At 45.6% G+C, this 288,358-nt stretch overlaps 2 long non-coding RNA genes and 1 pseudogene across 4 annotated transcripts; all 3 read right to left on the reverse strand.

Annotated features, from left to right (window-relative positions):
• Nucleotides 1–3,579: 3,579 nt before the first annotated feature.
• LOC135058138 (uncharacterized) lies at nt 3,580–143,137 on the reverse strand. Of its 3 annotated transcripts, XR_010244628.1 has the most exons (6): nt 142,989–143,137; nt 141,920–142,047; nt 121,570–121,657; nt 26,513–26,536; nt 5,267–5,524; nt 3,580–4,855 (listed from the first exon to the last, which is right to left on the reverse strand). It is a non-coding gene; the product is annotated as an uncharacterized LOC135058138 (long non-coding RNA). The 3 variants fall into 3 exon arrangements; XR_010244629.1 differs by lacking the exon at nt 26,513–26,536; XR_010244630.1 differs by lacking the exons at nt 5,267–5,524; nt 26,513–26,536.
• Nucleotides 143,138–188,310: 45,173 nt separating this feature from the next.
• On the reverse strand, nt 188,311–188,410 carry LOC134899829 (U2 spliceosomal RNA; annotated as a pseudogene).
• A 36,516-nt stretch (nt 188,411–224,926) lies between these two features.
• Nucleotides 224,927–240,806, reverse strand: LOC135058139 (uncharacterized). The gene is made up of 3 exons (XR_010244631.1): nt 240,700–240,806; nt 233,277–233,339; nt 224,927–225,922 (listed from the first exon to the last, which is right to left on the reverse strand). It is a non-coding gene; the product is annotated as an uncharacterized LOC135058139 (long non-coding RNA).
• Nucleotides 240,807–288,358: the final 47,552 nt, after the last annotated feature.

Genomic DNA, 288,358 nt, shown 5'->3' on the forward strand with positions numbered 1-288,358 from the left:
CACTCCAGAAAAAAATTGCAATTTAGTAGCTCTTAGGCTACCATAGGATAACGCTAATCAGAAATCCTTAAGGGTCCTGTGGAGAGATTATTATAATGGTTCTGGTTACCAGTGTTCTTAGTATATAGAGTGTGCACCTGCATTTTCTTTTTTTTTTTCCAGAAAAGGAGGGAACACAGCACTTATCTCCAATATCTACTGCAGTCCCTCCATAGTAAATTTTTGGGATACTTAGGGCCTAATTCAGCATGAGTTGTAGTTTTGTGTAAATTCGCAAAACTACAACTCCTTCCATGGGACCGCCCAGCACAGGGCAAGGCCGCCCCACAAGCTGGGTCCTTCCTCCCGCTAAAATGCGAGCTCTTTGCTAAGCAGTGAATCACTCGCATGTTTAGGGTAGCCCCCTGACTCCGCAGCCTAGCTGCAAAGGCAGTTGCCGGGCCCCCATGTTTTGGTTAGCAGCAGCTGTGTATGTTGTCATGCAGCTGCCGCGGCCTGTCCCGCAAACAGTCCAGACACAACTCTGTTGTCTGGACTGTGGCCTACCCATGTGCCACCTCCAGAATGTTGCGACAAAGCCCCATTGCTGCCCCCTGCTGGCTTTTAAGCTGTGATCTCATGCGATGCACTTCAGCGATCCAAGCTGATTTAGACCCTTAATACAGTATTTGCAGGTATCCCCCAAAAACAGTTGTTTATCACACAAATATTATTTGACAAATTGGGTAAGCGTGGTGCAATGTTTCAGAATGCCAAGACATGGGTGTGTGGAAGTTGACAACAATGAGTATCATTGTCAGATCCATTAAGATGTGTTTTACTAGCGTTGATAACATAGTAAAACTTGGAAAGGAAATAAATAATGAATACATGGGATAAATACAGAGGGTAATTAATATTTCGTAAGACAGGAGAAGACTGTGGCTGGAAGAGGAAACCCGTGGTCACATGGCATCCCTAAATTAATTGTGATGGATTACAAGCGATTCTACTAAAGGAAAGCCACAAACGTTTCAATGTTAAAAGTATAATAGAAAAATATAAATGTATAGTAAAATTAAATATTGGACCTAGATATGCACCAAATCTGGGATAGGGTACAGGTCTCTGACTAATTCAACCTGCAAGACTTGTAAAGTATAACATTTTATTAGTTTAGCCCCATCAAGGCTTTGTCTTCATTAGTAGTTCTGCCTTCCAACAAGGAATATATAATAATAATACTAATAATAATAATTATTAGTATTATTATTATTATTATTATTGTTATTATTATTAACCTATGTGGGTGAGAACTGTTCCTCAAGTATAAATAAATGAGAAGTGCTTTGGTCAAGCATGAAAGGTGCTTAATTTATCTGAAAATAAAATCGGACTAAAAATTGGTGACCTAGGGGTCATTTTACTAAGATGGAAGTTCTATTTAAGATGGGATGTTGCCCATAGCAACCAATCAGATTGTATAAATGTTACAGCTTTGGATCTTTCTATCCAGCACACAAAGAGACCATTAAGGAACACAGGATGGGTAAGTAATCTACTTGGGTGTGTGTTTTGTCACCACCAGAGATTTTGGAGTCGTTGTAGAGAAACTAGAAATTTGGGGGCCCTGCATTGCAAAGTCACTATAAGTCTAGGGGATCTGTACTTTATAGTATAGGCCTCCAGGACAAAATTGCCACTTTGTGTTGTATAGTTGCCATATAATCCTATATGTTTTGTATATTGGTCAATAAAATACTCAATGGGTGTGAGTGTAGGGAAAGAGAGAAATGGGACTACTTACAGTAACAGGCCTCACGATTTCCGATGAGAGTATCCTATGGATCCTAATCCAAGAGTTGATGGTGCTTCACTGTTATAAAGAACTGACACTACTACCATCCTCTTGTTGGTGTGCTTAATATAAGGGCCATCTGAACCAAGTAATCTTCTACATAAAGTTTATGAACTTCGCTGTCTTCTTAATATTCTCATAAAGCAGTTGGGAACATTTTGACTTGACTGGTAAAGAGATTCACTCCTATCATGGCAGTACCCCAACACTAATCAAACCCCTGCATGGCATATTTGTTGCTAAGGACGGGAGGTTAAATGCAAGGGGTTCTGATGCTGCACAGTCTATGTGGCCATCATGGTGGCCTCCTGCTTGGAGAATTGAAGTAATTAATGAGTGCCATGAATCTAATATGCTTATTTATAAAGTGGGTTTGCTATATAAGACAACCAAAAAATTCAGGTGCTAATAATACCCCAAAAATCCCAGACAAATGTCTAATTAGTATTTCAAGCAGCAATATGGGTCCAGCTATGTCTGTGTTGACACAGCAAATTAATGGTAACAGAGAGGTACTTGACCTACAATTAACCAAAAAAAATTATGGAAAAAAATGAGATAGCGCTATATCAAATTACCAGGTGCATTTACTAACTGAAGACACGTGTATAGTTTAAATTATTATTTTATTTGTATATATTTTTGTACTGTCTCTATAGACAGAAAAAATATATTTTCAATAAAACGTTACATTAATATCAGCAGTGCGCATGTCAATATTCAGCATGTCGATACTAGCGAAAGGCCAACATGGTCAGAATGTTGACAATGGGCATAGGGGGTAATTCAGACCTGATCGCTCGCTAACAGTTTTTGCAGCACTGCGATCAGGTCAGAACTGCGCATGCATATGCACCGCAATGCGCAGGCGTGACGCACAGGTACATAGCGGATTGCCGCTCAGCGATGGGTTTGTGCAAAGAATCCATTTGCACGGGCGATCGCAAGGAGATTGACAGGAAGAAGCCATTTGTGGATGGTAACTGACCGTTTTCTGGGAGGGGTTGGAAAAGCGCAGGCGTGTCCAAGCGTTTGCAGGGAGGGTTCCTGACGTCAATTCCGGTCCCGGACAGTCTGAAGTGTTCGCAGCGGCTTCACAAAATCTGTTTGTACAGCTCTGCTACACATGCGTTTGCACACTTACAAAGCGAAAATACACTCCCTTATGGACGGCAACTATCTGTTCGCAACAGTGCAAAAAACCCCTAGCGAGCGATCAGGTCAGAAGGCCCATAGTCAATTAGCCACAGGATTTACTGCAGAATCCTGCTTGCTACTTACTAGAGACAGGAAGTCTGTGTTACAGTAAATGCCGATTATGCGTAGTAACACATGGGGAGGGAAACGCATTGATTCTGCATTTTGCACTGAATATATGGGTTGCCACGCATTAATCAAATTATTACCATGCGGGGAAAGGCTAATTAATTGAATAGCTTATTAGCTGTGGGGTAAGCACTGTGGCTAATTGAATATGCCCCAATGTAGTTTTAAGGTCTATCCCTAAGCCTAACCCAAACCCTAATGTCCATTCTGGCTGCATTTATGACCAGTGGAGGGGTCCTGGGGTGCACACAGGTAATGACCATCATGAATGGCAATATTCTGGTGACAAAATTATGAAAGTTGACATTATCACACAGTTAACAATCTGACTGAATACATTATAGCTACAATTACACATGTTGTCCATTTATATTTATTTTTTAGAGGAATTTGAATAAAAGGTATGGGTCGTTCCAGAGTTGCTGCTATAAGATCTAAGGTTTGTGAGAAAAGTCTATAATTCACATTATTACTGTTATGTTCTATTATTATAGAAACAACAGTAGAGCAGCTCTGTTACTACATTGGTATGCAAGCAGTAGCCATTTTGTCTGCTTGGCTCAATTTATCTGTAAGAGCTCATTAGCTTTATTTAAACTGCACCTGTGACATACACACCAAGTAAGTAGCCATTTTGTGACACCAGATACTATTTCCCAGAATGCAACCTACAAATTGACCCGGAACCACTCACAGTCACATCGCTGAGCAAATTGATGGCTGCATTCAACTAATCCCACAAAATGGCAGCCTCCACAAGCAATGGGTTGTTTTAAAAGGCGTTTACCAACCAAGACAAAGGTGACAGATCTTAGATTATTTGACAACAATTTATCATACTTCTTTTCTAGACAGGCAAAGGCCATTACATTTATAAACTGCAGATCTAAATCTTAATTTCTTTCCACTCTAGTTATATCTTTGGAAAACATTAAACAGTCATTCAGTTCATGACGGCAGACGTGCCCAGAATAAAACCTTTAATCATACGTACTGGCTCGAAACTACTGTATTTTTGGTTAATATTTTCCAAAATGATCCTTCAGTCTATATTGTGCGACCTCATCATATTATTTGCTGTTAAATGCGTAAGTAATAACAGGATCCCATATCCCGCCCTGTAACAAAAGCCGCTCACTTTATATTTTCTTTGGATTTTGTTATCTTGCGTTTTCAAACAGTCAGCTTTTAACTCCAGAAACCTCTCTTGCCTTCCAAACTGACAATTGAAAATGTGATGTAATGTAAATATTGCAACACGCAAGGGCTCTTTCCTAGATTTTAAAGTACATTTTCATCTGCTTTCTCTGTATATATTATTGTGCCAAGCATGAAGGAGCTACAGTGCCAGTCCGCAGCAGGGAAGGAGTTAATGGAGCAATCCTCTGCTGGAGTGGAGGGCAGGAATTCAGGCGCCTCACAGGGCCCTTGAGAGCTGGAGAGGTTATTCACTTGTATATCAGGAGAGGGGTGAAGTTATACTTAGATATGGATGTCTGCAGAGCACACAGCTCCATTGTAAACTACAATGGAATGAGATATACAGAGCGTCCAAGGTCCAGGTTTGCAGCATTTCAAGAGCCCTACAGGATTGGAAAGCTTAACAAGGGTGAATGCAACTTTGTCACTGCAGAGTGTTTGCTGTCCTGAGCTTATCTCAAGCCTGTATCCTGGGTGTCAGATGCCGGCACACTGCAAGACAAGGGGGATTATTCAAGGCAATGTTGAGCACCTGCATTTTTTTTTTATTACCAACCACTTTAATGCAATGTACATTTAAAGTGTTAATACAAATTTACCATACCACAACAGTATATTACAAGGGATACGTTATCCTAACAACTCTCATTCTAAATCTCTCTTCCAGGCTCACTGTCTACCCCATTTGTGTCTCCCCTGTCTGTCGACCCCTCCCCTGTAGAAGGTAAGCTCTCACGAGCAGGGCCCTCGTTCCTTCTCCTACTTAAGCCATCTTCTACTCCATACTCTAAATCCCTCAGTTTTCTGCCGCCTTGATACTGTACTTATGTCAGTGCTGTCTGCTGATGCAGCTATGTTTATATACCCTGTACTTGTCTTATATTGTCTTAAACTGCAACTTACTGTTTTCTTGTTTTGCTTATTTGTTTATGTCCTCTGTAATTGGGCGGTGTGGATCCCTTGTGGCGCCATAAAAATAAAGGATAATAATAATAATAGTTTTCTGCTATCAACTATTTGAGATGCCTATATGCGCTCTGTAGTAGGTTTGAAGATGGTCATATGAAGTATTTTTCAAGACCCAGTGGAGTAGAGTGCCTGGCTGGGCCCAGGTACTTTTCATGGCGAAGGGTCTAATCACAGGAGGCGTGGCCATGCTCCCTTAAAAGAAAAAAGAAAAAAGAAAAACATTTATTTTAAGCTCCTCCCTGGCCACAGTGTAGCCCAGCACACAGCAGCATGTGCTGGGCTGAGGACAAAAGCTGCTTCTGCCAGGTAAAGGGGGGACGGGGGACCTGGGCCCGGGTAATTAGAACCCCTCCCCCCCCCTCTCGGCGCCACTGAATAGACCCCACAACCTGTAACATGGCAGTTAGGAGTTGGGTGGTTGGTACTTGATCTCCGCCGCTTTATCTCTCTCCAAGGCTATTTACATAGACCCATAATCTGGTTATAATAAACCTCCAATAAGACACATCTATTCAGAGTAAATAAGTAATGCAACTATTAAAGCTCCTCACACACAGGCTAAGAGACAAATGACAGTATTTTATTCCAGTAGAGCCCACACGTGAGCAGATCCGCCTGTTTAATGCTCAGACTGAACACCAACAACATTGGGCAATCCAAACCAACAATGCCGATGTATGTATAGCCATCATTCCAACCATTCTACATTCTCAGCCACTGACAAATGAGAGTTGCCATGATCTCTCCTTCAACAGCCTCTGTGTGCTACTGTACATATTACCATCCATCCCACTGTAGTAGCGCAATTTTGTTAGGAAAAGGCGGCACTGTCATATGGCTATGAACAGGTTAATAAACACCCTAGGTTATAGAGAAGATTTAAAGGATTTTGAAATGGAGATTAATTTTGTCAGTCAACAAATCTTAAACTTGCCCATACCTGCTGAGCTGCAAAACATTCAGTCACTAACTATATTTATCTTGCAAGACGTGATTTAATGAAATAGCAGACAGCGAATCCTTAACCAAACTTTCTCCCACCCAGCTCATTAATCACCTCATCAGATTGTACAACACTATTCAATGCTCGGGTAGGACAGAGCATCTAGACCTTTGTTTATAATTCACTTTGATCAGCAATGACAGAGTTAACAGTCTGTTATAATTTGTATAGGGGACCCAGGAAACCGTTTATTGTTCCTTGTCTTATATCATATTACTTTGCTGTGTTAAAAGAGTGGAAAATTGGCAATTTAACTTTAAAGTGAAACTTAACCCTTCCAAGGTTCATCAAGCATGGAATTCCTGCGAGCGAAGGGAGCGAGAAGACGATGATATTAATATAATACAATAACTGATGATGTGGGTAAAATTAGATCTACTTAAAGAGGAGAGAAACGTTTTGTGAAAATAAGGGGATTGAATATGGTATAATTACTAATGACACAATGCGTATTCCCTTCAATCCTTACTTTCATGCCCGCAGTCTTTTCAGTGGGAAGATTGCTGTCAGGGCCGGCTGGCCAATAACGCAAGCTACGCAGCTGCGTATGGCACCGAGCTCTTAAGGGCGCCATCTCCCACCGCCACTGCGCAGTGTCTGCTGCCTGCCTACGCCTCCTGGTCACAGCAGGCGCCACTAGCTGTGTCTGCTGCCGCATGCCTCTCCTGTGTCCCAGTGTCTCAGTCCCCTCTGCTCCGCTTCGCCCTTCTCCCCCCACCGCTCTCCCTAGGCCAAAGCAATCTATGGCGAATGGCCAGTGCAGGCGCGGGGCTCAGTGATCGGCAGCTTTGGCCTGGTCTCCTTGTCTGGTGCACGCTGCTCCTGGGAGTCTTCTTTGTGTCCTCTGCTCCCTGCACACAGCCATGGCCAATGTCTGTGTCTGCGCCTACTGCAAGGCGTGCTGTAATGTGTATAAGTGGCATACTATGGTGTAATGTATAGAAGGGGCTCTACTGTGGTGTAACGTGAATAAGGGGTTGTGTTTTTTTATGTGAATCATATGTGTTTTATTATTTTTTTATTTGATCTACAGATTCCCTTGTGTCATTGTCACATTATTACTTGTACTCCCGATATTTCACACACCGAGTAAATGACAGTTATGTAAATATAGAGGGTTTACACCAAGGGGTGCCAAAATCTATATCCGCCTACCAAAAAATTTAGGCTTGGGCTGGCTCTGACTGCTGTAGCCAGGTGGTATAGCCCTGCAGTAAAGCAAACACATTAGAAGGAAACCCATATATAAAGACATGTAGGGCTGATCCTGAGCAGGATACAACACTGTGGGCAGAATTTGCAATCCTTGTGAACGCATGATGGGGGCCGCCCATTGCAGGGCAAAGCCGCCCAGCATGCTGACTGCCGCACCCCCCCTTGCCTTAATCAAGCAAAAAGTGCAATCACACTGCAATTTCTGTTTGATCGCAGAAATTAAGGTAGCCTCCTGCTGGGCATCTTTCTTATTGCGGCGGCTGTGTGTGACATCACGCAGCTGCCGCAATCACGCCCACGCCAAGCCCCCCGTCGGTAGTACAACACCCCCATTTCCCAGCCTCCGCTCCCAGAACGCACCGTCTCCGCCTTGAAGCAGAGCGTTGCCCCCCCCCCCTTCCTGCCCCACAAACACATCTGCCTGATTGACAGGTGGAGGCGTTCGCATTTTCTGCGGGCGCCTGCAGAAAATGTGGGCACATGCGCAGGATGGGCACTGCGCATTTGCCCGCATCATTTTAGTTTTTTTTTGTGATTGGATCACAATTAGCGATCCAACCTGAATCCGGCCTTGTATTTGGCAGCAAATAGGGACTTTTGGTGAACTGCCCATGCGCTGAGGGGAATATATATGCATATTTACTTATCTCCAGGTGGTCCAGACACAGATTAATGTTAGCTAGATCTCTCCTTGCATCAAATAGGCGTTATTGGGCGGCAGTGTTGTGGTCACAGGGTTGCACGCAAGAGATCCAACTCCTAGGAGTGACGTGGATGTGTAGCTAGAGTTCTGTGCAATTCTGAGGCATGTGTACATACAGACTTACAGAGAAGGAAAGCCTGTTTCTGATGGATATCCTGCACCAAGCACATGACTAGAGCAAGTGCAGGTACTGAAGATGACAGTTGGGGATGTGGACAGGAAAACTGTGGTTTCAGGCAATGATGTCTGACTCAGAATCAGGTCCAAGATGAAGACAATGGCCACAAGGTGCTGTTTCTGACCATTTCTGCGACATCTCATGACCACCCATATTGTACATTTTTCCACGCACCCAATAGAGGTGTCACACCAATGAGGGGCTCTGTAATTATCGGTTATATGTGCAGCTGAACCTATACATGTATATACTCACAAGCAAAGCAAAGGTGTGGTTTTTTTTGTAGATTTGTTTTTGGAGGGGATGGGGGGGTGGGGGGATTATTACAGTACTTTTAAAATGACTAGTAAAAAAAAGGCAACCACAAAAGGCCTTAGCATGAGCAACATGAGGACATGCAACTCATATAAGTTGCGGAGACATACTGGGGTGTACTTAATTAGCTTCTAGGCTTACCACCGGAGGATAGCCTCGAGCTTTAATGTCCCGGAGCTATTCAATTTTAAGCCCATTTCCTTCCAGGGTAAACCCGCGGCTAACGTGTGTTAACCCACAGGATCCGGGTTAAGTGGCCAGAGATATGGTGAACGAACTTGCGGCAGCCGCAGTAAAAATATGATTTTAATTACCTACCAGTCAATACTTTTTTCGTAGTCCACGGAGGATGCTGTGGTCCACATTAGTACCATGGGCTATAGACGGGTCCACTAGGAGCCACTGGCACTTTAAGAGTTTAATAGTGTGGGCTGGCTCCTCCCTCTATGCCCCTCCTACCAGACTCAGTCTAGAAACTGTGCCCGAGGAGACAACTTCGAGAAAAGGATTTTACACAGATAGTGGTGAGATTCACATCAGCTCACACAAACAAGGCAAACCAAGCTAACTAGCTTGAAAAAACTCAGCAACAGCTGAATAACATTACTAAACCAAGTAATAACGCAGTACTTAACTAAGAACAAAGCAGTACTAAACCAAGTAATCACTGCAGGATAACGAACCACTGGGCGGGCGCCCAGCATCCTCCACGGACTACGAGAAAAGGATTTACCGGTAGGTATTTAAAATCCTATTTTCTCTTACATCTTAGAGGATGCTGGGGTCCACATTAGTACCATGGGGATGTACCAAAGCTCCCAGAATGGGAGGGAGAGCGCGGAGGCTCCTGCAGAACTGATTGACCAAACCTTAGGTCCTCAGAGGCCAAAGTATCGAACTTGTAGAACTTAGCAAACGTGTTCGACCCTGACCAAGTAGCTGCTCGGCAAAGTTGTAAAGCCGAGACACCCCGGGCAGCCGCCCAGGAAGAACCCACTTTATGAGTAGAGTGGGCCTTAAAGGATTTCAGAAACGGCAATCCTGCATTAGAATATGCATGCTGGATAGTGCACCTGATCCAGCGAGACATCGTCTGCTTAGAAGCAGGACACCCAAGTTTCTTGGGCTCATGCAGGACAAACAGAGAGTTCGATTTTCTGTGACGAGCAGTCTTCTTCACATAAATCTTCAGAGCTCTTACAACATCCAAGGACTTTGATGGAATTGAGGAGTCAGTAGCAACTGGCACCACAATCGGTTGGTTGATATGAAAAGCCGACACAACCTTTTCGAAGGAATTGCTGACGTGTCCGGAGCTCAGCTCTATCTTCATGGAAGATCAAGTAGGGACTTTTACAAGACAAGGCCCCCAACTCCGACACACATCTAGCAGAAGCCAAGGCCAACAAAGTGACAGCCTTCCACGGGAGAAACTTGATCTCAACCTCCTGTAGAGGCTCGAACCAATCCGATTGGAGGAACTGCAACACCACATTAAGATCCCAGGGTGCCGTGGGTGGCACAAAGGGAGGCTGGATGTGCAGAACCCCTTTCAAAAAAGTCTGAACCTCAGGGAGGGAAGCCAGCTGTTTCTGGAAGAAAATGGATAAGGCCGAAATCTGGACCTTTACGGATTCCAAACGCAGGGCCATATCCACACCTGCTTGCAGGAAGAGGAGAAACCGTCCCAGTTGAAACTCCACCGTAGGAAATTTCTTGGATTCACACCAAGACACATATTTTTTCCAAATGCGATGGTAATGTTTAGACTAGAGATGAGCGCCGGAAATTTTTCGGGTTTTGTGTTTTGGTTTTGGGTTCGGTTCCGCGGCCGTGTTTTGGGTTCGACCGCGTTTTGGCAAAACCTCACCGAATTTTTTTTGTCGGATTCGGGTGTGTTTTGGATTCGGGTGTTTTTTTCAAAAAACACTAAAAAACAGCTTAAATCATAGAATTTGGGGGTCATTTTGATCCCAAAGTATTATTAACCTCAAAAACCATAATTTACACTCATTTTCAGTCTATTCTGAATACCTCACACCTCACAATATTATTTTTAGTCCTAAAATTTGCACCTAGGTCGCTGGATGACTAAGCTAAGCGACCCTAGTGGCCGACACAAACACCGGGCCCATCTAGGAGTGTCACTGCAGTGTCACGCAGGATGTCCCTTCCAAAAAACCCTCCCCAAACAGCACATGACGCAAAGAAAAAGAGAGGCGCAATGAGGTAGCTGTGTGAGTAAGATAAGCGACCCTAGTGGCCGACACAAACACCGGGCCCATCTAGGAGTGTCACTGCAGTGTCACGCAGGATGTCCCTTCCAAAAAACCCTCCCCAAACAGCACATGACGCAAAGAAAAAAAGAGGCGCAATGAGGTAGCTGTGTGAGTAAGATAAGCGACCCTAGTGGCCGACACAAACACCTGGCCCATCTAGGAGTGTCACTGCAGTGTCACGCAGGATGTCCCTTCCAAAAAACCCTCCCCAAACAGCACATGACGCAAAGAAAAAAAGAGGCGCAATGAGGTAGCTGTGTGAGTAAGATAAGCGACCCTAGTGGCCGACACAAACACCGGGCCCATCTAGGAGTGGCACTGCAGTGTCACACAGGATGTCCCTTCCAAAAAACCCTCCCCAAACAGCACATGACGCAAAGAAAAAAAGAGGCGCAATGAGGTAGCTGTGTGAGTAAGATAAGCGACCCTAGTGGCCGACACAAACACCGGGCCCATCTAGGAGTGTCACTGCAGTGTCACGCAGGATGTCCCTTCCAAAAAACCCTCCCCAAACAGCACATGACGCAAAGAAAAAAAGAGGCGCAATGAGGTAGCTGTGTGAGTAAGATAAGCGACCCTAGTGGCCGACACAAACACCGGGCCCATCTAGGAGTGGCACTGCAGTGTCACGCAGGATGTCCCTTCCAAAAAACCCTCCCCAAACAGCACATGACGCAAAGAAAAAAAGAGGCGCAATGAGGTAGCTGTGTGAGTAAGATAAGCGACCCTAGTGGCCGACACAAACACCGGGCCCATCTAGGAGTGGCACTGCAGTGTCACGCAGGATGTCCCTTCCAAAAAAACCTCCCCAAACAGCACATGACGCAAAGAAAAAAAGAGGCGCAATGAGGTAGCTGTGTGAGTAAGATAAGCGACCCTAGTGGCCGACACAAACACCTGGCCCATCTAGGAGTGTCACTGCAGTGTCACGCAGGATGTCCCTTCCAAAAAACCCTCCCCAAACAGCACATGACGCAAAGAAAAAAAGAGGCGCAATGAGGTAGCTGTGTGAGTAAGATAAGCGACCCTAGTGGCCGACACAAACACCGGGCCCATCTAGGAGTGTCACTGCAGTGTCACGCAGGATGTCCCTTCCAAAAAACCCTCCCCAAACAGCACATGACGCAAAGAAAAAAAGAGGCGCAATGAGGTAGCTGTGTGAGTAAGATAAGCGACCCTAGTGGCCGACACAAACACCGGGCCCATCTAGGAGTGTCACTGCAGTGTCACGCAGGATGTCCCTTCCAAAAAACCCTCCCCAAACAGCACATGACGCAAAGAAAAAAAGAGGCTCAATGAGGTAGCTGTGTGAGTAAGATAAGCGACCCTAGTGGCCGACACAAACACCGGGCCCATCTAGGAGTGTCACTGCAGTGTCACGCAGGATGTCCCTTCCAAAAAACCCTCCCCAAACAGCACATGACGCAAAGAAAAAAAGAGGCGCAATGAGGTAGCTGTGTGAGTAAGATAAGCAACCCTAGTGGCCGACACAAACACCGGGCCCATCTAGGAGTGGCACTGCAGTGTCACGCAGGATGTCCCTTCCAAAAAACCCTCCCCAAACAGCACATGACGCAAAGAAAAATTAAAGAAAAAGAGGTGCAAGATGGAATTGTCCTTGGGCCCTCCCACCCACCCTTATGTTGTATAAACAGGACATGCACACGTTAACCAACCCATCATTTCAGTGACAGGGTCTGCCACACGACTGTGACTGAAATGACGGGTTGGTTTGGACCCCCACCAAAAAAGAAGCAATTAATCTCTCCTTGCACAAACTGGCTCTACAGAGGCAAGATGTCCTCCTCATCATCATCCTCCGATATATCACCGTGTACATCCCCCTCCTCACAGATTATCAATTCGTCCCCACTGGAATCCACCATCTCAGCTCCCTGTGTACTTTGTGGAGGCAATTGCTGCTGGTCAGTGTCTCCACGGAGGAATTGATTATAATTCATTTTAATGAACATCATCTTCTCCACATTTTCTGGATGTAACCTCGTACGCCGATTGCTGACAAGGTGAGGGAGGGCAACTTAGGTAGAATAAAGCCAGTTTGTGCAAGGGCCTCCAAATTGACTCTTTTTCCTGCCAGTATAAGTACGGACTGTGTGACGTGCCTACTTGGATGCGGTCACTCATATAATCCTCCACCATTCTTTCAATGGTGAGAGAATCATATGCAGTGACAGTAGACGACATGTCCGTAATCGTTGTCAGGTCCTTCAGTCCGGACCAGATGTCAGCATCAGCAGTCGCTCCAGACTGCCCTGCATCACCGCCAGCGGGTGGGCTCGGAATTCTGAGCCTTTTCCTCGCACCCCCAGTTGCGGGAGAATGTGAAGGAGGAGATGTTGACAGGTCGCGTTCCGCTTGACTTGACAATTTTCTCACCAGCAGGTCTTTCAACCCCAGCAGACTTGTGTCTGCCGGAAAGAGAGATCCAAGGTAGGCTTTAAATCTAGGATCGAGCACGGTGGCCAAAATGTAGTGCTCTGATTTCAACAGATTGACCACCCGTGAATCCTTGTTAAGCGAATTAAGGGCTCCATCCACAAGTCCCACATGCCTAGCGGAATCGCTCCGTGTTAGCTCCTCCTTCAATGTCTCCAGCTTCTTCTGCAAAAGCCTGATGAGGGGAATGACCTGACTCAGGCTGGCAGTGTCTGAACTGACTTCACGTGTGGCAAGTTCAAAGGGCATCAGAACCTTGCACAACGTTGAAATCATTCTCCACTGTGCTTGAGACAGGTGCATTCCACCTCCTATATCGTGCTCAATTGTATAGGCTTGAATGGCCTTTTGCTGCTCCTCCAACCTCTGAAGCATATAGAGGGTTGAATTCCACCTCGTTACCACTTCTTGCTTCAGATGATGGCAGGGCAGGTTCAGTAGTTTTTGGTGGTGCTCCAGTCTTCTGTACGTGGTGCCTGTACGCCGAAAGTGTCCCGCAATTCTTCTGGCCACCGACAGCATCTCTTGCACGCCCCTGTCGTTTTTTTAAAAATTCTGCACCACCAAATTCAAGGTATGTGCAAAACATGGGACGTGCTGGAATTTGCCCATATTTAATGCACACACAATATTGCTGGCGTTGTCCGATGCCACAAATCCACAGGAGAGTCCAATTGGGGTAAGCCATTCCGCGATGATCTTCCTCAGTCGCCGTAAGATGTTTTCAGCTGTGTGCGTATTCTGGAAAGCGGTGATACAAAGCGTAGCCTGCCTAGGAAAGAGTTGGCGTTTGCGAGATGCTGCTACTGGTGCCGCCGCTGCTGTTCTTGCGGCGGGAGTCCATACATCTACCCAGTGGGCTGTCACAGTCATATAGTCCTGACCCTGCCCTGCTCCACTTGTTCACATGTCCGTGGTTAAGTGGACATTGGGTACAACTGCATTTTTTAGGACACTGGTGAGTCTTTTTCTGACGTCCGTGTACATTCTCGGTATCGCCTGCCTAGAGAAGTGGAACCTAGATGGTATTTGGTAACGGGGGCACACTGCCTCAATAAATTGTCTAGTTCCCTGTGAACTAACGGCGGATACCGGACGCACGTCTAACACCAACATAGTTGTCAAGGCCTCAGTTATCCGCTTTGCAGCAGGATGACTGCTGTGATATTTCATCTTCCTCGCAAAGGACTGTTGGACAGTCAATTGCTTACTGGAAGTAGTACAAGTGGGCTTACGACTTCCCCTCTGGGATGACCATCGACTCCCAGCAGCAACAACAGCAGCGCCAGCAGCAGTAGGCGTTACACGCAAGGATGCATCGGAGGAATCCCAGGCAGGAGAGGACTCGTCAGAATTGCCAGTGACATGGCCTGCAGGACTATTGGCATTCCTGGGGAAGGAGGAAATTGACACTGAGGGAGTTGGTGGGGTGGTTTGCGTGAGCTTGGTTACAAGAGGAAGGGATTTACTGGTCAGTGGACTGCTTCCGCTGTCGCCCAAAGTTTTTGAACTTGTCACTGACTTATTATGAATGCGCTGCAGGTGACGTATAAGGGAGGATGTTCCGAGGTGGTTAACGTCCTTACCCCTACTTATTACAGCTTGACAAAGGCAACACACGGCTTGACACCTGTTGTCCGCTTTTCTGTTGAAATACCTCCACACTGAAGAGCTGATTTTTTTGGTATTTTCACCAGGCATGTCAATGGCCATATTCCTCCCACGGACAACAGGTGTCTCCCCGGGTGCCTGACTTAAACAAACCACCTCACCATCAGAATCCTCCTGGTCAATTTCCTCCCCAGCGCCAGCAACATCCATATCCTCCTCATCCTGGTGTACTTCAACACTGACATCTTCAATCTGACTATCAGGAACTGGACTGCGGGTGCTCCTTCCAGCACTTGCAGGGGGCGTGCAAATGGTAGAAGGCGCATGCTCTTCACGTCCAGTGTTGGGAAGGTCAGGCATCGCAACCGACACAATTGGACTCTCCTTGTGGATTTGGGATTTCGAAGAACGCACAGTTCTTTGCGGTGCTTTTGCCAGCTTGAGTCTTTTCAGTTTTCTAGCAAGAGGCTGAGTGCTTCCATCCTCATGTGAAGCTGAACCACTAGCCATGAACATAGGCCAGGGCCTCAGCCGTTCCTTGCCACTCCGTGTGGTAAATGGCATATTGGCAAGTTTACGCTTCTCCTCCGACAATTTTATTTTAGGTTTTGGAGTCCTTTTTTTACTGATATTTGGTGTTTTGGATTTGACATGCTCTGTACTATGACATTGGGCATCGGCCTTGGCAGACGACGTTGCTGGCATTTCATCGTCTCGGCCATGACTAGTGGCAGCAGCTTCAGCACGAGGTGGAAGTGGATCTTGATCTTTCCCTAATTTTGGAACCTCAACATTTTTGTTCTCCATATTTTAATAGGCACAACTAAAAGGCACCTCAGGTAAACAATGGAGATGGATGGATACTAGTATACTTATGGATGGACTGCCGAGTGCCGACACAGAGGTAGCTACAGCCGTGGACTACCGTACTGTGTCTGCTGCTAATATAGACTGGATGATAATGAGATGAAATCAATATATATATATGTATGTATATATAATATCACTAGTACTGCAGCCGGACAGGTAGATAATATATTTATTAGGTAATGATGACTGATGACGGACCTGCTGGACACTGTCAGCTCAGCAGCACCGCAGACTGCTACAGTAAGCTACTATACTATAGTAGTATGTACAAAGAAGAAAGAAAAAAAAAAAAACCACGGGTAGGTGGTATACAATTATGGATGGACTGCTGAGTGCCGACACAGAGGTAGCTACAGCCGTGGACTAACGTACTGTGTCTGCTGCTAATATAGACTGGATGATTTATAATGAGATGAAATCAATATATATATGTATGCATATATAATATCACTAGTACTGCAGCCGGACAGGTAGATAATATATTTATTAGGTAATGATGACTGATGACGGACCTGCTGGACACTGTCAGCTCAGCAGCACCGCAGACTGCTACAGTAAGCTACTATACTCTATAGTAGTATGTACAAAGAAGAAAGAAAAAAAAAAAAACACGGGTAGGTGGTATACAATTATGGATGGACTGCCGAGTGCCGACACAGAGGTAGCTACAGCCGTGGCCTAACATACTGTGTCTGCTGCTAATATAGACTGGATGATTGATAATGAGATGAAATCAATATATATATGTATGTATATATAATATCACTAGTACTGCAGCCGGACAGGTAGATAATATATTTATTAGGTAATGATGACTGATGACGGACCTGCTGGACACTGTCAGCTCAGCAGCACCGCAGACTGCTACAGTAAGCTACTATACTATAGTAGTATGTACAAAGAAGAAAAAAAAAAAAAAACCACGGGTAGGTGGTATACAATTATGGATGGACTGCCGAGTGCCGACACAGAGGTAGCTACAGCCGTGGACTAACGTACTGTGTCTGCTGCTAATATAGACTGGATGATTGATAATGAGATGAAATCAATATATATATGTATGTATATATAATATCACTAGTACTGCAGCCGGACAGGTAGATAATATATTTATTAGGTAATGATGACTGATGACGGACCTGCTGGACACTGTCAGCTCAGCAGCACCGCAGACTGCTACAGTAAGCTACTATACTATAGTAGTATGTACAAAGAAGAAAGAAAAAAAAAAAACCACGGGTAGGTGGTATACAATTATGGATGGACTGCCGAGTGCCGACACAGAGGTAGCTACAGCCGTGGACTAACGTACTGTGTCTGCTGCTAATATAGACTGGATGATTGATAATGAGATGAAATCAATATATATATGTATGTATATATAATATCACTAGTACTGCAGCCGGACAGGTAGATAATATATTTATTAGGTAATGATGACTGATGACGGACCTGCTGGACACTGTCAGCTCAGCAGCACCGCAGACTGCTACAGTAAGCTACTATACTATAGTAGTATGTACAAAGAAGAAAGAAAAAAAAAACCACGGGCAGGTGGTATACAATTATGGATGGACTGCCGAGTGCCGACACAGAGGTAGCTACAGCCGTGGACTAACGTACTGTGTCTGCTGCTAATATAGACTGGATGATTGATAATGAGATGAAATCAATATATATATGTATTTATATATAATATCACTAGTACTGCAGCCGGACAGGTAGATAATATATTTATTAGGTAATGATGACTGATGACGGACCTGCTGGACACTGTCAGCTCAGCAGCACCGCAGACTGCTACAGTAAGCTACTATACTATAGTAGTATGTACAAAGAAGAAAGAAAAAAAAAAACACGGGTAAGTGGTATACAATTATGGATGGACTGCCGAGTGCCGACACAGAGGTAGCTACAGCCGTGGACTAACGTACTGTGTCTGCTGCTAAAATAGACTGGATGATTGATAATGAGATGAAATCAATATATATATGTATGTATATATAATATCACTAGTACTGCAGCCGGACAGGTAGATAATATATTTATTAGGTAATGATGACTGATGACGGACCTGCTGGACACTGTCAGCTCAGCAGCACCGCAGACTGCTACAGTAAGCTACTATACTATAGTAGTATGTACAAAGAAGAAAGAAAAAAAAAAAAACCACGGGTAGGTGGTATACAATTATGGATGGACTGCCGAGTGCCGACACAGAGGTAGCTACAGCCGTGGACTAACGTACTGTGTCTGCTGCTAATATAGACTGGATGATTGATAATGAGATGAAATCAATATATATATGTATGTATATATAATATCACTAGTACTGCAGCCGGACAGGTAGATAATATATTTATTAGGTAATGATGACTGATGACGGACCTGCTGGACACTGTCAGCTCAGCAGCACCGCAGACTGCTACAGTAAGCTACTATACTATAGTAGTATGTACAAAGAAGAAAGAAAAAAAAAAACCACGGGTAGGTGGTATACAATTATGGATGGACTGCTGAGTGCCGACACAGAGGTAGCTACAGCCGTGGACTAACGTACTGTGTCTGCTGCTAATATAGACTGGATGATTGATAATGAGATGAAATCAATATATATATGTATGTATATATAATATCACTAGTACTGCAGCCGGACAGGTAGATAATATATTTATTAGGTAATGATGACTGATGACGGACCTGCTGGACACTGTCAGCTCAGCAGCACCGCAGACTGCTACAGTAAGCTACTATACTCTATAGTAGTATGTACAAAGAAGAAAGAAAAAAAAAACCACGGGTAGGTGGTATACAATTATGGATGGACTGCCGAGTGCCGACACAGAGGTAGCTACAGCCGTGGACTAACGTACTGTGTCTGCTGCTAATATAGACTGGATGATTGATAATGAGATGAAATCAATATATATATGTATGTATATATAATATCACTAGTACTGCAGCCGGACAGGTAGATAATATATTTATTAGGTAATGATGACTGATGACGGACCTGCTGGACACTGTCAGCTCAGCAGCACCGCAGACTGCTACAGTAAGCTACTATACTATAGTAGTATGTACAAAGAAGAAAGAAAAAAAAAAAACCACGGGTAGGTGGTATACAATTATGGATGGACTGCTGAGTGCCGACACAGAGGTAGCTACAGCCGTGGACTAACGTACTGTGTCTGCTGCTAATATAGACTGGATGATTGATAATGAGATGAAATCAATATATATATGTATGTATATATAATATCACTAGTACTGCAGCCGGACAGGTAGATAATATATTTATTAGGTAATGATGACTGATGACGGACCTGCTGGACACTGTCAGCTCAGCAGCACCGCAGACTGCTACAGTAAGCTACTATACTCTATAGTAGTATGTACAAAGAAGAAAGAAAAGAAAAAAACCACGGGTAGGTGGTATACAATTATGGATGGACTGCCGAGTGCCGACACAGAGGTAGCTACAGCCGTGGACTAACGTACTGTGTCTGCTGCTAATATAGAGTCTAGACTGGATGATAAATTATTGATAATGAGATGAAATCAATATAATATCACTAGTACTGCAGCCGGACAGGTACTATATATATTTATTATGTAATGACTGATGACGGACCTGCTGGACACTGTCAGGTCAGCACAGCACCGCAGACTGCTACAGTAAGCTACTATAGTAGCATGTATAAAGAAGAATGAAAAAAAAAAAAAAACACGGGTAGGTGGTATACAATATTATATATATATATATATATATTATATACAATTATATATATATATATATATTAAACTGGTGGTGATTGATTATTAAACTGGTGGTCACTTCAGGACAGGTCACGTTGCAACTTGCAACTAGTACTCCGAGGCCTAAGCAGACAATCACAAAATATATTATTATACTGGTGGTCAGTGTGGTCACAACAATGGCAGTGTGGCACTGACTCTGGCAGCAAAAGTGTGCACTGTACGTTATATGTACTCCTGAGTCCTGCTCTCAGACTCTAACTGCTCCCCTCTGTCAGTGTCTCCCCCACAAGTCAGATAATACACTTACAGTCACACTATCTAATCTATAAATATCACTTCAGCAAGTAGTATAGTAGTATACAGTAGTACTCCTCCTAATAATGCTCCCCGAAAATACTGTGTCTCTCTCTTCTCTAAACGCCAGCCACGTCCTCTCCCTATGACTCTCAATGCCGTGTGAAAATGGCGGCGACGCGCGGCTCCTTATATAGAATCCGAGTCTCGCGATAGAATCCGAGCCTCGCGAGAATCCGACAGCGTGATGATGACGTTCGGGCGCGCTCGGGTTAGCCGAGCAAGGCTGGAAGATCCGAGCCTGCTCGGACCCGTGTAAAAAACCTGAAGTTCGGGCGGGTTCGGATTCAGAGGAACCGAACCCGCTCATCTCTAATTTAGACATAACTCCTTTCCTAGCCTGTATCAGGGTAGGAATAACCTTGTTTGGAATGCCCTTCCGAGCTAATATCTGGCATTCAACCTCCATGCCGTCAAACGTAGCCGTGGTAAGTTTGATAAGCGAACGACCCCTATTGCAGAAGGTCCTCCCGAAGAGGAAGAGGCCTCGGATCTTCCAGCAGTAGATCCAGAAGATCCGCGTACCAAGCCTTCCTTGGTCTGTCCGGAGCAATGAGGATTGCCTGAACTCTTGTTCTCTTTATGATCTTTAGAACCCTTGGAATGAGTGGAAGTGGAGGAAACATGTACACTGACTGGAACACCCATGGAGTCACCAGGGCGTCCACCGCCACTGCTTGCGGGTCTCTTGACCTGGAACAATACCGCCGAAGCTTCTTGTTGAGACGTGAGGCCATCATGTCTATTTGAGGTACACCCCAAAGATTTATCACCTCTGTGAACACATCCGGATGGAGGCCCCACTCTCCTGGATGGAGATCATGTCTGCTGAGGAAATCCGCTTCCCCATATTCTACTCCCGGAATGAAGACTGCTGACAGCGCCAGTGCGTGCCTTTCTGCACAGAGGAGGATCCTTTTTACCTCTGACATTGCAGCTCTGCTCTTCGTTCCGCCCTGTTGGTTTATGTAAGCCACCATCGTCACATTGTCCGACTGTACTTGAATGGCACGATCTTGCAGAAGATGTGCCGCTTGGAGAAGACCGTTGTACACGGCTCTTAGTTCCAGAATGTTTATTGGAAGACTGGATTCCAGGCTTGACCACCTTCCTTGGAAGGTTTTCCCTTGAGTGACTGCGTCCCAACCTTCGGACACTTGCGTCCTTGGTTAGAAGGATCCAGTCCTGAATCCCGAACCTGCGGCCCTCCAGAAGGTGAGACATTTGCAGCCACCAGAGGAGTAAAATCCTTGCTTCTGGCGACAGACGTATCCTCAGGTGCATATGTAGGTGAGACCCCGACCACTTGTCTAGGAGATCCAGTGGGTGTGGTATGGTTTGCCGGCTGTTGGGGTTTTGGCGACCAGCATATCGGCGCCGGAATCCCAACTGCCGGCATGCCGACAGCTGGGTGAGCACAAATGAGCCCCTTGCGGGCTCACTGCGCTCACCACGCTGCGGGCACGGTGGCGCGCTATGCGCACCACTCTGTCTATTCTCCCTCCAGGGGGGTCGTGGACCCCCAGGAGGGAGAAAAGATGTCAGTATGCCGTCGGTTGGGATTCCGGCGCCGGTATGCTGGTCACCGGGACCCCGACCGCCGGCAACCTGAAGACCAACCAATCCAGTTGGAAGGATCGAGCATGAAATCTTCTGTACTGTAGAGCCTCCTAGGAGGCAACCATCTTCCCCAGAAGGTGAATGCACTGATGAACCGATACCCGGGCTGGCTTCAGGACATCCCGGACAATTGTTTGAATCACCAACGCTTTTTCCTCTGGTAGAAACACCCTCTGCACTTCCGTGTCGAGGATCATCCCCAGGAAAGACAATCTCCTTGTCGGCTCCAAATGTGACTTCGGAAAGGTTCAGAATCCAACCATGTTCTCTGAACAGACGAGTTGTGAGAGCAATGGACTGCAACAAGATCTCCCTGGTCGATGGCTTTATCAGCAGATCGTCCAGATATGGAATTATGGCCCTCATTCCGAGTTGTTCGCTCGCAAGCTGCTTTTAGCAGCTTTGCACACGCTAAGCCGCCGCCTACTGGGAGTGAATATTAGCTTATCAAAATTGCGAACAAAAGATTAGCAAAATTGCGAATAGACACTTCTTAGCAGTTTCAGAGTAGCTCCACACTTACTCGGCAACTGCGATCAGTTCAGTCAGTTTCGTTCCTGGTTTGACGTCACAAACACTCCCAGCGTTCGGCCAGACACTCCCCCGTTTCTCCAGACACTCCCGCGTTTTTCCCAGAAACGGTAGCGTTTTTTCGCACACACCCATAAAACGGCCAGTTTCCGCCCAGAAACACCCACTTCCTGTCAATCACATTACGATCACCAGAACGAAGAAAAAACCTTGTAATGCCGTGAGTAAAATACCTAACTGCATAGCAAATTTACTTGGCGCAGTCGCACTGCGGACATTGCGCATGCGCATTAGCGACTAATCGCTCCGTTGCGAGAAAAATATAACGAACGAACAACTCAGAATGACCCCCTATGTTCACTCCCTGTCTGTGGAGAACCATCATCTCTGCCATCACCTTGGTGAACACCCTCGGTGCTGTGGAGACACTGAATGGTAGTGCCTGAAACTGATAGTGACTGTCTAACAGTGCAAACCTGAGATAAGCCTGGTGTGGCAACCAAATCGGAATGTGGAGGTACGCATCCTTGATGTCCAGGGATACCAGACCCGAGATCACCACTCTCAGAGACTCCATTTTGAACTTGAACTCCCCCAGATAAGGGTTTAACGATTTCAAGTTCAAAATCGGTCTGACCGAACCATCCGGTTTCAGTACCACAAAAAGGTTCGAATAGTAGCCCTTGTTTTGCATAAGCGGTGGAACTGTAACGATGACCAATGACCGCTGACCTTTCCAATTTTTGAATGGCTTCCTGTAGGACAGCCCTGTCTGTCAGTAACGCTGGCAAGCCTGATTTAAAGAATCGGTGAGGCGGGAGTTCTTGAAACTCCAGTCTATACCCCTGGGACACAATATCCTGTAACCAGGGGTCCAGGCCGGATGACACCCAGACGTGGCTGAAACGTCTGAGCCTCGCACCCACCTGACCATCCTCCAGGCTGTGCGGTCCACCGTCATGCTGAGGATTTTGAGGAACCAGAAGCAGGCTTTTGGATTTTGCACGCCCACCTCTAAAGAAAGTGGCAGGTGGCTTGGACTTTTTTGTCTTAGCGGTCCGAAAGGACTGCGATGCGGATGAAGAAAAGGGTTTCTTCGTAGAAGGTGTAGCTGAGGGAAGAAAAGGTGACTTACCCATTGTTGCCGTGGAAATCCACGCATCCAACGCTTCCCCAAACAGAGCCTAACCTGTGTATGGTAGGTTCTCCAGACTTCTCCTGGATTCTGCGTCTGCCGACCATTGGCGTAGCCAGAGTCCCCATGCGAGCTGAGACAGACATGGAAGATATCCGTGCATTCAGCGTACCCAGGTCCTTCAAAGATTCCACCATGAACCCCGCAGAATCCTGTATGTTACGTAAAAACAGTTCAATGTCACTTCTATCCATTGTATCTAAATCTTCTAGTAACGTGCCTGACCACTTTACTATAGCTTTTGAGATCCATGCACAGGCAATAGTAGGCCTTAATGCCACCCCTGAAGCAGTGTATATGGATTTGAGCGTAGTGTCAATCTTACGATCAGCCAGTTCTTTTAACGCGGTAGATCCAAGGACAGGTAAAACCACTCTTTTTGACAGTCTGGAGACAGAGGCGTCAACTATGGTTGGGTTTTCCCCTTTTTTTTCTATCATCCTCCGGGAAGGGAAAAGCAACCATAACCCTCTTGGGGATATGGAATTTTTTCTCCGGGGATTCCCCGGACTTTAGACGCAGGGAAGGTTAGCGAGGCTTTCTTATTATCTGTGAAGTAAGCCTCCTCAACCTGCTCAGGTGTTGTGTCAGAAATGTTTAATACGTCTCTAATTGCCTGAATCATGAGCTGCACCCCTTTAGCCAGGGATGCCGCCCCCCTTAGCACATCCCTATCATCGTCAGCCATGTCAGAGTCGGTATCCGTGTCATTTTGCATAATCTGTGCAAGTGCACATTTCTGTGGGTATATGCCAGGGGATTTTGAAGGAATAGGAACAGAGCCTGACCAAACTCCCATAGACTTCTTTAAAACCTGAGTTTCAGTCTCAGTATGAGCTACCCTAGTAGAGATCTGAGAGATCATTCCCTTAATAGAGGTCAACCACTCAGGCTCCGTAATAGGGGTCTGAGACAATACATTACATTCCTGTGTACATGGAATGAACTCCTCTGGAGAAGAAATGTCCTCTGCAGCATAAGACACAGAGGGGCAGATGTATTAAGCTCGGTGAAGTGATAAAGTGGAAGGTGATAAAGGACCAGCCAATTAGCTCTTAACTGCCATGTCACAGGCTGGGTTTGAAAAATGACAGTTAGGAGCTGACTGGCTGGTGCGTTATCACCTTCCACTTTATCACTTCACCGAGCTTAATACATCTGCCCTAGAGTCCCTAAACATGGCTATGTGAGAAAACAAACACCCCCATACACATAGGAAAATGTCAGACACAGTTTCCCTCCCAAGAATGCCACAGAGAAGCACATAACTTGGAGCCAGCACACACACATAGCGCTACCCTAAGTAGATATAATACAACTACCTGGCGCTGACTGTGTAACTTACTAGACTACACAGTAATTTCACAGCCTCCCCCCCATTCTACAACCCCCTGGTACCGCACAGGATAGCTGGAGTTGCGTGGAGGGACAGCTCTCCCTGTTAGGTTCTCTGTACTGGATCTGCAGGCAGGAAAATGGCGCTGAATGCTGCTGGGTCCGCTCTGAGGAGAAGCTCCGCCCCTTGAACATGGCGCTGCTTCCCCCTCTTCACTTCTTTATACTGGCCTAAGGAATTATGCTGGCAGCATCACCGAGGTCCCTGACAGCCTTGGTGACCAGTGTAGGGTATAAGCGCTGGCTCAGGGCGCCCCTCACATCGTCGCACAGTGTACCGCTGAGCCTCTGGAGCGCTATTAGTACTGCACTCCCACCTTGTTGCTGCCATCTTCACACCGGCTCCCCGCTTGCTGTGGGGGCCGGTGACTCACTCACCACCGGAATCTTCTGGCTCTGTTAGGGGGTGGCGGCATGCTGCGGGAGTGAGCAGTCGCCTGGGCGGCTAACGATCATCACCCTTAGGAGCTCAGTGTCCTGTCAGCAGAGATAGTGGCCATTAACCTCTCAGGGTTGGACACTACTCTCCCCCTAAGTCCCTCGAAGCAGGGAGGCTGTTGCCAGCAGCCTCCCTGTGTCTAAACTCTAATTAAGAAAATAAAACTAGAAAAACTTCTATGGAGCTCCCCTAGCTGTGACTGGCTCCTCTGGGCACATTTTCTAAACTGAGTCTGGTAGGAGGGGCATAGAGGGAGGAGCCAGCCCACACTATTAAACTCTTAAAGTGCCAGTGGCTCCTAGTGGACCCATCTATACCCCATGGTACTAATGTGGACCCCAGCATCCACTAGGATGTAAGAGAAAGCTCTACTTACCCTGGATATATGCTCACACCTGCGTGCTTATTGTGGGCTATAATTGAATATACCTGGGAGTGGGTACTGCAACAAACCTGCGGTAACCCTGGTGACTAGCTGAATATGCCCCACATAATATATATCCACATGACAAAATGAACATGTTATATATAGCTTTCAGGTTTTTACAGGAATGTATGTAAGATTTTCAGGCGTCCTTTTCCTGCCTAACATAGCAAATGAAAATGTTTTGGTGCATGGGACATACACAATGTGAACTGCCACAAGGAGATGACACTTGAACTTGGACCAAGGACTTTAATAAGTATCCTAGTTTAATTAAAAGTCAGTGCTCACATGCACTGAGCCAACTCTTCATGACGTGAAAAACAATACTAGGATTATACTAAATATCCAGTGCATTTAATATTTTGTTATGTGTTCCTACGGAAACTGGATGATTTTGTAGCATCTATGAATATTTTAAGTTTATACAAGTCTGTTTGTAAAATATATGTCTACAGGCAAATTGTCAATCAGCACATCTTTTATTTGCTTTCCAATGAAGGTAACTGAGCAGCTGTCAGCAGCCAAAAGGAGAAGTCTATACATATCTATTGAGATAATCAGAGTCAGTTGATCACTATACACGGCTGAATGACTTTCCCCCACAGGGTATCAAATACATTGATTCAATAGGGAGAATGTACAGCTGATTTTTGGATGAAACTTTATATCCCTTTTCAAAATTGACATAAGAAATATGAAAGTAGAGTAATTTATGTATTTATGGCTAATGTTACATTTTATTAATGAATGTTTAAAAAAAAATATATATATATACCAAATACATAGCAATTCTATATTACATGTACATGTATATCAGTTATTTTACCTTGTTCTTTATTTAATTCACTTTCTGAAAAACAAAAGGCAAAAAACATATTGGCAGATGCCTACAAGTAGGTAGACGTGAGCAAGGAGGTTAGTCCACACATTAACTCCAAACCAGCGTAGGTTGTATTGAAGATAACAGGATACAGGGGATAACAGATATACAGCAGTTAATATGATAAGATATTAATCTTTCCTGGTCTAAGCACTGTACAGCCAAACAAGCACTGTGACGCTCCATTAGCACAGTGACAGGTGTGGCCATTTGCAGACACTCGTATATAGACCTAAGTAAACAATATGCATCTGCGGTCTAATTGGGATGTAGCCGGCATCCTGTCATTTACAATGCTGGTGGTCCAAAGACTGGCACCAGAATTCCGACACCTATCAGCACAGGAATGCAGACAGAATGCCGAGCATAAGTATGCAAGGGAGGGTTAGGGTAGGCACTAGGGTGAGGATTAGGGTTAAGCTGCTGGAGGAGGGAGGTTAGGGTTAAGTACAGTGGCGTCACCGGGTGTGGTGACACCCGGTGCGCGCTCGCGATAAAAAGGGGGCATGGCCTCGTGGGGTCATCACTCCGGAGGCGTGCCCAGCATCTCCGGAGATGTTGGGCTGTACTGAGCTGCCCCCGGACACTGTCACCAGCACTGTCGGCTCCTCTTCTATGACAGGAGCCGGGTGCTGTAGCAGACTTTCACACTGCAGCGCTCGGCTCCTGTCACTGCGGAGGAGCCCACAGTGTGGTTTCACCCCTTCTAGGCGTCACACCCGGGTGCGGGCCGCACCGGGCTTGTGACGCCACTGGTTAAGTATTAGGGGGAGGGTTAGGCTGTGGGGAGGGAAGAATAGGGAGAGGATAATTGGTAGGGTTACATTACTTACGATGAAGTGTCAGGATTCTGACCGTTGGCATCCACACTGTTGGGATCCTATACCCAACCGGTCTAATCAGCCTGACCTTTTAGTCTGGTGACTCAGACGTGTAATGTTATTGTGGCTAATGAGTCATGTACAATAACATAGACAAGTGATGTTAGAGTCATGCACAATAACACTCAGTTAAGAGACAGCTTGTAGCTACCTACCCAAGTACTGTATAACAGGTCTCTAGATTGAACTTTGCTCAAGACTGGGGCACCTAAAATGTAACTTCACCTATTCTATGGAGGATATCATTGGAGACTTAGGGCCCTATTTATCACCATCTGCATCCTTGGATGCAGACGGCATATGATAAAATCGCCCAAACTCGCACTGCGATAATTTATTACATCACATTGCGAGCAAACTCTATTCCTGCGATGACAGTCCGCAGCATCATCCGGGTACCTTTCGTAAAAAAATATGTACAGCTGCGCATGTGCCACCCCTGCCGACATTGCCGCCGTTGGTCAACGTCCCCCCCCCCCCGTGCTGTAATGTGAGCTGCCGCTTTGCAGCATCACTTTACTGCACCTGGGGTCACAACACAGCATATGGAGGACCAGGCACCCAGCAGCCATCACCGGAGCACCGATCCCCGGCTCCCTGGATAGGTAAGTATTTTATTTCTTTTTTTACTTCTTTTTTTTTCTTTACACAGTGATCAGTTTGTGTGTCCATCGGACACACATAGCTGATCACTGCAGCCTGGTACCCGCTCAGCTTTTCATGAAAACTAAAATAATGTGAAAAACCCCTCTTCACATTATTTTAGTAAAACAACGTTAATAAATAGACCCCTTAAGCCCGCCACACACTGAACAACAATCAATCAGATCAGGCGATGAAATAACTCTTCTTTATAAACATTGTTCAGAGTATGGAGCTGAGCACTTATCGTATAGTGCAGGAAAATGATAAACAACCATCTGGACCGCTTGGTTTGGTCATCAAGCCTGTAGAAGCCTCCCGACAGTAGTTTGGTAATCTCCAGGCAGTGTATGGAGATGGCCAATGCTCTTCCCATCGTCCGTGTTAGTTGGTCAGCTGCACTATTGTGTAGTCTACAGTCAGCGTAGCGTTATTTTAATGTTGGGGATTTTTATATTTCTCCTTCTACAGGATATGTATTAGAACTGTAGCCTCAGTACTTCCATTTTAACAGCTGGTTTTTGACTCAATTAGGACAATGCTATTGAAGAGAAAGATTCAGTGGAGAAAATGTTCAAGGCAGCCGTGTACTATCTTTGTCTTCCTAGTAGACACACATGGTCCCATGTAATGAGTAATATGTTAATCACTCGTTACTAATCTTAAATGGTGCTCTAAATCAGCTTCTATCATTTTTTAAACGCAGCCTGTAAAGTTGGAGCACCGTTTAAGATTAGTAACGAGTGATAAGCATATCACCTGTTATTAAATAGGGCCCAAAGAGTTCTGATATAAAAGACAAAACTGCTGTACATTTACAAATGACAAATTCACTCTTTATGTGTGTGTAAATCCGTGGCGTCAGTCCATACTTGCCTACCTGACCCTCTCCATGAGGGAGAAAATGCTCTGTTCCTGGACTTTCCTGGTAATGTATGATTGCCATCACCTGTGGTGAGCTAGTTAATGGATAAGAAAGGTGTTTCACCACAGGTGATGGCAATCATACATTACCAGGAAAGTCCAGGAACAGGGCATTTTCTCCCTCATGGAGAGGGTCAGGTAGGCAAGCATGAGTCAGTCTGACTCATTATTAGTATCTGGCTGGCCTGCTGATAATGCCGTCAGCTGCGGGCCCCTTTACTGTGGTGGGCCCGGTGCAATGTACCGGCTGCACAACCACTAGTTCTGACCCTGGTGTAAAGGTATCAGTTGTCTGATTAGGACACTGATGGGGAACCGTGGGCGCTCCAGCTGTTGTTGAACTACTAAACTATGGCTGACTTTATTACAGACATCTCATATGAATGTTGGAGTGATACCGGAAGAAGTAGGGCACCTTCCATTAGCGGGATTAGGTTTAGCATGGCACCATTTGCATTTTGTTATGATGTCATTGGTAAGTTAGCATTTAAAAATATATACAGGTCGAGTACTATATGCCATATCTGGAATGCTCAGGACCAGAAGCATTCTGGATATTGGATTTTTCCGGCTAACAGAATAACTGTTATCCGGATGGGTCCCAGGGGTCCGTGGCATGTGTCCGCGGTGGGCCCTGGCAGTAGTGACGGTGAGCGAATGGCTGCAAGGCCACTCCCCCACCTGTCTGTGATTGGGAGCGAACTTCAGTGATGTCATGACACCGGCCACCTCACTAGAGGGCTGAAATATTCTGGTTTTCTGAATATTTCAGTTTTCAGGTATCCTTATACATACCTCCCAACATGACCCTCTCCAGGAGGGACACAATGCTCTGCTTCTGAACTTTTCTCATTATTTATGATTACCAGCACCTGTGTCGAACAGGTGAATGGATAAGAAAGGTGTTTCTGCACAGGTGATGGCAATCATAAATTAAGAGGGAAGTACAGGAGCAGAGCATTCTGTCCCTCCTGGAGAGGGTCATGTTGGGAGGTATGCTTATACCCGACCTGTACTTACTACGGATGAGCTCAGGTATGGGTCATTTGTGGCATACTAGGGTCAGGTTGGTAATATTTTTTGTGACCCATCCATCACTAATCCATTTATTCCCCAAGACCACAGAGCAACTAGTTCTATCCAATTTGTCCATCCACAAATGTGGACATAATGGTGGTTGGTTGGTTGGTTGGTTGGTTGGTTGATTTGATTAGTGATGCCAGTTTTATATCGCGTAAACCACCTACCTTTTTGCCAATGGACTGAAAACAGCCACGTCCAGCTGGTTCAGCTGCAGGATTATAAGAAACTGGGAACATTTTCAGGCTTCATGCACTAGTGTGAAATGCCTCGGAGGCTCCGGCTCAGGGGGGCAGAGGGTTCATGTGTGTTTGTTTTCCCCAAATAAAGATTCCATTTATCTGCTGAACAGAGTACTTGTACCACAAGGAACACAAAGTGTGGGCACAATGAACACTAGAAAACAGTCTGTTTAACCCTTCACATGGCAAACAAGGGCTTGCCACAGTGTGTCAGGCCAAAAGAGATAGAGTTACCAGCAAACAGTGCTGTACACACAGAGCTACATTCCTCACAATCCCTCTCCAAACCGCTGAGAGTCGTGATTAGCAGTCTGACATGTACCTAAGAAGTTGCAGCATTCTACCATCTCTCTGCTAGTTTCTACAGGCCGGAGTCATTTCTCTAACATAGGGGGTGGGTTGTTGGGAGAGTTGCCCCAGCAGCCTGCTTCAATGGAAATAGTTTTTTTCCAAGGTAGTACAGAATGTCAATTATTTCCAGAACATACAGAATGTCATTTATTCCCTCCGTCGCTTAGAAGGAGAGGATCCTGCCAAAGAAATGTACCAACTTATCTTGTTAGAAATGATTCACTTCAGGTCTATTCTCACAGTGCCCATATGGCACTTTGGGACAGATGTACTAAGCCTTGGAGAGAGATAAAACGGAGAGAGGTAAAGTACCAGCCAATCAGCTCCTAACTGTCATTTTTCAAATACAGCCTGTAACAAAGCATTTAAGAGCTGATTGGCTGGTACTTTATCTCTCTCCACTTTGTCACTCTCCAAGGCTTAGTACATCTCCCCCGATATTGATATAGCAAGAGAAGTGGTAATACTGATTAAAAAAGAGGAAGAGACTCTATGGACTAAGCCTTTGACGGAGATAAAGTGGAGAGAGATAAAGTATCAGCCAATCGGCTCCTGTCATTTTCCAAACACAGCCTGTAACATGGCAGATTAGAGCTGATTGGCTGGTGCTTTATTTCCGTCAACTTTATCTCTCTCCAAGGCTTAGTAAATATACCCCTATGAGCGTGAATCAGAGCCACACATAATGCCGATGTTCAGCACAAAGATCCCTATTAAGCCGTACAGTGCCTGCGTTACACAATGTGTGCTTTGTGATCGAGACGCATGATATCAGAAATGTGTTGGAAAAGGGTTGGGTGTTTTCTGCGCGGTGATGGTTCCGTTAGTGGGCGTGTAATGGGAATGTCACGTGCAAGACAGTGAAAGCAGCTGTATACACAGACACTCAGCCGCACAAATAGATGGAGAAGCTGCACCTGCCATGGAGTGACCAATGGTGGCATAAGGATGCCCCCATCTGTATTGCTGCATGTACAGATGCTGGCAGTGGGCGTCTCAGTCCTGGAACACACAGGCTGATGTACGCAGGGAATGGAGTCCATAGCTGCATTTGCATAATGACTCAGATGGGCGACCGCCAATAGACGCTGCTGCATGCGCTTCTGCCTCCACTGAATCAGGTCCTATGGGGCATATTTATTCATGTCTCAGATAAAATCCTGATAAGTATAATTTTTACCCATTCATATTATGGCAATTAATATTGATATAATTTATTATAGGGACAATGGGGCAGATGTCAGCTCCTAACTGACAATTTGCATATTGGAGCTGATTGGCTGGTGAGTTTATCACCTTGCACTTATCAATGGTTTATCACTTCCGTATGCATTCTCCAGATTAATACATCTGCCCCTTTGTTCTGTGGCCGGACATGCTATCTTACAGCATTAGCTATCGCTCCATTCATAATTTAGCATCCCCATAGAAGCCTATGGAAATGGAAGGACCATTGTCACACTTCATACATTTGAGGGATACAGGTTGAGTATCCCTTATCCAAAATGCTTGGGACCAGAGGTATTTTGGATATCGGATTTTTCCGTATTTTGGAATAATTGCATAGCATAATGAGATATCATGGTGATGGGTCCTAAGTCTAAGCACAGAATGCATTTATGTCACATATACACCTTATACACACAGCCTGAAGGTCATTTTAGCGAGTATTTTTTATAACTTTGTGCATTAAACAAAGTGTGTTTACATTCACACAATTCATGAATGTTTCATATACACCTTATACATACAGCCTGAAGGTCATTTAATACAATATGTTTAATAACTTTGTGTATTAAACAAAATTTGTGTACATTGAGCCATCAAAAAACAAAGGTTTCACTATCTCACTCTCACTCAAAAAAGTCCGTATTTCGGAATATTCCGTATTTCGGAATATTTGGATATGGGATACTCAACCTGTATTTCATTTTTGTGGGAATTACCCAAGAACATCTGTTTTCTGAACATTTCCTGCTAGATATTGTTAATAAATATGTCCCTAAAACCTGGGATTGTCTCTAAGGTATCTATTTATCACTGGGGACTGAATGGCTCATGATGATTAAATATCCAACTTGTGTGAGTTGCAGCAGTGGATACGTAATTGCCGAAGCAATCCAGTATTGCTCCATTGTCGGCACAGCTGCTCTGAAAAGCAGCTGTACCCATGATCCCTAACACTACTGCCGAAGTAGCACTTTTACCACCCAGTGCCTGGTCTGACCAGTGCACATGCGTAACCTGAAATTACATGTGTACGGCCATCGGGCACTCAGTGTGAAGGCAGGATAGGGATCCCTTTTTGCAACCTCGGACCACCTACCCACAGGAAGGAGTGCTGCTCTGTAAGTCAATGTCATCTGAAGATGGCAATGGTTCCTGCTGACAAACTCTGAAACTTGCAGTCCCTGGTACTTAAAACACGCATGAACTATCATTTCCGCATGTGTAATGGGCCCACTAGTGATAATGAATAGGTCCTTAAGACGTAAAAAACAGTTCAAAAGTATATTAGGGATGCAGCCATACGGTTGACATTTACAATGTTGACAGTTATCCTCAGAATGTTGACATCTTAAATGTGAAATCCCAACATTCTCTTAGGGTTAGAGTTAGGACCTAGGAGCCTAGGGGAAGGTTAGGGTTAGACTGCATTATGGGAGGGTTAGAGTTAGGCCCTAGGAGGAGGTTAGGGTTAGACTGCAGTACGGGAGGATTAGAGTTAGGCCCCAAGGGGAGGCTAGGTTCAACTGCAGTACAGGAGGGCTAGAGTTAGGCCCTAGGTGGAGGTTAGGGATAGACTGCATTACAGGAGGGTTAGAGTTAGGCCCTAACGCAGAGCCGGCCCTAGCCAATTTGATGCCCTAGGCAAAATTTTGTCTGGTGCCCCCTAGCTCCGCCGCTAGTTCTGCATCTGTACCTGCAACGCTCAGGTAGTGGGGCCCACAGGGGGGTTACCCTGTGGGCCAGTTCAACTCTGCACAATGCCACACAGTAATGACCATAATACATATAATTCCACACAGTAAAGGAACCTTACACATATGCCCCACATTAGTAATGCCCATAATACACATAATGCCACACAGTAATGCACCTTACACATATGCCCCACATTAGTAATGCCCATAATACACATATACTGCCACAGATACTGCCACACTTGCTGGTTATACAAAAAGATCAGTATCAAACATGTAGAAACTGTCCATTCTCTTCACTATTCAGTGTGTTTGCTGGTGTCTGTTACTGCATGCCCTTTACTTTATACTGTGGGAGCTAAATGCTCTGCCCTCCAGTCTGATGTGTCCGAAAGTCACGCTGCACTGATGTTTCATATAGAAATAGCACAACGCAACTTACTGACCACGTTACAGTGCTAGATGGCAGGGGAATTTTACGGTATGGACTGACTAGGAAATAAAGTGTGGGGAGAACACTGCCCATGTTATGTCCCTGCAGACACCTGGGAATTGCACAGGGATAAGGGACACAGGATAACAGGGTCCCCCTCCCCTATGTGCACAAGCAGTATAGGTGATGTCAGGTTTCTGTGAAGCAGTCTTCCAAAATACACATGTGTTATCATAAGAAGCCATCCAGTAATAACCTTATATAGTCAGTAAAAATGTCACAGGTCCAGGAATTGCATTTATTGGGCTTCTGCTGTCTGTCTGAGGTCTCACAAGTCAGGGGCATTCAAGCATGTCAGAGGAAGTTTAAGGCACAGTGTGCATTTTTTTTGACAAATGTAAACAGCAGTGTATACAAGTACTGATTGAATACATTTGGAAAGTAACAGTTAGTTTGCGGACTGTCCCTCTCAGCATAAGATGCTGCAGGGACATGCTTGGATGCCCCTAGACATGCTTGAATGCCCTAGGCAAATGCCTAGCCTGCCTATAGCTAAGGCCGGCTCTGCCCTAACGGGAGATTAGGTTAGACTGCAGTACAGGAGGTCTAGAGTTAGGGCCTAGAGACTCAAAAAGATTATGACATTGACCAATCATGTAATTAGTGATGTGCACCGGACATTTTGCGGGTTTTGTGTTTTGGTTTTGGATTCGGTTCCGCGGCCGTGTTTTGGATTCGGACGCGTTTTGGCAAAACCTCACCGAAAATTTTTTGTCGGATTCGGGTGTGTTTTGGATTCGGGTGTTTTTTTCAAAGAACCCTAAAAACAGCTTAAATCATAGAATGTGGGGGTCATTTTGATCCCATAGTATTATTAACCTCAATAACCATAATTTCCACTCATTTTCAGTCTATTCTGAACACCTCACACCTCACAATATTATTTTTAGTCCTAAAATTTGCACCGAGGTAGCTGAATGGCTAAGTTAAGCGACACAAGTGGCCGACACAAACACCTGGCCCATCTAGGAGTGGCACTGCAGTGTCAGACAGGATGGCACTTCAAAAAAATTGTCCCCAAACAGCACATGATGCAAAGAAAAAAAGAGGCGCACCAAGGTCGCTGTGTGACTAAGCTAAGCGACACAAGTGGCCGACACAAACACCTGGCCCATCTAGGAGTGGCACTGCAGAGTCAGACAGGATGGCACTTCAAAAAAATTGTCCCCAAACAGCACATGATGCAAAGAAAAAAAGAGGCGCACCAAGGTCGCTGTGTGACTAAGCTAAGCGACACAAGTGGCCGACACAAACACCTGGCCCATCTAGGAGTGGCACTGCAGTGTCAGACAGGATGGCACTTCAAAAAAATAGTCCCCAAACAGCACATGATGCAAAGAAAAAAAGAGGCGCACCAAGGTCACTGTGTGACTAAGCTAAGCGACACAAGTGGCCGACACAAACACCTGGCCCATCTAGGAGTGGCACTGCAGTGTCAGACAGGATGGCACTTCAAAAAAATTGTCCCCAAACAGCACATGATGCAAAGAAAAATGAAAGAAAAAAGAGGTGCAAGATGGAATTGTCCTTGGGCCCTCCCACTCACCCTTATGTTGTATAAACAGGACATGCACACGTTAACGAACCCATCATTTCAGCGACAGGGTCTGCCACACGACTGTGACTGAAATGACTGGTTGGTTTAGGCCCCCACCAAAAAAGAAGCAATCAATCTCTCCTTGCACAAACTGGCTCTACAGAGGCAAGATGTCCTCCTCATCATCATCCTCCGATTACTCACCCCTTTCACTGTGTACATCCCCCTCCTCACAGATTATTAATTCGTCCTCACTGGAATCCACCATCTCAGATCCTTGTGTACTTTCTGGAGGCAATTGCTGGTGAATGTCTCCACGGAGGAATTGATTATAATTCATTTTGATGAACATCATCTTCTCACATTTTCTGGAAGTAACCTCGTACGCCGATTGCTGACAAGGTGAGCGGCTGCACTAAACACTCTTTCGGAGTACACACTGGAGGGAGGGCAACTTAGGTAGAATAAAGCCAGTTTGTGCAAGGGCCTCCAAATTGCCTTTTTTTCCTGCCAGTATACGTACGGATTGTCTGACGTACCTACTTGGATGCGGTCACTCATATAATCCTCCACCATTCTTTCAATGGTGACAGAATCATATGCAGTGACAGTAGACGACATGTCAGTAATCGTTGGCAGGTCCTTCAGTCCAGACCAGATGTCAGCACTCGCTCCAGACTGCCCTGCATCACCGCCAGCGGGTGGGCTCGGAATTCTTAGCCTTTTCCTTGCACCCCCTGTTGCGGGAGAATGTGAAGGAGGAGCTGTTGACGGGTCACGTTCCGCTTGACTTGACAATTTTCTCACCAGCAGGTCTTTGAACCTCTGCAGACTTGTGTCTGCCGGAAAGAGAGATACAACGTAGGTTTTAAATCTAGGATCGAGCACGGTGGCCAAAATGTAGTACTCTGATTTCAACAGATTAACCACCCGTGAATCCTGGTTAAGCGAATTAAGGGCTCCATCCACAAGTCCCACATGCCTAGCGGAATCGCTCTGTTTTAGCTCCTCCTTCAATGTCTCCAGCTTCTTCTGCAAAAGCCTGATGAGGGGAATGACCTGACTCAGGATGGCAGTGTCTGAACTGACTTCACGTGTGGCAAGTTCAAAGGGTTGCAGAACCTTGCACAACGTTGAAATCATTCTCCACTGCGCTTGAGTCAGGTGCATTCCCCCTCCTTTGCCTATATCGTGGGCAGATGTATAGGCTTGAATGGCCTTTTGCTGCTCCTCCACCCTCTGAAGCATATAGAGGGTTGAATTCCACCTCGTTACCACCTCTTGCTTCAGATGATGGCAGGGCAGGTTCAGGATTGTTTGGTGGTGCTCCAGTCTTCTGTATGGGGTGGCTGAATGCCGAAAGTGGCCCGCAATTCTTCGGGCCACCGACAGCATCTCTTGCACGCCCCTGTCGTTTTTTAAATAATTCTGCACCACCAAATTCAATGTATGTGCAAAACATGGGACGTGCTGGAATTTGCCCAGATGTAATGCACGCACAATATTGGTGGCGTTGTCCGATGTCACAAATCCCCAGGAGAGTCCAATTGGGGTAAGCCATTCTGCGATGATGTTCCTCAGTTTTCGTAAGAGGTTGTCAGCTGTGTGCCTTTTAGGGAAAGCGGTGATACAAAGCGTAACCTGCCTAGGAACGAGTTGGCGTTTACGAGATGCTGCTACTGGTGCCGCCGCTGCTGTTCCTGCTGCGGGAGGCAATACATCTACCCAGTGGGCTGTCACAGTCATATAGTCCTGAGTCTGCCCTGCTCCACTTGTCCACATGTCCGTGGTTAAGTGGACATTGGGTACAACTGCATTTTTTAGGACACTGGTGACTCTTTTTCTGAGGTCTGTGTACATTTTCGGTATCGCCTGCCAAGAGAAATGGAACCTAGATGGTATTTGGTACCGGGGACACAGTACCTCAATCAAGTCTCTAGTTGCCTCTGAAATAACGGTGGATACCGGAACCACGTTTCTCACCGCCCAGGCTGCCAAGGCCTGAGTTATCTACTTTGCAGCAGGATGACTGCTGTGATATTTCATCTTCCTCGCAAAGGACTGTTGGACAGTCAATTGCTTACTGGAAGTAGTACAAGTGGTCTTCCGACTTCCCCTCTGGGATGACGATCGACTCCCAGCAGCAACAACAGCAGCGCCAGCAGCAGTAGGCGTTACACTCAAGGATGCATCGGAGGAATCCCAGGCAGGAGAGGACTCATCAGACTTGCCAGTGACATGGCCTGCAGGACTATTGGCTTTCCTGTGTAAGGTGGAAATTGACACTGAGGGAGTTGGTGGTGTGGTTAACAGGAGCTTGGTTACAAGAGGAAGGGATTTAGTGGTCAGTGGACTGCTTCCGCTGTCATCCAAAGTTTTTGAACTTGTCACTGACTTCTGATGAATGCGGTCCAGGTGACGTATAAGGGAGGATGTTCCTAGGTGGTTAACGTCCTTACCCCTACTTATTACAGCTTGACAAAGGCAACACACGGCTTGACACCTGTTGTCCGCATTTGTGTTGAAATAATTCCACACCGAAGAGCTGATTTTTTTGTATTTTGACCAGGCATGTCAATGGCCATATTCGTCCCACGGACAACAGGTGTCTCCCCGGGTGCCTGACTTAAACAAACCACCTCACCATCAGAATCCTCCTTGTCAATTTCCTCCCCAGCGCCAGCAACACCCATATCCTCATCCTGGTGTACTTCAACAGTGACATCTTCAATTTGACTATCAGGAACTGGACTGCGGGTGCTCCTTCCAGCACTTGCAGGGGGCGTGCAAATGGTGGAAGGCGCAAGCTCTTCCCGTCCAGTGTTGGGAAGGTCAGGCATCGCAACCGACACAATTGGACTCTCCTTGGGGATTTGTGATTTAGAAGAACGCACAGTTCTTTGCTGTGCTTTTGCCAGCTTAAGTCTTTTCATTTTTCTAGCGAGAGGATGAGTGCTTCCATCCTCATGTGAATCTGAACCACTGGCCATGAACATAGGCCAGGGCCTCAGCCGTTCCTTGCCACTCCGTGTCGTAAATGGCATATTGGCAAGTTTACGCTTCTCATCAGACGCTTTCAATTTTGATTTTTGGGTCATTTTACTGAACTTTGTTTTTTGGATTTTACATGCTCTCTACTATGACATTGGGCATCGGTCTTGGCAGACGACGTTGATGGCATTTCATCATCTCGGCCATGACTAGTGGCAGCAGCTTCAGCACGAGGTGGAAGTGGATCTTGATCTTTCCCTATTTTAACCTCCACATTTTTGTTCTCCATTTTTTAATGTGTGGAATTATATGCCAGTATCAATAGCAATGGCCTACTACTATCTATACAGCGCACAACTAAAATGCACCACAGGTATAGAATGTAGATGGATAGTATACTTAATGATGACACAGAGGTAGGTACAGCAGTGGCCTTCCGTACCGTACTGCTATATATACTGGTGGTCACTGTGTCAGCAAACTGCAAAACTAAAATGCACCACAGGTATATAATGTAGATGGATAGTATACTTAATGACGACACAGAGGTAGGTACAGCAGTGGCCTTCCGTACCGTACTGCTATATATACTGGTGGTCACTGTGTCAGCAAACTGCAAAACTAAAATGCACCACAGGTATAGAATGTAGATGGATAGTATACTTAATGACGACACAGAGGTAGGTACAGCAGTGGCCTTCCGTGCCGTACTGCTATATATAGTATACTGGTGGTCACTGTGTCAGCAAACTGCAAAACTAAAATGCACCACAGGTATAGAATGTAGATGGATAGTATACTTAATGACGACACAGAGGTAGGTACAGCAGTGGCCTTTCCGTACCGTACTGCTATATATACTGGTGGTCACTGTGTCAGCAAACTGCAAAACTAAAATGCACCACAGGTAAAGAATGTATATGGATAGTATACTTAATGACGACACATAGGTAGGTACAGCAGTGGCCTTCCGTACCGTACTGCTATATATAGTATACTGGTGGTCACTGTGTCAGCAAACTGCAAAACTAAAATGCACTACAGGTATAGAATGTAGATGGATAGTATACTTAATGACGACACAGAGGTAGGTACAGCAGTGGCCTTCCGTACCGTACTGCTATATATACTGGTGGTCACTGTGTCAGCAAACTGCAAAACTAAAATGCACCACAGGTATAGAATGTAGATGGATAGTATACTTAATGACGACACAGAGGTAGGTATAGCAGTGGCCTTCCGTACCGTACTGCTATATATAGTATACTGGTGGTCACTGTGTCAGCAAACTGCAAAACTAAAATGCACCACAGGTATAGAATGTAGATGGATAGTATACTTAATGACGACACAGAGGTAGGTACAGCAGTGGCCTTCCGTACCGTACTGCTATATATACTGGTGGTCACTGTGTCAGCAAACTGCACAACTGAAATGCACCACAGGTATAGAATCTAGATGGATAGTATACTTGACGACACAGAGGTAGGTACAGCAGTGGCCTACTGTACCGTAATGCTATATATTATATACTGGTGGTCACTGGTCAGCAAAACTCTGCACTGTACTCCTCCTATATAATATTATACTGGTGGTCCCCAGTCCCCACAATAAAGCAGCACACTGAGCACAGATATGGACTGTTTTTCAGGCAGACAACGTATACTGGTGGTCACTGTCAGCAAAACTCTGCACTGTACTCCTGCTATATAATACAGCTGCTCCCCAGTCCCCACAATTAAGCAGTGTGAGCACAGATATATGCAGCACACTGAGCACAGATAAGGAGTGTTTTTTTCAGGCAGACAACGGATAAAACTGGTGGTCACTGATCAGCAAAACTCTGCACTGTACTCCTCCTATATTATACAGCTGCTCCCCAGTCCTCCACACAATTAAGCAATAAAGCACAATCAAGTTCAACAATAACGGAGAGGACGCCAGCCACGTCCTCTCCCTAACATTTTCAATGCACGAGTGAAAATGGCAGCGACGCGCGGCTGCTTATATAGAATCCGAATCTCGCGAGAATCCGACAGCGGGATGATGACGTTCGGGCGTGCTCGGGTTAACCGAGCCATACGGGAGAATCCGATTATGGCTCGGACCCGTGTAAAAAGGGTGAAGTTCGGGCGGGTTCGGTTTCCGAGAAACCGAACCCGCTCATCACTACATGTAATACAGGTTGAGTATCCCATATCCAAATATTCCGAAATACGGAATATTCCGAAATACGGACTTTTTTGAGTGAGAGTGAGATAGTGAAACCTGTGTTTTTTGATGGCTCGATGGACACAAACTTTGTTTAATACACAAAGTTATTAAAAATATTGTATTAAATGACATCCAGACTGTGTGTATAAGGTGTATATGAAACATAAATGAATTGTGTGACTGTACACACTTTTTTTAATGCACAAAGTTATTAAAAATATTGGCTTAAATGACCTTCAGGCTGTGTGTGTATAGGGTGTATATGTAACATAAATGTATTCTGTGCTTAGACTTAGGTCCCATCACCATGATATCTCATTATGGTATGCAATTATTCAAAAATACGGAAAAATCAGATATCCAAAATACCTCTGGTCCCAAGCATTTTGGATAAGGGATACTCAACCTGTAATCTTTTTGAGCTTTTACCATCAAACAGACCATTAAAGAGCATTAAAACAAACACACAGGTAGGTTAGGAATAGTTTTGTTTTACCTGTGAAGTTTAGATTAAATTTGCAGTAAATTGTTTCTAATATGTGTTACTGTTGTATTCTTATGTTTTACTGTTTGTGATTTCACTTCCTTGCATCTGATGGCATGATGCTGACGTTTGTGGGTGGCTACACAGAGTATGTCAGATAACAGAGTGCCTTACATACAGGGCCGGTGCAAAGTTTCTCTGCACCCTAGGCAAAACTTCTGCCCCTTCCCCCTACTCACCCTTCAGATGAAAGGCATGCTGCTCTCACCCCCTCCCCCCTACTCTGGTAAATGTCTGCTGTTCTATCCCCCCAAAATCTGTGTGCATGCTGCTGCTCATCCCCCCAGACTGTGTGCATGCCTGCTCCTTATCTCCTCCCCCCACTGCCTTACCACACCGCTGCTCTCGCCCTCTTTCCTTATCAATGCAGAGAATGCACTGTGCAGCCACCTTACCTGCAGGCTGCAGTGCAGAGTTGGAACTGAGCAGTCTGTGAAAGAGCCTGGAATGAAGAGCAGTGCTCCATGTCACCCCCAGCCAGGACTCCAGGAACTGCCTGTGCCGGGTGGAGGTGGAGCTGGAGGCTGCAATACGGGAGCTTAGCAGTCACGGCGACTGTAAGATATGCATTCTGGGGGATTGCAGTGGCTGTGAAAGGTAGGACTATGCTACCTTTTTTAGGCAGCTGTAGCAGGCCGCCCCCTCAGGTCCCGGCGCCCCTAGGCAGCTGCCTAAAGCTGCCTAGTGGAAGCTCCGGCCCTGCTTACATAGCTCATGCACACTAGTGCAATGCTCTCTGCACCTGGTCAGTGCCGATAGTCCCTCACATAGTTGATGCTTTCTAGTAATACTCACTGCAATACTCACTGGACCTCTAGTTAGTGCCCATAGTGCTTCACATAGCTAAAGCACTCTAATGCAGGCATGTCAAACTCAGAATCCCAACTGGGCCGAATAATCAAGGTCTAAGTCTTGTGTGGGCCGCAATGCAATTTTCGTGTAATCAAAGAGATGTCAAGTATCATGAAGAAAACATTTACTTTAATGCAGTGGTGCAAGTAGGAAAAATTTCTTAGAGGTACTGTGTGCACGCGCCAAAGGCACGTCTGCCACAAAAATGGGTGTGTGAAACACATATGGGGGCCAGATACAAATGTGCCCTCAGTAGTGCAGTGCTAGATACACATATGCCACCAATAATGCCAGATACACATATGCCCCCACAGTGCCAGATATACATATGCCCCCACAATGCCAGATACACATATGCCCCACAGTGCCAGATACACATATGCCCCACAGTGCCAGATACACATATGCCCACACTGTGCCAGATATACATATGCCCCCACAGTGCCAGATACACATATGCCCCCACAATGCCAGATTACATATGCCCCCACAGTGCCAGATACACATATGCCCACACTGTGCCAGATACACATATGCCCACACTGTGCCAGATACACATATGCCCCCACAGTGCCAGATACACATATGCCCACACTGTCCCAGATATACATATGCCCCCACAGTGCCAGATAACATATGCCCCCAATGTGCTCACTGCCGCTGCTGCCTGGGATCTGCTGCCTGGCTGTGTATGATGGCAGGAGAGTGCAGCGCACGCATCTCCTGCTCCTCAGTCCGGTCTCCGGCAGCGGCACAGGTATCCTAAATCAGGCGTGCTCTGTGCTCTCCTGCCCTCACTGCAAGCAAGGCAGTCAGGCCGCAAAAGGACCCCCTGCCCGTCCTATGCCTGTGGGTCGCAAAAGGATGCAGTATGGGCCGCATGCAGGCCGCGGGCCCCAAATTTGACACTCTACACATCTAGTCAGTGACGTCCGGTGTCTGATAATGTCGTGTACTGGTTAGGTTCCTGGGGCAGGAATCTTCTATTTAATTATTTTGGCAAGGTAAGTTTTTGTTAATAAGAAGGGCGGTTGTCCTCTAGTTGATGTACAATGTCAAACTAATCGTTGTGTGTTGCAAGAAGAGTATTGTTAGTCTAACCATCTATTCATAGAACCTGCACATACATTTCAACACATGAATGAAAACATATTTCTAAACTGTGAACAAGTACAGTACTGTTTTTTCTGCATTGGTGAATTATCAAATACTGTATACTACTGCTATGTTCTAGACCCTCCCTCACAGCATGTTTAGGGGTCATGCACACAAGTGTGAACCATCCTGTGGTCATTTACAATCCCAAAGTATATCACTATAAGTAAAAAAGTGCTGCATTCTCTGGACATGCTTTGCATTCTTCTGTCATTTAGCAATCTCTGTGTCAATAAACCACAAATAACTGAATGGGCTGGGACAAGGTAGGCCATTTACATAATTAAAACAATAATAGCTTGGTCTTCTGAGTCATTCCACAAATAAAATGCCAAAACACACGTAACACAGTATGTTTATCCTAACTGAGTTGTTTCAGCCCTTGGCGGAGCTACGTTCTGTGTATTATACAGCGGAACGTCAGTAACAGGGGGTCCTATTCATTATTGCCTGACTCATAGATGGACAGTATTGCACAGCCGTTGCATCTCTGTACGCAACAGCTGTGCGATAATATACTAATGTTGCAGGAGGCTTCTTGTGTAATTAGTAGTGATGAGCGGGTTCGGTTCCTCGGAAACCGAACCCCCCCGAACTTCACCCATTTTACACGGGTCCGAGGCATACTCGGATTCTCCCGTATGGTTCGGTTAATCCGAGCGCGCCCGAACGTCATCATCCCGCTGTGGGATTCTCGCGAGATTCGGATTCTATATATATCAGCCACGTGTCGCCACCATTTTCACTCGCGCATTGGAAATGTTAGGGAGAGGACGTGGCTGGCGTCCTCTCCGTTTATTAATAATATTTGTGTTGCTTATTGCTTAATTGTGGGGACTGGGGAGCAGCTGTATTATATAGAGCGCGCCCGAACGTCATCATCCCGCGGTCGGATTCTCGCGAGATTCGTATTCTATATAAGGAGCTGCGCGTCGCCGCCATTTTCACTCGTGCATTGGAAATGTTAGGGAGAGGACGTGGCTGGCGTCCTCTCCGTTTATTAATGTTGCTGCAAATATTTGTGCTTATTGCTTAATTGTGGGGACTGGGGAGCAGCTGTATTATATAGGAGGAGTACAGTGCAGAGTTTTGCTGACAGTGACCACCAGTATACGTTGTCTGCCTGAAAAACACTCCATATCTGTGCTCAGTGTGCTGCATATAACTGTGCTCACACTGCTTTATTGTGGGGACTGGGGACCACCAGTATATTATATAGGGGGAGTACAGTGCAGAGTTTTGCTGACAGTGACCACCAGTATACGTTGTCTGCCTGAAAAACACTCCATATCTGTGCTCAGTGTGCTGCATATATCTGTGCTCACACTGCTTTATTGTGGGGACTGGGGACCACCAGTATATTATATAGGAGGAGTACAGTGCAGAGTTTTGCTGACAGTGACCACCAGTATATATAGCAGTACGGTACGGAAGGCCACTGCTCTACCTACCTCTGTGTCGTCAAGTATACTATCCATCTAGATTCTATACCTGTGGTGCATTTTAGTTTTGCAGTTTGCTGACAGTGACCACCAGTATATATAGCAGTACGGTACGGAAGGCCACTGCTCTACCTACCTCTGTGTCGTCAAGTATACTATCCATCCATACCTGTGGTGCATTTCAGTTGTGCGCAGTATATATAGTAGTAGGCCATTGCTATTGATACTGGCATATAATTCCACACATTAAAAAATGGAGAACAAAAATGTGGAGGGTAAAATAGGGAAAGATCAAGATCCACTTCCACCTCGTGCTGAAGCTGCTGCCACTAGTCATGGCCGAGACGATGAAATGCCATCAACGTCGTCTGCCAAGGCCGATGCCCAATGTCATAGTAGAGAGCATGTAAAATCCAAAAAACAAAGTTCAGTAAAATGACCCAAAAATCTAAATTAAAAGCGTCTGAGGAGAAGCGTAAACTTGCCTATATGCCATTTACGACACGGAGTGGCAAGGAACGGCTGAGGCCCTGGCCTATGTTCATGGCTAGTGGTTCAGATTCACATGAGGAAGGAAGCACTCATCCTCTCGCTAGAAAACTGCAGTGCCACTCCTAGATGGGCCAGGTGTTTGTGTCGGCCACTTGTGTCGCTTAGCTTAGCCATCCAGCGACCTCGGTGCAAATTTTAGGACTAAAAATAATACTGTGAGGTGTGAGGTGTTCAGAATAGACTGAAAATGAGTGGAAATTATGGTTATTGAGGTTAATAATACTATGGGATCAAAATGACCCCCAAATTCTATGATTTAAGCTGTTTTTAAGGGTTTTTTGTAAAAAACACCCGAATCCAAAACACACCCGAATCCGACAAAAAAATTTCAGGGAGGTTTTGCCATAACGCGTCCGAATCCAAAACACGGCCGCGGAACCAAATCCAAAACCAAAACACAAAACCCGAAAAATGTCCGGTGCACATCACTAGTAATTAGACACATCTTGTCCGCTTCTCTAATCTGCTGCTGCATGTGAAAACGCAACATCGGATCCCCTGCATGAACAGCAGTCATCTGAGAAACCCTCAGGTTTCTCAGGATGTCTGTTTTTTAATGCTGATGATGTCATAGCCCCCCAGGGCCAGACTGCCCATTTGGCACTTCTGTCATATGCTAGAAGGGCCGATGGCCTGGTGAGACGGTCCGGACACACAGAGAGACGGGCTTCTGGAGGCCGGCGAAGGAGCTCTGCCTTGCCGCAAGGTCACTCCCCTTTAGCCATGAACATGCGCCCTAACGGCTGCATGCACCAACCTATACCAGGGCCCTTGTACAGCCCCAGTCTGTGCCTGCAGAGAAGACATCGCCATCCCGTCCCATGCTCCACGCAAGGTAAGTTGATAGAAAAAGGGGGCACATATTACCTATAGCTACTTACCTATTACCAGGGGTTAAAGTGAGTCAGAACGGGGCGGAACTGCGTTCCGTCAGTTCCATTTGGAGACGGAACCAGTTGCGGCGCTGCGCTATGGAAGAGACGTCATGACGTCTCTCCCATAGTTCTGAGGAGCGGGCGGCCAGGCGGAGGGCAGTGGCCCGGAAAAAGAAGGAGCGGGGCTTGGTGAGTATTGTGATTTGAGGGTTTTTTTGTGTGTGTGTAAGCGGCGCTTCTAAAGGGGCATTACCACAGGGTACTACACTATTGGGGGCATAAGTGGTAAATACAAATTATAGAGATTACTGGGTGCGCAAATCAGCAGCTAAATCAGTGTTTCTCTCCTATGAGGTTCCTTTTCCCTCACCACAAGTGCACAAGAAAAACAAAAATGGAGAGTTCCACTTAACTAGCGCTAATTGTGATTCCTTCTTTTGTTCCGTATCATTCCATCGGGTTATCCAGAAAAAGTTATCATGTGAAATGAAAAAAATATTGTATAGTGAAGTACCGTTTTAATTACAACAAGACATATACATAACACATGTAAAACAATGCAAACAATAGAGGATCAATTATTCAACAAAATTCCTTGCAGAAGCATGTGAGGCAATCAGTAATTACCGGAATTTATGGGAACTGTGGTTTAGACAGTCCCTAACAGTGCGTGTGTCCCGAAATGGGTGCTCCGGATCAGCCCATACACCACACAGATTGTCACTGCTGGATCCCGGATCAGTACAGTCCCCTCAACAAGCGTCTTCAGCGGGAAACTGACGCGTTTCAACTCTTTCCTAGAGTCTTTTTCAAGGTTGAGATGAATAATGATCCTGCTTTAACCGCTCCCTATTTAAATGTCCCTCCACCAATCGGGCTCCATAAATCACAACCAGAACAAATTCCCTAATCAGTCCGTCCCTGATGACGCTACGCCGAGTCTTAGCGTCTATTTCCGTATGTGGTGGTTGCCCTGGCAACATGAACTATGTACGTTTCCCTCTCCGGCTTCCGCCGCGCTTGTACAGAACGCCCATGTTCCGGCTTCCTTGTTGTCCTGGCAACCCGACTCATCTCTGCCTTAACGTAACGTCACTTCCGGTTTCGTTGTTTATGAAATCAGTCATGTTTCTCAGTGCTCGTTTCATAAGTCCACATCTGTCCTTATGTTGTACTTGCCGTGTTCAACGTCTCTAGCCATAGATTTTACCATTTCAAAAACATAATTAGGTATAAATAAGATGTAACATCACTTCCGGTGACATGTTAATGAAGGTGAATATTTCTAAAATGATCAAACCATACATAAAATTATTTTCATAATAAGATCATTCAAATAAAAATACTTAAAAAATATACATAACAACTCGATATTAGCAGCTTTCAAATAAAGATCCTTATACGAATATAAAACCGTATCATTAAAGACTAATAAAATCCTATAAAAACTAGCGATGAGCGGGTTCGGTTCCTCGGAAACCGAACCCCCCCGAACTTCACCCATTTTACACGGGTCCGAGGCATACTCGGATTCTCCCGTATGGCTCGGTTAACCCGAGCGTGCCCGAACGTCATCATCCCGCGGTCGGATTCTCGCAAGATTCGTATTCTATATAAGGAGCCGCGCGTCGCCGCCATTTTCACTCGTGCATTGGAAATGTTAGGGAGAGGACGTGGCTGGCGTCCTCTCCGTTTATTAATGTTGCTGCAAATATTTGTGCTTTATTGCTTAATTGTGGGGACTGGGGAGTAGCTGTATTATATAGGAGGAGTACAGTGCAGAGTTTTGCTGATCAGTGACCACCAGTTTTATCCGTTCTCTGCCTGAAAAACGCTCCATATCTGTGCTCAGTGTGCTGCATAAATCTGTGCTCACACTGCTTTATTGTGGGGACTGGGGACCAGCAGTATTATACAGGAGGAGTACAGTGCAGAGTTTTGCTGACAGTGACCACCAGTATATATAGCAGTACGGTACGGAAGGCCACTGCTCTACCTACCTCTGTGTCGTCAAGTATACTATCCATCTAGATTCTATACCTGTGGTGCATTTTAGTTTTGCAATTTGCTGACAGTGACCACCAGTATATATAGCAGTACAGTACGGAAGGCCAATGCTCTACCTACCTCTGTGTCGTCAAGTATACTATCCATCTAGATTCTATACCTGTGGTGCATTTTAGTTTTGCAGTTTGCTGACAGTGACCACCAGTATATATAGCAGTACAATACAGAAGGCCACTGCTCTACCTACCTCTGTGTCGTCAAGTATACTATCCATCTAGATTCTATACCTGTGGTGCATTTTAGTTTTGCAGTTTGCTGACATTGACCACCAGTATATATAGCAGTACGGTACGGAAGGCCACTGCCCTACCTACCTCTGTGTCGTCAAGTATACTATCCATCTAGATTTTATACCTGTGGTGCATTTTAGTTTTGCAGTTTGCTGACAGTGACCACCAGTATATATAGCAGTACGGTACGGAAGGCCACTGCTCTACCTACCTCTGTATCGTCAAGTATACTATCCATCTAGATTCTATACCTGTGGTGCATTTTAGTTTTGCAGTTTGCTGACAGTGACCACCAGTATATATAGCAGTACGGTACGGAAGGCCACTGCTCTACCTACCTCTGTGTCGTCAAGTATACTATCCATCTAGATTCTATACCTGTGGTGCATTTTAGTTTTGCAGTTTGCTGACAGTGACCACCAGTATATATAGCAGTACGGTACGGAAGGCCACTGCTCTACCTACCTCTGTGTCGTCAAGTATACTATCCATCTAGATTCTATACCTGTGGTGCATTTTAGTTTTGCAGTTTGCTGACATTGACCACCAGTATATATAGCAGTACGGTACGGAAGGCCACTGCTCTACCTACCTCTGTGTCGTCAAGTATACTATCCATCTAGATTCTATACCTGTGGTGCATTTTAGTTTTGCAGTTTGTTGACAGTGACCACCAGTATATATAGCAGTACGGTACGGAAGGCCACTGCTCTACCTACCTCTGTGTCGTCAAGTATACTATCCATCTAGATTCTATACCTGCGGTGCATTTTAGTTTTGCAGTTTGCTGACAGTGACCACCAGTATATATAGCAGTACGGTACAGAAGGCCCTGCTCTACCTACCTCTGTGTCGTCAAGTATACAATCCATCTAGATTCTATACCTGTGGTGCATTTTAGTTTTGCAGTTTGCTGACAGTGACAACCAGTATATATAGCAGTACGGTACGGAAGGCCACTGCTCTACCTACCTCTGTGTCGTCAAGTATCCTATCTATCTAGATTCTATACCTGTGGTGCATTTTAGTTTTGCAGTTTGCTGACAGTGACCACCAGTATATATAGCAGTACGGTACGGAAGGCCACTGCTCTACCTACCTCTGTGTCGTCAAGTATACTATCCATCTAGATTCTATAACTGTGGTGCATTTTAGTTTTGCAGTTTGCTGACAGTGACCACCAGTATATATAGCAGTACGGTACGGAAGGCCACTGCTCTACCTACCTCTGTGTCGTCAAGTATACTATCCATCTAGATTCTATACCTGTGGTGCATTTTAGTTTTGCAGTTTGCTGACAGTGACCACCAGTATATATAGCAGTACGGTACGGAAGGCCACTGCTCTACCTACCTCTGTGTCATCAAGTATACTATCCATCTAGATTCTATACCTGTGGTGCATTTTAGTTTTGCAGTTTGCTGACACAGTGACCACCAGTATATATAGCAGTACGGTACGGAAGGCCACTGCTCTACCTACCTCTGTGTCGTCAAGTATACTATCCATCTAGATTCTATACCTGTGGTGAATTTTAGTTTTGCAGTTTGCTGACAGTGACCACCAGTATATATAGCAGTACGGTACGGAAGGCCACTGCTCTACCTACCTCTGTGTCGTCAAGTATACTATCCATCTAGATTCTATACCTGTGGTGCATTTTAGTTTTGCAGTTTGCTGACAGTGACCACCGGTATATATAGCAGTACGGTACGGAAGGCCACTGCTCTACCTACCTCTGTGTCGTCAAGTATACTATCCATCCATACCTGTGGTGCATTTCAGTTGTGCGCAGTATATATAGTAGTAGGCCATTGCTATTGATACTGGCATATAATTCCACACATTAAAAAATGGAGAACAAAAATGTGGAGGTTAAAATAGGGAAAGATCAAGATCCACTTCCACCTCGTGCTGAAGCTGCTGCCACTAGTCATGGCCGAGATGATGAAATGCCATCAACGTCGTCTGCCAAGGCCGATGCCCAATGTCATAGTAGAGAGCATGTAAAATCCAAAAAACAAAAGTTCAGTAAAATGACCCAAAAATCAAAATTGAAAGCGTCTGATGAGAAGCGTAAACTTGCCAATATGCCATTTACGACACGGAGTGGCAAGGAACGGCTGAGGCCCTGGCCTATGTTCATGGCTAGTGGTTCAGATTCACATGAGGATGGAAGCACTCATCCTCTCGCTAGAAAAATGAAAAGACTTAAGCTGGCAAAAGCACAGCAATGAACTGTGCGTTCTTCTAAATCACAAATCCCCAAGGAGAGTCCAATTGTGTCGGTTGCGATGCCTGACCTTCCCAACACTGGACAGGAAGAGCTTGCGCCTTCCACCATTTGCACGCCCCCTGCAAGTGCTGGAAGGAGCACCCGCAGTCCAGTTCCTGATAGTCAAATTGAAGATGTCACTGTTGAAGTACACCAGGATGAGGATATGGGTGTTGCTGGCGCTGGGGAGGAAATTGACAAGGAGGATTCTGATGGTGAGGTGCTTTGTTTAAGTCAGGCACCCGGGGAGACACCTGTTGTCCGTGGGACGAATATGGCCATTGACATGCCTGGTCAAAATACAAAAAAAATCACCTCTTCGGTGTGGAATTATTTCAACACAAATGCGGACAACAGGTGTCAAGCCGTGTGTTGCCTTTGTCAAGCTGTAATAAGTAGGGGTAAGGACGTTAACCACCTAGGAACATCCTCCCTTATACGTCACCTGGACCGCATTCATCAGAAGTCAGTGACAAGTTCAAAAACTTTGGATGACAGCGGAAGCAGTCCACTGACCACTAAATCCCTTCCTCTTGTAACCAAGCTCCTGCAAACCACACCACCAACTCCCTCAGTGTCAATTTCCACCTTACACAGGAAAGCCAATAGTCCTGCAGGCCATGTCACTGGCAAGTCTGACGAGTCCTCTCCTGCCTGGGATTCCTCCGATGCATCCTTGAGTGTAACGCCTACTGCTGCTGGCGCTGCTGTTGTTGCTGCTGGGAGTCGATCGTCATCCCAGAGGGGAAGTCGGAAGACCACTTGTACTACTTCCAGTAAGCAATTGACTGTCCAACAGTCCTTTGCGAGGAAGATGATATATCACAGCAGTCATCCTGCTGCAAAGCGGATAACTCAGGTCTTGTCAGCCTGGGTGGGTAGAAACATGTGTCCGGCATCCACCGTTAATTCACAGGCAACTAGAGACTTGATTGAGGTACTGTGTCCCCGGTACCAAATACCATCTAGGTTCCATTTCTCTAGGCAGGCGATACCGAAAATGTACACAGACGTCAGAAAAAGAGTCACCAGTGTCCTAAAAAATGCAGTTGTACCCAATGTCCACTTAACCACGGACATGTGGACAAGTGGAGCAGGGCAGACTCAGGACTATATGACTGTGACAGCCCACTGGGTAGATGTATTGCCTCCCACAGCAAGAACAGCAGCGGCGGCACCAGTAGCAGCATCTCGCAAACGCCAACTAGTTCCTAGGCAGGCTACGCTTTGTATCACCGCTTTCCATAAGAGGCACACAGCTGACAACCTCTTACGGAAACTGAGGAACATCATCGCAGAATGGCTTACCCCAATTGGACTCTCCTGGGGATTTGTGACATCAGACAACGCCACCAATATTGTGCGTGCATTACATCTGGGCAAATTCCAGCACGTCCCATGTTTTGCACATACATTGAATTTGGTGGTGCAGAATTATTTAAAAAAACGACAGGGGCGTGCAAGAGATGCTGTCGGTGGCCAGAAGAATTGCGGGCCACTTTCGGCATTCAGCCACCGCGTGCCGAAGACTGGAGCACCAGCAAACAGTTCTGAACCTGCCCTGCCATCATCTGAAGCAAGAGGTGGTAACGAGGTGGAATTCAACCCTCTATATGCTTCATAGGATGGAGGAGCAGCAAAAGGCCATTCAAGCCTATACATCTGCCTACGATATAGGCAAAGGAGGGGGAATGCACCTGACTCAAGCGCAGTGGAGAATGATTTCAACGTTGTGCAAGGTTCTGCAACCCTTTGAACTTGCCACACGTGAAGTCAGTTCAGACACTGCCAGCCTGAGTCAGGTCATTCCCCTCATCAGGCTTTTGCAGAAGAAGCTGGAGACATTGAAGGAGGAGCTAAAACAGAGCGATTCCGCTAGGCATGTGGGACTTGTGGATGGAGCCCTTAATTCACTTAACCAGGATTCACGGGTGGTCAATCTGTTGAAATCAGAGCACTACATTTTGGCCACCGTGCTCGATCCTAGATTTAAAACCTACGTTGTATCTCTCTTTCCAGCAGACACAAGTCTGCAGAGGTTCAAAGACCTGCTGGTGAGAAAATTGTCAAGTCAAGCGGAACGTGACCCGTCAACAGCTCCTCCTTCACATTCTCCCGCAACTGGGGGTGCGAGGAAAAGGCTAAGAATTCCGAGCCCACCCGCTGGCGGTGATGCAGAGCAGTCTGGAGCAAGTACTGACATCTGGTCCGGACTGAAGGACCTGCCAACGATTACTGACATGTCGTCTACTGTCACTGCATATGATTCTGTCACCATTGAAAGAATGGTGGAGGATTATATGAGTGACCGCATCCAAGTAGGCACGTCAGACAGTCCGTACGTATACTGGCAGGAAAAAGAGGCAATTTGGAGGCCCTTGCACAAACTGGCTTTATTCTACCTAAGTTGCCCTCCCTCCAGTGTGTACTCCGAAAGAGTGTTTAGTGCAGCCGCTCACCTTGTCAGCAATCGGCGTACGAGGTTACTTCCAGAAAATGTGGAGAAGATGATGTTCATCAAAATGAATTATAATCAATTCCTCCGTGGAGACATTCACCAGCAATTGCCTCCAGAAAGTACACAGGGATCTAAGATGGTGGATTCCAGTGGGGACGAATTAATAATCTGTGAGGAGGGGGATGTACACAGTGAAAGGGGTGAGGAATCGGAGGATGATGATGAGGTGGACATCTTGCCTCTGTAGAGCCAGTTTGTGCAAGGAGAGATTGATTGCTTCTTTTTTGGTGGGGGCCCAAACCAACCAGTCATTTCAGTCACAGTCGTGTGGCAGACCCTGTCGCTGAAATGATGGGTTGGTTAAAGTGTGCATGTCCTGTTTATACAACATAAGGGTGGGTGGGAGGGCCCAAGGCCAATTCCATCTTGCACCTCTTTTTTCTTTCATTTTTCTTTGCATCATGTGCTGTTTGGTGACTATTTTTTTAAGTGCCATCCTGTCTGACACTGCAGTGCCACTCCTAGATGGGCCAGGTGTTTGTGTCGGCCACTTGTGTCGCTTAGCTTAGTCACACAGCGACCTTGGTGCGCCTCTTTTTTTCTTTGCATCATGTGCTGTTTGGGGACAATTTTTTTGAAGTGCCATCCTGTCTGACACTGCAGTGCCACTTCTAGATGGGCCAGGTGTTTGAGTCGGCCACTTGTGTCGCTTAGCTTAGTCACACAGCGACCTTGGTGCGCCTCTTTTTTTCTTTGCATCATGTGCTGTTTGGGGACTATTATTTTGAAGTGCCATCCTGTCTGACACTGCAGTCCCACTCCTAGATGGGCCAGGTGTTTGTGTCGGCCACTTGTGTCGCTTAGCTTAGTCACACAGCGACCTTGGTGCGCCTCTTTTTTTCTTTGCATCATGTGCTGTTTGGGGACTATTAATTTGAAGTGCCATCCTGTCTGACACTGCAGTCCCACTCCTAGATGGGCCAGGTGTTTGTGTCGGCCACTTGTGTCACTTAGCTTAGCCCTCCAGTGACCTCGGTGCAACTTTTAGGACTAAAAATAGTATTGTGAGGTGTGAGGTGTTCAGAATAGACTGAAAATGAGTGTAAATTATGGTTATTGAGGTTAATAATACTATGGGATCAAAATGACCCCCAAATTCTATGATTTAAGCTGTTTTTGAGGGTTTCTTGTAAAAAAACACCCGAATCCAAAACACACCCGAATTAGACAAAACATTTTCAGGGAGGTTTTGCCAAAACGCGTCCGAATCCAAAACACGGACGCGGAACCGAATCCAAAACCAAAACACAAAACCCGAAAAATTTCCCGTGCATATCTCTAATAAAAACCATTTCACTTCAAAATCAGAATTTAGGCCACCGGGCTTGAGTGTTCCTAAATCAAAAAAGGCCTTCATTTCGGCCTTCGCTAATTGATTAGCCTGATCATTCCGTCTCCAGTGACCTTTTATGTGTCTGATGCCACAGAACAAAATGTTCTGTGGCATCAGACACATAAAAGGTCACTGGAGACGGAATGATAAGGCTAATCAATTAGCGAAGGCCGAAATGAAGGCCATTTTTGATTTAGGAACACTCAAGCCCGGTGGCCTAAATTCTGATTTTGAAGTGAAATGGTTTTTATAGGATTTTATTAGTCTTTAATGATACGGTTTTATATTCGTATAAGGATCTTTATTTGAAAGCTGCTAATATCGAGTTGTTATGTATATTTTTTAAGTATTTTTATTTGAATGATCTTATTATGAAAATAATTTTATGTATGGTTTGATCATTTTAGAAATATTCACCTTCATTAACATGTCACCGGAAGTGATGTTACATCTTATTCATACCTAATTATGTTTTTGAAATGGTAAAATCTATGGCTAGAGACGTTGAACACGGCAAGTACAACATAAGGACAGATGTGGACTTATGAAACGAGCACTGAGAAACATGACTGATTTCATAAACAACGAAACCGGAAGTGACGTTACGTTAAGGCAGAGATGAGTCGGGTTGCCAGGACAACAAGGAAGCCGGAACATGGGCGTTCTGTACAAGCGCGGCGGAAGCCGGAGAGGGAAACGTACATGGTTCATGTTGCCAGGGCAACCACCACATACGGAAATAGACGCTAAGACTCGGCGTAGCGTCATCAGGGACGGACTGATTAGGGAATTTGTTCTGGCTGTGATTTATGGAGCCCGATTGGTGGAGGGACATTTAAATAGGGAGCGGTTAAAGCAGGATCATTATTCATCTCAACCTTGAAAAAGACTCTAGGAAAGAGTTGAAACGCGTCGGTTTCCCGCTGAAGACGCTTGTTGAGGGGACTGTACTGATCCGGGATCCAGCAGTGACAATCTGTGTGGTGTATGGGCTGATCCGGAGCACCCATTTCGGGACACACGCGCTGTTAGGGACTGTCTAAGCCACAGTTCCCATAAATTCCGGTAATTACTGATTGCCTCACATGCTTCTCCAAGGGATTTTGTTGAATAATTGATCCTCTATTGTTTGCATTGTTTTACATGTGTTATGTATATGTGTTGTTGTAATTAAAACGGTACTTCACTATACAATATTTTTTTCATTTCACATGATAACTTTTTCTGGATAAACCGATGGAATGATACGGAACAAAAGAAGGAATCACAATTAGCGCTAGTTAAGTGGAACTCTCCATTTTTGTTTTTATTGGGGTCATTACTACAGGGGGCTAAATTACTGGGGGGCATAACTACGGGGGCTATAACTACACAGGTTAAACTACAGGGCGGCTAAACTACTGGGAGCATAACTATTGGGGGCATAACTACAGTGGCTAAACTACAGGAGACATAACTATTGGGGGTATTACCAATGGGGGGCTAAACTACAGGGGGTCTAAACTACTGGGGGCATAACTACTGGTGGCATAACTACAGGGGGCATTACCACTGGGGTCTAAACTACGGGGGCATTACCACTGGGGGCTAAACTACAGGAGGCTAAACTACTGGGAGCATAACTACAGGGAGCATTACCACTGGGGGCTAATCTACTGGGGGCATAACTACTGCGGGCATTACCACTGGGGGCATAACTATGGGGGCATTACCACTGGGGGGCTAGACTACTGGGGGCATTACCACTGGGGGCTAAACTACTGGGGGCATAACTACAGGCAGCACTACTACAGGGGCATTACTACTGAGGGCAATATTACACAGGGGCATTACCACTAAGGGCATTACTACTGGGGTCACTACTAATAAGGGCATTGTATAGGGGGCATCACTCCTAGGGACATAAGGGGCACTACTACTGGGGGCATTGCATAAGCGGCACCACTACTATGGGCTCTACCACTGACGTGCGGTGGGGTGGGGCAGGTGAGGCAGAGCCTTTCCTGTCATACTAACGTTTGCACCAGAGTTTTGACTGTATAAAGTATATAAAAAATACAAAGAATATGTTAGAAATATCTTCTTTGCATTATTCTAATAATTTTATAGCCAAAACTCTGGAGCAAAAAAGTTTATGGCAGGGGAGGCAGTGCCTCACCTGCCTATCTTTTCCGCACATCTCTGTTCAAAACCCACCGAATTTCCAGGAGTTTACACTGCTGCACCTGTGTATAATGCCCAGATGTACCCTTTGGCTCATATATTGTGTGTAAATCTTTCTCTGAGTCTAGCCAGTGCCTCTTGAGCTATTTAGCTCACCGCACGTCTCTGGGCTCTACATAAGGGGCACTACCACTGTGGGCGCTACCACTACAGTGGACATTGCATAAGGGACACTACTACTATGGGCATTGTATTAGGGGTGCTACTACTGTGGGCTTTGTGTATAAGTGGTACTAATGTGTGTCATAACTAGAGATGAGCGGGTTCGGTTCCTCGGGATCCGAACCCCCCCGAACTTCACCCATTTTACACGGTTCCGAGGCAGCCTCGGATCTTCCCGCCTTGCACGGTTAACCAGAACGCGCCCGAACGTCATCATCCCGCTTCGGATTCTCGCGAGATTCGTATTCTATATAAGGAGCCGCGCGTCGCCGCCATTTTCACTCGTGCTTTGGAGATTGAACGGAGAGGACGTGGCAGCGTTCTCTCCCTGAAAAACTCCGTAATCTGTGCTCAGTGTGCTGCAAATATCTGTGCTCAGTGTGCTGCAAATAATCTGTGCTCAGTGTGCTGAAAATATCTACGTTCTCTGCCTGAAAACGCTCCAAATCTGTGCTCAGTGTGCTGCAAATATCTGATCGGTGTGCTGCATTGTGGGGACTGGGGACCACCAGTATATAATATATACTTTTCTATAGCTTCTATACTGCTTGTCAGGACACACGTGTCACAGTTACACCACTCTGTACTACTACTGAAATACAGTAATATATATACTTTTCTATAGCTTCTATACTGCTTGTCAGGACACATGGGTCACAGTTACACCGCTCTGTACTGATATACAGTAATATATATACTTTTCTATAGCTTCTATACTGCTTGTCAGGACACATGGGTCACAGTTACACTGCTCTGTACTGATATACAGTAATATTATATATACTTTTCTATAGCTTCTATACTGCTTGTCAGGACACATGGGTCACAGTAATATTATATATACTTTTCTATAGCTTCTATACAGCTTGTCAGGACACACGGGTCACAGTTACACTGCTCTGTACTGATATACAGTAAGATTATATATACTTTTCTATAGCTTCTATACTGCTTGTCAGGACACTTGTGTCACAGTTACACTGCTCTGTACTGATATACAGTAATATTATATATACTTTTCTGTAGTTTCTATACTGCTTGTCAGGACACACATGTCACAGTTACTCCGCTCTGTACTACTACTGATATACAGTAATATATACTTTTCTATAGCTTCTATACTGCTTGTCAGGACACATGGGTCACAGTTACACTGCTCTGTACTGATATACAGTAATATTATATATACTTTTCTGTAGTTTCTATACTGCTTGTCAGGACACACATGTCACAGTTACTCCGCTCTGTACTACTACTGATATACAGTAATATATATACTTTTCTATAGCTTCTATACTGCTTGTCAGGACACATGGGTCACAGTTACACCGCTCTGTACTGATATACAGTAATATTATATATACTTTTCTGTAGTTTCTATACTGCTTGTCAGGACACACATGTCACAGTTACTCCGCTCTGTACTACTACTGATATACAGTAATATATATACTTTTCTATAGCTTCTATACTGCTTGTCAGGACACATGGGTCACAGTAATATTATATATACTTTTCTATAGCTTCTATACAGCTTGTCAGGACACATGGGTCACAGTTACACCGCTCTGTACTGATATACAGTAATATTATATATACTTTTCTATAGCTTCTATACTGCTCGTCAGGACACATGTGTCACAGTTACACCGCTCTGTACTGATATACAGTAATATTATATATACTTTTCTATAGCTTCTATACTGCTCGTCGGGACACGTGTCACAGTTACACCGCTCTGTACTGATATACAGTAATACTATACATACTTTTCTATAGCTTCTATACTGCTTGTCAGGACACACGTCACAGTTACACCGCTCTGTACTACTACTGATATACAGTAATATATATACTTTTCTTTTTTTTTTTTATATTACGTTTTTATTATTGAGTTTTCAAACACATTACAATTACAAATAAATTGGCAAATGTAATCTGAAAAAAAGGGGGAGAAGACATATACATAACATAACATAACATAACATAACTAATAAAGACAAGGGGAAGGAAAGGTAGGTATCAGGGGGATCATAATACAGCAATGATATTATAATGTGATGAAGGGCAGAAGGTCTGCATCGCGGAACAAGCTAATGTTCAATATGGATCGGGGATTGAAGCACAGAGAGGTCAGGTATGTCAGCTGGTGTATCAGAGGTACCAATTTGGCCCGGTCTCTCCTTATATAGGGACCATTTAAGCCATTTCTTTCTAATAGGGATAGTCTCCGAAGAGTGGGTGCCCTCAGCAGTTTCGAACACATAATGTTGATGTACCTTTTGCACTATCATTGATAAAGTGGGGACGACTGCCGACTTCCATTTGGAGGCTATAGCGGCCTTGGATGCTATGAGAATGTGTCCTAAAAGATACCTATCTTGACTCGACATTTCACCGTAATAATAGTGAAAGAGTGCTAACAGGGGGTCAGGTGTAAGGGTTACTCCTAATATGTGGGAGATGAAAAGGAACACCTCCCTCCAGAGCGACTGTATTGCTGGACATGACCAAAATATGTGAAGGATATCTCCCACCATCCCACAATTCCTCCAACAGCCAGCGGAGACATCAGGCCAAATCTTGTGTAACCTCTCCGGTGTAAAATATACCCTATGGACCAATTTATAATACATTTCGCAGTGATTTACACATTTGGAAATTTTGAAACAAGATTTAAAGATCGCTTTCCATATATCTTCGGTGAAGACCATAGGGAGGTCTTTCTCCCATTTAATCTGAGAGGGGAAAGTCCCATGCCGGGATTCAGTCACCAGATATTGGTACCATCTGGAAATTCCTCCCCTATTACCGCTAGGCAATAAAAGGGAGGTCAGCAATTTAGGAAGACCGGTATAGCGGGCTCGGTTGGGGGAGCAGCTTTGGAGCCAATGTCTCAGTTGCAGATACTTATGGAAATCTTGTTTAGGCACCTGAAATTGTTCCTGGAGTAGGGAAAAGGGAACTAAAACACCGTCTAGTAGGACATCCTGTAGGGTGGATATGCCCATGTCCCTCCAATGGTGCAAATGCAGATCTGGGATCAGTAGGGCTATGGTGTGGAGAGATAATTGGGGGGAGGGCAGAGCGCCAGCAGGGAGAGATTTAAGTACCATTCTCCATATCTGCATCGTTACTTGGACCGCGGAGCATTCAGCTGCCCCAGCGGGGATTGAGGTGGTAGGCAACCAGAACAGGTCTGGTAATGTAAAGGGGGATACAGCATTCTGTTCTAAGGATACCCATGGTTTGGGAGTGCTCTGGGAGAGCCAATCACTGGCCTGGGCGAGTAAACACGCACTATGGTATCTTTCTAGATCTGGGTATGCAACTCCACCGACACATTTTGGCGCAATTAAAGTGGATTTCGCTATTCTCGGCTTTGAGCCTCCCCAGACATAGTTGGTTATCAATCGGTTAAACTTATTGCAAATATCTTTAGGGAAGGTTCTGGGGATGGTTCGAAAAAGATACATCAATTTAGGTAGGAGGACCATCTTTGCGGCTGCCACTCGTCCAACCCAGGAAACCTCCTGCATCATCCAGTCTTTGATAAATAGTTCAAATGCCCGAAAGAGAGGGTCGTAGTTACACCCCATTAAATCCCGCCCCCTAGATATATGGACGCCTAAATATTTAAGTGATCTGAGTTGCCACGCGTATTTATAATCGTTTTTTAGACATCTAAGAGTATTGTCAGGCACATTCAGAGGGAGGGCCTCAGTCTTAGTAGTATTCAACTTGTAGTATGAGACAGCTGCGTAAGAGTTCAAGAGGGAATGTAAATGTGGCAGCGACGATTCAGGCTCTCTAAGGCATACTAAGATATCGTCGGCAAAGAGACAGATTTTGTGGGATATTCCCCCTATCACTGGACCAACAATTGAGTCTAACTTCCTGATCCGCTCCGCCAGAGGCTCGACAGCCAGCACAAAAATGAGGGGTGACAGGGGGCAACCCTGGCGAGTCCCATTAGTTATATTAAATGTAGAAGAGATGCACCCATTGGTGAAAACCGAAGCCGAGGGTGAGGAATATAAAGCCAGTATGGAGTCTAGTATTTTGCCCGCAAACCCAAAACAGCCCAGGGTGGCCTTTAGATAGTCCCAGTGGAGTCTATCGAATGCCTTCTCTGCATCCAGAGAAAGGAGCAAGAGAGGTTCGTCTCGGGCCTGGCAGCGTTCAATCAAGTTTATTACTCTGCGTGTGTTGTCTGATGCTTGCCGGCCCATTACAAAGCCCACCTGGTCTGATTTAATCAAGCTGGGCAAAAGGGGGGCTATCCTATTTGCGACCATCTTAGCGAATAATTTAAGGTCGGTATTCAGCAGTGCAATCGGGCGATAATTCTGAACCGCTGTAGGAGATTTGCCCAGTTTAGGGATGGTAACTATTCGGGCCTCCAACATTTCCTTCGGGAAACATGTAGATTCCGAAGCTTCATTGAAAACCGACAATAAAAGCGGGGCAAGAGTTGTTTTATATGTTTTGTAAAAGTTAGATGGGTATCCATCTGGACCTGGGGCCTTATTTACTGGACAGGAGTCTATGACTGCTTCGACTTCCTCGAGTACCCAGGGTGAGCTAATGGACTCGCGAGTCTGAGGATCAATAGTGGGCAGCGACAGTCCATCTAAGAACTTAGCTATGTCTGCCGGAGTGGGCTGGGGGGTACTAGAGGCTTTTCTAAGGTTATACAGCTGCGAATAATATTCAGCAAACGCATTAGCTATCTCACCTGGATCAGTTACTTTAACTCCTGAGGATGTATGGATTGCTTGTATGCGTTCTTTTGCTCTGCGCCCCCTCAGTTTACGCGCCAGCAGACGTCCCGCTCTATTACCGAGCCTATAGTATTGTTGGTTGAGCCGCTGCAGATTGCGGTGGACTTCCGCTAAGGCAAATGTATTTACCTTTTCGCGGGCGGCAAGTAGTTGCTTAAAGAGGGCTTTATTATCGGGGTTAATTTTATGCGCAGATGCCAGACGGGCAGCTTCCCTTTCGGCCGAGGCGTGTCTGTTTCTATATTCCCGTTTAATTCTAGATGCTATCTGGATTGCGGAGCCTCTAACCACGGCTTTCAGGGAACACCAATGGGTGAAGATGGATGTATCCTTGGGGCAATTTGTCTCCAAATAAAGATCTAGGGATTGTTGGATGGTCTGGCGGGCCTCAGGGCGGGCAAGAAGGCATGAACCCAGTCTCCATGGACCATGTGGGACCACCCTCTTACTAATATCCCAAACTCCAACCAGTGGTGAGTGGTCTGACCAAGTCATAGGTAATATGTCCGCTTTATTAATGGCCGCTAGGGGCCATTTATCCGCTAAGGCTAGGTCTATTCTAGAGTATGAACTGTGTACGTGGGAATAAAAAGTGTAATCTTGTTCTGCAGGGTGTTTGGCTCTCCAGACATCATACAACTCATACTCAGCTAGAAGTTGACTAAATCTGCCTGAGGGGTCCTGGGATGTACTGCTACGCAGGGGTCGGGTCGGACGGGAATGGTCTATAGTGGGGTCCAGCACCATGTTGAAGTCTCCAAGGATCAAGAGGGCTCCCCTAGTATGCTCCTGGAGCACTCTACAAAAGGTTCTAAGAAATGGGATTTGTTTGGTGTTAGGGGCGTAGCAAGAGACCAGAGTGGTCTCTACATTATCTAGTTGACCCACTAAGATTAGATATCTCCCGTTAGGGTCTTCATATTTAGAGGACAGAACGAATGGACAGTGTTGTGCTATAAGAAGAGCCACTCCAGCTCTCTTAGTGGAACCGTTTGCAGTATAGTATAGTATAGGGTATCGTGAATTAGTGAAGAGGGGGGGGTTTTTGTTCTGGAAATGTGTCTCCTGCACCGCCACCACCTGTGCCTTAAGCTTCTGAAAATAATTCAAGGCCACTCTTCGCTTTTGGGGAGAATTAAGGCCTTTGGCATTAATAGAAACTATCTTAACCATAATCTGCTTCTGATGGGGCTAGTGATTCCGCTAACTTATTTCTGTGTTTAAGCTGATCTACCTGAGAAAGGGGGGGAAACATAATAGAAGACATGAGGAAAAACATAAGAAAAATAAAAAAAACGAAACCAAATTGATCTCTCTTGAGATCACATCCAGTCGCCATAATGTTGCGGCTGTGTAGGCTAAAGGGGGGGTTAGTGGCAGCACTCCCACCTGCCGCCATATTTTTATATTGTAATCTAAAGAAATTGCGAATATCTCGATAGTATATGAACAAATTAATGCACAAGTGTGCAATCCAAATCTTCAGGGCAAATAAAGCAGGATAACAACATACTAACAAGGGAACAGAACACATAAATCTAACATTAGACTCAGTCCAGCGACTCCTTCTGTATATCAAGCCCTAAAGCTATACCAACAGGCCCACAATGAAAATTAAAAAATGAAGAAGAAGAAGAAAAAAAACGCTATGTCAGGGCATGCGTCAGGTACCTTGCCCCTATCGAAAGAGTCACTGGAGTCACAACAGTAGGAGCACATTAGCTAAGGAAACATTCCGGCTCAGAGCGGGCCTCCTCACTTCACCGAGGACCAGTCCTGCTGAAGTCGACGGGGGGAGGGGTCCGCCGCGGGATCAACAATGTTCCATGATCTCAGCAATTTCGTTCCCTCATCTATGGAAGAAATAGAGACAGCGGAGCCATCTCGGGAGACCAGCAACTTGGTAGGGAAACCCCAACGATATGGGATATCCGCCTTCCTGAGGGCCGTAGTGATCGGTTGAAACGACCTCCTTTTGAAAAGGGTAGCAGCAGACAGGTCACCAAAGAGTTGGAGTCCTTGAAGGGCTGAGGATGTGTCAGACGATGGTCTAGACGCTTTCAATAAGGCCTCTTTAACGTGGAAGTAGTGCAGTTTCATTAGGACATCTCTAGGGGCCTCTCCTGGGGCCGCTCTGGCCTTCGGCAGCCGATGTATCCGGTCTATTAGGAAGTCTGCAGGTGGGGACTTAGGTAAAAGTGCCTTAAACAAGGCCACGGCGTAGTCGTGTAAACTGCTGTGTGACACCGATTCGGGGACCCCACGTAGTTTGAGATTACTGCGGCGCGACCTGTCTTCCAAATCTGTGACTTTGTCTCGCAAAAGCTTTACCTCCGCTTCCAGTGAATCATGAGAGTCCAATAGGCCGTTATGAGACCCCACAACTTCCTCCATTTTAGTTTCCAAATGGTCTGTGCGACCGCCCAGGTCGTCAATCGATTGTTGACACGCCGTTAATGTGGTACGGAACTCAGCCGCAACCTCCTCCTTAAATCGGGACAGAAGTAGCTTCATAGTACCGACCGTAAGGGCCTCTCCATCTCCCACTCCGTCCAGGCCCGCAGCAGTTCCGGCTTTGGGAAGGGGTACCTCCAGTTGGGGAGAGGTCTGAGGGACTGCACCCTTTGTAGAGGCCCCGACGACTTTGGAGCCAAGCATTTTCGGAGACGACTTGAAAAATGACAGCTGTTGCGCAGGTTTTGACGGTTTGTTACGTCTTGTAGGCATAATAAGGCCCCGAGGAGGAAAGCGCAGCGTTTTCAAACACAGGACAGTAATGATCAGAAGGCTCCACTGTCTCAGAGACTAACGAGACATCACGTAGATAAAGGCAGGGGTGGGAGAGTCCTCTTGTATTACATTGGCATAAGCAGGGCTGACATAGGTGTTAAGTTATCCATCCTCTCTGCACACAAAGGAGATACTGGGGAGAGCTCCAGCCTCCACCTTCCTAACGCTCCAGGGAGACTCGGGTTAGGACTGCCGATTTTATAGGATCTGGGGTTATTGTAGCTTAAGGGGGAATAATTCCCGATATAATCAAGCTCTGGTATAAGGGTGCAGCCTTTCTCCAGGGGAAGGATCCAGGTAGAGAGGGGGATGTTTTGGTATTGCTGGGGTCCGGGTCCCCTAAATTAGCCCCTGCAGCCTTTTAATAGTGGGCATCCACCTCCAGCCTCAGTGTTCAACTTTTCTGGGGATAGGGTCCCAGGAGGCCGTGCAGGTTTCGCTGTCTGCTACTGCGTGATACCCACAGCCGTGGGTGGACTCGCGGGGGGCCACAGGCCCTTCAAGTGACCTAGGGCGAGCCCGGCGGGGGGCGGGGAGGAGGGTCTACGTTGTCTCCTCGGGCCGCTCTCGCTCCTGGGCCCAGGAGCACGCTGAGAGTGAGTCTCTGGGGTATTAAAGCGTACCTGCAGGAGTGGATGGTGTTCTACTGGCAGACAGAGGGGGGGCCGCGGGTGATTCAGCGGTCCGTCTGTAACTGTGTCCGATGGGTGTTCAGCAGGGACTCCTCAGCGGTGGTTGCTACGGTCCTCCCTCCGGGCCAGGGCCGCCAGCCGCGTCCTCCCGGGGGCCGCCAGCCACCTCCGGCGTGCCGCCGCCCGCCGCTGTATATCCTCTCTTCAATCGCAGTTAAGATGGTCGCCGCCCAGGCTCCGGCGCGCGAGGTCCAGCTAATCTTCGGTCCCGGAGTAAGTCTGTCGGGCGGGAGGGAGCCTCGGGTTGTGTAGACCGCTGTAGCAGCGGTAGCAGGGTTTCGGATGGCAATTCAAGCGATCACGGGGTGGAGGCCCACACGTCCGGGGATGATCCAGAAATTGAGGCCCGGCTTCAGGGCAAGGAGCAGACCGCAGTCCGCAGGAGCCAGAAAACCGGCTCCCCGACTCCGCAGCACTGACTCCCCGCTTGCACCACCAGGGTAGAGCCTAGATCTGATCTTGCAGATCAAAGATTTGTGTGAATAGAGGCTTATTTGAAACCATTAAGTCCCAGATCCCTGGGAGCTCAAATGCAGTGCAGCCTATTCAGTCAGCCTCCAGGCCACGCCCCTATATATACTTTTCTATAGCTTCTATACTGCTCGTCAGGACACATGTGTCACAGTTACACCGCTCTGTACTGATATACAGTAATATTATATATACTTTTCTACAGCTTCTATACTGCTTGTCAGGACACGTGTCACAGTTACACCGCTCTGTACTACTACTGATATACAGTAATATATATACTTTTCTATAGCTTCTATAATGCTTGTCAGGACACATGGGTCACAGTTACACCGCTCTGTACTGATATACAGTAATATTATATATACTTTTCTATAGCTTCTATACTGCTTGTCAGGACACATGTGTCACAGTTACACCGCTCTGTACTGATATACAGTAATATTATATATACTTTTCTATAGCTTCTGTACTGCTTGCCAGGACACACATGTGTCACAGTTACACCGCTCTGTACTACTACTGATATACAGTAATATATATACTTTTCTATAGCTTTATACTGCTTGTCAGAACACATGTGTCACAGTTACACCGCTCTGCACTGATATACAGTAATATTATATATACTTTTCTATAGCTTCTATACTGCTTGTCAGGACACACATGTGTCACAGTTACGCCGCTCTGTACTACTACTGATATACAGTAATATATATACTTTTCTATAGCTTCTATTCTGCTTGTCAGGACACATGTGTCACATTTACACCGCTGTGTGCTAATATACAGTAATATTATATACACTTTTCTATAGCTTCTATACTGCTTGTCAGGACACACATGTGTCACAGTTACACCGCTCTGTACTACTACTGATATACAGTAATATATATACTTTTCTATAGCTTCTATACTGCTTGTCAGGACACATGTGTCACAGTTACACTGCTCTGTACTGATATACAGTAATATTATATATACTTTTCTATAGCTTCTATACTGCTTGTCAGGACACACATGTGTCACAGTTACACCGCTCTGTACTGATATACAGTAATATTATATATACTTTTCTGTTGTTTCTATACTGCTTGTCAGGACACATGTGTCACAGTTACACCGCTCTGTACTGATATACAGTGATATTATATATACTTTTCTGTAGCTTATATACTGCTTGTCAGGACACATATGTGTCACAGTTACACCGCTCTGTACTACTACTGGTATACAGTAATATATATACTTTTCTATAGCTTCTATACTGCTTGTCAGGATACATGGGTCACAGTTACACCGCTCTGTACTGATATACAGTAATATTATATATACTTTTCTGTAGTTTCTATACTGCTTGTCAGGACACGTGTCACAGTTACACCGCTCTGTACTGATATACAGTAATATTATATATACTTTTCTATAGCTTCTATACTGCTTGTCAGGACACATATGTGTCACAGTTACACCGCTCTGTACTGATATACAGTAATATTATATATACTTTTGTATAGCTTCTATACTGCTTGTCAGGACACGTGTCACAGTTACACCGCTCTGTACTGATATACAGTAATATTATATATACTTTTCTATAGCTTCTATACTGCTTGTCAGGACACATGGGTCACAGTTACACCGCTCTGTACTGATATACAGTAATATTATATATACTTTTGTATAGCTTCTATACTGCTTGTCAGGACACGTGTCACAGTTACACTGCTCTGTACTGATATACAGTAATATTATATATATATTTTTCTATAGCTTCTATACTGCTTGTCAGGACACACATGTGTCACAGTTACACCGCTCTGTACTACTACTGATATACAGTAATATATATACTTTTCTATAGCTTTATACTGCTTGTCAGGACACATGTGTCACAGTTACATCGCTCTGTACTGATATACAGTAATATTATATATACTTTTCTATAGCTTCTATACTGCTTGTCAGGACACACATGTGTCACAGTTACACCGCTCTGTACTACTACTGATATACAGTAATATATATTCTTTTCTATAGCTTCTATACTGCTTGTCAGGACACATGTGTCACAGTTACACTGCTCTGTACTACTACTGATATACAGTAATATATATACTTTTCTATAGCTTCTATACTGCTTGTCAGGACATATGTGTCACAGTTACACCGCTCTGTACTGATATACAGTAATATTATATATACTTTTCTGTTGTTTCTATACTGCTTGTCAGGACACATGTGTCACAGTTACACCGCTCTGTACTGATATACAGTAATATTATATATACTTTTCTGTAGTTTCTATACTGCTTGTCAGGACACATGTGTCACAGTTACACCGCTCTGTACTGATATACAGTAATGTTATATATACTTTTCTATAGCTTCTGTACTGCTTGTCAGGACACACGTGTCACAGTTACACTGCTCTGTACTACTACTGATATACAGTAATATATATTCTTTTCTATAGCTTCTATACTGCTTGTCAGGACACATGTGTCACAGTTACACTGCTCTGTACTGATATACAGTAATATTATATATACTTTTCTATAGCTTCTATACTGCTTGTCAGGACACACGTGTCACAGTTACACTGCTCTGTACTACTACTGATATACAGTAATATATATACTTTTCTATAGCTTCTATACTGCTTGTCAGGACACATGTGTCACAGTTACACCGCTCTGTACTGATATACAGTAATATTATATATACTTTTCTGTTGTTTCTATACTGCTTGTCAGGACACATGTGTCACAGTTACACCGCTCTGTACTGATATACAGTGATATTATATATACTTTTCTGTAGCTTATATACTGCTTGTCAGGACACACATGTGTCACAGTTACACCGCTCTGTACTACTACTGATATACAGTAATATATATACTTTTCTATAGCTTCTATACTGCTTGTCAGGACACATGGGTCACAGTTACACCGCTCTGTACTGATATACAGTAATATTATATATACTTTTCTGTAGTTTCTATACTGCTTGTCAGGACACATGTGTCACAGTTACACCGCTCTGTACTGATATACAGTAATGTTATATATACTTTTCTATAGCTTCTATACTGCTTGTCAGGACACATGTGTCACAGTAACACCGCTCTGTACTGATATACAGTAATAATAAGATTTTACTTACCGATAAATCTATTTCTCGGAGTCCGTAGTGGATGCTGGGGTTCCTGAAAGGACCATGGGGAATAGCGGCTCCGCAGGAGACAGGGCACAAAAAGTAAAGCTTTTCCGATCAGGTGGTGTGCACTGGCTCCTCCCCCTATGACCCTCCTCCAGACTCCAGTTAGGTACTGTGCCCGGACGAGCGTACACAATAAGGGAGGATTTTGAATCCCGGGTAAGACTCATACCAGCCACACCAATCACACCGTACAACTTGTGATCTAAACCCAGTTAACAGTATGATAACAGCGGAGCCTCTGAAAGATGGCTTCCTTTAACAATAACCCGAATTAGTTAACAATAACTATGTACAACTTATGCAGATAATCCGCACTTGGGATGGGCGCCCAGCATCCACTACGGACTCCGAGAAATAGATTTATCGGTAAGTAAAATCTTATTTTCTCTATCGTCCTAGTGGATGCTGGGGTTCCTGAAAGGACCATGGGGATTATACCAAAGCTCCCAAACGGGCGGGAGAGTGCGGATGACTCTGCAGCACCGAATGAGAGAACTCCAGGTCCTCCTTAGCCAGAGTATCAAATTTGTAAAATTTTACAAACGTGTTCTCCCCTGACCACGTAGCTGCTCGGCAAAGTTGTAATGCCGAGACCCCTCGGGCAGCCGCCCAAGATGAGCCCACCTTCCTTGTGGAGTGGGCCTTTACAGATTTAGGCTGTGGCAAGCCTGCCACAGAATGTGCAAGTTGGATTGTGCTACAGATCCAACGAGCAATCGTCTGCTTAGACGCAGGAGCACCCATCTTGTTGGGTGCATACAATATAAACAACGAGTCAGATTTTCTGACTCCAGCTGTCCTTGCAATATATATTTTTAATGCTCTGACAACGTCCAGTAACTTGGAGTCCTCCAAGTCACTTGTAGCCGCAGGCACTACAATAGGCTGGTTCAGATGAAATGCTGACACCACCTTAGGGAGAAAATGCGGACGAGTCCGCAGTTCTGCCCTGTCCGAATGGAAAATCAGATATGGGCTTTTGTAAGATAAAGCTGCCAATTCTGACACTCTCCTGGCAGAAGCCAGGGCTAGAAGCATGGTCACTTTCCATGTGAGATATTTCAAATCCACCTTTTTTAGTGGTTCAAACCAATGAGATTTTAGGAAGTCCAAAACCACATTTAGATCCCACGGTGCCACTGGAGGCACCACAGGAGGCTGAATATGCAGCACTCCCTTAACAAAGGTCTGGACTTCAGGGACTGAAGCCAATTCTTTTTGAAAGAAAATCGACAGGGCCGAAATTTGAACCTTAATAGATCCCAATTTGAGACCCATTGACAATCCTGATTGCAGGAAATGTAGGAATCGACCCAGTTGAAATTCCTCCGTCGGAGCACTCCGATCTTCGCACCACGCAACATATTTTCGCCAAATTCGGTGATAATGTTGCACGGTTACTTCCTTCCTTGCTTTAATCAAAGTAGGAATGACTTCTTCCGGCATGCCTCTTTCCTTTAGGATCCGGCGTTCAACCGCCATGCCGTCAAACGCAGCCGCGGTAAGTCTTGAAACAGACAGGGACCCTGCTGAAGCAAGTCCCTCCTTAGAGGTAGAGGCCACGGATCTTCCGTGATCATCTCTTGAAGTTCCGGGTACCAAGTCCTCCTTGGCCAATCCGGAACCACTAGTATCGTTCTTACGCCTCTTTGCCGTATAATTCTCAATACTTTTGGTATGAGAGGCAGAGGAGGAAACACATACACCGACTGGTACACCCAAGGCGTTACCAGCGCGTCCACAGCTATTGCCTGCGGATCTCTTGACCTGGCGCAATACCTGTCCAGTTTTTTGTTGAGGCGAGACGCCATCATGTCCACCATTGGTCTTTCCCAACGGGTTACCAGCATGTGGAAGACTTCTGGATGAAGTCCCCACTCTCCCGGGTGAAGATCGTGTCTGCTGAGGAAGTCTGCTTCCCAGTTGTCCACTCCCGGGATGAACACTGCTGACAGTGCTATCACATGATTCTCTGCCCAGCGAAGAATCCTTGCAGCTTCTGCCATTGCCCTCCTGCTTCTTGTGCCGCCCTGTCTGTTCACATGGGCGACTGCCGTGATGTTGTCCGACTGGATCAATACCGGTTTTCCCTGAAGCAGAGGTTCTGCCTGGTTTAGAGCATTGTATATTGCTCTTAGTTCCAGAATGTTTATGTGAAGAGACGTTTCCAGGCTCGTCCATACTCCCTGGAAGTTTCTTCCTTGTGTGACTGCTCCCCAGCCTCTCAGGCTGGCGTCCGTGGTCACCAGGATCCAATCATGTATTCCGAATCTGCGGCCCTCCAATAGATGAGCACTCTGCAACCACCACAGAAGAGACACCCTTGTCCTTGGAGACAGGGTTATCCGTAGGTGCATCTGAAGATGCGACCCTGACCATTTGTCCAACAGATCCCTTTGGAAAATTCTTGCGTGGAATCTGCCGAATGGAATCGCTTCGTAAGAAGCCACCATTTTTCCCAGGACTCTTGTGCATTGATGTACAGACACCTTTCCTGGTTTTAGGAGGTTCCTGACAAGCTCGGATAACTCCTTGGCTTTTTCCTCCGGGAGAAAAAACCTTTTTCTGAACCGTGTCCAGAATCATCCCTAGGAACAGCAGACGAGTTGTCGGCATTAACTGGGATTTTGGAATATTCAGAATCCACCCGTGCTGTTTTAGCACTTCTTGAGACAGTGCTAATCCCATCTCTAGCTGTTCTCTGGACCTCGCCCTTATTAGGAGATCGTCCAAGTATGGGATAATTAATACGCCTTTTCTTCGAAGAAGAATCATCATCTCGGCCATTACCTTTGTAAAGATCCGAGGTGCCGTGGACAATCCGAACGGCAGCGTCTGAAACTGATAGTGACAGTTTTGTACAACGAACCTGAGGTACCCCTGGTGTGAGGGGTAAATTGGAACGTGGAGATACGCATCCTTGATGTCCAAGGATACCATAAAGTCCCCCTCTTCCAGGTTCGCTATCACTGCTCTGAGTGACTCCATTTTGAACTTGAACTTCTTTATGTACAGGTTCAAGGACTTCAGATTTAGAATAGGCCTTACCGAGCCATCCGGCTTCGGTACCACAAAAAGAGTGGAATAATACCCCTTCCCTTGTTGCAGAAGAGGTACCTTGACTATCACCTGCTGAGAGTACAGCTTGTGAATGGCTTCCAACACCGTCTCCCTTTCGGAGGGGGACGTTGGTAAAGCAGACCTCAGGAAACGGCGAGGTGGATCTGTCTCTAATTCCAACCTGTATCCCTGAGATATTATCTGCAGGATCCAGGGATCTACTTGCGAGTGAGCCCACTGCGCGCTGTAATTTTTGAGACGACCGCCCACCGTCCCCGAGTCCGCTTGAGAAGCCCCAGCGTCATGCTGAGGCTTTTGTAGAAGCCGGGGAGGGCTTCTGATCCTGGGAAGGAGCTGCGTGTTGCTGTCTCTTCCCTCGACCTTTGCCTCGTGGCAAATATGAATAGCCCTTTGCTCTCTTATTTTTAAAGGAACGAAAGGGCTGCGGTTGAAAAGTCGGTGCCTTTTTCTGTTGGGGAGTGACTTGAGGTAGAAAGGTGGATTTCCCGGCTGTAGCCGTGGCCACCAAATCTGATAGACCGACTCCAAATAACTCCTCCCCCTTATACGGCAAAACTTCCATATGCCGTTTTGAATCCGCATCGCCTGTCCACTGTCGCGTCCATAAAGCTCTTCTGGCCGAAATGGACATAGCACTTACCCGTGATGCCAGTGTGCATATATCCCTCTGTGCATCACGCATATAAAGAAATGCATCCTTTATTTGTTCTAACGACAGTAAAATATTGTCCCTGTCCAGGGTATCAATATTTTCAATCAGGGATTCTGACCAAACTACCCCCGCACTGCCCATCCAGGCAGTTGCTACAGCTGGTCGTAGTATAACACCTGCATGTGTGTATATACTTTTTTGGATATTTTCCATCCTCCTATCTGATGGATCTTTAAGTGCGGCCGTCTCAGGAGAGGGTAACGCCACTTGTTTAGATAAGCGTGTTAGCGCCTTGTCCACCCTAGGAGGTGTTTCCCAGCGCTCCCTAACCTCTGGCGGGAAAGGGTATAATGCCAATAATTTCTTTGAAATTATCAGCTTTTTATCAGGGGCAACCCACGCTTCATTACACACGTCATTTAGTTCTTCTGATTCAGGAAAAACTATAGGTAGTTTTTTCATACCCCACATAATACCCTGTTTAGTGGTACCTGTAGTATCAGCTAAATGTAACGCCTCCTTCATTGCCAAAATCATATAACGTGTGGCCCTACTGGAAAATACGGTTGATTCGTCACCGTCACCACTGGAGTCATCGCCTGTGTCTGGGTCTGTGTCGACCGACTGAGGCAAAGGGCGTTTCACAGCCCCTGACGGTGTTTGAGTCGCCTGGACAGGCACTAATTGATTGTCCGGCCGTCTCATGTCGTCAAACGACTGCTTTAGCGTGTTGACACTATCCCGTAGTTCCATAAATAAAGGCATCCATTCTGGTGTCGACCCCCTAGGAGGTGACATCCCCATATTTGGCAATTGCTCCGCCTCCACACCAATATCGTCCTCATACATGTCGACACACACGTACCGACACACAGCAGACACACAGGGAATGCTCCTAATGAAGACAGGACCCACTAGCCCTTTGGGGAGACAGAGGGAGAGTTTGCCAGCACACACCAAAAGCGCTATATATATATCAGGGATAGCCTTATCATAAGTGCTCCCCTATAGCTGCTTTGTTATATAAAAATATCGCCATAAATTTGCCCCCCCTCTCTGTTTTACCCTGTTTCTGTAGTGCAGTGCAGGGGAGAGACCTGGGAGCCGTCCTGACCAGCGGAGCTGTGAGAGGAAATGGCGCCGTGTGCTGAGGAGATAGGCCCCGCCCCTTTTCCGGCGGGCTCGTCTCCCGCTATTTTGAGAAATCAGGCAGGGGTTAAATATCTCCATATAGCCTCTAGGGCTATATGTGAGGTATTTTTAGCCTTTATAGGTACTATTTTGCCTCCCAGGGCGCCCCCCTCCCAGCGCCCTGCACCCTCAGTGACTGCCGTGTGAAGTGTGCCGAGAGGAAAATGGCGCACAGCTGCAGTGCTGTGCGCTACCTTTAGAAGACTGCAGGAGTCTTCAGCCGCCGATTCTGGACCTCTTCTGTCTTCAGCATCTGCAAGGGGGCCGGCGGCGCGGCTCCGGTGACCATCCAGGCTGTACCTGTGATCGTCCCTCTGGAGCTTGATGTCCAGTAGCCAAGAAGCCAATCCATCCTGCACGCAGGTGAGTTGACTCCTTCTCCCCTAAGTCCCTCGCTGCAGTGATCCTGTTGCCAGCAGGAATCACTGTAACATAAAAAACCTAGCTAAACTTTCTCTAAGCAGCTCTTTAGGAGAGCCACCTAGATTGCACCCTTCTCGGCCGGGCACAAAAATCTAACTGGAGTCTGGAGGAGGGTCATAGGGGGAGGAGCCAGTGCACACCACCTGATCGGAAAAGCTTTACTTTTTGTGCCCTGTCTCCTGCGGAGCCGCTATTCCCCATGGTCCTTTCAGGAACCCCAGCATCCACTAGGACGATAGAGAAATTATATATATTTTTCTATAGCTTCTATACTGCTTGTCAGGACACACATGTGTCACAGTTACACCGCTCTGTACTACTACTGATATACAGTAATATATATACTTTTCTATAGCTTTATACTGCTTGTCAGGACACATGTGTCACAGTTACATCGCTCTGTACTGATATACAGTAATATTATATATACTTTTCTATAGCTTCTATACTGCTTGTCAGGACACACATGTGTCACAGTTACACCGCTCTGTACTACTACTGATATACAGTAATATATATACTTTTCTATAGCTTCTCTACTGCTTGTCAGGACACATGTGTCACAGTTACACCGCTCTGTACTGATATACAGTAATATTATATATACTTTTCTGTTGTTTCTATACTGCTTGTCAGGACACATGTGTCACAGTTACACCGCTCTGTACTGATATACAGTGATATTATATATACTTTTCTGTAGCTTATATACTGCTTGTCAGGACACACATGTGTCACAGTTACACCGCTCTGTACTACTACTGATATACAGTAATATATATACTTTTCTATAGCTTCTATACTGCTTGTCAGGACACATGGGTCACAGTTACACCGCTGTACTGATATACAGTAATATTATATATACTTTTCTGTAGTTTCTATACTGCTTGTCAGGACACATGTGTCACAGTTACACCGCTCTGTACTGATATACAGTAATGTTATATATACTTTTCTATAGCTTCTGTACTGCTTGTCAGGACACACGTGTCACAGTTACACTGCTCTGTACTACTACTGATATACAGTAATATATATTCTTTTCTATAGCTTCTATACTGCTTGTCAGGACACATGTGTCACAGTTACACTGCTCTGTACTGATATACAGTAATATTATATATACTTTTCTATAGCTTCTATACTGCTTGTCAGGACACACGTGTCACAGTTACACTGCTCTGTACTACTACTGATATACAGTAATATATATACTTTTCTATAGCTTCTATACTGCTTGTCAGGACACATGTGTCACAGTTACACCGCTCTGTACTGATATACAGTAATATTATATATACTTTTCTGTTGTTTCTATACTGCTTGTCAGGACACATGTGTCACAGTTACACCGCTCTGTACTGATATACAGTGATATTATATATACTTTTCTGTAGCTTATATACTGCTTGTCAGGACACACATGTGTCACAGTTACACCGCTCTGTACTACTACTGATATACAGTAATATATATACTTTTCTATAGCTTCTATACTGCTTGTCAGGACACATGGGTCACAGTTACACCGCTCTGTACTGATATACAGTAATATTATATATACTTTTCTGTAGTTTCTATACTGCTTGTCAGGACACATGTGTCACAGTTACACCGCTCTGTACTGATATACAGTAATGTTATATATACTTTTCTATAGCTTCTATACTGCTTGTCAGGACACATGTGTCACAGTTACACCGCTCTGTACTGATATACAGTAATGTAATATATATACTTTTCTATAGCTTCTGTACTGCTTGTCAGGACACACGAGTCACAGTTACACTGCTCTGTACTACTACTGATATACAGTAATATATATTCTTTTCTATAGCTTCTATACTGCTTGTCAGGACACATGTGTCACAGTTACACTGCTCTGTACTGATATACAGTAATATTATATATACTTTTCTATAGCTTCTATACTGCTTGTCAGGACACACGTGTCACAGTTACACTGCTCTGTACTACTACTGATATACAGTAATATATATACTTTTCTATAGCTTCTATACCGCTTGTCAGGACACGTGTCACAGTTACACCGCTCTGTACTGATATACAGTAATATTATATATACTTTTCTGTTTCTATACTGCTTGTCAGGACACATGTGTCACAGTTACACCGCTCTGTACTGATATACAGTGATATTATATATACTTTTCTGTAGCTTATATACTGCTTGTCAGGACACACATGTGTCACAGTTACACCGCTCTGTACTACTACTGATATACAGTAATATATATACTTTTCTATAGCTTCTATACTGCTTGTCAGGACACATGGGTCACAGTTACACTGCTCTGTACTGATATACAGTAATATTATATATACTTTTCTGTAGTTTCTATACTGCTTGTCAGGACACACGTGTCACAGTTACACCGCTCTGTACTACTACTGATATACAGTAATATATATACTTTTCTATAGCTTCTATACTGCTTGTCAGGACACATGGGTCACAGTTACACCGCTCTGTACTGATATACAGTAATATTATATATACTTTTCTGTAGTTTCTATACTGCTTGTCAGGACACATGTGTCACAGTTACACCGCTCTGTACTGATATACAGTAATATTATATATACTTTTCTGTTGTTTCTATACTGCTTGTCAGGACACATGTGTCACAGTTACACCGCTCTGTACTGATATACAGTGATATTATATATACTTTTCTGTAGCTTATATACTGCTTGTCAGGACACACATGTGTCACAGTTACACCGCTCTGTACTACTACTGATATACAGTAATATATATACTTTTCTATAGCTTCTATACTGCTTGTCAGGACACATGGGTCACAGTTACACCGCTCTGTACTGATATACAGTAATATTATATATACTTTTCTGTAGTTTCTATACTGCTTGTCAGGACACATGTGTCACAGTTACACCGCTCTGTACTGATATACAGTAATGTTATATATACTTTTCTATAGCTTCTGTACTGCTTGTCAGGACACACGTGTCACAGTTAAACTGCTCTGTACTACTACTGATATACAGTAATATATATTCTTTTCTATAGCTTCTATACTGCTTGTCAGGATACATGTGTCACAGTTACACCGCTCTGTACTGATATACAGTAATATATATACTTTTCTATAGCTTCTATACTGCTTGTCAGGACACATGTGTCACAGTTACACTGCTCTGTACTGATATACAGTAATATTATATATACTTTTCTATAGCTTCTATACTGCTTGTCAGGACACACGTGTCACAGTTACACTGCTCTGTACTACTACTGATATACAGTAATATATATACTTTTCTATAGCTTCTATACTGCTTGTCAGGACACATGGGTCACAGTTACACCGCTCTGTACTGATATACAGTAATATTATATATACTTTTCTGTAGTTTCTATACTGCTTGTCAGGACACATGTGTCACAGTTACACCGCTCTGTACTGATATACAGTAATGTTATATATACTTTTCTATAGCTTCTATACTGCTTGTCAGGACACATGTGTCACAGTTACACCGCTCTGTACTGATATACAGTAATGTTATATATACTTTTCTATAGCTTCTGTACTGCTTGTCAGGACACACGTGTCACAGTTACACTGCTCTGTACTACTACTGATATACAGTAATATATATTCTTTTCTATAGCTTCTATACTGCTTGTCAGGACACATGTGTCACAGTTACACTGCTCTGTACTGATATACAGTAATATTATATATACTTTTCTATAGCTTCTATACTGCTTGTCAGGACACACGTGTCACAGTTACACTGCTCTGTACTACTACTGATATACAGTAATATATATACTTTTCTATAGCTTCTATACTGCTTGTCAGGACACATGTGTCACAGTTACACCGCTCTGTACTGATATACAGTAATATTAAATATACTTTTCTGTTGTTTCTATACTGCTTGTCAGGACACATGTGTCACAGTTACACCGCTCTGTACTGATATACAGTAATATTACATATACTTTTCTATAGCTTCTATACTGCTTGTCAGGACACGTGTCACAGTTACACCGCTCTGTACTACTACTGATATACAGTAATATATATACTTTTCTATAGCTTCTATAATGCTTGTCAGGACACATGGGTCACAGTTACACCGCTCTGTACTGATATACAGTAATATTATATATACTTTTCTATAGCTTCTATACTGCTTGTCAGGACACATGTGTCACAGTAACACCGCTCTGTACTGATATACAGTAATATTATATATATTTTTCTATAGCTTCTATACTGCTTGTCAGGACACACATGTGTCACAGTTACACCGCTCTGTACTACTACTGATATACAGTAATATATATACTTTTCTATAGCTTCTATACTGCTTGTCAGGACACATGGGTCACAGTTACACCGCTGTACTGATATACAGTAATATTATATATACTTTTCTGTAGTTTCTATACTGCTTGTCAGGACACATGTGTCACAGTTACACCGCTCTGTACTGATATACAGTAATGTTATATATACTTTTCTATAGCTTCTGTACTGCTTGTCAGGACACACGTGTCACAGTTACACTGCTCTGTACTACTACTGATATACAGTAATATATATTCTTTTCTATAGCTTCTATACTGCTTGTCAGGACACATGTGTCACAGTTACACTGCTCTGTACTGATATACAGTAATATTATATATACTTTTCTATAGCTTCTATACTGCTTGTCAGGACACACGTGTCACAGTTACACTGCTCTGTACTACTACTGATATACAGTAATATATATACTTTTCTATAGCTTCTATACTGCTTGTCAGGACACATGTGTCACAGTTACACCGCTCTGTACTGATATACAGTAATATTATATATACTTTTCTGTTGTTTCTATACTGCTTGTCAGGACACATGTGTCACAGTTACACCGCTCTGTACTGATATACAGTGATATTATATATACTTTTCTGTAGCTTATATACTGCTTGTCAGGACACACATGTGTCACAGTTACACCGCTCTGTACTACTACTGATATACAGTAATATATATACTTTTCTATAGCTTCTATACTGCTTGTCAGGACACATGGGTCACAGTTACACCGCTCTGTACTGATATACAGTAATGTTATATATACTTTTCTATAGCTTCTATACTGCTTGTCAGGACACATGTGTCACAGTTACACCGCTCTGTACTGATATACAGTAATGTAATATATATACTTTTCTATAGCTTCTGTACTGCTTGTCAGGACACACGAGTCACAGTTACACTGCTCTGTACTACTACTGATATACAGTAATATATATTCTTTTCTATAGCTTCTATACTGCTTGTCAGGACACATGTGTCACAGTTACACTGCTCTGTACTGATATACAGTAATATTATATATACTTTTCTATAGCTTCTATACTGCTTGTCAGGACACACGTGTCACAGTTACACTGCTCTGTACTACTACTGATATACAGTAATATATATACTTTTCTATAGCTTCTATACCGCTTGTCAGGACACATGTGTCACAGTTACACCGCTCTGTACTGATATACAGTAATATTATATATACTTTTCTGTTGTTTCTATACTGCTTGTCAGGACACATGTGTCACAGTTACACCGCTCTGTACTGATATACAGTGATATTATATATACTTTTCTGTAGCTTATATACTGCTTGTCAGGACACACATGTGTCACAGTTACACCGCTCTGTACTACTACTGATATACAGTAATATATATACTTTTCTATAGCTTCTATACTGCTTGTCAGGACACATGGGTCACAGTTACACCGCTCTGTACTGATATACAGTAATATTATATATACTTTTCTGTAGTTTCTATACTGCTTGTCAGGACACATGTGTCACAGTTACACCGCTCTGTACTGATATACAGTAATGTTATATATACTTTTCTATAGCTTCTGTACTGCTTGTCAGGACACACGTGTCACAGTTAAACTGCTCTGTACTACTACTGATATACAGTAATATATATTCTTTTCTATAGCTTCTATACTGCTTGTCAGGACACATGTGTCACAGTTACACTGCTCTGTACTGATATACAGTAATATTATATATACTTTTCTATAGCTTCTATACTGCTTGTCAGGACACACGTGTCACAGTTACACTGCTCTGTACTACTACTGATATACAGTAATATATATACTTTTCTATAGCTTCTATACTGCTTGTCAGGACACATGTGTCACAGTTACACCGCTCTATACTGATATACAGTAATATTATATATACTTTTCTGTTGTTTCTATACTGCTTGTCAGGACACGTGTCACAGTTACACCGCTCTGTACTGATATACAGTGATATTATATATACTTTTCTGTAGCTTATATACTGCTTGTCAGGACACACATGTGTCACAGTTACACCGCTCTGTACTACTACTGATATACAGTAATATATATACTTTTCTATAGCTTCTATACTGCTTGTCAGGACACATGGGTCACAGTTACACCGCTCTGTACTGATATACAGTAATATTATATATACTTTTCTGTAGTTTCTATACTGCTTGTCAGGACACATGTGTCACAGTTACACCGCTCTGTACTGATATACAGTAATGTTATATATACTTTTCTATAGCTTCTATACTGCTTGTCAGGACACATGTGTCACAGTTACACCGCTCTGTACTGATATACAGTAATGTTATATATACTTTTCTATAGCTTCTGTACTGCTTGTCAGGACACACGTGTCACAGTTACACTGCTCTGTACTACTACTGATATACAGTAATATATATTCTTTTCTATAGCTTCTATACTGCTTGTCAGGACACATGTGTCACAGTTACACTGCTCTGTACTGATATACAGTAATATTATATATACTTTTCTATAGCTTCTATACTGCTTGTCAGGACACACGTGTCACAGTTACACTGCTCTGTACTACTACTGATATACAGTAATATATATACTTTTCTATAGCTTCTATACTGCTTGTCAGGACACATGTGTCACAGTTACACCGCTCTGTACTGATATACAGTAATATTACATATACTTTTCTATAGCTTCTATACTGCTTGTCAGGACACGTGTCACAGTTACACCGCTCTGTACTACTACTGATATACAGTAATATATATACTTTTCTATAGCTTCTATAATGCTTGTCAGGACACATGGGTCACAGTTACACCGCTCTGTACTGATATACAGTAATATTATATATACTTTTCTATAGCTTCTATACTGCTTGTCAGGACACATGTGTCACAGTAACACCGCTCTGTACTGATATACAGTAATATTATATATATTTTTCTATAGCTTCTATACTGCTTGTCAGGACACACATGTGTCACAGTTACACCGCTCTGTACTACTACTGATATACAGTAATATATATACTTTTCTATAGCTTTATACTGCTTGTCAGGACACATGTGTCACAGTTACATCGCTCTGTACTGATATACAGTAATATTATATATACTTTTCTATAGCTTCTATACTGCTTGTCAGGACACACATGTGTCACAGTTACACCGCTCTGTACTACTACTGATATACAGTAATATATATACTTTTCTATAGCTTCTATACTGCTTGTCAGGACACATGTGTCACAGTTACACCGCTCTGTACTGATATACAGTAATATTATATATACTTTTCTGTTGTTTCTATACTGCTTGTCAGGACACATGTGTCACAGTTACACCGCTCTGTACTGATATACAGTGATATTATATATACTTTTCTGTAGCTTATATACTGCTTGTCAGGACACACATGTGTCACAGTTACACCGCTCTGTACTACTACTGATATACAGTAATATATATACTTTTCTATAGCTTCTATACTGCTTGTCAGGACACATGGGTCACAGTTACACCGCTGTACTGATATACAGTAATATTATATATACTTTTCTGTAGTTTCTATACTGCTTGTCAGGACACATGTGTCACAGTTACACCGCTCTGTACTGATATACAGTAATGTTATATATACTTTTCTATAGCTTCTGTACTGCTTGTCAGGACACACGTGTCACAGTTACACTGCTCTGTACTACTACTGATATACAGAAATATATATTCTTTTCTATAGCTTCTATACTGCTTGTCAGGACACATGTGTCACAGTTACACTGCTCTGTACTGATATACAGTAATATTATATATACTTTTCTATAGCTTCTATACTGCTTGTCAGGACACACGTGTCACAGTTACACTGCTCTGTACTACTACTGATATACAGTAATATATATACTTTTCTATAGCTTCTATACTGCTTGTCAGGACACATGTGTCACAGTTACACCGCTCTGTACTGATATACAGTAATATTATATATACTTTTCTGTTGTTTCTATACTGCTTGTCAGGACACATGTGTCACAGTTACACCGCTCTGTACTGATATACAGTGATATTATATATACTTTTCTGTAGCTTATATACTGCTTGTCAGGACACACATGTGTCACAGTTACACCGCTCTGTACTACTACTGATATACAGTAATATTATATATACTTTTCTGTAGTTTCTATACTGCTTGTCAGGACACATGTGTCACAGTTACACCGCTCTGTACTGATATACAGTAATGTTATATATACTTTTCTATAGCTTCTATACTGCTTGTCAGGACACATGTGTCACAGTTACACCGCTCTGTACTGATATACAGTAATGTTATATATACTTTTCTATAGCTTCTGTACTGCTTGTCAGGACACACGTGTCACAGTTACACTGCTCTGTACTACTACTGATATACAGTAATATATATACTTTTCTATAGCTTCTATACCGCTTGTCAGGACACATGTGTCACAGTTACACCGCTCTGTACTGATATACAGTAATATTATATATACTTTTCTGTTGTTTCTATACTGCTTGTCAGGACACATGTGTCACAGTTACACTGCTCTGTACTACTACTGATATACAGTAATATATATACTTTTCTATAGCTTCTATACTGCTTGTCAGGACACATGTGTCACAGTTACACCGCTCTGTACTGATATACAGTAATATTATATATACTTTTCTGTAGTTTCTATACTGCTTGTCAGGACACATGTGTCACAGTTACACCGCTCTGTACTGATATACAGTAATGTTATATATACTTTTCTATAGCTTCTGTACTGCTTGTCAGGACACACGTGTCACAGTTACACCGCTCTGTACTACTACTGATATACAGTAATATATATACTTTTCTATAGCTTCTATACTGCTTGTCAGGACACATGTGTCACAGTTACACCGCTCTGTACTGATATACAGTAATGTTATATATACTTTTCTATAGCTTCTGTACTGCTTGTTAGGACACACGTGTCACAGTTACACTGCTCTGTACTACTACTGATATACAGAAATATATATTCTTTTCTATAGCTTCTATACTGCTTGTCAGGACACATGTGTCACAGTTACACTGCTCTGTACTGATATACAGTAATATTATATATACTTTTCTATAGCTTCTATACTGCTTGTCAGGACACGTGTCACAGTTACACCGCTCTGTACTGATATACAGTGATATTATATATACTTTTCTGTAGCTTATATACTGCTTGTCAGGACACACATGTGTCACAGTTACACCGCTCTGTACTACTACTGATATACAGTAATATATATACTTTTCTATAGCTTCTATACTGCTTGTCAGGACACATGGGTCACAGTTACACCGCTCTGTACTGATATACAGTAATATTATATATACTTTTCTGTAGTTTCTATACTGCTTGTCAGGACACATGTGTCACAGTTACACCGCTCTGTACTGATATACAGTAATGTTATATATACTTTTCTATAGCTTCTATACTGCTTGTCAGGACACATGTGTCACAGTTACACCGCTCTGTACTGATATACAGTAATGTTATATATACTTTTCTATAGCTTCTGTACTGCTTGTCAGGACACACGTGTCACAGTTACACTGCTCTGTACTACTACTGATATACAGTAATATATATACTTTTCTATAGCTTCTATACTGCTTGTCAGGACACATGTGTCACAGTTACACCGCTCTGTACTGATATACAGTAATATTATATATACTTTTCTGTTGTTTCTATACTGCTTGTCAGGACACATGTGTCACAGTTACACCGCTCTGTACTGATATACAGTAATATTACATATACTTTTCTATAGCTTCTATACTGCTTGTCAGGACACGTGTCACAGTTACACCGCTCTGTACTACTACTGATATACAGTAATATATATACTTTTCTATAGCTTCTATAATGCTTGTCAGGACACATGGGTCACAGTTACACCGCTCTGTACTGATATACAGTAATATTATATATACTTTTCTATAGCTTCTATACTGCTTGTCAGGACACATGTGTCACAGTAACACCGCTCTGTACTGATATACAGTAATATTATATATATTTTTCTATAGCTTCTATACTGTATCACTGACCTGGTTTGGGAGTGTTGTGGACTCGGGGCTTCTTCCGATGACCGGGAAGAGGAACCGCCACTGAGTCGCAGTAGGGATGGCCGGATGTAGGTCTTCCTCATGCAGGACTACGTCGGCAGGCGGGAGGCACAGAGGAGTTCTTGACGGTCTCCTGTAAGACAAGACTCGTAGAAATACTGAAGGCTGGGGTACTGAGATATTAGAGGTACCGTGATGTCGGAGGCTCCGCGGTATTGGGGTTCTGAGGTGCTGGAAGTACAGGGCGTGCTAGGAGGCCCCTGGAGGTACGGAGATGCTTGGAGGCACGAGGTGCTTGGAGGCACGGAGGTGCTTGGAGGCACGGAGGTGCTTGGAGGCACGGAGGTGCTTGGAGGCACGAGGTGCTTGGAGGCACGGAGGTGCTTGAAGGCACGAGGGTACTTGGAGGCACGGAGGTACTTGGAGGCACGGAGGTGCTTGGAGGCACGGAGGTGCTTGGAGGCACGAGGTGCTTGGAGGCACGGAGGTGCTTGGAGGCACGAGGTGCTTGGAGGCACGGAGGTGCTTGGAGGCACGGAGGTGCTTGGAGGCACGGAGGTGCTTGGAGGCACGGAGGTGCTTGGAGGCACGGAGGTGCTTGGAGGCACGGGATGCTTGGAGGCACAGGATGCTTGGAGGCACGGAGGTGCTTGGAGGCACGGGATGCTTGGAGGCACAGGACGAGGGAGCTCTGGAATCACAGCTTCCGAAGGAGAAACGAAGATACTCAGGCACCGGATCTCTGCCTGGTATCCGCTTTTAAACTCCCCGCCCCAGCCTGATTGACGGAGCAGGCAGGTGACGTCAGACCTGCTCCGCCTGCTTGCCCTCACTTGCGATGGCGGCGTCCCTGCTTCCGGGAAGCCGCCGGGGAGCAGCGCCGACCCGCCACTGAATCCGGAGACCGCCAGGGGGAACGAGGCGCCGGGCAGACCAGACCACCCGTAGGGACAAGCGCGGCCGCCGCGGCCGCTGCAGGTTTGTAACAGTACCCCCTCCTCCAGGAGTGGCCCCTGGACACTTCCCGGGCTTAGTCGGATGTTTGGAGTGGAAGATCCGAATCAGACGAGGAGCCATTACTTCAGTAGCTCCAATCCAACTTCTTTCCTCAGGACCGTAACCCTTCCAGTCCACCAAGTACTGTAATTTTTTATGAAGATAACGGGAGTCAAGAATAGCTTTGATTTCAAACTCTGCTCCGGCTTCTGCCACTACTGACGTTGACCTAGGGAGTGCTGAGTGGAACCGATTCAGAACGAGGGGACGGAGTAGAGAAACATGAAAGGCGTTAGGTACTCGAAGATGGGCAGGCAAACCCAGTTTACAGACCACAGGATTTAAGACTTTTAGCACAGGGTAGGGCCCGATGAACCTTGGAGCGAATTTCATGGTAGGCACCTTCAGCCGGAGGTTCCGTGTGGACAGCCATACCCTGTCCCCAACTTTATATTGAGGTGCAGCTCGCCGTTTCTTATCTGCGAAGAACTTGTACCGAGCCGAAACCTGCTTAAGATTGGCATGAACCTTCCTCCAAATTTGTCCAAAGTGTCGTAGAGTGGATACTACAGCAGGAACCTCTACTAACGGAAGGCTTGGAAATTCCGGAACACGGGGATGGAACCCGTAATTGACGAAAAATGGTGATTCCCCAGTGGAAGAATGAAACAAATGGTTGTGGGCAAACTCCGCCCAAGGCAGCAACTCCACCCAATTGTCCTGTGAAGGAGAGAGGTACAGACGAAGAAAAGTCTCTAGATCCTGATTGACACGTTCCGTTTGTCCATTTGTTTGGGGATGATAAGCAGACGAAAACTTAAGTTTGATTTGCAGAGTCGAACAAAGGGCTTTCCAAAACCTGGCGGTGAACTGTACTCCTCGGTCAGAAACAATCTCTTGTGGCAACCCATGCAAACGAAAATGTTCTCGGATAAACAGTAGTGCCAGTTTCGGTGCTGTTGGAAGACCAGTCAAGGGCACAAAGTGTGCCATCTTCGAAAAACGGTCAACGATAACCCAAACGGTGTTGAAACCTTTGGAACAGGGCAGGTCAGTGACGAAGTCCATGGAAATGTGAGTCCAGGGTCTCACAGGGATAGGCAGAGGACGAAGTAACCCTGCAGGAGGCAAACGAGGAGATTTGTGTTGTGTACATTGGGGACAGGAATTAACGCAATCTTGTACATCCTTCCTCATGGTGTTCCACCAGTAAGATCTTTGCAGAAACTTGTACATCTTCTGAGCGCCGGGATGACCGGAAAACTTGGAGTTATGGACCCACAGTAGTATCCTTGAGCGGAATCTAGCTGGTACGGACATTCTTCCAGGAGGAGGAGCTGGAGTAGTTAAAGCAACAGAGACAGAAACTGGATTCAGAATTAAACCCCGCTCCGGAGGTTCATCCTCGTCAGAGGAAACTTGTGAACGAGAAAGTGCATCTGCTTTAATATTGAGACTCCCGGCCCGGTACTTGATAATGAACGAGAATCGGGAAAAGAAAAGTGCCCATCTTGCCTGGCGAGGATTCAAGCACTGTGCGGATTTGATGTACAGCAAATTCTTGTGATCTGTGTAGATAGTAAACACGTGTTTAGCCCCTTCCAGAAGATATCTCCATTCTTCCAAGGCAGACTTGATTGCCAAGAGTTCCTGGTCTCCAATAGTGTAGTTCCGTTCGGCCGGAGAGAACTTACGAGAATGGAAGCCACACGGATGTAGTTTCTTATCAGAGGAATACTGGGAGAGAACAGCCCCAACTCCGACTGAAGACGCATCAACTTCTAAGAAGAAGGGTTCATCGAAATCTGGTTGTTTGAGAACTGGAGCCGTCATGAAGGCTAATTTTAAACGAGAAAAAGCTAAAATGGCTTCCGGGGACCACAGACTAGGATTGGAACCCTTCCTCGTCAGGGCAGTAATGGGCGCAACAATGGTGGAGAAACCCTTAATGAATTTCCTGTAGTAGTTCGCAAAGCCCAGGAATCTTTGTATTGCTTTCAGGGAAAGAGGTTGAGTCCAGTCACGAATGGCAGATAACTTTTCCGGATCCATGCGAAGCTCCGTCCCCGAGATGACATAACCGAGGAACGGAATAGATGTTACTTCAAAGGTACACTTGGAGAGCTTGGCGTAGAGACGATTCTCTCGTAAACGGTGTAGTACTTCTTTGACTTGTAACCTGTGTTCGACAAGATTCTTGGAAAAAATCAATATGTCGTCCAAATATACCACAACGCTCTGATACAGCATATCACGAAAGATTTCATTGACGAATCCCTGGAAAACCGCGGGAGCATTACGAAGACCAAATGGCATCACCAAGTATTCGTAATGCCCATCTCGGGTATTAAAGGCAGTCTTCCATTCATCCCCCTCTCGGATGCGTATAAGATTATAAGCTCCTCTCAAGTCGAGTTTGGAAAAAATGCGGGCCCCACGAACCCTATCAAATAACTCTGTGATTAGTGGCAAAGGGTACTTATTCTTAATAGTAATGTCATTTAGGCCGCGGTAGTCGATGCATGGTCTCAACCCTCCGTCTTTTTTCTTCACAAAAAAGAAGCCTGCACCAGCAGGGGAGGAAGAGGGGCGAATGAATCCTTTGAGCAGATTGGACTTAATATACTCCGACATGGCTTGGGTCTCAGGAAGAGACAGAGGATATGTGCGACCACGGGGTGGCGTCTTCCCTGGGACAAGGTCAATAGAGCAGTCCCAAGGCCTGTGAGGTGGTAATAGGTCCGCAGCTTGTTCCGAAAACACGTCCTTGTACCCTTGATATGCCTCCGGAATGTGCTCTTCATCCGTCTTGGAAGTGACACGGAGCGGACAGACAGGAGTAAGACAATTAGTGTGACAAAAGGAACTCCAGGACAGAATTTGTGACGACTTCCAGTCGATGTGGGGATTATGACTTTTTAGCCAAGGTATTCCAAGAACCAGATCATGGGACATTTCTGGGATTACCAAGAGTTCCAAATCTTCCTGATGTAGAGCCCCGACCTGCAGCTTAACTGGCCCCGTGCGCCACCTTATAAGACCTTTGGCAATTCTAGTCCCATTGATAGCCGTCAGTGAGATTGGCCGCTCGATAGGCCGTAACTTCAAACCCAAACTTTGGGCACAGATGGAAGAAACGAAGTTCCCCGCAGCTCCGGAGTCCAATAGGGCTTCACAAGACTTGGAGACTGAGTTGGAGACTAGAGTTACTGGAAGCAAACAGTCCGAAGTTGGAGAAGCTTTTGTCGCAACTCCCAGCTTGACTCCTCCGGAACAAGCTAGGACTGCCCGTTTCCCGGACGGACTTTACAAGATTTAAGAAAATGATCTGCGGCTCCACAGTAAAGGCAGAGTTTACCCTCACGACGACGCTGTCGTTCTTCTGGAGACAGTCGGGAGCGGTTAATTTGCATGGGCTCATCTGAGCTAGGTGAGGCCACCGGCCTAGGAGTAGGATTCCGGAGCCTGGGACGATCTGAATGGCTACGTTCTCTTCCACGCTCTTGCATCCGAAGATCCACCTTGACGCACAGAGAAATCAAATCTTCTAATGGATCCGGCAGATCTCTAGTAACCAGCTCATCTTTCAGCCGGTCGGAAAGACCGTTCCAGAAGGCAGCTCTCAGGGCGTCATTATTCCAGCGTAGTTCGGAAGCAATGGTCTGGAAATGAACCACATACTGGCCCACGGAACGGGCGCCTTGCCGAACATGGAGCAAATCGGAAGAAGCCGTGGTCATTCTGCCGGGTTCGTCGAAAATCCTTCGAAAGGACGAGATGAAGTTGGTATAGTTGGAAACCATGGGATCGGACCGTTCCCATAGTGGAGACACCCAATCCAAAGCAGAACCTTCCAATAAAGAAATGATATATGCTACCTTGGACCGGTCTGTAGGAAAGTTGTGTGCAAGTAGCTCGAAATGTACCTCGCATTGGTTCAAGAAACCGCGGCAATTTTTGGGATTCCCATTATAGCGGGACGGAGTAGGCAACTGAAGACGTGGAGTGATACCAGCCGATGGTTGAACATTACTGGCAACGACAACTGGTGCGACCACTGGAGCAGGAGCCGGAATTACTGAGGCCAGAGACGCCTGGATCTGATCCAGACGTCCGGACAACTGCTGGAGGTACTGCATCACCTGGCCTTGCGCCGCCTCCTGACTTTGTACTCGGGAAGCCAGGTTCTGGATGGCACTCGAGTCCGTGTTCCGAATCCCCGAGTCCATTAGGCCTGAGTATACTATCACTGACCTGGTTTGGGAGTGTTGTGGACTCGGGGCTTCTTCCGATGACCGGGAAGAGGAACCGCCACTGAGTCGCAGTAGGGATGGCCGGATGTAGGTCTTCCTCATGCAGGACTACGTCGGCAGGCGGGAGGCACAGAGGAGTTCTTGACGGTCTCCTGTAAGACAAGACTCGTAGAAATACTGAAGGCTGGGGTACTGAGATATTAGAGGTACCGTGATGTCGGAGGCTCCGCGGTATTGGGGTTCTGAGGTGCTGGAAGTACAGGGCGTGCTAGGAGGCCCCTGGAGATACGGAGATGCTTGGAGGCACGAGGTGCTTGGAGGCACGGAGGTGCTTGGAGGCACGGAGGTGCTTGGAGGCACGGAGGTGCTTGGAGGCACGAGGTGCTTGGAGGCACGGAGGTGCTTGAAGGCACGAGGGTACTTGGAGGCACGGAGGTACTTGGAGGCACGGAGGTGCTTGGAGGCACGGAGGTGCTTGGAGGCACGAGGTGCTTGGAGGCACGGAGGTGCTTGGAGGCACGAGGTGCTTGGAGGCACGGGGTGCTTGGAGGCACGGAGGTGCTTGGAGGCACGGAGGTGCTTGGAGGCACGGAGGTGCTTGGAGGCACGGAGGTGCTTGGAGGCACGGAGGTGCTTGGAGGCACGGGATGCTTGGAGGCACAGGATGCTTGGAGGCACGGAGGTGCTTGGAGGCACGGGATGCTTGGAGGCACAGGACGAGGGAGCTCTGGAATCACAGCTTCCGAAGGAGAAACGAAGATACTCAGGCACCGGATCTCTGCCTGGTATCCGCTTTTAAACTCCCCGCCCCAGCCTGATTGACGGAGCAGGCAGGTGACGTCAGACCTGCTCCGCCTGCTTGCCCTCACTTGCGATGGCGGCGTCCCTGCTTCCGGGAAGCCGCCGGGGAGCAGCGCCGACCCGCCACTGAATCCGGAGACCGCCAGGGGGAACGAGGCGCCGGGCAGACCAGACCACCCGTAGGGACAAGCGCGGCCGCCGCGGCCGCTGCAGGTTTGTAACATACTGCTTGTCAGGACACACATGTGTCACAGTTACACCGCTCTGTACTACTACTGATATACAGTAATATATATACTTTTCTATAGCTTCTATACTGCTTGTCAGGACACATGTGTCACAGTTACACCGCTCTGTACTGATATACAGTAATATTATATATACTTTTCTGTTGTTTCTATACTGCTTGTCAGGACACATGTGTCACAGTTACACCGCTCTGTACTGATATACAGTGATATTATATATACTTTTCTGTAGCTTATATACTGCTTGTCAGGACACACATGTGTCACAGTTACACCGCTCTGTACTACTACTGATATACAGTAATATATATACTTTTCTATAGCTTCTATACTGCTTGTCAGGACACATGGGTCACAGTTACACCGCTGTACTGATATACAGTAATATTATATATACTTTTCTGTAGTTTCTATACTGCTTGTCAGGACACATGTGTCACAGTTACACCGCTCTGTACTGATATACAGTAATGTTATATATACTTTTCTATAGCTTCTGTACTGCTTGTCAGGACACACGTGTCACAGTTACACTGCTCTGTACTACTACTGATATACAGAAATATATATTCTTTTCTATAGCTTCTATACTGCTTGTCAGGACACATGTGTCACAGTTACACTGCTCTGTACTGATATACAGTAATATTATATATACTTTTCTATAGCTTCTATACTGCTTGTCAGGACACACGTGTCACAGTTACACTGCTCTGTACTACTACTGATATACAGTAATATATATACTTTTCTATAGCTTCTATACTGCTTGTCAGGACACATGTGTCACAGTTACACCGCTCTGTACTGATATACAGTAATATTATATATACTTTTCTGTTGTTTCTATACTGCTTGTCAGGACACGTGTCACAGTTACACCGCTCTGTACTGATATACAGTGATATTATATATACTTTTCTGTAGCTTATATACTGCTTGTCAGGACACACATGTGTCACAGTTACACCGCTCTGTACTACTACTGATATACAGTAATATTATATATACTTTTCTGTAGTTTCTATACTGCTTGTCAGGACACATGTGTCACAGTTACACCGCTCTGTACTGATATACAGTAATGTTATATATACTTTTCTATAGCTTCTATACTGCTTGTCAGGACACATGTGTCACAGTTACACCGCTCTGTACTGATATACAGTAATGTTATATATACTTTTCTATAGCTTCTGTACTGCTTGTCAGGACACACGTGTCACAGTTACACTGCTCTGTACTACTACTGATATACAGTAATATATATACTTTTCTATAGCTTCTATACCGCTTGTCAGGACACATGTGTCACAGTTACACCGCTCTGTACTGATATACAGTAATATTATATATACTTTTCTGTTGTTTCTATACTGCTTGTCAGGACACATGTGTCACAGTTACACTGCTCTGTACTACTACTGATATACAGTAATATATATACTTTTCTATAGCTTCTATACTGCTTGTCAGGACACATGTGTCACAGTTACACCGCTCTGTACTGATATACAGTAATATTATATATACTTTTCTGTAGTTTCTATACTGCTTGTCAGGACACGTGTCACAGTTACACCGCTCTGTACTGATATACAGTAATGTTATATATACTTTTCTATAGCTTCTGTACTGCTTGTCAGGACACACGTGTCACAGTTACACCGCTCTGTACTACTACTGATATACAGTAATATATATACTTTTCTATAGCTTCTATACTGCTTGTCAGGACACATGTGTCACAGTTACACCGCTCTGTACTGATATACAGTAATGTTATATATACTTTTCTATAGCTTCTGTACTGCTTGTCAGGACACACGTGTCACAGTTACACTGCTCTGTACTACTACTGATATACAGAAATATATATTCTTTTCTATAGCTTCTATACTGCTTGTCAGGACACATGTGTCACAGTTACACTGCTCTGTACTGATATACAGTAATATTATATATACTTTTCTATAGCTTCTATACTGCTTGTCAGGACACACGTGTCACAGTTACACTGCTCTGTACTACTACTGATATACAGTAATATATATACTTTTCTATAGCTTCTATACTGCTTGTCAGGACACATGTGTCACAGTTACACCGCTCTGTACTGATATACAGTAATATTATATATACTTTTCTGTTGTTTCTATACTGCTTGTCAGGACACATGTGTCACAGTTACACCGCTCTGTACTGATATACAGTGATATTATATATACTTTTCTGTAGCTTATATACTGCTTGTCAGGACACACATGTGTCACAGTTACACCGCTCTGTACTACTACTGATATACAGTAATATATATACTTTTCTATAGCTTCTATACTGCTTGTCAGGACACATGGGTCACAGTTACACCGCTCTGTACTGATATACAGTAATATTATATATACTTTTCTGTAGTTTCTATACTGCTTGTCAGGACACATGTGTCACAGTTACACCTCTCTGTACTACTACTGATATACAGTAATATATATACTTTTCTATAGCTTCTATACTGCTTGTCAGGACACATGGGTCACAGTTACACCACTCTGTACTGATATACAGTAATATTATATATACTTTTCTATAGCTTCTATACTGCTTGTCAGGACACATGTGTCACAGTAACACCGCTCTGTACTGATATACAGTAATATTATATATATTTTTCTATAGCTTCTATACTGCTTGTCAGGACACACATGTGTCACAGTTACACCGCTCTGTACTACTACTGATATACAGTAATATATATACTTTTCTATAGCTTCTATACTGCTTGTCAGGACACACATGTGTCACAGTAACACCGCTCTGTACTACTACTGATATACAGTAATATATATACTTTTCTATAGCTTCTATACTGCTTGTCAGGACACATGTGTCACAGTTACACCGCTCTGTACTGATATACAGTAATATTATATATACTTTTCTGTTGTTTCTATACTGCTTGTCAGGACACATGTGTCACAGTTACACCGCTCTGTACTGATATACAGTGATATTATATATACTTTTCTGTAGCTTATATACTGCTTGTCAGGACACACATGTGTCACAGTTACACCGCTCTGTACTACTACTGATATACAGTAATATATATACTTTTCTATAGCTTCTATACTGCTTGTCAGGACACATGGGTCACAGTTACACCGCTCTGTACTGATATACAGTAATATTATATATACTTTTCTGTAGTTTCTATACTGCTTGTCAGGACACATGTGTCACAGTTACACCGCTCTGTACTGATATACAGTAATGTTATATATACTTTTCTATAGCTTCTATACTGCTTGTCAGGACACATGTGTCACAGTTACACCGCTCTGTACTGATATACAGTAATGTTATATATACTTTTCTATAGCTTCTGTACTGCTTGTCAGGACACACGTGTCACAGTTACACTGCTCTGTACTACTACTGATATACAGTAATATATATTCTTTTCTATAGCTTCTATACTGCTTGTCAGGACACATGTGTCACAGTTACACTGCTCTGTACTGATATACAGTAATAGTATATATACTTTTCTGTAGCTTCTATACTGCTTGTCAGGACACACGTGTCACAGTTACACTGCTCTGTACTACTACTGATATACAGTAATATATATACTTTTCTATAGCTTCTATACTGCTTGTCAGGACACATGTGTCACAGTTACACCGCTCTGTACTGATATACAGTAATATTATATATACTTTTCTGTTGTTTCTATACTGCTTGTCAGGACACATGTGTCACAGTTACACCGCTCTGTACTGATATACAGTGATATTATATATACTTTTCTGTAGCTTATATACTGCTTGTCAGGACACACGTGTCACAGTTACACCGCTCTGTACTACTACTGATATACAGTAATATATATACTTTTCTATAGCTTCTATACTGCTTGTCAGGACACATGGGTCACAGTTACACCGCTCTGTACTGATATACAGTAATATTATATATACTTTTCTGTAGTTTCTATACTGCTTGTCAGGACACGTGTCACAGTTACACCGCTCTGTACTGATATACAGTAATGTTATATATACTTTTCTATAGCTTCTGTACTGCTTGTCAGGACACATATGTGTCACAGTTACACCGCTCTGTACTACTACTGATATACAGTAATATATATACTTTTCTATAGCTTCTATACTGCTTGTCAGGACACATGGGTCACAGTTACACCACTCTGTACTGATATACAGTAATATTATATATACTTTTCTATAGCTTCTATACTGCTTGTCAGGACACATGTGTCACAGTAATATTATATATACTTTTCTATAGCTTCTATACTGCTTGTCAGGACACATGTGTCACAGTTACACCGCTCTGTACTGATATACAGTAATATTATATATATTTTTCTATAGCTTCTATACTGCTTGTCAGGACACACATGTGTCACAGTTACACCGCTCTGTACTACTACTGATATACAGTAATATATATACTTTTCTATAGCTTCTATACTGCTTGTCAGGACACATGAGTCACAGTTACACCGCTCTGTACTACTACTGATATACAGTAATATATATAGTTTTCTCTAGCTTCTATACTGCTTGTCAGGACACATGAGTCACAGTTACACAGCTCTGTCTGTACTGATATATACAATAATATATATACTTTTCTTATTTTCTATAGCTTCTATACTGCTTGTCAGGACACATTTGTCACAGTTACACCGCTCTGTACTGATATACAGTAATATTATATATACATTTCTATAGCTTCTATACTGCTTGTCAGGACACACATGTGTCACAGTTACACCGCTCTGTACTACTACTGATATACAGTAATATATATACTTTTCCATAGCTTCTATACTGCTTGTGAGGACACATGTGTCACAGTTACACCGCTCTGTACTGATATACTGTAATATTATATATACTTTTGTATAGCTTCTATACTGCTTGTCAGGACACACGTGTCACAGTTACACCACTCTGTACTACTACTGATATACAGTAACATATATACTTTTCTATAGCTTCTATACTGCTTGTCAGGACACATGAGTCACAGTTACACAGCTGTCTGTACTGATATATACAATAATATATATACTTTTCTTATTTTCTATAGCTTCTATACTGCTTGTCAGGACACATTTGTCACAGTTACACCGCTCTGTACTGATATACAGTAATATTATATATACATTTCTATAGCTTCTATACTGCTTGTCAGGACACACATGTGTCACAGTTACACCGCTCTGTACTACTACTGATATACAGTAATATATATACTTTTCCATAGCTTCTATACTGCTTGTGAGGACACATGTGTCACAGTTACACCGCTCTGTACTGATATACTGTAATATTATATATACTTTTGTATAGCTTCTATACTGCTTGTCAGGACACACGTGTCACAGTTACACCACTCTGTACTACTACTGATATACAGTAACATATATACTTTTCTATAGCTTCTATACTGCTTGTCAGGACACATGTGTCACAGTTACACTGCTATGTACTGATATACAGTAATATTATATATACTTTTCTATAGCTTCTATACTGCTTGTCAGGACATATGTGTCACAGTTACACCGCTCTGTACTGATATACAGTAATATTATATATACTTTTCTATAGCTTCTATACTGCTTGTCAGGACACATGGGTCACAGTTACACTGCTCTGTACTACTACTGATATACAGTAATATATATAGTTTTCTATAGCTTCTATACTGCTTGTAAGGACACATGAGTCTCAGTTACACCGCTCTGTACTACTACTGATTTACAGTAATATATATACTTTTCTATAGCTTCTATACTGCTTGTCAGGACACATGAGTCACAGTTACACCGCTCTGTCTGTACTGATATATACAATAATATATATACTTTTCTTATTTTCTATAGCTTCTATACTGCTTGTCAGGAAACATGTGTCACAGTTACACCGCTCTGTACTGATATACAGTAATATTATATATACTTTTCTATAGCTTATATACTGCTATTCAGGACACACATGTGTCACAGTTACACCGCTCTGTACTACTACTGACATACAGTAATATATATAGTTTTCTATAGCTTCTATACTGCTTGTCAGGACACGTGTCACATTTACACAGCTCTGTACTGATATACAGTAATATTATATATACTTTTGTATAGCTTCTATACTGCTTGTCAGGACACACGTGTCACAGTTACACCGCTCTGTACTACTACTGATATACAGTAACATATATACTTTTCTATAGCTTCTATACTGCTTGTCAGGACACATGTGTCACAGTTACACTGCTCTGTACTACTACTGATATACAGTAATATATATAGTTTTCTATAGCTTCTATACTGCTTGTAAGGACACATGTGTCACAGTTACACCACTCTGTACTACTACTGATATACAGTAACATATATACTTTTCTATAGCTTCTATACTGCTTGTCAGGACACATGAGTCACAGTTACACCGCTCTGTACTACTACTAATATACAGTAATATATATTCTTTTCTATAGCTTCTATACTGCTTGTCAGGACACATGAGTCACAGTTACACCGCTCTGTACTACTACTAATATACAGTAATATATATTCTTTTCTATAGCTTCTATACTGCTTGTCAGGACACACATGTGTCACAGTTACACCGCTCAGTACTACTACTGATATACAGTAATATATATACTTTTCTATAGCTTCTATACTGCTTGTCAGGACACACGTGTCACAGTTACACCGCTCTGTACTACTACTGATATACAGTAATATATATACTTTTCTATAGCTTCTAATCTGCTTGTCAGGACACATGAGTCACAGTTACACCGCTCTGTCTGTACTGATATGTACAATAATATATATATACTTTTCTTATTTTCTAAAGCTTCTATACTGCTTGTCAGGACACGTGTCACAGTTATACCGCTCTGTCTGTACTCATATATACAATAATATATACTTTTCTATAGCTTCTAGTATTACAGTGCAGCATTTTGGTGACTAACAGTATATAGTTGTACAGTAGGCCATTGCTGTATCTTGCAGGTCTTTGTCACTGCAAGTATACATCCATTCCATTTTCTTCCAGTGATTTGGACCAATAATACCATTGATTAGAACAAATAATTCTAGTGATTTTGTCATGTTCTTCCAGTGAATTGGACCAATAATACCATTGATTAGAACGAATAATTCCAGTGATTTTGTCATTTTCTTCCAGTGATTTGGACCAATAATACCATTGATTAGAACGAATAATTCCAGTGATTTTGTCATTTTCTTCCAGTGATTTGGACCAATAATACCATTGATTAGAATGAATAATTCCTGTGATTTTGTCATTTTCTTCCAGTGATTTGGACCAATAATACCATTGATTAGAACGAATAATTCCTGTGATATTGGGGTGTTTGTGTCGCTTAGCTTAGCTGTCCAGCGACCACAGTGCACCTCTTTTCTCTTTTCTTAGCATCATGTGCTGTTTGGGGCCAATTTTTTTAAGTGCCATCCTGTCTGACACTGCAGTGCCACTCCTAGATGGGCCAGGTGTTTGTGCCGCCCACTTGTGTCACTTAGCTTAGCCATCCAGTGACCTCGGTGCAACTTTTAGGACTAAAAATAGTATTGTGAGGTGTGAGGTGTTCAGAATAGACTGAAAATGAGTGTAAATTATGGTTATTGAGGTTAATAATACCATGGGATCAAAATGACCCCCAAATTCTATGATTTAAGCTGTTTTTGAGGGTTTCTTGTAAAAAAACACCCGAATCCAAAACACACCCGAATTCGACAAAAAATTTTCAGGGAGGTTTTGCCAAAACGCGTCCGAATCCAAAACACGGCCGCGGAACCGAATCCAAAACCAAAACACAAAACCCGAAAAATTTCCCGTGCATATCTCTAATAAAAACCATTTCACTTCAAAATCAGAATTTAGGCCACCGGGCTTGAGTGTTCCTAAATCAAAAAAGGCCTTCATTTCGGCCTTCGCTAATTGATTAGCCTGGTCATTCCGTCTCCAGTGACCTTTTATGTGTCTGATGCCACAGAACAAAATGTTCTGTGGCATCAGATACATAAAAGGTCACTGGAGTCGGAATGATAAGGCTAATCAATTAGCGAAGGCCGAAATGAAGGCCATTTTTTATTTAGGAACACTCAAGCCCGGTGGCCTAAATTCTGATTTTGAAGTGAAATGGTTTTTATAGGATTTTATTAGTCTTTAATGATACGGTTTTATATTCGTATAAGGATCTTTATTTGAAAGCTGCTAATATCGAGTTGTTATGTATATTTTTTAAGTATTTTTATTTGAATGATCTTATTATGAAAATAATTTTATGTATGGTTTGATCATTTTAGAAATATTCACCTTCATTAACATGTTACCGGAAGTGATGTTACATCTTATTCATACTTAATTATGTTTTCGAAATGGTAAAATCTATGGCTAGAGACGTTGAACACGGCAAGTACAACATAAGGACAGATGTGGACTTATGAAACGAGCACTGAGAAACATGACTGATTTCATAAACAACGAAACCGGAAGTGACGTTACGTTAAGGCAGAGATGAGTCGGGTTGCCAGGACAACAAGGAAGCCGGAACATTGGCGTTCTGTACAAGCGCGGCGGAAGCCGGAGAGGGAAACGTACATGGTTCATGTTGCCAGGGCAACCACCACATACGGAAATAGACGCTAAGACTCGGCGCAGCGTCATCAGGGACGGACTGATTAGGGAATTTGTTCTGGCTGTGATTTATGGAGCCCGATTGGTGGAGGGACATTTAAATAGGGAGCGGTTAAAGCAGGATCATTATTCATCTCAACCTTGAAAAAGACTCTAGGAAAGAGTTGAAACGCGTCGGTTTCCCGCTGAAGACACTTGTTGAGGGGACTGTACTGATCCGGGATCCAGCAGTGACAATCTGTGTGGTGTATGGGCTGATCCGGAGCACCCATTTCGGGACACACGCGCTGTTAGGGACTGTCTAAGCCACAGTTCCCATAAATTCCGGTAATTACTGATTGCCTCACATGCTTCTCCAAGGGATTTTGTTGAATAATTGATCCTCTATTGTTTGCATTGTTTTACATGTGTTATGTATATGTGTTGTTGTAATTAAAACGGTACTTCACTATACAATATTTTTTTCATTTCACATGATAACTTTTTCTGGATAAACCGATGGAATGATACGGAACAAAAGAAGGAATCACAATTAGCGCTAGTTAAGTGGAACTCTCCATTTTTGTTTTTATTGGGGTCATTACTACAGGGGGCTAAATTACTGGGGGGCATAACTACGGGGGCTATAACTACACAGGTTAAACTACAGGGCGGCTAAACTACTGGGAGCATAACTATTGGGGGCATAACTACAGTGGCTAAACTACAGGAGACATAACTATTGGGGGTATTACCAATGGGGGGCTAAACTACAGGGGGTCTAAACTACTGGGGGCATAACTACTGGTGGCATAACTACAGGGGGCATTACCACTGGGGTCTAAACTACGGGGGCATTACCACTGGGGGCTAAACTACAGGAGGCTAAACTACTGGGAGCATAACTACAGGGAGCATTACCACTGGGGGCTAATCTACTGGGGGCATAACTACTGCGGGCATTACCACTGGGGGCATTACCACTGGGGGGCTAGACTACTGGGGGCATTACCACTGGGGGCATAACTACAGGCAGCACTACTACAGGGGCATTACTACTGAGGGCAATATTACACAGGGGCATTACCACTAAGGGCATTACTACTGGGGTCACTACTAATAAGGGCATTGTATAGGGGGCATCACTCCTAGGGACATAAGGGGCACTACTACTGGGGGCATTGCATAAGCGGCACCACTACTATGGGCTCTACCACTGACGTGCGGTGGGGTGGGGCAGGTGAGGCAGAGCCTTTCCTGTCATACTAACGTTTGCACCAGAGTTTTGACTGTATAAAGTATATAAAAAATACAAAGAATATGTTAGAAATATCTTCTTTGCATTATTCTAATAATTTTATAGCCAAAACTCTGGAGCAAAAAAGTTTATGGCAGGGGAGGCAGTGCCTCACCTGCCTATCTTTTCCGCACATCTCTGTTCAAAACCCACCGAATTTCCAGGAGTTTACACTGCTGCACCTGTGTATAATGCCCAGATGTACCCTTTGGCTCATATATTGTGTGTAAATCTTTCTCTGGGTCTAGCCAGTGCCTCTTGAGCTATTTAGCTCACCGCACGTCTCTGGGCTCTACATAAGGGGCACTACCACTGTGGGCGCTACCACTACAGTGGACATTGCATAAGGGACACTACTACTATGGGCATTGTATTAGGGGTGCTACTACTGTGGGCTTTGTGTATAAGTGGTACTAATGTGTGTCATAACTAGAGATGAGCGGGTTCGGTTCCTCGGGATCCGAACCCCCCCGAACTTCACCCATTTTACACGGTTCCGAGGCAGCCTCGGATCTTCCCGCCTTGCACGGTTAACCAGAACGCGCCCGAACGTCATCATCCCGCTTCGGATTCTTGCGAGATTCGTATTCTATATAAGGAGCCGCGCGTCGCCGCCATTTTCACTCGTGCTTTGGAGATTGAACGGAGAGGACGTGGCAGCGTTCTCTCCCTGAAAAACTCCGTAATCTGTGCTCAGTGTGCTGCAAATATCTGTGCTCAGTGTGCTGCAAATAATCTGTGCTCAGTGTGCTGAAAATATCTACGTTCTCTGCCTGAAAACGCTCCAAATCTGTGCTCAGTGTGCTGCAAATATCTGATCGGTGTGCTGCATTGTGGGGACTGGGGACCACCAGTATATAATATATACTTTTCTATAGCTTCTATACTGCTTGTCAGGACACACGTGTCACAGTTACACCACTCTGTACTACTACTGATATACAGTAATATATATACTTTTCTATAGCTTCTATACTGCTTGTCAGGACACATGTGTCACAGTTACACCGCTCTGTACTGATATACAGTAATATATATACTTTTCTATAGCTTCTATACTGCTTGTCAGGACACATGTGTCACATTTACACCGCTGTGTGCTAATATACAGTAATATTATATATAGTTTTCTATATCTTCTATACAGCTTGTCAGGACACACATGTGTCACAGTTACACCGCTCTGTACTACTACTGATATACAGTAATATATATACTTTTCTATAGCTTCTATACTGCTTGTTAGGACACATGTGTCACAGTTACACTGCTCTGTACTGATATACAGTAATATTATATATACTTTTCTATAGCTTCTATACTGCTTGTCAGGACACACGTGTCACAGTTACACTGCTCTGTACTACTACTGATATACAGTAATATATATACTTTTCTATAGCTTCTATACTGCTTGTCAGGACACATGTGTCACAGTTACACCGCTCTGTACTGATATACAGTAATATTATATATACTTTTCTGTTGCTTCTATACTGCTTGTCAGGACACACGTGTCACAGTTACACTGCTCTGTACTACTACTGATATACAGTAATATATATACTTTTCTATAGCTTCCATACTGCTTGTCAGGACACATGTGTCACAGTTACACCGCTCTGTACGGATATACAGTAATATTATATATACTTTTCTGTTGTTTCTATACTGCTTGTCAGGACACGTGTCACAGTTATACCGCTCTGTACTGATATACAGTGATATTATATATACTTTTCTGTAGCTTATATACTGCTTGTCAGGACACACATGTGTCATAGTTACACCGCTCTGTACTACTACTGATATACAGTAATATATATACTTTTCTATAGCTTCTATACTGCTTGTCAGGACATATGTGTCACAGTTACACCGCTCTGTACTGATATACAGTAATGTTATATATACTTTCCTATAGCTTCTATACTGCTTGTCAGGACAAATGGGTCACAGTTACACCGCTCTGTACTGATATACAGTAATATATATACTTTTCTATAGCTTCTATACTGCTTGTCAGGACACATGGGTCACAGTTACACTGCTCTGTACTGATATACAGTAATATTATATATACTTTTCTATAGCTTCTATACTGCTTGTCAGGACACATGGGTCACAGTAATATTATATATACTTTTCTATAGCTTCTATACTGCTTGTCAGGACACACATGTGTCACAGTTACACCGCTCTGTACTACTACTGATATACAGTAATATATATACTTTTCTATAGCTTCTATACTGCTCGTCAGGACACATGTGTCACAGTTACACCGCTCTGTACTGATATACGTAATATTATATATACTTTTCTATAGCTTCTATACTGCTTGTCAGGACACGTGTCACAGTTACACCGCTCTGTACTACTAGTGATATACAGTAATATATATACTTTTCTATAGCTTCTATAATGCATGTCAGGACACATGGGTCACAGTTACACCGCTCTGTACTGATATACAGTAATATTATATATACTTTTCTATAGCTTCTACACTGCTTGTCAGGACACATGTGTCACAGTTACACCGCTCTGTACTACTACTGATATACAGTAATATATATACTTTTTTTATAGCTTTATACTGCTTGTCAGGACACATGTGTCACAGTTACACCGCTCTGTACTGATATACAGTAATATTATATATACTTTTCTATAGCTTCTATACTGCTTGCCAGGACACACATGTGTCACAGTTACACCGCTCTGTACTACTACTGATATACAGTAATATATATATACTTTTCTATAGCTTCTACTCTGCTTGTCAGGACACATGTGTCACATTTACACCGCTGTGTGCTAATATACAGTAATATTATATATACTTTTCTATAGCTTCTATACTGCTTGTCAGGACACACATGTGTCACAGTTACACCGCTCTGTACTACTACTGATATACAGTAATATATATTCTTTTCTATAGCTTCTATACTGCTTGTCAGGATACATGTGTCACAGTTACACTGCTCTGTACTGATATACAGTAATATTATATATACTTTTCTATAGCTTCTATACTGCTTGTCAGGACACACGTGTCACAGTTACACTGCTCTGTACTACTACTGATATAAAGTAATATATATACTTTTCTATAGCTTCTATACTGCTTGTCAGGACACATATGTCACAGTTACACCGCTCTGTACTGATATACAGTAATATTATATATACTTTTCTGTTGTTTCTATACTGCTTGTCAGGATACATGTGTCACAGTTACACCGCTCTGTACTGATATACAGTGATATTATATATACTTTTCTGTAGCTTATATACTGCTTGTCAGGACACACATGTGTCACTGTTACACCGCTCTGTACTACTACTGATATACAGTAATATATATACTTTTCTATAGCTTCTATACTGCTTGTCAGGACACATGGGTCACAGTTACACCGCTCTGTACTGATATACAGTAATATTATATATACTTTTCTGTAGTTTCTATACTGCTTGTCAGGACACATGTGTCACAGTTACACCGCTCTGTACTGATATACAGTAATGTTATATATACTTTTCTATAGCTTTTATACTGCTTGTCAGGACACATGTGTCACAGTTACACCGCTCTGTACTACTACTGATATACAGTAATATATATACTTTTCTATAGCTTCTATACTGCTTGTCAGGACAAATGGGTCACAGTTACACCGCTCTGTACTGATATACAGTAATATTATATATACTTTTCTATAGCTTCTATACTGCTTGTTAGGACACACATGTGTCACAGTTACACTGCTCTGTACTACTACTGATATACAGTAATATATATACTTTTCTATAGCTTTATACTGCTTGTCAGGACACATGTGTCACAGTGACACCGCTCTGTACTGATATACAGTAATATTATATATACTTTTCTATAGCTTCTATTGTCACAATCCTGACTGTAGGTTTTATATTTGGTGACTTACCCCTGCCATCTGTCCTGGATCCTGTGTCTTTTCACTCACGGAGTTAAACAGCTTGTCAGTTTTCCTGAGTTCTCTGCCTGAGAGGTAATAGGTAATCAGCTCCACCTGTGGTGATCTCCTGTGTGAGGCTGAATTCAGTAATCTAAAAGCAAGCATCCTGTGTTTTGCAGAAGTCCAGGCTTCAGTGTTCTCTTGGCCTGCTAGGCCTCATTCTACATCACAGCCTTGGCTAGAGTAGTCACATGACAGTGACATCACCTAATCCTGCCCACCAATCATCAAGGACCAGGAACTATAAATCAGGAGGCTGAGCTGGAATCTGGGCCAGTTCCTTGTGTCACATACAGCCTTGTGTGGGTCTTAAGCTGAGCTCCCTAAAGGTAACCTTTGTACCTAAGTTCCTGTGGAAACTCTGTTCCCTTGTTACCGTTTGGTTTACTTGTGTGTTGCCATTTGATTTCACCATTTCCCTGAGTCTCAATGTAAAGGTACAGCTGCAATGTTTCGTCTTAAAGGCACAGTACTGAATTCCGTGTTCTCCACTGAAAACCACAGCTGTCGTGTTTCAGTTTTACTACTGTTGTAGTTGGGATCTCCAGGGCTCAGCATCTCCGTGCTTCCAGCATCTCCGTGCTTCCAGCATCTCCGTGCTTCCAGCATCTCCGTGCCTCAGCATCTCCGTGCCTCAGCACCTCCGTGCTTCCAGCATCTCTGTGCCTCAGTACCTCCGTGCCTCAGCACCTCCGTGCCTCAGTACCTCCGTGCTTCCAGCACCTCTGTGCCTCAGTACCTCCGTGCCTCAGTACCTCCGTGCCTCAGTACCTCCGTGCCTCAGTACCTCCGTGCCTCAGCATCTCCGTGCCTCAGCCCCTCAGTACCTCCGTGACTCAGCATCTCCGTACCTCCGTGCCTCAGTACATCCGTGCCTCAGCACCTCCGTGCCTCAGCACCTCCGTGCCTCAGCACCTCCGTGCTTCCAGCACCTCCATGCCTCAGTACCTCTGTGCCTCAGTACCTCTGTGCCTCAGTACCTCCGTGCCTCAGTACCTCCGTGCCTCAGTACCTCCGTGCCTCAGTACCTCCGTGCCTCAGTACCTCCGTGCCTCAGTACCTCCGTGCCTCAGTACCTCCGTGCCTCAGCATCTCCGTGCTTCCAGCACCTCCGTGCCTCAGCACCCCAGTGTCTCTACGCACCCCAGTGTCTCTACGCACCCCAGTGCCTCTACGCACCCCAGTGCCTCTACGCACCCCAGTGCCTCCACGCACCCCAGTGCCTCCACGTACCTCAGTGCCTCCACGTACCTCAGTGTCCGCAAGCACCTCAGTGTCCGCAAGCACCTCAGTGTCCGCAAGCACCTCAGTGTCCGCAAGCACCTCAGTGTCCGCAAGCACCTCAGTGTCTCCAAGCACCCCGTGCCCTTTAGCACAATTATACCTGGTATTCTTCACTGATTCATCAGTGCCTTTCCAGTTCTGTCTTTCAGGAGACCTTCAGCATGCCTCCTGTCTGCCGACCTAATCCTGCATGAGGAGAACCTAGATTCGGCCATCTCTGCTGCGGTTCCTCTTCCCAGTCACCGGAAGAAACCCAGAGTCCACAACAGTCCCAAACCAGGTCAGTGGTAGTATTCATATAATCCTCCAGTCGCCTGCACAGACTTCACTAACACCGGGTTCACAAAACCTTAGTCATGACAGTAGGAACTGGCCACATGGACCCGGCCGAAAGTGTTTGTCTGACGCATGACCTCCTAAGCAATATTGCAGGACGCTTGGAAGGTCTGGAGTCGACTCAGCATCGATTGGCACAGTGTCTGCAGCGGAATTCGTCCTCCAGAGATTCTATGACCTTCTGCTCTAAGACTCCTGACCAACTGCAGATTTTCTACCAGATGTTACTACAGTTACAAGAACTTTTGCCTAGTATTCTCTCTGTGATGCCTGATCTCCTCAGGAATACTACCAACGTTGTTGATCCTGTTTTGTCCCATCCAGTTAATAGAGTCTCTTCCTCTGCGCAAGGGAAAGTTTTTCATCAGAGCTATCCACGGCCCAAGCTCTCTGAAGCTGAACGTCAGCGGCGTAAGGAGCTACATCTCTGTCTTTACTGTGGAAATTCTGGTCATTTTGTTAAAGACTGCATTCTTCGCAAGCCAGGTAATAGTGACAAATCTCAGTATCATAGTGCTCATGACTATAAGTCATCCACAGTATCCGATCCTTCTGCTGCTGACGGGGGTATCAAGAAGGCTACTCTTCTGAGAGAGACTCAAATTTATGACTGGGGTCCGGTGGTTAAAAGACCTTATCCCAAGTTGGGTGTCCAGAGAAGAATGTTCAAGCCATTTACAGTCACAGAGGAGTCCGTGTCCACAGCCCCAGGAGGGGCGTCTTCAGAGCGTCCAGCCCCAGGAGGGGCGTCTTCAGAGCGTCCAGCCCCAGTGAGGGGTTCAGAGCGCCCAGCCCCAGAGAGTCTTCAGAGTGCTGCCCAGCCAGTGAGTCTACAGAGTGCTGCCCAGCCAGTGAGTCTACAGAGTGCTGCCCAGCCAGAGTCTACAGAGTGCTGCCCAGCCAGAGAGTCTACAGAGTGCTGCCCAGCCAGAGAGTCTACAGAGTGCTGCCCAGCCAGAGAGTCTACAGAGTGCTGCCCAGCCAGAGAGTCTACAGAGTGCTGCCCAGCCAGAGAGTCTACAGAGTGCTGCCCAGCCAGAGAGTCTACAGAGTGCTGCCCAGCCAGAGAGTCTACAGAGTGCTGCCCAGCCAGAGAGTCTACAGAGTGCTGCCCAGCCAGAGATTCTACAGAGTGCTGCCCAGCCAGAGATTCTACAGAGTGCTGCCCAGCCAGAGATTCTACAGAGTGCTGCCCAGCCAGAGATTCTACAGAGTGCTGCCCAGCCCCGTGAAGAGGGGGCTCTTGCCTCAGCCCAGCCCCGTGAAGAGGAGGCTCTTGCCTCAGCCCAGCCCCGTGAAGAGGGGGCTCTTGCCTCAGCCCAGCCCCGTGGAGTGGGGGCTCTTGCCTCAGCCCAGCCCCGTGGAGTGGGGGCTCTTGCCTCAGCCCAGCCCCGTGGAGTGGGGGCTCTTGCCTCAGCCCAGCCCCGTGAAGTGGGGGCTCTTGCCTCAGCCCAGCCCCGTGAAGTGGGGGCTCTTGCCTCAGCCCAGCCCTGTGAAGAAAGGGCTCAGCCCGTCCCGGTTCCAGCCGGTCCAGCAATACTCCAGGCCCTGCCTGGTCAGTCCGTCCCGGTTCCAGCCGGTCCAGCAATACTCCAGGCCCAGCCCTGTGAAGAAAGGGCTCAGCCCGTCCCGGTTCCAGCCGGTCCAGCAATACTCCAGGCCCTGCCTGGTCAGTCCGTCCCGGTTCCAGCCGGTCCATCAATACTCCAGGCTCCGCCTGGTCAGTCCGTCCCGGTTCCAGCCGGTCCAGCAATACTCCAGGCCCAGCTTGGCCAGTCCGTTCCGGTTCCAGCCGGTCCATCAATACTCCAGGACCAGCCTGGTCCGTCTCCTTTGGCTCCAGCCAATTCAAGTATCCTCGGATCCAATCCAGTCCTACTCGTCCAGCCAAAGCTTTCTTCAGTTTCATCCTCTAAGCTTTCGTCTGATGGTTTTCCACCTATTTACTTTGATGGAGATTTATTGCAATATGCCGCTCTGGTTGAACAATTTCTCTCTCGGATGGAGTCTGATCCTTCAGGTGCAGTAACTCTTTCCAACGTTACTCGATATCTGTTCCTGGCATTCAGAGGAAGAGCTTTGGAGTGGGCCAACATGCTCTTTGAGAGTAATGATCCTGTGTTCCATGACTTACAGACTTTCAGTAACGCTGTAGTTAAAGAATTTAGTCCTAAACCTTTGGAATCTGCATCAACGAAGGTCCTAAATTCTTCTGTATGAATTTCTCAAGTTCCTCTAAGATTCAAGATGGGTGTCCGGAGTCCACCCTTGAAGAGGGGGATACTGTCACAATCCTGACTGTAGGTTTTATATTTGGTGACTTACCCCTGCCATCTGTCCTGGATCCTGTGTCTTTTCACTCACGGAGTTAAACAGCTTGTCAGTTTTCCTGAGTTCTCTGCCTGAGAGGTAATAGGTAATCAGCTCCACCTGTGGTGATCTCCTGTGTGAGGCTGAATTCAGTAATCTAAAAGCAAGCATCCTGTGTTTTGCAGAAGTCCAGGCTTCAGTGTTCTCTTGGCCTGCTAGGCCTCATTCTACATCACAGCCTTGGCTAGAGTAGTCACATGACAGTGACATCACCTAATCCTGCCCACCAATCATCAAGGACCAGGAAGTATAAATCAGGAGGCTGAGCTGGAATCTGGGCCAGTTCCTTGTGTCACATACAGCCTTGTGTGGGTCTTAAGCTGAGCTCCCTAAAGGTAACCTTTGTACCTAAGTTCCTGTGGAAACTCTGTTCCCTTGTTACCGTTTGGTTTACTTGTGTGTTGCCATTTGATTTCACCATTTCCCTGAGTCTCAATGTAAAGGTACAGCTGCAATGTTTCGTCTTAAAGGCACAGTACTGAATTCCGTGTTCTCCACTGAAAACCACAGCTGTCGTGTTTCAGTTTTACTACTGTTGTAGTTGGGATCTCCAGGGCTCAGCATCTCCGTGCTTCCAGCATCTCCGTGCTTCCAGCATCTCCGTGCTTCCAGCATCTCCGTGCCTCAGCATCTCCGTGCCTCAGCACCTCCGTGCTTCCAGCATCTCTGTGCCTCAGTACCTCCGTGCCTCAGCACCTCCGTGCCTCAGTACCTCCGTGCTTCCAGCACCTCCGTGCCACAGCACCTCCGTGCCTCAGTACCTCCGTGCCTCAGTACCTCCGTGCCTCAGTACCTCCGTGCCTCAGCATCTCCGTGCCTCAGCCCCTCAGTGCTTCAGTACCTCCGTGACTCAGCATCTCCGTACCTCCGTGCCTCAGTACATCCGTGCCTCAGTACATCCGTGCCTCAGTACATCCGTGCCTCAGTACATCCGTGCCTCAGCACCTCCGTGCCTCAGCACCTCCGTGCTTCCAGCACCTCCGTGCCTCAGTACCTCCGTGCCTCAGTACCTCCGTGCCTCAGTACCTCCGTGCCTCAGTACCTCCGTGCCTCAGCATCTCCGTGCTTCCAGCACCTCCGTGCCTCAGCACCCCAGTGTCTCTACGCACCCCAGTGTCTCTACGCACCCCAGTGTCTCTACGCACCCCAGTGCCTCTACGCACCCCAGTGCCTCTACGCACCCCAGTGCCTCCACGTACCTCAGTGCCTCCACGTACCTCAGTGCCTCCACGTACCTCAGTGTCCGCAAGCACCTCAGTGTCCGCAAGCACCTCAGTGTCCGCAAGCACCTCAGTGTCTCCAAGCACCCCGTGCCCTTTAGCACAATTATACCTGGTATTCTTCACTGATTCATCAGTGCCTTTCCAGTTCTGTCTTTCAGGAGACCTTCAGCATGCCTCCTGTCTGCCGACCTAATCCTGCATGAGGAGAACCTAGATTCGGCCATCTCTGCTGCGGTTCCTCTTCCCAGTCACCGGAAGAAACCCAGAGTCCACAACAGTCCCAAACCAGGTCAGTGGTAGTATTCATATAATCCTCCAGTCGCCTGCACAGACTTCACTAACACCGGGTTCACAAAACCTTAGTCATGACATCTATACTGCTTGTCAGGACACACATGTGTCACAGTTACACCGCTCTGTACTACTACTGATATACAGTAATATATATACTTTTCTATAGCTTCTATACTGCTTGTCAGGACACATGTGTCACAGTTACACCGCTCTGTACTGATATACAGTAATATTATATATACTTTTCTGTAGTTTCTATACTGCTTGTCAGGACATATGTGTCACAGTTACACTGCTCTGTACTGATATACAGTAATGTTATATATACTTTTCTATAGCTTCTATACTGCTTGTCAGGACACACATGAGTCACAGTTACACCGCTCTGTACTACTACTGATATACAGTAATATATATACTTTTCTATAGCTTCTATACTGCTTGTCAGGACACATGGGTCACAGTTACACCGCTCTGTACTGATATACAGTAATATTATATATAATTTTCTATAGCTTCTATACTGCTTGTCAGGACACATGTGTCACAGTTACACCGCTCTGTACTGATATACAGTAATATTATATATACTTTTCTATAGCTTCTATACTGCTTGTCAAGACACACGGGTCACAGTTACACCGCTCTGTACTGATATACAGTAAGATTATATATACTTTTCTATAGCTTCTATACTGCTTGTCAGGACACACATGTGTCACAGTAACTCCGCTCTGTACTACTACTGATATACAGTAGTATATATACTATTCTATAGCTTCTATACTGCTCGTCAGGACACACGTGTCACAGTTACACCGCTCTGTACTGATATACAGTAATACTATACATACTTTTCTATAGCTTCTATACTGCTTGTCAGGACACGTGTCACAGTTACACCGCTCTGTACTGATATACAGTAATATTATATATACTTTTCTATAGCTTCTATACTGCTTGTCAGGACACATGTGTCACAGTTACACTGCTCTGTACTACTACTGATATACAGTAATATATATACTTTTCTGTAGCTTCTATAATGCTTGTCAGGACACATGGGTCACAGTTACACCGCTCTGTACTGATATACAGTAATATTATATATACTTTTCTATAGCTTCTATACTGCTTGTCAGGACACATGTGTCACAGTTACACCGCTCTGTACTGATATACAGTAATATTATATATACTTTTCTATAGCTTCTGTACTGCTTGTCAGGACACACATGTGTCACAGTTACACCGCTCTGTACTACTACTGATGTACAGTAATATATATACTTTTCTATAGCTTTATACTGCTTGTCAGGACACGTGTCACAGTTACACCGCTCTGTACTGATATACAGTAATATTATGTATGCTTTTCTATAGCTTCTATACTGCTTGTCAGGACACACATGTGTCACAGTTACACCGCTCTGTACTACTACTGATATACAGTAATATATATACTTTTCTATAGCTTCTACACTGCTTGTCAGGACACATGTGTCACATTTACACCGCTGTGTGCTAATATATAGTAATAATATATATACTTTTCTATAGCTTCTATACTGCTTGTCAGGACACACATGTGTCACAGTTACACCGCTCTGTACTACTACTGATATACAGTAATATATATTCTTTTCTATAGCTTCTATACTGCTTGTCAGGACACATGTGTCACAGTTACACTGCTCTGTACTGATATACAGTAATATTATATATACTTTTCTATAGCTTCTATACTGCTTGTCAGGACACACGTGTCACAGTTACACTGCTCTGTACTACTACTGATATACAGTAATATATATACTTTTCTATAGCTTCTATACTGCTTGTCAGGACACATGTGTCACAGTTACACCGCTCTGTACTGATATACAGTAATATTATATATATTTTTCTGTAGTTTCTATACTGCTTGTCAGGATACATGTGTCCCAGTTACACCGCTCTGTACTGATATACAGTAATGTTATATATACTTTTCTATAGCTTCTATACTGCTTGTCAGGACACACGTGTCACAGTTACACCGCTCTGTACTACTACTGATATGCAGTAATATATATACTTTTCTATAGCTTCTATACTGCTTGTCAGGACACATGGGTCACAGTTACACCGCTCTGTACTGATATACAGTAATATTATATATACTTTTCTATAGCTTCTATACTGCTTGTCAGGACACGTGTCACAGTTACACCGCTCTGTACTGATATACAGTAATATTATATATACTTTTCTATAGCTTCTATACTGCTTGTCAGGACACACATGTGTCACAGTTACACCGCTCTGTACTACTACTGATATACAGTAATATATATACTTTTCTATAGCTTCTATACTGCTTGTCAGGACACATGAGTCACAGTTACACCGCTCTGTACTACTACTGATATACAGTAATATATATAGTTTTCTATAGCTTCTATACTGCTTGTCAGGACACATGAGTCACAGTTACACAGCTCTGTCTGTACTGATATATACAATAATATATATACTTTTCTGATTTTCTATAGCTTCTATACTGCTTGTCAGGACACATTTGTCACAGTTACACCGCTCTGTACTGATATACAGTAATATTATATATACATTTCTATAGCTTCTATACTGCTTGTCAGGACACACGTGTCACAGTTACACCGCTCTGTACTACTACTGATATACAGTAATATATATACTTTTCCATAGCTTCTATACTGCTTGTCAGGACACATGTGTCACAGTTACACCGCTCTGTACTGATATACAGTAATATTATATATACTTTTGTATAGCTTCTATACTGCTTGTCATGACACACGTGTCACAGGTACACCGCTCTGTACTACTACGGATATACAGTAACATATATACTTTTCCATAGCTTCTATACTGTTTGTCAGGACACATGTGTCACAGCTACACTGCTCTGTACTGATATACAGTAATATTATATATACTTTTCTATAGCTTCTATACTGCTTGTCAGGACATATGTGTCACAGTTACACCGCTCTGTACTGATATACAGTAATATTATATATACTTTTCTATAACTTCTATACTGCTTGTCAGGACACACGTGTCACAGTTACACCGCTCTGTACTGATATATAGTGATATTATATATACTTTTCTATAGCTTCTATACTGCTTGTCAGGACACATGGGTCACAGTTACACTGCTCTGTACTACTACTGATATACAGTAATATATATAGTTTTCTATAGCTGCTATACTGCTTGTAAGGACATATGAGTCACAGTTACACCGCTCTGTACTACTACTGATATACAGTAATATATATACTTTTCTATAGCTTCTATACTGCTTGTCAGGACACATGAGTCACAGTTACACCGCTCTGTCTGTACTGATATATACAATAATATATATACTTTTCCTATTTTCTATAGCTTCTATACTGCTTGTCAGGACACATGTGTCACAGTTACACCGCTCTGTACTGATATACAGTAATATTATATATACTTTTGTATAGCTTCTATACTGCTTATCAGGACAGACGTGTCACAGTTACACCGCTCTGTACTACTACTGATATACAGTAACATATATACTTTTCTATAGCTTCTATACTGCTTGTCAGGACACATGTGTCACAGTTACACTGCTCTGTACTGATATGCAGTAATATTATATATACTTTTCTATAGCTTCTATACTGCTTGTCAGGACATATGTGTCACAGTTACACCGCTCTGTACTGATATGCAGTAATATTATATATACTTTTCTATAGCTTCTATACTGCTTGTCAGGACACACGTGTCACAGTTACACCGCTCTGTACTGATATACAGTGATATTATATATACTTTTCTATAGCTTCTATACTGCTTGTCAGGACACATGGGTCACAGTTACACTGCTCTGTACTACTACTGATATACAGTAATATATATAGTTTTCTATAGCTTCTATACTGCTTGTAAGGACACGTGTCACAGTTACACCGCTCTGTACTACTACTGATATACAGTAATATATATACTTTTCTATAGCTTCTATACTGCTTGTCAGGACACACATGTGTCACAGTTACACCGCTCTGTCTGTACTGATATATACAATAATATATATACTTTTATTTTCTATAGCTTCTATACTGCTTGTCAGGACACGTGTCACAGTTACACCGCTCTGTACTGATATACAGTAATATTATATATACTTTTCTATAGCTTCTATACTGCTTGTCAGGACATATGTGTCACAGTTACACCGCTCTGTACTGATATATACAATAATTTTAAATCAATTTCTATAGCTTCTATACTGCTTGTCAGGACACACATGTGTCACAGTTACACCGCTCTGTACTGATATACAGTAATATTATATATACTTTTCTATAGCTTCTATAGCTTCTATACTGCTTGTCAGGACACATGGGTCACAGTTACACTGCTCTGTCTGTACTGATATATACAATAATATATATACTTTTCTTATTTTCTATAGCTTCTATACTGCTTGTCAGGACACATGTGTCACAGTTACACCACTCTGTACTGATATACAGTAATATTATATATACTTTTCTATAGCTTCTATACTGCTTGTCAGGACACATGGGTCACAGTTACACCACTCTGTCTGTACTGATATATACAATAATATATATACTTTTCTATAGCTTCTAGTATTACAGTGCAGCATTTTGGTGACTAACAGTATATAGTTGTACAGTAGGCCATTGCTGTATCTTGCAGGTCTTTGTCACTGCAAGTATCAATCCATTCCATTTTCCTCCAGTGATTTGGACCAATAATACCATTGAGTAGAACAAATAATTCTAGTGATTTTGTCATGTTCTTCCAGTGAATTGGACCAATAATACCATTGATTAGAATGAATAATTCCTGTGATTTTGTCATTTTCTTCCAGTGATTTGGACCAATAATACCATTGATTAGAACGAATAATTCCTGTGATATTGGGGTGTTTGTGTCGCTTAGCTTAGCTGTCCAGCGACCACAGTGCACCTCTTTTTCTCTTTTCTTAGCATCATGTGCTGTTTGGGGCCAATCTTTTTAAGTGCCATCCTGTCTGACACTGCAGTGCCACTCCTAGATGGGCCAGGTGTTTGTGCTGCCCTCTGTGCAAATTTTAGGACTAAAAATAGTATTGCGAGGTGTGAGAAGTTCAGAATAGACTGGAAATAAGTGGAAATTGTGGTTATTGAGGTTAATAATACTATAGGATCAAAATTACCCCCAAATTCTATGATTTAAGCTGTTTTTGAGGGTTTTTTGAAAAAAAAACACCCGAATCCGACAAAAAAAAATTTCAGGGAGGTTTTGCCAAAATGCGTCCGAATCCAAAACACGGCCGCGGAATCAAATCCAAAACCAAAAGACAAAACCCGAAAAATGTCCGGTGCACATATCTAGTCATAACATGAATAAGGTATCACATTGTGCTACTGTGCGGCATAATTTTAATTGGAGATACTTTTGCGTGACCACGTCCCTTTCTTTTTGAGACCATGCCCCTTTTTTGGGCACGTGACTGCGGCGCGAGTAATCCCTTTATTGTATGGGCGCTGGGGGAGAGGGGGTGGGGGTGAGTTCCACCACCTCTCTAGGACCACTTTAAGCACTGCCTATAACCTATTTGTATTTACTCAGAATAATTAATCCACTAACTGCATTGTTTAAACACATCTCTGCACGATTACTCAACCAAATCGCTTTTTTCCAAAAGTTTCTTTCCAGGTTGTAGATCCTCTCTGTCTTCACTGTCCCGAACCAGCCCTCCCTCTGGGGTATGGAAACTCTTTATTTTGACTTATAGATGTTATTACTTACTTCCAGTCAAGGTGCTTCTAAAAAAAATAACAGGTCTGGTGAAACATGACTTAAAATAAATACCTTTTTTCCTCCAAGCAGGGCAGGTTCAGACAGGGTACACTATCAAATGATACAATCTTTTAATTAAATTTTGGCTGCAGGGTTAGATTATTATTAACCCATTCCACCCAGAAGGCTTCCTCCAAGCTCCAGCGTAAAATCCGCTCTGCAACTGGCAGGATTCAAGCCAATGGCCTGAACTCCTGCACTCCATGGAAATATTTTTGGTCAATTCCTATTGTGTAAAAGCATTCTTGGAAAGCACCCCTGGGGCGCAGCAATATGCATCTTTGGAAACATTTCTAAAAATGGAGACATTGCTAAAATAAAGCCACTTAATTTCTCTTTTTTTTCTACAGTTAATTAGAGAACATTAATTATCTTTGTGGCATTTGTATGTTCTACGTGTGTTTGCATTGGTTTCCCCGGGGTGCTCCGGTTTCCTCCTGTATTCCAAAAATATACAGTATTGATAAATTGACTTCTGCCCATATTAACCCTAGTATATGTGTTTGTGTATTAGAGAATTTAGGGCCTCATTCAGGCGATCGTATTTTCTGCACCCCCCCCCCCCCCCCAACCGCTCCCCCCCCCCCCCCCCCCGACAGGCAGCAAATGCCTGCGTATATTTTTGCGATCCAACCGCAAAAATGACCAAAAAGATGCTGCCTGTCGGGGGGGGGGTGGGGGGGGGGGGGTGGTGGTGCAGAAAATACGATCGCCTCAATCAGGCAGAGGAAGTCACAGGGTGGGGGCCGGCAATGCTCCATTTCCAGGGCGGAGACGGAGCATTGCAGGGAGTGGCTAGAAAATGGGGGGGGGGGGGGGGTGCCAGCGTGAATGGGGGCGTGATTGCGGTGGCTGCGTGACATCACACATATCTGCCGCGCTGGCAGGAGGCAACCTTAATTTCTGTTAACAAACTAAAATTGCCATGTGATCGCAATTTCTGCTTGTTGAACAGGGAGAGGCGACGTTCAGCATTCTGGGCTGCCTTGCCCTGCGATGGGTGGCCCCCAGCATGCTATCAAAAGGATTGCAAATTCTGCTGATTAGGAGAATTTGCAATCAATACTGAATTAGGCCCTTAGATCGTAAACTCCATTGGGACAGGGATTGTTCGGATTTTTAAATATTCTCTGTGTGATACCTAGGCCCTGTATAACATTAGAAATAGTCTAAATCTATAGGACCCAAAAGGTGAATACTGGGAATACGGAACATACACCTAAACCATAAAAACATATAGATCTAACAATAAGTGGGCTTTTATATACACATACATAGCAAATTATATAAGAAAGTATAAGGACATGCACTGGCTATAAAAAGAGTTCAACCATTTATTAGACACAAAACATCAGTCATATATAAGGATGTAACCGACACACTGTGGGTGTCGTGGACACGAGTAGGAATAGCCCCCGTGCGCCGAGACTCCGGCTATTGGCATTGTTGGATGTTGGGATTCCGGCGTCAGTATCCTGACCGCCGGGATCCCGACAGCTGGCAAATTGATTGCATTCCTAGGACACTACACTATGATGCTCCTGAGCGGAGGCATCAATTATTTTACCAAGAAGGTTGTCGCTTTGTGTTCTGCTCTTGCGTGTGCCATCTGGTCAATGTGTTAGAGCGTCACAGTGAGACAGGCACATGTTCGCCCCGGCTCAGTGAGACCCAGCGATTACATTGCATTCCACACTGCTACTTCTATATAGACACCGGCTGATGTTCTGTATGATCTACTCAAGCCCAGCTCCATGCTGAGGGTCTGTCATACCCCATTCCCACTGTACAAATAACACGGTATTTTGCCGGGTAGACACGGGTTGCTATGCAGTGTAAACGGGTCACTGCCGAATACCTGGGTCGCCTGACCCGGTAATTCAACCCGGGAATAAAGAAGGGTTATTCCCTGGTTATTACCAGGTCAGGCGCAGTGTGAACGGGTTACCCAGGTCGATGTGACCCGTTACCCGTTCACAGCATAGAGAGACGCGGCGCTGAGATGATCTTGTCTCCAACGCCGCCTCCGCACCTGCCTCCTATGCTGGCTCCATCCCCACCCCTAACGGCAACCCGACCCGGCATATTGCCGGGTCGGGAATCCAGTCTGAAAGGGTCTAATGCCAGGTTGCACCTGGGAAGGACCCGTTTCCAATCCTCGGGTGCGACCCGACATTTGCAATCTGAACGGGGTATTACATGAATCACTGTGAGTATGGCTGTACAACCAGCTTACTGCTGAATAAACCACCACACGCATTGGGCTGCCCTGTCATTTGGAAGCTCCGCTGGTGAGTACTATTACTCTGTCATACCACCGCCAACAGTACACACATATTTCAACACATTTTGGTGGGTCATTTTAATATTTTTCAGTTTAAGTTACTTTGCCTTATTGAAGCTCAGCAAGCCATGTGTACTTTCCGTAAAGAGACATCATGCACCTATTAAAGCACCTTATGACATTTGCGTTTCTATAATGGGTGCAATCTGTGCGGTGCACACAGGCTACTGGGTCCAGGGGGGCCCACAGCGCCCATATTTTATCTCTTTCCTTTCCGGAGTCCCACGTTGGACAATGTGGCCGAGGCAAAAACCACCACAATAATTCTTTAGGAAATGTGATATTCTGATTATACAACGTATCTCTCTCATATCGATAGTCTAGCCAGTGTACATCGAGCTATACAACCCCCTTCACACCAAGCTTGGCTCTATGGAACTTGGCCTCAATAGCTAGTGCCATTTTCAGATAGAATTAGCCACGATGGGCAGTGATATACTTTTCGGGAGAGAGATCTGAAATCTGCCGGGCAGCGGCCAGAAGAAAGAAGAAAGTGATCGCTTGCGCGATCGCAAGAAGACTGTCAGCGGGGAGGCATTCCAGGGCGTCTACTCACTGTTTTCCGGGCGTGGAGATCCGAACACAGGCGTGTCCAGGCGTTTGGAGGGCGGATGTCTGACGTCAGTCCCGGGACCTTCGTCGATGGATCCATTGCACAGGGTAAGTCTGACCCTGGTCTTGTTTTGCAGAAAACTTTTTTTGCATAGCAGGGCTGCACACGCGATCGCAGCCCTGCTATGCTAAAATACACTCCACCATAGGCGGCGTCTAGTTGATCGCACGAGCAGCAAAAAGTTGCTAAGTGCGATCAACTCGGAATGACCCCCATGCGCAGTAGCTGTGCCGGGGTCTGAACCCAGAGTAAAGCCATAGCGTAAACGATCACCTTACTTCTTACTGATTCCAGTAAAAAAAGATTTCTTCTTGCTGTCATTTGGGTGATAAGAAATCTTAATTACAAATACTGTATACCCCGTTGTGACTATTTTTACAAATGCATCACTTTTGGGTGTGTGTTAAAAAAAAGCAATGTGTCCCTCCCTCCATATCCTCAATTTCAGCCACACTTTCTGGATTGAAGGGTACAGAGTAATTAGTAATCACACCATACTTACATACATTGAAGATGTCTCCAGGAGATGCCTGGGCGGTGACAGGGGCAGGGCCACGCTAATTGTGTCATTAGGCCCCGTCCCCTCACAGGGAAATTGATGCAAATTGTGCATATTTGTCTAGGGACGGAGCCAAATGACTCAACTGTCATAGGAATGAGTCATAAGGCCCCACCCCTTCCTTGGATTCCCATATTATTCTGACTATTCTGCTCACTTCTCTAGGAAGTGGGTGGGATTCTCTAGGAAGTGGGTGGGATACAAGAGGGGTGCCCATTCTAACATGGGTGCGGGGAACTCCCCAAAATATTGGTTTTCTCCCGCAGGAACAGGAAGAGTAGGCAAGTATGAATCAGACGCCTGGTAGTCCCAGTCTGAATGGAAGAAGATAAGTGTGGGGAGAGATATATGTGCAGAGATCTGGAAAACATGCACTGTTAGAACTCCCTGAGGACTGGAGTTGGCCAGGGGAATCAAGACACGGGGTTAGGCCTCTGTTAGTATTCTATTTCATTACTTAGGGGGTGATTCAGAGCTGATCGTAGATGTGCTAAATTTAGGACATCTATGATCAGCTTCCCTGACATGAGGAGGGATGCTAAGCTAGTCCTCCTCGCATGTCAGGCCCTGCCTTCCCTCGCACCCGCCAAGTATCTCCATGCTGGCACAGCCTAGCTGCGCTGGCAAGCGGCTACCTGCTGTGTCCCGCTGCATCCTGGGTTGCAGCGGCTGCATGTGAAATCACGCAGCAGCTGTGGCCCGTCCTCGCAACGGTCCAAACAGGCCTGCGTTGTCCGGACCGCCCAGCAGCAACAGTGTCCTAACACTGTTGGCAGGCCCCCTCTCGCCCCGCAACCGCCTCTGCCTGTCAATCAGGCAGAGGCGATCACACCGGTGAGATGCTTTTAGCATCTCACTGGGGTTTACTGGGTGTGCGCGCGCACTCCACAAAAGCCTTCAGAGTGCAATCGCTGCCATTGCAGTGATCGCCTCTGAATCACCTGTTGAAGTCAAAAATATTACATAGAGAGAACATACAAACTCCACACATTATGAGTCGCTATGCTTGCGAATACGCACAGCGTGCACAGCAATATATGGTAACATACGCATTAGCACAGACATGCCACGAAGATATATTCAACACATATTTCATACAGCACATAAATTAAACATATCAAGCACTAGACATTATAAGGTTTAAAATTATATAATGGAGTATAACGTCATGTATGTGTATTGTTGGAGTGGAGTAAGATAAACATGTCGTGCTTGGTGTCAAAGTAATCAGATAAATGAGTGGATTCATTTGATGCCTGTGGTTAAGTTGTAGCTCTTTGCAACAATTAGTTATGATTGAATGTATGAATATGAAGCGACAATTCAACAGAGAACAAAAGACAGCATGTGTGGGCGGAAACCAGAGGCCAACCCTTTTGATGTCTTCAAGGCTTGCATATGAACTGACCAATGACTCATCATGAATGAGACAGTTCCCTCCCCTGGACCAAAAACAGAAGACCTATACTCCCCCAACATACCGTGTATAACTGATCCCAGACAAAAGAGCTTCCTGTTTTTCCTGGGTGCTGTTTGAGATGCTGTCTGCCCAGTTCCTGTTTGTTTTTGCTGAGAGAGAGAGAGAGAGAGAGAGAGAGATGGAGCGGAGGGTGCATTGAGCAAATATGGTGATGTATTGCTGGCTGTAATGGATTAGTTTGTAATAACTGCTTCCTGTGTAAATTGTAACCATGTAACTATATATATACTGTACATGTGCTATATTGTATACATATCCTTTTAATATCAAGTATATATACATCAATGAGCTTTGGAACTCAGAAATGTGTGCGTGTACTTGTTTTCTCTTAAGGGATGTAGTGTTTGCAACGTACAGCACACTTTTATCGTATATGGTAATAAGATGCGCCTTGCGAACTTATATTAGCGCTGGCATTTTAGATAATTGTTAGAAATAGATCTTACTTTCTCACACCCCCTTAGTCCTGATTACTGCAAGTGCTTGATTGCATTATACACAGTGACGGCCCCACCTCTTGAACCGCCACTGACAAGATACATTTTTGTTTAAAAACACTAAAGTTACGTGCTTTTTTTGCTTTCCTGTCAGGCCCATAGTGCTGTGCAGTGTTCAAAAACAAAATGATATAGATAGGCACAATTTATCCTGCTGTTAAATTCCTCCTACTTTTCAGATAAGCCCTGACCTATTTATACTGATGTGCAAAGTTGAGCAGGAATTAAAATGTGTCCGTGCTCCCCAATTTCTAACTACTGTGCTTTACTAAATGACATAGGGCCTTATTCAGTATGGATCCCATACTGAACTATTAATGCTCAGTGTGGCCGCGCAGCAGGCGTACTGCGCGTATGCACACAGTGGGGTGCGTTCACATCTCACTTATGCGAACGCCTCTGCCTGATTGATAGGCAGAGGCGTTCATGGGGCGGTGACGCGGAGGTGTTGACTTGGCATTGGGCGGGCGTGTTGTCAGAAACGGGGCAGGTTCGGGGCGGCCGCTGTGACCCGAAAAATGCAGCTTGGCTTCCACAAATCAGCGATGTCAGGAGGGCTTCCACAAAGCATGTGATTGCAGCCAGTTGCAGTTTTGCTAAAATAGCAAAACTGAAACTGAAGCTGAATAAGGTCCATTGTACCCCGTCCAGTAAGAATTGCAAATTCTGCTTTTTATCAGCCCTTTTGCACCACAGGACATTTCTGTCCTCCCTGAGCTCGCCTAAGGACACCTGCGTTATGGTTTGAGAGGTGTACCACCCAAGTTAATCTCCCCACCTGCCACTATCCGCGGAGCGCAAGGCCGCAGACCCATTGCAGGGCAGGGCCGCCCTGCATGCTAATCGCTGCCACCCATTTGCGACCCGCACTAAATGCGATCGCACCGCAATTAGTGCCTGGCCGCAGAAATTAGGGAAGCCTCCTGCTGGCACAGCCTGGCTGCGATGGCAGGAGGCCCACAACCCCGTTTGGAAGCCGCCGCCCCTGCAATGCTCCGTCTCTGCCTTGGAAACGGTAAATGCGGGTGCATGTGCAGGACAGGCCCATCGTCATTGTAATTATTGCGGTTGGATGTGATTTGCGATCCAACTGTAATGAGGTCCATAATTTGCTAAATAATTTCTTTTGCAATGACCCTAATTTTTCTTTTCCTGTAAGCAAAATAAATGTAGTCAGTGCCAAAGGATTACTTTGTTATACATTTGTTAGCATGGCAAAGAAAACTTTTTATTTCCATACTGAAAAATTGATTATAATTTTACTCAGCAGTAAGTAATATGGTGGCTGTTACTCTGCAATCGGGCAAAGAAACATTGTATGGCCAAATAATGTGTATTTTTTTTCAAGTGATCACTCTGGCAATTCCCTGTTTTTTAGTGACATCAATTTTAAGTATTTTTGATGGTTTGCAAATAGGGCTCAGGAAACCTCTAACATACACGTGCAGGCCTTAGGTAAGAACACACCTGGTTCTTCTTAGAGGTTCCAGAAAAGAGAAAAAAATAGTCATTAAATGAGTAAGGTGTGCTAGGTCTGAAAACACCCCAGGCCAAATCTTTACGTTTACATAGCTAAAAAATATCCAGGCTGTGTATTTTCTGGCCATGACAGGAATGTATGCCCTGGGTGCCAGAGAGCGAGAGAGAGATTTCACTTCCCCGCCTGCCTCCAAGCCTGATCCTGTCAGTTTTCCTACTTGTCTTTCTTTGGCTGTAATTATTTTCCTTGAAGGAAAGTTCTACATGTTGTGTTAAACAGGTCTGGGCAGAGACGGTGAATTTGCTCACACAGAGCTGGATATTTGCCAAAAGAGACAGAACCGAAGGCAGTGGCAATCCTAAGAAACTAAAAGAAAACACGTATTGAAGGAAGAGAACTAACATTAAGTCATACCGTATATTATCCAATAAAGCTGTTGTGCCTTGACAGTGACATCTCAAATCATTATAAAATAGTTCTTGTGTTGACAAATGTACGATACTTAGACAGCAACTGAAATTGCATTAACATGTTTCTTTTAAAGTATGTAAGGTCTACCTATCGCCTGTATTCGACGGGGTAGACATTTTGGTGGAGATGCAAGTCCGTAACTAGGTGTGTGTGGAGGGACACCGCACATAGGTGGTCATTCCGAGTTGATCGCAGCCAGCAACTTTTTGCTGCTGCTGCAATCAACTACTCCATGCCTATGGGGGAGTGTATTTTAGCTTAGCAGGGCTGCGGTCGCTTGTGCAACCCTGGTAAGCTAAAACAATTTCAAGCAGAACAAGACTAGCCCTGGATATACTTACCCTGTGCGACGATCTCAGCGATGCTGGGGCCGGCTTTGACATCAGACATCCGCCCTCCTGGACACGCCTCCGTTTTCTTCACCACTCCTCGAAAACGGCTCCAAACAATCTGGTGACGCCCAGGAACGCCTTCTTTATGTCAATCTTCTTGCGGTCGGCTCTGCGACCGCTTTCTTCAATGGCCGCGACATAACCCGGCGACCCCTGTCGCCGGGCAACGACGCGCGTACGCAGTGCGTGTGCAGTACGGCCTCCGCGCATGCGCATTCCAGACCCGTTTGCACCGCAGCGACAAACCGCTGCGTGCGAACGGGTCAGAATGACCCCCATAGCGTTGGAGGGTAGGGGGCGCTGTTGCGGCAGTTGCCAATTATCTGTTGTAATTACTTTCACTTGCAGCTTCCCCCCTTTTTGAAGCCCAGCATCTCCTGACCGCCCGTCTCCTACCCTGAATCCTTCTGTCGCTAATACTTATACAACATTCATGAATTTAACTTGAGATTTCTTTGGTATTCAGTCACACCTTCGTTTATTACATTTCAAGATGCTGACATACTCGGGATTCAAACCCATTGCCTGTGGCATTGCAGTCGCACAATCTATTCATTGAGCTATCTGCCCTTGTATAGAAAGGTAGATAATTCTAGGCTAGAGAATTGTAACTATTTGAATCTTACCTTGTACTTTGTATAAAAATGATCAGCATTGCAGCTGAGCAGATCTATGTAGTATGTGGCTGCAAGAGATTGGATGTGTGGCTGCACACTACATAGGTCTGCTTAATTGCAATGCTGATCATTTTATTTTAACAAAGTACCAGTAGTGTCGTATAGTGTTCACAGTTTTTATGTAGGATCAAATAGATCAGTGAGTAGGGTGTTTGAATAGAATGCATGGCAAAATATTGAAATGTGTTATACAATAAATCCATTATTATGTTTTTTTTCAGTGGTCTATTAATGTGTGTATTATATATATATATATATATATATATATATATATATATATATATATATATATATATATATATATATATATATATATATATACACAGTAGTATCTTTATCTCACGCCAACCTGGAAGCGGCACCACGGGAGAGATCTTTGTTGGGAGACCTCAAAAGCATACAAGAATAAACACAAATTCACAAGTGCGCTAAAGTGGAATGTAATTACACAGTTCTTCCAGCGTTATTTTCGTCGGAATGTAGAATGGAGGGTATTTAAATCTGGGGACCTGTAACAGACACCCCTCACCAAATAGTCACCCAAACAAGAGGCCAACAGGCCAATTAGTAAAAAGTTATTTTAATAATGTATACACAGTTCAAAGTATAAAATTGTGTCAATAAAATGCAACTAAAAGAGTACACAGCCAACATGTTTGTAAGGTGGAATCTAGATATCCCCTCACGTTTTGCAAGGTGCGAGCTCGACAGGGTGTATCTTTACAGACTAGGTTGTGATTCTCTGACTGACAAACCCAACGCGTTTCGTCTTATCGACTTCATCAGGGGTAACTTGTTTGGGGGGGAAATAACAATAATGGACTATTTGAGAAAAACTGTTACTTTAAATTGGGAAAATTATATGTATGTGGTATGTAAACAGTACCTACCGAATATAGGAAAAGGCTAATTTGCTCATGATGAATTAATATAAAGGATCATAACCTCTAATGTATGATTATTCAGAATCTCCTATATCTGGACTTAGTGGATGAAGCTCTTATATCAGGGCTCCTGATTAGAGCTTAAGAGGTATTCCTTCTTAAATGTGTAATCGGTTGGATAATGGTGTTTTGTATAAACTACCTTAAAACTAATTGGGCGTAAATCCTTACAGGGTCGCCTAGGAATACTATTGGTTATAATCTCTTAGGAGTGCTGACAACCATATGTCGGCATTTTTGCAAACTACCTAAAGTGTGGTGTCCAATATGTTGACCCACGTACAACGAAATTCAAGAATTATATAGCTGGTTTAACAATCTCAAAAGTATAAGTGGTGTGGCTTCCTCAATAGGTCTCACAGAATAGATCCTGGGAGAGATTTGGCTGCATGTGGAAATCACAGAATATATATATATATATATATATATATATATATATATATATATATATAAACATTACACAACCATACTATAATAATGTAGTTTTGCACATTTATTAAATTCAAACAAATAGTAAATCTGCCAGGGGTAGGGTAAAAAACAATTCAGCAATCAACATGCACTTTTAATATTAATATTATTTAATATTATAATCAATATGAACCAACTTTATAATGGATAAAATACCAGCATATAAACTACTAGTCTCCATTCAATATGGATACCAGAGTCCCGATCTGCACAATTATATTGCTGTGTCATAGCTTGTTACAAAGGGGGTAATTCAGAGTTGATTGCAGCAGCAAATTTATTAGCTCTTGGGCAAAACATACTTGCCTACTCTCCCGGAAGCTGCGGGAGGTGTCATGCCGCTGCCGCGGCTGCCGTACTTGCCTCTCCGGGGGCGCTGGATCTCCAGGCGGCCGTCCTCACTGGCGGTCTCTGGCACCTGGCGCTCCATCCGGCGCTCCGTCCGGCGCTCGTAGTATGGACGTCGCGGGTTCGCCAGGCGTTCACTGGGGGACAGGTGACATCATCAAGCGCTTCCCCAACCAGACGCTGGCGGGAAGTTCAAATTCAGACGCCGGGCAGAGCTCCGGCGCCTGAGTATCATCTTTACTGCTTCTGTAGTTGTGATCACCAGAGCTCCCGTATCCCTGTGGCTTCCAGCGCTTCCAGAAGAACCTCCGTGCCTCCAAGCACCTCTGTGCCTCCAAGTACCTCTGTGCCTCCGAGCACCTCCGTGCCTCCGAGCACCTCTGTGCCTCCGAGCGCTTCAGCGCTTCCGGACGAACCTCTATGCCTCCGAGCACCTCCGTGCCTCCAAGTACCTCTGTGCCTCTGAGCACCTCCATGCCTCCAAGTACCTCTGTGCCTCCGAGCACCTCCGTGCCTCCAAGTACATCTGTGCCTCCGAGCGCTTCAGCGCTTCCAGACGAACCTCCGAGCACCTCTGTGCCTCCAAGTACCTCTGTGCCTCCGAGCACCTCCGTGCCTCCAAGTACCTCTGTGCCTCCGAGCACCTCCGTGCCTCCAAGTACCTCTGTGCCTCCGAGCACCTCCGTGCCTCCAAGTACCTCTGTGCCTCCGAGCGCTCTGGCACTTCCAGACTAACCTCCGTGCCTCCGAGCACCTCCGTGCCTCCAAGTACCTCCGAGCACCTCCGTGCCTCCAAGTACCTCTGTGCCTCCAAGCACCTCCGTGCCTCCAAGTACCTCCGTGCCTCCGAGCACCTCTGTGCCTCCAAGTACCTCTGTGCCTCCAAGTACCTCTGTGCCTCAGAGCGCTTCAGTGCTTCCAGATGAACCTCCGTGCCTCCGAGCACCTCCGTGCCTCCGAGCACCTCCAAGTACCTCTGTGCCTCCAAGCACCTCCGTGCCTACAAGTACCTCAGTACCTCCAAGCACCTCAGTGCCTCCAGGCACTTCTGCACCTACAAGCACCTCAGTGCCTCCAAACACCTCAGTGCCTCCAGGCACTTCTGCACCTACAAGCACCTCAGTGCCTCCAGGCACTCCTGCACCTACAAGCACCTCAGTGCCTCCAAGCACCTCAGTGCCTCCAGGCACTTCTGCACCTTTAAGCACCTAAGTACCTCCAAGCACCTCAGTGCCTCCAAGCACTTCTGCGCCCACAAGCACCTCAGTGTCTCCAAGCACCTCAGAGTCTCCAAACACCCAGTGCTCACAAGCGTAGTTGGTGTCCCCAGCATCCAGTACTTTCTCATTTATTCCTCAGCGCCTTTTCAAGTTCTGTCTTTCAGGAGACCTCCAGCATCCACACGTACCTCCTGTCTGCCGACCAGATCCTGCATGAGGAAAACCTATATTCGGCCATCTCTGCTGCGATCCAGCTGCGGTTCCTCTTCCCGGTCACCGGAAGAGACCCCGAGTCCACAACACTCCCAAACCAGGTCAGTGATAGGAGGCTCCTGTTTTTTGGGGTAGTCCCCGGCACCCCCGGAAGAGTAGGCAGGTCTCCTGCATCCTGCTCGCACCCTAGTGATGTGGGAAGGATGAAGAGATAAACTCCGGTATACGCGAGTCCGTGGGGGGGGGAGGGGTTAAAATTATGGAAATTGCAGCATTTTAGCTCCGCCCACTTCCCGCGGACCCGCGAATCACTGCATTTCCAGGGCTTAATGATGTCATAGCCCGCCCCTGCCCAAGAAGTCTCCTGCAGTGTCTCCTCTCCAGGCTTCTCCCGGAGAGGAGATATTAAAAGTTGGAAAGTATGGGGCAAAATCATGGGGGTCATTCCGAGTTGTTCGCTCGCAAGCTGCTTTTAGCAGCTTTGCACACGCTAAGCCGCCGCCTACTGGGAGTGAATCTTAGCTTATCAAAATTGCGAACGAAAGATTAGCAAAATTGCGAATAGGCACTTCTTAGCAGTTTCTGAGTAGCTCCACACTTACTCGGCATCTGCGATTAGTTCAGTGCTTGTCGTTCCTGGTTTGACGTCACAAACACACCCAGCGTTCGCCCAGACACTCCTCCGTTTCTCCAGCCACTCCCGCGTTTTTCCCAGAAACGGTAGCGTTTTTCCGCACACACCCATAAAACGGGCAGTTTCCGCCCAGAAACACCCACTTCCTGTAAATCACATTACGATCACCAGAACGAAGAAAAAACCTTGTAATGCCGTGAGTAAAATACCTAACTGCATAGCAAATTTACTTGGCGCAGTCGCACTGCGGACATTGCGCATGCGCATTAGCGACTAATCACTCCGTTGCGAGAAAAAAATAACGAGCGAACAACTCGGAATGACCCCCCCATGTGCACTGCAGGTGGGGCAGATATAACAGGTACAGAGAGAGTTAGATTTGGGTGTGGTGTGTTCAAAGTGAAATCTAAATTGCAGTGTAAAAATAAAGCAGCCAGTATCTACCCTGCACAGAAACAAAATAACCCACCAAATCTAACTCTCTCTGCAAATGTTATATCTGTCCCACCTGCAGTGCACATGGGCCCTCATTCCGAGTTGTTCGCTCACTAGCTGCTTTTTGCAGCATTGCACACGCTCAGCTGCCGCCCTCTGGGAGTGTATCTTAGTTTAGCAGAATTGCGAACGAAAGATTAGCAGAATTGCGAATAGAAATTTCTTAGCAGTTTCTGAGTAGCTCCAGACTTACTCCTACATTGCGATCAGTTCAGTCAGTTTCGTTCCTGATTTGACGTCACAAACACACCCAGCGTTCGCCCAGACACTCCCCCGTTTCTTCAGACACTCCCGCGTTTTTCCCAGAAACGCCAGCGTTTTTTCACACACTCCCAGAAAACGGCCAGTTTCCGCCCAGAAACACCCACTTCCTGTCAATCACACTACGATCACCAGAACGATGAAAAATCCTCGTTATGCCGTGAGTAAAATACCTAACTTTTGTGTAAAATAACTAAGCGCATGCGCTCTGCGAACCTTGCGCATGCGCAGTAAGCAACTAATCGCAGTATAGCGAAAATCGGCAACGAGCGAACAACTCGGAATGACCCCCATGGTTTTGCCCAACTGCTAACAAATTTGCTGCTGCGATCAACTCTGAATTACCCCCAAAGTTCCTTGGTAGAAGCAGTGTCTGATCCTGCTAGAGACTGCGGAGACTCTTAGATGTTGCTGTCGGTCTTTATGCAGCCCAGTAATGAAAGCAATCCAGCAATGTACTAATGTCTTCATACCACATCAGTGGATCATCAGATAGTAAAGGCATCAGTTACTTACAGTATGTCTGTGGTAATCGTTGATAAATGTGAAAATGAGCATGATCTCACTGCAATAAGAATGGTATATGTGCGTGGTGCTATTTCACTGACCCGCCAGGACCAGTAGCATACCTCCCAACTGTCCCGATTTTGGCGGGACAGTCCCGTTTTTCACAGTCTGTCCCGCTGTCCCACCCGCGGGTCGCAGTGTCCCGCGAGTGGGGGGCAGTTGGGAGATCCCCCCTGTCATTCGCTGCTCCGAGGAAAGCAGTGGTGAATAGATGCTGTGTGCATGCGCACAGCGTCTATTCCTGGCAGAGAGGGACAGGGGCATGGTCAGCAGCTCTCTCAGCGCTGTCCATGCCCCCATAATGACGAAAATGGGGGTGCGGCTTGCGATCGCGGTTCTTGCCGCGAGGCCATGCCCCCTTTCAGCAGGCCACGTTCCCTAATTTCTGGCGCGCGCTGATGTCCCTCCTTGGATGCTGGCAAAGTTGGGAGGTATGCCAGTAGTACCTAATGTCTAGAACGGTGGTGGACACTTGCCGGCTGTAGTAATAGCTTTCAGCAGCGGGATAGTAGTGGACTGTGCTCGTATGGGCTCAATGGGCTCTTGCAGATAGCTGAGGGTCCCCTCTTTCCAGGGGTACCAGATTTTTGAAATCGGCCCTGGGGAACCGGAGATATCCGACTTCAAAGCAGTGGTCCCCATCCAAGCCTGTTAATTGCTCTTCCCAGCCAGATATCTCGGGTTCTGTCTGACTTAGAGCTGTGACTCTCCCCTTTTGGTGGACACTGGCAGTAGGCCCGGCGCTACCCGCTCAGCAAAATCCTGCAAAGCAGGGAGGCGCTGGGTCAGAGAGGCGCTCTCCCTGCTCTGCGACCTTGCTCTGATGTGCGCTGTTGATGCTGGCTGCCAGCGCCTGTCACTCTGACAGGCATCTGCGCCGCCAGCAGCATGAACAGCAGCTCCCCTCTCCCTGCTTCCTCACTGATGGAGCCGCACTGTCCCGTCTGTTGCTGCCGGCTGCTGCTGCTGACAGCACCCTGTAATACCACAGGCAGCAGTGGCAGCATGAAGTGACGTGCTGCAGATATATGACATGCGCCGCCCGCCTGCCCAGGAAGACCACCGCATGAGAGGGGGGGCGTGCGCGCGCTGCAGTGAGTAGTCTCCCACTAATCTCCCAGCAGCCCAACTCCACGCCTGGCCTACACAGCTGCCGGACCCTGCTGCCTCCTCTGCGCTGGCACACTGCCCCGCCTCCGGGGCTCTACTACTGTGAGAGAAGTAAGTTTGGGTTAGAGGAGCCGGGCTGTGAGCATGGGAGAGGGGAGGGGGAAGGTGAATGTCAGGTCCCCTGTCAGGGAGGCATCACAGGTCACAGTCACCACAGGTCACAGAGTCAACACAGAGTCACTGTTTGGCGCTAACTCCAGCTCTGAGCGACATTACCGCTCTCGGCTTGCTCCGCTCTGTACCGCTGCAGCAGCAATGTCCCGTTGTACAGCTGGGAGCGGTGGCTGGCTGACCCATTACCCTATGCACAAACACATAAGGGCAGAGTGGGAGAAGGGACCTTCTGACATCACTAAGGGAGGAGACACGTCACCAGGGGGAGGAGCTACGGCCAAACAGGGTACCAGAAAAGTACCCTCGCGTGCTTGCTTCGCTCGCCACCTGATTAATAAAGGTAATAGTTGGTGGCGTGGATAGTAGAGGAACTATCCCACTGGTATAGCCCCTCCCCCTTGTGTCATGGCCCCTCCCCCTGATGTAAAAGGTCCCTTAGGCCACTTGAATATAGCATCAACCATAAGGGCAGGGGAAGTGAGCGTCATGTGGCGTGCAAAGTGACGGCTCGGAGTCACTCTTCGCCAGCTGTGTGCACGTTGTTATGCATGACTCAGGCTGGCGATCAGTGATACAGGGCTGCTGAGTAAGGCGAGCAACAAAACATATTTTTTTTAGGTGTTTGATCTGTTAAAGAAAATAGGACTTTAGTAGAAAAAAAGTGCATTCTACCACCCTGAGCACCCTTAGTACCACTGCCCTCACCCTCTCTGTAACTCCCTGTCAGCGTCCCTGCCCTCACCCTCCCTGTAACTCTCTGTCAGTGCCCATGCCTTCACTCTCCCTGTAACTCCCCGTCAGCATCCCTGCCCTCACCATCCCTGTAATCACGCTTCAGCGTGCCTGCCCTCACCCTCCCTTTAACTCCCTGTCACTGCCCCTGCCTTCACACTTCTTGTAACTCACTGTCAGTGCCCCTGCCTTCATTCTCCCTGTAAATCCCCGTCAGCGTCCCTGCCCTCATCCTCCCTGTAACTCTCCCTCTTTTGTGATGCACGCTGACCCTTTATGAGTTAAGGGAGGGAGGGTGCAATATTATAGTTTGCAGGAGGGCGCCGAACACCCTAGCACCGGCCCTGACTGGCAGCTTGTCTCTACTATGCACAGAACAAGAGATATCAGCCTTCCAGCAGCTGGTCCCTGCTCCAGCTCCACACGCCTAATATGTAGTTTTAGATTTTCATTGGTGGATTGCTCTGGCTCCTGAACTCTGATCCCCAAGTCCCCAATACTTTCTGAAAGGTGGCACTGTCTAGTTTGTTTATCCCATTCAAAGCTAAGAAATACATTTTCAGGAACTTGAGATATCTGCAGTCAAGCAAGCTGCCCTCCCACCGTAAAATGATAAATATTAAGCCCACTCCTCTATCCACCCCTCCGCTACGTATGTCATGTACTAGGGCTTCTTCATTTAGCCCAATGCCCCCTTCTACAGATGGCATTGAGCACTAGGGAGCAGGACCATGATGACACAAGTTTCATGGCCTCTTACTAGGCACCTGCATCTTCCATTCATAAGGTTAGTACATACTCATAGACCCCTTACTTAGCCTGGAAGAGAGATAAAGTGGATGGAGATAAAGTACCAGCCAACCATCTCCTGTTATTTTTCAAACACAGCCTGTAACATGGCAATTAGGAGCTGATTGGCTCTGGCTGGGACTTTATCTCTCTCCACTGTATGTCTCTCCAAGTCCTTTAGGGTTATATAGAAAGGAGTGGTGATCTGTTTAGTAAAAGTAATAATAATAATAACTCCATTCCTCACAGTCCCTTTGCACTAGAGATCCTTTACATCACTGGCCCTGCGAGTGCTCACCCTCCCAGCTGGCAGCAACCACTAAGTTATTCCATGCTTATAAGGGAAACACTATTTCCAATGACGACAACTCTGCCAGCTGTACCTTTGCATCATTTTACTAAAACTATCTGGTGTTTTCCCCTAATTCTAGAAGGTGGCTGACTCAAATCTATGGAACAACGGGCACATTAACAGTCTGCACTGTACATAAAGGAAAGGAAACAGCCAGCTGCATCACAATATTTATCACAATAAGCTGTACAGTACCTGCATAAAGACAGAACCCCAGAATACAATGTGAGAGTAACAATAGGATTTTAGTTACCTACCGGTAAATCCTTTTCTCGTAATCCGTAGAGGATGCTGGGGTCCACATTAGTACCATGGGGTATAGACGGGTCCCTTGGGAGCCATGGGCACTTTAAGAGTTTAATAGTGTGGGCTGGCTCCTCCCTCTGTGCCCCTCCTACCAGACTCAGTCTAGAAACTGTGCCTGAGGAAACGAACATACTTTGAGAGTAGGAATTACACAGATAGTGGTGAGATTCATACCAGCTCACACATAACAGAAAACCAAGCTAACCAGCTTGAAACTATTCAGCAATGGCTGAACAACAGTACTTAACCAAGTAACAATGCAGTACTTAACTAAGTAACAAATGCAGGAAAACGAAGCGCTGGGTGGGTGCCCAGCATTCTCTACGGACTACGAGAAAAGGATTTACCGGTAGGTAATTATTAAAATCCTATTTTCTCTTACGTCCTAGAGGATGCTGGGGTCCATATTAGTACCATAGGGATGTACCAAAGCTCCCAGTACGGGAGGGAAAGCGCGGAGGCTTCTGCAGACCGATTGACCAAACTTTAGGTCCTCAGTGGCCAAAGTATCGAACTTGTAGAACTTAGCAAACGTGTTAGACACTGACCAAGTAGCTGCTCGGCAAAGTTGTAAAGCCGAGACACCCGGGCAGCCGCCCCGGAAGAACCCCCTTTACAAGTAGAGTGGGCCTTAACGGATTTCGGAAACGGCAAGTCTGCCGTAGAATAAGCATACTGGATAGTACACCTGATCCAGCGAGAAATCGTCTGCTTAGAAGCAGGCAACCCAACCTTATTGGGATCATAAAGGACAAACAGAGTGTCCGACTTTCTGTGACGAGAAGTTCTCTTCACGGAAATCTTCAAAGACCTTACAACATCCAAGGATTTTGAAGTAATTGAGGAGTCAGTAGCCACTGGCACCACAATCGGTTGGTTGATATGAAAAGCCGACACAACCTTCGGAAGAAATTGCTGACGCGTCCTGAGCTCAGCTCTATCTTCATGGAAAATCAAGTAGGGGCTCTTACAGGACAATGCCCCCAATTCCGACACACGTCTAGTAGATGCCAATACCAATAGTGTGACCGCCTTCCAAGTAAGGAAGTTGACATCAACCTCCTGTAAAGGTTCGAACCAATCCGACTGCAGGAACTGCAGCACCACGTTAAGATCCCAAGGTGCCGTAGGAGGCACAAAGGGAGGCTGGATGTGCAGAACCCCTTTCAAGAAAGTCTGAACCTCAGGGAGGACAGCCAATTGTTTCTGGAAGAAAATGGACAAGGCCGAAATCTGGACTTTTATGAATCCCAACCGCAGGCCCACATACACACCTGCTTGCAGGAAGAGGAGAAACCGCCCTAGTATAAACTCCACCGTAGGAAACTTCTTGGATTCACACCAAGACACGCACTTTTTCCAAATTCGATGGTAATGTTTATACGTTACTCCTTTTCTAGCCTGTATCAGGGTAGGAATAACCTTGTTCGGAATGCCCTTCCGAGCTAATATCTGGCGTTCAACCTCCATGCCTTCAAACGTAGCCCAGGTAAGTCTTGATAAGCGAACGGCCCCTGTTGCAGAAGGTCCTTTCGAAGAGGAAGAGGCCTCGGATCATCCAGCAATAACTCCAGAAGATCCGCGTACCAAGCTCTTCTTGGCCAGTCCGGAGCAATGAGGATCGCTTGAACTCTTGTTCTTTTTATTAGTTTGAGAATCCCTGGGATGAGTGGAAGTGGAGGGAACACATACACTGACTTGAACTCCCACGGAGTTACCAGGGCATCCACCTCCACTGCCTGTGGGTCCTCGACCTGGAACAGTACCTCCGAAACTTCTTGTTGAGGCGGGAGGCCATCATGTCTATATGAGGTACGCCCCAAAGACTTGTCACATCTGCGGACACTTCTGGGTGGAGGCCCCACTCTGCTGGATGGAGATCGTGTCTGTTGAGGAAGTCCGCTTCCCAGTTGTCCACTCCCGGAATGAAGATTGCTGACAGCGCCACCGTGTGCTTTTCCGTTCAGAGGATGATTCTTGTTACCTCTGACATTGCAGCTCTGCTCTTCGTTCCGCCTTGTCGGTTTATGTAGGTCACTGTTGTTACATTGTCCGACTGAACCTGAATGGCGTGATCTTTCAGAAGATGTGCCGATTGTAAAAGACCATTGTACACAGCCCTTAGTTCCAGAATGTTTATCGGAAGGATGGATTCCAGACTTGACAACCATCCTTGGAAGTTCTACCCTTAGGTGACTGCTCCCCAACCTCTGAGACTTGCATCCGTGGTTAGGAGGATCCAATTCTCAATCCCGAACCTGCAGCCCTCTATTAGGAAAGAAGTTTGCAGCCACCAGAGGAGCGAGATTCTGGCTTTTGATGACAGACGTATCCTCTGGTGCATATGAAGATGAGATCCCGACCATTTGTCCAGGAGATCCAGTTGGAAAGACCGTGTATGAAATCTTCCATACTGTTTAGCCTCGTAGGAGGCAACCATCTTCCCCAGGAGGCGATTGAACTGATGAACCGATACCCGGGCTGGCTTCAGGACATCCCGGACCATTGTTTGTATCACCAACGCTTTCTCCTCCGGCAGAAACACCCTCTGTACTTTCGTGTCGAGGATCATCCCCAGGAAGGACAGTCTCCTTGTTGGTTCCAAATGTGACTTTGGAAGATTCAGGATCCATCCATGATCCTGGAGTAGTTGAGTTGAGAGAGCAATGCTCTGTAACAGCCTCTCCCTGGAAGACGTTTTTATCAGCAGATCATCCAGATAAGGAATTATGTTCATACCCTGCTTGCGGAGAAGTAGCATTATCTCCACCATGACCTTGGTGAACACCCTCTGTGCCATCGAGAGGCCAAACTGCAGTGCCTGGAACTGATAGTGACAGTCCAGCAGTGCAAATCTGTGATAAGCCTGGTGAGGCGGCCAGATCGGAATGTGAAGGTACGCATCCTTGATATCCAGGGATAATAGAAATTTCCCCTCTTACAGACCTGAGATCACCGCTCTCAGAGACTCCATCTTGAATTTGAATTCCCTCAAATAAGGGTTCCATGACTTTAGATTCAATATTGGCCTGACCGAACCATCCGGTTTCGGTACCACAAACAGGTTTGAGCAATAACCCATGTTTGCTAAATGAGGTGGAACTGGAACAATGACATTTGACTTTAGCAATTTTTGAATGGCTTCCTGTAGGATAGCACTTTCTGTCAGCAAAGCTGGTAAGCCTGATTTGAAGAATCTGTGAGGTGGGAGTTCTTGAAACTCCAGTCTGTACCCCTGGGTAACAATATCTTGTACCCAGGGGTCTATGCCTGATGACGCCCAGACATGACTGAAATTTCTTAATCTTGCTCCCACCTGCCCGATCTCCAGGCTGGGAGGTCCACCGTCATGCTGAGGACTTTGAGGAAGCAGAACGAGGTTTCTGTTCCTGTGAAGCTGTTGGTGCAGGTTTTCCGGATTTCCCCTGACCTCCTCTAAAGAATGTAGAAGGGGGTTTGGACTTTTTATCTTTCGCGGTCCGAAAGGACTGCATTGTAGACGTAGGATAAGATTTCCTAGTAGGTGGTGTTGCTGAGGGAAGAAATGCTGACTTACCCGCAGTCAGGGTCGGACTGGCCCACAGGGGTACCAGGGAAACCACCGGTAGGCCCCACTGCCTGAGTGCCCATTCCTTCCTCTAGGGATCAGGTTCCAGACTGTGCACTTGTATTATACATGGTAGATATGTTGCATTACACTGCACTAGACTATTGTGTATTTCAAGCCTCTGTGGAGGCTGGCCACACCCCCTTTGTAGGCTGACCACACCCCTAAGTATGGCCCCCTATCACTGCATTCCCCCCGGTGGGCCCTTCATGCCCCGGTCCGACACTGCCCGCAGTTGCCGTGGAGATCCATGCATCTAACGCTTCCCCAAACAGAGCCTGACCTGTGAAGGGTAGGTTCTCCGCACTCTTCTTGGATTCTGCATCCGCAGACCATTGGCGCAGCCAGAGTCCCCTGCGTGCCGAGACAGCCATGGAAGAAGTCCTCGCATTAAGATGGCCAAGGTTCTTTATGGCCTCCACCATGAAACCTGCAGAGTCCTGTATGTGATGTAAAAAACAATTCAATGTCACTTCTATCCATGAAATCTAATTCCTCTAGTAAAGTGCCTGACCGCTTTACTATAGCTTTAGAAATCCATGCACAAGCAATAGTGAGTCTTAAAGCTACTCCAATAGCTGTGTATAGTGATTTGAGAGTAGTCTCAATCTTGCAGTCTGCTGGTTCTTTCAAAGCGGTGGACCCAGGGACAGGTAAAACCAGCTTCTTAGACAACCTAGATACAGAAGCATCTACTACTGGCAGGTTTTCCCACATTTTCATGTCCTCCTCAGGGAAAGGAAAAGCAATGAGAACCCTTTTTGGGATCTGGAATTTTTTCTCCGGATTTTCCCAGGATTTTTCAAACAATGCGTTTAATTCCTTAGAGTCAGGGAATGTAAGGGAGGTTTTCTTATTGTCTGTAAAATAAGCCTCCTCTACCTGCTCAGGTATTTTCTCAGTAATGTGTAAAATGTCCCTAATGGCCTCAATCATAAGTTGCACCCCCTTAGCAAGGGATGCCCCCCCCCCTGCATATCCCCATCACTGTCATCTGTATCAGAGTTGGTATCCGTGTCTACTTGCATTATCTGGGCAAGAGCACGCTTCTTTGGGGGAATAGGGAGGGACCTAAATGAGGTATTGGGAGCTGAACATTGCAACACCTCTACAGAATTTCTCAAAACCTGTGTTTGTTTCTCATTATATGACATCCGAGATTAAAATTGAGATATCATACCCCTTAAGGAATCCACCCATGGAGGTTCAGATTCAGAGGGCTGGGAAAGCACATTGCAGTCCTGCGTACATGGAATAGACTCATCAGGTGAAGAAAAACACTCTGCAGCACAAGAGACAGAGGGGGTCATTCCGAGTTGATCGCTCGCTAGCAGTTTTTAGCAGCCGTGCAAACGCTATGACGCCGCCCACTGGGAGTGTATTTTAGCTTAGAAGAAGCGCAAACGGTTGTATCGCAGAGCGGCTACAAAAAATGTTTGTGTAGTTTCAGAGTAGCTCAAAACCTACTCAGCACTTGCGATCAATTCAGACTATTCGGTTCCGGATTTGACGTCACAAACCCGTCCAGCGTTCGCCCAGCCACGCTTGCGTTTTTGCTGGCACGCCTGCGTTTTTCCGAACACTTCCTGAAAACGGTCAGCTGCCACCCAGAGATCATCACTTCATGTCAATCACTCTGCGGCAAGCAGTGCGACTGAAATGCATTGCTAGACCCTGTGCAAAACGACAGTTCATTGTGCGCGTAAGTCGCGCATGCGCATTGCGCCGCATATGCATAACTGACATTTTTTTTGCCTGATCGCTGCGCTGCGAACAAATGCAGCTAGCGATCAACTCGGGATGACCCCCCGAATCCCTAGACATGATAATGTGATCTATATATAGCAACCCACACACACACAGGAAAATGTAAGCGAGTTTCCACCAGAGTTCTTTCAGAGAGTCACAGAGTATAAGGAGCCAGCCACACAGAGCTCCAATAGGCAGTGTAATATACAGTAAGCCCAGTGCTTATATAACACCTTAATGGGTTAATATATATATAAATATATAACACTCAGTCTCCACCCCTGTCTATAACCCTAGTACCACAGAGGTAAGCTGGAGTTATGTGGAGAGCAACGCTCCCTGGCAGCTTGTGTCTGTGTGATCTGCAGGGAGAAAATGGCGCTGGTAAGTGCTGGATCCGCCATGAGGATAATCCACGCCCCCTGTAATGGCGCATCTTCCCGCACTTATATTTTTATATTGGCCTGAGGTACCTTGCTGCTAACAGCGGGATTAGCCCCTGTTAGCGTAGTTTGACCAGTTTTAGGGTATGTTGCAGCCCAGGACGGGGTGTCCTCAGGAGCTCAGTGTCCTGTCAGCGGAGCTAGAGAACCATTAACCTCTAGGGTTGGTTCCTACTCTCCCCCTAAGTCCCACGAAGCAGGTAGGCTGTTGTCAGCAGCCTGCCTGTACCTAACTAACTCAGAAAATAATAAAACTAGAAAAACTCCTAAGTACTCCCCTAGCTGTGACCGGCTCCGCCGGGCACATTTTCTAAACTGAGTCTGGTAGGAGAGGCACAGAGGGAGGAGCCAGCCCACACTAATAAACTCGTAAAGTGCCAGTGGCTCCTGGTGGACCTGTCTATACCCCATGGTACTAATGTGGACGCCAGCATCCTCTAGAACGATTGAGAAATAACATACTGTATCTCCCAACATTTGCTGACAGTAATTCGGGTCTGAAAAGGGGGTGTTACCTTGATTGGGTTTGGGCGTGGCCTTGGTTTAGAGGGTGTGACTTTGCAACACATCCCCCGTTTTTGCCTTTTTGGAGGCGTGCCCGACACTCCCCCTGAGCAGCACCCCTGGCTCACCTCACTGTACTGTTTAGATGCCATGTGCGTGTGCACAGGTCTATTCAGGGATTACTCGCCACTTTGCAGAGCAGCAGTGATCAAAGGCTCTCCCCCAACCCACGGGACCTGCGGGACACTGGTGGGACAGTAGGACAGTGGGAGATATGACATAGTCACCTTCTATCTAGAGATAGGACCCTCAGTGTTTTGGTTTTGGTTTACGCAAAACCACCCTAAAGTGTTTTGGTTCGGATTCGGATTTCTATTTGGAGTTCTTAAAAATCGATAAAAAAAAACAGCTAAAATGATGTCATTTAGACCTGTTTTTTTCCTATAGTATTATTAACATCAATAACATTCATTTCCAGTCATTTCCAATTTTGACCACCTGGAATCAAAAGGGAGGGACTTACAAGCAATCCAAAAACCAAGATTCTGACTATAATCTGAGTTCCAAACAAAGGGAAGCTCCGAATCAGGACTCAGCCGGACTCGATTTCCTAAAGGGATCCGAGCCAGAACACAATCCCCTAAATTCAACTCAAATCCCCTAAATTCTGGTGTTTTCAGATTCCTACTAAAACGAACTGCGCATCTTTACTTGTGTATTACCGTGGCAGACTGCTTCAGCTGCTGCAAAGGCCCCCAGCTACTCACTATTGATAATGTGTAATCTAACCATGGGTTTACAGACCGTTTAAACTTCCCAGGTGGTATACAACTGAAGGGTACAAACTACACTGGTACCTTGCTGCACCCTCTTGGCATATGAATGTACCTCCTATTGCTACAGACCCCCTTCAGGTTTAGGGCTCAGTCATGTTTCTGCTTCTTGATAAAGCCGCCCTGATGTGCAGTGAAATGCGGTGAAGATACGGAAACTCCCGGTGTCTGGTGGACATGTTTGTATCCAGTGATCCTTCCAGTGTCTCTGCTCCGGTTTCTGATTACTGGAATACTAGCCTGACGCTCAGACATTCCACAAAGTCTCATCCATTCATCACTGCATAGGTAGCGGCGGCAATGAGAGAGTTTGGAACACACAGAATTACCAGTGCGCACGTGTATCTCCTCACAGAGCATTTCAGCGGCCTGCTCCCAGCTGCACTATTGGTACCGACAGGCAGCAGGAAGGATCGGCTGGACTTTTACCGGTATCCGTTCACATGGTCGACCATGTTATGGTCGACAGTCATTAGGTCGACCACTGTTGGTCGACATTGACATGGTCGACATGGACACATGGTCGACACGTGAAAATGGTCGACACATGAAAAGGTCGACATGTGTTTTTTAACTTTTTTTTTCTTTTGGGGAACTTTTCCATACTTTACGATCCACATGGACTACGATTGGAACGGTAAAGTGTGCAGAGCGAAGCGGTAGCGGAGCGAAGACACCATGCCCGAAGCATGGCGAGCGAAGCGAGCCATGCGAGGGGACGCGGTGCACTAATTGGGGTTCCCAGTCGCTTTACGCAAAAAACGACACCAAAAAAAGTAAAAAAACTCATGTCGACCTTTGCATATGTCGACCTTTCAGGTGTCGACCATTTTCATGTGTCGACCATGTGTCCATGTCGACCATGTCAATGTCGACCAATAGTGGTCGACCTAATGACTGTCGACCATAACATGGTCGACCATTCATACCGGAACCACTTTTACCATTCACACACATAGTGGTGAGACACTATATATCTGGTTGATACATCTTTCTATTGTAGACCTGTACTGTGTCGAGATTGACTGTGTATATCAGAGAGTCTCTGCAGTCAGAGGGCCACCTTGGTAATACACACTTACCTTTTATAACATTCCATTATTTGACTGGGAACTTCTTTACTGTTACAAAAGACTGAGTTTTTCATTTAGTCTGATATTCATCAAAGGTAATTGATTCACTGGATATTAACACTTCATACTGATTAGACCTATGGATACAATACAAGTGGGTTAATAGATTTTACTGTATTTTATTGGTCTCCATACAGTATTGGATGGTAATATTTTTTACATTTATTGCTTTTACTCCCAGGAGCAGGGGCACTTTAAGAGAGGAGAAGGCCCGTGTGCTGCCTCCTCCATTTGGGCTCCCTCCTCTCTCCCGGCATCGCTGGAAAGTCTGAGTCCTAGAGAGCTCACACTCTACTGCACATGCGCAGATCTCCGGAAAAATGGTGCAGCGGCCATTTTCCCTGTGATTTCTCTAATGCGCATGCGCAGAACACATTGAAAATGGCCACTGTGCCATTTTCACAGTGATTCCGCAGCGCTGCTGACATCGGCGCAGAACTCTGGAGGGGTAAGAATTAAAAAAAATGGGTGCAGCGTGCACTGCACCCATTATAGATATGCCAGTGTCCGTGAGGTATATGTATATTCATTGTTCCAATAAATATATTTTTATACCTATATCTGGTTTTATATGTAACAAGAAACAAGATTTTGTGGGCGCACTAAAAAAATACTTTGATTGCGGCTGCTGGTTTTGTAAATCACAATTTTAATCACAAAATATTTATTGAAAAATTACAACTTATAATCGTTACACACCGTAAGAACAACTAGATGGAGCTAGTCACGTGTCTTAAAAAAAACTTGCCAATATGGTATAATTTGCTGGTTAAACATGAATTTGCATGCATGCACTGAAAATTTATGGCCACTGATTAATACTGCACATAAAGCTCAAGCAGGATGTTAGTATAGCAAGGCAGTTCTTATATTTGTAAGCCTGTTTATACTTCACCAATGTGAAGCTAATCCTGCAGAGTCCACTGAAGTATGGGAACGTAAAAGTCCTCTGAACTGGTGGTATCCACACTCGTACTTAATAGCCCATATCCAGGAATTATAGGTAATTTTCACTAACCAGTTCCAGAACTGCCGCTCTGCGGCGGCTCCCCCGGGCTTTAGCCTGTAGCTGAATGTTGGAGCCTTTTGAGCCACACGTTACCGGGGCTGGAGGGCAGGTTCGACCACAGGAGACGCTGAATTGCCGCGTTCCGCGGCTTCCGGGTTTCCGGCTTCCGGCTGCGTTCCACCTGCGTTCCACTGACGTGTGTAGGTCACTTGACACGTTTCTCCACCTCTAAAGGGGCGGTTTCATCAGAGGTATAACTGGGAGGACTCGATGTCTGTATTTATACCCACTCTGGGTACATAATTAATTGCAGCTTTGATTAATTGATTGTTATCCGTTTCATACATCCACACCAGCAATTTGTATTATAAAACCAGCAATTACAGAGAAATTACATTATTCCTTCAGCTTTGGAATAGAAACCATTTAAAAAAAATACATTTAAACCGCATCCTTAGAACATTTAGTTTAGTTCATATTCATTTGATTAATTTTTTAATTTTTTAATTATTTAATTAAAAAGTGTATATATATAATATATAAAAAAATATGTAAAAAATATATAAAAAGACCAGTGAGGTGTCCTACCTATCTAATAAACTATAAAAAACTATAAAAATCTTCCAATTACTTAATATATTTATAATACTCACGATAACATTATTAATTTCATTATTAGGATACCCTAACACATAAATGTATATATATGTATATCATTAGGCTCCACTTGGGTTTTTGTCACCTCTTTCCCTAGTGGCTGCTGATGTACACTTTATTTGAGCACTATTAGGTATAGCGCCTTTAACCAGTTTGGTTGTTGCTAGCATTTGTTAACACCGATGGCTTTACTATCTAAACACTTGGACCAAGCTGCCAAATCTGCCCGCTATTGGCACCATAAGACAAGACTTTAATTAGTCAGCTTTATTAGAGCCAGTGAAATCTCAGCCTCGTACTCTCTGCAGACAAGCAACCGACTTCTCCAGGAGTCAGTATTCTGCACCAAGAGGGTAATTCTGAGTTGATCGCAGCAGGAATTTTGTTAGCAGTTGGGCAAAACCATGTGCACTGCAGGGGAGGCAGATATAACATGTGCAGAGAGAGTTAGATTTGGGTGGGTTATTTTGTTTCTGTGCAGGATAAATACTGGCTGCTTTATCTTTACACTGCCATTTAGATTGCAGATTGAACACACCACACCCAAATCTAACTCTCTCTGCACATGTTATATCTGCCTCCCCTGCAGTGCACATGGTTTTGCCCAACTACTAACAAAGTTCCTGCTGCGATCAACTCAGAATTACCCCCCAAGCTCTGAGCCTGGAGGATCATATGACTGCTGAAAGTGGCAGGCGTGAGTTTCTCCCAAACATGGGGAGAGATTTATCAAATCTTGGAGAGAGATAAAGTGGAAAGAGATAAAGTACCAACCAATCAGTTTCTGACTGCCATTTTATAGGCTGTGCTAGAAAAATGACACTTGGAAGCATGGGTAGAACTAGAGTGGGTGCAAGGGGCGCCATTGCTATTGGTCCAAAGTCTTAGGAGGGCCTGGATCCAGGTTATAAAGTTCCATACTAATCTCCCAGATTTGACTGCTAAGCAATTGGGTCTGATCCATTGCCCAGCCTAAATTGTGTGACATTAAATTGTCAGTGAGAGGAGTGTGTAGTGGATGTTATAATGGTAAGGTGGCAGGGCACTGTAATGTGGCATAATCTGAATTGTAAACCACTGTAATGTGGCACAATATGAACTGGAGGGCACTGTAATGTGTCACAATTTGATCTGCTCGTAATGTGGAGGATACCATGAAATGGAGGCACTAAAGTGTGGCATAGTATGAACTGGGGCACTGTAACTAGAGATGAGCGCCTGAAATTTTTCGGGTTTTGTGTTTTGGTTTTGGGTTCGGTTCCGCGGCCGTGTTTTGGGTTCGAACGCGTTTTGGCAAAACCTCACCGAATTTTTTTTGTCGGATTCGGGTGTGTTTTGGATTCGGGTGTTTTTTTCAAAAAACACTAAAAAACAGCTTAAATCATAGAATTTGGGGGTCATTTTGATCCCAAAGTATTATTAACCTCAAAAACCATAATTTACACTCATTTTCAGTCTATTCTGAATACCTCACACCTCACAATATTATTTTTAGTCCTAAAATTTGCACCGAGGTCGCTGTGTGAGTAAGATAAGCGACCCTAGTGGCCGACACAAACACCGGGCCCATCTAGGAGTGGCACTGCAGTGTCACGCAGGATGTCCCTTCCAAAAAACCCTCCCCAAACAGCACATGACGCAAAGAAAAAAAGAGGCGCAATGAGGTAGCTGTGTGAGTAAGATTAGCGACCCTAGTGGCCGACACAAACACCGGGCCCATCTAGGAGTGGCACTGCAGTGTCACGCAGGATGTCCCTTCCAAAAAACCCTCCCCAAACAGCACATGACGCAAAGAAAAAAAGAGGCGCAATGAGGTAGCTGTGTGAGTAAGATTAGCGACCCTAGTGGCCGACACAAACACCGGGCCCATCTAGGAGTGGCACTGCAGTGTCACGCAGGATGTCCCTTCCAAAAAACCCTCCCCAAACAGCACATGACGCAAAGAAAAAAAGAGGCGCAATGAGGTAGCTGTGTGAGTAAGATTAGCGACCCTAGTGGCCGACACAAACACCGGGCCCATCTAGGAGTGGCACTGCAGTGTCACGCAGGATGTCCCTTCCAAAAAACCCTCCCCAAACAGCACATGACGCAAAGAAAAAAAGAGGCGCAATGAGGTAGCTGACTGTGTGAGTAAGATTAGCGACCCTAGTGGCCGACACAAACACCGGGCCCATCTAGGAGTGGCACTGCAGTGTCACGCAGGATGTCCCTTCCAAAAAAAACCTCCCCAATCAGCACATGATGCAAAGAAAAAGAAAAGAAAAAAGAGGTGCAAGATGGAATTGTCCTTGGGCCCTCCCACCCACCCTTATGTTGTATAAACAAAACAGGACATGCACACTTTAACCAACCCATCATTTCAGTGACAGGGTCTGCCACACGACTGTGACTGATATGACGGTTTGGTTTGGACCCCCCCCAAAAAAGAAGCAATTAATCTCTCCTTGCACAAACTGGCTCTACAGAGGCAAGATGTCCACCTCATCTTCACCCTCCGATATATCACCGTGTACATCCCCCTCCTCACAGATTATCAATTCGTCCCCACTGGAATCCACCATCTCAGCTCCCTGTGTACTTTGTGGAGGCAATTGCTGCTGGTCAATGTCTCCGCGGAGGAATTGATTATAATTCATTTTAATGAACATCATCTTCTCCACATTTTCTGGATGTAACCTCGTACGCCGATTGCTGACAAGGTGAGCGGCGGCACTAAACACTCTTTCGGAGTACACACTTGTGGGAGGGCAACTTAGGTAGAATAAAGCCAGTTTGTGCAAGGGCCTCCAAATTGCCTCTTTTTCCTGCCAGTATAAGTACGGACTGTGTGACGTGCCTACTTGGATGCGGTCACTCATATAATCCTCCACCATTCTATCAATGGGGAGAGAATCATATGCAGTGACAGTAGACGACATGTCCGTAATCGTTGTCAGGTCCTTCAGTCCGGACCAGATGTCAGCATCAGCAGTCGCTCCAGACTGCCCTGCATCACCGCCAGCGGGTGGGCTCGGAATTCTGAGCCTTTTCCTCGCACCCCCAGTTGCGGGAGAATGTGAAGGAGGAGATGTTGACAGGTCGCGTTCCGCTTGACTTGACAATTTTGTCACCAGCAGGTCTTTCAACCCCAGCAGACCTGTGTCTGCCGGAAAGAGAGATCCAAGGTAGGCTTTAAATCTAGGATCGAGCACGGTGGCCAAAATGTAGTGCTCTGATTTCAACAGATTGACCACCCGTGAATCCTTGTTAAGCGAATTAAGGGCTGCATCCACAAGTCCCACATGCCTAGCGGAATCGCTCCCTTTTAGCTCCTTCTTCAATGCCTCCAGCTTCTTCTGCAAAAGCCTGATGAGGGGAATGACCTGACTCAGGCTGGCAGTGTCTGAACTGACTTCACGTGTGGCAAGTTCAAAGGGCATCAGAACCTTGCACAACGTTGAAATCATTCTCCTCTGCACTTGAGACAGGTGCATTCCACCTACTATATCGTGCTCAATTGTATAGGCTTGAATGGCCTTTTGCTGCTCCTCCAACCTCTGAAGCATATAGAGGGTTGAATTCCACCTCGTTACCACTTCTTGCTTCAGATGATGGCAGGGCAGGTTCAGTAGTTTTTGGTGGTGCTCCAGTCTTCTGTACGTGGTGCCTGTACGCCGAAAGTGTCCCGCAATTTTTCTGGCCACCGACAGCATCTCTTGCACGCCCCTGTCGTTTTTTAAAAAATTCTGCACCACCAAATTCAAGGTATGTGCAAAACATGGGACGTGCTGGAATTTGCCCATATTTAATGCACACACAATATTGCTGGCGTTGTCCGATGCCACAAATCCACAGGAGAGTCCAATTGGGGTAAGCCATTCCGCGATGATCTTCCTCAGTTGCCGTAAGAGGTTTTCAGCTGTGTGCGTATTCTGGAAAGCGGTGATACAAAGCGTAGCCTGCCTAGGAAAGAGTTGGCGTTTGCGAGATGCTGCTACTGGTGCCGTCGCTGCTGTTCTTGCGGCGGGAGTCCATACATCTACCCAGTGGGCTGTCACAGTCATATAGTCCTGACCCTGCCCTGCTCCACTTGTCCACATGTCCGTGGTTAAGTGGACATTGGGTACAACTGCATTTTTTAGGAGACTGGTGAGTCTTTTTCTGACGTCCGTGTACATTCTCGGTATCGCCTGCCTAGAGAAGTGGAACCTAGATGGTATTTGGTAACGGGGGCACACTGCCTCAATAAATTGTCTAGTTCCCTGTGAACTAACGGCGGATACCGGACGCACGTCTAACACCAACATAGTTGTCAAGGACTCAGTTATCCGCTTTGCAGTAGGATGACTGCTGTGATATTTCATCTTCCTCGCAAAGGACTGTTGAACAGTCAATTGCTTACTGGAAGTAGTACAAGTGGGCTTACGACTTCCCCTCTGGGATGACCATCGACTCCCAGCGGCAACAACAGCAGCGCCAGCAGCAGTAGGCGTTACACGCAAGGATGCATCGGAGGAATCCCAGGCAGGAGAGGACTCGTCAGACTTGCCAGTGACATGGCCTGCAGGACTATTGGCATTCCTGGGGAAGGAGGAAATTGACACTGAGGGAGTTGGTGGGGTGGTTTGCGTGAGCTTGGTTACAAGAGGAAGGGATTTACTGGTCAGTGGACTGCTTCCGCTGTCACCCAAAGTTTTTGAACTTGTCACTGACTTATTATGAATGCGCTGCAGGTGACGTATAAGGGAGGATGTTCCGAGGTGGTTAACGTCCTTACCCCTACTTATTACAGCTTGACAAAGGGAACACACGGCTTGACACCTGTTGTCCGCATTTCTGGTGAAATACCTCCACACCGAAGAGCTGATTTTTTTGGTATTTTCACCTGGCATGTCAACGGCCATATTCCTCCCACGGACAACAGGTGTCTCCCCGGGTGCCTGACTTAAACAAACCACCTCACCATCAGAATCCTCCTGGTCAATTTCCTCCCCAGCGCCAGCAACACCCATATCCTCCTCATCCTGGTGTACTTCAACACTGACATCTTCAATCTGACTATCAGGAACTGGACTGCGGGTGCTCCTTCCAGCACTTGCAGGGGGCGTGCAAATGGTGGAAGGCGCATGCTCTTCACGTCCAGTGTTGGGAAGGTCAGGCATCGCAACCGACACAATTGGACTCTCCTTGTGGATTTGGGATTTCAAAGAACGCACAGTTCTTTGCGGTGCTTTTGCCAGCTTGAGTCTTTTCAGTTTTCTAGCGAGAGGCTGAGTGCTTCCATCCTCATGTGAAGCTGAACCACTAGCCATGAACATAGGCCAGGGCCTCAGCCGTTCCTTGCCACTCCGTGTGGTAAATGGCATATTGGCAAGTTTACGCTTCTCCTCCGACAATTTTATTTTAGGTTTTGGAGTCCTTTTTTTACTGATATTTGGTGTTTTGGTTTTGACATGCTCTGTACTATGCCATTGGGCATCGGCCTTGGCAGACGACGTTGCTGGCATTTCATCGTCTCGGCCATGACTAGTGGCAGCAGCTTCAGCACGAGGTGGAAGTGGATCTTGATCTTTCCCTAATTTTGGAACCTCAACATTTTTGTTCTCCATATTTTAATAGGCACAACTAAAAGGCACCTCAGGTAAACAATGGAGATGGATGGATTGGATACTAGTATACAATTATGGACGGGCTGCCGAGTGCCGACACAGAGGTAGCCACAGCCGTGAACTACCGCACTGTACTGTGTCTGCTGCTAATATATAGACTGGTTGATAAAGAGATAGTATACTCGTAACTAGTATGTATGTATAAAGAAAGAAAAAAAAAACCACGGTTAGGTGGTATATACAATTATGGACGGGCTGCCGAGTGCCGACACAGAGGTAGCCACAGCCGTGAACTACCGCACTGTACTGTGTCTGCTGCTAATATATAGACTGGTTGATAAAGAGATAGTATACTCGTAACTAGTATGTATGTATAAAGAAAGAAAAAAAAACCACGGTTAGGTGGTATATACAATTATGGACGGGCTGCCGAGTGCCGACACAGAGGTAGCCACAGCCGTGAACTACCGCACTGTACTGTGTCTGCTGCTAATATATAGACTGGTTGATAAAGAGATAGTATACTCGTAACTAGTATGTATGTATAAAGAAAGAAAAAAAAACCACGGTTAGGTGGTATATACAATTATGGACGGGCTGCCGAGTGCCGACACAGAGGTAGCCACAGCCGTGAACTACCGCACTGTACTGTGTCTGCTGCTAATATATAGACTGGTTGATAAAGAGATAGTATACTCGTAACTAGTATGTATGTATAAAGAAAGAAAAAAAAACCACGGTTAGGTGGTATATACAATTATGGACGGGCTGCCGAGTGCCGACACAGAGGTAGCCACAGCCGTGAACTACCGCACTGTACTGTGTCTGCTGCTAATATATAGACTGGTTGATAAAGAGATAGTATACTCGTAACTAGTATGTATGTATAAAGAAAGAAAAAAAAACCACGGTTAGGTGGTATATACAATTATGGACGGCTGCCGAGTGCCGACACAGAGGTAGCCACAGCCGTGAACTACCGCACTGTACTGTGTCTGCTGCTAATATATAGACTGGTTGATAAAGAGATAGTATACTCGTAACTAGTATGTATGTATAAAGAAAGAAAAAAAAACCACGGTTAGGTGGTATATACAATTATGGACGGGCTGCCGAGTGCCGACACAGAGGTAGCCACAGCCGTGAACTACCGCACTGTACTGTGTCTGCTGCTAATATATAGACTGGTTGATAAAGAGATAGTATACTCGTAACTAGTATGTATGTATAAAGAAAGAAAAAAAAACCACGGTTAGGTGGTATATACAATTATGGACGGGCTGCCGAGTGCCGACACAGAGGTAGCCACAGCCGTGAACTACCGCACTGTACTGTGTCTGCTGCTAATATAGACTGGTTGATAAAGAGATAGTATACTCGTAACTAGTATGTATGTATAAAGAAAGAAAGAAAAACCACGGTTAGGTGGTATATACAATTATGGACGGGCTGCCGAGTGCCGACACAGAGGTAGCCACAGCCGTGAACTACCGCACTGTACTGTGTCTGCTGCTAATATATAGACTGGTTGATAAAGAGATAGTATACTCGTAACTAGTATGTATGTATAAAGAAAGAAAAAAAAACCACGGTTAGGTGGTATATACAATTATGGACGGGCTGCCGAGTGCCGACACAGAGGTAGCCACAGCCGTGAACTACCGCACTGTACTGTGTCTGCTGCTAATATATAGACTGGTTGATAAAGAGATAGTATACTCGTAACTAGTATGTATGTATAAAGAAAGAAAAAAAAACCACGGTTAGGTGGTATATACAATTATGGACGGGCTGCCGAGTGCCGACACAGAGGTAGCCACAGCCGTGAACTACCGCACTGTACTGTGTCTGCTGCTAATATAGACTGGTTGATAAAGAGATAGTATACTACTAATATTATATACTGGTGGTCAGGTCACTGGTCACTAGTCACACTGGCAGTGGCACTCCTGCAGCAAAAGTGTGCACTGTTTAATTTTAATATAATATTATGTACTCCTGGCTCCTGCTATAACCTATAACTGGCACTGCAGTAGTGCTCCCCAGTCTCCCCCACAATTATAAGCTGTGTGAGCTGAGCAGTCAGACAGATATATAATATATATAGATGATGCAGCACACTGGCCTGAGCCTGAGCAGTGCACACAGATATGGTATGTGACTGACTGAGTCACTGTGTGTATCGCTTTTTTCAGGCAGAGAACGGATATATTAAATAAACTGCACTGTGTGTCTGGTGGTCACTCACTATATAATATATTATGTACTCCTGGCTCCTGCTATAACCTATAACTGGCACTGCAGTAGTGCTCCCCAGTCTCCCCCACAATTATAAGCTGTGTGAGCTGAGCAGTCAGACAGATATATATAATATTATATATAGATAGATAATAGATGATGCAGCACACTGGCCTGAGCCTGAGCAGTGCACACAGATATGGTATGTGACTGAGTCACTGTGTGCTGTGTATCGCTTTTTTCAGGCAGAGAACGGATTATAAATAAAAGTGGTGGTCACTGGTCACTATCAGCAAAACTCTGCACTGTACACTACTGAGTACTCCTAATGCTCCCCAAAATTAGTAAATCAAGTGTCTCTCTAATCTATTCTAATTCTAAACGGAGAGGACGCCAGCCACGTCCTCTCCCTATCAATCTCAATGCACGTGTGAAAATGGCGGCGACGCGCGGCTCCTTATATAGAATCCGAGTCTCGCGATAGAATCCGAGCCTCGCGAGAATCCGACAGCGTCATGATGACGTTCGGGCGCACTCGGGTTAACCGAGCAAGGCGGGAAGATCCGAGTCGCTCGGACCCGTGAAAAAAAACATGAAGTTCTGGCGGGTTCGGATTCAGAGAAACCGAACCCGCTCATCTCTAACTGTAACATGGCATCATTTGAACTGGAGATCACTCTAATGTGGCATCATGTGTACTGGCAGCCCTACAAACGGACATCATTTAAACTAGGGCACTACTACGGGTATAACATTAACTAAGGCACTACTATGGTTCAGAACATTAACTAGGGCACTTTTATGGGGCATAAAAAATAACTGCTGCGGAGATGTGTCTCTCAAGAAACATTGGGATGGGGGCCTCTTAAATATGTAACAAAGTTATGGCTACACCCCTGCTTAGAAGCTGAGTTTTTACTATAAGCACCTACTTAACTTTATCTCTCTCCAAGGGGTAGATTTACTAAAAGAAATTAAAAGTGGTGTTGTTGCCCATAGTAACCAATCAGATTCTGTATATCATTTTCTAGGATGCAACACCACCACTTTTCAGTTTTAGAAACTTTAGTAAATCTACACAAAGCCTTGATAATTCAGCCGCAGAGTTAAGCAGAATATGATTCATTGCTCTAGTCATTTGAATTCAATTTAAATTTGACTAATCAAAATGTCAGAAATGTATCCAATCTCTATAAAACACATTCTGAAAATAGTATGGGGGAGAGTTATCAAATCTTGGAGAGAGATAAAGTAGAGAAGTTGCTCATAACAACTAACAGCTACTAACTGTCATCTTTCTAGCACACAGAGGCGTAACTCTGGGAGGCAACGGAGTCATCTGCCGCCGGGCTCCTGCTCTGAAGGGGGGCACCTCTCCTCCCATTCTGTGACACCATTGAATTAAGTTAATTGATAGCTGTTGCTGTCTTTTCAGTGGGCGACTTCCTCACTGGTCCCTGCACCTTACAAATCACACCCTCTTTATTATACTGAATATACACATTTTACAAGTATCACACCCAGGATTAGAAACCACGACCTATTACACTGGAAGCAGACACCTTACTGATAGAGCTATTTGCTCCTGTATAGGAAATGTGAGAATTTTAACTATATGAAGATACTTCTCTGACAATTACACGTAACTTCATATAGTTAGAATTCTCATGCTTCCTCTACAGGAGCAAATAACTCCATCAGTAAAGTGTCTGCTGTTACACACACACACACACACACACACACACACACACACACACACACACATACACACACACACACACACACACACACACACACACACACACACACACACACACACACACTTATCTTGATACAGGAAATAGGGGGGCACCAGTATTTATCTTGCCTCCGGGCAACTGGGACGAACTTACGCCACTGCTAGCACAGACTGTAAAATGACAGCTAGAGCACTTTAGGCTAGATGTACTAAGCAGGGAAATGAGTGGAGAAGTGAGCAGTGGAGAAGTTGCCTATGGCAACCAATCAACTGCTCTGTATACTTTTATAGTAAGCAAATTATAAATGTTACTTCAGTGCTGCTTGGTTGCCATGGGCAACTTCTCCACTGGCTCACTTCTCCACTCTTTTCACTACTTAGTGCATCTCCCCCTTTGGCTGGTATGGGCCACTTCTCCATTTTATCTCCAAGATTTAATACATCTCCCCCTGAATCTTCTATGCTTTCATTATAGAAATACATTACTGATGAACACAGAGTTAATGTATATTGTTACCCCTAGATCAAGATGGTCTGAAAACCTGTTATTGAAAGTTGTCACCAGTATTTATGCCATGAAAGATAATAATGATAATTAACACATGACGATGACTGGAATTACAGTAGTCACCGGAAAAATGTAAAGAAGATTTATGCGCATGAGGAAGACTATTCTGAAGACTTGGAATTATAGAAGAACCAAATAACTTGTGTAAATGGTAATTAGGCTTGCTGGCTCAGGCTTGTACCTCTATAAATTAAAATTAAAATCACATCAACATAGAAAGCACAGACAGTCCCCATACATAGCAGACACATTCTCATGAAATAGCCGTTTCAGATATTCAATGGACTTTATAGAGAAAGCAAAGTTGTAAGGGGGAAACAAAAACACATATAATATAGAAAGTGATTGAGTGTTCCCTGTGAACTGTTGGGTTCATTAATCAATTGCTTGTTTAAGCTGAAATCAGCAGTGACTTCACTCCCAGGTCTGTTTGCGCTAGTGTGTCCATGTGTGAGACAATATGCCGGCTGTGCTCGCACTCCAATCAACACAGGAGTTTATTCACAGAGCAAACAGGTTTTGTTTAGAGGTATAATGGAAAAAAAATAACATGTCACAGCCAGAGCAGGAAATAGTTTATTAGTTACACAAGGGAGGGAAAGAAATCGTATTCAAGACATTTTATGAAAAGACCATTATGTGGAGAAATATGAAATATGTTTCTTTGCAGTAGGGTAGGAGGGGTGCAGTTGGGTAAGGGGGGGATGGCATTAAATTAACCCTATTGCTGCTGGGGTGAAGAGTCTCAGTCTCCGCAGAGTATATGGGTTTTTTTCATAGGTGTGCGCAGGGGGGGGGTGCCTGGTGCGCACAGGCACCCCCTAATGTCTGGCACTCCGATCTCACATGCCTGATGCAGCGATCGCCGAGCAGGCTGATTACTGTCCCCTCTGCGCTGCACCCTGTCAGGACTGCATTACTGACCGGACGCCTGGGTTAATCAAGGGTGCCACTGCCACCAGCTTTCAAACTCCCGGCTCCACCTCCATGTACAAAAACAGCGTGATGTGACAAGATTACGTCATGCTGCTTGCATGACCACCAGCCACATGCCCACCTCTCTCCTTCTATGCTATGCCACCGCCAGCCACTGATGAGGATCAGCATGCAGCCAGCGTTCCCCTTAGGAAGACAAATTCAATACTGGCAGGCGGTCGGCAGCAACATTGACACGTCACTCATTTTTCCAGCAGCAGCAGTACTAGTCTGCGACTGTCCAGTGTCAGTGAGTGGCTGACTTGTAAGTAAGCTGCTGCAGCTTGCAGGGGAAAGAGAGGGGAGCCAGACCAGGCTGAGGAGGAGCACTGTAACTGCAGTGAGTGCCATCAGGGGTGTAATGTATCTGCTTTATTAGGATTGGTACAAGGGTGGATATTTTATATTGCGTTGACCGACAATAGATGGTGCTAGACACGCCCAAAAGGCAGTGCTAGACACACCCCTCTGATGGTGCACCCCCTAATAAAATGTGCTGCGCACACCTATGGTTTTTTTGCAGAATGGTAAGAACTGAAGGTGCCACAGAGTAGAATTAATCAGTTGGAAAGTACAGATATATATGTATGTATCATCAATAACAACCCAGACAGAAAAGGGGCTAAAAACTCCAAACAAAAAATGCTTTCATCCCAAGACACCTGAAATTACATAGTTTGTCAAGTGGCATTTATATACATATTGTGATTCCGACTAAAGTTATTAAACTGAAACGTTAATCGCAGCGCCGGGGCTCTGGTGGTCTGTCCCTGTCTTCAAGTCCTGTGAGTGCCATCCGATTATATATATATATATATATAGAGATATATAGCTAGATATATATACATATATATATATATATATATATATATATATAATGCATACCTCTCAACTTTGTAGAATTGCAGGGACCAAAGGTGGCGCAGACTCCATGAAAGGGGGCGGAGCTTACGGCACCCCTGCTCGCGTCACTGTGGGGGCATGCCCAGCACTCCTCAACACGTTAGGCTGCCCCGGGTTCTCCCTGCACTGTGTATGGATGCTATGCATCTCATTACCCACTGCTCTGCTATTTTAATTACAGTGAGTTGCACAGTGGAAAAATTTGTGATTGCATTGATACTGGATAATCTAATAGCTGTATAAATAAATAACGCTAACCACTAACAAAAAAATTAACAAAAAACAAACTGTGCCCCAATTTCTTCCTGCATCCTGCAACAGAGAAGAGGGCAATATAATATTTTTGAATTTGATATTATTCCTGCATCACTGTGTTTTGATTAAACAGTTCTGGATGTTACAGATGGGCCACCGACAAGGAGTAGTTGATGGAACAATAGATCAGCATTTATTCATACAGTAAATTTCCAGCTTAATACAGTGTTACCAGTGGGACAAAAACGACAACACAATATTGACCATTGGCTGAAAATCTCATTTTTATTTTACATACAGTATTTAATGCCGGATGGATGGTATATCCACGTCTAGAAGAACAGGTGTTATATAAGCAAAGTTCTATCTTTGGAATGATTGCAGACACTTCTAGAGAAGCTGGCTCCAGATTCAATATGATATCCTGGTTGTCGTGATGCCGTCGATCACATGACCGACACCGGCATCCCGACCTTGAAGATCCTGACATCAGAGGAGGTAAGTATTTTCACCACCCACCTCCACCCTACCATAACGCTCTGAGGGTGGCGGGTAGGGCTAACTCCCATAGTGCCTAACCCTAACAAACCCCCCTACCCCCCGCTCCCCAACCAGTGTGGAAAAAGAAAAGAAACTTTAATAAATTGATTCAATGGAATGTAATTGTAGCCTAGTAAACAAATACGGATCTTGTATTAAGCTGTAAGGAGAACGTAATGACAACAATTGGAATGGAGAGAGTTAAACTTCCTTGGCTGGGGGCGGAGCAATTATGATATGACAGGTTGGGCATCAATAGGAAGGATAGAAGGTGGGGATAGTGGACAGTTCTGGTTGTAACTGGTTTTAATATTGCCTCTTTTCATTTGTCTTCCCACCCACCCGTCCCTTTTTTCCTGTTTATTTTATTTTATTTGCATCTTGGTTTAAGGTCGTTAGCGCCTATTGGGGGTAATTCCGAGTTGATCGCAGCATCAAATTTGTTAGCAGTTGGGTAAAACCATGGGGGTATTTCTGAGTTGATCGCAGCAGGAATTTTGTCAGCAGTTGGGCAAAACCATGTGCACTGCAGGGGGGGCAGATATAACATGTGCAGAGAGAGTTAGATTTGGGTGTGGTGTGTTCAATCTGCAATCTAAATTGCAGTGTAAAAATAAAGCAGCCAGTATTTACCCTGCACAGAAACAAAATAACCCACCCAAATCTAACTCTCTCTGCACATGTTATATCTGCCTCCCCTGCAGTGCACATGGTTTTGCCCAACTGCTAACAAAATTCCTGCTGCGATCAACTCAGAATTACCCCCAATGGCCCTCATTCCGAGTTGTTCGCTCGCTAGCCGCTTTTCGCAGCAGTGCACACGCTAAGCCGCCGCCCTCTGGGAGTGAATCTTAGCTTAGCAGAATTGCAAACGAAGTATTCGCAATATTGCAAAAAGATTTTTCTTTGCAGTCTCTGAGTAGCTCGAGACTTACTCTTCCAGTGCGATCAGTTCAGTGCTTGTCGTTCCTGGTTTGACGTCACAAACACACCCAGCGTTCGCCCAGACACTCCCCCGTTTCTCCAGCCACTCCCGCGTTTTTCCCAGAAACAGCAGCGTTTTTTCACACACTCCCATAAAACGGCCAGTTTCCGCCCAGAAACACCCACTTCCTGTCAATCACACTACGATCAGCAGAACGAAGAAAAAACCTCGTAATGCCGTGAGTAACATACCAAACGTCTTAGCAAATTAACTTGGCGCAGCCGCAGTGCTAAAATTGCGCATGCGCAGTTAGCGGAAAATCGCACCGATGCGAAGGAAAATAACGAGCGAACAACTTGGAATTAGAGATGAGCGGGTTCGGTTTCTTTGAATCCGAACCCGCACGAACTTCACTTTTTTTTTCACGGGTCCGAGCGACTCGGATCTTCCCGCCTTGCTCGGTTAACCCGAGCGCGCCCGAACGTCATCATGACGCTGTCGGATTCTCGCGAGGCTCGGATTCTATCGCGAGACTCGGATTCTATATAAGGAGCCGCGCGTCGCCGCCATTTTCACACGTGCATTGAGATTGATAGGGAGAGGACGTGGCTGGCGTCCTCTCCATTTAGATTAGATTTAGAAGAGAGAGAGAGAGAGAGATTGCTGTGATACTGTAGATTAGAAGAGAGTGCAGAGTGCAGACAGAGTTTAGTGACTGACGACCACAGTGACCAGTGACCACCAGAGACAGTGCAGTTGTTTGTTTTATTTAATATATCCGTTCTCTGCCTGAAAAAAACGATACACAGTCACACAGTGACTCAGTCTGTGTGCACTGCTCAGCCCAGTGTGCTGCACATCAATGTATTGTATATAAAGCTTATAATTGTGGGGGAGACTGGGGAGCACTGCAGGTTGTTATAGCAGGAGCCAGGAGTACATGATAAATAATATTATATTAAAATTAAACAGTGCACACTTTTGCTGCAGGAGTGCCACTGCCAGTGTGACTAGTGGTGACCAGTGCCTGACCACCAGTATATTAGTAGTATTGTATACTATCTCTTTATCAACCAGTCTATGGGGGTAATTCCAAGTTGATCGCAGCAGGAAATTTTTTAGCAGTTGGGCAAAACCATGTGCACTGCAGAGGGGGGCAGATATAACATTTGCAGAGAGAGTTAGATTTGGGTGGGTTATTTTATTTCTGTGCAGGGTAAATACTGGCTGCTTTATTTTTACACTGCAAATTAGATTGCAGATTGAACACACCACACCCAAATCTAACTCTCTCTGCACATGTTATATCTGCCTCCCCTGCAGTGCACATGGTTTTGCCCAATTGCTAACAGAATTCCTGCTGCGATCAACTTGGAATTACCCCCTATATTAGCAGCAGACACAGTACAGTGCGGTAGTTCACGGCTGTGGCTACCTCTGTGTCGGCACTCGGCAGGCAGTCCGTCCATCCATAATTGTATTATATACCACCTAACCGTGGTTTTTTTTTTCTTTCTTTATACCGTCGTCATAGTCATACTAGTTGTTACGAGTATACTACTATCTCTTTATCAACCAGTGTACAGTGCGGTAGTTCACGGCTGTGGCTACCTCTGTGTCGGAACTCGGCAGGCAGTCCGTCCATCCATAATTGTATTATAATATATACCACCTAACCGTGGTTTTTTTTTCGTTCTTTATACCGTCGTCATACTAGTTGTTACGAGTATACTACTATCTCTTTATCAACCAGTGTACAGTGCGGTAGTTCACGGCTGTGGCTACCTCTGTGTCGGAACTCGGCAGGCAGTCCGTCCATCCATAATTGTATTATAATATATACCACCTAACCGTGGTTTTTTTTTCGTTCTTTATACCGTCGTCATACTAGTTGTTACGAGTATACTACTATCTCTTTATCAACCAGTGTACAGTGCGGTAGTTCACGGCTGTGGCTACCTCTGTGTCGGCACTCGGCAGGCAGTCCGTCCAACCATAATTGTATTATATACCACCTAACCGTGGTTTTTTTTTTCATTCTTTATACCGTCGTCATACTAGTTGTTACGAGTATACTACTATCTCTTTATCAACCAGTGTACAGTGCGGTAGTTCACGGCTGTGGCTACCTCTGTGTCGGCACTCGGCAGGCAGTCCGTCCAACCATAATTGTATTATATACCACCTAACCGTGGTTTTTTTTTCATTCTTTATACCGTCGTCATACTAGTTGTTACGAGTATACTACTATCTCTTTATCAACCAGTGTACAGTGCGGTAGTTCACGGCTGTGGCTACCTCTGTGTCGGCACTCGGCAGCCCGTCCATAATTGTATATACCAGTGACCTAACCGTGGTTTTTTTTTCTTTCTTTATACATACATACTAGTTACGAGTATACTATCTCTTTATCAACCAGTCTATATATTAGCAGCAGACACAGTACAGTGCGGTAGTTCACGGCTGTGGCTACCTCTGTGTCGGCACTCCGCAGCCCGTCCATAATTGTATATACCACCTAACCGTGGTTTTTTTTTCTTTCTTTATACATACATACTAGTTACGAGTATACTATCTCTTTATCAACCAGTCTATATATTAGCAGCAGACACAGTACAGTGCGGTAGTTCACGGCTGTGGCTACCTCTGTGTCGGCACTCCGCAGCCCGTCCATAATTGTATATACCAGTGACCTAACCGTGGTTTTTTTTTCTTTCTTTATACATACATACTAGTTACGAGTATACTATCTCTTTATCAACCAGTCTATATATTAGCAGCAGACACAGTACAGTGCGGTAGTTCACGGCTGTGGCTACCTCTGTGTCGGCACTCGGCAGCCCGTCCATAATTGTATATACCAGTGACCTAACCGTGGTTTTTTTTTCTTTCTTTATACATACATACTAGTTACGAGTATACTATCTCTTTATCAACCAGTCTATATATTAGCAGCAGACACAGTACAGTGCGGTAGTTCACGGCTGTGGCTACCTCTGTGTCGGCACTCCGCAGCCCGTCCATAATTGTATATACCACCTAACCGTGGTTTTTTTTTCTTTCTTTATACATACATACTAGTTACGAGTATACTATCTCTTTATCAACCAGTCTATATATTAGCAGCAGACACAGTACAGTGCGGTAGTTCACGGCTGTGGCTACCTCTGTGTCGGCACTCCGCAGCCCGTCCATAATTGTATATACCAGTGACCTAACCGTGGTTTTTTTTTCTTTCTTTATACATACATACTAGTTACGAGTATACTATCTCTTTATCAACCAGTCTATATATTAGCAGCAGACACAGTACAGTGCGGTAGTTCACGGCTGTGGCTACCTCTGTGTCGGCACTCGGCAGCCCGTCCATAATTGTATATACCAGTGACCTAACCGTGGTTTTTTTTTCTTTCTTTATACATACATACTAGTTACGAGTATACTATCTCTTTATCAACCAGTCTATATATTAGCAGCAGACACAGTACAGTGCGGTAGTTCACGGCTGTGGCTACCTCTGTGTCGGCACTCGGCAGCCCGTCCATAATTGTATATACCAGTGACCTAACCGTGGTTTTTTTTTCTTTCTTTATACATACATACTAGTTACGAGTATACTATCTCTTTATCAACCAGTCTATATATTAGCAGCAGACACAGTACAGTGCGGTAGTTCACGGCTGTGGCTACCTCTGTGTCGGCACTCGGCAGCCCGTCCATAATTGTATACTAGTATCCAATCCATCCATCTGCATTGTTTACCTGAGGTGCCTTTTAGTTGTGCCTATTAAAATATGGAGAACAAAAATGTTGAGGTTCCAAAATTAGGGAAAGATCAAGATCCACTTCCACCTCGTGCTGAAGCTGCTGCCACTAGTCATGGCCGAGACGATGAAATGCCAGCAACGTCGTCTGCCAAGGCCGATGCCCAATGGCATAGTACAGAGCATGTCAAAACCAAAACACCAAATATCAGTAAAAAAAGGACTCCAAAACCTAAAATAAAATTGTCTTAATCTTACTCACACAGTCAGCTACCTCATTGCGCCTCTTTTTTTCTTTGCGTCATGTGCTGTTTGGGGAGGGTTTTTTGGAAGGGACATCCTGCGTGACACTGCAGTGCCACTCCTAGATGGGCCCGGTGTTTGTGTCGGCCACTAGGGTCGCTAATCTTACTCACACAGCTACCTCATTGCGCCTCTTTTTTTCTTTGCGTCATGTGCTGTTTGGGGAGGGTTTTTTGGAAGGGACATCCTGCGTGACACTGCAGTGCCACTCCTAGATGGGCCCGGTGTTTGTGTCGGCCACTAGGGTCGCTAATCTTACTCACACAGTCAGCTACCTCATTGCGCCTCTTTTTTTCTTTGCGTCATGTGCTGTTTGGGGAGGGTTTTTTGGAAGGGCCATCCTGCGTGACACTGCAGTGCCACTCCTAGATGGGCCCGGTGTTTGTGTCGGCCACTAGGGTCGCTAATCTTACTCACACAGCTACCTCATTGCGCCTCTTTTTTTCTTTGCGTCATGTGCTGTTTGGGGAGGGTTTTTTGGAAGGGACATCCTGCGTGACACTGCAGTGCCACTCCTAGATGGGCCCGGTGTTTGTGTCGGCCACTAGGGTCGCTAATCTTACTCACACAGCTACCTCATTGCGCCTCTTTTTTTCTTTGCGTCATGTGCTGTTTGGGGAGGGTTTTTTGGAAGGGCCATCCTGCGTGACACTGCAGTGCCACTCCTAGATGGGCCCGGTGTTTGTGTCGGCCACTAGGGTCGCTAATCTTACTCACACAGTCAGCTACCTCATTGCGCCTCTTTTTTTCTTTGCGTCATGTGCTGTTTGGGGAGGGTTTTTTGGAAGGGCCATCCTGCGTGACACTGCAGTGCCACTCCTAGATGGGCCCGGTGTTTGTGTCGGCCACTAGGGTCGCTAATCTTACTCACACAGCTACCTCATTGCGCCTCTTTTTTTCTTTGCGTCATGTGCTGTTTGGGGAGGGTTTTTTGGAAGGGACATCCTGCGTGACACTGCAGTGCCACTCCTAGATGGGCCCGGTGTTTGTGTCGGCCACTAGGGTCGCTTATCTTACTCACACAGCGACCTCGGTGCAAATTTTAGGACTAAAAATAATATTGTGAGGTGTGAGGTATTCAGAATAGACTGAAAATGAGTGTAAATTATGGTTTTTGAGGTTAATAATACTTTGGGATCAAAATGACCCCCAAATTCTATGATTTAAGCTGTTTTTTAGTGTTTTTGGAAAAAAACACCCGAATCCAAAACACACCCGAATCCGACAAAAATAATTCGGTGAGGTTTTGCCAAAACGCGTTCGAACCCAAAACACGGCCGCGGAACCGAACCCAAAACCAAAACACAAAACCCGAAAAATTTCAGGCGCTCATCTCTACTTGGAATGAGGGCCAATGTGCACTGCAGGAGGGGCAGATATAACATGTGCAGAGAGAGTTAGATTTGGGTGGGGTGTGTTCAAACTGAAATCTAAATTGCAGTGTAAAAATAAAGCAGCCAGTATTTACCCTGCACAGAAACAAAATAACCCACCCAAATCTAACTCTCTCTGCAAATGTTATATCTGCCCCCCCTGCAGTGCACATTGGGGGTCATTCCGAGTTGTTCGCTCATTATTTTTTTGTTACAACGGAGCGAATAGTCGCTACTGCGCATGCACAATGTCCGCAGTGCGACTGCGCCAAGTAAATTTGCTATGCAATTAGGAATTGTACTCACGGCATTACGAGGTTGTTTCTTCGTTCTGGTGATCGTAATGTGATTGACAGGAAGTGGGTGTTTCTGGGCGGAAACTGGCCGTTTTATGGGTGTGTGTGAAAAAACGCTACAGTTTCTGGGAAAAACGCGGAAGTGGCTGGAGAAACGGAGGAGTGTCTGGGCGAACGCTGGGTGTGTTTGTGACGTCAAACCAGGAACGACAAGCACTTAACTGATCGCAGATGCCGAGTAAGTTTGGAGCTACTCAGAAACTGCTAAGAAGTGTCTATTCGCAATTCTGCTAATCTTTCGTTCGCAATTTTACTATGCTAAGATTAGCGTGTGCAAAGCTGTGCAAAGATTAGCGTGTGCAAAGCTGCTAAAAGCAGCTTGTGAGCGAACAACTCGGAATGACCCCCATTGTTTTACCCAACTGCTAACAAATTTGATGCTGCGATCAACTCAGAATTACCCCCATTGGCCGGCACTGCAGTGTCACGCAGGATGGCCCTTCAAAAAAATACTCCCCAAACAGCACATGACGCAAAGAAAAAAAGAGGCGCAATGAGGTAGCTGTGTGACTAAGCTAAGCGACCCAAGTGGCCGACACAAACACCTGGCCCATCTAGGAGTGGCACTGCAGTGTCAGACAGGATGGCACTTGAAAAAAATACTCCCCAAACAGCACATGACGCAAAGAAAAAAAGAGGCGCAATGAGGTAGCTGTGTGACTAAGATAAGCGACCCAAGTGGCCGACACAAACACCTGGCCCATCTAGGAGTGGCACTGCAGTGTCACGCAGGATGGCCCTTCAAAAAAATACTCCCCAAACAGCACATGACGCAAAGAAAAAAAGAGGCGCAATGAGGTAGCTGTGTGACTAAGATAAGCGACCCAAGTGGATGACACAAACACCTGGCCCATCTAGGAGTGGCACTGCAGTGTCACGCAGGATGGCCCTTCAAAAAAATACTCCCCAAACAGCACATGACGCAAAGAAAAATGAAAGAAAAAAGAGGTGCAAGATGGAATTGTCCTTGGGCCCTCCCACCCACCCTTATGTTGTATAAACAGGACATGCACACTTTAACGAACCCTTTCAGCGACAGGGTCTGCCACATGACTGTGACTGAAATGACTGGTTGGTTTGGGCCCCCACCAAAAAAGAAGCAATCAATCTCTCCTTGCACAAACTGGCTCTACACAGGCAAGATGTCCACCTCATCATCATCGTCCGATTCATCACCCCTTTCACTGTGTACATCCCCCTCCTCACAGATTATTAATTCGTCCCCACTGGAATCCACCATCTCAGGTCCCCGTGTACTTTCTGGAGGCAATTGCTGCTGGTGAATGTCTCCACGGAGGAATTGATTATAATTCATTTTAATGAACATCATCTTCTCCACATTTTCTGGAAGTAACCTCGTACGCCGATTGCTGACAAGGTGAGCGACGGCACTAAACACTCTTTCGGAGTACACACTGGAGGGAGCGCAACTTAGGTAGAATAAAGCCAGTTTGTGCAAGGGCCTCCAAATTGCCTCTTTTTCCTGCCAGTATACGTACAGACTGTCTGACGTGCCTACTTGGATGCGGTCACTCATATAATCCTCCACCATTCTTTCAATGGTGAGAGAATCATATGCAGTGACAGTAGACGACATGTCAGTAATCGTTGGCAGGTCCTTCAGTCCGGACCAGATGTCAGCACTCGCTCCAGACTGCCCTGCATCACCGGCAGTGGGTGGGCTCGGAATTCGTAGCCTTTTCCTCGCACCCTCAGTTGCGGGAGAATGTGAAGGAGGAGATGTTGACGGGTCACGTTCCGCTTGACTTGACAATTTTCTCACCAGCAGGTCTTTAAACCTCTGCAGACTTGTGTCTGCCGGAAAGAGAGATACAACGTAGGTTTTAAATCTAGGATCGAGCACGGTGGCCAAAATGTAGTGCTCTGATTTCAACAGATTGACCACCCGTGAATCCTGGTTAAGCGAATGAAGGGCTCCATCCACAAGTCCCACATGCCTAGCGGAATCGCTCTGTTTTAGCTCCTCCTTCAATGTCTCCAGCTTCTTCTGCAAAAGCCTGATGAGGGGAATGACCTGACTCAGGCTGGTAGTGTCTGAACTGACTTCACGTGTGGCAAGTTCAAAAGGTTGCAGAACCTTGCACAACATTGAAATCATTCTCCACTGCGCTTGAGTCAGGTGCATTCCACCTCCTTTGCCTATATTGTGGCTAGATGTATAGGCTTGAATGGCCTTTTGCTGCTCCTCCATCCTCTGAAGCATATAGAGGGTTGAATTCCACCTCGTTACCACCTCTTGCTTCAGATGATGGCAGGGCAGGTTCAGGTGTTTTTGGTGGTGCTCCAGTCTTCTGTACGCGGTGCCTGTACGCCGAAAGTGGCCCGCAATTCTTCTGGCCACCGACAGCATCTCTTGCACGCCCCTGTCATTTTTTAAATAATTCTGCACCACCAAATTCAAGGTATGTGCAAAACATGGGACGTGCTGGAATTTGCCCAGATGTAATGCACGCACAATATTGCTGGCGTTGTCCGATGCCACAAATCCCCAGGAGAGTCCAATTGGGGTAAGCCATTCTGCGATGATCTTCCTCAGTTGCCGTAAGAGGTTTTCAGCTGTGTGCGTATTCTGGAAAGCAGTGATACAAAGCGTAGCCTGCCTAGGAACGAGTTGGCGTTTGCGAGATGCTGCTACTGGTGCCGTCGCTGCTGTTCTTGCGGCGGGAGTCCATACATCTACCCAGTGGGCTGTCACAGTCATGTAGTCCTGAGTCTGCCCTGCTCCACTTGTCCACATGTCCGTGGTTAAGTGGACATTGGGTACAACTGCATTTTTTAGAACACTGGTGACTCTTTTTCTGAGGTCTGTGTACATTTTCGGTATCGCCTGCCTAGAGAAATGGAACCTAGATGGTATTTGGTACCGGGGACACAGTACCTCAATCAAGTCTCTAGTTGGCTCTGAATTAACGATGGATACCGGAACCACGTTTCTCACCGCCCAGGCTGCCAAGGCCTCAGTTATCCGCTTTGCAGCAGGATGACTGCTGTGATATTTCATCTTCCTCGCAAAGGACTGTTGGACAGTCAATTGCTTACTGGAAGTAGTACAAGTGGTCTTCCGACTTCCCCTCTGGGATGACAATCGACTCCCAGCAGCAACAACAGCAGCGCCAGCAGCAGTAGGCGTTACACTCAAGGATGCATCGGAGGAATCCCAGGCAGGAGAGGACTCGTCAGACTTGCCAGTGACATGGCCTGCAGGACTATTGGCTTTCCTGGGTAAGGAGGAAATTGACACTGAGGGAGTTGGTGGTGTGGTTTGCAGGAGCTTGGTTACAAGAGGAAGGGATTTAGTGGTCAGTGGACTGCTTCCGCTGTCACCCAAAGTTTTTGAACTTGTCACTGACTTATGATGAATACGCTGCAGGTGACGTATAAGGGAGGATGTTCCTAGGTGGTTAACGTCCTTACCCCTACTTATTACAGCTTGACAAAGGCAACACACGGCTTGACACCTGTTGTCCGCATTTGTGTTGAAATAATTCCACACCGAAGAGCTGATTTTTTTTGTATTTTGACCAGGCATGTCAATGGCCATATTCGTCCCACGGACAACAGGTGTCTCCCCGGGTGCCTGACTTAAACAAACCACCTCACCATCAGAATCCTCCTCGTCAATTTCCTCCCCAGCGCCAGCAACACCAATATCCTCATCCTGGTGTACTTCAACAGTGACATCTTCAATTTGACTATTAGGAACTGGACTGCGGGTGCTCCTTCCAGCACTTGCAGGGGGCGTGCAAATGGTGGAAGGTGCAAGCTCTTCCTGTCCAGTGTTGGGAAGGTCAGGCATCGCAACCGACACAATTGGACTCTCCTTGGGGATTTGTGATTTCGAAAAACGCACAGTTCTTTGCTGTGCTTTTGCCAGCTTAAGTCTTTTCTTTTTTCTAGCGAGAGGATGAGTGCTTCCATCCTCATGTGAAGCTGAACCACTAGCCATGAACATAGGCCAGGGCCTCAGCCGTTCCTTGCCACTCCGTGTCGTAAATGGCATATTGGCAAGTTTACGCTTCTCCTCAGACGCTTTTAATTTTGATTTTTGGGTCATTTTTTTACTGATCTTTTGTGTTTTGGATTTTACATGCTCTGTACTATGACATTGGGCATCAGCCTTGGCAGACGACGTTGATGGCATTTCATCGTCTCGGCCATGACTAGTGGCAGCAGCTTCAGCACGAGGTGGAAGTGGATCTTGATCTTTCCCTATTTTTTTAACCTCCACATTTTTGTTCTCCATATTTTAATGCGCACAACTAAAAGGCACCACAGGTATACAATGTAGATGGATGGATAGTATACTTTATGTATGACGATGAGTGACTGAAGACACAGAGGTAGGTACAGCAGTGGCCTACCGTACTGCTATATACAGTATAATGGACCTGGTGGACACTGTCAGCAGACTGCGTTTATAGTATAAAGAAAAAAAGACACCACAGGTATACAATGTAGATGGATGGATAGTATACTTTATGTATGACGACGAGTGACTGAAGACACAGAGGTAGGTCCAGCAGTGGCCTACCGTACTGCTATATACAGTATAATGGACCTGGTGGACACTGTCAGCAGACTGCGTTTATAGTATAAAGAAAAAAAGACACCACAGGTATACAATGTAGATGGATGGATAGTATACTTTATGTATGACGACGAGTGACTGAAGACACAGAGGTAGGTACAGCAGTGGCCTACCGTACTGCTATATACAGTATAATGGACCTGGTGGACACTGTCAGCAGACTGCGTTTATAGTATAAAGAAAAAAAGACACCACAGGTATACAATGTAGATGGATGGATAGTATACTTTATGTATGACGACGAGTGACTGAAGACACAGAGGTAGGTACAGCAGTGGCCTACCGTACTGCTATATACAGTATAATGGACCTGGTGGACACTGTCAGCAGACTGCGTTTATAGTATAAAGAAAAAAAGACACCACAGGTATACAATGTAGATGGATGGATAGTATACTTTATGTATGACGACGAGTGACTGAAGACACAGAGGTAGGTACAGCAGTGGCCTACCATACTGCTATATACAGTATAATGGACCTGGTGGACACTGTCAGCAGGCTGCGTTTATAGTATAAAGAAAAAAAGACACCACAGGTATACAATGTAGATGGATGGATAGTATACTTTATGTATGACGACGAGTGACTGAAGACACAGAGGTAGGTACAGCAGTGGCCTACTGTACTGCTATATACAGTATAATGGACCTGGTGGACACTGTCAGCAGACTGCGTTTATAGTATAAAGAAAAAAAGACACCACAGGTATACAATGTAGATGGATGGATAGTATACTTTATGTATGACGACGAGTGACTGAAGACACAGAGGTAGGTACAGCAGTAGCCTACCGTACTGCTATATACAGTATAATGGACCTGGTGGACACTGTCAGCAGACTGCGTTTATAGTATAAAGAAAAAAAGACACCACAGGTATACAATGTAGATGGATGGATAGTATACTTTATGTATGACGACGAGTGACTGAAGACACAGAGGTAGGTACAGCAGTGGCCTACCGTACTGCTATATACAGTATAATGGACCTGGTGGACACTGTCAGCAGACTGCGTTTATAGTATAAAGAAAAAAAGACACCACAGGTATACAATGTAGATGGATGGATAGTATACTTTATGTATGACGACGAGTGACTGAAGACACAGAGGTAGGTACAGCAGTGGCCTACCATACTGCTATATACAGTATAATGGACCTGGTGGACACTGTCAGCAGGCTGCGTTTATAGTATAAAGAAAAAAAGACACCACAGGTATACAATGTAGATGGATGGATAGTATACTTTATGTATGACGACGAGTGACTGAAGACACAGAGGTAGGTACAGCAGTGGCCTACCGTACTGCTATATACAGTATAATAAATGGACCTGGTGGACACTGTCAGCAAACTGCTAAACTAGTATAAAGAAAAAAAGCCACCACAGGTATACAATGTAGATGGATGGATAGTATACTTTATGTATGACGACGAGTGACTGAAGACACAGAGGTAGGTACAGCAGTGGCCTACCGTACTGCTATATACAGTATAATGGACCTGGTGGACACTGTCAGCAGACTGCGTTTATAGTATAAAGAAAAAAAGACACCACAGGTATACAATGTAGATGGATGGATAGTATACTTTATGTATGACGACGAGTGACTGAAGACACAGAGGTAGGTACAGCAGTGGCCTACCGTACTGCTATATACAGTATAATGGACCTGGTGGACACTGTCAGCAGACTGCGTTTATAGTATAAAGAAAAAAAGACACCACAGGTATACAATGTAGATGGATGGATAGTATACTTTATGTATGACGACGAGTGACTGAAGACACAGAGGTAGGTACAGCAGTGGCCTACCGTACTGCTATATACAGTATAATGGACCTGGTGGACACTGTCAGCAGACTGCGTTTATAGTATAAAGAAAAAAAGACACCACAGGTATACAATGTAGATGGATGGATAGTATACTTTATGTATGACGACGAGTGACTGAAGACACAGAGGTAGGTACAGCAGTGGCCTACCGTACTGCTATATACAGTATAATGGACCTGGTGGACACTGTCAGCAGACTGCATTTATACTTATAGTATAAAGAAAAAAAGACACCACAGGAGTGTTTTTCAGGCAGACAAACGTATACTGGTGGTCACTGTCAGCAAAACTGTGCACTGTACTCCTGCTATAGCTGCTCCCCAGTCTGCCCCACAATTAAGCAGTGTGAGCACTCAGCACAGTCAGATATATCATGCAGCACACTGAGGCTGAGCACAGATATGGTATGGAGCGTTTTTTTCAAGCAGAGAACGGATTAAAAAAAACTAGCAAAACTCTGCACTGTACTCCTCCTGTCCTAACAGCTGCTCCCCAATCCTCCCCACAATAAGCTAAGCAGTAGCAATCAGATCAACTAACTATAACTATATAAACGGAGAGGACGCCAGCCACGTCCTCTCCCTATCAATCTCAATGCACGTGTGAAAATGGCGGCGACGCGCGGCTGCTTATATAGAATCCGAATCTCGTGAGAATCCGACAGCGGGATGATGACGTTCGGGCGCGCTCGGGTTAACCGAGCCATACGGGAGAATCCGAGTATGGCTCGGACCCGTGTAAAAAGGGTAAAGTTCGGGGGGGTTCGGTTTCTCGGAAACCGAACCCGCTCATCACTACAGAGAAGTGTCTCTCTAGAAGTATTAGGATGATCTCCATGTGTTGGGGCATGCACAAAAGTATACCATAACAAGAGGACAATACAATTAAGCGCAAGGTTCCATAGAATGTTAAATATTGCAGGTAAGTTGCATCACTTATTGCTGTTTGCACCCCATGGAGGTGTAAGCAAAAGGAAGCAATGTTTTACCAGCTGCAATACACAGAGCATGCAGCAGCACATCTACCCCCAATTTAAGGGGTCTATTCATGAAACAGTGAAAAGAGTGGAGAAGTGACCCCGTGGAGAAGTTGCCCATGGCAACCAATCAGCTGCCCTGTACAATTGTATAGTATGCAAATTATAAATGTTACTTTAATGTTGATTGGTTGCCATGGGCAACTTCTCTACTGGCTCAATTCTCCACACTTTTCACTGCTTCATGACTAGACCCCTTCTTTAGCTCCAAAATATAAATTCTTCACCTTCTGCTCCGATTGTGTATTGCCTCATGTGACTCTGACCCCAGTCTTTACCTATTGACTACATCTTCTAGATTTGCCAGGGACATTCTACAGGAATTTCTGGGAGACTCCTGGATTCTTGGGAGAGCAGACCAGACTCCTGCTGGATGCAGCCACTACCCCAGAGATCCTCTCGGGCCGGCCTGGCTAAAAAGTCAGCAAGTATAGGCAATTTACATAGTGTCACTTGAGTATTCATAAACCTGTAATCACGGCTAACAGTAATTCAGATGATTGACTTGTCAGTTCTTTGATCTATTTCAGATTTTCTCAGGACACCTTAATAAACATGGAGAGAATTGAGTGAGTCACCCGGGTGGGTAAGAGGTCATCTGGGTGAATGTACACTAATACAGTTAATAGCAAGTTTATGGGCTAGATCTGAGCTTTCCGACTTGAGATAAGTGCATTGTTTTTTTTTCTATGTCCCATTTCCTGTGTTTACATATGATACAATTAAAATAATGTGTTAATCTTTAGCTGTTGTTCAGTTATTGAATTTGCTGTACAAAAACATTTCCTGTGTAAATACATCCTTGTAGTACCACCATAATCATTTTATGCATAAGTTACTTTACTTCAAATAGAGAGGTATGCTTTCCTTTGGGGCACTCACCTGCATACTAGACCATATCAGACACGTACATCTACGGTGAACAAATGTCTTGCTTTGTTCAATAATCCCCCTCACAGTCTAATAATGTATTGTGTCATATACCATACCGTCTTCTAGAGCTCTTTCCTGGGACTCCGCTTTCTCACTCCTGACCTTGAGGGTTCATTGACGCAGAAGGTGAATATTTCCCTGCTACAATCTTAGTGTGACACCGGTGTGCTCGCAGACTTGTTCCCATATAAGCTGTGTCTGAGCACACATTTCATATTTACATGTAGGAATAACGAGATTTATGGTAAGAACTTACCGTTGTTAAATCTCTTTCTGCGAAGTACACTGGGCTCCACAAGGAATAACATCGGGGTGTAGAGTAGGATCTTGATCCGAGGCACCAACAGGCTCAAAGCTTTGACTGTTCCCAAGATGCTCAGCGCCGCCTCCTCTATAACCCGCCTCCGTGCACAGGAGCTCAGTTTAGATAACCAGTCCAATGCAGTAGCAGGTACCAGAGACGACAATCGTTAGTAGCCACACACACCACACACTCACTACAGGAGAGTCAGCGGCTAATGCCATATCAACCCAAAGAAGCTAAGTGCGTCAGGGTGGACGCCTTGTGGATCCCAGTGTACCTCGCAGAAAGAGATTTAACAACGGTAAGTTCTTACCATAAATCTCGTTTTCTGCTGCAGGGTACACTGGGTTCTGCAAGAAATAACATCGGGGATGTCCTAAAGCAGTTCCTTATGGGAGGGGACGCACAGTAGTGGGCACAAGAACCCGGCGTCCAAAGGAAGCATCCTGGGAGGCGGAAGTAGCTAAGGCATAGAACCTTATGAACGTGTTCCCTGAGGACCACGTAGCCGCCTTGCACAATTGTTCAAGGGTCGCACCACGGCGGACCGCCCAAGAAGGTCCAACCGACCGAGTAGAATGGACTTTAATCGTAGAAGGAGCTGGAAGACCAGCCTGTACATAAGCATGTGCAATCACCATTCTAATCCATCTGGCCAAGGTCTGCTTGTTAGCAGGCCAGCCATGTTTGTGAAATCCCAACAGTACAAAGAGAGAATCAGACTTCCTAACAGAGGCAGTTCTCTTCACATAGATACGGAGAGCCCGTACCACATCCAAAGAACGCTCCTTGGAGGACAACTCAGGAGAATTAAAGGCCGGAACCACAATCTCCTGGTTAAGGTGGAAGGAAGACACCAACTTGGGTAAATAACACGGGTGCATTCAAAGAACCGCCCGGTCACCATGAAAAATCAGGTAGGGGGACTTACAGGGTAAGGCACCCAAGTCCGAGACCCTTCTAGCCGAGGCAATGGCCAGCAAAAACAAAACCTTAAGGGAAAGCCACTTAAGGTCTGCAGATGCAAGAGGTTCAAACGGATACTCTTGCAAGGCCTCCAGAACTACCGACAACTCCCAAGGGGCCACAGGCGGTACATAAGGAGGCTGAATCCGCAACACAACCTGAGTGAAAGTATGAACATAAGGTAGGGTAGCAATCTTTCTCTGAAACCAAACCGACAAGGCAGAAATGTGAAGCTTGAGGGAGGCCAGACGAAGGCCTAAGTCCAGGCCCTGCTGTAGGTAGGCCAAAAGTTTAGCCGTACTAAACTTGAAAATGTCATGATTATGAGATGCACACCAAGTAAAGTAAGAATTCCAGACCTAATGGTAAATCCGAGCAGAAGCCGGCTTATGCGCTTCCACATAGTTTGAATGACCACCTCAGAAAAACCCTTGGACCTCAAGACGGAAGCTTCAAGAGCCACACCGTCAAAGCCAGATGGGCCAAGTCCTGGTAAACACAAAGACCCTGAATGAGGAGGTCTGGTCGTTGTGGAAGTAGAAGAGGACGAACCAGCGAGAGGCCCTGTAGATCGGAGAACCAGTGCCGTCTGGGCCACACCGGAGTGATCAGAAGCAGGATTCCTCCTTCCTGCTTGAACTTCCGTATTACTCTGGGCAGGAGTGACACCGGAGGGAACACATACGGCAGCTGAAACTCCCATGGAATTGCCAGTGCATCCACAAACGTTGCTCGAGGATCCTTTGTCCTTTCACCGAAGACCGGAACCTTGTGATTGTGTCGAGACGCCATCAGGTCCACATCTGGAAGGCCCCACTTGTCAACAAGAAGTTGAAATACCTCTGGATGGAGGCTCCATTCTCCGGCGTGTACGTTCTGATGACTGAGAAAGTCGGCTTCCCGGTTTAGGACCCCCAAAATGAATACTGCCGATATGGCTGGCAGATGGCGTTCTGCCCACTGAAGAATTTGTGATACTTCCCTCATTACCATGCGGCTTCGAGTGCCAACTTGATGATTTAAGTAAGCCACCGTGGTGGCGTTGTCCGATTGTACTTAAACAGGTCTCTTCTGTATCAAATGCTGGGCCAAGTTCAGTGCATTGAACACCACCCGCAATTCCAGAATGTTTATCGGGAGGAAAGACTCCTCCTTGGTCCACCGACCCTGAAGGGAGTGTTGCTCCAACACCGCACCCCAACCTCTCAGACTGGCATCCGTCATCAGAAGGACCCAGTTGGAGATCCAGAAAGGACGACCCCTGCTCAAATGTTGGTCCTGAAGCCACCAGCTCAGTGACAGTCGGACCTCCGGAGACAAGGAGAACATTTGAGATCTGATCCGGTGAGGCAGGCCATCCCATTTGGCCAGAATTAGCTTCTGTAGAGGGCGAGAATGGAATTTGAGCGTACTCCACCATGTCGAAAGCCGACACCATGAGACCTAGCACTTGCATCGCCGAATGAATCGACACACGCGGACGAGATAGGAAGCATTGAATCCTGTCCTGAAGTTTCAGGATTTTCTCCTGAGACAAGAACAACCTCTGGGTGTGAGTGTCCAACAACGCTCCCAGGTGCAGCATGTTCTGTGCAGGGACCAGGGAAGATTTCTTCCAGTTGACTAGCCACCCGTGGGCTTGGAGAAACTGGATAGTCAGATCCAGATGTCGCAGGAGAATTTCTGGGGAATTCGCCAGGATCAGCAAATCGTCCAGGTACGGTAGGATCCTGACCCCTTGACGGCGGAGTACAGCCGTCATTACCGCCATAACCTTGGTGACAACTCGCGGAGCCGTTGTCAAACCAAAAGGTAACGCCCGAAATTGGTAATGAAGGTAATGAAGGTTGCACACTGCAAACCTCAGATACTGCTGATGTGACACTGCAATAGGAATATGCAGGTAGACATCCTGTATGTCCAGAGAGACCATATAGGCCCCAGGCTCCAAGGCCAGAACAATAGAGCCTAGAGTTTCCATACGAAACTTGGAGACCCTCACATACTTGTTCAAGGACTTGAGATTGAGAATAGGCCGCGAGGACCCGTTCAGTTTCGGGACTAGACACAGCGGTGAATAATACCCCTTTCCTCTCTGAGGCACCTGTACTACCACTCCGGTGTCCAGGAGGGACTGTACCACCGAATGTAGCGTTGCTGTCTTCACCAGTTCCTAAGGGACATCTGTCAGGCAAAATCGATGAGGGGGACAATTCTTGAAGGATACGGCGTAACCTCGAGTGACGGCTTCCCGTACCCAGGCATGTGAAGTGATCTTCAATCATTCCTGGGCAAACCCTAGAAGTCGGCCCCCCACCCTGGGATCCTCCAGAGGGAGGCCCGCCCCATCATGAGGCAGGCTTGTCTGTTTTGGAAGCAGGCTGACAGGCAGCCCAGGCCCTCTTAGGTCTGGGCTTGGCAGGTTGGAAGCACGAGCTTGTTTCGGATACGCCTGACCTTTTGCTTTTCCTGGAGGATGAAAGGGCAGAGGGAAAGTACTTGGTAGGCAAGCTGGTTTTTTTTGTATAATCTGTTTTTATTTAGGAAAATATAAAGATTACATCTCATTAGACAAAAAAGCATCAAGACACATAATTAAAGTCAATTGCAGTCTAGCATAAGAAGCGTGATAGCTTAACACTCTAGACACTGGAAGTCGGTGCAGATGCAGACATTGATAGGGTGTTCTATGGAATCATCGCATTATCCAATCGCTATTTGTCTAAACAGAGAATGTGATCATAATAACATAAGTAACATAGTAGGGAAACTATAGAAAAGAGCAAGATGTGATATGGAGGAAAGGATAGGAGAAAACATAGTGTGACCAAGCCAGTGGAGTCTTCGGACTGAGGGTTAGGGTAATGCAACCTCTTTAATCGATCAACTGCGAAACTCAAATCATTTAGTGGCACAAATGTAGTCTTTGTATTCTTTGGAAGACGTATATTCCATCCAAGGTAACCAAGTGGCCATGAATTCTGGGAGTTTATCTCTGGAGACCAGGAGGATGTTCTCCATGTTCATGTAATAGTTGATTCTAGTGAATCATATTTTCCTTGTGGGTGGAGATGGAGACCTCCATAGAGTGGGAATAACTGCCCGTGCTGCATTAGACAAGTGGCGGAGTAATGATGTTTTGTGCTGAGCCAGTGATATAGAAGAGTGGGTGTTATGAGCCACGGCTGTGGCTCATTCCTGTTTTGCATGTCAGTTAGGTATTTTATGTTATTCTTCTGTTCATGTTCCCCGTGGGTGTCATGGGGTGCTCGGAGCTCACCCTTAAGGAGGGGATACTGTTATGAACCACAGGTAGTGGTTTATTCCTATTTTATGTTTATAAGTTGTCTTGCAGGCCAGGATTTCCCGTTGCTCTGTTTAAGAATACTCTTGGTTGCTGCCGCTGGTTAGTCTGTGTAATTGCAGCTTGTTCCCATGTGTTCAGCCTCACCTGGCTGCTAATTGCATCTTGTCAGTTTGTAGTCATGCAACAGGGCAGCTGCATGATATTATTAATTAGGCCTCTCTGTTATATGCTGGCTCAGTGCAATTCACAGACGCTGGTGATATTTCTAGGTTTCCAGTCTGCTTGAGTTCTGAGCTTGTTCCTGCCAGTTCCTGAGCTCCTGTGTAGCAGTGTCTGTCGAGCTGCTTCCTGTGTCGATTCCTGTGTCAGTCCCTGTGTCGATTCCTGTGTCTGATCCCGTGTCCTGCCGTGAAGCGTTCCTGTCCAGAAGTCCTGTGGCTTTGCCTATGCCTGGTCGAGTTTCTGGCTTCTTGGTGTCCACCGGTCTGTCGTTTGGGATTCTGCCTGTCCTCCAGTTCTGAGAGTCTGTGTCGGCAGCATTGGGGGTTCCTGTCCGTTTGCCAGTATTCGTACCGGTTCCGTGAGTAGCGGCTCTGCCGCGTCCGTCGGCCTAGGCCGCTGTATTCCGTTATTATTTCTGTCACTGGTGTTTTGCAGAGGGTTCTGCTTATGCTGTCACCGCCGGTACACAGAAGTATTGTGTCGGCGTGTGGTCAGCATTTCCTTTGTTGTTCTTTTCCTTTGGCGGCAAGCCGCACATACTTTGGTTTTAGGTTTGTTAGTAGCCCCTGGCCTTGTTGTTTAGTTAGAGGGCCCCTTGTTATCACCCTGTCTCGGTTCACTCTTTGTCTCTCATTAAGACCTGAGGGGGCATCGAAGTTGGGCAGACGTAATCCGCCCTTCAAACGCGGCTGCCATGGGCTCAAGCAACCATAGTCTCGCAAGAGTGTACTGACAGCACGGGCGAGACAACGGAGATAGGGCGCCAGGGGCTATTCCCTTTCCATTCCCCTTTCCCAGCATTACGTCCTGGTGCTCTGGACTCACTTCATAACATCTCCCTTGTTCTGAGCACCAGGAACCTAACATTATCACCAGCCATACCACAAAAAATAAATAAAACTTTTTTCTTTTTTGGCCCAGTCCAGTGTCTAGTCTAGATTCCAGTCCTGTCTAGAATTCAGTGTGCAGAATCCAGTCCGGTGTTTAGAATCCAGTCCGGTGTTTAGAATCCAGTCCGGTGTTTAAAAAAAAAACAGTCTTGTTTTGTCTAGTTTAAAAATTCAGTCTTGCTTTGTCTAGTCTTGCCTTGTCTAGTCTTGCCTTGTCTAGTCTTGTCTAGTTTTAAATCCTGCTATGTCTACTATGCAAGCCCTGCAGGCATCTCTCTCAGCCCTGAACTCTGCTTTCAGTGCTTTGAGACCAGAGCGACTAGAAGTTTTGCAGCAATCCTTAAAGCAACTGCAAAACCTTCTGACTAAAATCTTGCTCATCTTGCCAGAAGTCGTTGAGAGTACATCTATCTCTAAAGAGACTCTTGTTCACAGTATGGTGACAAGAGAATCCTCTGGTTTAATTGAAGAGAAAAGGTTTAAAAGTTTTCTGCGGCCCAGGCTCTCAGAAGAGGAGCATCTACATCGCAGAAACTTAAACTTATGCCTATATTGTGGGGGTTTAGGCCACTATCTGCAGACCTGTGAGTTGCGCAAGCCAAAGTGTGGTGACGAGTCTTGCCCTCTGGCCAAGTTGAGTCAGGATACAAGACCTACTCCTGTCTCTACTGTGGCAGAGGTACTTGTCACACAACCCACACTAAAAAGCTCTCTGTCCTATAATTGGGGTCCTTGGGCAAGGGAGCCCCATTATAGATTCAGGAATCAAAAGAGAATGTTTCTCTCCTCTCTTGAGCTTCCTGTTGAAGCAGAGTTGCAAGCCCCTGGAGTGGTGCCCGATGCCCAGGTTCCTGGAGTGGTGCCCGATGCCCAGGTTCCTGGAGTGGTGCCCGATGCCCAGGTTCCTGGAGTGGTGCCCGTTGCCCAGGGTCCTGGAGTGGTGCCCGTTGCCCAGGTTCCTGGAGTGGTGCCCGTTGCCCAGGGTCCTGGAGAGGTGCCCGATGCTCAGGATCTTGGTGCGGTACCCGATGCCCAGAGTACTGGAGCGGTACCCGATGCCCAGAGTGCTGGAGCGGTACCCGATGCCCAGAGTGCTGGAGCGGTACCCGATGCCCAGAGTGCTGGAGCGGTACCCGATGCCCAGAGTGCTGGAGTGGTACCCAATGCCCAGAGTGCTGGAGCGGTACCCGATGCCCAGAGTGCTGGAGCGGTACCCGATGCCCAGAGCGCTGGAGCGGTACCCGATGCCCAGAGCGCTGGAGCGGTACCCGATGCTCTAGCTTATAGAGGTACATCAAATATTATAGCTCATGTTTCCATACCAGAAGGGGTCTCAGAAGCTGTTACCCCAGGTAGGGACTTGAAGAGCGCAACCCCAGAAAGGGTATCTGAAACCATAGTTCTAGAAGGGAACTCGAGAAGCAAAACCCCAGAAGGGATCTTTGAAGTAATATCCCCAAGTGGGGTCTCGAGAGACGCAGCCTCTAAGAAGGGTCTAGAGGTCGATTCCCCAGGAAAGAACTTAAGAGGTGTAGCATTAGTGGAGGTGCTGAAGGTTATAGCTTCAGCAAAAGTCCCGGAAGTCATAGTCCAGGGAGAAGTTTCGATAATTATCAACTCAGAGAGGGAGGCCAATGGCTCAGTCCCAGTTAGGGAGGTCGATGGCTCGGTCCCAGTTAGGGAGGTCGATGGCTCGGTCCCAGTGGGGGAGGCCGACGGCTTGGTCCCAGTAAAAGAATCCGAGGTGCTGACCCCAGCGGGGTTCCCGGAGGCCACTGCCCCAGCGGGGTTCCTGAAGGCCACTGCCCCGGGTGGGGTTCAGAAAGTCACTGCCCCGGGTGGGGTTCAGAAAGTCGCTGCCCCGGGTGGGGTTCAGAAAGTCACTGCCCCGTGTGGGGTTCAGAAAGTCACTGCCCCGTGTGGGGTTCAGAAAGTCACTGCCCCGGGTGGGGTTCAGAGAGTCTCAGCCTTGAGTAAGGTCAATAGTGACCAGGTCCTAGCAAAGCACTCCAGTCAGTCAGATGGGAAGGAAACAGATCCTGACTCTGTTGATATCTCAACATCCATAATCTTTGATGGGGACTTAGCCCAATTTCTGGCGCTTTTCAAACACTATTACATTATTATGTTGTCTAGACCATTTCTGGGCATCACTTTAGAGAACCTTGGGCTCTATCTGATTTATTCTTTTAGAGGAGAGCCTTTTGATTGGGCGACCAGCCTAATGAAAGCTGAAGATCCCATTCTTCAGGATCCCCCAGCATTCTGTGATGCAATTATTAAAAGATATGGTTCCAAAGAAATTGGTTCAGGTTCCTCTAAGTCACCCGTCTTGTCTGCTGAGAGTCCACCAAATACTGTAAACTCGGCACAAGAGTCTCAGCCCGTTGTTTTGACTGCAGGATGTGCTTTTCTGAATTCTTCTTCTAATAGGAGCACTTTGCCTGAAAGTTCAGCTCCCAAGGGTAAGAAACCTATCTCTGATTTGAACGCAGCCTTGCTGGGTGGTACCGTCAGTTCAGACAATGTTTGGGGAATTACCTTGGTCAGACCTAAAGAGCTTTGTAAAAAGAAGAAGAAAAATAAATAATTTTTGACTCTTGCCTTGATATATAAAAAAAAAAAAAGACTTTTTTTCCTAGTCTTGTGTCCAGTGGCCACCGTCAAGGGAGGGCACTGTTACAAGCTGTTGTTACAGCTTGTTTCTGTTTTCTTGTCTGTTAGACCAGTGTGTCAGGGTTTTTTTTTGTATCCCTTGTTTTGGATAGTCTGTATTTTGGGGTCCTTTGACCCCTCCTCAAGGGGGGGTACTGTTATGAGCCACGGCTGTGGCTCATTCCTGTTTTGCATGTCAGTTAGGTATTTTATGTTATTCTTCTGTTCATGTTCCCCGTGGGTGTCATGGGGTGCTCGGAGCTCACCCTTAAGGAGGGGATACTGTTATGAACCACAGGTAGTGGTTCATTCCTATTTTATGTTTATAAGTTGTCTTGCAGGCCAGGATTTCCCATTGCTCTGTTTAAGAATACTCTTGGTTGCTGCCGCTGGTTAGTCTGTGTAATTGCAGCTTGTTCCCATGTGTTCAGCCTCACCTGGCTGCTAATTGCATCTTGTCAGTTTGGAGTCATGCAACAGGGCAGCTGCATGATATTATTAATTAGGCCTCTCTGTTATATGCTGGCTCAGTGCAATTCACAGACGCTGGTGATATTTCTAGGTTTCCAGTCTGCTTGAGTTCTGAGCTTGTTCCTGCCAGTTCCTGAGCTCCTGTGTAGCAGTGTCTGTCGAGCTGCTTCCTGTGTCGATTCCTGTGTCAGTCCCTGTGTCGATTCCTGTGTCTGATCCCATGTCCTGCCGTGAAGCGTTCCTGTCCAGAAGTCCTGTGGCTTTGCCTATGCCTGGTCGAGTTTCTGGCTTCTTGGTGTCCACCTGTCTGTCGTTTGGGATTCTGCCTGTCCTCCAGTTCTGAGAGTCTGTGTCGGCAGCATTGGGGGTTCCTGTCCGTTTGCCAGTATTCGTACCGGTTCCGTGAGTAGCGGCTCTGCCGCGTCCGTCGGCCTAGGCCGCTGTATTCCGTTATTATTTCTGTCACTGGTGTTTTGCAGAGGGTTCTGCTTATGCTGTCACCGCCGGTACACAGAAGTATTGTGTCGGCGTGTGGTCAGCATTTCCTTTGTTGTTCTTTTCCTTTGGCGGCAAGCCACACATACTTTGGTTTTAGGTTTGTTAGTAGCCCCTGGCCTTGTTGTTTAGTTAGAGGGCCCCTTGTTATCACCCTGTCTCGGTTCACTCTTTGTCTCTCATTAAGACCTGAGGGGGCATCGAAGTTGGGCAGACGTAATCCGCCCTTCAAACGCGGCTGCCATGGGCTCAAGCAACCATAGTCTCGCAAGAGTGTACTGACAGCACGGGCGAGACAACGGAGATAGGGCGCCAGGGGCTATTCCCTTTCCATTCCCCTTTCCCAGCATTACGTCCTGGTGCTCTGGACTCACTTCATAACATCTCCCTTGTTCTGAGCACCAGGAACCTAACAGTGGGAGAGCAGCCAAAAGGCCGGGTCAGAAGGGACAGGGGTATGAAGTATGTCTTGGGAAATAGAGATGACGTCGACCCAGTATGACCGGAGTAGGGGGCAATTCCACCAGATGTGGAGTAGGGTGCCAGTGGCGCTAAGACATCTCCAACACCTATCAGTCACTCCGGGGTACATGAAGTGGAGGAGGGAGGGGTGTCTTCTACCATCTCATTAAGAGTTTATATTGGGTTTTCCTGACTTGTAAACAAACTGAACTATTGTGGGATTTGAGAAATATCATCCGCCAGTCTTTGTCTGATAGTTGAATCCCAAGATCTCTCTCCCAAGCTAACTGGTAGGGTAGGGGCGCCCGAGCACCGGGGCTCTGTAATAATTTGTAAAGTGTGGAAACAGTGTGTTGGGGGTTGCATGTAGAGACACACAATCTCTCAAACTGTGTTAGTTCCCTGGAGTCTTGAAGATATCTGTGTTTGGAATGCAGAAAATGTCTAAGCTGTAAATATTTCCAGAAGTCGTGTTGTGGAATTTTCCATTTAGATCGCACTTCCGAAAACTGTCTTACTCCTGAGGATATCGCCAGCTGGCCTACCCTGAAGAGTCCCCCAAGGGCCCAGTCGCGAAGGTGGGAGTTAAGCCGGGTAGGAAGTCAGGGTTGGCTAGAAAAGTAGTCAACGGGCCGAAATCAGAAGAGAGGAAGGGCCAGCGGCGCGCTTTATTCCAAAAGGAGAGGGTCGCAGTAATAGTTGGGTGAGGGGAGGGAAGGGAGCCAGGGGAAGATCTCGGGGAACTGTTGCATATAGAGCCCCTCCAGAGCCACCCACTGCTTTGTATCCCGACTCCTCATCCAATCCAAGACCCTATTGAGCAGGATTGCCCAATAATAGCCTCTGATATCTGGTAGCTGGAAACCACTGCATCGGGTAGAGCGAATCATAGTGGACCGGCTAATTCTGGGCCGTCTCCGGGACCAGATAAATTGTTGTATCAAGAGTTGGATAGACTTGAACCAGGAGTCTGGGATCCGTATGGGAAGAGCCTGAAGTTTATAGAGTAGCTTAGGGAGAGTATTCATCTTCACAACATTCACCCTCCCCAGCCAGGAAAGTGGTTTGAGGTACCATCTGCTGTAGTCGGCCCTAAGAGTTCCGAGAAGGGGCATGAAGTTCAATGAAACCAAACGGGAAAGATCACTTGGTAATTGTTTTCCCAAGTAGGACAGGTGGGAGGTATTCCAAGTAAAGGGGAAGGATTGTTTAAGTTTAGCCACTGTGTCGGAAGGGGTGGAGATGTTCAAGGCGCAGGATTTGGACATATTAATCTTGAAATTGGAAAGTGACCCGAAATTGGACAACTCCTTCATAAGATGGGGGAGGGAGGAAACCGGGTGCGTTATTGTAGCTAATAAATCATCTGCAAACAGGGAAAGTTTGTGCTCTGTATCCCCGACTCTCAGGCCAGTAATGCAATCATTGGCCCTGATAGCTCTAGCAAGAGCTTCGATACAAAGGACAAAGAGTAAGGGGGACAGTGGGCATTCCTGTCGCATCCCGTTCCCTATGGAAAAGGGGTCGGATAAGGATCCGTTAACTCGAACCCGGGCTGTGGGTGATCTATAAAGTCCCATAATCCTACCAAGTGCTAGTGGACCCAATCCGATGTGCCCCAGTACAGACCTCATAAAACCTCAACTGACTCTATCAAAGGCCTTTTCGGCATCAGTGGATAGCAGCACAGTGGGTGAGTTACCTTGGGATGCTATGTGGATTAGGCTCAGTACCTTGGTGGTATTATCCTTAGCCTCGCGGTTCGGGACAAAGCCCACCTGGTCGTTGTGGATTAGAGAAGGCAGGAATACATTCAGTCTATTTGCCATCAGTTTTGCGAAAAGTTTGACATCGACATTTAGAAGTGATATGGGTCTATAACTGGGGCACACCGAGGGGTTTTACCGGGTTTGGGAAGAATGGAAATGTGGGCTTCTAGGGATTGACCTGAAAAATGGGTATCTGCGGAGATAGAGTTAAAGGCCTGGAGGAGATAAGAGGAGAGGAGACCCTTAAATTGTTTATAGTAAGTAAGCGTGAAGCCGTCCGGCCCTGGACTCTTACCAGAGGGTGTCGAGGTCATAGCGCTCTCCAGCTCTTGCAGGGTAAAAGGTAATTCCAGAGCATACCTATCTGAAGAAGATAGGTCAGGGTAAGATACCTTTTCTAAATACGCCTTTGCCTTTAGAAAGTCAAAAGGAGGGGTTGCGCCTTCGGATCGGTTCTCTAGATTATATAAAAGGGAATAATACTGTTTGAAGCATGCAGCTATTTCAGGGGTTTTAAAACGGAGAGCTCCCTCAGGGTCTCTAACGCTGTTAATAAACAAAGATGAGCGTTGGGCCTTAAGTGCCTGGGCCAGGAGACGACCAGGTTTATTACCCCACTGGTAGTACTTGGAGTTGCATTTACGGACTGAAAGCTGGATACTATCAGTGAGGGTTTTCTTTAGTTGAGCCCTCGTATCAAGTAATTCCAGGTAATCAAACTCCGACAGGGATGTTTTGTGCGAGGACTCAAGGAGGTGGAGTCATTGTAATAATTTGGTGATTAGTGCTGACCTCTGTTTTTTCATAAATGTACCCAACTGTATAAGTTTACCTCTAATGGTGCATTTATGTGCTTCCCACAGGGTAATCTTAGAGACATCGTCGGTATCATTTATGGAGAAAAATTCAGTCAAGGCCTTCTCTATTTCTCCCCTGCAATATTGGTCCTGTAATAATGATTCATTAAGACGCCAGGTCCATTGACCTGGGGTAGCTTGGGGGGTTGAAAGAGTCATAGACACCGGGGCGTGGTCAGACCAGGTTATCAGGCCAATGGAGGAATCTATCAGTAAGGGAAGATGTCTGTGACTAAGAAAAATGTAATCGAGACGAGAGTAAGTTTTGTGCGGGGGTGAATAGAAGGAGTAGTCTCTATCGGAGGGGTGAAGGACCCTCCAGGAGTCTGCCAGCTGGAGATCGTGGAACAGTCTTCTAACTTGTCGGTATTGACGTTGGGAGGTCCGGGGGGCATTAGAGGATGAGTCTAAGGATGGATCCATTATCCAATTCAGATCACCCCCCAGAACAACAACGCCTGAAAGGAGAGGTTCCATTTGGGAAAAGGCGGAGCGAAAAAATGGAACCTGGTCCCTATTTGGGGCGTAAAGTGCAACAAATGTGTATGGGCACATGCATATTTTACACCGCACTATCAGGAGACGACCCGGGATCAGCTTATGAACTGATATGTCGGACAGCTGAAGGGTCCTAGAGAATAATATTGCAACACCCTTTGATTTAGAGTCTGGGTTATTATTATAAAAGGCATGAGGGAAACGATAGTTAGTCAAGGAGGGGCCACTAGCTGAGATTTTAAAATGCGTCTCCTGGACCAGTGCAACATCCACTCTGTCGGCCCAGAGAGACCGTAGGAGGGAGGCTCTTTTCTCTGGTACATTAAGGCCCTTTGCGTTGATCGATGTTATTTTGACTTTACCAGGGGATGTCATGGGAGGCATAAGTTATAGTTGAAAGCGGTGGGCCCGGAGTGGTCAACAAGAGGAGGGAGGAAGGAACAGGGAGGAAAGAGAAAGAAACAGAGCAAACAGAAAAAACAACAATAACAGTCAAAAAACCCGCAATGGGGTAGCTGATCCATCTAAGGATCAGAAACCCAAGAGGCCAAACAGCCAGGAGCGGGTTAGGGGCGAGTGAGGGAGCCACCGCCAGAGGCATATTGAAAAATAGGAAAAAGTAATGCAATAATCAAAACAGATACTTAGTTGTAATTAACTATAAACTGTAAACTGTGAACCTCGTTAACATGAAGAAATCTTCAAATGGTAGGATGGAAGAAATCTCATAGTCAGGAGATAGGAACCGACAATCAACGGCCCACTATATAATGGGAGGGGCATAGCCCCAATGACAGCAGGATATTGGGTGGAGACTAATCAGTGGTGAGAAATGGTATTACGCTGTAGCCTAGAGAGATAGTTTAAGGAGAACAAGAACAAACAAAAGATCACAGGTTATCAATCAGGTAGCATTTGAGTCATTGTCAGAGGGGGATTCATTGGTGCTTTTCCTTCCAGCCCTCCGTACCTCCTGCCAAGGGGTTCCTGTACTCGGGGATTGGAGAGATGGCAATGCTGGAGTAGGGAAGTCCCGGTCGCGTAAGTCGAGTTTCGGTAGGCCAAGACCTTTACAGAATATAGGGAGATCAGGGTAGGAGTTGAGGATGTGGGTTTTCCCCGAGGAGGAGACATGGAGATTAAAGGGGAAGTCCCATCGGTATTTCAGTTGACGTTTACGGAGCTCATCCGTTAGGGGCTTGAGGGCTTTCCGTTGTTGGAGGGTGTGCCAGGACAAGTCTTGGTAGATATGGATCATTGAACCGTTGAAATCAACTCCATCGAGTTGGCGTACCTTGCGCATGATGTCGTCCTTCTGGGAAATATAATGCAATCTGCAGATGACATCACGTGGTCTGTCTGCGGAGAGACCTCTTGGTTTCAGAGCACGGTGGGCCCTATCGAAGGTGATAGTATCGTTGGGATCGTTACCTAATATCTCGTTAAAGATTTTCGTAAGAGCATCAATCAGGCCTTTTTGAGGAACGTCTTCCGGCAATCCCCGCACACAGATGTTATTTATCCTCCCTCTGTTATCCAAATCTGTTAACCGTGTTTGGAGAGAGCGAATCTCTGTCGACTGAGCTTCAATGACATTCGTCAATGACTTAAGGAACGTGTCGGAAGAGACCTGGTGATCCTCCAAACTCGGCACCCGGTCAGAAATGTGAGAAATGTCCTGTCTCATGGTAGCCAGTTCACGTCTCACTGTATCTTGTAGATCCTGTTTAGTGGGTAGATTTTTCATATAGGCTAAGATCCCTACCTCCTGGAGGGCAGGCATGCGGTACGTCCGCACTTGGATGAGATGGGTGAGGGGCAGGCGGGGGGAGTTTGAAGCAGAAGGGTTTTCTGTTAATGCGGGCGAGGTGGATTGTAAGAATGATCTCATAGCGGACTGTGACATGTTCCCCCCGTGGAGTCGATGTGCCGGTCTTTTGAGAAGATTTCTTGTTCCTGGGCATCACTCAATCAGCATCGAGAAGCTTAGATTCATTAAGGTCAAGATAGCGAGGTGAAATGAGGTTGCATAACTCACATAAGAATGCCTTCAGCGGTGTGGCTCCCTGTGGGTTGGCGTCAGCAGTTCATTACGGTATCAGTGGCAATGGCAGCCTAGCGTAGCACACATCTATAATCCAGGGTGCTGCAGTATGGAGTGCAGCACACCCACAGCCCCCCAGCTTCGGGATGTATAACCAGTCCCCGTCCCGTCCTACCAGTAAGTCACCGCAGGTGCTCCGACAACCAGGGGCCGCGGCCGTGAGGGAGAGGGTACCGGCTTCGGACGTTGTGGGCCGCTGGCAGGCGTTCCGGGCCGCTCGTCTGAGGCCTCAGGGAAAGCCGCAGGCACAGTGTTAAAGACGGCCACGGAGGAGGTCAGGTACAAGGAGGAGATATGTTTAGAATGGGGCGATTCTCTCTGTGAGGCCCATTGGCGCCGGAGGGCAACTCCATGCATCCAGTAGCGGGGGTCAGTAAGGAGGGGGCCCCTAGCCGTGGTGTAGAACTAATTGAGGTTTATTGAGGAGGTTCTGCAGCTCCAGTGCAGTCTGGAAGCGGTGGGCCCAAGCTCTAATATAACTGGCTGTGGGGTTAGAGGCAAGGAGGGTGTCGAGCCATGCATATATGTAGATCGGAGGAGGGAGAGTTCCTCACCGCACTATCGGTAGGTCCCAGCGGCGACAGTGCGGCTCCCGTCTCCCACCCTCGTGGGATCCCCAAGCAGTCTCCAGGTGGAGGGAAGGTGACAGGGGCCAATATATAGGTGCAACAGTCGGGCTCTCCGGGCGGCTGCGGGGGAAGACAGGAGGCGCCCGCCGGCGCCCTCCGCGCAGGTAAGGTCAGCGGGCAGCAGTCAGAGGTGTAGGAGGAGGTGGGATAGGGAGGAACACCTTACCAGGATCCAGGCTGGCTATGTGGCAGTGGCGTCCTCCCCTCCGACTCCACGAAGCCATCCGCAGCAGTGGCGGGAAGATGGCCACCGGGTCCCGCCGTCACCAAGGCAAGGCACAGCGCGGTTTTCTGTAGCGGGTCCTCCCGCGATGGTTGTTGCGGTCGCGGGCCGAGTAAGACCCGCTGCGGCCAGCGACCTGGGCCAGAGAGAGATCGGGTCCACACGCCGTCAATTCGGAGCTTCCGGAGGTCCGGCGGGCGTGCTCCCAAATTGAGGCCCTGGCTTGTGCACACATTGTAGGCCGCAGTCCGCGGGAGCGTCCAATCTGCTCCCCGACTCCGCGGCCGCAGGTATCCAGCAGTGGGGGGACAAGAGGGTAGTAGGAGAGAGGTGGAGGGGGCTAAAATAGCAGTGTTGAGTGGGTTAGGAGGGATATAGGTGACACAGAGGCAGGAGCTGTGAGAAGCCAGGCAAGCTGTTTTAGCAGATGCCAAGTCAGCCACAATCTTATTGAGGTCTTCTCCGAAAAGAATGTCTCCCTTAAAAGGGAGCACCTCCAGGGTTTTCTTAGAATCCATGTCCACAGACCAGGATCTCAACCAAAGGATACGCCAAGCCAAGATGGATGTAGTAGCAGCCTTGGCCGCCAGCACCCCAGCATCAGAAGCCACCTCCTTAAGGTAATGAGAAGCCGTGACGATATATGAGAGACATTGTCTAGTATGATCAGAAGCATTAGAAGGTAGCTCTGCCTCCAGCTCCTGAGCCCATGCTTCAACAGCTTCAGCAGCCTATGTTGCTGCAATTGTAAGAAATACCAGGTAGGCGCTCAGTCCAATGATGCAACCAAAGAATAATAAAAAACACTGTATGCTGCTCCCAACCTCCTGGCCAGACCAAGTTTTGTACCTACTCCACATGGTGGGTCTTAATTCCACACTAAGGGTCTCTCACTCCCCTAGTGTAAGAACAGACACGACACCATGAGGACCAGTGAGCAGGTACTACACTTGATCTTAGCCAAAAGGCCGAGAAGCGATGTTACTGCAATGGTTGGTTTATGTACAACCCCTGTTAGGGTGTAAATCGCCTTTAAACAACCCTCCACACGTCTATCCGTCGGTTCCTTCAAAGAGGTGATGGTAGTCACTGGCAGAGCTGAGGAAACCACTAGCCTCGCCACCTGTGAATCCACAGGTGGAGGAGTTTCCCAATTTTTACATAGCTCCGCAGAGAGAGGATAGTGAGCCAACAGTCTCGTATGCGGTGTGAACTTTGTTCCTGGATTTTCCCAGGATTCCTGACGTATGTCAGCCAGGTGTTGAGAATGAGGTAAAACTTGTTTAAACACTTTCTTACGTTTAATTCTGTCCGGATTTTTTGAAACAACCTCAGGCTCGGGTTCATCAGAATCTTGAAGAATCAGCCTGATAGCCTTAATCAAATCAGGGACATCCACCTGTGACCGTCCTTCCCCATCTGAAACATCTGAGTCAGTGTCCGTGGGGTCAGTATATGCACCATCCTCATCAGAGGAGGTGTTAGGAACAGTGGTGAATTGTGAGGAAGTAGCGGCCCATTTGGAAGATGTCATAGTCTTAAGAGGGCGAGAGTGAGACTTCTTTAAAGACAGTGATTGGTTCAAGTGCTGTAACTGAGATCATATCTGATCTGCCCATGGCGGATTAACTGTAGGGACCATAAATTGCTGCACTGGCAAAGGAGGTCCCATAGGGGGCATCAGCTTAGTTACCAGAGTATTTAATAACGTGGAGAAGGTAGCCCATGGTGGGACATTGTGGACCCCAACAGCCACAACTCCACTGGGGGATAAGGAACCCCCTGAACCTGAACTCTCTGCTGCCATGTTTTCCTCAAAAGTGTCTGGAGCGTTACCTCCACGCAATGTGGAATCGGCCCCAGTTCCGTTGTCCCTTGTAGCTGACATAATGATAAGCTCAATATCAGGCAACCCGGTACGATATTAGCAGCACGATATCTAGCAAGAACTCCCAGTGTAGTGTATCAGCATAAACCAGGAATCCAAGAGATATACGGTGACTATAAATCACATAGAAAAATACACAGTAAGTACAGGGTTAAAGTGTGTGTGTGTGGGGGGGGGGGGGCAACGAGCGTTCCACCACCTGTAATGGTAGGAGGAGCTAGTTCCACCACCTAAAACTTGCTCCATCACCTACATCAATAGATGATGCAGGCGGTGCTAGTGTCTCTGATAGGCTGCAGCCACCTCCACCTTCCTCAGGTCCTGGTGGCTCCATGGTCTTCCTCCATTTACAGCACACCCCTCCTGGCACTCACACACACTGTGTCTGTTGGACAGCATTTATCCCCTCATCAGGTCCAAGTGGCTTCATTTTCCAGCACTGTGTATGTGATGTCATGCCATCACAGCTGCTGAAGTGAAGAGGAGCCATGAAAAGGAGCAGGCTCTGTGCATCTTGAAGACAATATGAGAGGGGGCTGGAGGGAAAAGAGAGGTGGGGAAGCTGCTGGAGGGACACAGGCGGTGAGCTGCTGGAGTGACAGAGAGGCAGAGCTGTGTATATTGGGCACTACTGTGAACAATATGTGTATAAGCAGCACTACTGTGGTCATTATGTGTAAGGGGCACTACTATTGTGTGCATTATGTGTAAGGGACACTACAACTGTGGGTATTATGTGTAAAGGGCACTACTACTGTGGGAATTATGTATAAGGGGCACTACTGTGTGGCATACCATGTATAGAGGGTACCATTGTGTAGTGCAATGTAAATAAAGGGCACTACTAAGTGACGTAACCTGAATCAGTGGCACTACATGCGGTATAATGTGAAATTGATTGTGCCACTGTGTGGTGTAATTTAAATTGGGGGAATTGAGGGTACTGATATGTGACCATGCTGCTTCTTTGTGAGATCAATAGGCACTAAGGGGGGTGGAGGGAGAGAGGTGGCTGGTTAAATGAGTTCCACCACCTCTCCTGGACCACTTTAAGCATGGAGTAAGTATATCTTGTGAAACACCTATATTAGTTAATAAACCTGACACAATTAGCCCCCTCAGGTTACAGAATATAGGTGTAGCAGGCTGAGTGAAATACACAAAATGGCAACCACGCAGCAGCTACATGCACACACACACACACACACAAAGTTACAAGGGCCCTCATTCAGAGTTGTTCGCTCGTTGCCGAGTTTCGCTATATTGCGATTAGTCGCTTACTGCGCATGCGCAAGGTTCGCAGAGCGCATGCGCTTAGTTATTGTACTCAAAAGTTAGGTATTTTACTCACGGCATAACGAGGATTTTTCATCGTTCTGGTGATCGGAGTGTGATTGACAGGAAGTGGGTGTTTCTGGGCGGAAACTGGCCGTTTTATGGGAGTGTGCGAAAAAACGCTGGCATTTCTGGGAAAAACGCGGGAGTGTCTGAAGAAACAGGGGAGTGTCTGGGCGAACGTGGGTGTGTTTGTGACGTCAAACCAGGAACGAAACTGACTGAACTGATCGCAATGGCTGAGTAAGACTGGAGCTACTCATAAACTGCTAAGAATTTTCTATACGCAAATCTGCTAATCTTTCATTCGCAATTCTGCTATGCTAAGATACACTCCCAGAGGGCGGCAGCCTAGCGTCTGCAATGCTGCTAAAAGCAGCTAGCGAGCGAACAACTCGGAATGAGGGCCAATATACAATGCAGAAGTTATATAACACAATAAGACTGCACTGGACTAGCAATACAAAGTAATACTCAGTATAGCTATATACAGGGCCGGTTCTGGGGCTTTGCGCGCCCCGGGCGGCAATGGGGGACGTGGCTTCGTGCAGGGGGCGTGGTCATTTTCGCCCCCTGTACAGACTGAAATGTGCCCCCCGCTGCCGCTGTGAAGCCCTTCGTGGAGAGGTCCTTTAATGGCGGTGCGCGATGACGTCATCGCGCACCGCACAGCAAAGGTCCTCTCCACGAAGGGAAACTAGACGCGTAGCATCTAGTTCCCCTCGTGGAGAGGACCTTTGCTGTGCGGTGCGCGATGACGTCATCGCGCACCGCACAGTAAAGGACCTCTCCACGAAGGGAAACTCTAGTTTCCCTTCACAGCGGCCAGGAGCAACGGGCAGCGGGGGGCACAGCAGCAGCGGATCTTGCCCTGGTGCGGCGCCCTCTGGATGGCGCCGGCGCCCTCCGGAAGGCGGCGCCCCGGGCAAAAGTCCTGCTTGCCCGTGGCAAGATCCGCTACTGGCTATATATATATGAACAGGAGATATAGCAAAACACAGTTAAACTGGATGTATATCACAGGGTAATAGTACCACACAACCCTGACTATGGGGGTCATTCCGAGTTGTTCGCTCGTTGCCGATTTTCGCAACGGAGCGATTAAGGCAAAAATGCGCATGCACATGGTTCGCAGTGCGCATGCGGTTAGTATTTTAACACAAAACTTAGTAGATTTACTCACGCCCGAACGAAGATTTTTCATCGTTAAAGTGATCGTAGTGTGATTGACAGGAAGTGGGTGTTTCTGGGCGGAAACTGGCCGTTTTCTGGGAGTGTGCGGAAAAACGCAGGCGTGCCAGGGAAAAATGCAGGAGTGTCTGGAGAAACGGAGAGTGGCTGGCCGAACGCTGGGCGTGTTTGTGACGTCAAACCAGGAACGAAACTGACTGAACTGATCGCTATTTGTGAGTAAGTCTCGAGCTACTCAGAAACTGCTAAGAATTTTCTATTCGCAATTCTGCTAATCTTTCGTTCGCAATTCTGCTAAGCTAAGATACACTCCCAGAGGGCGTCGGCTTAGCGTGTGCAATGCTGCTAAAAGCAGCTAGCGAGCGAACAACTCGGAATCACCCCCTATATGCACTCTTTCTTAACTAACACTGTCCACTGACAGGTAGAATACTTAAGTGTCCTGTAAAAGTCACAGCGCTGACATACAGGTGGCTTTACAGCGGAGGATTTGCCCAAGCAGTCCCAGGAACAGCGCAGCTCTGTGTAATGGCGGCTGACAGGGAGTGAAGGAGAGAAATATGCAGCTCCAGGGCGGGAACATTTGCCTAAATGGCGCCCTGGGGCTTTGGGAGGGGCTACAGGTCAGGCCTTATTCCCCTTGCTGGCTTCCCCACTGGGCTCTGTGGGCTGTAAATAAATGGTTTTAGAGAGAAAACCAACCTGTACCCAGTGTCCCGATGACTAGTGGAGCGGCTGCCCCTTACAGTGTCCACGCCAGCGCGCGCAGCCCGCCTCCCACCGTCCGTGCCGGATCACGATTACAGCGGGCCAAAGAGACTTTTTACCTCCCCCTGTATGCGGCCACGTGATCCAAGAGACAGCGGTGAGTGCGTGACTGACATAGAAGAACACCGGAGCCTCTGCTGTAGTTACCCGGCAACCAGGGCGCGGGAGTATACAGCTCTGCTGGGGGAGTGATGGAGCTGCAGCAGTGGATGTCTGACTGACATCTAACACTGCTGCAGCCCTTGAAGTCTTCTTTTCTTCTGAAAATAGCTTTCTTAGGGCTGCCTGAGCAGCCCCCCTGTTGTATTACTACATGGCACCAACTTACAAATTGAGCTCCTGTGCACGGAGGCAGGGTTATAGAGGAGGCAGCGCTGTGCATCTTGGTAACAGTCAAAGCTTTGAGCCTGTTGGTGCCTTGGATCAAGATCCTACTCTACACCCCGATGTTATTCCTTGTGGAGCCCATTGTACCCCGCAGCAGAAATAACAGTTTATTTATCACAGATGAAAGCAAAACAGCCCCAAAGCATATGAGGAAGTGCAGCCTTACATAGCTAAACTCTTATTGGTTGCTAGGAGTAACTCCTCCACTTTCCCTTTTATACTGCTTTTCCACCAAAATCCCGGGTCTGACCGGGTATTTGGAACACGGTTTCAAGCCTGGTCAGACCAGAGATTTACCCCCGTTTCCACAGCGGCACTGACCTGGGCTATACACAGGTTGGAGCTGTTTCCACTGCACTCTGTATGACGTCATCTCCAAGCGCCGCAAACTGTGGATGGAGACCGGCAGCAGGCAGGTAGAGACCGGCGGGTGGGTGGATGGAGATTAGCGGCGGGAGAAGTGCTGGGAGACCAGCAGCAGGTGGGTGATATTAAAGCGCTGCATACAGCGGACCTGAGACCGACGGCAGGCAGCGGGTGGTATGTGGTGTTGGGGTGGGTGCAGCGCATTCAAGAAGGTTTTGAGATAATCATCAAGCTGTAAACGGTTATCCATGCTTGGTACCAGGGTAAAAATCCCAGGTCACTTTACCTGGGATTTTTTACTTGCAGCCGTTTCCACTGACAGTAATTTCGGGTAGGTGCGCGTTCATGTCAGTGGAAAAGGGGTATTAGAAGTTTTAATAAATCTATCCTTCAATATACAAATATAGCAAATGTAGCTAATCAGCCCTTATGTCTGTTAGAAAGAACAAGGTATAAAGGGGTAAAGGGTTATACTAAATCCATTTTCAACAATAACCAAATCTAAAAAGATAATTTTGCAACTAAAATGAAGTAAAACATAATATTTTCATAAATAATAATGATTTGGAGAGAATTATCTTTTATTGTCCTAATATGTTGAAGGAAATATGCAACCCAATTAATATTAAGTCAGTTTGTCATCAGCTGGATAACATGCGAAGACAATAACTCCCACAGACCTATGGGCCATAGGCAGCCAGACTATGCAATCTGCATGCATTCCAACTATGGATATTTTACTGGAGCTGTGAAGATCACAGCGATAAAGCAGCCCAGCCTCTACGTGGGTGTAGAATGGTATTCTGGCAGCCAGCCTATCGGCGCCGGAATCCCGACCGCCGTCATACCGACAGCTGGGCAAGCGCAAATGAGCAACTTGCGGGCTCACTGTGCTCGCTACGCTGCGGGCACAGTGGCACGCTACGCTGCGGGCACAGTGGCACGCTACGCGCGCCATGCTATCTATTCTCCCTCCAGGGGGGTCGTGGATCCCCAAGAGGGAGAAAAGGTGTTGGTATGCCGGGTGTCGGGATTTCGGCGCCAGTATACTGTGCGCCGGGATCCCAACAGCTGGCAACCTAAATACCACCCCCTCTACGTAGCTGGAGCTCAGCAGCATCTGTGACTGATTAGCAGACATAATTGCCCATATGAGCAATAGTAAAGAGCTCAGGAAGTAATGAGAGTCTTAAATATTTATCCTCAAAACACCCTCATTTAATTAACCATTTTCATTAACATTCTGGGGGTAATTCCAAGTTGATCGCAGCAGGATTTTTTTTTAGCAATTGGGCAAAACCATGTGCACTGCAGTGGAGGCAGATATAACATGTGCAGAGAGAGTTAGATTTGGGTGAGTTATTTTATTTCTGTGCAGGGTAAATACTGGCTGCTTTATTTTTACACTGCAAATTAGATTGCAGATTGAACACACCCCACCCAAATCTAACTCCCTCTGCACATGTTATATCTGCCTCCCCTGCAGTGCACATGGGGGGTCATTCCGAGTTGTTCGCTCAGTAAAAATCTTCGCATCGCAGCGATTTTCCGCTTAATGCGCATGCGCAATGTCCGCACTGCGACTGCGCCAAGTAAATTTGCTATGCAGTTAGGAATTTTACTCACGGCTTTTTTATCGTTCTGGCGATCGTAATGTGATTGACAGGAAATGGGTGTTACTGGGCGGAAACAGGCCGTTTTATGGGCGTGTGGGAAAAAACGCTACCGTTTCCGGAAAAAACGCAGGAGTGGCCGGAGAAACGGAGGAGTGTCTGGGCGAACGCTGGGTGTGTTTGTGACGTCAAACCAGGAACGACAAGCACTGAAATGATCGCAGATGCCGAGTAAGTCTGGAGCTACTCAGAAACTGCTACGAGGTGTGTAATCGCAATATTGCGAATACATCGTTCGCAATTTTAAGATGCTAAGATTCACTCCCAGTAGGCGGCGGCTTAGCATGAGCAAATCTGCTAAAATCCGCTTGCGAGCGAACAACTCGGAATGACCCCCATGGTTTTGCCCAATTGCTAACAAAAATCCTGCTGCGATCAACTTGGAATTACCCCCTCTATTCAGTATATTAAATATGTAATTTTGCTTACAGCACATGGTTCCCGGTTCAGGTTCTAGCTACATTTGACTGTATTAACTTAAAGTTATTATTCATGGTAAAGCTGACACTTTTTTATGGCTTGCAGAAAACGATGAGTTTATAATCTCCAACACGTAAAGAAATTGTTGAAATAAGTCCCTGCACTAAAACCATATGTATAATGTGGGTTTCTTATGTTGCAAATGCATATTACATTTCTGGTGTAGAATATGTAAGAGAATTGTACTTGTTACGAAATGACATATCAAAAAATGTTTTCTCTTTCTTTGTACTTATTTTTAACATTCATTGTCAATGTCGTAATATGTTTTGTCCGGTCACGTAAAACTCCAGCGTGGCCCCCACATCATGCAAGTCTAGTGTAGTTTGCGTCAGTCCAGCTTACTGGGACAGATTAGCCTAAGGAGAAGCTCCTGATGGGAGTCCTGTGCTCCTGGACAGAGAGACCTCCTGGGAAAATCACCCTTCTAAATATCCCAAATGCACAAAATGTTCATATTATACTAAAATATCACAAATTCTTATGCAAAGATCAACTTCAACCTAATAATAGGAGGCAAAAAGAATCTGAAAGACAACATCATAATAGGTAAATCAAATCCTACAATATTACCGGCACCTCACTACCAGGACAGCAGACCTCCTTCAGAAATACCATTGTTTGTGGGCTCATGGAGACTACACAACCAAACCCATAAAACATATACTTTTCACTCCAGGGTTCATAGGACATTCTCATGCACAGATTGTGTTGGAAACCAACCTTCTTCCCAGACTTAAATGCTCACATATTGATAGTGTTATTATTTCAGACCTTGGACCAATTTTCTACGGACAGAACAGATCAGTACAAATTACCTAGTCACGCTACTATCACTTCACGTCATATTTAGTTAATCTCACAGACTTCCAAATCTACATGCGCAACACATGGGAGGGAATATCTACAAGACAACATTGGGACAACCGTGTATTGTTCTGGGAAACATCCCAGGGAGGCACTGAGAAGACACATTATTATAACGCAGCAAGCTAGAATTGTTAAATAATATAAAAAATACAAAATATAACATACTCTAATGTTACAGTCCCACTGAGGAAAGCTGTCAAATGTCAAAGGCACAATGCAAAATAGGCTACAATCAGGATAAACTCTATAGATAAGTTGAAAATAAATATAGCAATAAACTTCCTAGCTCCTAGGCAGATACACAGGGGAAAAAAAACCCCACCATATTTTCGCTATTATAAATCTGGCTTCAGGACAAAGACATATGTCTGATTCAGAAATCAATCAAAATCCTACTACTCTAAGTTATATGCTCCCCCCCCCCAACAGACATTACTCACAGAGCAGGCCTAGCTAACCCATGAGCAAGATGATAAACATTGATATTTCAGAAGATAAACAGTATAACTAGATATTACTATTATCCTCAGCGACTGATTATAGACACTATAGCATAACTGCATTACGCCTTTGGGCAGCTGCCCTGGGCCAAGAGCAATAGAGGGGCCATCCCCTGTCACCACCCAATTATATATGTGTGGAAGGCAATCAAGTTGCCAGCTGCCGGGATACGGGCGGTCAGGCAACTTGATTGGCAAACCGATGTTGAAATCCCGATACCCAGTGAAATACCAGTGGTTGGTATCCCAACCGCCGACCGGAATACCTACTCGGATAGTTGTCCACGCCACCACCCGAGGGGGAATATAACCGGGACTGAAGCATGTGGAGGGCAGAGAGCCCACGAGGGGACACGCTATGCTCACCGCCATGCGGAGACATGCTGCGCTCACCCCTTGCCGCCGGTATTCTGGCTGTCGGGATCCCAGCATCAGTCTCCTGTCCGCCGGGACCCAAAAACAGCTTGGATATCATACTGAATCCATATGTGTGTATAAATCTGGCTCTGATACTAGCCAGTGCCTCCCCAGCCACTGACCTCACCACACCTCACTGGGACAGACACTTGCATGGGCTGGAGAGACACAAGGGGAGATGAGGCTGTGTGAGATGGGAAGCACAACAAAATATGGGGAGAGCAGCACAGCACCACGAGGCCACCCTTCCTTGAGACCGCGTCCCTTTCATGAGGCTATGCTCCTTTTTTGCTTTCTCAAATGGGGGGCAGCAGAAAAAAATATTGCCTAGGGCACCAAATTGGTCAGAGCAGCTGTGGGTGAGGCTCTGCCTCCCTTTACTACGCATGTCACTGGTCTCTCCATCCCTAGCACATACAAGTGTCGCCCCAGCTCAAGCTCCAGAATGTTGTTAAAATAGTGCACACTCATATATATAGTAATAACTCAAACAATATGAATACATCACAGCAGACTCTGGCCTCAGCCCACACGATGGTCTCTCCAGCCACCACATTTACCTTCTTTGATGTCTTCATGGCTGCTCCTTGGACGTGGCTCCTCTGCTCTGCCTGTCTCATTGGGGCTGTGTGATGTGACATCATGCATGCTTTGCTGCAATGAACAAAGACATTAATTGCACCGGCCACCGCCAGTGCAATAAAGCCACATCAACTACACTGAAGCTACAGCCCAAAATTGCTAATTATAATTTAGATGTCCAGTCTGCCCAGATGCCACTAGGCATGTGCCTATACTGCCTATGACTAGGGCTGGCTCTGTGGATGATGCAAGAGAGGCTGGGGGCTGCCCACATCTGAATCAGTCTCTATGTAGCCAAGCTATGGAGATCAATTATAATGCAATCCAATCAAAGCATGTTCTTGCAGACCACTTGTTTGTCACATATACTGGGTCTCAATATTTATGTGATGAGAAGGACCGTCCATTTCTTGGCCTTGGGTGCTTATCTTCATTAATAACATGTTGATAACATGGTCGTTGTACTTATGTTTACTGACGTGCGGTGGGGTGAGGCATGTGAGGCAGAGTCTTTACTGTCATACTAACGTTTGCACCAGAGTTTTGACTGTATAAAGTATATAAAAAATACAAAGAATATGTTTGAAATATCTTCTTTGCATTATTCTAATAATTTTTATAGCCAAAACTCTGGAGTAAAAAGTCTATGGCAGGGGAGGCAGTGCCTCACCTGCCTATCTTTTCCGCACATCTCTGATCAAAACCCACCAAATTTCCAGGAGTTTATACTGCTGCACCTGTGTATAATGCCCAGATGTACGATTGGGCTCATATATTGCATGTAAATCTGGCTCTGGGGCTAGCCAGTGCCTCCTGAGCTATTTAGCTCACCGCACGTCCCTTTACTCAATATTTGTTAACGTGTAACCGTCTGATAAGGACTGTGTATAATTTCCTAGTGTATTTACATTTGTCTTGTAAAAGCTTAACATTTAAAGACAAGCACCTTTATATTGTATCAGTAATTGTATCTAGACAGGAGTGCACACTAGTTGGGCCACCAAAGGCGCAAGGCCACGGAGGCGGTACAATCTCTGGGCTGGTGGTACCAGTATTTGGCCTTCAATGTTGCCAATTGCACATAAATATTTTCTGTCTTAGGTGAATCGGGTCCTTTCACATTAAAGTTAAGCCTTTGGAATGTGCAATGACAGATCTGTGTTTTTACAGTTAACGGAAAGTTTTTTTTACAGTGTCCTTCCGATTCATTTCTTCTTTTAAGACAAGTACAAAAATAATATTGTATTATTTCCTTTTACCTTGTATTAAAACATTTTTCGTTACCCAAAATATAAAAGTAAATGTTTAATCTTCCAGGACTCTGCTTGAGTGAGGAAGTGATGGTCCATCATGATTGGGGTGAACTCAGAAGCAGATGTCGGCTGAAGGTCATCAGTGTTTTATCATGCAGTGTTCAGAACAGACTTGGTACAGTAGGGTGTTTGTAGATCAGTTTACACACTAGCGTATTCAGACTGGCCTCTCTGCTTACGTAGTGTCAAACCTATCGTAAAGATCCCTGTCATTATGTACAGCAACAAGAAAAGTCCTGTACATATAGTGACATTTACAGTATATGGAATACAATGCAGCAGTTTATTGGAAAGTACACCTGGTCAGCATGTGATGCAATTTCCCTTTGCTGTCATTTGGATTATTTTACTCTATAACTTTTCCTTCCTCTACACAGACTAGGAGCTAAAGTCACACCTGGTGTTATTACTGCTGTCACCTCCAATCCTCTGAGGACAGACCACCTCGATGAGACAACATCACGGCTTTGTGCAAGCAAGTGAATATCATCAGAATTTTAAGGAAGAGAGCGTATTTTGATTTTGTGGTTGACAAAACATTTTTGTCTGTAATAGACCAGGGTCATTTACTTTCACTTTGGCCTTAACCTGGGCGGCCGCTCCTGGCATTTCTACTTCACAGGAATTTATCACCTTCCTTATTCTAAGTAGACTGGTGAGCGGCATGCTGGGAACATTTGCCTGGGGCTAGCTGAATGGGTTGCAGTTAAAATGCTGGCTGCCGGTATCTCGGCATTTAGGATACCCACGCCGAAATCCTGACTGCCAGCAATACCGACAGCCAGAATCCAGACCCACCAGGGCTATTCCCACTTGTGGGTGTCCACGCAGGAGTACTCCTAGCGCTTGCCCCACTGCCGGCATTCTGGCGGATGGGATGCCGCAGTCGGGATATTGACAGCCGGCATCCCGTTTGCTGGTAAATGGTATGTTTTCCAGCTAAATAATGGACATCCACTTAGTAGATCTCCTGTGTGAGCACAACCTAAGTGACCACTATTTACTAGTAGACCTTACAACTCCTACTTTACCAAAATGAATGTACTATTTCCTGGACATTTCAGTAATTTAGGGATCATAGGAAGGATCATATTATTATGCCAAACTGAGGTATCAATTAACAATGGTTACATAAAAATATGACACCCTTCAACAATGTTGAAAAAGTCAATAAGACATTATATCATGCCGAGGCAGTTTGCTGAGGCCAACATTTTCAAGTAAACCCCTCAAGACTTAGAACAATTTATTAAATTAGTTTATACTCATATTTAGGTGGGCTTTGATTTAATTAATGGGTAATGCAGGATTATTGGAAACTGAGAGTTGCACTAAGCTTAGTCACACAAGGCATTGGGAAGGCATCACCCCAGTTGTTCCCACCAGAGTAGGTACCCAACATCCAACACTGAACCCTCTAGATCAGCACCACTACATACGGCCAGCAGAAGCAAGTGTTAAAGAGAGCCACTAGAAATGGCCAGCAGAAGGAGGGGTTAGAGAGAATGACTAGAAATGGCCAGCAGAAGCAGGGGTTAGAAAGAGGCACAAGAAACGGCCAGCAGAAGCGGGGGTTACAAAGAGGCACAGGAAACAGACAGCATAAGCAGGGGTTAGAGAGAGGCACAGGAAATGGCTAGCAGAAGCAGGGGTTAGAGAGAGGCACAAGAAATGGCCAGCAGAATCAGGGGTTAGAGAGAGACACAAGAAATGACCAGCAGAAGCAGGGGTTAGAGAGAGGCACAAGAAACGGCCAGCAGAAGCGGGGGTTACAAAGAGGCACAGGAAACAGACAGCATAAGCAGGGGTTAGAGAGAGGCACAGGAAATGGCTAGCAGAAGCAGGGGTTAGAGAGAGGCACAAGAAACGGCCAGCAGAATCAGGGGTTAGAGAGAGGCACAAGAAATGACCAGCAGAAGTAGGGGTTAGAGAGAGGCACAAGAAATGACCAGCAGAAGCAGGGGTTAGAGAGAGGCACAAGAAATGGCCAGCAGAAGCAGGGGTTAGAAGAGCCACAAGAAACGGTCAGCAGAAGCAGGGGTTAGAGAGAGGCACAAGAAACGGTCAGCAGAAGCAGGGGTTAGAAGAGCCACAAGAAATGGTCAGCAGAAGCAGGGGATAGAAAAGCCACAAGAAACGGGCAGCAGAAGCAGGGGTTAGAAAGAAGGACTAGAAACGGCCAGCATAAGCAGGGGTTAGAGAGAGTCACAAGAAATGGCCAGCAGAAGCAGGGATTAGAGATAATGACTAGAAATGGCCAGCAGAAGCAGGGGTTAGAGAGAGTCACAAGAAATGGGCAGCAGAAGCAGGGGTTAGAGCGAGTCACAAGAAATGGGCAGCAGAAGCAGGGATTAGAGCGAGTCACAAGAAACGGCCAGCAGAAGCAGTCGTTAGAGCGAGTCCCAAGAAACGGCCAGCAAAAGCAGGGGTTAGAGAGAGTCACAAGAAAGGGCCAGCAGAAGCAGGGGTTAGAGAGAACGACGAGCTTTAAATGAATAATTCTATAATGCCACAAATAAAATCTAAATATTAATGGGCATTACATTAGTTTGAAAAATAAATAGTAACATTGTCTATATAATCTGGTTCATTACTAGAAAAGACATTTGTTTCACATGAACAACATTATACATTTGGTGTTTCAAAAGTGTTCTCTCAAAAATGGATCCTAATTTTCATGAAAAAAACATTCTACATGCTAAGTAACCCCAGCATAGGTCCAGCACCTCTCCATGTAACTGAAAACCTATCTATGTGGGGGTAAATACCAAATTAAATGGTCAATTAGGTAGATTGGTACAACCTGAGGCATCCTTTACTCTTGTCAATAGATACTCTCCCCTACATATAATGACTTGATTTCGGCAGTTTTGATGAGATGATGAGATTAATATCCATTACACCCATATGTTTGTGAAAGGATCCGGTTAAAAATGATGTCATACAATAAAGAACACAGAGGTTTTAAGGAGGCTGAAAAGTGCTCTTGTCAATTCAGCCAGTTGTATAGGATCCAGGACAAGCACAAATGCTTTCTGAAATTAGGCACTAGTACATATTGATCCAATAAGGAAAAATTTACTCTGTACCCCTCCATACATAGCTCAGAGTGGCCTAACGCTCTCTCCTCCTATTCCCCAGCAAAGACAGGAAGTCTAGTATGTGCGGTAAATAATTATTTCCCCAGCATATAAAATCTCTGGAGTCCCTGAGGCTGTTATACATGTGTGTGTTACATTGAAAGAAAAAGAAAAGATAGTTATTTTTCAATCACTTTTTTAATACACATGTAATTCTGCACAGGCGTCATACTATATGAGCAGCAATTGCCAGCATGCTTTATCAGGAAGCATTCTCAGGATTGCAAGGGATGTATATATGATTGTACGCCTCATATGGGATTACTCCCAAGACATCCTGGGGTTTCATTATTAATTCTATTGCTGGGTAAATGCTAACATCACCTCATGGTGCCATTACCCAGCGACAATGGTAAATGTTGTTTAGCCACAATTTCCATAGAGGTTGGGGGGAGGGTGAGCAAGAATCTCTGATTAGTTAAGTACTGGTGCAATCTCGGAATCCGACAGCGTTGACCTTTGAATAATTTAAGGACAGCTTTTTCTCTGGTGAGCACACTTTAAAAGAGGTTTTCTCACCTTAATAAATAGACACCCCCTAAACACTCACAAAGTGGATGGTGTTGGAGATTTTATTTTTGCCACCACATATCCAGTTTTCACTTGGGTGAAACTGAACTGTGACATGCCAAAACACAGATCCCTGTGTGGCCACACCCCCTTTTATTAGGCCACTCTCCCTTTTGGATAGCTTTGACTCTGGCGCAAGGGAGTGACGCCTCTGACTGACAGGTAGCTAGTACAGTGGGAGGCAGTTACGTGACCGGCGGTCACAATACCGACACCAGAATCCCGCCCCCTTACAGTTCCGACAGTTGGCATGCCAACTAACAGGGACTATTTCCACTCATGGGTGTCAACGACACCAATAGAGTGGGAACATAACCTGTGGCGAAACACCCCCCCCCCCCCCCAGCCATCTGCAAGCCGGCGTCGGTATGGTGACGGTAACGCATACCCAACCCGCCTCTGGTTGTGCTGTGTTCTATAAAATCCTCTTTTTTCCCATGCACTTGGAAAACTGGGTATTATGTAACACCGGGGAATCCAGAAGCATGGATACATCTTGTACCCTCTACTACTAAACCCCTTTTTAGATATAAGTCTAAAGCCCAGATTTGTGAATGTGCATCGACCTGTGTCCGGCTTATGTCTGAAAGGGTCTACATGGGTTGACAGTCCCGGGACCACGACCCTGCTCACTATCAAGGGTTTTCCCGGAACTTGCAACCTGGGTAGATGACCCAGCTTAGGTCTGAAAGGAGTGGCCTAGGTCTTGATGACCAAGGTCACAACTAAAATAAATTGATTGGCCGGGGACAGTAATGCTTGATTATTACATCATTTCCAAGCGCAAACTGAATGCTGGAAGACCTGGGTCCGGTGTGAAGGGTGACGACCCGGGAATAACCAGGGTCGTCACCCATGTGTGAAAGGGGTAGTCCTGGTTTCATTCCGTGATCTGTGTCACGGGTCCAAGCTGGGTTGGAGCTGGGTAATTGTGCCTGAAAGGGGTATAATTGCGCAGTCACCATTCACAGCACATGGAATGTGGATGCTATTAAAAAAAAAAGATACTGTAGAGAAATTAGTGATTTCTTTCTGATTTACTACATGATAACTGTACAGCAGCCATATATCTTGATTTCTCCAGCCATAAGGCTGAAGAAAAGACTTTTGCCCCCTAAACACACAGCGATGTTCCACTGAGGTGCCCGACGGCCGATACGGCCAGCGGGCGACGTGGCGGGGGTGGGGGGGTGACGGGGGGGAGGAGTGACAGGGGGAGTGAAGTTTCTTCACACCGCCCGTCACCCGGCTCCATAGCAGTGCATGCTAATATGGACGAGATTGTCCATATTAGCCTGCATGCATAAGCGACCCGGCACCAACGATGAAGGAGCGCAGGGCCGCACACATCGTTCATCATTGGTGCCTACACAGCACACTGAACGATATGAACGAGTTCTCGTTCCATAATGAACGAGAACGTTCATATCATTCAGTGTTATCTGCCAGTGTGTAGGGCCCATTATGCAGGCTTCATAAACAGACCTCACAGTGCTGAATGCCGTTCTGTGAAAAAGGCCAAATTATTGTATTGCCGGGACAAACGTCAACAAACCAGCCTGTTACAGCACAAAAATGGATTTACGTAACATTTTGCTGCAGCGTCTCTTCTAGTCTAGTCTAAGTCATATAAAGGACTATTTATACAGAGTGCCTAATACAGGAATCAGTCATATTTAGCTTTTCCTATAACAAGTGCTCAGTGGCTAGTTTTTACTAACATTTGTTGGAAGGTACAAATCAATTTGTTGATCTGTGTAGTGCAGGTTACACAATGACAGCGAATGTCTGATTGGCTGAGATGGGTTTAGTGCATTACTTGCCAATGTAAGCAGAGAGCCCTTTGTCCTTGTGAGAGCAGCAGCTGCAGTGCTGGTATGTTTGTGTTCCTTATTGTTCACAGAAGCTATCTGGCTATAAAAGAGTCTGAACTCTCAGCGGCATCTTGCAAGGGGCACCTGCATCAAGAGCATCCAGCCTGTAATCAACTCACTATCTTTACAGCATCATAAAGTGTTTATCACCAGCAGCCTTTCCCAGGCATCACTACCCTGGGATGTATGTCCTGATAAGCATGCATCTTGCTGAGGCCACGTGATGGTAATAAAGTGCTCCAGGTGTTTATTATTATCACCAACTCTCAAGTCATTAAAAGGTATTAACATGCTAAATCACTTTCCACCTGCTCTAAACTCTCCCCTACAACAGTGCTCCTTACACCCCTAATAGCATTGCTCTCTAACATACAGTGCATCCGGAAAGTATTCACAGCGCTTCACTTTTTCCACATTTTGTTATGTTACAGCCTTGTTCCAAACTGGAATAAATAAATTTTTCCCCTCAAAATTCTACACACAATACCCCATAATGACAACGTGAAAAAAGTTTTTGGGGGATTTTTGCAAATTTATTTAAAATAAAGAACTAAGAAATCACATGTACATAAGTATTCACAGCCTTTGCTCAATACTTTGTTGATGCACCTTTGGCAGCAATTACAGCCTTAAGTCTTTTTAAATATGATGCCACAAGCTTGGCACACCTATCTTTGGGCAGTTTCGCTCATTCCTTTTTGCAGCACCTCTCAAGCTCCATCAGGTTGGATGGGAAGTGTCGGTGCGTGGCCATTTTCAGATCTCTCCAGAGATGTTCAATCGGATTCAAGTCTGGGCTCTGGCTGGGCCACTCAAGGACATTCACAGAGTTGTCCTGAAGCCACTCCTATGATATCTTGGCTGTGTGCTTAGGGTCGTTGTCCTGCTGAAAAATGAACCATTGCCCCAGTCTGAGGTCAAGAGTGCTCTGGAGCAGGTTTTCATCCAGGATGTCTCTGTACATTGCTGCATTTATCTTTCCCTCTATCCTGACTAGTCTTCCAGTTCCTGCCACTGAAAAAACATCCCCACAGCATGCTGCTGCAGCCACCATGCTTCACTGTAGGGATGGTATTGGCCTGGTGATGAGCAGTGCCTGGTTTCCTTTAAACATGATGCCTGGCGTTCACGTCAAAGAGTTCAATCTTTTGACTCATCAGACCAGAGAATTTTACTTCTCATGGCCGGAGAGTCCTTCAGGTGGATTTTGGCAAACCCCAGACGGGCTGCCATGTGCTTTTTACTAAGGTGTGCCTTCTGTCTGGCCACTCTACCATACAGGCATGATTGGTGGATTGCTGAAGAGATGGTTGTCCTTCTGGAAGGTTCACCTCTCTCCACAGAGGAATGCTGTAGCTCTGATAGAGCGACCATCGGGTTCTTGGTCACCTCCCTGACTAGGGCCCTTCTCCCCCGATCTCTCAGTTTAGACGGCCAGCCAGGTCTAGGAAGAGTCTTGGTGGTTCAGAACTTCTTCCATTTACGGATGATGGAGGCCACTGTGCTCATTGGGACCTTCAAAGCAGCAGATATTTATCTGTACCCTTCCCCAGATTTGTGCCTCGAGACAATCCTGTCTCGGAAGTCTACAGACAATTCCTTTGACTTCATGCTTGGTTTGTGCTCAGACATGCACTGCCAAGTGTAGGACTTTATACAGACAGGTGTGTGCATTTCCAAATCATGTCCAATCAACTGAATTCCCCAGAGGTGGACTCCAATTAAGCTGTAGGAACAGCTCAAGGATGATCAGTGGAAACAGGATGCACATGAGCTCAATTTTGAGCTTCATGGCAAAGGCTGTGAAAACTTATGTACATACTGTGGATAATGCCGAAGGGCCGGAAGCGGGGGGCGGGGCCAAGGAGAGGGCTGTAAAAGCCCATTAAAAAAAAGCAGGAAAAGCGGCACTAGTATAGGTGCCTCAGTGACAGGGGCATGCTTTCAGCCCATATGAAAGCACGCCCCTGTCACTGATGCAAATATAATTGGGCACTAGAATTTGTGCTCACCGTGTGGTTTAGCCTACTTTCCGATCATGGGCTACTCCTGACCCGAGTCCCGCTGTCCGCTTCCTTTCCTCCGGCAGACCCTCTGCAGTTCTGCAGAAGAGACCCTGGTGGCCTCTGCTCCCCTGACCTCTCCTCCTGACTAGGCGGCCGCGTAAAGCTCAGCGCCGCTAATCACCCGCTCCCGCCAGCGCCGCATATCTTAAACCCCCCCCGCTCACCGTCAGTGCCCCCCCACCAGCTGGTGCTTCTCATCTCCCCCCCTCCCCCCCGCTCGCCTGGTGTGCTGCTCATCCCCCCCCCCTCAAATGGTGTGCTGCTCATCTCACCCTGTCACCGTCAGTGCTGCTCACCCCTCCCTCCCCCACAACCGCGGCTGGTGCTACTTATCTCCCCCCCTGCTCAGCTGCTCATCTCTCCACGCTCGCCGCTGCCGCTGCTCATCTCTCCCCCCCCCCCCTCACCTGGTGTGCTGCTGATCTCACCCCGCCCGCCCTCCCCGTCACCGTCAGTGTTGCTCATCTCTCCCCCCCCATCCACGGCTGGTGCTTTTCATCTCCCCCCCCTCAGTGCCAGTGCTGTTCATCCCCCCCCTACCACCACCACCCCCCCCCCCCCCCGCTCACCTGGTGCTGCTCATCTTCCCCCCCCAACCACCGCTGGTGCTTCTCATCTCCAGCCCCCCCCCCACTCAGTGCCAGTGCTGATCATCTTCCCCTGCTCACCTGGTGCCGCTCAACACCTTCCCCCCCACCGCGCTCACCTGGCACCTGGTGCTGCTCATCTTCCCCCCTGCTCACCATCAGTGTTGCTCATCTCCCAACTCCCCCCCCCCGCTGCTCATCTCCCCCCCCCCGCTCACCGCCAGTGCTGCTCATCTCTGTCCCCCTCCCTGCTCACTGCCAGTGCTGCTCATCTTCCCCACAGACTCCCCCCCCCCACACTCACCGCCAGTGCTGCTCATCTCCCCTCTCCACCTCACTTCCGCCCGCCGTTCGCTTGCCAGCTGAACTGAGCTGGGCTGTCATCTGGAGGGAGCGCAGGAGAAGTTGCAGAGGCTTGGCCGCAGCATCTGGGAATATGTGAGAGACCACAGCCGCTATTGACAGACACTGGTGACTGGTGAGTAGCTTGTAAACTTCTAAACTCCCCCCACCCAGTGGCGCCAATCTATCTTTTTGCCGGTGGATGCAGTGACGTAATTACGTCGCCGTGGCTACACACGCAACAGACCAGGAGGCTGACTGTGAGCTGGGGGTGAAGCCGCGGGCCGAGGAATTTATGGCCGTGGCTCCACCCCCAGCTCACAGTCAGCCTCCTGGTCTCTGGGGTATTGGGCGGCTGGGGGAAGCTGTAGTGCCAGGACATGCCCGGGGCTTCACTGACACTATCCTGCACTCACCCCCCGCTGGTGGCTTATTGAGTGTCGGCCCGGGGAAGCTGCAGTGCTGTGCCTGGGGCTCCGCTGAGACTGCTGCACTCACCCCCGCTGGCGACTCATGGGATGTATGTATACACCACATGAGCCACCAGTGGGGGTGAGCGGGTGACCCCGTGGGTGCTCATCATTTTCCATGGGTGCGTGCTATTTTGCCTTCTCTCCCCTCAGCTCCATCCCTCCCCCCAAGCGGCTCTTCTGTAGTGTAATGTGTATAAGCGGCTCTCCTGTGGTGTGATGTGCATAAGCGGCTCTTCCGTAGTGTAGCGTGTATAAGCGCCTCTACTGTGGTGTAACGTGTATAACCGGCTCTTCTGTGGTGTATCGTGTATAAGCGTCTCTTCTGTGGTGTGACGTGTATAAGTGTCTCTTCTGTGGTGTAACATGTATAAGTGTCACTTCTGTGGTGTGACGTGTATAAGCGTCTCTACTGTGGTATATCTTGTATAACCGGCTCTACTGTGGTGTGACGTGTATAAGCGTCTCTTCTGTGGTGTGACGTGTATAAGCGTCTCTTCTGTGGTGTGACGTGTATAAGCGTCTCTTCTGTGGTGTGACGTGTATAAGCGTCTCTACTGTGGTATATCTTGTATAACCGGCTCTACTGTGGTGTGACGTGTATAAGCGTCTCTTCTGTGGTGTGACGTGTATAAGCGTCTCTTCTGTGGTGTGACGTGTATAAGCGTCTCTTCTGTGGTGTGACGTGTATAAGCGTCTCTTCTGTGGTGTGACGTGTATAAGCATCTCTACTGTGGTGTATCTTGTATAACCGGCTCTACTGTGGTGTGACGTGTATAAGCGTCTATTTTGTAGAGATGAGCGGGTTCGGTTTCTCTGAATCCGAACCCGCCAGAACTTCATGTTTTTTTTCACGGGTCCGAGCGACTCGGATCTTCCCGCCTTGCTCGGTTAACCCGAGCGCGCCCGAACGTCATCATGACGCTGTCGGATTCTCGCGAGGCTCGGATTCTATCGCGAGACTCGGATTCTATATAAGGAGCCGCGCGTCGCCGCCATTTTCACACGTGCATTGAGATTGATAGGGAGAGGACGTGGCTGGCGTCCTCTCCATTTAGATTATAAGAGACTGAGAGAGATTTACTGGAGCTGACTAGGAGGAGTACTGTTACTGTAGAAGTGTAGAGACTGAGTGGAGAGAGTTTACTAGTGAGGACAGTGCAGTTTACTTTATAATCCGTTCTCTGCCTGAAAAAAGCGATACACAGCACACAGTGACTCAGTCACATACCATATCTGTGTGCACTGCTCAGGCTCAGGCCAGTGTGCTGCATCATCTATTATCTATATATAATATTATATATATCTGTCTGACTGCTCAGCTCACACAGCTTATAATTGTGGGGGAGACTGGGGAGCACTACTGCAGTGCCAGTTATAGGTTATAGCAGGAGCCAGGAGTACATAATATATTATATAGTGAGTGACCACCAGACACACAGTGCAGTTTATTTAATATATCCGTTCTCTGCCTGAAAAAAGCGATACACACAGTGACTCAGTCAGTCACATACCATATCTGTGTGCACTGCTCAGGCTCAGGCCAGTGTGCTGCATCATCTATTATCTATATATAATATTATATATATCTGTCTGACTGCTCAGCTCACACAGCTTATAATTGTGGGGGAGACTGGGGAGCACTACTGCAGTGCCAGTTATAGGTTATAGCAGGAGCCAGGAGTACATAATATATTATATAGTGAGTGACCACCAGACACACAGTGCAGTTTATTTAATATATCCGTTCTCTGCCTGAAAAAAGCGATACACACAGTGACTCAGTCAGTCACATACCATATCTGTGTGCACTGCTCAGGCTCAGGCCAGTGTGCTGCATCATCTATTATCTATATATAATATTATATATATCTGTCTGACTGCTCAGCTCACACAGCTTATAATTGTGGGGGAGACTGGGGAGCACTACTGCAGTGCCAGTTATAGGTTATAGCAGGAGCCAGGAGTACATAATATATTATATAGTGAGTGACCACCAGACACACAGTGCAGTTTATTTAATATATCCGTTCTCTGCCTGAAAAAAGCGATACACACAGTGACTCAGTCAGTCACATACCATATCTGTGTGCACTGCTCAGGCTCAGGCCAGTGTGCTGCATCATCTATTATCTATATATAATATTATATATATCTGTCTGACTGCTCAGCTCACACAGCTTATAATTGTGGGGGAGACTGGGGAGCACTACTGCAGTGCCAGTTATAGGTTATAGCAGGAGCCAGGAGTACATAATATATTATATAGTGAGTGACCACCAGACACACAATGCAGTTTATTTAATATATCCGTTCTCTGCCTGAAAAAAGCGATACACACAGTGACTCAGTCAGTCACATACCATATCTGTGTGCACTGCTCAGGCTCAGGCCAGTGTGCTGCATCATCTATATAATTATTATATATCTGTCTGACTGCTCAGCTCACACAGCTTATAATTGTGGGGGAGACTGGGGAGCACTACTGCAGTGCCAGTTATAGGTTATAGCAGGAGCCAGGAGTACATATTATATTAAAATTAAACAGTGCACACTTTTGCTGCAGGAGTGCCACTGCCAGTGTGACTGACCAGTGACCTGACCACACTGACCACCAGTATAGTTAGTAGTATACTTATATTGTGATTGCCTGAAAAAGTTAAACACTCGTCGTGTGTTTTTTTTTTTTTTATTCTATAAAAATAAAACTCATTCTGCTGACAGACAGTGTCCAGCAGGTCCGTCATTATATAATATATAATATATACCTGTCCGGCTGCAGTAGTGATATATATATATTTTTTATATCATTTATCATCCAGTCGCAGCAGACACAGTACGGTAGTTCACGGCTGTGGCTACCTCTGTGTCTCTGCACTCGGCAGGCAGCCCGTCCATAATTGTAATACCACCTAACCGTGGATTTTTTTCATTCTTCTTTATACATACATAGTTACATAGACATCTTCTCTTTATCAACCAGTCTATATTAGCTGCAGACACAGTACAGTACGGTAGTTCACGGCTGTGGCTACCTCTGTGTCTGCACTCGGCAGGCAGTCCGTCCATAATTGTATACCACCTAACCGTGGTTTTTTTTCATTCTTCTTTATACATACATAGTTACATAGACATCTTCTCTTTATCAACCAGTCTATATTAGCTGCAGACACAGTACAGTACGGTAGTTCACGGCTGTGGCTACCTCTGTGTCTGCACTCGGCAGGCAGTCCGTCCATAATTGTATACCACCTAACCGTGGATTTTTTTCAGTCTTCTTTATACATACATAGTTACATAGACATCTTCTCTTTATCAACCAGTCTATATTAGCTGCAGACACAGTACAGTACGGTAGTTCACGGCTGTGGCTACCTCTGTGTCTGCAGTCGGCAGGCAGTCCATAATTGTATACTAGTATCCATCTCCATTGTTTACCTGAGGTGCCTTTTAGTTGTGCCTATTAAAATATGGAGAACAAAAATGTTGAGGTTCCAAAATTAGGGAAAGATCAAGATCCACTTCCACCTCGTGCTGAAGCTGCTGCCACTAGTCATGGCCGAGACGATGAAATGCCAGCAACGTCGTCTGCCAAGGCCGATGCCCAATGTCATAGTACAGAGCATGTCAAATCCAAAACACCAAATATCAGAAAAAAAGGACTCCAAAACCTAAAATAAAATTGTCGGAGGAGAAGCGTAAACTTGCCAATATGCCATTTACCACACGGAGTGGCAAGGAACGGCTGAGGCCCTGGCCTATGTTCATGGCTAGTGGTTCAGCTTCACATGAGGATGGAAGCACTCAGCCTCTCGCTAGAAAAATGAAAAGACTCAAGCTGGCAAAAGCAGCACAGCAAAGAACTGTGCATTCTTCGAAATCCCAAATCCACAAGGAGAGTCCAATTGTGTCGGTTGCGATGCCTGACCTTCCCAACACTGGACGTGAAGAGCATGCGCCTTCCACCATTTGCACGCCCCCTGCAAGTGCTGGAAGGAGCACCCGCAGTCCAGTTCCTGATAGTCAGATTGAAGATGTCAGTGTTGAAGTACACCAGGATGAGGAGGATATGGGTGTTGCTGGCGCTGGGGAGGAAATTGACCAGGAGGATTCTGATGGTGAGGTAGTTTGTTTAAGTCAGGCACCCGGGGAGACACCTGTTGTCCGTGGGAGGAATATGGCCGTTGACATGCCAGGTGAAAATACCAAAAAAATCAGCTCTTCGGTGTGGAGGTATTTCACCAGAAATGCGGACAACAGGTGTCAAGCCGTGTGTTCCCTTTGTCAAGCTGTAATAAGTAGGGGTAAGGACGTTAACCACCTCGGAACATCCTCCCTTATACGTCACCTGCAGCGCATTCATAATAAGTCAGTGACAAGTTCAAAAACTTTGGGTGACAGCGGAAGCAGTCCACTGACCAGTAAATCCCTTCCTCTTGTAACCAAGCTCACGCAAACCACCCCACCAACTCCCTCAGTGTCAATTTCCTCCTTCCCCAGGAATGCCAATAGTCCTGCAGGCCATGTCACTGGCAATTCTGACGAGTCCTCTCCTGCCTGGGATTCCTCCGATGCATCCTTGCGTGTAACGCCTACTGCTGCTGGCGCTGCTGTTGTTGCCGCTGGGAGTCGATGGTCATCCCAGAGGGGAAGTCGTAAGCCCACTTGTACTACTTCCAGTAAGCAATTGACTGTTCAACAGTCCTTTGCGAGGAAGATGAAATATCACAGCAGTCATCCTACTGCAAAGCGGATAACTGAGGCCTTGGCATCCTGGGTGGTGAGAAACGTGGTTCCGGTATCCATCATTACTGCAGAGCCAACTAGAGACTTGTTGGAGGTACTGTGTCCCCGGTACCAAATACCATCTAGGTTCCATTTCTCTAGGCAGGCGATACCGAAAATGTACACAGACCTCAGAAAAAGAGTCACCAGTGTCCTAAAAAATGCAGCTGTACCCAATGTCCACTTAACCACGGACATGTGGACAAGTGGAGCAGGGCAGGGTCAGGACTATATGACTGTGACAGCCCACTGGGTAGATGTATGGACTCCCGCCGCAAGAACAGCAGCGGCGGCACCAGTAGCAGCATCTCGCAAACGCCAACTCTTTCCTAGGCAGGCTACGCTTTGTATCACCGGTTTCCAGAATACGCACACAGCTGAAAACCTCTTACGGCAACTGAGGAAGATCATCGCGGAATGGCTTACCCCAATTGGACTCTCCTGTGGATTTGTGGCATCGGACAACGCCAGCAATATTGTGTGTGCATTAAATATGGGCAAATTCCAGCACGTCCCATGTTTTGCACATACCTTGAATTTGGTGGTGCAGAATTTTTTAAAAAACGACGGGCGTGCAAGAGATGCTGTCGGTGGCCAGAAAAATTGCGGGACACTTTCGGCGTACAGGCACCACGTACAGAAGACTGGAGCACCACCAAAAACTACTGAACCTGCCCTGCCATCATCTGAAGCAAGAAGTGGTAACGAGGTGGAATTCAACCCTCTATATGCTTCAGAGGTTGGAGGAGCAGCAAAAGGCCATTCAAGCCTATACAATTGAGCACGATATAGGAGGTGGAATGCACCTGTCTCAAGTGCAGTGGAGAATGATTTCAACGTTGTGCAAGGTTCTGATGCCCTTTGAACTTGCCACACGTGAAGTCAGTTCAGACACTGCCAGCCTGAGTCAGGTCATTCCCCTCATCAGGCTTTTGCAGAAGAAGCTGGAGGCATTGAAGAAGGAGCTAAAAGGGAGCGATTCCGCTAGGCATGTGGGACTTGTGGATGCAGCCCTTAATTCGCTTAACAAGGATTCACGGGTGGTCAATCTGTTGAAATCAGAGCACTACATTTTGGCCACCGTGCTCGATCCTAGATTTAAAGCCTACCTTGGATCTCTCTTTCCGGCAGACACAAGTCTGCTGGGGTTGAAAGACCTGCTGGTGACAAAATTGTCAAGTCAAGCGGAACGCGACCTGTCAACATCTCCTCCTTCACATTCTCCCGCAACTGGGGGTGCGAGGAAAAGGCTCAGAATTCCGAGCCCACCCGCTGGCGGTGATGCAGGGCAGTCTGGAGCGACTGCTGATGCTGACATCTGGTCCGGACTGAAGGACCTGACAACGATTACGGACATGTCGTCTACTGTCACTGCATATGATTCTCTCAACATTGATAGAATGGTGGAGGATTATATGAGTGACCGCATCCAAGTAGGCACGTCACACAGTCCGTACTTATACTGGCAGGAAAAAGAGGCAATTTGGAGGCCCTTGCACAAACTGGCTTTATTCTACCTAAGTTGCCCTCCCACAAGTGTGTACTCCGAAAGAGTGTTTAGTGCCGCCGCTCACCTTGTCAGCAATCGGCGTACGAGGTTACATCCAGAAAATGTGGAGAAGATGATGTTCATTAAAATGAATTATAATCAATTCCTCCGCGGAGACATTGACCAGCAGCAATTGCCTCCACAAAGTACACAGGGAGCTGAGATGGTGGATTCCAGTGGGGACGAATTGATAATCTGTGAGGAGGGGGATGTACACGGTGATATATCGGAGGGTGAAGATGAGGTGGACATCTTGCCTCTGTAGAGCCAGTTTGTGCAAGGAGAGATTAATTGCTTCTTTTTTGGGGGGGGTCCAAACCAACCCGTGATATCAGTCACAGTCGTGTGGCAGACCCTGTCACTGAAATGATGGGTTGGTTAAAGTGTGCATGTCCTGTTTTGTTTATACAACATAAGGGTGGGTGGGAGGGCCCAAGGACAATTCCATCTTGCACCTCTTTTTTCTTTTCTTTTTCTTTGCATCATGTGCTGATTGGGGAGGGTTTTTTGGAAGGGACATCCTGCGTGACACTGCAGTGCCACTCCTAGATGGGCCCGGTGTTTGTGTCGGCCACTAGGGTCGCTAATCTTACTCACACAGTCAGCTACCTCATTGCGCCTCTTTTTTTCTTTGCGTCATGTGCTGTTTGGGGAGGGTTTTTTGGAAGGGACATCCTGCGTGACACTGCAGTGCCACTCCTAGATGGGCCCGGTGTTTGTGTCGGCCACTAGGGTCGCTAATCTTACTCACACAGCTACCTCATTGCGCCTCTTTTTTTCTTTGCGTCATGTGCTGTTTGGGGAGGGTTTTTTGGAAGGGCCATCCTGCGTGACACTGCAGTGCCACTCCTAGATGGGCCCGGTGTTTGTGTCGGCCACTAGGGTCGCTAATCTTACTCACACAGCTACCTCATTGCGCCTCTTTTTTTCTTTGCGTCATGTGCTGTTTGGGGAGGGTTTTTTGGAAGGGCCATCCTGCGTGACACTGCAGTGCCACTCCTAGATGGGCCCGGTGTTTGTGTCGGCCACTAGGGTCGCTAATCTTACTCACACAGCTACCTCATTGCGCCTCTTTTTTTCTTTGCGTCATGTGCTGTTTGGGGAGGGTTTTTTGGAAGGGACATCCTGCGTGACACTGCAGTGCCACTCCTAGATGGGCCCGGTGTTTGTGTCGGCCACTAGGGTCGCTTATCTTACTCACACAGCGACCTCGGTGCAAATTTTAGGACTAAAAATAATATTGTGAGGTGTGAGGTATTCAGAATAGACTGAAAATGAGTGTAAATTATGGTTTTTGAGGTTAATAATACTTTGGGATCAAAATGACCCCCAAATTCTATGATTTAAGCTGTTTTTTAGTGTTTTTTGAAAAAAACACCCGAATCCAAAACACACCCGAATCCGACAAAAAAAATTCGGTGAGGTTTTGCCAAAACGCGTTCGAACCCAAAACACGGCCGCGGAACCGAACCCAAAACCAAAACACAAAACCCGAAAAATTTCAGGCGCTCATCTCTACTATTTTGTGGTGTGACGTGTATAAGCGTCTCTTCTGTGGTTTGACGTGTATAAGCGTCTCTTCTGTGGTTTGACGTGTATAAGCGTCTCTTCTGTGGTGTGACGTGTATAAGCGTCTATTCTGTGGTGTGACGTATATAAGCGTCTCTTCTGTGGTGTGACGTGTATAAGCGTCTCTACTGTGGTGTGACGTGTATAAGAGTCTCTTCTGTGGTGTGACGTGTATAAGCGTCTCTACTGTGGTGTATCTTGTATTACCGGCTCTACTGTGGTGTGACGTGTATAAACGGCTCTTCTGTAGTGTAACGTGTATAAGCGGCTCTTCTGTGGTGTACCGCTCCTGATAGGCTGCCAGTCCGCAGCAGATTTGAAATAGTAGCGCCGCAGTCATAGGAGCCGCAGTGCCGCCGACCACAGCCTCCACCTCCTTGCACCGCCGCCACTCTCTGCCTCCTCCTCACTACACCTCCGCCACCCTCAGCCGCGGCCGCCCTCAGTCCTTCTCTGCACCTCTGCCTCCTCCGCACCATGCCGACCACAGCCTCCTCATCCACTGCACTGCAGACCACAGCATCCTCAGCACCGCCACTACTAAAGAGGTAATCTTACCCTGCTGCCTTTCTCTCCCCCTAGTCTCTACTGTATGCTCTTGCTGTCCCTCTCTCTCACTCTCCCTGTCCCTATGTCCCTGCTGTCACTTTCCCTGTCCCTCTCCATGTCACTCTCCCTGTCCCTATGTCTATGCTGTCACTCTCCCTGTCCCTGCTGTCACTCTCCCTGAATTTTTTCTCATTTCATGTAGCATAATGTGAATATCGGCTCATACCGTGTGCTATAATGTGAATTTCGGCTCATTCTGTGTGCTGTAATGTGAATTTCGGCTCATACTGTGTGCTATAATGTGAATTTCAGCTCATTCTGTGTGCTATAATGTGAATTTCGGCTCATACCGTGTGCTATAATGTGAATTGTGGCTCATTTTATGTGCTATAATGTGAATTTCGGCTCATTTTGGGTGCTACAATGTGAATTTCGGCTCATTCAGTGTGCTATAATGTGACTGTCGGCTCATTCAGTGTGCTACAATGTGAATGTCGGCTCATTCAGTGTGCTACAATGTGAATTTCGGCTCATTCAGTGTGCTACGATGTGAATTTCGGCTCATTCAGTGTGCTACAATGTGAATTTCGGCTCATTCAGTGTGCTACAATGTGAATTTCGGCTCATTCAGTGTGCTACAATGTGAATTTCGGCTCATTCAGTGTGCTATGATGTGAATTTCGGCTCATTCAGTGTGCTACAATGTAAATTTCGGCTCATTCAGTGTGCTACAATGTAAATTTCGGCTCATTCAGTGTGCTACAATGTGAATTTCGGCTCATTCAGTGTGCTACAATGTGAATTTCGGCTCATTCAGTGTGCTACAATGTGAATTTCGGCTCATTCAGTGTGCTACAATGTGAATGTCGGCTCATTCAGTGTGCTACAATGTGAATTTCGGCTCATTCTGTGTGCTATAATGTGAATTGTGGCTCATTCTGTGTGCTATAATGTGAATTTCGGCTCATTTTGGGTGCTACAATGTGAATTTCGGCTCATTCAGTGTGCTATAATGTGACTGTCGGCTCCTTCAGTGTGCTACAATGTGAATGTCAGCTCATTCAGTTTGCTATAATGTGAATTTCGGCTCATTCAGTGTGCTACAATGGGAATTTCGGCTCATTCAGTGTGCTACAATGTGAATGTTTGCTCATTCAGTGTGCTACAATGGGAATTTCGGATCATTCAGTGTGCTACAATGGGAATTTCAGCTCATTCAGTGTGCTACAAGGTGAATTTCGGCTCATTCGGTGTGCTACAATGTGACTGTCGGCTCATTCAATGTGCTACAATGTGACTGTCGGCTCATTCAGTGTGCTACAATGTGAATTTTGGCTCATTCAGTGTGCTACAATGTGAATGTCGGCTCGTACCATGTGCTATAATGTGAATTGTGGCTCATTTTATGTGCTACAATGTGAATTTCGGCTCATTTTGGGTGCTACAATGTGAATTTCGGCTCATTCAGTGTGCTATAATGTGACTGTCGGCTCATTCAGTGTGCTACAATGTGAATGTCGGCTCATTCAGTGTGCTATAATGTGAATTTCGGCTCATTCAGTGTGCTACGATGTGAATTTCGGCTCATTCAGTGTGCTACAATGTGAATTTCGGCTCATTCAGTGTGCTACAATGTGAATTTCGGCTCATTCAGTGTGCTACAATGTGAATTTCGGATCATTCAGTGTGCTACAATGTGAATTTCGGCTCATTCAGTGTGCTACAATGTGAATGTCGGCTCATTCAGTGTGCTACAATGTGAATTTCGGCTCATTCTGTGTGCTATAATGTGAATTGTGGCTCATTCTGTGTGCTATAATGTGAATTTCGGCTCATTTTGGGTGCTACAATGTGAATTTCGGCTCATTCAGGGTGCTATAATGTGACTGTCGGCTCATTCAGTGTGCTACAATGTGAATGTCAGCTCATTCAGTTTGCTATAATGTGAATTTCGGCTCATTCAGTGTGCTACAATGGGAATTTCGGCTCATTCAGTGTGCTACAATGTGAATGTCGGCTCATTCAGTGTGCTACAATGTGAATTTCGGATCATTCAGTGTGCTACAATGGGAATTTCAGCTCATTCAGTGTGCTACAAGGTGAATTTCGGCTCATTCGGTGTGCTACAATGTGACTGTCGGCTCATTCAATGTGCTACAATGTGACTGTCGGCTCATTCAGTGTGCTACAATGTGAATTTTGGCTCATTCAGTGTGCTACAATGTGAATGTCGGCTCGTACCATGTGCTATAATGTGAATTTCAGCTCGTACTGTGTGCTATAAGGTGAAAGGGGCACCAGTACTAGATAGTATAAGGGGTTCTACTACACTGGGCACGCCCCCTATTGGGTGACCACGCCCCCTTTTCTGGAGCGCGCATCAGTGCCTCCCCAGCCAATGACCTCACCGCACGTCACTGCACCCTACACATTATGCCACACAGTAGTACAACACCCTGTACATTATGCCACACAGTAGTAGCGCTCCCTACACATTATACCTCACAGTTGTAGTGCATGTACACATTATGCCCCATAGTAGTAGTGCATGTACACATTATGTACCATAGTAGTAGTGCATGTACACATTATGCCCCATAGTATTAGCGCACGTACACATTATGCCACAGAGTAGTACTGCACAGTACACATTATGCTCCACAGTAGTAGTGCACATACACATTATGCCCCACAGTAGTAGTGCACCGCACACATTATGCTTCACAGAAGTACTCCTTATACACTTTATGCTACACACTAGAACCCCGATTCACATTACACTATACATTAGTACCCCTTATACATATTATGCCACACAGTATGGATCCTTACACATTATGCTGACACAGTAGTAGTGCCCCTTACACGTTATGCCCACAGTAATGGCCCTTGCACATTATGCCACACAGTGGTAGTGCTGCATATACGTTATTCCTACAGTGGTAGTGCCCCTTACATGTCATGCACACAAAGTGGTAGTGCCCTATTCATGTTATGCTCACAGTAATAATGCCCCTTACACAGTAGCAGTGCCCCTTGCATATTATGCAAGGGGCAAACAAAAAGACATTCATGTTTATTGGCCATCTCCTCCTACTATAATATATCATTGTCCTTGGTACTGTTTATTCTATCGGTTCCAGCTGCACTGATAACAAATATGGAAAAGAGGCTGCCGCACACTAGTACATGTGAGAGAATCCCCCCTTCCTACAGGGTGTATAATGGTATTTGTATTAGTGTTGTGCTGTCTCCTTTAAAACGTATATTTTATCTTTCGGTCCACCAATAAGTTACAACATGTACCCAGTGTTTTTTGTGTGTTTTTTTTTTTTTAAAGGATATGAGACATTTATCTCCTAAGGAGAATTTCTTAATGCACAATAAAAAAAAAAATGTTTTATATAATACTGTAAAATATAGCAAATATAAAAATATATATAGCAGGTGCACAATATGTAAGAAACAATGGGGGGGTCATTCCGAGTTGATCGCTAGCTGTTTTCAGTCGCTGCGCAGCGATCAGGCAAAAATTCGGCACTTCTGCGCATGCGTATGCAGCGCAATGCGCATGCGCGTCGTACTATTACAACGAACGATGTAATTTCACACAAGGTCTAACGTAGCTTTTCAGTCGCACTGCTGGCCGCAGAGTGATTGACAGGAAGAGGACATTTCTGGGTATGAACTGACCGTTTTCAGGGAGTGTTCGAAAAAACGCAGGCGTGCCAGGAGAAACGCAGGCGTGGCTGGGCGAACGCAGGGCGTGTCGTGACGTCAAAACAGGGACTGAATAGTCTGAAGTCATCGCAATTGCTGAGTAGGTCTGAAGCTACTCTGAAACTGCACAAAATGTATTTGTAGCCGCTCTGCGATCCTTTCGTTCGCACTTCTGCTAAGCTAAAATACACTCCCAGTGGAAGGCGGCATAGTGTTTGCACGGCTGCTAAAAACTGCTAGCGAGCGAACAACTTGGAATGACCACCAATATGTATATGTATATATATATATATCCAAATGATTCATGCATGCAAACAGGTGTGTTTCAATCAACAATACTGTATTGTATCTGTGGCCACAGATATACTGGTGTATGCGAACAGGTGTATCTAAAATGTCAGGTTTGTCCTGTATTTCTGTAAAAAAAAAAATTCTGTATAGAACCTAACCCTAAAAGCAGCTGAGTGTGTACATTCTGTATAGAACCTAACCCTAACAGCAGCTGAATGTGGGCATTCTGTATAGAGCCTAACCCTAACAGCAGCTGAGTGTGTACATTCTGTATAGAGCCTAACCCTAACAGCAGCTGAGTGTGTACATTCTGTATAGAACCTAACCCTAACAGCAGCTGAATGTGGGCATTCTGTATAGAGCCTAACCCTAACAGTAGCTGAATGTGGGCATTCTGTATAGAGCCTAACCCTAACAGCAGCTGAATGTGGGCATTCTATCTGTATAGAGCCTAACCCTAGCAGCAGCTGAATGTGGGCATTCTGTATAGAGCCTTACCCTAGCAGCAGCTGAATGTGGACATTCTGTATAGAGCCTAACCCTAACAGCAGCTGAATGTGGACATTCTGTATAGAGCCTAACCCTAACATCAGCTGAATGTGGGCACTCTGTATAGAGCCTAACCCTAACAGTAGCTGAATGTGGGCATTCTATAAAGAGCCTAACCCTAACAGCAGCTGAATGTGGGCATTCTATATAGAACCTAACCATAACAGCAGCTGAATGTGGGCATTCTCTATAGAACCTAACCCTAACAGCAGCTGAATGTAACCCTAACAGCAGCTGAATGTGGACATTCTGTATAGAGCCTAACCCTAACAGCAGCTGAATGTGGACATTCTGTATAGAGCCTAACTCTCACAGCAGCTGAATGTGGGCATTTTGTATAGAGCCTAACCCTAACAGCAGCTGAATGTGGGCATTCTCTATAGAGCCTAACCCTAACAGCAGCTGTATGTGGGCATTCTGTATAGAGCCTAACCCTAACAGCAGCTGTATGTGGGCATTCTGTATAGAGCCTAACCCTAACAGCAGCTGAATGTGGGCATTCTCTATAGAGCCTAACCCTAACAGCAGCTGAATGTGGGCATTCTGTATAGAGCCTAACCCTAACAGCAGCTGAATGTGGGCATTCTGTATAGAGCCTAACCCTAACAGCAGCTGAATGTGGGCATTCTGTATAGAGCCTAACCCTAACAGCAGCTGAATGTGGACATTCTGTATAGAGCCTAACTCTAACAGCAGCTGAATGTGGGCACTGGAACACAGGAACTTAGAACAGACAATAACCAAGCGCCATGGCCTTGGGATAATTGCCCTATATGTGGGTCCAGCTGGTGACGCCATCAGCGTAGGGAGCGGGAAACTGGCGCAATGCTGACACATTATGCACTACAGAACCAAGATGCCAATGGAGTGCCCAGCACTCCAGGTTTCTGTGGCAGCAACTGCTGTGACTAGTACCTACAAGCCAGGGGCAGATACAATTTAGACCTCAGCCGCCAAGATGCTTTTTCCCTCCAAACCACTGTAGCTCACTTCCCTGCATTTTGTAGGACACCAACCTGCAACGCTCCAGTAAGTTAAGGCTGACTGGCTTGTGAGGCTTACAGACTAGAGACTCAGCCTACATATCCACAGCAAGGCCAAAAAGGGTTAACAGGATAAATCATACACGCTGTGCAAGACAAGGTCCGTTTTACACTGTGATGGCAAATCCTGACAGTATCCTGGCTCCTTATTCACCACCCTGGCAACATAATGACATCTAGATGTGTTTCTTATTTGGCATCAAACTTTTCCAAGATCCCAATCTAGAGACTTGTCTCCTGCAATGACATCACACAATAGAGGCGCTAGCTCTGTCTCTTCACGCTTTTACTAATCGTATTCATAACAGTTCTGCACACTTTGCAAGGCCTGTACATGACATTGTGGTGAAGACATATTCTCTGTTCATAAAAACTATGCAACATTTTCCAATTAAGTCTCCCCCAGCACAACACCGTATGTGATTAGTAGCATATTACTAACACAAAGCACTAAAAATATAAATAGCATTATGTAATGTAGCCTAAAGCTTAATACACAGTTATAAGCAAAAGTACGCACCCACATTTTCAGGTATTATGCAACTTGTTGGAGCCTTGAATATATAATTAGATCTTATGGGCCATGTTCTGTCAACAGAAAATTAAGTACATGATTATTTATTCTGTGATTAGCACATTTTTTTTATTAATCTGGAGAGCATGCAGCATGTAAGACATAAAACAGATGGAGGGAGGGGTATGGCTGCAGGGTATAGAGTCATCACTAGCTTAGTGAATAGAAAACCAATACTGCTAATCTTTGCTAAACTGACTCTATAACTACAGCTTTGTCTAAGCAATATATTTATGAAAAGCTGAAAACCCCATTTGCCACAGAAATGGATGTTTTTGGCTGCAAGAGGACTTTGACTATGAATCAAAGCGATATGGACAGCAATACCGCCACCTGCAATAAAATGTGCTGGAAGAATACTGTATTACATTGTTGCCCGAACTACACATGCAAATATGCTTTTTTGTGTGTAGTGTTATAGCAAACATCCCAACTGTCACGCTTTTAGCAGGACAGTACTGTTTCTTTAGGACTATCCTGCTGCCACACCCGCAGGCCACAGTGTCCTATGCGGGGGTCACTGTCATTGGTGCAGCGTGTGAATAGAATCAGGCTTGGACTGGCCCACAGGGGTACAGGGGAAACCACAGGTGGGCCCCACTGCCTGGGGCCCACCTCCTACTCTAAGGATCAGGTTCTAGACTGTGCACTTGAATTATACATTATACATATGTTACCTTATACTGGACTATGGTTTATTTTCTACAGTGCATTGCTGTTATTAATCTGTTATTAATCTGGTACATTATCATGCATGCAGCAGCTGAATTTACTGTATATATTTATGAAGGGGCCCAGACATTGAACTCTCTAATGGTTAGGCAAACCAATGAGGTGGCAGGCCACACCCCCTCAGCAAACTGGCCACACCCCTAAACATGGGCCCTTACCACTGCATTCCCCCGATGGGCCCTACATGCCCCAAAACTAAAGCAGAGTAGGGTCATCTAATCCCTTTGGCGCATAGGGAAGGGCAATGAGGATTGTAACAATAAAGTAACTTTCCTATATGGAAAAGTGAGTTGTCTTTGCGTACCCCCACTCACGCTGTTAAGGAGTGGGTTACACACATCAAGGTATCTTTGTTCTTCTAAATGTGACGATACTAAAATCCTTGAAATCTTAATTCTTAAAGGATAAACTTGGGTATCGTACCCCAACTCACACGGCACTAGAAGTGTAGACTCCTATCAAGGTTTCTTTTCACTGTTCACAGATGTGGTTCCTGATGTATATTCATAATCAAGGATAGCCTCATACAGATGAAAAAAATGAAAAGAGAAACAACCAATGTGTAGTATAGCTTCTTTCACATGTGGAATAAATTAATATAGAACAGTTCCATGTTTCAAACACACCCAGGAAGGTTTAAATGTGTATACAGTTGTCACCTTCCTAGGACACTTGGTCTTTCTATAAAGTAATGTGCGTACCCCTGACTCACACAATGAGCAACTGGATAACTCCTATAAAGGTATCTTTCACTCATCAATCAGGCGTACCCCAATTTTATAAGTAAGTCTCCAGCATAAATATATATGCGTACCCCCACTCACGCTGTTAGGGAGCAAACTGCACACATCAAGGTATCTTTGTTCTTCTAAATACAGGTGAAGTTAGAGGTATTGGAAAAAATGAACCTGGGTATCGTACCCCAACTCACACGGCAATCGAGGTGTAAACTCCCACAAAGGTTTCTTTCAGCCGTAAATAGTGGGGTAACTCCTTTAAGGGTATTTCTCACTCGCCAACCGTGTTTGCCGGGCGTACCCCAACTCACAAGTAGGTCCACGGCATAAATCTCATCAAGGTATCTTTGCTGGATCCCTTCGTCACAAATATATTTCTAGCCGGGATCCACAGAGAGCTCTTAATCTCCAAAAATTTTTAATTTTATTCGTTCCTCAAAAGGCACATGTACATAGATCCAAGAACATATAAATGTGCAAAAAGCAATTAAAAGTAATTCAAAAAATGTTCAAAGGAAACTAATGAATTCCAACATAAAACAAACTTAAAATGTAAAAAAAAAATAAAAAAAAATATCCGTGGTATATCACTATTGAAAATGGCTACTCACACAGCAGTCTGTTGACGCGTTTCAGTCCTTCGACCTTTGTCAAGACATGACCTGCTGTGTGGGAAGCCAGATATTTATGGTACCAGTAGCCAATGATGTTCTAACAGGAAATTGATGTGTAGGAAGTGATGTCATTCCCTGCCACAAATACATAAACAATTAAAAAATTCGATAAATGCAGCATAATTCATTATCATCAATTATCTAAGTCCAGTATTGGTGTTCCGATATTGCCAGTCCTTCTTGAAATGATGCTATATATTTGGTTTAAAACACACTTTGTTAATATACTCGTTTCCATTACCACAATGAATTCTGGGCAATGTAGTTCAAATGGGATTGTACACTCTCCATTTTCTATCCTAAATGTTTCATCATAGCATCAAATTCACTAAATGAATGCTGTAGGAATAACACTGTATGTTTTATTCCTATCTATATGTAATATTATTGTCCATTCCATTAAGAATCATAAAACAAAACCGGGTATGCTCTTCCGCGTTTGTCCGGCGCAGGGTATGTTGGGAAATGTAGTTCCTCCCTGGTAGTTCGCGCATGCGTCCTTATGCCCAGTATGTCATGTTATGTGCACGTTCTTTTCAATATTCTGACGATTTTATCACAGCAAATAAATGAGCCAGATGAATTCTATAGGAATCCTATTTGGGTCCCTATCTATATGTAACGTTCTTGCCCCTTACATTTCAAATCATAAGCCGGAACCGGAAATGCTTTCCCGCACTGGTCCGGCGCAAGGTATTTTGGGAAATGTAGTTCCTCCTTAGTAGTTCGTGAATGCGTCCATACCGATGGTGTTATGGGAAATGTAGTCCTTTATCCGTAGTTTACGCATGTGCAGTCATGAGAAGACATCCTCCTTAAAACTCCTTTATCCTCTGAGTTTTCACCGCCGTGGCTTGTGGGGAATGTAGTTGTCAAACCCAGGACACCTTTGTTATTCGTTCTGTGAGACCAAATCCCGAGGATTCATTCATATATATTTCAGAAGTATTCATGTGGCCCATCATAAGCCGTTATGGAGATCATAAATAAAACAAAAGACAAAAAAAGAGGTTATTTCTTAAACAAAAGGAGACACAAGAAAAAATTATTTTTACATGTCATATCAAAAGATCATAAAGCCAGCTCATAAAAACCACTTTAATTCAAAATCTGAGTTGAGACCCTTTGGGGACAAGGTTTTGCATTGGTATATTAGTCTCATTTCAGCCTTTGCTAGTGCTGAGGCTATATCCTTATCCCTCAGACTTGGTTTAATATGTTTAAGGCCATAAAAACCCGTTATCTCGGATGGGGAACAGTTATGGTGTTCCTTGAAATGGGCAGACAGTGAGTGTGTAATTAACCCTTTCTTCACATTTCGAATATGTTCCCCCCAATGGATCTTTAAAGGGCGTGAAGTGCGGCCAATATAAAACAGACCGCAGCTACAGCCGATGGCATACAACACGTTCTTGGTGTCACATGTAATGAAATCTGAAATTTTGATAATCTGGCTATTAATGCAAATCTCATTAATTTTATTGTCCCCTTTTGTATTCCTACAGCTCATGCAATTCAAGCATCTATAAAATCCTTTTGATAAAACTTTTGGATGTTTATGAATTACTGAGAGAGCTTGATACCAACTTAGATTTGATATTTGGTGCTTTCCGGTATATGTGGACCGGTTTGTCTGGCACCAATGGACCAATTACTGGATCTTTTTTTAGCAGTTTCCAATGCCTCCTAAAGATTTTTTCTATTTGTATATGGTGTGTACCATATTCTGTGATAAAGGCCCATTCAAATCTCTTCTCTTGTGTGGACTGTCTGGTTTGTTTCTTCAAAAGTTACTGGCACGGAATAAGGTCTGTATTGATTCTCGCTCTTTCTACATTATGTTTAGTGTATCCACTTGCTATAAATTTTTCCTCTAATCCACCAGCTTGAATCTGAAATGTAGCATCATCCGTACAATTCCTCTTTATGCGTTTGAATTGACCTCCCGGAATTGATTGTAACCAATTCTGGTGGTGGCAGCTGTCTGCTGGAATATAGCATTGGGAGTCAGTGGGTTTAGTATAGGTTCTGGTGTTCATTTTGCCAGCTTCTATATAAACCGTAATGTCCAGAAAGTTTATTAATTCCTTACAGGTCTCAAAACTCAATTTTATAATTCTGTTGTTGTTGTTGAGACCTGTACAGAAATCCTCCAAAGTATCACTATTTCCTTTCCAAATGAAAAATATATCATCTATGTACCGTACATAGGTCACCAGGTTCGCGCCATAGGGATTATTGGACCAAATGTTGTCCAATTCCCATGCCACCATAAACAGGTTGGCATAACTTGGCGCGAACCTGGTGCCCATTGTTGTTCCGGTTTTTTGCACATAGAACTGATCTCTAAATAGGAAGAAGTTATTATTTAATATAAAATTGATCCCTTCTAAAATTAACTTTTGCAAATTTTTCTCCAGGTCCAAAAGATCGAGGAAACGTTTTACCGCTTCTACCTCTTGTACATGGTCAATTATGGTGTAGAGTGAGCACACATCCGCAGTTACCAGAGTATAGTTTTCCTCCCACTCAAATTTATCCAAAAGGGTTAAAAAAATCTCTTGTGTCCTTTAGATGGGACTTATTCACTACCACTAGTGGTTGCAAATAGCTGTCTATGAATCTATACAGATTGGCCGTGATGGAGTTTACTCCCGAGATTATAGGACTCCCCAGGGGGTTGTTGGTATCTTTGTGAACTTTTGGGAGCACATAAATAACAGGTGTTGTCGGGGTTTCATTCACAATAAATTTTGCTTCTTTTGTATTGATAGTCCCATTTTTCTCATAGGAATCAACCAATGTTTTTAGTTTTGAGATCGTTATATCTGTTGGGTCGTTTCTAAGACTTCAATATGTGGTCATGTCATTCAATTGCCTCATGATTTCTCCTTCATATTTAGTGACATCCATTAGTACCACTCCCCCACCCTTATCTGCCGGCTTTACGACCAGGGATGTGTCCTTTTTGAGATCTTGTAAAGCTTTCCATTCCTTGAACATGAGGTTGGACCTTTTATTATCCTGCTTCTTAATTTGTTCCAGTTCCTCCACAACTAGTGCTCCAAAGGTCTCAATAAACAAAATTGATTTAGGCCTAAATGGGGTTGTTGAAGACTCTGATTCCCCATTAAGGTTTTCTTGGTTTGCAAAAAATTTCTTTAGGGTCAATTTTCGTAAAAATCTTTGGACATCCAAATACATATCAAATGTATCAGGAATATGACTAGGGGCGAATTTCAGTCCTTTTTCAAGTACTGACCTTTCACATTCCGTAAGAATGTGAGAACTTAAATTGAAAATTTTGACCTTGGGAATAATTCTGCATGGTTCTTTTGTCTTTTTCTTCCTCTTTCTCTTCCTTTTCCTTACTTTCAGAATGTACGGCTCTTTCTTTCCTCCTCTTTTACCTCTATATTTTTTACAAGTTATCTGTACCTGACTGGTGGTCTGTCCTTCCCTAAAAAACGTGTGGAGCGTCTTGGGTATTTAAGAGGGGAAAACTGATCGGTATAGGATAAAGGCTCTCTATTAGAGTGGGCTACCCTACCATTGGGTTATTTAAATTGTACCCCTCTCCATTCTGGTGTTCGATCCCTGTAGGTTCTACTAAAATTGGGTTCCATCACAGATTCACGTCGTTGGGGTCTTGATGTAGATCTTGGTATCCCCATTTCTGGTGTGTAATTCACTGGGCTTTTCTCCCTAAATGTTTTTCTTCCTCCACTAAGTGCTGATGGTCTAGATCCCCTAGCTGTTCTGTGGGGTCTTCTTATCGGTGTCGGATCTTGTGAGTCCTCTTCCAATATTTCCTCTTGATCTTTCAATCTTGTTGCTCTCTACTATCGTTCTTATCTCTTTGATATTTCTTCACTTTTTTTTCTATAAGTAATTTTTGTGTTTTCTTTAAACTTAATTCTATTTTTTCCTCCAGGGACTTATAATCGCTGGAGTTGGCATATGGTTCGACTAGGGATTTATAAATAGCTATTTCCCCATCAAGCTTCTCTAATTCTTTCTTCCTTTCTCTAATAATTAATTTCATCAAGGAAAGGGAGCATGTTTTTACAATGTCATCCCATTCCTTTTTGAAATCCTCATTTGTTGAAGTGAATGAAGAGGTTTTATTGATTTTGAGACCTCTGGGGATTAGATTCTCCACTACATAGTTCTCCAAGGTCATAACCTCCCACCAGATCTTACATTCTTTGATTAAAACTGATGATAGTTTGTTCATCATCCCTTCTACATTGTCATCATGAAGGTCATTATATGTTGACTGTATCCCAAATGCTTGCTCCAATATGGCATTTCTCTGATCTTTACAAGAGAACATGACTTTAAGGAGCAACCTGTGTGTGAAGTGCTGCCTGGAGGTATGTGGGTTGACAAATCTGTAGTAGGAACTAAACTTGATGCAAAAAAAAGGAATTGTTTTGAAAACCACACAAATTGGCGCAGAAAAATGCTGCCTATGGAAACAATTGACTCAAGTTTAGTTCCTACATGCCCCAGTCCGACACTGAATAGAATAGAAGCAGCGCGTAGTGCATGGCATCTATTCACACAAAATGGAGTGCCTGGGGGCAGCCCAGCATCTTGGAGTGCTGGACACGCCCCCACATTGATGGAGATGGGGGCTTGCCACAAGACTCTGCATCATGAGGCTCCGCCCTCTTCTTGGCAGCGAGATCCCTCTTTCATACCTGGCAATGTTGGGATGCATGCTATAGGATGTATGACTGAGAGACTGGTCTACATACCAGAATCAGGCCACGGGCAAAATGTAGGGGGTCTAATTATGATGATCCGCATTGTAACCCAAAAACTGTGATTTCTATTATCCTGTATTGCAGGAATACTAATTCAAATTTTTGGGCTATTTATGAACATTCTCTTGCAGGGAGAGTCTGTCCTGGGAAAGAGTGAAAAGTAAAGTGAGAACATACTGTACCTGTCAACTTTTCTATCTCCTCTATGGGAAAAGCCCAGAGAGGAAACGCTGCTGTCCACTTTGGGGGGTAGAGCTGGACTCACGTCATCAGGCCCCGTCCCCATCATGGGAAAATGACACGATTCGCGGGTCCACGGGGAGGGGTGGGGCTAAAATGACATGATTTGCATCACTTAGCTCCACCCCCTCCATAAAGCGCCGCAATTCCAGTGATTAACTTCCACCCTACTCTCTTCATTAGGAAGCGGGCAGGATCCACCTACTCTTCTGGGGAGTCTTCTGCAACTTCCAGGAGAGAAGGTAAGTATGAAATGCTATTACCATACTGCTGGGTTCAAATCTGGATTACATACTGTAGTGTGCATGGATGACTAAATTGCCTCTTGATAAATAGGTCCCTTGAAGTGCAAATGTTACAGTAGCTCCCATGTACCCTTCGAAGTTCAAATCATCTCAAAGAATCTGATTGGACAGAGCGGCATGTGTATTTCCATCTTTTGCTGCAGTCCCATCTGCAATTTTATGCTAATGTTAGTAAAAGCCCTTCCCCTGGTGTACAGCTGTGCAAATGTGCAAGGACTGGGATGCTCACTTTGTTCTTCTTTAGACACAACTATGCCGATTGGTGCTTCGTTAGACGCAACCATTGCACGCACCTGTGCATCTATCTTCTTTTCTGGGTGGCAGTTTCACTTGCGATGATTAGAAAGGCCGTGGCCTACAAAATCGCACCTGAGTAGACAACTGTATCCAATAATGAATTAGACTCTCTGTGTGTGTCATACAGGACTGCGACACTGTAGGCACACACAGTGGGACACATGCGCAGTGCAACCTTTTAGCTACTTAGGTAAATGCGCATATACAAAAAAACATCGACAACTGCCTGCTACCCAGGATCAGGCCCAAAATTACCTTTACTGGATAGTCATGAAAATAATGAATTCATTCTTACAATATATTTAGTTTCTGTAAGAAAATCAATATAAAAAAACATTTTGCTCTGCTACCTGAAACTATAGAGTCATGATAGAGTTAACTTTAAAAAAAAAACGTAATCGCAAAAAAGAAAAACATCATAAACTCTCATTCATTTCCTCACAACGGAAGGACTGAAAGTAGATGACTTTGGAAGCACAGGGTCTAATGATTACCATTATCTGGGCTCTAATATATTATAAACCAGGAAACGATTAATATTACAGCACATGTGAAAGTGAGGGCCCCTTGCTTGGGAAGAGGCGATTTACTTAGTGAAGCATCAAATCTGATGCAGAGAGCTTTGGAGACTGCACAGGGTATAGGTGAGACGTCAGAGGCATGTATTTTTTTCAGATTCAAATGTGTGTGGGGACTGAACAAGCAACCTTGGACCTTTGCTGCTGCCACGGGACAAACAATGCACAGCTTTGCAAAGTGAAGGCATTAAATTACATGTCTTTCTCAAAAAACATCAGTGGGGGTCTCCATTAGGCAACTGTAAATTAAAACTATGTCAGTGATCAATAAAGAGAAGTAATATACTCTGAAAGTTGAGCTTGTGCAATAACAACGGAATGCAAAAAGCTTAGAAGTTCTACAGTGCGTTTTTTTATATATATGCAGTAACTTTATTGTAGCTGAAAGAATGAGTGGATGGTATAAAAAGAGTGCAAAGTCTGGCAGGCATGGCCATCAGAAGAACTCTGTCACCAGTATGTATGTATTCTATAGGGCGGACTACTGTATATTAAATTACAGACTGAATGTAACACAGCACTAAAAGGTACTGTCTGTGCTTGCAGTGCATTCTGACAAATGAGGATTAATCCACGCTGAAACATGTGTGTGCAGAGTAATTTGTGTTTTTTATGCTATATAATCAGTTGTTTTGAAAGTGTTAAAGCATGGCGCACAGAACATAGTGAAGGAGTGGCCTTAGAGGGTATTTGCTCCCGTTACAAGTCTACAAAGTGTCCCATCAAGCAGCCAAGAGTTGTGAGAAAGAAAACTGTATCTATAATTTATTGTAACTTTGCAGCTTTTTTACACAACAACAACTGACAGAGGACCAAGAGTTTGATTGCATCCAGTGCCGGACTAGGGTACATCTTCACCCCAGGCTGTCCCCTGCCACCCTGTGCAAATGATGTCTTGACGTCACAGAAGAGGAGGCTGGGAACAAGAAGCTAGGCGTCTGTGGCCTTCAACTGTAGGTGCGATAGCGCAAGGACGGAGCACTGTGAGATTGCGCCTCCTATTGATCAACTCTGTTACACCACTAGACATATAAGACCTGTTTCCGAGAAACACTGCCAGACCGGAAGTATAAACTTTATCATTGTGTACTTCACCAGGACTCTACCAGGATGAACAAGTGCTCTTCAACCATGGTGTGGGAAAACTCTTCTATGCACCAAGTATAAAGCTGGTCACATGTTCCCTGTTTGTTAAGTTGGCCCGACAACTTCACATGTATAGCAAGCTATCAAACTGGAATCCGGTCAGCATATCGGGATCAAGATGGTTGGCTAATGACAATATACTGTGAAGCAGTTGATCAAGGCCAGACCACAAAAACAATAGTATCTGGTGAATTCTGGGTGTAGCAACATCAGCAAGTATGGCCAGCTTCAGAGTACCTGCTACTTAAGATGGTGGCTTTATTTTGGTTTTGGTTTTTTTATAATTATTTTTAACATAGAAAATGTATGCAAAAATAGATCACGACAAAACCACTTCCATTCACCTGAGGGACTGAGAGAGCACAGAAAGAACATGCCCGATATTGTAATCATTGAATGGGCAGCATGTGATCTGCATAATGGTCTTAATGCATACTTTGCAGTAAATAGTAACAGTAATTAGAAAAAAAGAACACAGCTATACCTGCTAGAGATGATGATTCATTTAATTGTCAGCAGCCTTTTGTGACTCCGAAACGCAATTTTTTTTTGTTCCATAAACTAAATATGTATATTCTTTTTTGTACTGTACTTTATGGGGGAGATTCAAATGATTTTCTGGGAGCTCTAAATAATGGGCGCCCAATGGAGCTATTCAATTGGTGCTCCAACTGGGCGTGACTGCTGTGGCGACCCATTACTTGTCACCGTTTGGGCGCAAAAACACAGATTTTTCACGGTTTTGTGCTCTCCACCTTAGCAGGGTGTGAGCAGAAATATGGGTGCCTGCGACATTCATGCCTGTCAGCAGCAACAATTGAATTGCCCCCTAACTTTCAAAATGTACCATAGTACCCTTCACAAAATGTATACAATGCAACTTGTATAAAATATAAATCTGCCGAGCAGCCCCTGACCTTGTTCTAGAGGATAAAAGGTTCTCCAGATCTTGTGTTTCACGGATGTTCTTGTGGTTTTTACTGCAACAAATTGTGGGTGTTTTTCATGTGATATTTTAGGAAATGTTTTACTTAAACACAATCTGCATATAAATAGCACAGACTCAATTTGTCATCCAGTACAATTTATTGTGCAGTATTTCAGACCTAGGCCTCCAGAAACATCCCAGCAGGGTATCAAGCTCTGCTTCATATAACATAACATACTGCTTTCATTAGTATATAAGTTATGGGGCCACAAATAATTAGGAAAATAAAACAGGGGAGACAACGCCTGGGTTAGAGAATAAAATTATATATGGCACATGAAAAGCAGCAAGAAAGACCCATATTTAGTCATTACAGTATACAGTATAGAGAATATTTTCCAAGACGAGAAATATGCCATATATGATTACTATAAACTGTAGCTGTTACTTACCTCTAATTTCTAGGGACAAACTTGGATTTTAAAGATTTGTCTCCGGAAATGTTATTATTTTTACATGTATTACAATTTCCTTTATTCCTATGTTGCAAGTCATGGGGTATAGCATATATATTTATTTTAATTTTTTTCCCATTTCTATTTGTGGCTTTAATTTTTTTTTTTTTACACTGGGGTCACACACCTAGTTTGACAGAGGACGCCTGGATAGACAACGCAGCACACCTGGGGACGGACCACCTACAGTGCCACACAATACTTGTATGACACACTGCGGTCTGACCAGCGGTGTCACTGAAAAATAATAGTATAGTACACTATGGTATAGCAATATATATAAATATATATATATATATATATATATATATTGTAAATATATATTTCTATATATCACACTATAATCTATGTTACTCTTATTTACCTACTTTATGAGTTTAATAACTATATCTAAGCATAAAATAAATTACACTACAAGTACTTTTTTTTATTTATATATATTTTTTATGAGCTGCGCCTCTGTACAGAATGATCGGTGCCTGCAATTGTGGTCCTCATGAAAATGGCCGCCGGAATAAGCAACAGAGGAGGGCGTGTACAAAGCAGCAATCCCATTGTGACCCTATGACGCCGCTGAATGACACTAGGACGCCGCGAGAAGCCGCACCGGAAGTGGGGCAGATAGACTATTAACCGTGGACGTAAGTGGGGATGACCATCGTGTGTACACAGCTACCGGAAGCGGGGCGAACGCGCATGCGCAGTACATAGCCGCTGACACAGGAAATGTGGCGGAAGTAGTAACAATTAAGAAAATGGACTTTCTTTAGTCATTTATAATGTTTTTAATGCTCGTTTTGCAAATTCCCTTACAGCTTCTTTATCACACTATGAACCAGCTCCACTGTTTTTCAGATAAAAAATTAGTTATTATTTAATAGATTAGTATTTTTTTTTATAAATTCTTTATTTTCAGTATTTATCACAGAACAAAAAGAGTCACGGTAAGACACATACAGTATATTGACACAAAACATCTTTAGGGAGTAACCGAAAGCAAGACGGACATTGACATACATAATCCTGTGATCGGTAAAAGCTTAAGCCTCAACAATAAAGATCAGTAGACTCATATGAAATGAGGCATCAGATAGTCTATTGTTCCAAAAGAAAGAAAAGAGAAGAGAAGTAGAAGATCACAGAATGGGAAAGTATAGAAAGAAAGGACAAAGAAAGGGTAGACTAAAAGAAAGAAGGGTATTCATCCGGCCGAACAAACACTCTAGAATATCTTTCAAAACTTCTAACCGACTAAGAAAGGTGAACATTAAGGGGTAGTTGTTTCAGCAGTGGTCATTTCAAAAACTACGTCTCGCTAAGACTAACCAAGTTGGGGAGAGGACACAGGTACCAAGGCCTTAGAAGAGGGAGATAGCCTGAACTCCATCCAACAAAGCCAAATAGCTACGTATGTTCCATGCTTCTCTGGAGTAGAATAGTATATATCATCGATAGACATATAGAAGTCCATACGTTGGCACCAATCCCATAAGGTAGGCGGAGAGGGGGAGCGCCAGTGAACTGGTAACACTGCTCTGGCTGCATTACTGATGTGTCTCAGTAAAGACCTTTTATAGTCTGAAATACTGTAGGTATGTCTGAGTGGGACAGCAACCAGAAGTCAGGGCCTGAGGGAATAGGAATGCCCATAATCTCTGCAGCAAACCTTTTTATACCATCCCAAAACGGAAGGATTCTAGGGCAGTCCCACCAGATATGGATCAAAGACCCCTGTTCCTCATTACATCTCCAGCATAGAGGAGACATACCAGGGCAGAACTTATGAACAATATTTGGGCATCGGTACCACCTGGAGAGAAGTTTATATTGGGTCTCCACTACATCCATACTAGATGAGCACACACTAGCTGCTTGGTAAGTTTTATTCCAGTTTATCCTAATCCTTTTAAGTGAAGAGTCTCTATCCCATAAATCTTGATAACTCGGACTAGAGGTTAGCATTGCTGGCAAGAGAATTTGTAAATTATAAAGATAATATGTGTGGGAGGATGCAATTGCATACAAAGTTTTTCGAACGTGGTTGGTGGTGTTCTTAAAAGTTCCAATCTTTAAATTTCGTCAGCGGGATTACAACAATATGTGCAGCAAGGGATTGGGTTAAAAACTGGGTCCGGGGTGACACCGTGGATTTATAGTAGGTTATCGGGAAGGCATCAGGTCCTGGGCTTTTTCTGTTTCTCATGGGATGTCTTAATGGCATATTTTAGTTCCTCTTCCGTAAATGGGGAATCTAAAACCTGTGTCACCGCCTCAGGAAGAGACAGAAACTGAATAGGTTCTAAAAATTGATGAATTTCACTTTGGCGAGTCGATCTAGTCGAGTCTGAATGGGACTGGGTGAGATTATACAACTTTGAGTAGTAGTCATGGAAAATGGTGGAAATTTCCTCATCCGTAGTACGGACAAGTCCCGAGGCATCTTTCATTTTTGGAATATACGTCAGAGACCTCTGTGCACAGAGGGCCCTAGCCAGCATCCTCCCAGTTTTATTACCCCATCGGAAATAAGTATGTTTACATCGCCTAAATGCCCTCTTAACTTCCACATTTAGCAGAGAATTCAGAGAAGTCCTGGTGGATTGAAGCTGTACAAAGACATCCGAGTCCCCACAGCTTTTGTGTGCTAGCTCCAACACTTAAATTTTATACAAAAGGGACTCCCTGCACTCCATTTTCTGTTTCTTGAGATAGGTTCCCAACTGGATTCAATGTCCCCTAATAACACATTTCTGAGCTTCTTAAATTAACATCAGGGAAACATCGTCAGTCACATTGGAGGTAACATAATTATCTATAAATCCCAGAAGTTGGGCTCTACAATGAGAATCCATAAGAAGTTGGTCGTTTAGCCTCCAATGTCACTCCCGAGGCCCCACCGAATCAACTCGTATAGTCAGGGTAATGGGAGCATGGTCTGATCCTGTGATCTGACCAATCGTAGCTTCTAGCATTGCATCCAGACAAGAATGACCCACACAGAAATAATCTATACGTGAGTGCGTGTTGTGTGGAGGGGAAAAAAAGGTGTAATCCCTCTCTGCAGGATGCAATAACCTCCAAGAGTCCACTAGTTGGAATTTGTGTAAGATTTTCCTAAATCGGCTTGCCTCCTTAAATGAGGATCGCATGGAGCCTATGGCAGTATGCAGGAGTGGTTCCAAGGCCCAATTAAAATTGCCCCCAACTACCAGCCTCCCGTCGATGTGAGATTCTATGGATTCTAAGGCCATGCGTTAGAACCGAGTCTGACCCTGGTTGGGCATATACAAGTTGACAAAGGTATACCGCTGCAATGCAATAGTTGCCTTTACTAGCAGACCTCTACCATCACCAATTGGGACCTCTTGTATGTTGGACAGTTGCAGATGTTTGGAAAACATGATAGCGACCCCCCTGGCCTTGGCACCTGTGAAATTATAAAAAAAAACCTGTTGTATAATACCGGGAAATCAGACGCGGGGCAGATCTCTTTTTGAAGTGCGTCTCTTGTAGGAAAGCTATATCTATGTTATCCATATGTAACGTATGTAGCAAACGTGAACATTTTTCAGGAATGTTAAGGCCCTTAACATTGTTGGAAATTAACCGTAACTTAGCCATAGGAAAAATGAGAGACTTGCGTAAAATATGCAGAAGATACCGCATTCATCCGCCTGGATGAAGGAGGGGAGGGGAAGAAAATTTAAAATGAGGAAGAGCAGGAAGGAATAGATGAAGAAGACAGAGAGAAGACAGAGAGTAGTCTACCGTAAAGATAGTGCGTCAAAAATTATAACAGGGAAACATCTGAAAGTTGTCTCAGAGGCTGGCAGTGGGGGCTCCGAGACCAAGTATCCTCCATTGGAGATGCTATGGAGGTCTCTCTTGGACCCATAGTCAACCTATACATAACAGAGAAAGGGGAGTTTCTTGGGGGTAACGGTGATATGTGACACCAATATGTTCCTTATAGTCCCCAGGAACCAAATAGGAAAGGGAAGAAACAGTATAATAACAAACATTTCTCTGATCAACAATGAAGTATATTGTGAGCGAGGTAAATGACCTTATAACGAACATAACAGAACTAGCGTCAGTCAAGAAAACATGGAAAGTAATTATAGTAAGAAACTGAGAAGGATGGGAGAGGAGGAGGGTTAGAAAACAGCCTGTCCAACATGCTAATGAAACAAATACAATAATAAAGAAGCAACAACCCTCCCAACTCACAAAGTCCAAGACCTTTCAGTAAATGGAAAGACAACACCCTCAACCAAGTCAACTGGGAAGGAGTCGACAATCGCTCAAAAAGGCTAAACAATATATAAGGTAAAGATACAGACTGTGGCAGGTACAATTCAAGGAACTGCGGTATCCTCTGCAGCCTGGGAGTTTCGTCTTCTTCTTCTGGAGGTACGGGAGGATTGCCACCTCTCTTTCCTGGACAATGGTATATAGGCAAGGTCCATCCAGTTTGGTAGGGTCACCGAAGGGAGACCTAAGGAAGAACAAATGCTGGGACATCTTCCGGCTGTTGTACCATATGGGTAGACCCGTCATGCATGACTTGAATACTGAGAGGATATCCCCAACTAAATTTTAAGTTCTTCTTATGGAGTTCATCACTAAGCGGATGAAGTGAACGCCTCTGTTGCAATGTGTGCAAAGAAAGATCCTGGAATATCAGGATGGCGTTGCCATTAAAGTCGATTTCCTTGTCTCGGCGTGCTCGTTGGATGATTTGCTTCTTAACTGTAAAATAATCGAGACGGCAAATAATGTCCCTGGGTTGATCCGTAGGTAGTCCTTTGGGGCGCAAGGCCCTATGGGCACGGTCAAACAGAATCTCCTCATTAGGGTCCGACTCTAACAGCTTATTAAATATTTTCGTAAGGACGTCGACTATACCCTCTTGTGGGACATCCTCTGGGACTCCTTGGACTCTCAGATTATTACGATGCCCCGCTTCCACGTCATCTAGTTGCATCTGCATATCAAGTAGTTGATGAGATTGGCGATTGATTACTGCATCAGCGTCAGTTAATTTGGAGTCCAACTGCTCATTATGATCCTCAATCACAGCCACCCGGTTACCTATGTGAGTTAGATCTGACTGAATAGAGTCCAGGCGGATCTTGACTTCCTCCTGTATTCTCAGTTCCAGGGATTGCAGGTCCTGCTGTAGATCCTGTCTGGTAGGAAGGGAGCGGAGGTGATTTAAGATATCAACAATCTCTGTATGTCTTACTTGAGCATGTTTTTGTGAGGAAGGAGAGTGGTTCTCCGGAGTACCAGAACCCTCTGAGCCTTCAGAAGCCATGGCTGGAGGGGTTAGGGCTGGACGGGCGCCATCAGCAGAGGACAGAGCTCCAAAGAGATTAAGGAAAGCAGCGGATGACTTGAACTTGACTGGGGTAGCTGCAGATGTTTTATTTCCACGTCTCTTCGTCATAAGGCCATCAAAAAAAATACCTCACATATGTTCAAGAAAAAATTGAAGTTGACATGTGAAGAGAGGTGTCACGCATCATTTTCACCCCATTAAAATGTGCACATGATCATGATCTAGTAGACATCTTGTATCGTATCACATTCGCAATGCAGATGTAAGTCGTTTTCACACTGGGAATTATAGAACCACATAAAGGAGGGGTGCAGGCAGAAACAGTGCTGAAAGATCAGTAGATCAAATAAGCTGTATTACTGGCATAGTACCTCCAGACGGTCACAAGATGGGGCTCTCGTAGACACAGTAATACTATAGTAAAAAGCTGTGAGAGAACCTTTATAATGAAAGTTAGAGACAAAAACTGTATATAAGTCCACAAGTGTTGAAGAGAGGTAAATGCCAATAAAGTTCTTTAAACCAGTGAAACCACTCAGCCAGCAAGAGTGGGTAAAGCAAACTATGCCACTGACCCACTACACAGCACTTGGGAGGCGCCTCATTCTGTGCGCCAGGGGGCCGTCTCCCCCTCCGTTGATATTGGTAGCGGCGGGTGCGGATCCTCTCCTTACCAGCGCACTGGCAGTAGCATTGGTCCCGGCCACACTCCTCCGGCTGTGAGCGCATAGGTGAGGAAATCCACGGCCTCCAGCGGAGTTCCGCGATTGGCACTCTGACAAGGGGAGTCCGGCGCCTGGACCCGCGCGTCCCCGTCCAGTCCCGCAGCAGCAGCCCGGGCCTCCAAACTCTGGTCCCCGGCCTCCAGCAGTGTCTCAGGCCACAAATCGCGAGAGGGAGCGGACCAGCTCCCGTATCCACGAGAGGCAGCAGGCAGCCCCAGGAAGTTAAGGAGACAGATATAAGTCCTCGGAGAAGTGCCAGTCAGGGTCAAAATACAGGGTGTGAGGAGAGCTCAGACCCGGTGTGTCTGTCCACAATGGCTGCTAGGCCACGCCCCCCATGGATTAGTATTTAACAAGAAATGGTGTCACAACCTGAATCCTTAACACTAGCAGGTATAAATATCAGTCCTGCTTACTTGAATGCTACCCCTTGATGAAGTCAGACTGACAAAATGCGTTGGATACTCCTCTATGACTCTCCACACCAATATAAGCTAAAAATCTTATACTAAAAATCTTTTTAAATAGCTTCTAAGAATATATTTTTCCTACATACTGTATATATATATATATATATATATATATATATGTATATATATATATATATATACTCTCCAAAATGACCAGGCACTCCAGCGGTCCCCACCACACAGGTGTAGCTACTCACGGTGCCTTCCTCGTAGAGTCAATCCTCTGGAATATACCCAATGCAATGAGGCGGCACTCAGGAGACTTCTTAATGGTGCTGTTTACTGCAGTGTCTACGTTTCGGGGACGCAGCCCCTTCGTCAGGATAAGTGCATACAAAAACAAATAGTGCTTAAATACCTATTTAAGATCGGTCCCACCCGCCGCCTCCAATCGCGTCTCCCGGTTTCCGGTACCATCCTCCCGGTTCCCCCGGAAGTGACGTCACGCCGGCCCGTCCAGCGTACGCGTTGTGGCTAAGGAAGAGAAACCATGGAAACATAAACAATATGTCTGCCTCCATTCATCACTATACGTGTGCAGTGTCATTAAAACTTACTTCTAAAATGTAACACAGTCAAACTTACATAGTGCAAAAATAACCATATTAAGACGATCTAGTGTATTCCAAAGCATTCATCTGTGACCCACATATTTACCAGATTGAAGCAAGTGAAACATATTTACGTGTGATACATAGATGTATGATAAAAAATAACATATAATAAAAATTGTCATCTAGCTAACAATTCCCCATCCAGTATGAAGGTACCTATATTATATTAAATAATGCTAAAATCAGTAAATAAGTTATATAATGCTTATACTATACCCCGAAGATGTACAACCACCAAAATTTTTGCACCCCCATACGGGGAAATCATATATCATTAAACATTTCTTGACATGTGAATCAAAATTCGTAGTTTACTTGCTCACATGCCCGTGGGGGGGGGGGGGGGGGGGGGGCTGCCAGGACTGCTGCTGGAGGTGATGCCAACACAGGCAGGCATACTGATTCATTCACCCCCCCCCCCCCCCTGGAAGGCACACACCACAGATTGGCGCCTCTCCTCTCTGTGTGGCCGCTGGGGAGCTGGCTGGAAGTGAATTCCAGTCCACGTGGTCCTCTGAGCTGCGGCTGCCTGACTCCTAGTCCTTAGGCTTAGCCGGTCCGGCAGCGGCGCATCCCGCTCAGTCTCCCGGCCTCCGCGCACGGCTGCCTGCTGGTCACATGCACACTGCAGGAGGAGGGAGGGGGGGCTACTGTGGGCATATGTGACACAGCGCACTATGCGCTCCCACCGCAAGTGCGCTGTGTGCAAGGCACACTTAGCACACACCAAGTTACGGCTCTGATATATATATATTTATTCCAATTATATATTTTTTATTATTTTAGCTTTAATTTTGTAAATTACTGGGGTAGCACCCCTAGTTTGACTGAGCACCCCAGGATGGACACAGTAAGGCGAGCAAACCTGAAAGACAAAACAGCCCCAGCTCCTTGACCGATAACACTGCAGCACCCCTGGATGGACACAGCAAAGAGAGCACCTCTAGAGGACAAAACAACCCCATTCCTCTTGATTGACAACACAGTAGCACTCCTGGAATTACAACACAGCACCCCTGGACGGTCACAGCACAGACACATCTGCACTATACAATCTCCACAGCCGGAGTGAAATTGCGCAGAACACTGGGGACCTTTATAGAGTCCAAAATCTGCGAGAATCTGACAGTGGGAGGATGACGTTTTGCCTCGTTTTGGGATCCGAGTCAGGCGGGAAAACCGAACCACATTTGGGTCCCGCCATGGATCGCAATATCCGAGTCGGTCCAGTTCTCTGAGAACCGGACCCGCTCATCTCTGTATATATAGATATATTAGGGGTGTATGCCAGGCCATTTTTCAGGATTTGTGTTTAGGTTTTGGATCTAGATCTCCTTCATGTTTTGAATCTGTATTGATTTTGCCAAAACCGACCTTGCAGGTTTTGGTTTTGGATCTCGATTTAAAAAAATAATAATAAAAAAGCTACAATAGCATATTTTGGGGGTGTTTTTGTTCCTACGGTATTATTAACCTCAATAGCATTCAATTCCACTAATTTTCAGCCTTTTCTAAATACCTCACAGCTCACAATATTGTTTTTATTCAGCTTAGGCCAAAAGATTGTACCAAGGTACCTGGATGACTAAGCTAAACAACAGCAGTGGGCAGCAAACACATCTGTTAAAATTATTTTAAAATTAGGATCAAGTTCTTCTATTACTCAAATATATTTTTGATATGCAGAAGGTTCACTATATAAGTGTGGAGAGTTTAGCTATTTTAATTTAATTTAAATGTAGTTAGATATATAATCATTAATCACAATGTGGTGATAAGAGGAATTATGAAAATAGGACAATAAGTTATAACATAAGAATATGAGCTAGTGACACAGCACCCTGAAATGGATGGAGCACGTCTGGATGTATACTGGGAGGATACAGCACAAAATATTTAGAAAAAAACAAATGCATTAGTCAAGGCTCAAGATTTCAGTTCACAAAAAGATGATTAAGGCTAAGAAGAATAAAAAAGACAATATTTTAGATGCTGTAATCATGATTTCAATTTATTTTGTATCAAGTTCTGTTTCTCAAAGATATATTTGATACACAGAAGGTTTGCTATACAAGTGTGGGGAGTTTAGATATATTAATTTAATTTAAGTTTAGTTAATCTATAATAATTTTTTTTAATTATTATTATTATTATTATTATTATTATTAATAATAATATAAATTTAAATCACAATGTTTTGATAAGAAGAATTATGAAAATAGAACAATAACTTATAACATAAAAATATGAGCTATGGACACAGCACCCTGAAATGAACGGAGCATGCCTGGATGTACAGTATACTAGTAGGATACAGCACACAATTTATTAGAAATAAAATGTATTTTAAAAAATGATGCATTAGACAAGGCTCAAGATTTTAGTTCACAAAAAGATGATTAAGGCAAAGAAAAATAAAAAAATACAGTATTTTACATGCTGTAATCATGATTTTAATTTATTTTGGATCAAGTTCTTCTGCTTCTTAAAGATATATTTGATATGCAAAGAGTTCGCTATACAAGTGTGGAGAGTTTATTATATTAATTTAATTTAAATTTTGTTAACTTATAATTATTATTATTAATAATAATATTATTTTGAAGTAATCACAATTGTGGTGATAAGAAGAATTATGAAAATAGGACAATAAGTTATAACATAAGAATATAAGCTACGGACTCAGCATCCTGAAATGGACGGAGCATGCCTGATGTATACAGCACAAAATATTTAAAAAAAAGATGTCTTTTATTTTGGCTGGACTGACAGAACACACCTAGATGGACAGAGCAGCTACAGTCCCTGGATGTATACTGGGATGACACAGCACAAAAAAATAATTTAAATCAAAATACAGTATATAGATATCACACACTGTGTTACAGTGTTTCACAAATGAGTAAAAAATATGTATTATTTTTTATATCACACACCGGCAGTTATAGTGTCGCACAAATATGTAAGAAATATATATAAATTACACACTGCGGATGACCTTCCCCCTCTATGGGTACAGTCCAAGACACCCATAGAGGAGGAATCACCTATCTCGCCGGTATACAAGTGTGTCAGTATGGTAACCCAGTCGGGATCCCAGTGTCGGTATTGTGACAGCCAGGATCCCGACATTCGGCAACCTGAAGACCACATACCTTTCAAACACATATATTTGACATTAATTTAAAAAAAAATATTTTTTAAGTGTACTGATAACCCCCACCACCACCACCACCTCTTCAACATTACTAAAACCCCAAAACTGGTAATCCAGCTAACGCATGCACTCTACTGCTGAAACAGAAAGCAGTAAGCTCACTGGGGCCATATTGTCTAGCTGTATTGGCTGCAAGAGATGTATCACCACTACAATACTCACCAGTGGTGTATCGATAATGGGTGCAGGATGTACACCAAGGGCAGACATACTCTAATGTGCCATGCAGCTCCCCCTCCATTTCCTTTGGTGATAGATGGTGCCGCCACAGGAGAGAGCAATGACTGCACTGTACAAGAACCTTTGCTATCTTTTTCATATGCGCCATCATTCCAAATTCATCGCTTCGAGGATGGCGTTACTGGTAGAAGGTACAGGGGGTCTCATGGGCTCCACCTACTCTTAAAATGCCTCTGGGACTTGCAATGATAAATAAGCCCCTGTTATTTGTTATTGTAAGAGAGAGCGCTGTGCTGTGACAAGAATATAAACTAAAAGTAAATGTAGCAGAATATGTTTTTGGTGGTTTAGTTACAGTATTTTTTTCTTTTTAGCATATTTTCTACTAAACCAGATCACACTTGAAAGACAATTAAATTTTCCAACTATGAAGCATAAATATACGATACACAGTTCTGTGCTAACCTGACATCCCACAGCAGGCTTGTTTAGAAACAAAGCTTAATAGAGTATACTTCCCACTCCATTATAGAAAACTACCCTTAAAATCTTCAGGACAATGGGGGACATTGAAACACGAATGCAGTCCATGCGTATGATGCAGCAGCTGCATCTGGGTGGTCTGCGCATGCGCACCGGCCGCAGTGCACGTGCGTGACTGTACACCTTGCGGCAGCATCCTGGAAAGATGTGGCCACAAGGTGATTGACAGCGGCCGCCGTTGGGGGGATGTCTGTTCACGGTCGGGCGCATTTTCGGGGCAGCTGCGTGACGTCACGTGCAGTCGCTCCGATTAAAATAATGGCGACGGACTGCCTGACAGCGCAGCCAGGCTGCCCTACCAGGGGTCACCTTTAATTCAATGCGTCTGCAATGTAATTGCGTATGCATCCGGAGGCGGCGCCACATATTCTGGGTGGCTTTGTCCTGTGCTGGGCGGTCCCCAGCATATTAGGAGATGGACGCTGCGTATGCAGCGATTGTCATCCATCCCTGAATCAGGTCCAATGTCCTGGTTTGTTCTAATGCAGAATTGTAAGCAGACTGCAGTCTATTAAGCGGCTATGATATCACTGCCCCAGAAGTAATGTACTGTATGAAACTACCATGCCATAGTGCCAAGTACATTTCTGCAGAACAGGTACTGTATACAGGCCTGTCAATCATTGTCTGTCTGAACCATATACAGTGCCTTGCTCTCATTGTTTATTTTATTTAAAAGCTTCCACTTTTGACTTCACTGTTGTATTGAGGAGATGTTGCTTTTCATCAAATAAAGACATTCACAACAGGTAGAAACTGTCCAGCATTCCAGTGGTTAACCTGAAACTCTTCCATTCGCCCTATTGCTATTTGCTTGTGTGTTCAGTCCCATAGCAAGGTGATTTTCCACAGTGTGCCAGTCCCCCAAACATGGGACATCATGACGTCACAGAGTGATAAGCAATGTCAAGGACAAGAGCAATGCCCGGATGGTTGAGCCTAAATTCTACAAGGCTACAGGTACTCTGACATCATAATCACGTGACCCGCGACAAGAGGGGAAAGAGCAAGGTCTTAACATGATCCCTCGAATGTACCCTTGCGGGCTCGCTTGGCTCTCCACTCTTAGGGCTCGGTTACTAAAGGGAATTGATGTTGATGTGGATAGTGAAAGTTCTATCCCACCATTCTTGCTCCTCCCCGTGAAGTGATTTTGCTCCTATCCATCATGTCAGTGTTCCTTTAAGCCATTTGTATCTAGCATCTTTCTACGGTCTGCAGGGGCCGCACTTGTGTGAACACTCCCTTATTGCATTTTGATAACATCCCGGTTCCACCTCCCTGGAACTAAGCGTAGATGTAGTCAGAAAGTGGTTGACTCTTTAATACTTGCATGCGCTCATTTTCAGTACATGAGCATAATGAATTAATGCAAAAATAAGAATTTACTCACCGGTAATTCTGTTTCTCGTAGTCCGTAGTGGATGCTGGGAACTCCGTAAGGACCATGGGGGGAATAGCGGGCTCCGAAGGAGGCTGGGCACTCTAGAAAGATCTTAGACTACCTGGTGTGCACTGGCTCCTCCCACTATGACCCTCCTCCAAGCCTCAGTTAGGTACTGTGCCCGGACGAGCGTACACAATAAGGAAGGATTTTGAATCCCGGGTAAGACTCATACCAGCCACACCAATCACACCGAACAACTCGTGATATGAAACACAGTTAACAGTATGAAACGATAGAGCCTCTCAACAGATGGCTCAACAATAACCCGATTTAGTTAACAATAACTATGTACAAGTATTGCAGATAGACCGCACTTGGGATGGGCGCCCAGCATCCACTACGGACTACGAGAAACAGAATTACCGGTGAGTAAATTCTTATTTTCTCTAACGTCCTAGTGGATGCTGGGAACTCCGTAAGGACCATGGGGATTATACCAAAGCTCCCAAACGGGCGGGAGAGTGCGGATGACTCTGCAGCACCGAATGAGAGAACTCCAGGTCCTCCTCAGCCAGGGTATCAAATTTATAGAATTTTGCAAACGTGTTTGCCCCTGACCAAGTAGCTGCTCGGCAAAGTTGTAAAGCCGAGACCCCTCGGGCAGCCGCCCAAGATGAGCCCACCTTCCTTGTGGAATGGGCATTGACAGATTTAGGCTGTGGCAGGCCTGCCACAGTATGTGCAAGCTGAATTGTACTACAAATCCAACGAGCAATAGTCTGCTTAGAAGCAGGAGCACCCAGCTTGTTGGGTGCATATAGGATAAACAGCGAGTCAGATTTTCTGACTCCAGCCGTCCTGGAAACATATATTTTCAGGGCCCTGACAACGTCTAGCAACTTGGAGTCCTCCAAATCCTTAGTAGCCGCAGGGACCACAATAGGCTGGTTCAGGTGAAACGCTGACACCACCTTAGGGAGAAACTGGGGACGAGTCCTCAATTCTGCCCTATCCATATGAAAAATCAGATAAGTGCTTTTACATGATAAAGCCGCCAATTCTGACACTCGCCTGGCTGATGCCAGGGCCAATAACATGACCACTTTCCACGTGAGATATTTCAGATCCACGGTTTTTAGTGGCTCAAACCAATGTGATTTCAAGAAATTCAACATCACGTTGAGATCCCACGGTGCCACAGGAGGCACAAATGGGGGCTGAATATGCAGCACTCCTTTCAAAAATGTCTGAACTTCAGGTACTGAAGCTAGTTCCTTTTGAAAGAAAATCGACAGAGCCGAGATCTGTACTTTAATGGAGCCTAGTTTTAGGCCCATATTCACTCCTGCTTGCAGGAAATGCAGAAATCGACCCAGTTGAAATTCCTCTGTTGGGGCCTTTTTGGCCTCGCACCATGCAACATATTTCCGCCATATGCGGTGATAATGTTTTGCCGTAACATCTTTCCTGGCTTTAATAAGCGTAGGAATGACTTCCTCCGGAATGCCCTTTTCCTTCAGGATCCGGCGTTCAACCGCCATGCCGTCAAACGCAGCCGCGGTAAGTCTTGGAACAGACAGGGGCCCTGCTGTAGCAGGTCCTGTCTGAGCGGCAGGGACCAAGGGTCCTCTGAGATCATCTCTTGAAGTTCCGGGTACCACGCTCTTCTTGGCCAATCCGGAACCACGAGAATTGTGTTTACTCCTCGCTTTCTTATTATTCTCAGTACCTTTGGTATGAGAGGTAGAGGAGGGAACACATACACTGACCGGTACACCCACGGTGTCACTAGGGCGTCCACCGCTATCGCCTGAGGGTCTCTTGACCTGGCGCAATACTTCACTAGTTTTTTGTTTATGCGGGACGCCATCATGTCCACCTGTGGACGACCCCATTGATTTACAATCATTTGGAAGACTTCTGGATGAAGTCCCCACTCTCCCGGGTGGAGGTCGTGCCTGCTGAGAAAGTCTGCTTCCCAGTTGTCCACTCCCGGGATGAACACTGCTGACAGTGCTAGTACATGATTCTCCGCCCATCGGAGAATTTTTGTGGCTTCTGCCATCGCCGTCCTGCTTCTTGTGCCGCCCTGTCGATTCACATGGGCGACTGCCGTGATGTTGTCTGACTGGATCAGCACCGGCTGGTGTAGGAGCAGGGATTTTGCTTGACTTAGGGCATTGTAAATGGCCCTTAGTTCCAGAATATTTATGTGAAGGGCAGTCTACTGACTTGACCATAGTCCCTGGAAATTTCTTCCCTTTGTGACTGCCCCCCAGCCTCGTAGGCTGGCATCCGTGGTTACCAGGACCCAGTCCTGTATGCCGAATCTGCGGCCCTCCAGAAGATGAGCACTGTTCAGCCACCACAGAAGAGACACCCTGGTTCGTGGAGACAGGGTTATTAAACGATGCATCTGAAGATGCGATCCGGACCACTTGTCCAACAGGTTCCACTGAAAGATTCTGGCATGGAACCTGCCGAATGGAATTGCTTCGTAAGAAGCTACCATCTTTCCCAGGACCCGCGTGCAGTGATGCACCGATACCTGTTTTGGTTTTAGGAGGTCTCTGACTAGAGAAGACAACTCCCTGGCTTTCTCCTCCGGGAGAAACACTTTTTTCTGGGCCGTGTCCAGAATCATTCCCAGGAACATTAGACGTGTCGTGGGGACCAGCTGTGACTTTGGGATATTCAGAATCCAACCGTGCTGGCACAGCACTTCCTGAGATAGTGCTACTCCCACTAACAACTGTTCCTTGGATCGTGCCTTTATTAGGAGATCGTCCAAGTATGGGATAATTAAAACTCCCTTTTTTCGAAGGAGTATCATCATTTCCGCCATAACCTTGGTAAATACCCTCGGTGCCGTGGAGAGTCCAAACGGCAGCGTCTGGAATTGGTAATGGCAATCCTGTACCACAAATCTGAGGTACTCCTGGTGAGAATTGTAAATGGGGACATGCAGGTAAGCATCCTTGATGTCCAGGGATACCATGTAATCCCCCTCGTCCAGGCTTGCAATAACCGCCCTGAGCGATTCCATCTTGAACTTGAATTTTTTTATGAATGTGTTCAAGGACTTCAAATTTAGAATGGGTCTCACCGAACCGTCCGGTTTCGGTACCACAAATAGTGTGGAATAGTAACCCCGGCCTTGTTGAAGTAGGGGTACCTTGATTATCACCTGCTGGGAATACAGCTTGTGAATTGCCGCTAGCACTGCCTCCCTGTCTGAGGGAGCAATCGGCAAGGCGGATTTTAGGAAACGGCGGGGTGGAATCGCCTCGAATTCCAGCCTGTATTCCTGAGATACTATTTGAAGGATCCAGGGATCCACCTGTGAGCGAACCCACTGATCGCTGAAATTCCTGAGGCGGGCCCCCACCGTACCTGGCTCCGCTTGTGAAGCCCCACCGTCATGCGGCGGACTTGGAAGAGGAAGCGGGGGAGGACTTTTGTTCCTGGGAACCTGCTGTTTGCTGCAGCCTTTTTCCCCTGCCTCTGCCTCTTGACAGAAAAGACCCTCCTTTTCCCCGCTTATTTTTCTGGGATCGAAAGGACTGAACCTGATAAAATGGCGCCTTCTTAGGCTGTGAGGGGACATGGGGTAAAAATGCTGACTTCCCAGACGTTGCTGTGGAAACTAGGTCGGAGAGACCATCCCCAAATAATTCCTCCCCTTTATAAGGCAAAACTTCCATGTGCCTTTTGGAATCTGCATCTCCAGTCCACTGGCGAGTCCATAAGCATCTCCTAGCAGAGATAGATAGTGCACTTACTTTAGATGCCAGCCGGCAGATTTCCCTCTGTGCATCTCTCATGTATAAGACTGAGTCTTTTATATGGTCAATTGTTAACAGGATCGTGTCTCTGTCTAGTGTGTCAATATTTTCTGACAGGTTATCTGACCATGCAGCGGCAGCACTGCACATCCAAGCTGACGCAATTGCTGGTCTGAGTATAATGCCTGAGTGTGTATATACAGACTTCAGGATCGCCTCCTGCCTTCTATCAGCAGGTTCCTTAAGGGCGGCCGTATCCTGGGACGGTAGTGCCACCTTTTTTGACAAACGTGTGAGCGCTTTATCCACCCTCGGGGGTGTTTCCCAACGTAACCTATCCTCTGGCGGGAAAGGGAACGCCATTAGTAATTTCTTAGGAATCACCAATTTCTTATCAGGGGAAGCCCACGCTTCTTCACACACTTCATTTAATTCATCTGACGGGGGAAAAACTACCGGTAGTTTTTTCTCCCCAAACATAATACCCTTTTTTGTGGTACCTGGATGTAAATCAGAAATATTTAACACCTCTTTCATTGCCTCAATCATGCAGCGAATGGCCTTAACGGGCATTAAATTTGACTCATCGTCGTCGACACTGGCGTCAGTATCCGTGTCGACATCTACTTGTGCCACCTGAGATAACGGGCGTTTTAGAGCCCCTGATGACTTTTGAGACCCTTGGACAGGCACGAGCTGAAGACTCGGCTGTCCCACAGTCGGCATGTCGTCAAATTTTTTATGTAAGGAGTCTATACGTGCACTCATTTCTTGCCATAATACCATCCACTCAGGTGTCTGCCCCGCAGGGGGTGACATCTCTGCTAAAGGCATCTGCTCCCCCTCCACATCATTATCCTCCTCAAACATGTCGACACAGCCGTACCGACACACTCCACACACACAGGGAATGCTCAAATAGAGGACAGGACCCACAAAAGCCCTTTGGGGGGACAGAGTAAGAGTATGCCAGCACACACCAGTGCGCTATATATATACAGGGACTAACTGAGTTATGTCCCTAATAGCTGCTTATACTGTATACAGTGCCAATTTAGTGCCCCCCCTCTCTTTTCCCTCTTACTGTACTGTAGAAATGCAGGGAAGAGCCAGGGAGCTTCCTTCCAGCCGAGCTGTGAGGGAAAAATGGCGCCAGTGTGCTGAGGAGATAGGCTCCGCCCCTTTTTCGCGGCCTATTCTCCCGGTTTTTTTGGGATTCTGGCAGGGGTATTTACCTCATATATAGCCCCAGGGGCTATATATTGAGGTATTTTAGCCAGCCAAGGTGTTTTTATTGCTGCCTCAGGGCACCCCCCCCCCAGCGCCCTGCACCCTCAGTGACCGGAGTGTGAAGTGTGTATGAGGAGCAATGGCGCACAGCTGCAGTGCTGTGCGCTACCTTGGTGAAGACAGGATGTCTTCATGCCGCCGATTTTCCGGACCATCTTCCTGCTTCTGGCTCTGTAAGGGGGACGGCGGCGCGGCTCCGGGACCGAACATCAAGGCTGGGCCTGCGGTCGATCCCTCTGGAGCTAATGGTGTCCAGTAGCCTAAGAAGCCCAATCCGGCTGCAAGCAGGCGAGTTCGCTTCTTCTCCCCTTAGTCCCTCGCTGCAGTGAGCCTGTTGCCAGCAGGTCTCACTGAAAAAAACTAATTCTAAGACTATAACTTTCTAAGAGCTCAGGAGAGCCCCTAGTGTGCATCCAACCTCGGCCGGGCACGAAATCTAACTGAGGCTTGGAGGAGGGTCATAGTGGGAGGAGCCAGTGCACACCAGGTAGTCTAAGATCTTTCTAGAGTGCCCAGCCTCCTTCGGAGCCCGCTATTCCCCCCATGGTCCTTACGGAGTTCCCAGCATCCACTAGGACGTTAGAGAAATATGGTACACAAAAAGCATACCTCCCAACAGTTCCGATTTTGTTAGGACAGTCTTGCTCTTTGGACACTGTCCTGCTCAGTGTTGGACTGAGGCATAAAGAGCAGAAATGGAGAAATGCAATGGTAGGGGCCTATGCTAAAGGGTGTGACCAGGCTCCAGTGGGGGTGTGGCCAGTCACCACATAGGTTTGGCTATTAGCGAGTGCGTGGTCTGGGCCCCTTGATAAATATACAGCATATATAGTAAACACTGCTAATGCATGCATGAAAATGCACTGTAGAAAAGATACCATAGCCTGTATAATGTAACATATGTATAATGTATCATCTGTCAATGTATAATCTGATCCCTAGAGGAGGAGATGGGCCTACATGCAGTAGGGCCCACCGGGGATTCCCCTGTTCCCCTGCGGACCAGTCCGGCCCAGGTCCTGCTGTCCCACATGCAGGCCGCAGTGTCCCGCAGTAGAGCCTGGTGGTTGGGAGGCCCCCTCTCACCCGCTGCTCTGAACAGATACACGCAGTGTCTATTCACAGGAGAGAGGGACTAGGGGCATAGCCAGCAGCCCCTGGAGTGCTGGGCATGCCCCCAGCATGATGAAAATGGGGAACGTGTTTTGCAGAAAATGCATTTTCCATGAGCCCGCGCAGTGTGACCACACCCCCTTTCTGGGTCCATGCGCCTCTGATGCGAGAAGTTGTCCTTGTTGTCATTATCTAAAGGTTGGGGGTATGGCAAAAAGACATACTGTACATTGAACTTTGTATTAGCTCATTAAAGTGTCAATTGTTCTCATTTTATAACATTTACATAGTAAAAAAGAGTTAAGGGACACATCTGTTTAACATATTTAAGTATCTGAAGAGGTTAGTGTATAAAGTGTTGCTGGTGACTGCAGAGAGCCTGAGGCCAGTGCATTCTCTAATGTGGGACAAAGATGACACGCAGAAGGACTAAAATGTAGGGGTAAACTAGGGTTAAGCTATTCACCGGTGCCTGTGCTCCAGATTGCTACATGAGGCTCTATGTAGGACTATGTGTTGGTCTTTGTAAAGGGACAGTTTGCAAATCCAGCTGTAGGTCCCATGTCTCGTGTGTGGTCCCGGCAAGGAGCACGCTGGGTCTCTGTTTATAACACAGCACTCTGATTACAAGGCTTGTGTATACTCTGAGAGCTAGATTGGAGAAGGATGGGAGGAGAAATACGAAGAGTGATTAATTGTTTAGATCTTTTGTCTCTCAAACACATTGACCCAATGTAAACAGCTCTAAGAATAACTTGCTGTCAGGCATGACGTAGTTTTCTTTCTAAGTAAGAACCAAAGGCTGTACTGTACTTTCACAGTGCTATTGATGAGGCCAAGAGCACCTAATACTCTACGCTTCTCCCTTCTCTCCTCTACCTACAGGACCTCCAAGAAGTGTTCATGGCACCACACACCTATCTTACACCAATGCATGCAACAGTTACAGTGTAAAACCAGATTATATTTTTTCACAAAATGTATATATATATATATATATATATATATATATATTCGTTATAGTAAAACTTACCGTTGATAATGTTATTTCTCCTAAGTCGACAAGATCCACAGGATAACATTGGGATATGTTGACATGACAGCCGATTTGCACCAAACGGTCAAAGCTTTCAGCCTCCCAGCAAGCAACAGGCCCGTCCATATATCCCCACCTCCTGGCTCAGGCAAGTCAGTTGTTTTTCCAAAGCTCAAGGCAGGAGCATCATAGAGAGCCCTAATCAGGCGAGAAGAACACACATGCACACCCTTCCATACAAGAAGGAAGAGGTTAGTGAGTGAAAGGATCCTCAAATTAGGTGCATCAGGGTGGGATCCCTGTGAATCCTGTGGACTTAGGAGAAATAATGTTGTCAACGGTAAGTTTTACCATAACAAATATTTCTCTGGCATGGTCCACAGGTTATCCACAGGATAACATTGGAATGTCCCAAAGCAATTTAGTGGTGGGGACGCTCCTGATTGGACATGAGAATCCTTCGCCCGAATTCAGCGTCCTGAGAGGCAAAGGTATCAAAGGCATAATGTCTAATGAATGTGTTAATGGAAGACCATGTAACTGCCTTACATATCTATTCTGCTGAAGCACCACGTTGTGCTGCCTATGACGGACCTACCTTACAAGTACAATGAGCAGAGACATTAGCCAGAACAGGGAGATCAGCTTGAGAATATGCTTCTGAAATCGTCATCCGAAGCCACCTCGCCAGTGTCTGTCTTTCTGATGGCACTGGTATGATCCACGTAGATCCTTAAGGCATGGACTACGTCCAACGATGCATCTCCCACAGAAAGGTCCGGCCCCTGGAAGGCCAGGACTACAATTTCTTCATTAAGGTGGAATTTAGACACCACCTTAGGAAGATACCCAGATTTGGTTCTGAGAACCGCTCTATCTGGATAAAAAAAATCAGAAATGGAGGACAACATAACAATGCCCCTAAATCTAAAACTCTTCTAGCTGAAGCAATAGCCAGTAGAAAGAGAACTTTAGCTGTCAACCATTTAAGATCCACTCTTTTAAGTGGTTCAAATGGGGCAACCTGAAGGGCCTTTAGGACTACACTTAAATCTGAAGACACTGTAGGAGGAACAAAAGGAGGTTGAATGTGCAGCATTCCCTGGAAAAAAGTTTGCACATCCTGTAGGTTAGCAATTTTCTTTTGGAGCCATACAGTCAATGCTGACACTTGCACTCTCAAGGAAGACACCCGTAAACCTTTATCCATTCCTGCTTGAAGGAATGCTAAGACTCTGGAAACAATAGTTTGAATTACCTGTTGTGAGAATCCGTTGCCTTCAGGATGGAAGTCTCAAGAGCCACGCCATCAAAGATAGTCGATCCAGGTGTTTGTGATAGCAAGGACCCTGAGACAGTAGATCTGGACGTTGAGTAGGAATGGAGCATCCATCGACATCCTCTGCAGATCTGTGTACCAATGTCTTCTGGGCCAAGCCGGAGCCATTAGTATCACAGCACCCCTTCCTTATTTTGCCTTTCACATCACCCTGGGTAATAGGGTGATTAGTGGAAACACATAGGCCAGTTGAAAGTCCCATCTCATTGACAGGGCATCCACAAAGATTGCTTTGGTATCCTTTGTTCTTGATCCGTATGCAGGAACTTTATTGTTCTGATGGGACGCCATTCGACCAGGGTTTGGAAGACCTCGGGATATAAAGCCCATTTATTTGCATAAATGGCGTGTCAACTGAGAAAATCCACTTCCCAGTTTAGGACTCCTGGAATGAACACTGTGGACAAGGCTGAATGATCACGTTCTGCCCACTTTAACGCGTGACTTGCCTTCTTCATTGCTTTTTGGCTGCGAGATCCTCCCTGATGTTTGAGGTACGCTGTGTCGTTGCATTGTCCGAGCGGATTTGAACTGGTTTCCCCTTAATAAGTGCAATGTACTGTATATGGCCTGAAGTACCAATATATTTATTGGCAGGCAACTTTCTTCCTTGGTACACTGCCCCTGGAAACAACTCCTTCCTGACACCGCTCCCCAGCCCTGAAGGCTGGCATCTGGTGTCAGAATTTCCCAATCTGATATCTAAAAGGGTCTCCCTTTGTCCAGATGGGATGACTGTAACCACCAGGCTAATGACTTCCTTGCTTCCATTGTAAGGACCATAGTCTGCATTTTTATTGTCTGATGAAAACCATTCCACTTGGCAAGGATCAGACATTGCAGAGGCCTCGAGTGAAACTGAGCATACTCCACCATGTCGAATGTTGACACCATCAATCCCATCACATGCATTGCTGCGTGAGCGTGAATGGATACCATTTAACTGCGTAGCAGCTCCTGAATCCTTGACTGAACTTTGGATATTTTGTTCAAAGGTAAAGTTACTATCTGAAGGCTCGAATCCAACACAGCCCCCAAGTGAGACGAATTTGCCCAATTTTTTGAGCCAAACGTGTTTCTGCAGACAAGGTATTTTTGTTGCAGATGACACAGAAGCAATTCTTGAGATTGTGCCAGGTTGAATAGGTCGTTGAGGTATGGAAAGATTCTTATTCCCTACTGACAGAGATAAGATGCCATTACCATCATAATCGGTGAATACTCTGGGGGCTGTGGCCAGTCCGGGTAGAAGGGCCTGGAACTGAAAATGCTGTTGGAGGATAGAAAACCTGAGATAGCGCTGATGGGACAGTGCTATAGGAACATGTAGGTAAGCATCCTGGATATCCAGGGATACCATAAAATCCCCCACTTCCATGGCCAACATGATGGAACGTAAAGTCTCCCAAATGTATTTGTTCAGCACTTTGAGATTGAGTATGGGCCGAAATGACCCATTTGGTTTCTGGACTATAAACAGGTTGGCATAAAAACCATGTCCCAGTTGCACAGGATGAACTGGGATGATTACTCCTAACTGAAGCAATTTCTGAACTGCCTCTTGCAAAGCCCTGGCCTTTGTTTCCACTGAAGATGGGCTGGTACAAAAAAACCTTTGAGGAGGGTGTTTCTTGAAAACAAACGCATAACCGTGAGATACCGCTTCTTGCACCCAGGCATCTGTGGTAGACTGCTGCCAGATTTGTGCAAACTGAAGAAGGCGGCATCCCACCCTGGGGTCCCCCAGGTGGAGGCCTGCACCATCAAGCTGATGGCTTATCTTCTGATTTGGAAACCGGTCCTCTGGTAGCCCAATGCTTTTTAGTCTTACCAGACTTGTTGTATTGGGACTGTTTGCCATCACCCTTTCCTTTTGCTATTCCTTGAGACCGAAAGGGCAGATAAACTGGACATCTAGGCTTGAATTTGTGTGTGGAAAGAAACTTCACTGTCTTGGAGTCCGCTTCTGACTCCAAAATACTGTTTATTTCTTTACCAAAAAGAATATCTCCAGTACGAGGCAGAACCTTCTTGGATTCTGAATCAGCTTTCCATGTATGTAGCCAAACTGCTCTGCAAGCTGCTACTGCTGAAGCTGATGCCTGAGAGGCAATTGTACCCATATCCAAAGCTGCTTCTTCCATAAACATCGCCGCCTGTTTGATATGTGCAATATGGGATTTTTGCTCTCTAGATGCCATTGAAAGATCCTCCTCCAATGCATCAACCTGGGCTGCCACTGCTTTCACCATCCAGGCTGAAGCCATGGCTGGTCTTATGATTGCCCCATACAAGGGAAAAAATGTTTTTTTAAAAACCATTGACTCCCATATCCGTGACATAATTTAATGATGTTGAAGGCAGAGGTAATTTAGATTTTCGCACCAATCGAATGACATGCGTATCTACTATGAGAGCCACCTCCCTTTTTATACAGTCCCCAGCTTGAAGAGGATAACTGGAATTCCATTTCCTTGGAATTCTAAACTTCTTACTGGGCATAACTCAAGCCTCTTGCATAGTTTCCGTCAGCTGTTCTGACCCAGGAAACTCAGTCCTAACTGTTTTGGGACATTTAAACACAGGTGCCTTAGATTTTAACACAGGCTCTGCTGCCTCCTCTAAGGATAGAATGGCTTTCATCGCACTAATCAGCTCAGATATGTCCACTGAGCTGAGGCCTTTCTCCTCATCTTCGTATGCAGAACCGGAGTGCGATGAGTCATCATCCTCCGACGAATCCTCATCTGAAACATGTGTAGACTGTGAAGATGTTGTTTCATATCTGTGATTTACTTACCACCGGCCTTTCAGCCTGTTTTTGTTGAGAGGCTGCTGCTTCCCCTGCATATAATAAAGGGATGTAATAAACCCCAGGTGGAATGTTGCATGTAAGGGTTAATAGTGTAACTTATCCCTGTTACCGAAGTTGGCATTATCCGCTCAGCTATACTGGATAATGTCTGTGCAAATGTAGTCCATAGGGGATCCACTTGCACCTGTGTCTGCCAAGATACTTTGATGAAAGGTAAAACAATTTGCACACAAACCATTCTGAACCAGATCCTGAGAGGTTAACCCAGCTTTGCAAGACAAACATGACATGAGTGTTGGGGCTGCTGTGAGTGTATTTTCCTCACCCTTGCTGCTCTTAGACATGATATATAATCACACACCTGTACAGTGTTAACTACACAATTTGTGACTGTAAGCACTTTAAATTTTGTTAAAGTGACATAAAATCCAACACTGCCCTGCTTTGCACCAGCATTGAGGATCGGAATACATAGTAAACTGACAGAATTATAGTAAAGTCAGCAGTCACACTAACAATCAGTCACAGGTTATACATTAGTATAATAAGCAATATGAGCACATAATCAACTACACAATACATTTCAAGTACCTGTATGTAGGAGAACATATTACTGCATTACCTTATACAGGAGTTTTAAATATATTCAGTCGCACAGCGAAAGAAACAGAAGAAATATTTATCAGACTTATATGCATCAGGCACTTATCCAACTATTCATACCAGGGGCGGAACTCTCGGAGGCAGCGGAGTCCGTTGCCGCCGGGCTCCTGGCCATGAAGGGGGCACGGCACCTACAGCTACAGCTGCTCCGTTGTCCCCCGACCCCCGCTCCGTTCACACAGGACATTTCCGTAGTGCAGCAGGAGCTGCTAGAGGAGCAGCCGACGGACGAACGAGCGCAGCGCCTATTAGCATCAGCGGCGCTCGCTCCTCCTCCTCCGGTCTGTGCTCTCTGCTGCTGTGTGCTCTGGCCTGGGTCGCAGATATCACGTGACCCAGAGCCGCCGCACACCGCCCAGGACACCTAAGAGCCGCTAAGCCGCCAGGAGAGAGTGCGGGATAGCGGCGCTGACAGACTCCTGAAAAGTAAAGTACCAGTATGTACTGTACATCTGCAAGCACTTTTGGGGGGGAGAGAGAGGGGGGAAGGAGACATAGTGCTACCACATGATTTTATAAAAGCTATATAATATTATTTTTATATATAATATATGCAATCAGCTAAAAATGCAGAACACCAAATAAGACACAGTCACAGTGGCATAACTAGCATCACTGTCACAATGTCTTATTTGGGGTGCCGTATTCTTAGATGATTGCTAGTATTTTGTTATAAGCAGATGCCCAACTACTTTATCCCACTATTCACTTGCTGTTGGATTAGGGTGGTCTTCTGGTTGCCGGCGGTCGGGGTCCTGGCGACCAGCATACCGGCGCCGGAATCCCGACCGCCGGCAAACAGACATCTTTTCTCCCTCTTGGGGGTCCACGACCCCCCTGGAGGGAGACGCGCGCCACCGTGCCCGCAAGGGGCTCATGTACGCTCGCCCAGCTGTCGGTATGCCGGCGGTCGGGATCCGGCAAACCATATTACACCCGTTGGATCCTTCATTGGAGTGCCACACCTCTATCCACCTATCCATTTCTTCATTTTGAAGGCTGTAAGTTTAAGTGGCAGTGATAGACCCACCTTTTGTCTATGGGGTCAATTCTATTCAGCGACAGTTGAATAGCGCCGGGTGTTAGCTCCCGTCACTATTCAATTCAGCTCAAGTTAAGTCGGCGAAGGCCTGTTCTCGCCGACTTAACAGGTTGAATTGTTGGGAGAACGGGCATTCTCCGACTTAACTCCCCGATGCGATGCTGATTCCCAACAGAATCAGCCTCGCGCGGCAGCACTTTTGTCGGGTTTCTTCTCTCATCCCCCGGGGTTGAGAGAAGAATTCCTGACAATTGGTGTCACTTGGCGCTGTATTGAACTCCCGGCGCTATTCAACTGTCGCTGAATAGAATTGACCCCAAAATATGTGTGTGTATATATATATATATATATAGAACAAGTGGAAGGACTGCAGCACTCAGATTTAAAGATGAAAAAGATGCTAGTTTATTAGGACAAAGCCATCATCAAAAATGCCGTGTAGTGCCGACGTTTCGGTGCCTAGCACCGTTTTCAAGGCAGGCATGTACAGGTAGAACAAACAGTACACATAAATAAAACTCACCTAAATGGGGAAGACAGTCACCGCCGCGGGAGAGCCGGGTCCGGCGTGCGCTTCCGCCTACCGAAGTCACGGGTGCGTCACATCCGGTGACGTCAGACGGGATCCGCACTGGTTACCTTGGCAACGCGTCCCGTCGTCCTGGCGACGCGTCTGTTTGCCGGTGCCAGCTGCAGGAGACCGCTGATTCATCTCCCCGGCCCTCACCGCAGGCGCCTGCATGTCAAACACAAAAGGCATAATTTGTTGGTGGGCTAAACATGAATCGACAGATATATGAACATAAACAGTAATGTGCATGAATACTTATTAATGTACAAATTTGCTAATGCCCACTCCTATAGGATATGCCTATACTGGGCAGCAGATGATCACAATAGGCCAAACTTGCAGCATATGAGGCATAACTAGATGGAACAGTTACATGTGCTGGCATGTTTAGGATGCAGGTCACTTAAGGGGACTCTGTGCCAAAGTTATCAACGGAACACATTCCAATTAAGTCTCTCATTCATTCCGTTAGGGGCTACAGTGTTTAGGACGTGAATCCACCTGCTCTCGCATTTGAGCAGTTTACCATCGCGGTCGCCTCCTCTGATGGACACTGGTATGTGATCGATCAGAATGTGTTTTAATTGCGCTAGAGTGTGACCTGCAGTAAGGAAGTGGCGAGCCACAGGTTGTTCGGCCACCCTGGTCTTTAAAGCTTTACTGATGGCTGAACGATGGAGGGCCATACGTTCTCGTACTGTCCGTGTGGTTTTGCCCACATAGTACTTGTTGCATGGGCAGATTATAATGTAGACTACATGGGTGGAAAGGCATGATAATGCAAACTTGATCTGAGAACGGGGGGGGAGAACCGCAGGTCAAAACCCACAGAACCTTATTCAAGACAAAGCTGGAGGAGGCGGCGTGAAGCGCAAGGGAGAGACGCCCACACCTCAAACAGTGATAGTGAATTTGTGACCCGCGAATCTGATGACCCTTTAGAAGGACCAGCAATCCCTTTAGCCAGCAAAACACCGGCTCAGAAAAAGTCCACTTTAAACACCAAGCCACCCGTCGGGGGGGTCAAAACGAGAGGCAAAAAAGAAGACAACTCTGTCAAGAACAAAAGAAAATAGTTTATAATTTATCCTCTAGACGTCTCACGGAAAACGAAGAAAAGGTGTTAAGCAAGGGGCTATCATTCGTCCCCACCAACCCTCATAATGATCTAAATTGGAACATTGAACTACACCAGTTTTCCAGAACTCTTCGTCTACAGGAATTCTTTCAACATTCTGATTCCTTGAGACAGGATACACCCACACAGACGTTCCTATCCAGAAGAAGCTCATCTATGTTTGATCCAACATCTAACAATAGTTCTATTAAGACCTACACTCGACTAATGGACAACTCTGTGCAAAAATTTGTTCAAGCACAACCAAGAATTCACCATAATTTGAGCCGTCAAGAATCCCAGGCTTTACGTGACCTATCTGGATACCGTGACATCATAGTGCGCCCCGCCGACAAGGGGGGCGCCATTGTGATTCAGAATCTATCGGACTACATGGCTGAAATTGACAGGCAACTCGCTGATGGACAGGTATACCAATTATTACCCAGAGATCCAACTATCCAATATCAAAAGGAACTTCAAGACCTTTTACAACTGGCACACCAGCGGGGTGATGTTGACTCAAAACTTCTGAAAGCACTCCAACAGCCATTCCCTGTCTGTCCGGTTTTATATACCGTTCCAAAAATCCATAAAAACCTGACCCAACCACCCGGACGACCTATAATCTCAGCTCGCAATTCTCTCTATCATCCCATTTCCATGTACCTGGACTGTATCTTACAACCACATGTAATGAGTCAACCCACACTGATTAAAGACACCACGGATTTCCTCGTGCGGTTGACAGCAATTGACAAGGTGCCATCTAACAGCATACTATGCACGCTTGACATCACTAGCCTGTACACATCCATCCCTCATCATCAGGGTTTGATGGCCACCAGACGGTTTTACGAAGCGCAAAGCATTAAGGACATGGACATTGAACTGTTCATGCAGCTTTTGGAACTTACGCTTACCAGAAACTATTTCATCTACAATGGGCAATTCTACCGCCAACTATCAGGCTGCGCCATGGGCAGCCATGTGGCACCGAGTTACGCGAACATCTTTATGTTCCATGAGGAGACTAGCATGTTTTTTCTTAATGAGGACTACCGACGACACATTAAAATTTACATGCGCTACATCGATGACTTGTTCATCTTATGGACCGGTAGCGAAGAACTGCTTCACCAGATGGTCGAGGGCATTAACAGTAGAGAGTCTACCATCAAGGTGACCTTCCAACACAGCACGTCCTCGATCCACTACTTAGATGTCCTTGTCACACTTCAACCGGACGGGTTGCACACTGAGGTATACTCCAAGCCCACGGATAGAAATACACTCCTGTTGGCTTCCAGCCATCACCCTAAACCCCTCAAACGTGGCTTGCCAAAGTCCCAAATGATGCGAGTGGCCAGAATTGCTGACAACCCTACAACAGCTGCCAGAGGGATCGACAATGTTATTGACAAATTTGTCACCAGGGGCTACAGCCTCACTGCTTTAAAACAACAAAAACAAGATGTCCTGTCCATGGGCCGTGAACAACTGTTACTCCCTCGTGACCGTACAACCAACCAAGTCCTACCATGGAAAATGGCATTCACCACCTCGAGTCAGGTCGTGCAAAGGGCGAGTAGGGCCCTCTGGCCGATTGTGGCCACAGACAAGGATTTACCTTGCTTTCGAAATAAAAGACCGATGGCATGTTTCACAAGGGGCAGAAATATACGCGACATGGTGGTCCACACCGACATCACTGGCTTCAACCAAACAACAGCGGAACCACATTTTATGACAAGACCACCTGGTTGCTATAAATGCCCACGATGCACTACCTGCAATCATATGCTCACAGGCAGCTGCTTTCAACATCCACACACTAATCGGAGCTTTCAGATCAAGTTTGCATTATCATGCCTTTCCACCCATGTAGTCTACATTATAATCTGCCCATGCAACAAGTACTATGTGGGCAAAACCACACGGACAGTACGAGAACGTATGGCCCTCCATCGTTCAGCCATCAGTAAAGCTTTAAAGACCAGGGTGGCCGAACAACCTGTGGCTCGCCACTTCCTTACTGCAGGTCACACTCTAGCGCAATTAAAACACATTCTGATCGATCACATACCAGTGTCCATCAGAGGAGGCGACCGCGATGGTAAACTGCTCAAATGCGAGAGCAGGTGGATTCACGTCCTAAACACTGTAGCCCCTAACGGAATGAATGAGAGACTTAATTGGAATGTGTTCCGTTGATAACTTTGGCACAGAGTCCCCTTAAGTGACCTGCATCCTAAACATGCCAGCACATGTAACTGGTCCATCTAGTTATGCCTCATATGCTGCAAGTTTGGCCTATTGTGATCATCTGCTGCCCAGTATAGGCATATCCTATAGGAGTGGGCATTAGCAAATTTGTACATTAATAAGTATTCATGCACATTACTGTTTATGTTCATATATCTGTCGATTCATGTTCAGCCCACCAACAAATTATGCCTTTTGTGTTTGACATGCAGGCGCCTGCGGTGAGGGCCGGGGAGATGAATCAGCGGTCTCCTGCAGCTGGCACCGGCAAACAGACGCGTCGCCAGGACGACGGGACGCGTTGCCAAGGTAACCAGTGCGGATCCCGTCTGACGTCACCGGATGTGACGCACCCGTGACTTCGGTAGGCGGAAGCGCACGCCGGACCCGGCTCTCCCGCGGCGGTGACTGTCTTCCCCATTTAGGTGAGTTTTATTTATGTGTACTGTTTGTTCTACCTGTACATGCCTGCCTTGAAAACGGTGCTAGGCACCGAAACGTCGGCACTACACGGCATTTTTGATGATGGCTTTGTCCTAATAAACTAGCATCTTTTTCATCTTTAAATCTGAGTGCCGCAGTCCTTCCACTTGTTCTATCAAATTTCTACTGAAGGCACCGCAACAAATAGATATCAGCCACGAGTGACGGTTCTTTCTTGCACACTATATATATATATATATTATATATATATATATATATATATATACAGATATTGCATGGACCGGCACTCCCACTGTTTCAAACAATTGCCTCGGTGCCCTCTGAGAAAATGGTAGTTATACACTGCCCTTTTGTATATATATATATATATATATATACACCCCCCCCCCCCCCCACCCCAAAGAACCGGCACTCCAATTATCACATATGCTTTGCTGGTGCTATCACATATACCGTGGTTCATGTATACACTTTCTGCGGTGCGGCACTCGGCATAAAAAGTAGTCAGCAGACTTGGATATAGATAACAACCTTTCAGTGTTTTTTTTATTGCACTATCATGAGGCTGACAAAGACCTTTGTTAACCTGATGATAGTGTAATAAAAGAAGCACTGAAACATGGGCCCTCATTCCGAGTTGTTCGCTCGCTAGCTGCTTTTAGCAGCATTGCACACATTAGGCCGCCGCCCTCTGGGAGTGTATCTTAGCTTAGCAGAATTGCTAATGAAAGGTTAGCAGAATTGCGAATAAATAATTCTTAGCAGTTTCTGAGTAGCTCGAGACCTACTCCTACACTGCGATCAGCTCAGCCCGTTTCGTTCCTGGTTTGACGTCACAAACACGCCCTGCGTTTGGCCAGCCACTCCCCCATTTCTGCAGACACTCCAGCGTTTTGTACTCCAGTACGCACTGTACTCCTCCTTATACAGCTGCTCCCCAGTCCTCCCCACAATTAAGCAATAAAGCACAATCAATCAAGTTCAACAATAAACGGAGAGGACGCCAGCCACGTCCTCTCCCTAACATTTCCAATGCACGAGTGAAAATGGCGGCGACGCGCGGCTGCTTATATAGAATCCGAATCTCGCGAGAATCCGACAGCGGGATGATGAGGTTCGGGCGCGCTCGGGTTAACCGAGCCATACGGGAGAATCCGAGTATGCCTTGGACCCGTGTAAAATGGGTGAAGTTCGGGGGGGTTCGGTTTCCGAGGAACCGAACCCGCTCATCACTAATATATATATATATATATATATATATACACACACACACACGCGCGCGCGCGCGCACATACATACATATATTTATCTTAATATAGGAAATAGGGGGGCAGCAATATTTATCTTGCCTCCGGGCGACTGTGACGAACTTCCGCCACTGATTCATACTCAAAGGTAGATAGAGACTTAGTGCTGTATCACCCGGCTCAGGAGAGTGGGATACAGGGAGACTTTACCCCGCTTGCAGGATCGATCAATTACGTTAGCGAACGCTGAGTGGATCAAGACACTAATAGTGTACACACTCGCCCTGTGAACCTACAGTGGATACAGACACCCAAGTGAACACTGACGCACCAGTCACACAGCCGCTTATGCTGCGACAGGGTCCTTTTATATACACAGCGTCTCAGATGGAAGCGGGAACTCAGTTCATGGCGGTAAACTCGGAGGAAACTGGTCATGAACCGGGGGGAGGGATGGCCAAGGGAGCGCCTGACTCCCCACTGCTGACATCAACCCTAAGGATCACGGCCTCATACTATCCCTGGAGTCTATGATCCCTAGGGCCTAGCGCAGACCCTCCAACATTACCCACCCCACTAGGTACAAAATGCTCTGTTCCTGGACTTCCCTCTTAATTTATTATTTCCATCACCTGTGTTGAACTAGTTAAATGATAAGAAAGCTGTTTCTTCACAGGTGATGGCACTAATAAATTAAGAGGGAAGTCCAGAAACAGAGCATTTTGTACCTAGTGGGGCGGGTCATGTTGGAGGGTATGCTAGCGCTGGTGCACCCTAGGTAGCAGCCGCTTCAGCGACTGTTTGGTAGTCTCCACCCAAAACAGTGCGCTGTGTCCATTTTCACCGTTCTAAGCAGAACCGATGCTTTACCTTCTCCCCGTGCTCCGGCCACAGCCTGGAAACATCTGCTGGACTTGCTAGTACATCTGACACAGACACCCGATGAAACAGCACTGTACTCATCGGTAAGCGTTGTCGCAATCCCACGGGGAGTTGTTGGAGTGACTCTTTCCAATGTACGTATAAGACGCTTTTTAGAAAGCTCACTCAAAAAAATAGTAAGACTATAAAAATAAAATAAAAAAAGCTTATGGCTGCTGAAAAACCAGCAGCACTCTTGACCATGGTCCCACTCCTGCCGCACCAAACAAAAAACTGATTTGCCTGAGCCAGGAGACGGGGATATATGGATGGGCCCGTTGCATGCTGGGAGGCCGAAAGCTTTGACCATTTTGTGCAAATCCGCTGTCGCGTCATCATGTCCCAATGAGAGTGAAAGAGAGAGAGAGAGAATATTAGCACCTGCAGCCTATTACATAGACAAACACAAGGCAAGACACTATCTACAAAGCAGCAGTGGCAGGTGATCATGATGAGCAGTAACCTGGGTATCCGGAATCCAGGTCGACAACAAAAAGGTCGACACACCTTAGGTCGACGCCAATTGGTTGACACACCTTAGGTCGACATGGACAAAAGGTCGACATGGACAAAAGGTCGACAGGAACAAGGTCGACGTGGAAAAAGGTTGACATGAGTTTTTCACAATTTTTTTCTTTTTTGGTACCTTTTCATACTTAACGATCCACGTGGACTACGATTGGAACGGTAATCTGTGCCGAGCTAAGCGACGGCACCATGCTCGAAGCATGGTGAGCGAAGCGAGCCATGCGAGGGGACGCGGTACACTAATTGTAGTTCCCGGTCACTCTACGAAGAAAACGACACCAAAAAAACATAAAAAACTCATGTCGACCTTTTTCCTGTCGACCTTTTGTCCATGTCGACCTAAGGTGTGTCGACCAATTGGCGTCGACCTAAGGTGTGTCAACCTTTTTGTTGTCGACCTGGAGTCCCAGACCCGTAACCTGATGGACAAGTTTGTAGGTGCCAAAAAATTCCCCATACTGTAAGCACAAACAAGAGGAGTGGTGACCTGAGTTGAGGAGCTTACTAGGTCGTCTGTGGAACATGGAACTTGGTTCTAATTAAACTTTACATCAACAAAAGGTCAACAGTGGAATTTAGAGAAATAGTCTCCTGCTCCTGCTCCATTGGATGCAGTGGCCCAGGGAGGGGGGGGGGGGGGGTACAAATCACCCAGGCCCGTGCTGCTGGAGGGGCCTGGAGTGAGCCCGAGTCCGATACCCCCCTCCCCCCCTTCCTCCAGTACACCTGCACTGTTGCTGGCCATCGTCCCAGAGATATCTTCAGGATGATGGCATCGCACTCTGGTGGTCATTCCGAGTTGTTCGCTCGTTGCCGTTTTTCGCAACGGAGCGATTAGGTGGAAAATGCGCATGCGCATGGTACGCAGCGCGCATGCACTTAGTTATTTAACACAAAACTTAGTAGATTTACACAAGCTCGAACTACGTTTTTCCAATGCTCGAGTGATCGTAGTGTGATTGACAGGAAGTGGGTGTTTCTGGGCGGCAACATGGCATTTTCAGGGAGTGTGCTAAAAAACGCAGGCGTGCCAGCTAAAATCGCAGGAGTGGCTGGGGAAACGGGGGAGTGGCTGGCCAAACGCAGGGCGTGTTTGTGACGTCAAACCAGGAACTAAACGGACCGAGCTGATCGCAATATAGGAGTAGGTCTGGAGCTACTCAGAAACTGCAGGGAATTATTTAGTAGCAGTTCTGCTAATCTTTCGTTCGCTATTCTGCTAAGCTAAGATACACTCCCAGAGGGCGGCGGCTCAGCGTGTGCAATGCTGCTAAAAGCAGCTAGCGAGCGATCAACTCGGAATGAGGGCCATTGGCCCTCATTCTGAGTTGATCGCTAGCTGCCATTGTTCGCTGCGTAGCGATCATTTAAAAACATTGAAAATCTGCGCATGCGTATGCACCGCAATGTGAACGCGCGGCGTACGGGTACAAAGAGCATCGTGGTTTTACACAGGTTCTAGCGACGCTTTCAGTCGCACTGGCGGACGCAAGGTGATTGACAAGAAGTGGGAGTTTCTGGGTGTCAACTGACCATTTTCTGGGAGTGTTTGCAAAAATGCAGGCGTGGCCAGGCGTTTGCTGGGCGGGTATCTGACATCATTACCGTGCCATTCGTCACAGCAATCATCACACAGAATAAGTAACTACAGGGCTGGTCTTGTTTTGCACAAAATGTGTTTGCAGCCGCTCTGCTGCACAGGCGTTCGCACTCCTGCAAAGCGAAAATACACCCCCCTGTGGGCGGCGACTATGCATTTGCACGGCTGCTAAAAGTAGCTCGCGAGCGATCAACTCGGAATGAGGGTCATAGAAAGCAAAGACTTTGCTCTCTAGCGGCCAGTGTCATCTTCCCAAATATAACCAGGATAATGGCGCTGGCCAGAGAGGAGGGACCAGCTTCCTGATAAAGAGAGAAAGCAGGTGTCCCCCCCCCCCCTGTTAACATTGTGCCCCCCAGTGTAGCGCGCAATTATATTATTATATTGATATTTTTACAGTAATGGGTGTCGACACGCCCCTTTTAAGCCACACACCCTTTACCGGGGCCACGCATGGTACTCTACGGTCCTGAATGGAAGTGTCATTCCTCTAAATCCTTATAATCTATTAAGATCCAAACTACAAACATTTGATGATGAATAATACAGATATTGCTCATTGCCCGGAAAAAAATAGACATCAATATTCTATAGAATGCTGTATATGCATTTTAGGATTGGATATACCGTGGATTAGGTGGACCACAAAGACTTTATTTTATAACTAATATTTTGCAATTAATAAATATGTCACTGTTAATTATGATTTGATCTGACTCTGCAACTACACCTGACAACCAGATGAAGAGTAACTCCTCCCCGAGGAAAGCAGCTAAATTGGCCTGTTGTTAATAATAATAATAAGCATAGAGAGCACAGAGGGAAGGGCTAATGGCACCAGACATTCATTTCAGCCCACTGTAGTCATTGTGGCTACAATTTATTATTAAGAGCTATAATCTCAGTACCATGGCCCTCATTCCGAGTTGTTCGCTCGCTAGCTGCTTTTAGCAGCATTGCAAACGCTAGGCCGCCGCCCTCTGGGAGTGTATCTTAGCTTAGCAGAATAGCGAACGAAAGATTAGCAGAACTGCTACTAAATATTTTCTTGCAGTTTCTGAGTAGCTCCAGACCCACTCCTAGATTGCGATCAGCTCGGTCCGTTTCGTTCCTGGTTTGACGTCATAAACACGCCCTGCGTTCGGCCAGCCACTCCCCCGTTTCTCCAGACACTCCCACGTTTTTCCCTGACACACATGCATTTTTTAGCACACTCCCGGAAAACGCTCAGTTACCACCCAGAAACACCCCTTTCCTGTCAATCATTCACCGATCAGCAGTGCGACTGAAAAGCGCTGCACGAACACCAGCAAATCTACTAAGTTTTGTGTAAAATAACTTAGCGCATGAGCCCTGCGTACCATGCGCATACGCATTTAGCAACAAATCGCAGCATACCAAAAATCGGCAATGAGCGAACAACTAGGAATGACCACCTATGTAACAATCACAGAGCCAAAATTGCTTTCTCATTCATTGGCAGGCCTTACAGAGAGGAAAAGTATTCAGTAGTTGACATTCACATGAAGCTTGCAAACAATTGAAAGTCCAGTTCGTACCACTAGACACACTCCTATAGGGAGGTACACACGGAGCGACGTTCAATTAGTTTCTAAGCAATCTGACTAGATTTCTTAAAAATTAGGAACACATCACTCCGTGTGTAGGGGTGCCGGCGACAGCGATGCGCGGTCCCGTGCATCGCTATCGCCGGTGCTAGATTGGCAGGCACTATCAAGCAGGTCACTCATTTCACCACTGGGTGAAGTGAGCGGCCACCTGTGTCCGCCCCCCTCGCTCAGCACATCACGCTGTGCTGAGCGGGGAGAGAGGTGTGCTGAGCGGTTCGCTCAGCACACATCTCCCTCCAAATCTCCCCATCTGTACGGCTCTTATCACATTGGGAAACTCACCTGGCACTAAGTGCTAGCTGATTATGGTCTAATCTTGCATACTGCTCTGAACCCGGATTTTATTTGTTTGACTGAGTGCTTTGACCTCAGGCTCTATTCTGACTCGACCTCCGTGACTCATTTGATGACTTGTGTACCGACCTGGCTCGTATCTGGACTGTGAGAGATCTAATAACCTGTGTACCATCCAGGCCTGTATCTGGACTGTGAGATATCTGATCATCTGTGCACCCACCAGGCCTGTATCTGGACTGTGAGAGATCTAATAACCTGTGTACCATCCAGGCCTGTATCTGGACTGTGAGAGATCTGGTAATCTGTGTACCGACTTGGCTTGTGTTATACACTTTGACTGAGCTGAATAACCAAACCAGTATGTCAAAGTTTGGATTACAGGTTGAGTCTCCCTTATCCAAAATGCTTGGGACCAGAGGTATTTTGGATATCGGATTTTTCCGTATTTTGGAATAATTGCATACCATAATGAGATATCATGGTGATGGGACCTAAAGCTAAGCACAGGATGCATTTATGTTACATATACACCTTATACACACAGCCTGAAGGTAATTTTAGCCAATATTTTTTATAACTTTGTGCATTAAAGTGTGTGTACATTCACACAATTAATTTATGTTTCATATACACCTTATACACAAAGCCTGAAGGTTATTTAATACAATATTTTTAATAACTTTGTGTATTAAACAAAGTTTGTGTACATTGAGCCATCAAAAAACAAAGGTTTCACTATCTCACTCTCACTCAAAAAAGTCTGTATTTCGGAATATTCCGTATTTCGGAATATTTGGATATAGGATACTCAACCTGTATTACTAGACTTGACTGTGCTTAACCCTGATTGGCTACATCATCACAGCTTGTGCTTCACACAGACTGCCTGCACACTAGAATCGCTACACAGCTTCTGAACAGGTAAGTAGCACTAATATACAAAAGAAAACTAAAGGTAATGGATCACTGCGCAAATAAATACAGGCAGCCTTGTGAAGCAGAAATCAAGAAAAAGTGACTCTTCAAACCACTTCTAGAAATGCAAAAAACGTGAGTATGATCTCGCTAAATTAGGCGCCACCTAAATATTGTGCTACCACCGCATAGGTGTGATCAAAATGAAATATACATTCCTTACAAATGCTTCATAAATCTTCCAATCCACATTGAGTTCTGTATATTATCCACTCCACATGTGGGAGAAAAACATATCATATCATGTGTAGTACAACAGGTTTATTACAGTACACACAGATAAAATGACATAAAACAATCTGATATTCCACAGTGATGCCCCTTAGGGACTGAACAATTACCAGATGTGGTGGAGAACTGATGGTAAGCAGTTCTCAACAAAGGTTCTTATTACTCATCCAAAAGAGAAAACTACCCGGGTAGGCAAACTCAGGATAAGGATCAATCTGGTTTCTGCTCAAGACCCTTAGGACAGCTCCGGGAGTCTAAAACCGCTAACTCAAACAGCCAACACGTTTCAACCCTTTTTACTAGGGTCTTTCTCAAGGCAATGTATTAGCACATAATTCCTACAGTCCTTTAAAGTATAATTTGGCCAATCACAAGATCCTGCCGATCGCGTCATTTTCCCGCCTTTCCCGCCAGGAAACGCATCACATTTGTTCATCCATGCTGGCTCCACACAGCGGTTCATCTCTTTCCTTTTTCCCCTACAGGAAATGCGTCATCCAAAGCGGCCACTGGTCACAACCGGAAGAAAAGACGGCAGCAGATAGGAGATCGGTGCTCTGACCCTGAGCAAAAATTTTCCTAAGTACCATTATTTGGTAGATTGACTTAAAACATTTTTTCCACACACATATATAAACATTTCCTGATGTCTGTGGGCGCAGAATCTATCCTTCTGGCTATATAATTATCCAATCTGGCTGGTTGGAATGAAAATCTGGTAATGTATGGGAGTAAGTGACAATCGATCATTTGCTCCCAAACACTGGAAAATGACCAAAAATGGCCGTTCAGATAAATTGGTTAAATCAGATTTTTAATTTGTCTGAATGACAGTTTTTGTCCGTTTTCCAGTGTTTGGGAGCAAATGATTGATTGTCACTTAGTACTTACTCCCATACATTACCAGATTTTCATTCCAACAAGCCACATTGGACAGATAATTACATAGGGGTATATTCAATGGACGTCGAAAGCTGCCGTCTGACGAAAAGACGGCAGTTTTTGACTTTTTTTAGGTCGGAAGGGGTTCCAACCTATTCAATATATTCGACAAGTCGAGGAATTCGACTTGTCGAAAAGCACGTGGATCGGCGGAATAGCTGCCGATCCACGTGCTTGTGTCAAAAACGGGGCAAAAACCGTCAGGTTTTGGCCCCCATTTCGACCATCTCAGTCCGACATAAAAAAATGTCGGACTAAGATGTGGGACCCAGAGGAGGAGAGGGGGGTAGCTGCGGGACATCCGCGGGCATACAGGGGAGAGAAGCGCTACAGCACAGCGCTGCAGGAGGATGTGTCACAGCCGCGCCGCTCAAGGCAGCATCCACCCGGCTCCAGCAAGTGAGGTCACGCTTGCTGGAGCCGGGTGGACACTGCCGTGAGGTCAGGCGGCTATGAGACAACCTCCTGCAGCACTACTGTAGCGCTGCTCTCCTCCGTCTGCCCGCGGCTGTCCCCGCTGGTCTGCCCGCTGCCGCCCCCCTCTCCTCCTCTGGGTCCCTCATCTCAATTCGACTTTTTAAAAGTCGAATTGAGATGAGATTGAATAGGGGTTGTCGGATCCATTCCGACAAATGCATGTTGGAATGGATCCAACCCTACTTGAATATACCCCATAGTATGTGCCTAGCTTAATAAGTTTACTGCAGAGCTCGTCATTCAGAAGAGTTTAAATTTTTTTCTCTTCTCATCCCTAAAATCTCTTTGCCTCCTTGGAGCTCTCCTGCCAATCATACAGTAATGTGATAATCCTTTTGCAATACAAAAGATACAGAGTGCAGCCTAATGGCTCAAGTTCAGTTAGAACGTTATGTGCAGTGTTTGTCGGGCCTGGAACCAAACAAAATACTCCTGGTACCACTGAATGCTGCTGCTGCCAACAACAGTGGAAATTATGTCTTTATACATGCTAGTTAGTTAGAAAGGCCTAACAAATAGTACATCATTGCCAGGGCTGGATTATAGGCAGGGCGGACGGGGCGGTTGCCAGGCGCCCCCACACGCTGCTTGTACTTGGACCCCCTGTTCCTGCCTGCTCCTTCCTGGCAGGACCGCATTCTCTCAACTGCAAGTCCCTTCACCCTGCTACACCTTCTAGTCCAGTCAGTGTCAGCCAAAGTGGAGCTGATCAGTGCTCAGCTTGCTTGCCTGTCTCTCCCACTCTCCAAGCCCAGGCTACTGCCTGGTGAATGGTAGATGACAGCAGCTCCAGCAGAAGGAAGATGGCGTCTGAGGACATGATCTCCAATCACGAGCTCTGCCCTCCCACTGTCCATTTCAATGACAGCAGCTGTGATGGGGGGCTCCAGTAAGCAACCTGTTACTGCAAGATGGCACATGGCTACCCAGAGACCACCCCCAGTGCCCTACTGCCCCACAATGTACCCCACATATGCCACCTGTCATTTGTCTAAATCTATGGCAAATAAGTTGTGGGAGCTCCAACCAATAACATTTATGCCCCACCTCTGTAATATTAGTGCAGGGGCACAGTAGTGGTGGCTACAGTGGGGGGTTCAATTTTATTGGTGTGGGCCCCCATGACTTAATTGCCCTGGGGTGCCCCCATAAGGTTTATTCTGGCCCTGATCATGGTTCTATTTGTCATGCGAGCCACGTCTTCCAGTTTGGTATCTATGAAGGCATATATATTTTTGTTATTGTCCTACTGTCCTACAATATACATTTTAGAGTCTCTGTGGAATTAAGAGTGCTTTATACACTATTTTTGCTTTACAACATTATGGAGGAGATGTACTAAACCTTGGAGAGTGATAAAGCAAAGAGAGATAACAGCCAATCAGCTCCTCCTAACCGCCATTTTAGAGGCTGTGGTTAAAAATGACAGTTGGGAGCTGACTGGTTGTCAGTTTCTCTCTCCACTTTATCACTCGCCATAGCTTAGTACATCTGCCCCTATGGCTGAAATCTTTGTTATCCTTCACCAGGCCTTGCCAACCAGCTGATGTGAAACTTTAAGTTCCAGTATGCTTTACCAGTTGATCAGAGGGAGGGTATGCTGGGACTTGTAGTTTCACAACAGCTGAAGAGCCATAGGTCGTCCAAGCCTGTCCACTGTGGTAGCACTTCTGGGTTACTTTACAAAAAGGAAATTAAATCAGAACTTCCTATATTTGTAGTATAAGAAAAGCGGTTATAAACATTGCTAATTATTTGATTTGATCTGTGACCTGTCAATTTAAACAAGAGTGCCATGGGGGTTTTTTCCCGGGGGGGGGGGGGGGGGTTTCCCGGGGGGGGGGGGGGGGGGGGGGAGTTGTTTAACATAAATCACTATGGCAGGCTACAGTATATGAAGAATCTTGGGATTTACATTTACTATTCTTCAGGTTGCTATTTATAATTCTTCCGCGTTATACACTACCAAGCCACAGTCACATACTGTAAAATATAGCCCCGCCCCAATCCCCTTTTCACATGACTTCTTTGAGCTGTGAGTGTGTATGTGACTGGCAGTGATTCTTTGCGCCTTTCATAGAGATTTTGAAAAAAGATAACGATTCGTAGGAGGACAGCTAAGAAAATCAGATCCATGCTTAATAGGTACTTAGCTTATTATTTAAAGCAAAATAAAATAAACGTTCTGCAGAATGTGGGATTGTGGATTTACATTTCTTTTGTGCTTGCAAATATCTATTGTTTAAATATTCAAACTGATGAATCACAATCTGACCAGTCTGTGGAAATCTGATAATTTGGGGAATTCCACACTGCCGAGTATTCCATAAGTGAGTCTGAGGACCTGTCATACTAAAGTGGAAATTAACCTGAATACTAACTTACTGTATTCCAGGGTTGGCTGGTTTAAGCCACTTTAGTCTAAACCAAATGTTTTTTTTTTTTTTTTTAAAGCACTCATCAAACAACACAACACCAAAGATCCGAGGGGCCATGGCCAGTCCAAACGGCAGAGCCTGGAATTTATAGTGAAGGTTGTCAATAGCAAACCGCAGACATTGCTGATGCAATATGGCAATAGGCATATGCAGATAAGCATCTTGTGTAACTAGGGATACCATATAGTGTCCGGGTCCATGGCTAGTACAATTGAGCGCAGTGTTTCCATACAGAACTTGGACACTCTCACAAACTTGTTCAGTGATTTCTGGTTGAGAATAAGCCAGAAAGACGCATCAAGTTTCTGAACTAGAAACAGGGTCGAGTAGTATCCTCTGCCTCTCTGGGACAGAGGTACCGACACTACTACTACTGTATCCATGAGGAAACGCACAACCATCAGTAGAGCTTGCGCCTTTAACAGATCCAAAGGGATAACCAATGTGCGGAACTGGTGAGGGGGATGTCTCTGGGAAGAGACTGCGTACCGGTGAGAGACAACTTCTCGCACCCATGCATCTGAAGTGGTCATTAACCAGACCTGGATGAATCGTAGAAGTCGGCCCCCACCCTGGAACCCTCAGTGGGAGGCCTGTCCCGTCATGCAGCAGGCTTGTCTTGAGAAGCAGGCTGACGAGCCGCCCAGGAACGGTAGGCCTTGGGCTTATTGGTTGTTGGGAGCACGAGACAATCTCAGGTATGCCTGACCAACGCTTTCTCTTAAGGTCGAAAGCAGGGAAAAGTGGTACCTTTTGCCTTCTGTGCAGAAGGAGTAGCATTTGGGAGAAAGGCAGTCATAGTAGCCGCCGATTCAGACCCAATTTTTAATTAGGTCTTCCCCAAATAAGATGCACCCAGTAAAAGGGGAATACCTCCAAGGACTTTTGGAGTCCAGGTCCACCACCCATGACCTCAACCACAGAATACGGTGAGCCAGGACAGACGTATTCGACGCCTTGGCAGCCAACACACCCGCCTCAGGGGACACCTCCTGGTGTAGAAAAAGGTGGCGGTGGTATTGTGAGACAGGGAATGTCTGGCATTGTCAGATATATCCTCGGGCAGCTCTTCCTCTAATGCCTGATCCAGTCATCAATCTATTTTGCAGCCCCAAGAGGACGCAATTGTGGTCTATGTACAACACCCATAAGGGAGTAATAGACTTCCGGCATCCCTACACACGCTTACCTATCGGTTCCTACAGTGAGGGGACAGTGGTGGACGACACCCGATGGGTGACACATGAGTTCACTAGCAGTGAATTACCTACTCGTTATATAACTCTGCAGGTGGAGGATATCGAGCTAATGCCCATTGTAGACAGGGGAAATGTCTTCCCCGGATTAGACCAGGGGTCTTGTCCTATGTACACTTAATGGTCAGATTGTGGTAACAGAATTTTAATTACCCTCTGACGTGTGAACATATCAGTTTGCTTAACCACAGTAGGGGAATTCTGCTTATCATCAGTGATTTGTAGGATTTGTTACCCAGTAACCACAAGGGCAATGGTATAATTTAGCAATGGAAAATCCTTGACAGGAACACCTAATATAGGGACTGACAGGACAGCATGATCCCTCTCTCTTCAGATAAAATATCAGAGAGATTATTGGATAGGGAGGATGAAGCAGCCCGCTCAGATGACCCAGAGACATGAGAGCGACCTGGAATAGGGTTTTGCCTGACCAAGGAATGAGTCATACACTACAATCTGTGAGGCAAAATTTTCCCGCCTAAAGTGGAGTAACCATGGGGACATCAGTGACTGTAATGTTAAAGGTGGTCCTATAGGGGGCATAAAGCGTTCAATTAGAGAACCCAGTAGGTTTGAGAACGCAGCCCAGTTTGGCTCCTGATTGATTACAGGAGCTACGGACTGACTGGGATATGTATGAGACAAAGCACACAGACCATCACACAAAACTTCCCCCTCAGGTAAATCCGTTGCGCATGCTCTGCAGGATGCAGGAGCGTCCGCAGATTTACTGCTCTACATGTTAAACATTATACACAAATGCAACAGAGAGCGGTATAGTATGATGAAGCCAGACAGACAGAGTACCACACCTGCAAATAAACCATTAGCATGTGACTGAGTACCCAGTACACAACACCTGCGAATAAATCCTGTATTATGTGACTGAGTACCCAGTAGAATACACGTAATAGGTAAATACTGTGACACACTATATATGGACCCAGAAGCACCTAGTCCCCTAGGGTACAGTATACAATGATAGATATATCTGGAATACACCACAGTGAAATCACATAGCAGATACAGGTACACATAGTCACGTTTGCAAGGGAGTGAGGGAGTGTGTGAGGCAGCTCCAGGGCAGGAACACCAGCAGTAGATGGCGCCCGGAGCTGGGGGAGGGGCTACATGTCAAGCGCCTTTTCCCCTATGCTTGTCCTCACCACCAGGTACTATGGAGCCTTATTAAAGTGGATATTTTACCATTCGACCTGTGCTCCCATGCTCTGGTGGATATAGTGGGGTCCCTGCTCTGTCACAGTGTCCACGCCAGCGTCGCAGTTAGTCTCCTTAAACTGCGACCGGAACGCGAGTTAATGGCGGGTCCCACCTGGGGTACCCTCTTACCTCCTCCCTTAGTAGCAGCCACGCGATCCAGGAGAGTGTCTGCGGTGGTGTGCCTAGGAACCAGAGCGCCTCCACTGCAAATACCCGGGAGCTGAGCCAGCGGGAGTATGCAACGCCGCTGGGGAGGCGATGGAGCCACAGCACAGTATGTCACACTGACATATGAAGTGCTGCAGCCCTTGAAGTCTTCTAAAAAGCTTTTTCAGGGCTGCCTAGTGCAGCCGCCCTGTTAAGTGACCTGCTTCATTCAGGCACCAACTCTAAAACTGAGCTCACAGTGCCTGGAGGCGGGGTTATAGAGGAGGCCCTGCAATGCATTCTGGGACAGTCTAAAGCTTTAGCCTGTTGGTGCCTCTGGATCAAGATCCATCTCTACACCCCGATGTATTCCCTGTTTACCACAGTGTACCCTCCTGCTGCAGAAAACTGTTTTTTCCCCAACCCTGCTGTATTCTGAATAAAGATTATGCAACATATGCCAGAACTAAAAGCATGGCCTGCCAGCCTCTACACTCTTTCTATGACATCAATATCAAAAAGATGAATTCAAGCTTGGAAACACACAGCCAAATAAGCTAAGAATTAGGCATTGATTAACGAGACTCAGCTGAATAGTACACTCATGTCACTAGGATAGGGACGGTGGTGTAACAACAAACCTGGACTGCTCACTGCATACATTTTCATCTCCAGTTTTATCATTTAAACTGGTGTTAAAATGGAATGTGGTACAAAATGTCAACATTCAGAATGTCACCACCGAAATGTCAACATGATCTGAATTTCAACATGGATGTTATGTCGAAAAATGTCAAAATGGAGAGCCACGATCTTCTACGACTACAAGAGTGGTTTGTGACAGGACAGTTTGACCGACTGCGAGCTGCTTTTGGGTAGGAAGCACTATTCTGAACCACTGTGTTTGAGTGGTTTGCAGAATTTCAGGGCAGGAGACAGTCCCTGGAGAAGGAGGAGCATTGCGGCTGACCTGTGCCTGCCATCACTGTGGGCAACTCTGCTGCTGTGTGGACCATAGTTGAGGTGGACGAAAGGGTGACCGAAGGAGATACTGGACCATCTGCTTGATACTCCACAAAAACCTTGGCCTGAGCAAGGTTTCTGCATTCTGGGTGTCCCTTCAGCTGACTCAAGAGCAGAAGGAGGCTTGGGTGACTTGGTGCTGCAACATGCTGGCCAGCTTTGATGTTGGTCCCCTCAAACTCTGTCTGAGAGATCATCAGTGGCGATTATACTGGATCTACAGTTTCGACCCAGAGACCAAACAACAGTCAGCCCAGTGGACCTCAGTTGGAGATGCGTCGCCACAAAAGTTCTGACATGAGCGCAGTGTAGCCAAGCAGAAAGTGGCTGGTTTTGTGGCCAAGACTGGTCATCAGAGGCGTAACTAGGGTTTTCGGAGCCCAGGGCAAGATGAAGAGTGGCGCCCCCCCCAAAAAAAAAAAAAAAAAAAAACACACATAAAATTAACTATGTGTGCGCGCTGAAGGCGCGCGCCGAAAAAATGGCCTTGACCACGCACCAGAAGGGGCGTGGTTACATACCAGAAGGTGCATGGCCACTGAAAATGGGGCATGCCAACATGACACGCCACCTGATTCACGTCACACTGGCATCATTCTTTTCAATTCCACATGTACCTTACCTATATGTTGGTTTCTCACACTGTGGAACCTCTAAAGAAATGTATCCTTTAAGGCAGACGGCATCTTCAGTCGGTATTCTCTATCCATGTAGGAGATCACATCATCCAGAAGATGCCTGTTCATGTAGGAATATTAACAAGGTCACCATCATACAACAGCAGTTCAACCAGACTCACATCCTGACCCCTGCGTCTCTCAACCACACCATCACCTACCTCCTGCGTCGTCTCTCAGCACACCATCACCTACCCCCTGCGTCGTCTCTCAGCACACCATCACCTACCCCCTGCGTCGTCTCTCAGCACACCATCACCTACCCCCTGCGTCGTCTCTCAGCACACCATCACCAAACCCCTGCGTCGTCTCTCAGCACACTATCACCTACCCCCTGCGTAGTCTCTCAGACCACTATCATCTCCCACCTGGTGTTGTCTCCCCTATCATACTTGTCTCCCTGTGCCCCCCCAAATCTTGGCCTCTCTGTGTGTCTCCCCCAGTCCCTGTCATTCTGTGCCTTAGTGTGTGCCCCCCCCCCTTTACTCTATGCCTCTCTGTGTCTCCCCCACCCTTTATTTTATGAATCTGTGTTCTGTGTGTGTACCCCCTCCAATATTATCTATAAAGTCCTGGTCTTTGTGACCATCTGTAGCACTACATTATGCTCCTATTGCTATATTTGAATCATGCCCACCCTACCCAGTGCTGACACTGTGGGGTCCAAAGTACTGTAGGGCTGCAGCCATTATCTGATGTATCTAAAATGGCCACCATGGTTTGGTGGCTGGGGCTCCTGTCCAGAGCATGGCCTGGCCAAAACAACAGCAAGAGAAGGCTGGGAACTAGCCTGGGGGTGCCTGCTTGATTCGCTGTACCTCCCAGCCAGTTCAGCAGGGCAGCCATGGTAGCCAAGGATCGTGGGGGGTGAGGAGGAAAAACCGCTGCCAACAGCCTGGTCCGCAGAGGTGAATGGTTGGCTGCTTCAATAAGACAGTGGGGAGGGGGAGTGCTGTGGTGTGGACAGGGCATATTATAAACGTAAGATATGCTGCAGCGGGGTGGCCTGGGTAACTGTGCAGTGTGGGCTAGGAGAAAATGGTGGGGAGAAACAAGGAGGCACAAGGAAGGAAACGGGGAATAGTGGAGGGTGAAATTCAGAAATAAGTTTTTAGGAGAAATGAAACAAGCATAAGATTAAATGGAGAAATGTAAACACTTCTACAGTTTTACGATCTCCAGGACAGACTGGCTAAAATGGTTGCTCTCCTGACACTTTATAGACCACTGACAGCACCCAAACCTCCTCTCTCTCTCGCTCTCTCTCTCTCTCTCTCTCTCTCTCTCTCCCCCCAGCGACGGAGAGTACCTGGCGGCGGCTGCAGCTGCCTCTCTCAGTCCCTGGTCCCTGCTGCGCTGCGGTCATCTGCTCACACTGTGGCAATCTTCTCCTCCCATCTGACAGGTCACTCGGCAGCAGCGGGACACCTGGTACAAAGGTTAGAGGCGGCGAGGTGTGGAAAAGCGCTTGCTGTGTGGGCACCGGGAACTGTAGTGTACACAGGGAGACCCCGGCATCAGGAGACCCCAGCATTGGTGAGGCTGCTCGCTCCTTACTTCCCCGGCTTTATGGGTCCTGATGGGCACCAGGAGCGCACAGAGATGCTGTGCGGATCCCCTCTTCTTGGTTGTGAGTGCGCCAGACAGCGCCAGGGTTCAGACAGCACAAGCGGCATTTTGAATATGGAGCCAGCAGTAAGCCTATTGGAGCTCCCGACCAGCAGCCAATCAGGAGCCGCCGCAACAGCAGCTCCTGATTGGCTGTCAGCCTGTGAGCTCCGACTGGCTCGCGGCTGACTCTGTATTAAAAATGCCGCTGGCGCTGTCTCTGCCAAGCTGCCACCCAGGCTGTAATCATGTGGCGGCGCCGTTCCACTCCGCTTCTGGCTTGACAGTACACCCCTGATGGCGGCTCTGGGTGGACATGATGGCCTGGCCAGCAGCGCCCCGCTCTGCTGGGAATGCAAAGGCGCCCAGGGCACGTGCCCTGCTCGACCCCCCTTAAATACGCCTCTACTGGTCATGTAGCTACTTTAACACTCGTGCAGCAGCGCACAATCACTGGGGACTGGTACGCCAACCAGTGCTTGCCAGGTCCAGGAAAGTGGTGGCTTTTCTGGTCCATGAAGGTCATCCGCCATATAGTCCAGACCTGGCCCTCTGAGACTTATCCCATAAATCAAGTGCAAGATGTGTGGGATTCATTGTGCATTGAGTGGTTTGAGCGCATGCAACTTTGCATAGACTTCTCTGGTGAATACTTAGTAAAAATGTAATGTTCACTTCGAAAATATAATACTGTTTGTGCATCTGGAAACTTATTGCACACCCTTTGTGTATGTATGTATATACACACAGGTTGAGTATCCCATATCCAAATATTCCGAAATAAGGAATTTTTTGAGTGAGAGTGAGATAGTGAAACCTTTGTTTTCTGATGGCTCACACAAAGTTATTAAAAATATTGGCTAAAATTACCTTCAGGCTGTGTGTATAAGGTGTATATGAAACATAAATGCATTCTGTGCTTAGACTTGGGTCCCATCGGCATGACATCTCATCAGTGGTGGAACTAGCGAGCGGTGGGCCCAGGTGCGACAAAATGCTTTGGGCCCCCCATCCCATCCAAGTTCACCCCCTTCCCCTGGAGAGGATCTGGTGAGGGGGACCTGCTCAGGGCCAGAGAAATGGATACCTAGCAACAGTGCCGTAACTAGACATTTTAGCACTGTGTGAAAGAAACGGCATCGGAGCCCCACCCCTGCATGCAAAACAGGGGCAGTGCGCGCTTCGTGGGGAAGGGGTGTGGCCACAAAATAATACCAATTAATAAAACGGTGCACAGTAGTCTCCATTATTCAAATTACGCCGCACAGTAGCACCACTACACCAGGTAGAGACCCTTTTACACCTTACATCGGACAGATTCCTCTTTTTACACATTACAGAAGACAGCGTCTCCTTTTTACACATTACGGCAGACAGCGTCCCCTTATTACACATTACGGCAGACAGCGTCCCCCTTTTTAAACATAACGGCAGACAGCGTGCCCCTTTTTACACATAGCGGCAGACAGCGTGCACTTTTTACACATAACGGCAGACAGCGTCCCCTTTTTACACATAACGGCAGACAGCGTGCCCTTGTTACACATAGCGGCAGACAGCGTTCACTTTTTACACATAACGGCAGACAGCGCGCCCTTGTTAAACATAGCGGCAGACAGCGTACACTTTTTACACATAACGGCAGACAGCGTGCCCTTTTTACACATAACGGCAGACAGCGTGCCCTTTTTACACATAACGGCAGACAGCGTGCCCTTTTTACACATTGCAGCAAACAGCGTGCCCTTTTTACACATAACGGCAGACAGCGTCCCCCTTATTACACATTACGGCAGACAGCGTGCCCTTGTTACACATTACGGCTTACAGCGTGCCCTTGTTACACATTACGGCATACAGCATCCCCCTTTTTACACATTACGTCAGGCAGATTCCCCCTTTTTACACATTACGTCAGGCAGATTCCCCCTTTTTACACATTGCGGCAAGCCGATTCCCCCTTTTTACACATTGCGGCAGACAGCGTGCCCTTGTTACACATTATGGCAGACAGCATCCCCCTTTTTACACATTGCGGCAGACAGCGTGCTCTTGTCACACATTGCGGCAGACAGCGTCCCCCTTTTTACACATTGCGGCAGACAGCGTGCCCTTTTTGCACATTGCGGCAGACAGCGTGCCCTTGTTACACATTGCGGCAGGCAGATTCCCCCTTTTTACACATTGCGGCAGGCGAAAGAAAGAAAGAAAGAAAGAAAGAAAGAAAGAAAGAAAGAAAGAAAGAAAGAAAGAATTATACTTACCCTCTCCGCTGGCTCAGGCTCCTCTGTGCAGCTTCTGGTCACGATTCCCGGGCAGGAGAGAAGGAGGAGGAGGGAGGTGGAGCAGGGAGCCGCAGCAGCGCTGTGTTATTGGTGGAGGCGCTGCTGCTGCTGCCCCTCTGCTTTACTATAGGCTGTTCTCGGAAGACAGCCTATAGTGAAGCAGAGGGACAGCAGCAGCAGCGCCTCAACCAGTAACAAAGCGCTGCTGCGGCTCCCTCCTCCACCTCCCTCCTCCTCCTTCTCCCCCGTACCGCTGCGCTCCTCTCCTCTCTGTCCGGGCGGCTGTGTGCTGCGGGCAGCGGTAGCCCGCAGCACACAACGGCATGTAATGGGTCAGTTTGACTCATTACATGCTTTGGGCCCCTGGACAGTGGTGGGCCCCAGTGCAACGCACTGGTTGCACTGGCGGTAGTTCCGCCTCTGCATCTCATTATGGTATGCAATTATTCCAAAATATGGAAAAATCTGATATCCAAAATAATTCTGGTCCCAAGCATTTTGGATAAGGGATACTCAACCTGTATATGTAATCCTAATGCTTTGAGCATTGATAATCTGAGTCAACCCAAGTCGCGGCTCAGGTGTTCCCGCCAGACCCGGATACCCATTCGAGGCCGAACGTCTCTTCCCGGTGTCGGATTCTCATGGGACTTGGATTCTATATAAGACGCTGTGGCTGGGACTCTGTGCCATTTCACTGGAACGCATGATGCAGTTTGCTGCCTTATACTGTATTCTGCTGTAGTGGCTGGTCTAGTGGGCCGTGGCTGTGCTGGATAGTGACTGTGTTTAGAGGGTAGACTGCACGCTGATGCATGCTGCGCTATACTCTGCTATACTGGCTGTGCTGTGTCCAGACTCCAGAGTCTCTCAAGTGGCTGTGCTGTATAGTGACTGTGTATAGGGACATGCTGCACTCTGCTGTCTGCTGTGCTATACTCTGCTATACTGGCTGTGCAGTTCGAACAGCGCTGCAAGTTGAAAAACTAAAATAAAAAATAAATATATATATATATATATATATATATATATAGCTATTGTTTTTGTACTGGTTGGTTGATACACTTTACTCAAGTGCATTTTGTTCAGGTGCATCTATAAGCCCTGTGATCCACGCAGTTCGAACCGAGCTGCTTGTTTAAAAATAGAAAAATAAAGTATATATATCTATTATAATATTTTATATATCTAACACAATGTTTTTCATTGAAACTGCTGCCACTTTGGACCTTAAAGAGGTACAGCTTAATAGGGGAAGCTAAACACCCCTATATGCTCATATTGTGCCTTTCTGAAAGGTTCTAATTTTTTTTTTTAGTTATAAAGTTCTATGTCCGAGGCAGTACTTATAGTCATACCAAAACCGGGGAAAGATTATCTGCTCGCTGACTCATACCGTCCCATCTCCCTGCTATCGACACATGTGAAAATCCTGGCTAAGGGTCTTGCTCTTCGATTAAACCAGATTATTACATTAGTTGTCCATCCAGATCAGATGGGCTTCATGCTGGGGAAAACGAGATTTATGGTAAGAACTTACCTTTGTTAAATCTCTTTCTGCGAGGTACACTGGGCTCCACAAGGATTGGACAATGGGGTGTAGAGGTGGATCTTGATTCGAGGCACCAACAGGCTCAAAGCTTTGACTGTTCCCAGAATGCACAGCGCCGCCTCCTCTATAACCCAGCCTCCCTGCACAGGAGCTCAGTTTTTAGTTAACCAGCCCAATGCAGTAGCAGGAAAAAAGACGACAACGGTTAGTAGCCACATACACCACACTCTCACGACAGGAGACGTGTCAGCGGCTAATGCCATACCAACCCAAAGAAGCTAAGTGCGTCAGGGTGGGCGCCTTGTGGAGCCCAGTGTACCTCACAGAAAGAGATTTAACAAAGGTAAGTTCTTACCATAAATCTCGTTTTCTGCTGCGGGGTACACTGGGCTCCACAAGGATTGGACAATGGGGATGTCCTACAGCAGTTCCTTATGGGAGGGGACGCACTGTAGCGGGCACAAGAACCCGGCATCCAAAGGAAGCAACCTGGGAAGCGGCAGTATCGAAGGCATAGAACCTTATGAACGTGTTCCCGGAGGACCACGCAGCTGCCTTGCACAATTGATCAAGGGTCGCACCACGTTGGGCCGCCCAAGAAGGTCCAACAGACCGAGTAGAATGGGCCGTAATGTGAGCAGGAGCTGACAGACCAGCCTTCACATAAGCATGTGCAATCACCATTCTAATCCATCTGGCCAGGGTCTGCTTGTGAGCAGGCAAGCCACGTTTGTGAAATCCAAACAAAACAAAGAGAGAATCAAATTTTCGAATAGAAGCAGCTCTCTTCACGTAGATATGGAGAGCCCGTACCACATCCAAAGACCGCTCTTTGGGAGACAAATCAGGAGAGACAAAGGCCGGAACCACAATCTCCTGATTAAGGTGGAACGAAGAAACCACCTTAGGTAAATATCCGGGACGAATCCTAAGAACCGCCCGGTCACGGTGAAAAAATCAGATATGGGGAACTACAAGACAAGGCAACCAGATCCGACACTCTTCTAGCAGAGGCAATAGCCATCAAGAACACCACCTTAAGGGAAAGCCACTTAAGGTCAGCTGAACCCAGGGGTTCAAACGGAGGCTCCTGCAACGCCTCCGGGCGGGACATAGGGAGGTTGGATATGCAACACACCCTGAGTGAAAGTATGAACATCAGGTAAAGTCGCAATTTTTCTCTGAAACCACACCGACAAGGCCGAAATATGAACCATGAGGGAGGCCAGACGCAGGCCTAAATCTAGGAGGCTCCACTCGCCGGCATGCACGTCCTGACGACTGAGAAAGTCCGCTTCCCAATTCAGGACTCCCGGAATGAATATTGCCGATATGGCCGGTAGATGGCATTCCGCCCAACATAGAATCCGTGAGACTTCCTTCATTGCCAAACGGCTTCGAGTGCCGCCTTGATGATTTATGTAAGCCACTGTGGTGGCGTTGTCTGACCAGGACGGTTCTGAATTAAATGCTGGGCCAGGTTCAACGCATTGAAGACCGCCCGCAATTCCAGAATGTTGATCGAGAGGAGAGATTCCTCCTTGGTCCACCGACCCTGAAGGGAGTGTTGCTCCAGTACCGCGCCCCAACCTCTTAGACTGGCATCTGTCGTCAACAGGACCCAGTTGGATATCCAGAAGGGACGGCCCCTGCACAACTGTTGGTCCTGGAGCCACCAAAGTAGCGACAGACGGACCTCCAGAGTCAATGAGATCATGTGAGACCTGATCCGGTGAGGCAGGCCGTCCCACTTGGCTAGAATCAGCCTCTGGAGTGGGCGAGAATGGAATTGAGCATACTCCACCATGTCGAATGCTGAGACCATGAGGCCCAGCACCTGCATCGCCGAATGTATTGACACTTGCGGACGAGAAAGGAAGCAACGAATCCTGTCCTGAAGCTTCAGGACTTTCTCCTGAGACAAGAACAACCGCTGGTTGTGAGTGTCCAATAGCGCTACCAGGTGCACCATGCTCTGAGCAGGGACCAGGGAGGATTTCTTCCAGTTGATGAGCCAACCGTGGGTTTGTAGAAACCGGACCGTCATATCCAGATGACACAGGAGAAGTTCTGGGGAATTTGCCAGGATTAACAAGTCGTCCAGGTACGGCAGTATCCTGACCCCTTGACGGCGGAGTACCACCATCATCACCACCATTACTTTGGTGAAAACTCACGGAGCCATTGTTAAACCAAAAGGTAACACCCGAAACTGGTAATGAAGGTTGCCAATAGCGAACCTCAGGTATTGCTGATGTGACGCTGCTATAGGAATATGCAGGTAAGCATCCTGTATATCCAGGGAGACCATGTAGTCCCCAGGTTCCAAGGCCAAAACTATAGAGCGAAGGGTTTCCATACGGAACTTGGAAACCTTCACAAACTTGTTCAATGCCTTGAGGTTGAGAATGGGCCAGGAGGACCCATTCGGTTTCGGGACTAGAAACAGCGGAGAATAGTACCCCCGGCCCCTCTGAGCAAGAGGCACCTGTACTACGACTCCTGTATCCAGGAGGGTCTGTACCACCGAATGCAGAGTGTTTGCCTTTGTCTAGTCCGACGGGACGTCTGTCTGGCAAAATCGATGAGGGGGTCGGTTTTTGAAGGCTATGGCGTAACCTCGAGTGACAACTTCCCGTACCCAGGCATCTGAAGTGGTCTTCAACCATTCCTGGGTATACCCTAGAAGCCGGCCCCCCACCCTGGGATCCCCCAGGGGGAGGCCCGCCCCGTCATGCGGCAGGCTTATCGGTCTTAGAAGCTGGCTGAAGGGCAGCCCAGGCTCTTTTGGGCTTCGGCTTACCAGGTTTGGAAGTGCGGGCCTGCTTGTGGTACGCCTGACCTTCTGCTTTACCTGAAGGGCGAAAGGGGCGAAAGGACGTACCTTTAGCCTTCGACACAGAAGGAGCGGTATGTGGTAGACAGGCAGTTTTGGCAGTAGCCAAGTCAGCCACTATCTTATTTAAGTCCTCCCCAAACCGGATATCTCCCTTGAAAGGGAGTACCTCCAGGGTTTTTCTAGAGTCCAGATCCACAGACCAAGATCTCAGCCACAATATCCGGCGAGCCAGGACTGACATAGTAGAGGCCTTGGCTGCTAGGATACCGGCATGCGAAGCCGCCTCTTTAATATAGCGAGAAGCTGTGACAATATATGACAAGCATTGTCTAGCATGGTCAGAGGAGATTTCAGTATCTAACTCCAAGGCCCATGCTTCAATAGCCTCGGCAGCCCATGTAGCTGCAATAGTAGGCCTTTGCACAGCACCCGTGAGGGTGTAAATCGCTTTCAGACAACCCTCCACACGCTTATCTGTAGGCTCTTTTAGAGACGTGATGGTAGTGACAGGCAGAGCTGAGGAAACCACCATCCTGGCCACATGGGAGTCCACTGGAGGAGGTGTTTCCCAATTCTTAGACAGGTCTGGCGCGAGGGGATAGCGAGCCAGCATCTTCTTGTGAGGCACAAACTTCGTACCCGGGTTTTCCCAGGGTTCCTGACGTATATCCACTAGGTGGTCAGAGTGAGGTAAAACT

The sequence above is a fragment of the Pseudophryne corroboree genome, chromosome 3 (genome assembly GCF_028390025.1).
Source record: "Pseudophryne corroboree isolate aPseCor3 chromosome 3, aPseCor3.hap2, whole genome shotgun sequence".
Taxonomy (NCBI): domain Eukaryota; kingdom Metazoa; phylum Chordata; class Amphibia; order Anura; family Myobatrachidae; genus Pseudophryne; species Pseudophryne corroboree.